This window comes from Vicugna pacos, chromosome 15 (genome assembly GCF_048564905.1).
Source record: "Vicugna pacos chromosome 15, VicPac4, whole genome shotgun sequence".
In the NCBI taxonomy this organism is placed as follows: Eukaryota; Metazoa; Chordata; class Mammalia; order Artiodactyla; family Camelidae; genus Vicugna; species Vicugna pacos.
Genome location: NC_133001.1, coordinates 60498648 through 60781075, shown reverse-complemented (window position 1 = coordinate 60781075; position 282428 = coordinate 60498648). Strand labels below are relative to the sequence as shown.

Below are 282428 nucleotides of genomic sequence, written 5' to 3'. Positions count from 1 at the left end.
ACGGAGGTTTGGTGGGCCTGGGGGTGGGTGGTAGGACCCCAGGCTTTGGAAAATCCATCCCTGGAACATTCCACCGGGTGGGGATGAGGAAATTGTGTCCTGAGCCTGCTCTTCCCCGTGAGACGAAGCTGATGCCCGTGTGGGACCGCAGACAGGCGCGGGGCTGCTCTGGGTGCAAACGCAGCCCGCCCGGGATGGGAACTGGGCTTCTGCTCCTGCAGGCTCAGAGATGCGAGTAAACAGCCTCGGCGTGATTTGTGCGGTGACAGAAAAGGAGAGGACCAGTCCCCGAGCGCCTCCCCTCGGGGAGGGAGCGGGGCCCACAGCCTGGCGCGGAGCTCGGCATCAGGGCTTAGGCACGTGGAAGCCCAGCTCGCCGTGGGCTGGCACTGACCCGCCTCGGGGAGCGCCAGCAAGGCGGGCGGGGGTCTTTCCATCACTGTCTATTTGCTGGTCTAGAGCAGAGCTCCCACCGGCGAGTTGAAGCAGAAACAGGAACTTACTTGAAGGAGCCATGCAGTCACAGAGGGCGGGAAGCCAGCCAGGGCGGGGCGGACCCAGGAGCCTCGGTCCATCTGTTGCCTCGCCTCTTGGCTCCTCAGTTCTGCCTCTTCTCTGTGGAGCTGCTCCAGCCTTTCTCTCTGGGGAAACCAGCCTTCTCAGCAGCCCTGAGCCCCGGCCCTGCCTGGCTGCGTCCCCTCCAGCCCTTCCCACCCCCGGAGCCGGCACCTGGCCCAGGTGCGTGTCCAGCAGTGGAGGGGGCGCCCAATCGCTGGAGCCGACCCTGACCAGATGCCGGTACAGTGGCCACTGCAACCCTCGCCTCTCACAGACGTCCCCTCTCTTCCCTGCAGCAGGGAGGCAGGACGCTCACTGTGGGTGCTTGTGACCAGCCAGCGAGAGTCTGAAGTGTCATCAGCAGGACACCAGGCACCCTGTGGGCTCCTGGCCGTTCCTGGAGGAGCCCAGTCATCAGGCCCCATGATGAGCACGTTGTTCAGAAACAACTTCGCTGTGAGGAGAAAGGACAGAGTTCTAAGATGCTGAGATGGGTGATTTTATGTGTCTGCTTGATGGGGCCACGGATGCCCAGATATTTGATGAAACATCCTTCTAGGTGTGTCTGTGAAGGTGCTTTGGATGAGATTAGCATGTAAATCTGCAGACGGAGCAAACAGGCTGCCTCCCAACATGCAATCAGTTGAAGACCTGAAGGAACAAAAGGGCCAGCCTTTTCCTGTGTAGACGAACTCCTCCTGCCTGGTGGCCTTGAGCCTTGACATCCACTTTTTCCTGCCTCCAGGTTCAGACTGAAGCACCGGCCGCCCTGGTCTCCAGTGTGCAGGCTCGTCCGGCAGGTCTGGGGCTTGTCAGCCTCCACCGTTGCTTGTCCCTGACTCCTGTGGGCACGTCCTCCGGCTCCGTTCTCTGGAGAACCTGACCAGTGCAGACACTGTGCACTGGAGAGGAAAAGGGCCTCTTGGGGGAAGGGAGCAGACACCACACCTGCTGCCCACAGGGCCTGCTCATCCGCGCACATGGAGAGCGGGGCCTCCCCCTGTGGTGGCGCTGCATGGGCGGGGTCGCGAGAGGTGTGACACGCAGAAGCCATGCACAAACGAGGGTTTGTTATTACAGCTTCCTAAGGAGCTCGTGACATCCACAAGAAACATCTCCACGAACCCCTCAAATAACCCGCAGTGATCAGGAAAGTGTCCCCTGTGCTGGACCCCGCGGCCAGTGGCGGCCAGCGTCCTGGGCGTGGCCGGCGTGCCAGCTAGGGTCAGGCCATCAGCTTCCCCTTCTCTGTGAGAGGCCTCTGCCCGGCTCCCTAGGGACACCTGGAAGACTGAGATGTGGCCCCGTGAGTCGGACCGGGCAGAGCCTCACGGACGAGGGAGACTTGCGGGTGGTCAGCACAAGCAGAGTCTCATGTGTCAGTTTTATTGCAAATATGCTTCCCTCAAAGAAAACGACAAAGGAGGCCATGCCTGGCGTGGCCGTGCCCGGCATGGCTGTGCAGGAGTGTTTCCGCCGTCGGACACTGTCAGTGAAGGATCCGTCTCACGGGAAGCACGGTCCTCCCCCAGGCAGTGTCTAGCATCCAGCTCCTAGGGTTCCGTGACCTGCAAGTTGCCAAATCTGCTGCAGTCGGTGAGTCTGACGGTGAGATCGCGTGTAAACACGTGATGCAGCAACAGGGCCTGAAAACAAAGCAGTAAAACCTGAGCGTGGGTTTTGGTGACTTTTGTACATTCAAGTCCTTTTTCTTTTAAACTTGCACAAAACCCACTGGCTTCCTTTTACACAAAACTCTGTTGATACCCATCCTCATCAGCATTCCCACGCCCAACTCGAGCGGCAGCCTCGTGAAGGCCCAGGGCATTCAAGCGGCAGGACGACAGGGAGCCTCGGGGGGCTGTGGATGTAAAGGCTGTGTCCGGGTGAGCCAGCTGGCGCCGTCTGCCTCCTGAATGTGCAGGGCCCTGTCAATCCCAAGCGCTTGCAGGCCTGGTATCGCTGGGTCTTCATGTGGACAGATGCCTCGTCTCCACATGAAGAGTCAGCACACCTGAGAAAACGCAGAGTTGGGACGGGGGCCTGAAATACAAAATCTGGAGAAGCAGCACCATGGAGCCCTCCCCCCTAAACATGCAAAGGGGTAGCCCAGAAAGTCCCTGCACTAAATTTCATCCCTGCAGGATACTGGGTGCCGTGTAAGAGGCACCTCTTGCTGGTTAATGGACAGAGGAACGTGACTCAGGTTCATTTCATCCAGGGTGCTCCCTGACCCTCGCCTCATTATCCCCCAGTGCCCACAGGGTACAAGGCAACAGTGTGAAACAGACTCAGGTGAAAGGAATGGGGACGTCTTCTCCTTGGGACCAAAAGCCTTTCCCTGGCCACTCAATCACAAATCCAACTTCAGTTTTAACTCCTGGGGTCCACTGTGCCCCCCAGGAAGTGGGGACCATTGGCATTTCTGGTCCCTGAGAACTGGGGATTCCCACCTCCAGGGAAGAGGGTGTCATTGTCCCATTTTAGGAAGTATTACACCAAAGCTCAAGGAATGTAAGTAACTCCGTCCCTGTCACCCACAGCATCCACACTTTCTCAATATTGGTGCACGTGTAAGGTCATTGCTGAGAGACAGCAGGTGAGGGGAAGTCTGAGGACAAGTTAGGACCCACAGAAGGTGAATTAGGACCCTCACAGGTGAGTTAGACCCACACAGGTGAGTTAGACCCACATAAGTGAGTTAGGACCCACACAGGTGAGTTAGGACCCACACAGGTGAATTAGACCCACATAAGTGAGTTAGGACCCACAGAGGTGAGTTAGACCCACATAAGTGAGTTAGGACTCACAGAGGTGAGTTAGACCCACACAGGTGAGTTAGACCCGCACAGGTGAGTTAGACTCACACAGGTGAGTTAGGACCGTCTGCAGATGGGCAGGGTGATACACTCACGTGCATGTCTGCATTTGGATGCTCTGATGGGTAAAGTTTCCAGAACAGGTGGGTGCCGGGCTGAGTGAAATTTGGGGCTGAGGTGAACACTCTGGTCGTGGTTCTGAGAGTCAGAGCTGATGTGAGTCCTTGTCCCTTCTCTTTCATGGGTCTGACTCGCCCTCTGAAACGCACCTGCAGGACGTCCGGGGAGGATCAGCCATGGGTTAGACGGTGGTGGGTGCACCAGTTCAAGAGCCAGAGAGAAAGCCCACGAGCCTGCCTGCTTGTGGGCCTGGTCGGCACGCGAAGCTCCCCTCTGAGAGCAAGCAGGCTACTAACACATGTTTGGAGGTAAGAGAAGACAACACCACCAGGTCCCCCTGCAGACGGCTGGGGCCACCTGACCCGTGTGAGGGCAGGCCACATCCTCCAGGGAAACGCGGACAATCCACTGCCTATTCAAAAAATACATTTCCTTATAAAATAGAGTAACATGTTGGACCCGACAAAGCCCTGGGAAGAGGTCTCATCAAACCCGGTGGTGTGGTGACCTCGTAGCTGGGCGAGCTGAAGGCTCCAGGAGGAAGGGGAGGCGTCACTGCCGCTCTGAGGAGCAGCACGAACTTGAGAAGAGGTATGCGCTTGCACTTGTCTGCGAGAAGCAAACAGATGCACTTTCCCTCGCTGTGACTGCATCGTTTACAGGACGCCGAGTGGCCCAGTCCTCCACCCCAGCCGGAGCGCGAGCACGAGCCTCTGAGCCACCCCGCTGGGCACGGGGTGCCAGCCCCCGCCACGCTGAGTCACAGCCGCCCCTGCCGCAGCTCTTCCCGGGCAGCGTGTCCAGCAGGAGAGGAAGCCTGTCCAGGTACTGAGCAAACCTAAGAGTCGCTGAGGTGACGCTTTGGTCTTGAGCCGCTGACGTCTGCGGGAGGAGGTCAGACACCTGCCGGAGATCCGTAGTTTAATCCCAGAGCCCGGGGTGCTCTGACTTTCTCGTTGAGACTGGTTGAATGTGGGCTATTTGGTCAGTGAAATTATCAACTGAATGACACAGCATTTCTCTCTTACTTCCAGCTGCGGTCCTTCACAGCCACTTCGGTGAGGGCCTCTGTCCTTGTCACGCCTGCCTCGACCGTGTTGTGTCCTGAGGTCCAAGTGTGTCACAAATGTGTCATGTTTACTTATGAATGAATGGATGAATTGGCATATGGGCAGTGTCTTGTTGGGGTGTCAGACTCGCCAGTTTACCAACATTTTCTTCTCTCCATTCTTTTTCTACTTAGTATTCTATCCAGTGCTGCTGATACAGGTAATAACTAATTCTTATTTAGCAACTCACAGTTTACCAAACCCTTGATGTCCTCACATTTTACCTGGACAAACCCCCGGCACAGGCGTCAGCATCGTTCTCCCCTCAGCTGATGAGCTGAGGCTCGGGGAGCCGAAACGACTTCAGTGCAGACTGTGTGATTCGGCAGCGGGTAAATCTCCTGTCTTCTTCTGGTGCGACTGCGTTTAACACTAAGTTTACAGACGCTGTTTCAACAAGGCGCCACCTCACCTATCAGAAGGACCAAATGCAGACATTGACAGCACTGCGGGCCGGCGAGGATGTGGAGGGACGGGAACCGGCTCGCGGCTGGTGGGAACACAAAACAGCATCGATACTTGGAAGACAGTTTGGTGGCTTTTCACGGAGCTAAGCGCTCTCTTACCACGCTACCCAGTAACCATGCCCCCTGGTGTTTACCGAAAGGAGCTTCAATGTTACGTTCACACAGAAGCCTGAGCACAGATGTTTATTGCAGTTTTATTCATAATTGCCAAAACCTGGACACGACCAAGATGTCCTTCAGCACATGAATGGAAAAGTAAACTGCGCAACATTCCAGACATAATAACAGAATGTTATTCAGCACTAAAAAGAAAGGAGCTGCCTGCCCATGAAGAGACATGGAGGCACTTTATATTCACGTTAACTGAGTGAAAGGACTGGATCTGAAAGGGCTATGATGCACGATGCCGACTCTGCAGCATTCTGAAAAGACAGAACCACAGAGACAGTAAAGAAAGTCAGTGGTGGCCGGGGGTTGCTGGGGGATGGACAGGTGGCAAGAAGGTTTCAGAGCCGGGCAGCCACTCCGGTAACACCGTCACGGTGGGTCCTTCTCATCACACGTGTCTATGCCCGCAGAATGCACGACAGCACGAGTGGACAGAGCCAGCTGTGGACTCGGTGGTGAGGACGCGTCCAGACGGGACGTGGCTGATCAGCTGTAACGGACACTCCGGCTGGCGGGGGTGCTGATGACCGGGGAGCGTGCCACCAGAGGCTGTGCCTGAGCCCTCTGAACCTTCTTCCCAGGTTTCTGTGAACCCAAAGCTGCTCTGAAGAATAAAGTCTAGCATGATGGTCCCCTGCGTGAGGACAGACTGTCTCATCCGTGGGCACACGTATCTGTATCGTGTGTGTTATAGTTACATACGTGTATATTACCCAGCCGCACAGACACACATGGCCGAGCAGTCTGCTGGCTAAGAGGTGCAGCCCTTGCTGAACAACTGACAGCCGCCCTGTGGTTCCCTCGTCCCCGGGCTGCAGGCTGCCCTCCTCACCTCTGCTAATGAGCAGAACGAGCCACAGTGCTGTTTCCCTAAAACGTGAACCCCAGCCCCCCAGCTTTATTCCAGGGCCTGGGGAGTGTCCTCCATGCGGGCGCTCACTCTGTCTGGGACCAATGTTCTCCGCTCTGGACCCACTGCAGGCCCGTCCCCCGAGGGCCGGGCTGCATTTCTGTCTCTTGTCACCGTCACATCTGCAGACGCTGGGCCTCCGACTGGAGCACCCGAACTGTCCTGACGCCACAGTGCTCATTTGCGCATTGTCTGCACACATTGTTGGCGTGCAGCTGGCCACATTATCCGCACAGCCCAGCAGGCAAAGCAAAACTGCACCCAGGCTATGCTGATAAGCTGCTCATTCCCTCAGCCTGGGCTGTGAGAAGCCAGAAGAAGGAACGGGAGGAGTCACCAGTGGGCGGGAGCTGAGTCACGCTGGTCCCGAGGACCCGCAGAGACACCTGCCACTCCAGGAAGCACTCGTGCGAACAGCGCTGCCCTCCCGACCTCAGCCTCTCCAGGTGAGGCGGGCTGAGCTCTGCCTACAGCCACCAACGTCCAGTAGGAGATGGATGCCCAGAGGACTGTGCCCACGTGGGCCCTCCCGCCACCGCCTCCCTGCCGCCTGCACCCTCCCGGCTGGAGGCAGGGCCTCTGTTTCCCCACCTGGCCATCCACGTATTTCAGCATCTTTGACAAACAGCTCGCCTTCATGGTACATATGGTTTTTGGTTTCTTTATTGTTTGGTTTTTACTTCTGACTTATTCTAACTTCTTCTGATCTAAGGGCGGGATGACAAATGTGCATTAATCATCCTGACCGGGGACAGTCCAGTCTCACGCCCGGACGCAGAGCTGGGGCCAGGCTGACCGCAGGGAGGAACTCAATTACGTGGGGTCTGCAAGATCCGTGACACAGAGGGCCCTGCTGAGCCAGGCCCTGCTGCTAAAAAGGTGCCTTTCCTTCTTTCTTTTTTTCCCAGTGTTTTTATTGACAAAATACATGTAGCATAAGATTTACTATTTTAACCGTTTTTAGGCGTACAGTTCAGTTGGTGAGAATGTAACCAGTGCAACCACTTTGGAAAACAATATGGAGGTTCCTCAAAAATATTAAAAAGAGAACTACCGTGTGCTCCAGCAACCCCCCTGCTGGGTGTGTGATCAGATAAAATCACTCTCTGCACAAGACATCTGCACCCCGTGTTCACGACAGGCGAGAGACGGTAACAACCTAAGTGTCTGGTGGTGGATGAACGGATGAAAAACGTGTGTGTGTATATGGTGGCATGTTCTTCACCCTTAAAGATACAGGAAGCCCTGCCGTTTGCAACAACGTGGGTATCCTGACTATGCTAACTGAAGTCAGCTGGACGCAGAGGACAACGTGCAGGGTCTCACTGACAAGAGACCACCTTCCTCATTGTTTTCGCTGTGGTAAATGCATCACATACTTGACGAAGTGGAAGAACTGACTTTATAGAGACATTTAACCTAAATTTCCTGGAAGTCTCCTGTGCGTCTCCAAGTTTCTACCACAGGCAATGACGTCACCCCAGTACGGTGGGACCCTGAGCGGTTCTGTCACCGCAGTGGTGGGACCCTGAGCGGTTCTGTCACAGGAGCTCCAAGATCCGCTGTGGGACATTTCCAATTGGATCAAACCAAACAGTCCACAGGCTGCTGCGCTGCATGACCCACAGCCCCGGGGGGGAGGTTTGGGAGCTGCCTTGAGATCTCCGCCACATCCAGCAAAACCCACAAACAGCACTGAAAATGGAAAGTATTTCCGCCATCTATTAAAATGCTCGAAACACTTAACGCACACATTACTTTTTAAGAAACCAGTCAGAAACAGCAGAATCACCAGTGGAAGCACACAGTGCGCATCCAGGTGCTTCCTTGCGAGCGGAGGGTGCGTGCGCGGCCGTCAGGAGCAGGTTCCAGAATCAGCCCCAGCTCAGCCACTTACCTCCTAGCCGGCCCCACAGGGAGACCTGTGCCCACGCATGTGAAAGGGGCGTTACACGTGTGGCTTATGCGCGTCATCGAGGGGAGGGAGTTAATCCACACCCAGCGCGGCGCTGCCCCAGAACCGCTCAACGCACAGCCATGGCCTCGCAGTCCAAGTCCCGTCCAGGATCTTCCCGGCCCTTGAATTCTAACCTGTCATTCTTCAGCCCAGGTGAGGATCACAGCCCCAGGCCTCTGGGGCGTCCCTGGGGACTTACACGCTCATGTCACGGTTTATTCCTGTTCCGCTAATTCTGAAATAGCTCAGACTTGAGGACTCCAGAGGAGCGGTCGGAGTTTATTTCCAATTCTTGACACACACACACACACACACACACACACACACACACACACACACACACAGGGGTCCTGCAGCGGAGAACAGCCTTGTTCTTGAAACACACGTGGACGACCCAGGACTGGGATTTACTGGGCGCTTTGCCCCAGCCTCACACCAAGCACCATCTCCTTCCCTTCTCAGAAGCAAAACCCAAGTGTATCCCTTTTCTGAGGCCGAGCCCTTGCCTGTCATCTCGGTCTCCCAGTGCTGATCAACACTCTGTCCCCAGATGTCTCCTAGTCCAAGTGCCCTGATAGCTTTTTCCTCAACAGAAGTGTTCTCATTCTTTTTCTTCTTATTAAATGAATACAATAGCCAGTAGAAATGTGAGAAAAGGCTTTCAAGCACCGGATTTCCAAAAATGACAACTAAAACAATAGTAGAATCTTCCTTTTCCAGGCAAATTGGTGAAGGAGGGAAAGGACCCCTTGCTGTGTGTTCATTGGTGGGATGTCCAGGGTGAGCTTTTGGAAAGACCACCTAAAAATGTGTGCTGATAATTTTAAAAATATGTGCAACAGTGCCAGAAAATTTTTGTAAGGAAAAGAAAATTTGAGAAGAAGCAAATATGCATGTTTAAGGATAATCTTTACAGCAATCTTAAAAATTGAGGAAAAAACCTGGAAACAAAATAATTCTCAGTTAGCAGAAGAGCAGTCAGGTAGATTATGATAAATCCACAAGTAGAATTCTATGAACACCCAAAATCGTAATTATAGGTTGACTTACTTGGAAACATGCTGGCAATATTCTGTTAAGTGAAAAAGAAAGGTTTACAAAAGAGGAAAACAGCAGTATCCTATTTTTGAAAACTATAAAGTACACAAACTGAGAAACCTGGAAGAACACATACTAAATAGCTAAGAACAATTATTTCTGGGTGATGAGATAAATGGATGATTTAATGTAGTTTACTTCTGTTAATTTTTTAAATATTCTATAATGAACATAAAGTACTATTACAAGGAGAAAAAGTATTTTTCCCTTAAAAGTATAAACACATATTGCAGCAAGGTGCACCAATTTTAACATATTGTATCAATTTTTCTGACATTACAATAAATACCCCCAAAATCCGAGTCCCCTCTTCAATGTCAGAATTTTCCCGTTTTGTCTGAAAGAATAATGGCAAGCATCACTTTCTAGGAGAGCCCAGCGCACGTGAACTCACGCTGCCTCCCAATGTGAGCTGTAGGCTCAGGGGTCACACTGTTTCTGCGGCCTCCCCAGGGAGTTTACCTTGGCAGAAATCAGAACCTAGGGCTCTCAGGTTTAACCACTTGAACGAGTGGGCGCCAGCCGTGCTGCGCAGGCTCAGTCTTCACAGAGACTCACTGCGCCTGCCCCTCGCTCCTTCCGTCGCTGGGTCTCCACGGGGTGCATTCGCCGCCCTTCGTGGTCATTTCTTGAGCGTCAGCGTGTGGGTGGGGACACTCGGGGGCTGGGACGATGCTGCTGCCCCGGGCCCTCGTTCAGGGGCCTGGGTTCTGGGAGGGGGTCCTCCACCGCACCTGCCGTTCTCCCCCCACCACCCCACCCCAGGGAGAGACTGGGCCCGGGGTACCGGTCGCCGGGTGGGGGCTGGGGGCCCGCCTGCGGGAGGGAACAGTTGCCTTCTCTCTTCTTCCTTTTCTCCTTCTTCTTCTAAGAAATTGCTTTCCCTTGGTGCCCAGAAAGCTAGAGCTCATGGTTCTGGAAACGATCATCATCCACACGCTTAGGGTCTGTGCTTTGTCAAGACTCTTAGCGTTTGCTTCCATGAAACCTGTTAGAAATTTTGCTTTTGATGAAAGGTTTTTAAAAAGTCACTTTTAAGTGGAAGATTTTAGACTCACATGGTATTTAGAAGTAGAGTCTCTCACTGATGTGGAATGCGTAAAGAGTATGGTCCTGTAGGTTTCATGGAGTGTTCGTCATTCGTTTCAGTCAAGGGGAACGGAAGGTCTTCTGCCCTTCGATGGCTCTCAGCTCTTTGTGGCTCTGGGGGCAGACAACGGGGCAGGCGAGCTGTGTTCACGCTCCCAGGCCCCTGAGCCCCCAGCCCTCTGGCCTCAGATGCACGTGGGGGCCTGAGGGTCCCTGTGGGGAGAAGAGTGGGAGCCCTTTCACACAGTAAGCTGAATGCTGCGCCTAAGCGCCTGCTCTTCCCCGGACCCTGCTGATTTCAAAGGATGCCAGGTGCTGACTGGGGGGCAAACTAGCATTTAACCGGGAATCTGCCTCAAAACCTTGCAGGAAACAAACAGTTACCCGCTCTCCTTTCTGTCTCTTCAAGACCTCTCTTGCTTTTCGTTCGATTTTGGAATATATGCAGCTCTGTAAAAAACCGAGTTTTTATAAAACATTTGGCAAAATGTGGATTTCTTGCAAAATTACTGGAAAGGTTACCAAGACAAGAGTTATTTAACTCCCTTGTGGGCTGATTTTGTTTTGCTTTGTTTTGTTTTCGAGTGTTTCGACACTTATTTGGGCGGACTGGTTCAGTTTGTTTTCTCAGAGTACTCCTGGGGGAGGCGGGTCATTAGCTGGCAAGTGGGACTGGATGAGGAGAAACTTGGGGTTCGTGGCACTTTATGATGGCCCAGGTGTCTGGTGGACGGGGTCAGCGGTGGTGCAGTTGGTGGTGGGCCTGGCAGTGCGGTCAGCAGAGCTGGAGGCACCACAAGAATCTCAGCTGCAGGCGCCCTCTGCTGTCAGAGCCTCCCTCCATCCCCTCTCCATCGCCCCTCTATCCCCCTTGATCCCACTCCCTCCCCCTCCCTCCCCATCTATCCTCCCCTCCATCCCCCCACAGCCCGATCCCCATCTGCCCTCCACCCCCTCCATCCCCTCTTCATCACTTCTGCATGTTAAGGAACAGCTTCATTCATTCTTTCTTAGGATTTTGAGTATCGTTGTAATGCAACTCCCTGTCCCCAGTTCATCTTTGAAAGGGTGGAGAGGCTCCAACCGAAAAAAGTAAGAATCAAGGACAAACTCAAAATTGAAGCCTCCAGCGAGGCCCCAACCCAACATGCAGTGGGCGTGTTGTTGGCGAGGACATGCACCCAGCTCGCCGCAGACGGGCCACAGGTGCCACCCAGTGAGACACGTCCTCGCTCTGCACCCACTGTCACAGGTGCAAAGTGAAAGGAGGTCGCCTCTCCCTGACAGTTCTCACCTGGTAAAGACAGGGGTGTCTGCCAAACACTGTGGCCCAGGTGACTCGACTTGGGCAGACTGTCTACAGCGCCTTACGTCCACGCCGCTCCCTCATAAAGACCCTGCCATCTAACTGACCTTCTCGTCTCTCAACACCTCCTTCTATTTGGAAGTAGATGTTCTGGTTCACTGGGAGGAATATCAAACATCAGCTCTATGCACTCTCTATGCACTCTCATATCTAGAGAGACATCTCTAGATATGAATATTTGCCACCTTACACAGACAGAGAAGCCAAGACTCTGGTTTGTTTACTGTAACTCTATTTTATTATCCCCAACTCTGATTGCTACTTGAGCAATTGGGCCTGAAGAGACAGAAAATCATCTTTTATTAGGTTCAAGATTGTGCTAATGGAAGTGACCACGTGCCCCCCTGGACAGTGATTTATCCATTCATGAAGAATAAATTAGAATTGCCAAAGCCATGCTACTAATGAGTCAAAACAAGGAGTTTACGTCTTCCTCACCTCTTAGAGCCTTGGACCATTTCATGCCTGCGGAATGTCAGACCTCCAGGCCACAACTCTGAAAGAGGGCCCTGGTCCCGGGACAGGCAGGTTCCCCACGTCAGGAACACTGGAGCACCAGCGATGGATCTGCAGGAGGCAGTTGAAGGCGGGGCAGCTCTGAGTAACTGCTGAAAGCAGCGGACCTCTCTTTCTGCACTTCCTAATCTGTGTATTTTCTTTGAAAGATGCCAAGAATGACACAGCTGCATCCTCTTAAGACATTTATGTCCATGGAAATGAGGTGGGCTTTCAAAGTTTAATTATGGAACATACTGAAGACACATCTAAATAAGGGGAAATGAGTCTTCTAAAAAAGACCTTCTTTAAAAGTTGTACAAATGAAAAGACACAGGAAGGCTGGGGTCTGAGTCAGGTGGGCAGCCCCAGGGGTGCAGGATGGACTCACCTCATCTGTGTCCCGGGGAAGGTGGCAGGTCCTTGAGTCTGACAGCTGGTGTCTGGACACCAGTGCCAACCGTGGTTCACTTCCAGGGCTGCTGGACTTCGTAAACGGCCCTCTGCTGACATGTGGAGCTGCAGTACCCACCTTCAAGTATCAGTGAGAGGAATGAAGAACAAAATGTTTCAAGGGGTGCTCAAATGGAGTTGCCATTGCTCTGTTGAGAGTCAGTGGTTTTCCGGCCCCTGATTTCTCCCAGGAAAATGCTGGGCTCTGTCACGGCTGCTCTGGGCAGGCAACTTCCCACGCATGCCACACTCCTCACTCCCAACTAAGGGACGACACACGACCTGGGAGCACGCTGGGTACAGGGGAGGAGGTCCTCACAGTAAAGGCAAATGGGTAATGTGATGCGTCTGCCCCACACAGAGCTCAGAGTCCCAGCACACACAGGCCAGTCGCCACCCCCACCTCCAGCTCAGAGGAAGCACCTCTGCCAGGGCCCTCTGAGAGTTTCTTCCACAAGACCGAAGCTGCCAGGTAACCCTGATGTCCTCAAGGACGGGAACGGCCCTAGTGGCTGTCCACCCCATCACCAGCTTGGGTGGGTCAGAGGCAGGCATGAGGAAACATCTGGCAAATCCAACACAAGGCAACGAGGGGCAGCTCCATTCCAGGCAGTGCTCAGGGCTCCCCGCAGTGGGCTACATAGCTGTTGGCCAGCCTCCTGCCAGCCTGGCATCATCCGGCCACCACAGAGACAGCAGTGGGCTCTTCCTTCACTGGCTGCCCAGCGGGGCTGCAGATGTCCTGGATCCTGAGGGACAGTCTCAGCCAGAACACCTCCTACCAGCAGTACAGATACCGGAGGAGGAATTGATGAACTTTAAAACGTCTGTGATTAGTATGTGCAAGAATTGGTAAAACAATGAACTTTAGCAGAGGGCTGGAAGCTATAGAAAGACTCCTGGGAATTCTAGAATTAAAAAATCAGTAGCTGAAATCAGTAACAAACTTGCCAGAAGGGACAGTTAGTGAAGTAGACAGTAAGAGGTGAGCCTCAGAGCAAAGCACAGAGAGACACAGGAGAGAATCCGTAAGAACAAAGTGCAGGACCTGCTGAACTTGCAGTCGGGCCCTGGAGGGAAAGGAGCCCTGGATGGAGAGAAGTAATCACTGAACAGATGAAAAGTCTCCAGAGCTGATGAGAGACATCAAGCTGCAGATTTGAGAATCCCATGACCCCCCACTCAGAATAAGCATGAAAGAATAAAGAAATAATATTCCAGAACAAACAAAGACAATCAGAAAATCTTAAAAGCAGCCTGGAAAAGAAAAGACATGCCGTTTTACAAAAACAGAAACTGAGACCGATAGCTAACTTTCTGACCAAAGAAGCCAGAAGCTTCTGCATAAGAGTGTCTCCAAAAATAATAAAAGCAGATAAATGTGAGTGAAGATTCTATAGGCAGTGAATGCATCTTGCTAAAATAAAGGGGAATATAGCAAATTTATTTAAAAGGAGTGGGGCAGGAATTGAAAGGGAATATGAAAAGTTAGAAAAACCTTGTCAGTTGCCTGAGAGATACTGATTTCCAGTACAAGGGTGTTACTTCAAGTTAAATGCTAGGAGGGAGATCACTTACTGAGAACCAGGGGACAGCGTTCAAAATAGAGGGAATCAGAGGGTATTGGGTGAGATTACTGGGATAAAGCACACAATACACAGAAATACAAACCTTTCTATAAACTGAATGGCAAGCGGGGAGCACGGAGGGCAGAGAATAAGCTGAGGCAGAGACTGTGAAAGGCAGGTGTCACATAAACACAACGTAAAATGGAACAAGAGATTCAGATTGAAACACCAGCTTCAGTAAATGTACGTGTGCTTAACGCACTTACTGAAAACGTTTTAGGTTGACTAACAGGGCAAAATCCAAAAGTATTTTGTACATAAGCAACACACCTTAAACAAAAGGTTAAAAAAAAAAGCTCTAAAAGGAAGGGTTAGAACAGAGCGGTGAGTGTCAGTGGTACGAAGTGGGCCTCCCTGTTTTCATCTGTGATGGGGCAGGGTTGTGCAGGAGCCCTAAGAGACGAGGAAGGATGTGCTCTGACTCTGAGGATTCAGCTCCTGATAATTACAACCCAAGGATGGAGCAGAACCTGCCACAGGCCGGAAACTGCAGGAGACCTGCGGGGGAACAGGAGGAAACGCAGGCAATTCTCTCAATCCGAGACAGGCACTGACGTTGAAGACTTTGTGTAAGTGTGTTCGTCACAATCAAGGTGATCAGGAAGACACTTGCACGGGTAGGTGGAGAATTCTGGTCCCTGACACTGGAGAACACAGCTTTGCTTCAAGTGCACAAGGAACGTTCTTAGAAGTTTGATCACAAAGAAAACCTACACAATCTCAGAGGAGACTTCGAAAAATTTCAAGGAAAAGAAACGAATATCGGATTTAAAACGTCAGGTAACGGACCGCGAAAGAGCGAGAGACGGGACAAGCCGGCTGTTTGCCCGCATTTCCGCGTGTCTGTCGAGGGGAGGCGCCAGAGAGCGCGGGCCCGGCCCGAGGCTCAGCCGCGCGTCCCCAGCGCCGGCTCCCCACGGCCCGGCGCGCCCGCCTCGGGGCTCCAGTTCCGACGCCCGGACCCCCCCCGCCCGGCCCGCCCGGCCCGCCCGGCCGGCGCGGCGCTGGGTCGCCTGGCCGCGCGTCAGGGACGCGGCTGCCAGCGCCTCGGGCTAAATTCTCTCCTAAGGCAAATACAAAACAAACAAAAGGAGAAAGCCAGCGCGGGTCAGAATCAGCCACGCAGGGAGGAATCAATGAATTACAACACAAAGAGCAGAACGAATGTCGGAGAGATACGTCTTCATGAAAACCAACCAAACAGGCAAAACTCACAAGCTAACTCAATCAAGAAGAGGAGAAAAACAGGTAAATTAACTTAGAAATGACAAGGAAAAAACCCCCATAAATCAGCAGAAAAATTTAAAATCCAGGAAACCTGTTGTGCAACTTTATACGTATAAAATGTGAACACTAAAATAGGTAAAAATTTCCCTTTGTAGCTCTATGAATTTGACCGTAGTGGTCAGAAAGCTTAAACTAACAGCTTTAAAAGAAGTTGATACAGAGCTTTCCTGTAGAAGACAAAACTCCCAGATAGTCCAACAGGCAAATTCTATCAAATTTCATAAACGGGGTTATCCCAGTGCTGCTTAAATTATTCTGGAGCACAGGGGAAAAGGGAAACCTCCCATCTGTCTTTATTAGGGGGGAAACATTGACTCCAGAAACAAAGAGTGAAGTAAAACAACTGCGAATCACTTTCCTTTATGATGCAAAAAAGTGAAATGTTTGCAAAAGAACGCAGCACATTAAAATACAGTCCTTCTTTAACGCAGTCACTCGAGCAGAGTGGTCCCTGAACTGTAGTCCGGGGGTCCTGAGGTCCCTGAGACACCTAAGGGAGTCTTGAGGCCAACACCGCTTTCAGAACAGTACGCGGGTGCTGCTTTTCCTACTCCGCTGATACTACTCTGACAGTGAGACAAAACCAAAAGCAAGCAAAACCCAACCTCACAAAGGAAGGGTGGGGAGAACGGCCGGCGCCTTAGTGCGAAGGAGGCAGCGGTCCCAACCATGGGGCTGGGGACACGTGGGGACCAGCTCTGGGGGGGACGCCCTGGGGGCACAGTGGCCTCGCTCACATAGTTTATGTGTCATGTACAGAAAGATGCATCTCACACGCTCTGGGATGTTGATGGACAGGGAAGAGGGGAGTCAGGGACGGAGGAAAGAGAACCCCAGAGCCTGGAGGCACAGAAAGCAAGGACAGTGATGTGCCGGCAACGGGGAGGAGATGTGACACCTCGCTGTCCTCAAGTTCCATGGGAGGACAAGACAGAGCAGACAGAACAGAACAGGAGCAGCTCTGTTTTTACCAAAAGTAATTTAAAAACATTTTTCATCCTTCTTGCCACTATTAACCTGCACAATTTTAGCTTTGCTATTTGGCTCCATGTTACATTATTTAGTAATCCGATATATCTGCTAAGTGGAGTGAAAACTCTGCATAACAGAACGACCAAGTGCAGAAAGTCTTTATGGATTACAGAGCATTGATTTTAGACGTTACACTTCCCTCCACTTGCTGAGGTCAGTTTTCACACGAGGAGACTTTGGTTTCGTGTAATCTGGGAAACCACTGTCCTTGAAGGGTGGGTGGGATGCAGGCATGCAGTTCCAAGGATGGGCTGTCCTCTGGGGGAGCTTCCCCCCAGCTGAACACCGGGTTTTGTCAGAGGTGCTGTGCGGGTCTGCCCAGGACCTCACAGGCTGAGAACCCGGTGGCCCCATCACTCCCACCACACTCCTGGGGTGGCCTCGGAGCCGGGCGCTGTCTGGAGAAAGGCAGCTCCCGTGGGTGACCGCAGAAGAGCGGCTGGTGCAGATGCAGCCCATGCCTCAGCAAACTTTCTTCTTACCCACGAGTTGGAAAAATAAGGAATAAAATAGTGCAAATTTACCCTGCTTAGGGGACTAGAGCATTCCAGAGAAGAGTGCCAAAGAGAAAATGGTGCAGGTGTCTGAGCAGCTCAGCACAACGCTCCCCGCTCCTGAGAAGACCAAACGCAGAGGGGTGACAAGTGGAGATGCTCTGAGTCGGGGACACTTGCCCAGAAGTGCCCTGGGACTTGGCTTTAGGGAGTCTGAATAGCCTTAATCAGTTATTAATGATCTGGGAAAGGTGGCAATCAGCCCTGTGACGTCACTTGAGTGGGGCTGACGTTCAGAGAGGTCACTGACCTGCGAGAAAGGTGAGAATGTAAATGGTTCAGGAAAATGTGGTCGTTCGGCTCTGAAATTGCTAAGAACCTGGTAAGAAAGAGGAGCTCAGTTTTAAATCAATAGCTCTATTCTGCTTACAAAGTGAACGCTGGTTCATCTTTAAACTTGATCGTCGCCAGAGATCTGAGCATTACAAGGAGAAAACAAGCAAGCAGGGGCACTGTCACACCCACCTGTAAAGGTGACAGTGGCCCTGGCAGGCTGCCTGGGGATCCAACCCCACGCACTCTGCCTGCCCTGGGCCGTGAGCATGGCGCAAACCTTCTATCCAGGAGCCCGTGAGCCCGGCCCTCGTCCATCTCTCCCAGCCCGACCCCTCCTCCTGGGAAGCACATCCTCACCTTTCAGAAACTGCTCCAGCCCCTCTGTGAGGATCTGTGGAGACATGTTCCCCGCCGTCCTCCTGCTGCAGGTTCTGGGATGAGGACGTGCCGAGGGGGTCCAGCCGCTCGGGGACGCACAGAGGTCGAGGGAGAACCTCTCTCTCTCCTTGGTTCTTGGCTTGCTGACACAAACATGGAGGTGATAAAAGAGAATAGGCTTTTGCTGGGAGAGAACTGGCCCTGAACAGACTCCCTTCCTTTCCAGCAAATAAAATACAGCAGCTTAACTGTGTTGCCACCAGTAACCGAAAGCACCTTGATGCCTGCGTCCTGTGGGACAGGGTTTTCCAGGTCAGCAGAGCAGCACTTGTGAGGTAATAAGGTCTCCTAAAAATCGTGTCTGTTGGATCGTTTGGAGAGAAAAAGACTGTTCTAAGGACAAGCAGGAGCCGGGCTTCCCGGTCGTCTGCTCGCCCTGCTGGAAAGCCCAACCCAGGACCTGAGAGAAGACACGTGAAGTGAAGGTCAAGGCAGCAGGGGCCTCCCTGGGAGCCCAGAGCGTCCCTGCGGGGAACCAGCAGACGGGCTCCACCTGGAGAGTCTGCACGTCCCCGGAGCCCCCGGTCCTGAGACGTGGGCACCGGGTCACAGGCTGTTTCCCTCGAGTTGCTGTGGCTCCGTTAGAACATGTGTCGTGTTTTACTGTAAACGACTCCAAACTTGTGTAAACACACCATCGTGTGCTCACGTGTTTCCCCACGTCCCCACGTGTGCACGTCTATACGGTCCGCAGCATGCACACGCAATGCAGGGGCAGCTGACGGGCCCTGGGAAGAGGCGGCACACGCTTCTGAAAGTCGGGCGTCTTCCCTTTGCTGTCGCGGCAGCACAAGACTGTAATAACCGCTCCGTCGCTCAGAATGAATGGCACTGGAAGCAAACAAAAGCCTGATTCTCTTGGCCTCTGTATGAATCTCACAAAGTTAACTTGCCCTGTTCACAAGAACGAATCTCACAAAAAATCATCAACACTGCTTAGGTGTCCGCCTTGCCGCTGGATGGCTCCTCGGAAACGGTCTGCACGGTCCCGCTTCCAGTTTAGACCTATTTTGACTTGCGTGTTGCAAGGCGCGTGGCGGCGGTCTGGTCCCTCACGAACCGCTCATTTCCTGGCAGTGGAGGCGGAGGAGGAGGCAGTGGCTTCACGTCAAGAAGGGACCCGGGCGTCTCGTCAGCGCCCGGCTCACCACAGCCAGCTCAGGTCGGGCCGTGCCGTCTGCCCCTTCGCCAAGGCCACAGGCTTGAACGTGAGGGGTTTTAGGCCTGTGTGTGTCTGAGGCTAAAATGAAAGTGGAATCTGTTTCCTTCTGGGCTGCTCCCTCTGAATTCGGCCGTGATTAGATCTGGGAGTCACGCTCCCGGCAGCAGGAAAGGTCAGCTTCTAGTCCTGGCCTTCAGTTCCAGACAAAGCAAGCCAGACAGAGGTCGGGGGCCATGCGGCGGGTCCCTAACGACGTTACGTGAGAAGACGGATCTTGGGTTGCGTTTTATTCGTTTCTACAGAAATGAATCAACTCATTCATGAAGGTCAAGTGACATTAACTCAATAGAGACACGTTGTAGAACACCCGACAGGAATGTTTGATAAAATACTGTCTTTTCATGTTTGTGCTAAGTCATCATTCAACGTTGAAGATCATATTTTGCTCAGTTCTAACGCCAACTGTTCAGACCTTGGTGGTCTGGGCATCCCTTTAGATATAAAAAGCATTTATTTAAAGAGCCGTGAAAGAAGCTGAAGTTGGTGTTGAACAACCTTCAGGAGCAGTCGCTGGGGTTTCAGACAAGCTGACACCACTGTGCTTTACACGGAGGGGACTGAGACCAGAAGACGCCTGCCTCCTCTGAGCCCACACGGCTTCCATCACCACGTCTGCCAGAAGAGGCGGGCTCTGGGAACCCCCTCCCAAGGAAGGACGGGCCCCCTTCTAGGACCCTGGGTGCTGGGCCTCCTTCCAACCAGCCAGCACCCTCGCTGGGCCAGGAACAGACGTGAGGCACTGCTGGCCCCCGTCCCAGGATCAGGCCTCCTTCTGGAGGAAAACTCTCCGTCTTCGGGCCCTGGTGATGATTGTCTCCACTCTCCCCGAGCAGGAATGTGGGGGGAGCTGACCCCCACCAACAGAGCAGCTGCTCCGGCCAGTGTCCTGGGGTCCCCACCTGGACCTCATGTGCGACACTGGAAAGCAAGGGGCCAGGCACATGTGGTCACGGGGACTGAGGGGACATGGGGACCTCCAGCAGAGAGCTGAGGGCGTCCTTCCTCCTCCAGAGCTCAGAGGGCCGACGGTAACACTGTAGACAACAGGAGTCGAGGGATGAGTCTACAGCTAAATTCTGTTTGTCTTCCTCGTCCCTGGAAGAGACGTTCATCAGACCCTACATGTAGCTGTTTCTCCCCTGCAGCAGGGTCAGGAGGAGGCAGTCTCCGCTTCCCAAAGAGAGAGGGTGGGATGGGTTCTGGAGGGGGGAGGGGGTTCTGGAGGGGGTGGGGCTCTGGGGGAGGGCTTCTGGAAGGGGGGGTGGGGTTCTGGGGGGGTGGGGGCTCTCAGTAGGATGCAGAGGCTCTGCTGTTCCCACTGGCAACAAAGCCTGTACTCGGAGCCTCCTGGCAGAGTCACCTGCATTTTCTGTCCTCCAGTCGGCCTGAGGGGAGAGGATGAGTTCTAGGATTTAGACAACAAATCCCACAAATCTTTAATAATTTATTTTGTTTGTTTTTTTAATTTCATTGGTGAAATGAAATATTACCATATTACCATCACAAATCCTAAATAGCATAGGAAATAGAATTGTATTTGTAGAAAAGTACAAAGAACAGTGGAAATTATGTTTTCCCAGCCCTCTGGAGTATTAATTACATTTGGTCATTTACCAGCTAAATGCTCATGGACTATGGGTGATGAGAGAGACTAACCACACTGTCAGAGGCCCTGGTCACTGTGCAGCAGTGATGGGTTAGACCTCCAAACCCCAAATGCTGCCTCGTCTGAAACTGACCCCTCGCTCTCGGCCGCCAGTCTGGGAAGACTTCAGGGACACCAGGAGGGGACCAGAGGGTGGCCGGGCATGTGGGCACCATCCCACCTCTTTCTTTTGTCCACAAGGCCAGGCTTTGGGACACCAAGGAATGGTCAGTTCTGCCCAACACGCCCCATGCACGACTGAAGGTACCCACATCTCTTGATTTCCGTGACCCCAGACCTGCCTTCCAGAAATTCCCTTATTTCATTTTATCCCCCTGCTGTGTTCCCAGATTCTCAAACTAAACTTGGAACGTTCCTCCTCAATCTCGTCCCTTTGCCCTCAGCCCTCACCTGGAGCTCCCTGGTGTCCTGTGAGCCCCTCTCTGAAACGGGGTCCAGATCCACCCTCTTTCCTCCATCTCTGCTGCCCCCCAAGACCGAGTCCTCATCCGAGCTCACAGGCAACACCGCAGGGCTGCCAGCTGCCCATCCAAAGCCGGACTTCGATTAGCTCACTGTACAGCTTCAAGTTCTCCACATGGTCTCCATCCAACCTGGGAGAAAACTGAGGGTTTTCTTCTCCTGCCAGCCCTGAGGCCTGCCTGAGCTGGTCTGTGTCCACCCGACCCTGGCCCCTCTTCTGCTCCTGGCCCCGAAGTCTTGGCTGCTCGAGGCTTTTCTGCTTCTCAGCCTTGCTCAGGATGCCCCACGGACATGGCTGCCCCCCACCTGGGGCCTGAGTCGGTCTCACCTCATCACAAGGGACCTTCTTGACACCGGGCCCCACAAGGGCTCCGACTCCTTGACCGTCTTACATCCAACAGGCAGTCATGACCTTGTTACACACCAGAGTCCAAGAGATGGAAGCTTCATTCAGAGAGGAAGATGGTGAGGAGCTTTGTCACCTCTGAATCTTTGGTGCACAAGGCGGGCACCTAACAGGAGTCTGTTAATGAAAAGTCACCCAAGGAGGGGTGGTGTGGAGCTGAGGACAGAGACTGAGAGCAGGCTGGCCTCTCCTGGCACGTGAGGAGGGGCACAGAGCAGGGGAAGGCACGGAGCCCTGACCCCCCGACACCTTCCTCTTTGTCTTGTCCTGCTCACCGGGGCCCGGCGTGGGGTCTCCCCCCCCACAGGAGCCAGGCCCAGGCAGCGGGGCCTCCGGGTTTGGGTGGTAACTGTCCCCATACCTGCTCATCCTCGGGAGACACTCGGCCGGTGGCAGGTGGGTGAGGACGGGTCCCCCTCGTTCACACCGCCTCCTCTTCAGCTGGATGAACAGGCCAGCGCCCGGGGGGACCGGCCATGCACGCTGAAATCTGATTCGTCCCCACTGACTCATCTTTCTGGAGGTAAAACACAGCTCCCGGTGATCCAGCTTCTACCCAGGGCCCTGGCCTGACCTGGGCGACCTGCTCTTCCACCACCTGGAAGAATGAGCGGGAGGCAGCCACCAGCAGCTGTGAGCTCACACTAGTGCGAGGTATGCCGTGTTGTGATATGCAACCAGGTACGACGCTGCAGGTTACGTTTGTTCTTTAATTCTTAGAAGGAATGCATCACATGTTGTATTTTTATGTGTTTTATGTTCTATGTGACACAGTAAATACACAACATAGACAGTAATTTTGTGCACATTTATACTGCCTATTACACAGTTTCCCTGTAGCTCATAGTCCTTGTCAACACTTGGCAGCGTCCAGACGTTAGTATATGTGTGTGTGTGCATGTGTGCGCATGTGTTCACGTGTGTGTGTCTGTGTGCATGTGTGTGTGTGCTTCTGTGTAAAAACATACAAGCTGCCTTGTGGTCACCCCACGTGGGTTTGTTCAAAGACTAACCAGGTGAGTGAATTCAGTGAGTTTTGTGAATTTCCAGAATACGTGCCTGCAGTTTCCTGGGGAGAAGAGAGGCGCCCTGTTGGTGGTCATTGTCCCCAGGACAGAGGCCCTGAGATGGAGAGGCTGCGCGGGGCTTGCTGGGGGCTGCTCTCAGCAACACCGATGGCTTCGGGGAGGCCCCTTCGTGGCCCCTCTGCCTCACTGTCGTCAGGCGGCGCAGGACGTGTCACCTGGACCTGGCAGCTTCCTGCATGCCCCGCGGTGTCTCCAGGAGCCCCAGCCTGGCGAGTGGGCAGCCAGGCCCTCGGGAGCTGCCATGATGATGGTCTCCACTCTGTGTGTCTGCGAAGTATGCGGGCTCCCGTGCGTGTCTCTGTGTGTGTGTGTTCACGTGAGCTGTTTTGAAAACCGATCCATGTTTAATTCTATCAGTCCACACAGAGTAGTTATTTTGTAGATACAATCATAGTAAAATTAACTCAGGCACTCTTCAAAATGAAGCTAATTAACGCCAATGACTGTGGATGGAGTTTCGTGTCTACCTGCGCGCACTTCCTGGTGGACGACCGCAGCCCCCGTGTGCGGGCACCGTGCCTCTCCAGTGCCGATTCCAGGTTGGATTAAATCGCTTGACTCAGACTCAGTGTTAATGCAGCTGTCAGCCGAGTCTTAGGTGCCGAGATCAGAGGGACGTGTGGGGAAAGGACGAGCGTTTTTCATTGACGCGATCAGTGCGGACTTCCTGTTTCCTTGAACCAGTTTTTGTTCGTATGACCTGCAGCAAATGACTCAAAGGGACTTTAATGAAATGCTAAGGAAGGAATAAAGCGTTAGTATCGTGTAAACAGAATCCCGACTTTGTAGGTGGGAGCACTGAGGCTCAGGAGGGGAAGTGAGCTCCCAAGGGACGAGTCATGGAACATCTGGCTTTTCAGCCGGACGCGCGCCCTCCAGTACCGCTCACCGAACTGGCCGCGGACACCGCGAGCTCGTGCTGTGAGGCCTGGACTCGCGTGCGTGCGAGCGGCTCGCAGTTCCTAACCGGCTCCACCTGAGAGCCGCCCCCTCACCCGCAGGCTCCCGCTCGCTGTGAAAGGCAGACATTGTGTTTCTCAGAACCGCCCTTTTCCTGGTTTTGCTAGGATAAGGAATGTCATTTTTTTTGGCTCTCAGCCCAGAAATAAGGGGAAGGGGCCCGTCCTGGCAGGTGCCGTCTCAGCCCTGATGGTTATCTCCCCTTTGTCAGATCGGGAGCCTTCCCGCTCCCACCAGGACACTGAGCCAGCCACAGGAGCTGACGAGCTCGGGGAGGGAACCCAGGGCGAGGGGTCCTGGGGGGCTCCCTTCCTGACCCTGAGTCTGAAATCCACTCTTTGTGCTGATTATGCTTTGCTGACCCTCAGAAATGGGTGGTGAAAGACTGTCAGCGACAGCAAACACCTGCGTTGTCTTGCTGGGCAGAGTGCGTGATGCTGTGACTACGGTTGTTTGGACAATTAACTAAGATAACAGAGGCTTTATCCTTGAGTTTAAAATTCTTGACAGAAAACACCTTTTTATGTTTACTACTTCCCGTGAAGGACAGGAGTCTGCGGCAGGGGGGAGTCGTGGGGGACACAGGCCACCGCCGAGTTCTGCCCCGGAGCCGGCTCTCACGCCGCCTGACCCCCCCACCCCGCCCAGGCTCTGCGGTTCGTCAGTCAGTCAGTCGCTCCCTGGGCCTCCGCCCACCTGCAGCCGTGAGACCTGGAGTTGCCCGGGTGACAATGGTCTGGGTTGTTTGTATACTTTCCCCCAAAAAAGGAGTTCAAGAGGAAATAAGTGTCATAACAATAAAGGTCAAACATCCAGAACAGGCCCCCAGGGGTCCCAAGCGTCTCCATGACTGCACGCCCGGAGCGCAGCTCTGAGCTGTGACTGGCTTCGCTGATAAACAAACTGACTAACTAACAAAGCAGACACGGAATTATAGAACACGGGAGAAGAGCACGTGACGCGGACAGATAATTCCTGAATCTTCATCACCTGCTTTATTACTTGTGGGCACTGTTACTACCAGGCATTATAAATAAGTAAAGGCTTTTCAAAGCCTTTCATTAGCAAGACTGAGCGCAAAAAATTCATGAGCCCAGAGCGTCTTTACATGTGCAGCTGCAAGTAATCCGTTCCCTGGAACCTGCTCCAACGGTTCTGTGTGGAACGGCTTTACAGCAGAGAAAACCGGAGAGACGGGTTTTACTGGCCCTGACGCTCACACCGGGTGATTTAACCGAGCGCTGTGCTCTGAGCACTGCTTGAAAGTATTTCTGTTATTGATCATGTAAATATTAAGATTGGATTACTTTTGATAATACTGTTAACATTTACTAAAAAATTCATAAACAGAGAAGGTTAACATTATACTATATTAAGATGCTCTGGAAAGCAGTAAGAACAAGACATAATGGAAGAAAGGCAAAGGGTATGGTCTGGTAATTCTCGGGGAAGAATGTGAATAATCAAAATAATGATCAGCACACGCAGTGGGGTTTGGCCCTGAGCTCATCACCACTGGGTCGGGGGAGAACCTTCCACCTCACTAGCTGGAATATGGTTTCTCTCTGAGTTCTGGTTTCGACGACTGGGGACCCACCCTCCGGGTGGTCTGTTCAGGTGAGCTGATGTGTGGTCAGGTTTGGGAATAGCTAACATACACTAGATGTAACTGAACACTAATGACTTCGAAAAATCAATAAAATGGATAACAATGAAAAATACAATTGGCCAAAATTTATTTTCAAATGTTATAGACTATGTAAGTATCCAAAATAGAAAGTTTTAAATAACACATCATCGCCAATAGTGGTTCTGGAGTCAGATGTCATGCCTGCAGGTTCTCCCAAGATTTCAAGAATTAACACCTGGAAACCTGTGTAAACGCCAGCTTCACTCTGACCTCTGACACCAGGCTGTCAGAGACGCTGCCTGGAGGGGTTCCAAGGACAAACCTACTGCCGAACATTTGTGCGAGAATCCGGAGCAGTCAATCGTTTCTCTAATGAGGAGGTCCAATATCAGGAAATTAAGTTTAGTGCATCATCCAGGCAACTGAGATGTGTTCAATCATCTTCCCAGTAAAATAAAACCTTGCAACCACTCTCAACAGAAGCCTGTCTTAAACCAACTGGAGAACCCATATTCACAGGGAGCCCCACAAACAACTGTAAACTATCACAGTCATCCTTAAAACATGCTTGGAAGTTCTGCTCAATCTAATTAAAACATGAGATTGATTTTTTAATATAACCATCTTTCGAACTCCTTCCACACCGTAGACATTCAATAAATATGCTAAATAAATAAGCAACTGAGAAAAAGAATGATGCTGCTTTAAACTGAATTTCTGTGTACCATACGACTGACTCAGCCCCGCTCTGTGCTCCCTCTGTGTGTGCGGTTCATGCGTGAAGGAAGCCGGCCAGGGTTACTGGGCAGCCTGGAGCTGCTCCTTTCAGAAATCTTGACGTAACTACTCCAACAGGCTTGTCGGGCTGCAATGCCCACGCTGGACGGTCGAGTCATTCCAAGGAGAGGGAGGCGGAGAAGGCCCAGGGCGTCTGGACAGACTCCAGCAAGGATGCAACCCCTGAGTCTGTCAGAGAGTCCCCCGCAGAGACAATGAGGCGTGGAGAGGCCACTCAAAAATCTCCAGCACCCGGAGGGCTCTTGAGAGCCCAACACCAGCGCTGAGCTAGTGACAAGAGGGTCAGGAGTGAGGAGGAAGGGGGGCACCGAAGTCCAGGCGTCCGAGGTAGGACTGCATTAGTCTGCACACACACACACACACACACAGAGAAACCACAAACACACGCACATGCACACACATGTGCACACGCATGCACAGCATGTTGGACACAGGCCCGGCGACTCTGGGGCTGTTTTCATACACAGGTCGTGTCATTGGACCACGCTGTGGGGCTCCCTAAGGCAGCCGGAAATCCAAAGTAGACGCCACCGAGGAATTCTGGAATCACGGTGCAGCTCTGGGGCAGGTCATTCCAATTAACCAACTTTCAAATGTTCAGATATAAATATATTTAAAAATTGTAATTACTGTACAAATTTTTAAATAACTCTAAACTCCCAAGGTTACAAAACCATGTAATTTCAAAGTGGTTGAACTTTATGTATTGTGAGCAGAAAAAAAAATCAGAACATATATGTGTATGAATATATATTTAAATTTAAGTTTCTTTCTTTAAATTTCTACAGCATAGACCGCAGTACTATGTTATAGTAATTTACAGACAGTGTTCCCAGCAGGATGTCCAGGAAGGAGTGAAACATGAAGTTACACTGGAATATTTACCAATTATCTCTTTAAATAAAGCAGAACACTCAAAAATTTTAATTAATAATTATTAAAGCTTTAGTTTGTAGCTAGCTTTAAAATTCTAGAAACTACTTAACATACTGTATCTCTTGTCTATCAAATGTGCACAACATACACACAGGTATACGTGTGTCTCGACCCAACTTCGGCGCAGCTGTAGTCCCACTTCTCTGCCCCAGCGACACACTTCCCTAAGGAAACCTGCTTGCCGCCTGCTGACACTCCTAACGTGCCTTTACGAAGTAGTTACGACTTGTGGAGGTAGAATAAGATAATGCACTGTGTCTCTGACCAAGAGCAGATGATTTCAGTACACTCCTCATCTATCAACAAATTATTTTTCAAAATAGCCAGGAGACAAAATAAATGATCGTGGTCAGAAAAGAAGCACAGCCCCGGTTGCTTTTACTGAACTTTGTATTTATAATTATGCCACTAAATTAATTTTTAATTAATACATAACATAGACATAAAAGGGAAAAACAATGTGTTAAATGTTTAATTATGCTGACATATTTTTGAAAAAAGGTGAAATGCATGGTAAACACTGGACTTCCCCGTAGTGGCCAGGTGTGCCGCAGGGTCTGTCTGTGAGGACCAACAGTCACAAATGACTCCGTGACCTGCTCCGGCATCGGTGACCTTCTCCGTGGGTCACACTTCCCGGACATGCAGCCCAAAGCTGCCCATCTTCCCACGGGGTCAGAAAACACAGTTCAATCGTTTTAATTTGGATTTTTTTGTGAGCATGAAGCAACAGGTACACATGCAGATAGGAAGCGTCTTAAGCATTAAGACAATTTGGGTCGAGATTGTGAACAGCCCATGTCTCAGTGAGCTCCAGGCACGGCGGCGCCACCCGTGTGGCCTTCTCTGGGGTCCATTCTAGCTGTCTTCACAGAGAACCTGCCACACTTCCTGATACGTCCCGTAAGACCTCCGAAGGTTCTCACCTTCTCAGGCGTCAGAGGAGCGCGGCTGAGGGACATGACTGGGCCCACTGTTTGGAAGGAGGGAGCGTCCACTTTGTGGAGAAGCTGCCGGGAGCATTTGAGTGCCTGGGACTCTCTTGCTGTCCCTCCTCGTTCACAGAATCCCAGGCCTGGTCTCCCGTGTTGTCCTTTGTCCTCACGTTCGCTTCATCTTCGCGGCTGGTTTCAGATCTGCCGTTTAAACCTGGGGACTCAGGGCTGGGGACTCTGCGATCCAGGCCCCGGGAGCGGCCGCCTTCACCAGGGTTCTCAAAGTGACTTCCCATCACAGTGGGACGCGAAGCTGCCCTGGGTAACCACTAGACCAAGGCGACTGTATACAGCGCACTTCGTTAACCTTAAACTGCCTAGAGTTGCAGGCGCTGGAAAAGCACCGACTTGTAGTGGCTTTACGTGTTAAGTTCTCTGGAGACCTGGCCCCGCGGCGTCCCTCACCCACCGCACGCGGCCCCAGCACACAAGAGGAGGAACGGCATACACGGGGCCCCATCCTGCCACCGGCCCCCCCGCAGGAGCCCCGTCCTCAGGCTGGGCCGGCCTCCCCGTGTGCCTGTTACACACACGGGCCCCGAGTAACACGGGGCTGCTGTCTGCTGTGCGGGCCTCTGCTGGTTTGTTTTTTGGTTCAGTGGCTCTTGTGCAGTGGGTCCACGCTGATCACGCAGTTGGAGGAGGTGACTTTAACTGCTGTGAACAAGTCCGGGAGCGCCCGTCTCCCTGCGAGGCACCAGTGGGAATTCTGTGCTCAGGGAACCAGACCCAGGGGCTTGCACCCCTGGGGCTTTCCGTCTCCTGGGAAGACAGTCCCGCCAGCCGCTGAACATAACACGCCTGACCGCGACCATGGGAAGTAACGTTTATGCTAATGATTAAAACAATGTTTATCGTCGAACCACGCTGGATGCTTTTCTGAAAATAAGCACCTGAGTATTAGGAGAGTAATCCATACAGTGATACACTTATCACGTGAAGTGCACTAAAGTACTTCACGTTTCAGGAGCAGCCCCCAGATTCAGACGTGGCAAAAACACCGAGAAAAGCGATGTTTTAGAAAAGAACTACATTAAAAGTAAGGTGTAGAGAAACCCTGATTAGAGAATAAACACAGATAAGCCCAGTAGAAAACTGAAAAGACTTGAAAAGAGAGAAGTATGTGTGTTGCTTAAAAGAAAACTGAGGAGAGATGACGGCTGAAGTGTGGAAGTCGGGAGACGAATCAGCGTGTCGTTCCTGGCACTTACGTGAAGGGCTTTACCTTTGTGCAGTGGAGAACGGAGAACGCCCTTGTGGTGGAGGACGCAGCTGATGGCGCTGGGGGACCACCGGGTAGGGCTCATGGGGACACCCACGTCCCCGCCCGCGGAGACAGCCTACACGCACACTTCTTGAGTCACTGTTTACAAGTCTGGGCACCGCCCGCAGCTCCAGGGCCACAAAAACTGATTAAAAAGCCCCTTGCCCCTTACTGCAAGTGGCCACCTGTGTTTTAGTGCTAGATCTTCTCACGTCAGACGCCGCATGGTTAGGAATATTGGTTTGGTTTGGTTTGCTTGGATTCCAGGAAAATTAAAGCACAGGGGATACCTTCACTTCATTTATAACTGTAGAGTGTGTGTGTGTGTGTGTGTGCACGCACATCTGTGTGCGGGGTGGGGGGAGAGAAGAAAAGGAAAAAAACATCAATTTATCTAACAGGAAAATGCATAAAACAAATACTTTTATTAGGAGTGGAATTTTGAATTACAATAATTTGATATCTTGAAATCTGGAAGAATTCAGTTAGGATAACTTTCTTTAAGAAAAACTACTATCTAATGATAATGAAATATTACTGCTCTCTGCGAAGGATATAATGCGATAGATTTTTCCATTCCATTCCATTCCAGAGTTTCTCTTCTACAAATAATGCAGCCAAGAGGATGACTATGTGTCTCCTTGGGATATGCCTGATAGGTTCCTTGAAGCGCAGACAGCGGGGAACGCTGCACGTGCAAATCTGCCGCACGCTCACTGCTGTTCACCGGTGTCTTGGGTGGCAGAGACATTGACACTCTGTGCATCCATTCATGGTCCCACATGGCTCCAGACACTGACCAGAGCGTGGCGATTCTGGGCTGGCATCTTGCTGGAGTTCTACTGTGCACCACCCTGACTACTAGTGCCCCCTGCTTCAGTATCGTTATCACTGGGTATTTATCTGTGCACAAGTGTGCTATCTTCTGCCCGTTGTAGCAACCGGGCTCGGCATTTTGCACTGTCTTACAGCACTTCTCCATGCTGTAGCAGCTAATTCTCTGTGGGCCGTATCGCTCACCACACCTTTCTAACACATCTTGACACTTAGTAGGAAAAGTAGCCATGCCAATTTTGGTTTCAGAATTCTCTTGTTTACATAAAATTTAAGGGCCATTTTCAAAGCCCATGTAAAACCCTACTGGGATTTTTATTAGAACCACAGAGAACGTACAGATTCATTAGGGACAGAAGGCATCTTTCTCATAATAGGTGTTTCTATCCATGAATATCATAAGTGAATCCCTTGATTTTTCTTTCATCTTTTTCAAGAAGTGCTAATTTTCTTCTCTGTAGACTCTTGGTTTTACTGAGCAAACAAACATATCATCTTCAAATAGTAACAGTTTATTTTTTGAATCTTTGCCTCTTCTATTTGTCTTGGACTATTATCTAAGAGGGACACTACCTACAGCACGCTGCCGAGTAGAAATGCTGTCAGCGGCCATCTCTGTCTCTCTTCTAATCAGCTATAATGTTTGCTCTATTTTCTGGTAAATAACCTTCATTAGTTTTCTGGTGTTTAGTCCTTTTGATTTGCTAAGAGTTATTTTAGAAAATCATAAATGGGTGTATACTTTGTTCAGATGCTGTTCTTTCTCCATCTATTAAGGAGATCATATGGTTTTTATTTAGTCTGATAGCAATTTTCACACAGTCATATGTTTGTAATGTTAAAACCATCTACTCCTTTCTGGGATCACCCTAAATTAGTCTTGATACATTGTTTTGTTGTTGTTGTTGTATGTGTATGTGTTGTGTTTATATTTTGCTACAGATAATTTAAGTAACAAAATGAACAGTCCTGACTTAATACACACAAAAACTCACTGTCAAGTTTTGGAGACGTTCTGAAGCACACGTGGAACATTCCAGAGCTAACCACATATCAGGCCATAAAACAAGTTGAAATCACTACAAAAACTCAGTGTAAGACATAAAACTTTTCTGACCACAGTAATACTGTTAGAAATTAGAAGTAAACTGTTATTTTAACATATAACAGCATAAACAGCATTTGTAAAGTAAATTAAATACTTCAACACATATTACTCATAGAGGAAAAGCATATCAAAGAAATTTTAAAAATATGTATAGATAAATAATAACAAAAATACCACATATTAAATCTTTGGAAAACAGCTAAACAGTACACAGAGGGCAATTTATAGTCATAGGTACTCAAACTAGAGGGTTTTTTAAGGGCTGAAAAATAATAATTTAAGACTATAAGTAGGCCCCACGCGTCTGGGTCATGGAGCTGTCACTCGTGGTCACCTCTGCAAATGGGCTCCGTGGTCTAGCGTCCCCGTCCCCGCCACCTGTGATTGTGCACCAAGGCCCGTGAGGGGTGGCCGCCTAGCTTTCTAACAGCCCACAAGCAAAAGCATGGCAGCCACCCCAGCCTGCGGCTCCCTCGGGGCCACCCCCGACTCCACCTGGGCCTGCCCAGCCCCACTTCCAAGACCAGCTCCTGCGGGAGTGCGGAGCACCCGGGGAAGCCAGCCCCCAACACTCGGTCTCCCCAGAGCCGGCCCGGCACACTGGTGGGCTAGCTGCCTTCTCGGGAAGCCCACTCTCCCACTCAGGGCCACAGTGCTGGAGCTCCCAGGGCACTTGGAATCACCCAGACCTCCACCAGCACGATCACCGGTGCCCTGGCTCGGGAGGCCGGGGCGAAGCAGCGGCCTGGTGGCCAGCCTGGCAAAACGAACAGCAGGCCCCCGTCCTGAGTGGCCGCCACCAGCTGCCAGGCTCCCTTCCAAGGCTCTAGGCCCACAGGAGCCCGCCCCCTTCTCTTCCCTCCCCTCCCCTCCCCGAGACTAAGCAGGCTTCGGCCAACAGAAACAGTTGGGTTCTTTAATATCAAAACAGCAAAACGCCAAAAAGAAAGTTGAGAGAACCCCACTCTTTACTATCCAAGCCACACGAGAGCCTTGCTGGCACCTCATAACCCTGTGCCTTGCACCAAGTAGACAATAAATTCCCAGCAGTCATCAAAAATACATATATGTAAATGTTTATGCCATTAAACTAATCAGATGGGTGGTTTAAGATCTACTTACAAAACGACTAGTAGTCTTGAAGGCTCTATATGAGTCACATCAATGCGTCAGTAGAAAGATGAGAACCAGGCAAAGGGCATCACTGAGCCGTCTGAGTGTGAGGGCTGGGGCCCACAGCCCGAGGCACAGCCCGGCCTGCCCTGTCACCCCTCTGGGCTGCGGGACCCTGCTCTGTGGTCAGCCAGGTTACCAATGCCACCTTCAAAGGGGCTTTGCTGGTCATATCCCCAGGCGTGGAAGGGCGCCCCCAGAACTAACCGGAGGTGCAGTCACTCAGGACCTCAAGCTGAGCCGGGGTGGCGTCCTGTCTGGGGCTGCGGACCAGCCATGGGCATCAGAGGTTAGAAGGCCGGGGGTGGATGTGAGGCCAGCCCCCAGGACTGGGGGAGGGAGCCATTTGACTGGACACAGGAGGGCACGTGTACACACGTACTTGTATTTACACGTATTTCCACATTTCTTCATTTCCTGCGGCAAATGCCGGAGTTCAAAGGTGAATCTTAGCCGAGGTGTTCTGCCAGCTTCCCTTCCTGGGAGGCGCCTACGCTGGGGCCGAGCCAGCCACGCCCTGCTCCTTCCACTGCCCCTCCCGAGGGGGCCCGTCTGGTGTCCTGAGTGAGGTGGGATGGCGACTGGTCTGTCCTGAACATTCACCACAAGAACGAAATGCACACCACACACTCAGTGTTTAGATGAGAACTGCAAAGGGCTGAGGGCACCTATTTGGGTGAGAATTTCATGAAACATTACACTTTATGTCAGTTCTGTCTGTATTACTGACACTGTAAATCTGCTCTCTTAAATATCTGTCATTGACACATTAAATGTGTTACTGCTGCTGAACTGGATTTTTAAAAGTCAAACTATATTTACATGCTACTTCACAATGACTAAAATCTCTCTTACACTATGAAATTGGCTTTCCTTATTTTGTGAATAAAAAGAGCTTCATAACCCTATTCTCAAATGGCATCTTTAGGTTACTATTTAAAGTGATAATTTTAGCTGTAGTTGAATACATTTTGCTTCATAAAACTAAGGCACTTGGGGAAGACATAGCTCAGAGGCAGAGCGTGTCCTTAGCATGCACGAGGTCCTGGGTTCAATCCCCAGTCCCTCCATTTAAAAGAGGTTTAAAGAGATACAACCTCACATGAACCACTGATTTGGCCTTCACGCCTGTAAGCGTGATTGTGCAGTACTGTGAGCATCACGCCATCTGTACACGTGTGTTTAGCAGGAAAACCAAGGAATCTGTACTTTCCCCAGCAGCCGCGACTGGTCTTCAAAACTCTCAGCTTCATGGGGTGTTTTCACAACTAAAGTTAGAGTTGGGGTTAAAGGGAGGGTCTCACCGATCAATGGATTAACTGTCTTGTTAGAATGAAGAATGTGAGAAACAGGAATGTCTGCTCGTGTTGTTCTAGGAAAGGCTGACTTGTTTATTCAGGATGTGAGGTGAGCATGGCGCCCCAGGGTCCCAGTGTCCTGTGGCCCCTGGTGGGGGAGCTGGAGGAGAGGGTCACGGCCGTGCCCACGGTGAGCAGCACCAGTGCAGGTGCTCTGGGAAGTGGGTGCAGGGGACGGGCGGACGCCCCCGACTCTGCTGTGACACAGGCCTGGTTGGGCGGGAATCCGGGATGTCGGGCTCCCAGAGGGGGTCTCTCAGGAAACGCCCCGCTCTGGGACTCTCCCCGATTCTGAGGTGTCTGCAGGTGCAGCCCTGGGAGGGGCTGGCTGCCCCGTGGATGGAGGGAGCACCAGGTTTGGCTAAATCAAGCACCTCCACCTTAGACTCCGCACTTGAGCCCCACGGGAGTTCCTCACCAGGTTGGGGGTCCACACCGGGGTCGGGGTGGGGTGGGCAGCCAGCGGGTGGGAGTCAGCTAAGCCTTCAGGCCAAGTTCAACTCAGGTGCAGGAAGGAGAGGAGTGTCCTTCATCTGCAGGAAACTCCACAACCAAGACTTGAAGGTGGGACGGCCAAGCAGGTGTTTGGGGCGTTGGTACCAGCGCGCAGAGGGAGGAGCCCTGTGGGTCTGACCTGGGGGACCAACAAATTGACAGAGGAGGGGATAAATGGATGGATAGACGGGTGTGTGGCGGGGACCAGACTGGGAACCGGTGACAGAGCTGCAGGTGACGGGAGGGCGTGGAAGACGGGGTGGGAGAGTTTTACAGAGAAAACACCGAAGAAGTCACGGAAGGCCTCAGGCTGGGGCGCAGGAAACCGAGGTCCACGTGTCTGGAGGCGGTGGGACCAGCGTGGTGTTCAGAAAGGCGCTGGTGCCCCCTGCCGCCTCCGCTCGGAACAGCTGCCAGCCCTGCTCTCCTCCCCCAGGAGGGAAGCACCACGTCTGAGGCCTGTTACTCACTGAAAGGAGAAACACAGGGGCAGGTGCCGGACGTCTACTTTAGAGTCTCGCCCCAGCCTCGTTCCCGACACTCACCTGGAAGGGACACAGGGCACAGACAGGTGGTGTGGTTCCAGGTAAGACAGCAAAGGAAGGAAGGAGAGACAGCTGCAGAGCGCTGTCCTGGGCCTCCCTTCCGAGGGGGCGGGCTGCGTGGCTTGTTGGGGGGGGGTTCCTGACGGCCGTGCCAGGTCCTGCAGGAAACGCCTCCCTCAAGAGAGCCCCTCCAGGGGCCTCAGCAACATCTGAGCACCAGGGGGTCTCAGGGTGAAACAGGCCCCCAACCCACCCATGGCAACATGGGGAGTCCCCAGAGAGTTTCTCCTGTCGTCCGTCCGAGCTCCAGGGGCGAGTCGTGCAGCCGCCTTCTCACCTGCAGTCCCCCGTCCATTCCACAGCCGAGCATCCAGGCAGCCTGCTGGACTCTGAGACCAAACGTGGGAACGTCTGTGAGCATGCCGGGGAGAAGGTTTCGGAAGTGCAGCCCTCCCCAGCCCACCCACAGCAACAGCAGGTGCTGTCCTGGGTCTGGTTTCCCAGCCCTTTCAGCGTTTGCCCGGACCTCCCTGAGCCAGGGAGGTCGCCTGGAAAGGAGGAGTCACTTTCTCGGAACACAGTCTGTCAGGCAGTATCATCAGGACGCACAGGGCGGCAGGCGGGGGCTCCCAGCGTCTCCACGGTCATCGCTTCACGTCCATAGCTGTCACTGGGGAAGAGTTTTCAGACGGGGAGAGAGCTGAGCTGAGCTGGGGGCCAGCGGGGCTGGGGCAGAACTGACCACTCAGGGCCTGGTCAGAGGAGCCGAGACGCGGCCTGTCCAGGACACAGGCTGAGTCTGGAAGTCAGCATTTCTCAAATCTGGGTGATGTGCCCACCCTTTAAAAGTGGGGAAATCACCCAAATTAATTAATTTGAGAACTGTTTGCCTAAAAGACTAAATTTCTTTAATTCTATCAATTATTAAGTATCACTACAAGATAGGCCTTTCAAACTGCCAAAGTTAAAGATTATCACAAAAATGGAACTAGGCTTTGAAACACCTCTTCCTCCAGACTCGACTTCTGACTCCCTGGACCCAAGTGAGCAGAGGCAGACCCTGATGTGGGTGCGCCTTGCAGACCCCTCCTGGAGAGGAAGGATGTAGGCTGTGACTCGAGGGTGAGGGGCATCCGACGGCCCCGGAGCAGATGTGGGGCTCGTGGGAAGCACTGCAGACGGACGCTGAAACCTGCTGACCCCGGGCACGAGCGGCTCTCTGCAACTGAGGACGGAGCCAGTGAGCAGGCTGTGTGCACACGGGGCTGTGAAGTCACACAGCAAGGCCCTGTGGGTGCAGGCGGGGTACAGCTTCTGCACGAAGCACCAAACAAGGCAGGTGGAGGGTTTACGGACTGGGAACCGCGGGGCAGAGCCGGCCTGTGGAAACGCGCTGGCCGCCTCAGGGCCAACTCCCTGCCCGGTAAGCCGGCGGCTGTGCCCCTGGGGGCAAGTCACAGCTCCCCCGTCGCCTTCCATTATGGGGCCAGACAGCAGTTTACTTCTGTGTGTGGTTCATATGAAAGTGAGTTCAAGTATGTCTTTCCTCACCTGGCTTTGGAGAAACAGGAGTCGACGTGTATCAACACCCAGCAGTGAGCGCTGTGTTTGGATTCGTGGATTGGCTGGGTTTCATTCCGAGAGCACTTGGGTCACCAAGTCTGGGCTCCCTTGTTGTCGATAATCAAAGATGACCGACAGTCACGCTACTCTAGGTGTTACCAAAAACGTGCTGATAGGAGTCACAGCAGTTGCTGTGATGAAACTGGCAGAACAGCTCAATGAACTGTCCTCTCACACCACCAGACCTCTTCTCATTAACATGCTCGCGCACTGGCCCTCTTCTGTTTCCCCAGAAAGACAAGCTGTCCTCTTTCCCGCTGTGCTCTGGATGGTAGCCTCGTGCCCAGCTCACTGAAGACGGTGACACCACCTGCTCTGGTCTCCTTCTGGGCCCGCGGTTTCTCGTGTTCTGCCCCCAGAAACCACACAATGGCGATACAGAGTGAATGCACAAAGAACTAAAGGAAATGGTACAGAGTTAACCTACTTTTCCAATTCTGACACCAAATCCCAGGGGCTGCGGATTTTCCTCACCACCAAGTGATTCTCGATGCCGGCTGCGTGTGTCCCATTCAACTCAGTTCTGACACTGTCCGCGTGGAGATGGCGCCAGACCCCACGCGGGTTAAGGGCTGTGTCCTATGAGAGCCCCTCCACCCCCGCTTCAGTTGTCACCTGGGTGGCCAGGACATCACCTGTGCTTCTGACCAACAGGTCAGGGCTCCTGTCCCTGTGGGGCCTTCACATCCAACGTGGGTGGTGACTGAACTCCGCCTCCCGCCCTGCTCCCCTCCTGGGGGGTCAGAGGTCGGCTGGGACTCAGACCAAATGCATATTTCTCATTATAAATCACAACATCACAGTATTACACCAGGTCCTTGCAGTTTTAAAGATAATTATTACTGGAACGTTTTGGCCATTATCTGTGTATGAATTTGTGTATTTTTGATTAAGTACACTAACACATGTATATTTTATACATACAATTTGCCAAGAAACACCTGGCTCGGTTTACAAGCGTCTGTAAGCACGGTTGTGTTTCCCAAGTCTTCGACCGGAGGACACGCAGCGTCCACACCAGGCCCGTCCCTGAAACTTGCCAGACGTGCGCATCCCTCCGCTTCAGACGTGGAGCCTGGGACGGCCTCCCGCCGGGGGAAACGGGCTCCTCGAGTGAAGGCGGTGACACTCGGGGCATGCTGTTGGCACAGCGACAGCACAGCCTGACCTGCGGGGCTGAGGGTGTGGGCCACCCTCCCAGACACCCAGAGCAACACAGGGGAGGGGGCTGAAGAGCCTGATTTTCAGGAAGACCTGCTCAGGGAGCCGAGGAGGCTTCCTGGGCCGTAAAGCTGGCAGCATTCCTGCGAAGCAAACCCACGCTGCGCGGGAATGGCTACTCACAATTCCCAGTGCTTCAGATCCCAACGGTGTTTGTATCTTACTCACAATTTCTAAAACCCTGAGACACTTCTACTTGTAGAGCAGACTTGAGCTATAGCCTGAAAGTGCAGGAGACAGTTCTGTGCAAGATGTTTCGCAGATACGGCCTTCTAGTTTCTTAGAATGACTGCTTTATCCTTTTGCAAAGAAGTCACTGCTTCCTGAGTGACCTCCCGCTGCTCACGTTAGTCCCAGGAAAGAGTTAAGTTTGAAAAAGTGAAATTCCCTTGTCGGCCTGCCGTTTCATCCTTCAGTTGCACCAAAACGCAATTCAGGTTCAAGTATTAGGAATATTTTTCTCTATATGAAAAATATAGCCAAACAGAACAAAATGCCCATGTATCTATACATGAAGATTTAAAACTGCAACTGCGGTCATTCTTTTCTAATACAGATTTGGCAAAAAGAGAAAAAAAAAAAGAGGGCCTTTGAGCTGAGCAGGGGCCAAGGCACTTCGGACGTCGGAGTTCCCAGGTGAGCTGACGGCGGTGCTTCCCCCAAGTGCCAGTCTGCCCGCGTCTCCTGGAAGCTGCGGAGGCCACAGGGGACACTGGGTTTCACTGACCAGGTGGGTCAGGACCGTGCAGGGCACACTTCCCGACAACACTTGGCTCGTATCAGTGAGGTAATATTTTCAAGATGACTCTGAAATGCATCTTTAATGAATTAAGTATGACACACCTGCAGACAGTTGGAGCAACACATACCTTTAGGTGCAATCCTGAGCTCTCAGAAACCACACGATTGTGTCAGCAATCAATGCCGCCGTCATCTTGTGTTCCCGAAACGTGGGCTGCGCGCCAGGCACATCTGTTCTGGCAGAAAGAAGATCGCTTTTTCCAATTTTCATGCCATTGCATTTGCTAAAATACCCTTTTGCATTTACAGTTCAGGGCAAATATCTTATTTTTTTTCTCCCCTGCAGACTTCATGCTTCCATAGGACTTTCCCAGAAAACAAATTGGAAGACTCATGTTAGTTCTTCAGTAAATACTCACGGCCAGGACTGCAGGCGCTGTGGGGAGGACACAGAAGCAACGACACAGCCCTGGGTCCTGGAATAACTACTGCCGTGTTCTATTATCTGATTTGTCTTGTATGACCTCGTTTGTGCCCTCAGGGAAGTCATCTGCTTAGATGATACGCAAGCACTTAAAGGGATGGGTGAAACCAAACGCCGTGTGCTACCATTTGTTCAGTAACGTCCGCATGCCAGACCCCAGGTAAAGTGTCATGTTTTCCATGATTTCCTCTAATTTTTGTCAAAACATCCCTTCTTCCCACTGAAACTGAGGCTCAGAGAGGTTGAGTGTTTTACCAAAACTCAAAAAAGCAGAGCTGAGACACGGAACCAGGTTGTCAAATCAGAGCATGTCTGTCTCTTCCCACCGTGCCCGCCCTGCGAGACCTCCATGCGGCCACTGTCGTGGGGTCTGCAGGACCGTCTCTTTAGGGGCCCTGATTGCCCGCGTCTGCCCGGTGCACGTCCAGACTCACAGCAGGGTTGAGGGCCGGCCCGTGGGTCCCCAGCCACAGCCCCCATCGGCCGGACTGCAGGCGGCGGTCATCCCAGGCGTCGCTGGCGGGACTCAGTTCCTCACCGAAGGCCTCCTGCAGCTCTGGCCTCTCCAGCCTGGCGGCTTGCTCCACCAGAGCCGGAAACGGGCAGAAACGGTCACATCCCAATGGTGAGGTGGCCCTGTCGTTCTGTGCCAGTTGTTGGAAGCCCCTGAGCCCAGCCCACACTCAGCAGGAAGGAAGCTCTCGGGGCCTGAGCACCAGGACCGTCCCTGAAGGATGCTAGCTTGGTGGGGGGTGGGGTGGGGTGAGGGAATAACTGGGTTGACAATGAGTGAAATTTCACTCTCATCAAAGGACAGAATGTTCTCTAAAAATCAGAAGCACAGAGCCCTCGACAGCTGGTCCAAAAGCCAGTCTGAAGGAGAAACAGCTGTGATGACCTGGGAGCGGTGGCAGGGGTAGGGGAGTGCGTGGAAGGAGGTGGAAACACGGTAAGGCCACGAGGACCCTGGAGGACCCCGAGGCACAGCGTGGCCCCCATGCCCTTTCCCAGGCTGACACGAGGGCTTGGGCAGTGGGGAGGGCGGTTAAAATGCAGCTCTGTGCACGGCATGGGAGCTGTAGGGCCTTCTCAGATTCCAGGCAAAGTCACCTGGGAGTGATGGCCTGGCTTCAGGACAGTGTGGGCAGCAGGGGGACTGGAAGGCGGGCAGACACACTGCTCAGCGTCAAGGTCGGAACAAGGGCAGGGCTGACACTAACGGTCTTCGTGTTGGTCCCTGCAGCCACTGGGCTGGGCTGTGTCCACCGTCCCCACCCTGTGTGGACAGGAGGGAAGGGGGCCTCCTCCACCTATGAGCACGGCCGCTAGACTGTCCAGGGAAGCAATGTCCATCCCGGGGCCGGGACCCCTGCCCTGACGGCCGAGCACTGCTGCCGGCGTCGTCCGCTCGTGCCCACACGCGGGGCAGCAGGGGCATATGCCTCTGCTCGGGGCTGGTGGAGCTCCGGACGGCGAGCTCCCAGGAAGTCTGCGTCCTCTGGGACCTGCCTGCAGAGACCGCCGGGCAGTCAGCTTCCCAACACTGCTTATCACCAGATCTTCCTGCTACAAGCCTCCATTGTGGGGTGTGTGTGACACCAGATCGTGGGAAACTCACCAAGTGTTCAGCCTCTTCTGTTTACTCGAGTGGATGCAATGGAATCAGCAGCAGCCCTGCCCAGAATCTGGGGAGTGAGCTTCTGGAATGGATTCTAAAATACTTGCAACACAGGGGTGGGCGTTGTCGGCCTTTGCAGTAAAGTCCGGTCAATCACGAGCTGCAATGCTCTGCATTAACGCCACGTGACCGTGTGTTCAGGCTGCTCAACAGGCAGCGGTTTTAAAGGGACTTGACAAACTGAACTCTCGGCCTGTTTTCCCTTCGAGAGTCTGCGGTGGAACGCCCCTCACCGCCCTCCCTGGGAACGAGACGAAGGGAGTCTGCAGAGCCCAGAATTACCGCCCGTTACACTTTGCTCGCTGACGGGAGGTTTGGTGTCTCAGAGGCCCCACCACCTCTCCATCTGGTACAGAGGGACCTGTGCGCCGGTTCCACTCCCTTCAAACTGCTCCCAACAGCAAACCCGCCAGCCAGCACCCACAGAAACTAGGGTTAAACTAAAGAAGAAACACCTTCCTCAGTTCCAAAAAGCACTTTGGGGCCCGCCGCGCGCTAGGCCTGCGGGAATCCCCAGGGACTTGGATCCAAGCTGGATGAGAACAGGAGGAGGCAACGCCAGGGCCCCAGATCCCTACAGCCCCAGTGTCCCGAGCTTCTCCTCACGAGCCTTTGACAGTGAGATTTCTCCTACACGTGGAAAGAAAAGCTTTGCGGTCTATTAAAGGGTCTCATACAAAACAATACAGAACACGGTGAACAAAGAAACACACTGGAGGTGCAGATCAGGGCCCGCGGGGGAAGAGCCCGTCTGTACACGAGACGGAGCCTTAGGGGAGGTCTGGCCTCTGTGATGCCCTCCAGGACCCTGCGTGGCCGAGGAGGTGCTGGCAGGGACCCCGGGAGCCATCCCGGGAGGCAGGGCGCCACGTGACAGCTGGTCGCAAAGACAGTGGCAATCTGATGGCAGGAAAGAGGTAGGAGCCCCCTTTGCCTCGTGGGGCCATCCCAGGCCTCAGTCCACCCAGTCTGGCCTGACACACCCTCCACCGGGGTGGACAGCGCTTTGGCAGTTGCTCCTCTGGAGCTGATGCCGCCGGGCCCCCCGCCCAGACTCCCAGTGCAGGGACCCTCACGTGGCTCTTCCCTGATGATGCTTCTCCCACTGAGACCCCTCACCACCTCCTCTGCCCGTGTCCACCTTCTTACGGACGTGGGGCAGCATCCCACTGGGAGGGAGCCCTCAGCCCGCCTCTGCCTCTTCCCCCTCCTGATGCGTGGTCCTGAGGACCTGGGCTTCACCCGGGGGCAGCGGCCTGTGCCAACCAGCCTCAGGCAGGGACGCTGATTCCTGGCTCCTGGCTCCAAAAGCTGACTTGCTTTTCTACATTCACCTGGTTGAGCTCAGAGGAAAAGCATTTCACACTCAGGAACGCAAGGAGAGAAGCAGTGGGGTGCAGACGTGTCCTCCATGGGGCGTCCGGGCGTTTGAATGCAACCACACACCGCAGACCATGGCCTCCCCACCTCCCACGGCTGCGCTGCCCGCGTCCGACCCCCGGATGTTCTGGCCAGGGCTTCGAGACCTGCCTGCAGTTCAGGTGTGGAGACTCAAGGTGGCCGAGGCTGTAGGACCCAGGGCATCAGGCGCCTGTGAGAGTGAGGGACCCCGGGGGGCGGGGGCTGGCAAACCCCAAGGCTTTGATGCCGACCGTGACCTCAGTGCAGCCGCGTGGTCCAGGGAGGGAGCTTCCCCTCTGCTGGCAAGGGGCTCCCCAGGTGGGTGCACCCTGCTTGGGGGAGCTGCCTCCTGGGGGACCGTCCTTGGTTGGGGCAAGGTGCGTGTGTGTGTCCCTTGGGGGGATTCTGGCTGTGGAGACACAAACGGCGGAGCGCTGATGCCCAAGAGCCCCAGCGTCCCTGGTGATGGGTAAACAGGCCCCAGCGCGGGCAGCTCTGGTGACGTGGCAGAGTGGCCCCCGCTCTGAGCTCTGCGGGTCCCCCTCAGCCCCCTGGGGTCCGGGGCTGAGGGCCACACGGCCAGCGCCCCGGCTGGGTTGGACCGCCTTATCCAGGGTCCGGGGGGGCCCGCACTCGGGCCTTGCTGCATAATACATGCTTGATGAGAATTCGCTCCTCACCCCATCGCCTCTGGCTCACAGCAGACACATCTGGGTTTCTATCACGCCCTCCCCCCAAGAGCAGAGCTACCCTGGGCCCTCTGGACAGTCCCCAAGGAGCGGCTGCAGTGAGGTCAATGCTGGTGGCATAGCCAGGCCGAGAATCTTCCAGAAATGACAGACCGTCCTCAAGGACAGGGCACCAGCCAGCCACCCGAGTAATAAAGATACTTCCTTAAACACGGTGATGTTTTCAACAAAGACTCTGAAACAATTAAAAAACAAGCAAGCAATACGTGCAAAAAAGAGCAGAAAACAAGCTAACCTGCCACGCGTTCTCAGGCACAAGCATTGCTTTCCCCTGAAATTGCAGTTTGGATTAATTCCATCAATTTACATGTAAATCTGGATTTCTAGCCTTTATATTGTAACACAAACAACCAAACTTCTACCTTGTTATTTTTTTTTTTAAGTTGAATCTTGGGAAAATTCCAGGTCTTATTTTCTCTTTTAGCTTCTGTCAGAAATCACCTGGCCTTTCCCTGTTGTACAAACTCGAGTCTCTGCATCTGAGGTGACAGGGCATTGCTGGTTCTGCAGCCCGAGAGCATGACTCCCGACCAGACTCTGCCTCCCTCATCTGCTAGAGCAGGGGGTCAGTCTGTGCTCTGCTCCCCGAATTCCTGCTCGTTTTGCTGCATCATGATTCAGGTTGGATGCCCTCACCCCGACGGACCTCACAGTTCCCCGTCTCTGCAGCCCTGGATGCCCCCACCCCAACGGACATCCTCCGATGAACATACACCCCCACCCTGACACACAGGTCTTCTGACTCTGCCTCCCCGAGTGGCTTCAAACTCATCAGATTCAGTTCCAGTTATTGGCCTTTCTTCTAGTTTTGTTGCATAAAAACTAGAAAAAACGCTGGCATTTCTAGACCGTGTACCTTGAAGTGTAAGCGTAAGGGTTAACCTTGGAACAGAAGCACCCATTCGCTGGAACTTGGTTAAAAGCGGCTGGTGGGACCAAGCCTCAGGCCACTCCTGCTCTCAGGTGAGCCCAGGTTCTGATGAGGCGTCCCTGTGATCTCATCACTTTCCCTCTAGAGTGGTGACCACACGGGCGTCATACACCGTCCACGGTCAGGCAGGACGCATGTGAACAGCTGAAGCGGACGGCAGGCTGGTCCCACTTAAGTCACGCAGGAGCTGGAGACTCAGGGACGAAGTCCCCACCTGGTGCTCCAGGCCTTGGGCTCAGCCGGAACCACTCTGCGTGTTTACTCGGCTCATCAGGCCAAACTCAGTGCCAGCCCTGTAACAGACACGGAGGTTGGGAGGCCAGTGAGGCGGCCCCCTCCCACCCCCCACCTCCCAGGACCGAGCGGTCGGAGCCTGGGATGAGGCAGGTGACCGTCAGCTTCCAACTCACACCTACCACCGAGAGGGACTCCGTGGTCTGAGTTCTTCAGCGCAGGGCCAGACCTTCATCTCTGCTCCCAGGGCCCTGGGCCCTGCCCACAGTGGGTGAGTAATGAACTCCCATGTTTTCCACCCGGGGGTCTGCTGGGCCGGGGACACACTCCTCACCAACAGCCTGTCACCCCTCACACCCCTTTCCTGACTTCCTCCGCCTACTGACATGGTGTCCTGAGACGAGAAGACAGGCTAAGGGACTGAGGGGGACCAGGAACAGGCTGCGTGCGGCCGCAGGTGAGCGCTGTCCACGATCTCCCGTTGCCCGCGTGCGTGTGCACACGTGTGTGTGCATCTGGGACCCAGCGTGACTTGGGCACTGTCAACCTGGTTCACGTGAAGAAGGGGAACCACGCCCACTAGTCCTGACCGGCTCCCTCTAGCTGGAACAGCAGGCTTCCATCAAAGACGCCAGCCTCCCGGGCGGGCGACCGCCGGCTGGACGCCGGCCTCGGTGCATCAGCGCCCCCTGGAGGCCTTGTGAAAACACTGCCATTTAGACAAGGATTTGAGGAATAATGTGCCCCTGACACTGGCATGTGTTTTCTGAAAACTGACTTAGCAAGTCACCAACTGCCATGGAATGTCAGTAGATTTTGACTTCACTTCACTTGTTGGACCTTATTCCGAGTCAGTAATTGACACGCTGACGAGCGCCTCTGAAGCTGCAGATTTCCGTTGACCGTGTTCATTTTAAAGAGCGCCGCGCCTCCAACACCAGGAACCGGCTCAGTGAACTGAACTTGCCCCCGTACAGCAAGGCTCCCACACTGTACACAGTGGTCGCTGAAAATTATGTTCCATACTGAAATATGGCCACGGCAAAAGGGATTGAGAAGATCACAGAAAGGAGACTTTAAGGAAAAAACGAGGCAGTGAATGGGTGCCTGCAAATACCCCGAGATCATACAAGAAGAAACAACGAAGCACAAAGGCAGGTCTCAGGTCACGGGGCTGGGGCCGACTCCGCGTGAGGCCGAGTGTGGAGTCTTGGGGCCCGGGCGGCCTCAGCGTGGCCCCTGCGAGGCTGTCAGTGGGCTGCCTGCCCCCGTGGCCCAGCTTCCCATGCGTGGACTGGAGACCTGGCCCAGCCCTGGCTTGTGTTGTGTGCTCTCCAATGAGGCTCTGACTCCACAATGTAACAGCCAGGAGTTTTCACAAACTGAAGAAAGGTTCTCAGCCTGAGACCTGGTTAGGACACACCAGCTGAACTCAGAACGTGAGGGTACAAGCCCGAGACCACGTTTTACCCACGAGGCAGCGAAACCCAGGGGCGGGGCCCTGGGCTGCGAGGACAGGGGATACAGCTCGATCCCAGCCCAGGTCTCCGTGGAGACGTGCTGCCTGGTCCAGGCAACGCGACCTCACCCAGCGTCCCGCTACCACCTACCTCCCCCGAAGCCCTGGGAAACACCTCCACATTCTTTTGCGACTCCCCATCAAACTTTTTAATTTTTAAAGCTCTACAGCACGTTTGGTTAAGGGGTGAGAAGATGCTGACGTCTCAGCACGACGTCTCACTGTAAGGGACTCACTCAGGTCCGCGTGCCGCCTGTCCACACCGAGGAAAGCGAGTTTCTCTTCCTCAAGTCCAGTGTCAGACACTGGATCAAGGGGCCCCAGCAGCACGGGTGCGGCCAGCCCTCTGGGAGCCCCTTTCCGTTTACAGAGTCAAAACCGAGTGCAGTTGTGCAGAAAAAACATACCACGTATCGTTACATACACACTTCACTTCACAACGGATGAGGCGTCAAGGATCTGGGGTACGCGAAGCACACGTTCACCATGAAAGTCCTCTCCTCCTGTTCATAAAGACAACAAAACCTGCGCTCTCCTGCAGCCTGCCGCGGGGCCTCCAGCGGCGCCTGCTCCCCCAGGGCTCCACCAAGCACAGCAGCCTCGTGCACCCCAAACCCTCTAAAGGGCTCACACTCCAGACACATCACGTAACTGTCTGGGACGACTGCAGCTGGGAGGGTTTCCCCGAGTGCAAGGACAGCGAAGTATCTGCTAACACTGTAATTTAAGTCACTGATCATGAACTTTCTAAAAACAGTTAAAAAACAAAGTTTGTGTTCATGAAACAGGACATAACTGTTCCAAAAAAATTACCCACACCAGTGAAGGAAAGGCCCCCGGTCTTGTCTTTAGATCGAGTCCCTAACACCTGATTCATGCAAAGTTAACAGTATTATCACACTATTCTCACAGGAAAAATGAGATTCAGTCAGCCAGTCCCGATTTACAGCCCGAGTAACTGTGGGAAATGAAAAGGCCCCCACGACCTCTGTGTGGCCCAGGCCGAGGCCAGGACGTCTCCACGAGGCTTCCTGTCCCTGGTCACCAGCCACCCGCCCGCAGCCCTCCCACCACCCCGCTCATGGGTGACCCGCCAGCCCGTCCTGCTCTCTGAGAAATTACTTGTGATACAGTGGACTCTTCTGAAGCCACAATACCATGAAACATCCTGGACTGGTCATTTTCAGAAATGCGTAACTAAGTCTGCTGTCAGGTACAAGGAATTCAAAAGTTGACTTCACAAGGGAGGCTGTTTATTAAGTCATTTTAAGAAATGCTCAATTTAAAAGTTTAACACCTCAAAAAGGGGCTGGAAAAATACCAGGTTAAACACCCCCATACCTAGGAAGCTCCATCTGCTCCCTTCTAAAGCTGAGGTCAAATTTCAGGAAATAATTTCTCTACTAAGAGTTTACAAGTGTCTATAAAAACATTATGTATCTGGATTTCAACGTTTAATTTCATAATCTACCAAAATGTCGCCTTTTGAGCTGCTAAATATAAATGCTTTCATATGAACCACTTTTTTTCTTTTTGAATTTCGAAGAATATAACTTAAGAGAAAAAAAATCTTGTTAGAATTAAGAGAACTATTCACAAACTGCTTTTCAAACCAAATCGGGAGCCACAGTGCTCTCTGTGGGTCGCTGTGTTCTAGCAGCGTGGGCCTGTGCTCGCCTCTCACCATCCAGCGGCAGCCCCAGCCCCGATAGGAGTCGGCCTGGGCACGGGGACCACAGGAACCGTGCACCTGCTCTAAGGACACCAACGCCCAGAGTGCCCGCGAGCAGAAGAGCTGAGACACAGGAGCACGACTGACCTTAGTATCTGCCGTAAACTGTCAGCTGAGGCAGGTGAACACTGACTATTCTTACTTGGAACTTTCCAGCCTGAGAAATGACTCAGGGGTTCACGCAGCTGCTGCAGAGAGGCGAACACTGCACGGACCAGGCCGGGTGAGGAGGTGACGGGGGTGACACAGCATGACAGGGTGACGGAGGGGCCTTGCCTGGACTGCACTGTCTACGACTCAACCTCTTCCCACTGACTGGCTGTTTTACAACCAGACACAGGAACACTGTGCCCGGGTAGCAATGGTTTATTTACAGTTGAACCAGAGACTGAACACCCCTTGGTCAGACACAGGCCTGGCGAGCGCCACGGCGGACACGAAGTCAAATGTGTCTTAAACGCTGACCACAGCCTGCTGGAGGAGCGGACGGTCCTAGGAAGACGTCTCCAGGGCGCAGCCCGGCGGGTCGTCACTCCTCCTTCCGCAGCCTCTCCCGCCGCCTCTCCCGCAAGCCCCTCAGCTCGGTCATCACGCTCAGGGTCTTGCGCACCCACAGGACCTAGAGAGAACCGTGGGAGATGCACTTAGAACAGGGGCGTGCCCCTCGGAGACGGCAGAGGCCGGGAGCCTGGCACGTACCACAATGACCGCGGCGTTGAGCAGCAAGGGCGCTGAGAACACTAAGGAGACGAACATGCCCCTCGAGTCGAAGTACTGGTATTTCGAAAACAGCCTGTTTCAAGGAAGAAATTAACGGTTACCTGGGGGAACAAAACGGCATTACTGTATATTCTTCGTCTCACACGTTTTGGGGGGCCCTCGGTGAGGGCAGGACAGCCCACCCTAGGTCCAGAGCCACCCACGTCTTTTAGGATCTGGACCCTGGACTGCGCTGCCTGGTCTGGAGAGGATGCAGGGACCCCTCAGCGAAGACACAGGACCCGTGTGCACAGGCAGACAGGTGGGGCAGATGCCCTGCACACGACGTGGCCCTTCCTAACCCCGTGGGGTAAAGACCCTGTGGCCGCTACGAGGGGCAGGAGCCGCTCCAGGCGCAGGGACAGCTGCCCCAATGCCGCGGCTGGGCCACCTGTCACAGCAGGTGGAGGGGATCACCACGTCCGGGCACGGCTGTCTTCGGGCAACCCACTCACGACGTCAGTGACAGTCACGAAGCACCGCCCATAGCCCGGCCACGGCACCAAGGGGCGGACAGCGGGCAGGCGGAGCCCTGCGCTCGGAGCTGTTGGAGGGCAGCGGCTCAGACAACCGGGGTGGTGGGAAGCTGTGTCCTGATCACACTCAGAGGAAAGGAAGCAGGGATGGCCTGCAGAATGTGCATGTGGGCGCAAGGACGGCTAAACACAGGCTTGAGGACCCAACAGGGCCCAGGGGCTGTGACTCTACTCTGAGGCCTGTGGGGTCAGGATGCTGATGGACAGGCCTTGTCACCCACAGGCAGCCGGGATGGCGGGGGAAAGGCTGTGCTCCCCTGCCCACTTGTTTCAAAGGCAGAGGCCACATGACCACCCAAGGGTTCCTGTGTCACCTGCAGGTCTGTTCTAGGAAGCCAGGAGGAGAAGCCGCCCCGGGAGAAGAGATGGCTTGGGCAGGTGCAGATGGAGTGGGGATCGGGGAGGGGGGGTAGGATGACTTTATGATGTTTACTGGACATGGTGTGGGCTGCCCAGGTGGTAACACAGGCTGGCGTCTGGAGACCAGAGCAGGAAAGGACCAGAGGAGAGGGCACTGGCAGGGAAAAAGGCGGATCCCAGCTAGCGGCCTAGAAACCAGGGAACTAGCGTTTTCAGGACTAAGGAAACAATGGACGGATCACAAGAGCACCTCCACCTCAAGGTGGGGTGTGAGCGCGGTGGGCTGGGAGGATGGGCACCACCACCGCTCAGGTCTCCTCGTTAAGCAGCCGGAGACACAGGCAGGGGACAGAGAGGGCATTTGCAGAAGGAGAACTGAACGTCTCTGAGCATGTCCTTCAGCTGATGGGCGTGGTTTCAGACATAGTCACCATGCCCAGGCACGGTTACCTCCAGTTCATCGCGGCCACTTCATTGATGTACTCGGCACAGTAGACCAGGATCACTGGAGAAGAGGAACCACGCGTCAGAAGTCAGATGATGGCCAACCAGTGTGGCGTTACATGCTCTTTACAAAGAATATTTAACACACGTGTAACAGAACAGCATGAGTTTGACTAGACACGTAATTTCCATCTCAGATACAATGTTATGAAGGAAAATTACAACGCTGTAAAATGAGACAGAAGGAAACCAAGGTGAACACAGGCCAGCTGGTGGTCTCCATGGAAGGGGGCCCACCCTCAGCAGGAGCAGGCCAGGCTGGGCTGCCCGCCAACCCCCCAGCAGTGCTGGCAGCCAAGACCCAAGACAGGGGAGAGATAGCCGACCCGAGGGCGACCAGAGCAGCAGGAACAGCCTGGACCCCCAGGTCTGCTCCACAGGGACCAGTCCCACTCAGGGCAAGGGAGCATGGGAGTGGGGCTCACCCCAACCCGGGCAAGAGGACGTGGGCTGCCCAGCACACGCTGCTCCCGCACTGGAGAGAGCGCAGGGCGGCGACCAGGAACTTGGCGCCTGAGTCTCAGCCCCAGGAAAGCGTGCAAGCCCTCCGTTCGCTCCTGGTGTGAAACCGGAAGCCTCCTGACGCCTCCCTCCAGGACTGGACCCCAAGACGCATGCCAAGGAAGCAAAAGAAGGGAGACGGGAGAGAAGCAGAGGGGCTGGTGGGCAGGGGGCCCCTCCCCGCTGATGAGGTATGCATGTCGACCTGCCACCCACTCAGGACCTAGGCTTAGTCAACCGATCTGAGCCTCGTCTGTAAAACTGCAGCAAAAAATGCCCAAATCGTCCATGCGTCTGAGAATCAAACGAGCATCAGGTCTGTACATGCACTGAGAACAGCCTCTATCATCCCGAGCATGAAACTCCCCCCTCTTCATCCTAGAAAACAAACCCACATGGAGCTCCCAGGTTCACAAGACTGTTCCAGTCTCAGCTCCTGGGAGGGGCTGTCACCTTTCTTCCTGCCTCGGGGCCTTTGCACATGCTGTTCCCAGGCATGGAGTGCCCCTTCCGCCCTTGCACAATCGCTGCCTGACTCGCTCCTGCCCATCCTTCCCACCCCAGTGTAAACGATCCGGCAGGGACCCACAGCAGGCCCCCTCCGGGCTCTCACAGTGCTCCTGCCTTCCTGCCCTGGTGCTCAGCAGGGCTGTGGTTGCTCAGTGGAGGCGGAGCCCCACCTATCCCATAAGGCTCAGGCGCCATCTGCTCTGCTCACCCCTGCAGCCCCAGCGTCCCTTACTATGGCTCTCACATGAAGAAATGAAGTGCTATCCACCCCGACCATACATGTTCCTGTGACGCAGACTGCCTCGCTCCTGTCTTAAGGTAACCTCTTGTTTGGAACTCACACCTTGCTCAAGGTCAAATGAAAAATCACATTTCAGATTAGGTTTTGCATTTTGTTAAACTACCAAGCGAAAGTTTAGTGTCTTCCCAAGGTCCACAAGATTAACAGCCTTGGTCCAGCCGCTGAGGTCCTGGCCCACCCTTCCTATGGGAGAATACTGCCAACTATTCTGCATCAGAAATGCGGTTTCTCTGACACTTGACCCACTCTTTCTGCCCAACACCCCCTGTGCTCTGATGGGGTGCCTGGGTCAGACATCTGTCCCTTATCTCACCTAAGAAAAAGAAATTTTAATCACTCTTTATACCCCCTTCCATGATTTTATTTTCTCTGTGTAACCTTTCTCAATGACTCCACCCATCTCGGTTCCCCTTCGGATCCCTGTAGGTCTTAATCTTTAAAACTGATTTGGGCGACATGTTATTTTATGCCCAGAACAGAGCAGGCAGTGCACTGAAGCCCACAGAGGAGAGCACCTTGTACAGAGCGCTTCACCAAACCAAACTGTTCTTTGTGTAACAGGTGTTCAGCACCCTCTTGGGAACAGCAGGTGCTCCTCCAGAGTCCCTTCAAATCCAGGATCCGAAACACACTTCATAATGCCCAAGAGTGGAACCTGGGTGTGCCCTGAAGCCAGAGCAGGACACGTGACAGGAGGGCCGGGAGGTCTTAAAAATCTCATCACGTGGTGAGGCTACAGAGAAAACACGCACACAGCCATCGGAGCCACGGGACTGCTGATTCTACTCACCCAGGCACAGGAAGTGCCCGACCTGCAGCTTGTACCTCTGGGACGAGAAACACGTGAGCAGCAGGCAGAGCACGTGGAAGACGGCCAGGCCCACGAGCCACGGCTCCGTCCAGTCTGTCTGCTGCAGGACACACGAGAAACTCGTCAGGCCTCCCAGAACACGGGGAGGGGGGCAGGGAGCCCTCCCTGCACCCGCGTCCGGCGTCCACACGGGGCGGAGAGCTGTGCTGCCTGTTGAACGGAATCGCGCGGCAGGCCGGGAGAGCCTGAAGACCAGCCCCCGTGCGGACAGGAGGAAGCGGACTCCGGGGTCAGGCACGCACTCGGTTACCCCGGGGTTCCGGCTCCGCAGACCAGGGACTAAGGCCTCGGGAAATCCGGGCCGCCCTAGTTCGCAAGACGTGTTTTTTACTGGCCGTTCTGCCACACACCCCGCCCTCCAGACACTGCTGCGACTCGAGTCTGCTCCGCCCTGGGTGGACACGTCCTCATGGTAGAACGCGGGCCCCTCCCTAGGCGAGGGCCCCCCTGGGGGGACGGGGGCCGGAAGAGCAGCCCGCGCCCAACCACTCTGCCCACCGCGGGTCCGCTCTGCCCGGACCTTCCCGCGCCCCGGCCCCGCCCCAGGCCCCACCCTCTACACCCCGCCCACCAAGGCAAGCCTCCGGTCAGGCCCCGCCCCCTATGCCCCGCCCCACCAGCCCCGCCCCCTACCCCCCCAAGCCCCGTCCGTTCATGGCGGACGCCGGGAAGTGGGAGCAACCCCAACCGCCAGCGGCCGAACTGGCGGCCAATGAGGCTGCGAGTTACCGTGATCACGGCGGGGATGCTGACGGGGAACGAGCTGACTGAGAATGCGGACGGCATCGTCCCTGGAAAGGCCGAGCCTCAACACCACCTTTTTGTCTTCCCCGCCCCTCCCGGATAGGACAAAGAAGGCCTCTGGCGTCCTCTCGCGAAATCTCCGTTTCTCGCGAGGCCTGCTGTGTCCGGAAGCGGGAGCGATGCACCCTGCAATCTCGCGACATCTCCAGTCCCCGGGACCTTGCCCAAATCTCGCGTTAGTCCGTGGCGTTAAAGTAAATATAAGGCGGTTACAAGCAGGCTTTAGGATTGTCTTTCCCACCGAGCCGCGGCGCCGTGGCGTCTTCAGTTCTTCCACTGCGGCTGGGGATGCGGGGCATCGCCCAGGTGAGAGACCCGGATCCCGGAGGACAGGAGGGAGTGACCTAGACCCCGGGGACACAGGGGACAGTGAGCTGGACTCTGAGGGACAAAAGGGGGGGTGACCTGGACCCCGGGGGGACAGAGGAGGCAGTGCTCTGGATTCTTAGAATACAGGGGACCGTGACCTCGACCCCAGGGGCTGCAGAGGGACCGAGGGGACAGTCCCCCAGAAGCCAGGGTTTCCAGAACTCCCTCTGCCCTCAGCTCTAACAGTGGGTGCTGATTGCCTCTAGCTGACTCTAACCTTAAAATAAAACAGCTTGTTATTTTATCAGCAAAATGGCTTTCTAGCTGACTCTAACCTTAAAATAAAACAGCTTGTTATTTTATCAGCAAAATGGCTTTCTTTGGGAATAGAAAGGAATTGCAGTTGGGGACATGTAATCTAAGTTGGGCAAACAAAGGAGAGGAATGTGTTATTTTAGAGAGAAAAAGGCGGAAGAGGGAAGGGCTGCTTTGAAGTAAAGTCCATTGGAAGAAAGCGAGAGTGCGGGGTGGTGAGGGGTTCCTGTTGGCTGAGCACTGGGGGTTTCTTATTGGCTGAGGGGTGACGGTCTGTTATTGGCTGGGCTGTTGCCGGGCGGGGAGAAAAATCTTCCCTTCTCTGTTTTCCCTGAGTAGAGACCTTGCTCCTGTTGGGTCTGCAGAGGAGCCGGGTGGCACCTGCCTGAGGGCGCCCCCTTCCACCTCCGTCTTACATGAGGGTCCTTTTACTGATTTTCACACAAATCAGGGAATCCTGAATTCTCTCCCAGAGGGTTGATTCAAGGCACTGAGGTTTAGTGGAATAAGCACAGGGCATCCCACCGGGAATCGCAGGCCAATGGGGAAGCGTTTGCTCACAGGCCCTTGAGAGCCCGGGAAGAGAAGGTGGTCCCTGTTCTCTGGGTGGGGCTGGGGGAGGGTGTGGGGAAAGGACCAGAGCCCCTCGCCAACTTGAGGGGACTCGGCACCTGCTCGGGGGCAGGGGAGGGAGAAAGTGGGTTCTTGGCCGGTGGCCTCCCTGGACGGCAGCATCGCCAGAACTGAACCCAAACACGGGAGCCAGCCTGCATGGGCTTTCTTGTCCTGAGGAGCGTTGCTGAAACTCCGCATGCGGTGAATTGGCAAGTCTGCCAGTCCAGCCTCCAGGGGTGTCTTTCAGGGAACTCTACCCATCACCCCCACCCACCCACCCCTCCCTGGGGCCGGCTCTGTCAGTATCCCACAGGCCTCTACAGCACAGGCACAGCCAGCTTTAGAAACGTAAATTAGGTGAAGCTGTTAGCAACAAATGCATTTTCATACATACATAGTTGAGAGGTTTTAGTTTACACCATTTAATTTTGGGTAGAGAAATACTTTCCCTCTGAGTATCGTAGAATAGCCAGATCTGTTATTTCTGACTCTTTTTCATAGTTTGCCTTTACAAAATTATAGTCATTTAAAAATTTGCTGGTGGAAAAACCCATAATTAGGGATAATAAAAACCTTACAAATAAAATCGAACAAAGTAATATCTCATCTTCACTTAATATTTTCAGTATTCTGTTAGTACCTCCCGACCTCAGTGCTCCGGGAGGAGTTTGTAACTCGTGGATTACAGGGCGCGTCACTACGTGCTAGTTCCGTTGATTTTTGCTTCTGTCTCAGACGTGGGAAATGTGTATATTTTTAATTGTTCTTTCTCAAACTCACAGCATTTTGTGCATTGCCTAGACATATTAACAAGTTTTTAAATGAAACTTGGGGATTTAAATCATGTGTCACCATTGTGCCTTTCAGGGGCTGCCAAGCTGTGGCTTGGGGCCAACGGTGGACTCAGGCTGGGCGTGGGCTCCGAGCTGGGTAGGCAGGTGCTTCAACTGTGGTGGTTTGCAGACCTGGGCTCAGCCAGGCAGGTTTTGGCCTCTGCACGTGGCACTGATGTAGGTCCCACAGAGGCAGGGACTGGGGTCGATGCTGTCAGAGATGCACGCTCAACGAGAGCTCGATTGTACACACGTCTTAGCAGCACCGTGGGAAGCCATTCGTTTTGGCCTTTGCAGGGCAACTCCAGCTGTGAAGGGGTTTCTGGTCCAGCAGATGATGGTGCCCACATGGTTCTGCAGGGAGGGCCAAGGAGTGAACTCTGGAAACCCTGGACCATTCAGCAGCACACGAGTCCCACCTCCCCACCCCCAGCTGCCTTGACTGAGCAGGGATGTGGGGGCCTCTGGAGGCACTTTCCTGGGGCCTAAACTCGCAGGCAGGCAGCACTGCATTGTTTCAGGGCCATCCTGACGGACCACCAGACTGCGGGCTGGAGACAGCAGGGGTTATTTGCCCTCAGCCTGGAGGCTGGAAAGTCGTGAGGGCAGCAGGGCTGGGCTCCCTCTGAAGGAGGCACGGAGGCCATTCCTATGTCTTCCAGCTTCAGGTGGAGACAAACCCTCTATGTACACGTGCCTCTGTCTTCTGTTCTCATCGGGGCATCGGCCACTGGACCCGGGTCCATGTCCCCCAGTGGAGCCTCATCCTAACTTGATCACACCTGCAAAGAGCCTGTTTCCAGTAGGGTCCCACTCCCAGGGGCTGGGACTGGAACATACCTTTTGGTTAGGGTTAGGGTTAGGGTTTCCTGAACAGCTCAGGACCTAGAGAAGGCATCTGGGCCAAGATTATTTCTTTTTAAGATACTGGAGACAACTAAGATCTAATTTTAAATGCAATTGTTAAATACAACAAAATCACCTGTACTTCAAGCAAGCCTTGGCTCATTCTTACCCAGTTAATGGGCCAAAGGTGTTTGGAAGACACTCTCTCACCTTATTCATGTAGAGGCACCTGCTACTGTCCTGGGGCCACAGACAAAACAAGGCCCAACACCCTGAACCACACAGCCTTCAGAAGCCTGCCGTGACTTCCAGCAGAATCAGCAGGCGATCGTTTCTGGGCTCTGACATGCAGAAGAGCGTCTGGGATTCACTGAGTGTGGGGGCCTCCGTGCTCTGATGGAAGACGGGTGTTCAGAGACTTGTGTGCACGTGCGTCAGGATGGAGGTGGCAGGATTCCCTGAAGGTTGCACCCTTCTCATTGGTGTGAGATCACAACGTGGTATGTGGTGATTAGTCTATGGGGGTCGGTGTCCCGCGGCGTTCAGGGAGGTTGACCCAGGCTTCACAGGGAGCACCTTAGTCCTTCCATGAGAGCTGCCAGTGATGTTCTGCATGACGTTCTGCTTGGGCTGCTGGGACACAGCACCGCGGGCCAGGTGGGCGACACCGCAGAACTTCCCCACCTTACGGTCCGGGGCGGGGGAGGCTGAGTCAGCATTCCAGGGCCACCTGAGGATGTGGGCGCCGACCGGAGGACGGAGGGCACTGTAGACAGAGGACTGAACTTCCGCAGCGTCACGTTCGTGCAGGCTCTGGTTTAATTCCACTGCGTCTCTTGACTCCACCATCACGTTCAGGCTCGGGGTCACCTGGCCCCTCCTCCCTCCTGTGTACCTGGCACTGTCCTCTCTTGTGGTGGCAAATGCTGCTGCCTTGAATTCTGTGGTGTGAATCCAGCCCAGAACTGATGCGTCTCAGCTCGGAAACCCCGCTTTCTTTTCCGCACGGAGACCCACCTGCGCGTCCCTCGGGTACAGGGGTCGTGGGAACTGTCGGCCTGTCTTTGCAGTTCCCTTGGCCCGTGTTAGGCAGTCCTGGGGCTCCTGCACAGACAGTAGTAGCTGAACACAGACGCCGCCTTAAGACTCTTTAAACCAAACTTTCTATATTTATTCAGAAATGCGCACTGTTATCCAGGGTCATGAGACTAACGTGTGTTCTCAAAACCCCAGGTTTCTTCTTGAACCTCCTCGGGTGACATTTGTTTGTCTTTTTCAAGCCAGGAGAGAAAACTTTACTTTCAAAACCCAGTCTTTAAGTAAAGGACAGCAAAGGTGTCCCCTCCACGTCCCGCCAGCACTGCGTTCATGGCGGCTGTCTGCCCGAGGACAGCCTGCACCTGCACTAAAATAGATGTGGAAACACCGCTGTGGTCACCTGGTGGACCTGTTCATTGCTGCGGCCACGGAGAGGAGCAGAGCGCCTCAGGTCCCGACCTGGCGCCTCCTGCGGCTTAGGGTCTGGGGACCTGTAACCGGTGGTGGTTCCCGGGGTGTATTGCGGGAATAATTTCTGCTTGTATGCAAGTAGCACTATTTCCTAGAAAAAGTAACTGAATGTGAGAGCTGCTGGACTTTTGCCAAAATAGTTTCTCATAAGAAAAGTTAGGTGTTTGCTTGAAAAATATGTGTATTGACTAGTCAGTCATAGATGAGATTAGATTTTCAGCCCCATTCATTAAAAAATGATTAAGTATGAAAGGAATCTCATTTTAAAGCATGACTGAGATACAGTCACGCTGGTTACTTCACGGGGTGTCTGCACAAGGGTGCTTTCTCATGGCGACATGTGGAGCACAACTGGGGGAGGAGGAGGTGTGACAGCTGGGGACACTGTTCCTGTGGCTGGATATCAAATATGAGCCTAGTGGGGAAAGAGGGGGCGTCACTGACACCAGCCTGGATGGACTGAGTAAGTGACACCAAGTGTGATATTTGACACTCAGAGGGGGACGACCAGCACAGAGCTTGTGGAAACGGAGAGGAGGGAGACCCGAGAGGGATAGAGATGAACAGCATCTCCGTCTTCAGAAGGCTGCAGGGGTTATCGTTCCAGAGCAGAAATTAGAACAAAATTTAAACAGAGGACATTTTAAATGCATTAAAAAAGCTTTAACATAGTTCCTACCATTTACCCAGAAGTTTCACTTCTAAGAATTTCACTAGAAGAATAAGCATGCACACTAAGATTGCTGAACAAAGGTGACAACTGATCAACTGTTTATTTAGAATAAATAATTACAAAAAAAATTGGAAGTAATCTAAATACCCAAGAACGACTAACATACATTGTGGCATGTAGAGAGCCTGAAACGCTCTGAAGCACCTGCGCGTTGGGATGGAGAGAAACACATACGTGACAGAGTGTGGGGTCTGCGCTCCAGCTGTGCGGTATCAGACAAGGGTGGCTGGAGCGGGTGGCCGGGGCCACTCCCGTGCCTGTCGCCCTTGGGTTGCCTCTCCTCCCATCGCGTTTCGGTGCGGGCTTGCAGTGATTCTGTTCTGTGTTGGGTTTGGTCTTTCTGACGGACTCACATCTTGTGTGTTCACTGCCCTCCACCCGCTCACCCCTGCCGCCTGTGCTGACCCGCAGGGGCTCAGGATGAGGCCACAGCAAATGTGGCCTCGGATTAAACAAGCATCAGCATAAACGCTGTCTTAACCAGCTGCCCCGCAGGGACTGAGATAGAAATTGTCGAGGCACTGAGAATTTTTGGTTGTGGTTTCAGATGTATGGGGAAACTGTCTCTGTAAATGACAGAGGACTGACTTCCAGAGCCAGTTCAGATGCACTGGAATAGAGATTTCAGATGAGAACAGGGCTAATCTCACTGGTCCCAGCAGAAAGCGTTCTTTCAGACACTGCATCTGTGACCATAAGGTGGATTCTTAATAAAAATAAAGATAACCATTTATGTTTTTAAAGAACCAGGCTTTGAAGAACGAGAGGTGAAGTTTGGTGCTGAGGGAGGTCTTTGGAGAACTTCATTAGCACGTTCTGTGTGTTGCTATAAACTGGTTTCAACACCTATTTATGTTACCAAGTTTAGCTGTCATCCAGCTTTACAGTTTTATGTGTTTTATTACAAGCTAACATTCTGAGGTTAAGAGCAGGGGTGCTGGGTTCTCACATCCACGTGGTTTGAGCGCTGAGTTTCTCTTGTTAATTGCACATCTTTGGATTAGTAAATTTACCACCCTAAGCTTCAGTTTTTCCATCTAGAAAATGAGGATTGAAAATAGCACATAAGTGATGAGGATGCCAGGAAGTAAATGAAATCCTGTGAAACAGGCATGAGTCTGTCTTTATTGAAGGTATGAGAACTGAGGTCAGGGAGCTCAGTGTTCAGCTCTGCTCACTGGCCCACACGGTGCTCGGGTCAGAGTTGGCCCCAGGGCCATGCAGTCCAGCTCCACACGGTGCTGCGAAGCCACACACTCCTCCCCAGCAGTCTCTGTCACCTGCTCACTGCTTCACTTTGGCGCTGAAGACACGCGGGGCTTTTGCACGTTTGCTTCAAATGTGAAGAGAAGCATCCAAATGTGTTTAGGGACAGAGCACGTCTCAGGGCACCTCCATCGCTGAAAGCTGAGCATAGATCATGATCTTGCAGTTCAAAATGCAGACATTTTTAAACAAACTCTCCCCTGAAGTATCTCTGGGTCTCTCTCTCTGTCCTTCATGCAGATGTGTGTGTGTGTGTGTGTGTGTGGTCAGTGACCTTCTGCAGGGTCGGTGGGGCCAGCCCTGGGTGAAAGGCTTAGTGGACGTGGGGTCTCTCCTGAAGAAGCGTCCTCAGACAGCCTTCAGAGGTTCCCTCCATCCCCCCATGAGTGTGTCTGTATCAGAGGAAAACAAGAGGCAGAGTTTCAAAGGGAGAGGCAAGAAAATAACCTAGAAGTTCCCTTTCTTGCACAGAAGTCCAAGCACCCCCTCAACTTCAGTGATTGCAGGTTTGAAATTTTCTATAGGGATTCACGAGTCATCCTGAAAATCACATAGAAAACTGAAGATTTTTTGATGGCGAAATTGTGACTTTGTAGGCAGGGCCCAGCCGCGAGATTTGAGCACTCATCAAGGTGACATGGGTCAGAGTTGGGCTGCAGACGACACGCTTGAGCTGACTTTCAGGTAAAGCATGGTTTTCTGTCAACACAGACAGTTTGAACTGGAATGAGATGCTTTAAGACACTGAGAACTAGTCAGAGCAAAACAGCTCGTCAAAGAGGGAAGCAGCCGTGGTGGATCCGATTTTACTGTGTCTGTGAGAAAAGACGTGGCTGGAGTTTTTGAAACGCGTGTCTCCCCCCGTGAACATGCAGGACGCGTGAACACCTTCTGCAGAGGCAACTGGGGCCCCTAGGCCGCAGCGCGGCCCCGGGACGGAGGCTCCGCGTGGGGCACCCGCGCGTCCCGGGGGCGCCCTGGGCCCGAAGCCCTCCCTGCGCGAAGCCGCGCCCGGAGGCCTCCCCGCCCGGAGCCCAGGGCCCGTCCACCTGCGCTGAGCCGCGGCCTCCCCGGGGTGGGGTGGGGCCTCTGGGTCAGCAGCGCGTCCCTCTCCCGGAACTCGTTTCCACTTCTCGTCCTCACATTTTCTCCACTTGGTCCTTTCGCTGTTTGTAACGTGGGGAAAGCAGTGTGAGTGCTGACGCAGCTGGTCAGCCAGCTGGTGTCACTTGCCGTTTTTTAAAGGATGGACTTGAAGGCGATCTTTCAGGTTTTATTGGTGCTCTGGCCTCACCTAACAAGCCGCTGGAGGAGGGCGACGTGAAAACGAGGCACTCTGGCCGGCGTGGTAGAATCTGATGAAAGGAGTGAGAGGAGCGACTTATCGGCCAAAAAACGCAGCGGAGAAAGCAAAGCAGACGAGTGCGACGGCGACGCGGCGCCCAAGGCGGGCGGCCAGGCTGCTCGTCGTGGGCTGCGGGAGGGAGCACGTGCCTCTCGGACCGCGCGGCTCGCCTGCAGCGGCAGGGCTCACCGTCCGCATCGGCGAGCCACCGCTGCCCAGGGAGCATCCGCGAGCATCCGGGAGCATCTGCGAGCATCCGCGAGCATCCGCGAGCCTCTGCTGCACCGGGAGCATCCGCGAGCATCCGCGAGCCCCTGCTGCACCGGGAGCATCCGCGAGCATCCGCGAGCCCCTGCTGCACCTGGCGGCGCGAACCGAGGAGCAGGACTCGCAGGCCGCCGCGTGGGCGGGTTTGCGGCCCCGGCGCGCCGGCTTCCCCGCCGCGCAGCGGAGACGCGCCCCTTCCCGCTCCAACGAGCCTGGCGTCTGAGCTCCAGCGTACCGCGTTTGGAGATCGCTAATGCTCGAAACTAGACACTTAGTTTGACTGGCTTAACTTCAAAAACAATAACTGAACTTAAATAACCGGACTATGAGTGGAAGAGAAAAGGAGGCAAGAGCGTGGAGACGGATGTGAACACCACAGCAGGAGCAGTCTCCTCTCCTCCCTCCAGCGGGCGCTGCGGGTCTCAGTTCAGTTCTGGCTACTTCTCCATGTTTGATTTTTAAAATTATTTTAAGTAGCAAATTTTGACTTGCCCGATGGTTTTGAAAGTAGTTACAATTTTTAAAATTTTTTCATTTCTGGTTTTCCCAAAATGCGAAGGAAAAGATGTCTTAGGGCTGATGCCGCCTTTCCCGATCACGTGCTTGGGACTTCTGCCGTCTTGGTACGAAGGAAACGCTTAATTCAGGTGTGTTCTAGAACACGAGACTCGGGCTGGAGCGGGTATTTTCAGGGAACAATTTCATGCTGTTAACTTGAAAAAAGTGCTAGGCTGGCTGCATGCACTTGACAAAATGCTCCTCTTTAAAAATACGTACAGTGGTAATAGTCCCAGAGACAGTTTGTAATTTCTTTGTTGTGGTAAAAATCTAGCACATTCTGATCTACTTGAGATGTAAACATGTGTGTGAACCATACGTGGTGAATTCTTTGGTCTAATACCTTTGTTGTCAGGATAACCTGGCATCTCAGAAACGTGATGTCATTCCATTTAAATAGCATGAAAAAATAAGCAGTTATTTTTATCTATATAAAACAGTATTTGGAGACAAGATACATGCTAGAAGCTGTAGAATGTACTTTTCTTTTATGACTGAGTTGCAAAATAGGATTCCCAGGATGATTACAGTTTATAACAAAAGCCTCCGAAAATAATGCAAAGAATCGTGGTCACGGGTGTGTCTGCTTCCTCATCCCTTCCCGCCTCCCTCCACCGTGAGAAATGCACGTGGTTATTCCATTTATTATAACTCTTTCTGTGGTGGTAAACGTTGGGAAAGCCTACGGGTTTGCCGTTAGTAGAATAGAATTAGGCGCTGGAGAACCACTCCACTATCTGGAGTGATAAATCACATTTACATGCAGTAACCAATTACATCAAAAGCAAGAAACAAAATGAGACGTATCTCACCATATTAAGTATGCAAATTAAAATACATGAAGAACACATCATCTGTTTTTTCACCCACGTGGCTACAAAGACATCCATTGATCGTGGCAGAGTGAGTGCCTGTGGGAGGGAGAGCACAGACCAGGAACGGAGGACAAGGGGACAAAATAGAAAATGAGGTCATTTATCGTAAATGAAAATGGTCTAATACACCAACGAAAAGTCAGAGGTTGTCAGAATGAATTTTTTAAGTGACTGAAAGAAGATGTTTAAAGGAAACCCACTTCAAAAATAGTGACACACATAGGATCAAAATAAAAGGGTGTAGACAGATGGACCGTCACACTTTAATTAAATTTAAATTTAAAAAGCAGGAATTATTGTATCAACATCACATAAAGTAAACTTCAGGGCAAAAAGTTACGAGAGACGGAGGTAAATACTACCTCTGGGTAGAAACCTTGGCGGCACAGCAGAAGGCATAGCGACCCTGAGCGCCCGCCACCAACCAGGGCTTCCACACACAGGAGACCCGCGCCAACGGAGCTGAGCGAGGAGCGCACGGGCCCCACTGGCCGGCGGCAACTTCGCAACAACGGACGCAGCTCTCGGAAAGTCACCGCAGGCAGAGGGCAGCTGGACACCAGGGGCGGTGGAGCTAACGGACATTTACTCACGGACACGTCCATCCAGAGTCCACAGAACACTCACCAAAATGCACCATGTCTTAGTTCATATGAAAAGCTGAACAATTTTAAAATACTTGAAACCATGCCAAGAGTGTTCTCAGACCAAATGGAATTGAACTAGAAATCAATAAAATAAAAACAATAAGAAAATCCTTGAAAATAAAAATTAACAGAACATTTTAAAATAATTCATGTGTCAAAGAGAAAATTTCACATAAAATAAGAATAAATCAGACAGACATTAATACAAAAGGAAATATGACATTATCAACACCATGGGAAGCAGCTAAGCCAGGCCGAGAGGGGAATGCACAGCAGGAAATGCTAGCACTCGCGAGGGCGACGTCCTTGAACAAACGGGCCGTGCTCCCGGCTCAGGAGAACACAGGAGATAAACCCCATCATGGAAGAGCAAGGGGGTGGGGCAGAAACCCTAGAGTTGAAAAAAAAGAAATAATACAGATCATCTATGAAACAAACAATTGGTTCTTTTCAAATATTTTTTAAAATGACAAACTTCTAGTGAGACAGCAAATGGTAAAAAGAGAAAAGATACAAGCTACCAACGTGAGTGGTGTCACGTCACCGCCACTCACAGGAATCACAAGAATGTATCATAGACCATTCTGTGCAATGAGCTTAACAACTTATATGCAACGTACATTTCCACAAAAGCCAAGGAAAATCACTCAATGTGAAATGGATAATTTGAATATTCATATAAATATAACGTAAATATCCTCTAAGTCAATGTGTTTGAGGCAGGTCAGCTGAGCTATTCAGTTAGCGGAGCAGGAAGCACAACGAGTGAAGACATGTGAGCGGAACCTGAGGGTCTGTGAGACCACCCGCAGGCCAACACACACATGCAGAGACACATACACATGCACACAGACACACATGCACACACCATGCACACGTGCACACACAGGCACGCACGTGTACACATGAGGACGCACACACATGCACGTGCACACACGCATATACATGCATGTGCACACATGCACATACTGTCACGCATGCTCAAAAACAGACTCACACACAAGTGCACGTGCACATATGTGTGCATGTGTACACACATGGACAAATGCATATGTGTGCACACGTGCACGCACACACAACACTCACACATAACACACCAATCACATGTAACATACACACAACATACAACATACACAAGCATACAAGGTGACAAACTGTCCTCCAAACCTGAAGGGCAGATGAGTCCGTCTCGGGCAGACAGGAGGTGTCTGATGCAGTGCCCGCTGGACGAGAGATGCTGAGAGGCTCCTTCGGACAGACAAGACCGACATGCGGAGCTGTGACCTGAGCATGAGGACCGTGAGGAGCACTGCCGCATGCAGCTGCCAGCGCCGCTGTGACTTCAGTCTGTAAGTCCTGTCTCTGTGTGGTTAGAAAAACATGCATATTAAACAGCAATTTCAGCCTGTGCGATGGGCACACGTGACAATAAGGACATCAAGGAGGGCGGAGACATACGGGAGGAGAGGACACATTTGCAGAGACCGTCTGAGGTGGGACGTGCATATGAAAATACGGAGAGCTCTCAAAGCACTTCAGTGAAGCCAAGCGATCTAGTTGCAGTTAGAAAACAGGTGAAAGACGTGCAGAGAGGCTTCACCAGAGGGATGTCAGGCCAGCACGTGCAACGGCGCTCGCATCATCACCCACGAGGGAAACGCCAGTTAAAACCACAAGGAGATGCCACTGCTCACCTAGTAAAACAGCTTAAAACTTAAACAGCAGCATCAACATGCAGGCGAGGCTGCGGAGAAGCCCGTGTGCTGCTGGCGGGGCGTGAAGCAGCGCAGCCGCCGAGGTTCGTCGCCTGGCGGAGCACGCCGTTATTTCAGAATAAAGGTTAAAAAGTAATGGAAGAGACAAGAAGCAGTGTTGGGGTCTGAGTGGTGCACGGTCACAAGCGGAGACTTGGAGACCCTAAGTGTGCAACCAGCCAGCGTTGTTTTAAAAAGCCCTGGTGTCCTTGGATTTGACACGTGCACAGAAAGCTCGAGGGCGCAGGGATGTGTCTGAAACCAGATTCTCAAGGCCACCCGCCTCCATCCTGGGTGCCTGGCCTGCAGTGGCACCGCTGTGGTTTCAGTCTGTCCTCAATTACAGAGACGCTCCGGGTATCCCAGTGACCTCTGGGTCCCTTCACTACACCACGATCTGGAACCCTGGCGAGCCCACAGCTGTCTGCGTTCAGTGCCATTGGCATCTAAGTCTTCCCTTTTCACATGTAGACAACATTGCTGCTACAAGTTCAATGAACTTTTATTAAAACTGATTCTGGATTCATAGTAGAATCGTCCCATTATTTACTTTCCCGCTCAGCAGGCAGTAGATGTGAAGTAAATAAAACGAGCCTACCTGGGGGTGTGTGGTGGTATCTCGACGTTAGGGAGCAGGGCTTGGACCCGATGCCAACAGGCTGCTGACTGTCCCCGTCTGGGCTGACAGCGATGTGCTCACTTTGTCAAAACCACACCCCGGGAGACACGGGGTTGTCTCTTCTCCCCACAGCAGGATGAACTGAAGTTCCATGTGCTTGTGAGATTGTTTTCCTTCAGTCTTCTATCTCTGTCACGAGGGTTTGTGTACCCCTTACAGGATTTGACGCCACAAGCATCGTGAATGCTTCGGGGAATTTTCTTGAAAATTAAACCTCCACATGGTCAAAATGTTCAGAAAGTTCGGTTGTGACTCTTTCACCCGTTTGTCCGTTGATAGATCTTCCGTCTTTTGAGTAGGAGTGCCCTTCTGTTGGAGGGTTCACTCACATCACAGTGAGTTTGGGTTTTCTAGCAAACGCCCCTGCAGGCGGGCAGAGCATTCGGTCCGGGCAGCATCTACAGCGAGCTGACCCTCAGCCTGCCCGACACTCTCCCATCAATGACTTTCCCAAAGTGGAAAAGAGTAAGTTATACAAAAGTGAAGTCTGTTAGCTACAAACTGGAGAGTAATTGACAGCAAGATAAAATGGATGCAGGCACAAATGCCTTCTCCCTCTTATCTTCAAAACCTCTGTCTTTTATCATCTCCGGTTCTTAGCAGAACAGGACACATCCCGTGTCTCTCCAGGCACATCAGTAATGCTCCAGGTGAGGGCACAAACTCTCGCAGAGCCCACTGCGAGCCCAGCTTCCCTCTTCACGTTCGGGGGGGCTTGCCTCCCTGCGCCAACCTCGTCATCACGATGTCGTTGCTTACATCCCATGACCAGTAGGCAAAACTTTCAAAACGACTTCCTTACATTTTCACCTTTTGATTGTAAATGTTTCTTTCACCAAACCGGATTTGTGGGAAAGCCGAGAGCTGTATGTTTATAGGGGAATCTTCAAATTAATCCTGAGTTTTAACATTTTCTGAGTTTCACAGGATGTCTTATTGTTTGTAAGGGACGTCTTCCCAAGGACGGGTTCAGACGCCAGCCAAGCGGGGACCGCAGCCCTCCTCGTGGGCCCCTCCTTGGGTGAGATGGTCCTGGGTTAGTCAGTGTCCTGTTCCTTGGGTCCACCCGTGGGTCTGGAGCTGCAGGGTATCCCTTGTCACCGGAGATACCTGCACAAGGGAGCCACCCCCGGAACAGACAGTCTGCCCTCGGGCGTCCTGCGTCCTGAGCTGGAGGGGAACTTGGAGGAGAGCAACCCAGCTGGACACGCTCTCCTAAAATGGGACCCCGGGGGGCTCATGGGTGCTCCCCTGTGGGCCTGCTGGGCTCCGGGAGTGAGCGCCGGTTGCTGCCTGCTCACCTGGTCTGCGTGTCTGTCCTGGAGTCCCGGGGGGGACGGCGCATTTCATTTTCACTGAACTTATAGTTTCCCATTTCCAACAGAGGCCACAGGCCACAGGCCACAGAACCCTTAACTCTGCCTGTGAGCTTGTCACCCAGAGAGATCACAGGGCTTTCTGTTTTCAGAATGCAGCTTTTGATGGTATCTTGACTTTTTCCTCCACTAACTTACTGTGATCAAACCTATCCCTCCTGGCTTTCCCTTTCACGGCTCTGCCAACAGCACGGCCATTTCTCTCCCGGCGTTGCGTCCTCTGAAGCCTGAAAGAAGGACACAAACATACCAGATTCATCAACTCTAATGTCTGTCCATGACACTTTTAATTAGCAGAGGTTATTCCTACAAAATACCTAATTCTTCATAGAAATCCTTTGATGTAAAATTTATTTTAGTTGAGTAGGTATAAATTTTAACTTAGCTTTTAATTTTTACTTTGATTTATTTTCAAAGTATGGATTCTTAACAAGGTGTCAAATTTGACAGTCTCTTTTCTAAATATTTCAGAATCTGGTAATAAATTTGAACAAATCAAAGATATTGTAAAAGAATCTTGGGGTGTCCTTATGTTTCAAAGGATACTATAAATAAACTCACCTGGACCCTCACAGCCCCCAGACACGCTCACCGGAACATCTCGCCTACATGTGTGGCATCAGAAAACTTCGGAGTGGAAATCGCGTGTTCCTACGGCTGTGACTCCAAGAGCCTCTGCGCACAGACGCTTCCCTTCCCTGTGCTCAGCCTCAACTAGATGTTTGAAAAAAGCCCAAGTGGGCACCCCTGGGGCTCACACGCATGTGAGGAACCGGACGGGAGCAGAGGCGGCCTCCCGCTCTGGTCCAGGCGTCTGTTCCTGTCCTGAGAAGTGAGAGTCGTCGCCTCTGTTCCAGGCAACGTGTAGTGACAGATTCCCCTGTTTGGCATAATGTGGTGAACGTCCACTTGCCGCCTGGATAAGCAGGAATGCAGTTGTTACACCGAATTGGCACCCGTCCGGCTGTCTCAACACTCCTGTCACATGTCCTCAGAGTGGGAGCCGTGGGTCTCAGGTGCCAGGAGGGAGAGTGGTAGCGCGGTGATGCCGTCTCTCCGGGTAGCAACACGCGAGCATCTTGCCCCGTCAGCACAGGCCTGCCTCTCACGCGTTCAGCTCCTGGAATGAGCAGGCTTCACTTTTTCACGTGGGCTTGTTTGTCAAAAGGCATCTTTACAAAGTGGACAGCTGTCTGTTTTTGGTGGAAGTGTTGGGACTTGCTGGTCAGACAGGCAGAGCTGCCGAACCTCTCCTGTGTGTAGTGGAAGGTTTGAGGGGTGATCTCAGTGGAGCAGGAAGCACCCCGGTCCCGAAAGCTCAGCTGTGACACTTTGGGGACTGTCAGCAACAAAACAAGGTGCAGTGCAATGGTGACACCATGTGAGAAAAGCAGCGCAATTTAGAAAGTTGTAAACCCCCAGCTTTCTGGGCCCCCACGTTGGCCGAGAAGTGCGATCTCCGCTTGGCAGAGCCCGTTTGACTTGGTGGCCAGCATTCTCTGTGGGTGGAAGGGTTCTGGGGCCAGTTGGTCTGACAGTGGGGTCTCTGAAGGAAGGGGCTGCCCCTGAAAGGAGCCTCACCCTTTCCCCAGGAGCCTGTTCCTCAGCCCCCGCCCCCCGAGCGCTCAGATGCCCCCCCTCGAGGGCCAGCACCCGTCCTCCCGGGACCCAGCTTCCCGCTGCATCTCAGACGGGTCCTCGGACACCCTTCATTCCCCCACTTTCCTCCTGGAGGCGGCATTAAAACTAAGCTGAAATCAACCCAGAGGAAGAGAAACACCATGAGGTTTATGGGGAGGTGACTTTCTTCTGACTTCTGTTTCTGTACTTAACCCTGGATGCCGTTTCAGATTGTCGCACCACCGCACACAATTCTCAGTAACTTGCGAGAAGACGGAAAATATTCCACAATGCTTAAGCCAGACCCACTGGCCTGTGATTTTTTTGTATCTAGAAGTACCTTTATCTGATTATTATAATTCACCTATGATAAAAAGCAGGCCTGCGCATTGTCAAACCCAGGACCGGTGTCCCGCACGCTAGCATTTTGTTTGAACTTACTTTAGGGGTGGTCATTTTTCGGTTAGTCTGGGTGTAGGTGAGATTTCTCACATTAGCACAGTACCAACTGTGACCACTTCATGACGCCTGAAAAGCAAGGAGATTACTTTCAAAAGTCAGCTCTTCAACTAGCTGCCTCTCCTGAAAGAAGCAGCGAAGGAAGCTTCAGGAGAGCTCTGACCGTCACGCCCTAAGAGTGGCTGACTTTCTCCTCTGGCCGCCTGATCTGTTCAGTTTGGACAGAAGTCACCGGGCCCAGCAGCTGGGGGCCATTCAAGAAGCAATTATTTCTGAAGGAACATGTGAGTCATTTTCCCTAAAACTGAAGAAAAACATGGAATCATTTCCGTCACTGAAGTGACAAGAGTGATTATGGTCTTTTTTTGTTACTCATGGGACTATTTGCAACACACTTTTTGAAAATGAAGATTTCAAAAACATTTTAAAGTTTAAACATCTTAAATCTTAATAAATTCAAACTTAAATGTAAATCACACATGTGTTTATAACACATTACTAGTTAAAAAACTGAAACAGTAGGTTAGGCCTTCAACTCAATCGTACTTAAAATGAACAGCAAAGACAGTAAAGACATGAGAAATAAAGACAAGGACAGAAATCATGAAAGTGAAGATAATCCGCACGTGGTTCTCGTCACCCAGACGCAATCACCGCGAAGAGTAACAGGCACAGGGGCGGGTACGCAGGGCAGGGACCTGCACTGCATGCGTGAGGTCCTGGGTTCAGCCCCAGCACCTCCACTGAAGATAAATAAATAGAAACGGAATTACCTCCCCCCAAATAAAAAAATGGATAGAATAATAGGCATACAACTGTAATGAGGCTTAAAAGGGAGGGGGTGCAGAGAAGGGGGAGGGGAGGAGAGAGGGGAAGGGAGGGGAAGAGAGAGTGGGGGTGGGGGAGGAGGGGAGGAGACAGTGGGGTGGGGGAGGGGAGGAGGGAGGGGAAGGGAGGGAAGAGGGTGGGGGTGGGGGAGAGGTGGGGAGGGGAGGAGGGAGGGGTGCAGAGAGGGGGAGGGGAGGAGAGTGGGAGGTGGGGGAGGGGAAGAGGGAGGGGGAGGGAGGGGAGAGACGCTGAGGACACAAAACCCCCTGAAACTAGGGTTGTGACGCAGAGAGCAGGTTCCACGCTCAAGTGTGCACCACATTTGCTTGGAGGGCTTCTTCAAACAAACGGGTGGGCCCCACCCTGTGTTCCTAATTCTGTAGGTTTGGGTGAAGCTGGAGAGTCCGCATTTCTGACGAGGTTGTAGGTGGTGCTAACGCGGCTGACCTGTGGACCACTCCTCGAGGACCACTGGGGCAGGGGGCAAAATCAACAGTAATGAAGCAGTGAACACACTCCCGGCGATAGTTTGAACAATTTTATGCAGCTGATGTTTTAACTGTATGTGGCTGTATCCAGTTTCAGAAATAAGAAGAAATAAGACACCTGAATCTAGGCGCTGCCCGGGGCAGGTTCCTTCGGCGAGAGCCGCCCGACCTCCCACCGCCTGCGAACCAGGCAAGCTGCTTTCCGAGTTACAGCGGAGGGGCCAGAGCTCTAGGGAGTTAATACCCTCTACCTCGAAGACATGATCCCAGAGAAAACAAAGAAGTAAAACCAGCCAAAGCATTCTGTAAGTCGAGCAAAATTGTGACATTAAACAAAACTTCACTAAAGAAGGTAACCATGAATTAGCATTATTTAAAAATCTAAATGCAAAAATTATTTTAAAAAAGAAAAAGTGTACCCATATTATCTAGTGATGTGTGCATAGACCACGACCGGCTGAGTTTCTCTCAAAGCAGCCAAGTGTGATTAAATGCTAGAGAATGTATTACCACGGGAGCAACGTGGAAAATTACCTTGGGATTATCTAACAGGCTCAGAAACCAACTTGTCAATAACATTGAATTCCTACTCATGATAACAAAAGAGGGCTTTTTTACGAAACAGGAATGGAGAGGAATGGCACTGACCTGATAAGGGATATTTATGAGGGAAAAAACCAAACGTAACAACGGTGAGACTCTAAGCTGTTTTCTCTAAAGGTTACCAGTGTCATCACGTTCAGTGTTTTAAAAAGGCATTTCCTTTCAAGTCAAGAGCAAGGTACAGATCATGGCTGACACCGAACACTGCAATGGCCCTGAGTTCACAAGGATGAAATCGGAGGCGGGTGTGTCTTAAGGGGAGGAGTAACATTTCCCTTAACAACAACCTGAGCTCAAGACCTTCTACCAATGATTACAAAGAGCTAAACTCAACGGATGAATGTATTCGGTATAAGCACACACAAGAAAACATTGCTTGTTATTATCTGCCAGAAAGGACCAAGGATTAAAAAATGCCCGCAGCAACAAAACACGACGCGGCCCCTCCCAGCAAGCCTGACGCGTGCGCGATGCGTGGGGCCTTCGACTCACCGGAGGCCACCCCGTTGCTGGATGCGTAGCGTGGATGGATGGAGAAATACATCATGGTGTTGAAGGCTCACTATTCTAAAACTGTCAGCTTTCCCCAAGTTAATCTGTGTGCTCAGTGAGATATGAAAGTCCACAGGGCAGTAGAAGTGAGACTAAAATCCCCACGGAGTTCAGGAGTTTAGTTTAAGGGAAGGGAAGTCTGAGAAAGCAGAACGAGGAAGGCCGGTTGGCTAACCAGGCAGTAGACTGACTCTACTTGTGTCGTAATCAAGTCCCAGTAGGTTCAGTGCAGAAACGCGGAAACCTCCGCCCTGGGTGAGACCCTGGTGCGTGCACACACGGGTAGCCGTAGAGCAGGTGGACCAAACCACTAGAGAGAAACAGCTAATTTCTACCTAACGTCATGCCAAAGATGAGGTTCAGTGAGATGAGTGTGAAAATGATTGTTTTTTCAACAAAATATATAGGAGGAGATGCGTTATGTCCTCAGAATAGAAAAAAAGCCGTTTCCAAGCTTCGCCTGTTGCCTCTTTAGTTCCCAGCACAACCACGCAAGGCAGACGCCCCAGCGACCCCCGTCAGAGATGATCTGAACGACTCCCAGACTGTAGCGCACCTCCCCGAGCTCTCGGAGCCCAAGCGCACAGTTCAGGTTTTGCTCCGAGGCCCCTGACTGAAGGCGCAGGTTTTCAGCATACCCATGTGCAGCGCTCCCGTCTGAGTGTGGGTGCTGGAGGCCTCCTGTGAAGTCCGCCTCTCTCTGGACACCCTCCTGCTCCTGAGTTTTGTTCTCTGGGTCTTGAAATAGCTTTTGGAAAAAATCAATAAACTCTGACCAGGCTTGACCTGTACTGAACAACCATTAAACTTCTGCATCTTTCCTCAGCCATGAAAAAATAACACAGTAATGCCATTTGCAGCAATGTGGACGGACCTGGAGACGGTCATGCTAAGTGAGGTGAGCCGGAAGGAGGATGAAAAATACTGCGTGAGATCACTCCTATGTGGAACCTTAAAAGAAAAAAAAACCACAGATGAACTTATTTACAAAACGGTAACAGGCTCACAGACATAGGAAACAAACTTAAGGTCACCAGGGTTCGGGGAAGGGGGTGGGAAGGGATAAGCTGGGAGCTGAAGATTTGCAGACACTAACTACTCTACACAAACTAGATAAGCAAGTTTACACTGCACAGCACAGGGAACTATACTCAATGCCTTGTAGTGACTTACGGTGAACAAGACATGAAAGTGAATACACGTGTGCTCCTGTGTGGCTGACGCACTGTGCTCGCCAGGGACTGACGCAGCACTGGGAACCGACTATTCTTCAATAAAAAAATACAAAAAAACCTGCATCTTTTATCAGTTCTTTGGCTAGTTGTAGGAGAACCCATCCTCCTTTCAGAGTCGCTTGCCAAGTCGCTCCTGAGACGTCTCCCTTCCTCGCCTGCAGCAGCAGCTGCAATCCGCCCGCGGGCAGCACCCCCACTGCCTCAGCGCCGTCCGTCTTGGGTGCCAGCATCCGGGTCGCAGAGGCTTTGTCAGATGCGCTGATTTTGCACAAGGACCCCGCGGGCTCACGAGAGTCAGTCAGCGCTGCCTCGCTGATAATGGCGAGTCCTGCGCACCAGACAGCAAGCTACGCTTGGGAGCTCCTCCACGTGCCCTCGCACGTAAATTCTCCTGCCGGCTGGACGACAGGAGGCCAGCCTCTTTGTCCTGGGCCCTCTGGTGATGCGCACGATCCTGTTTAACGCAGACACTACCGTGTGCCCTCCGAGGCCGCGCTTCTCCCGGCCATCGGCCAGACACGCTGTGCTGCGAGAGAGCGGAGCCAGATCTGCTCTTCAGGAAGCCTCGGCCAGTGCTGCGCGCACCTCTCCCTGTCTTCTCTTCTTCGCCCCGGGGTTAGTCAGGTGTTCTTTGCGGGAGGCAGGCACTGAGGTTTCTCTCTAAGAAGTTCACCCTGGGGGACATGAGAGCGGTGACGACGGGAGAGTGCCGGCTCCCAGGGCGGCAGCGCTTACGTTCAGAGACACCGCGGGCCTGAAGCCTGGCGTCCCGTGGGGGAGCAAGGCGGCTCCTTCCAGGTTACAGGGGGCAGCCGACGGGCTGACAGCCAGAGGGCAGCGTGATTTCTTCTGAAAGAGTTCTTAAGTTATTAAGTAAAACTCTCATCTCTGAGAGGGTGGCTTTTCTGAAAAACCAAAAGGAAAGAAAATGTGAAAGGAAGAACCAGACACACAAACGAGCTCTGTGCGGCGTCCGCTTCCTTGCAAGACGGGTCAGCCTCACTAGGAGAGAGCTAAGACACGGACGTGCCCTTGAGCCCTGCTTCCCAGCTCCGGAGAGGAGGTGAGACTGTGCGGTGACAATTACAATGATGTTTGGGTTGATGTAAACACTTTGGATACTGAGCAAAGTGCAAACCACCAGTATTAATCCCAGCACAATTCTGCCAACTACACACGATGTCACGGTCACGACAGGGTCGGATACCCAGGACTCTGCAAGATGCAGAAACTTGCAGACGGAGGTTTAAATTATACACACACGCTCAGACTTGTGCTTTCAAGACATTTGCTTGGTCTATCATCAGTAAATCCCGGACTACACACAGGAAAACAAAATGACAAAAAGAAAGGTAATTAAGAAAGAGCATGCACGGTGCAGCAGCTTTGTCCAGAGCGCGTGCCTCTCTGGGACGTGTTTCCCGCCCCGTGTCTCACACACACACATACACACACACACACGTGGCAGAGACGGCATAAAGAATTATAGAACAGTCAAGGTAAATTTCAGTAACAATATATAACATAATTTTATTAATTAACGGTTGTATCATTAATCACAGTGGACAATATGGAGCACTGAAAATAAACCGTGGTGCCTCATCTTCAAACAGCACCCCCACCCCCATTGGCAGTGCTCCCCCCACCAGCGGGTCCCTCCGCGTCGTCCGGCTGGCCCTCAGCAGCCGAGGGGACTCAGTGGGAGCACGTCGGGCCCCACGCTGACGGCCATGTCCAGTGAGGCCACGTGAAGGCGCCGTCTTGGATGACCAGCTGTCCTCCAACCGCGGCGTCTACGAGACACCAGGTGAGACTCACTGATGAAGTCTGACCAGCACGAGAGACTGCGGAGAATCATACAGAGCTGCCTCCTCCACACGGCTTCGGGCATGTCGTTACAGAGCGGCGGCCGACTGGCGCGCAAGATACCAGGTGCCCACGTTCCCAGAAGTCCTTGCCTCAGAGTCTCACCGCACATCCTGTGTTTAAGTTCCTGCCTCGCTCTGTTCTTACACTTTTGACACAGATGCATCAAGAAGCTTTCCGAAAACAAAATTTGTTCCGGATATTTCATCTTGCTTCAGTAGGATAATTTTTATACATATGTTTGCAATTATTATGTATCATAAAGATAATTACATATATCGGGGACTGTATTATACACGTTATGTACACAAGACACACACGACACACACATGCACACACCGTGTGTAGTGCGTGGACGCATGCCTGGAGGTTCTTACACATACTCACATGTACATATGCTTGCACACACACACACGCACACTCACATATACATACCCTTGTATGTGTGCATACATTTATATACACGCACCTTTTAATATAATGCGTGTCTGTAACATATATGTACACACATGTATGCATTGAATACACACACCTCTGCGTGTTCAAGTGTATGTGTGAAACTGCAAGATTAAAAACCCAGGCATGTATGAAGTGACTAGCACAGTCGACGTTAGTTCAATAATCACTTATTGAGTCTTTATTGAGCTGGATGCTGATTTATACGAGGCGTTTATTTCAAAAGGCTTCATGAGAAGTAACGATCTGGCTGCATAAGGTCAACGCTTCCATTAAAAAATCACTCTCATAAACACGCTGATTCGCTTAAATTCACTTCATAACTTCACATTCTGCAAAACACATCTCCGTGTTCTTCTGACAGACCGACAGCCGACCCAGGCGTGTAGCTCCGGAGTTTGACTTGCATTATTAGAAGCCCAGGTCTCCGGGTGAAATTTCAGTCCAAAGAAAGGGTCATCTTCCTGGAGGTTTGGTAATTAGCCTCAGGGCTGTCTGCCCAGCTGCTCTACAGAAGTCGTGCTGAAGACTTTGGTCACAGGAGTCATGTGGTGTGAAGATGATCTCACTCTGTTCCCTGAAGGTCTTCACCTGGAGGAAGGGGCCCTGGAGACGGAGCTTGCAGGGGCAAGAGCGTCCTCACACCGAGTGTAGCCCGGGCAGCTGCTGGGCCTCCTCTGCCCACGAGCAGTCGGGAAAACAGTAACTCCCACCTCCTCCCTTTGCAGTCAGACCTGCCCTCTCACGCACGCCGGCAGGGACACTGACTTTTGCCAAGAAGCTCACAATTTGTCAAGACTCAATGTCCCATGTTTAATGGTTTCCCACGTACGCGTTTATGAGATGTTGCCGATATCCCTAATTCTTGTCCATCGAGGTCGCTACGCTTGGAAGGGCCCCACTCTTGTGTTAGTTGTTGAACTTGGTTTTGGTGCTGTCTCTGTCTTCCACGTTTAAATTATTTTTGGACAAGAGGCCCTGCATTTTATTTTGCACTGAGTCCCTCAAATTGCCCAGCTGGTCGGGGGTGGGTATTATACGCACTGGACAAGGTCCCTGTGTACCTGCCCATTGGTTCGCTCCCCACATCGCAAGACAGTCGCAGGGCACAGGGCCTGCTCCTCGTGGAGTCCAGTCAGGTGAGCGGGGTGACAGGTGCAGAGATGCCCCCTGGACTCCGCCATCCAGGGCTGTCCACCCTCTTCCCCATCTCTCTCTCTTTGCCCCGACCTGTCTTCCCACTGCAGCTGGGCTGTCAGAGCTCAGAGCACCTGGCCGGTGGCCAGGATGACCTGGGAACCTTAAAAGGAGGGGACCTTAACCCAGGCCTCATAGTTGCTGGGTGGCTGAGACACCACGCTGTAAGGAAGGTTCCTGAGAGCAGGGCCCAGCCTGGCGGGGGGCACACATGCCACGTGCCTCCCATACTTCAGATGCACTGCAGGCGGCTCCCGGGGCTGGAAAGCCACACATTGGCATCTCCACCTGAGGACAGAGAGGAGCTGCAGCCTGTGACTTGATGTGGGTGACCTGCCTTCACTTTCTTCTGTGGCAGGAAGACAGGAACATGATCAAAATCCTCCTGGGTCAGCAGAGCCGCCTTGGGTGTGGGGTGTGACCGGCGTGGGGTCGGGGACGGTCCATTCCCTCCCTGAGCGGGTCTCCTGCCACAGTTGGGTCTGCGCCGCTGACATTCGGGTCCCCGTGTGTGTGTGTGTGACGGTGTCAGGCCTGGAGACTCGGAAATTAACACACTGGCCTCCGGAGTTGCAAGTGAGAAGCTTCAAACAGGAGCATCCTGGCCAGGCGGCTGTTGACACTTAGTCACGACGGTCGATGCTGGTGAGACAGGCGCCCATGTGGGACTCGGCATGTCAAGGAGTCTTACTCAGAGTCCCCACTGCCCCTGCTCACAGGGAACATCCTGGAGCCTCCACCGAGGCCGACTCCATTTCTAAGTTGAATTAGAAGATTCATTCAGGTCAGTTCAAAGGAAGACTAAGGAGAGAACCAGCAACACTGAGGGCCATGCTGGCCGGCGTCCTTACAAGGAGGTGCAGTCCAGGCTGAGAGCGTGCCAGACACGGGCGGGGGGTGGGGGGGCAGAGAGGGGACGGGGTGGGGGCAGAGGGGGGGCAGGGGTGGGGGCAGAGGGGGGGCAGAGAGCCCTGGGATAATTAAGCTCTGGGATAATTTTTAACAACTGATTTATTTTTGTTTATACAAAAGCACAAAAATCTGGTAAATAACGATAGTAAGCAAGCATTTTGACACAAGATTTCCCAAAAAATCTTGGAAAATTTAACTACAAATTTTTGAAATAAATCTTGACAATAAAAGACTAGGAACAAAGTCAGAAGAACTGAAAAACTGGCAAAAAATTTGCAATAGATGCTGTGGAAAATGGCTAGTAATTCCAAATTATGAAGAACCCTTAAAGTTGAGACCAAAACCCAAGAAGAACGCAATTAAAAGACGTAAAAACATTCACAAAAAACATAGAATTGTCCTTAAACATACTAAAAATGCTAAAACATGAACAATTAGAAAATGCAAATTAAAACGATACTGAGATACAGTTTCTCAAGTGTCACTGGCAGACATTTAAAAGTATAATAAACGCCCCAGCGGTGCTGGAGGAGGCGCTCGCACCGCAGATGAACCTCGCGCATATTCATTCTCCATTCATCCACACGTTTGCCCAAGTGCCTGCTGGTCTGTGTTCGCCTCTGACTCGCCCGGTGCGGCGGTGAAGGTGAATCAGGCCCAACAGCCGCCACCGGGAGCACGCGCACACGGTCACAGCGCAGCGCAGGCGGGCCTGGGGCACTCCGGGCTCACAGGGGACGCTTGTCCCTGTCTGGGGGCAGGGAGCCTCCTGAAAGCACGCCCTGTCAGCCTGGACAGGCTTTTCCTCATTGCTTTGCTGATAAAATATTACAAAGGAAAAGAGACCCTGAAGCCTGTAGACAGGCACACGGGTCTGCATCTGCCGCCCGCCCGCCCGCACGCCCGCACGCCCGCCCCTCTCTCCCGTGGCCGCTCCTCTGCAGCCGGAGCCTCCTCTCAGGAACGGCTTCTGCACGAGACGCAGCTCCCGCAGGTGCACAGGGTGGGCAGCCAGCCCCGCGCCCTTCCCCTCCGTGAACACACTTCGCTTGTCACAGACGCCAAGAGGGGCAGGGTGGCTTGAGGGACACGAATCGCTGTTTTTGTCTAAACAGAAAGCTTCTTTTCTAAAATCACTGTTATATAAAAAAACAAAAACCCAGGCTAACCAAAACCAAAAACTAGCAAGTACATCCCACACAAACAGGCCGCTCTGAGTGACCAACATGAGAATGAACCCCAGTCAACAGTTGCAACCTGTGAAATCACGACGGCTGCGTGTCGCTGGCTGAAATTCCTTGTTAGCGGTCAGCATCGCAGACAAGCTCTTAGGCTCGTTTTTATCAAAAATTGAAATCTGAGTAAGAAAGTTGACACAGGCCTGTCGGTTGCTGGTAAGGATCCAATTTCGATGAGAAAAACACAGAGGAAAAATAAAGGTTAATGCAATTCCGTGAATTTTTAGTGCAGAAAACTGATGTAAACGGTGAGAATTTGGACTTAAAAACGCGGAGCACGCTCTCATGACAAGACACAGTCAGGACATCTGACGATACTTCATGCAGCTTCTACTCTGTGCGAAGCAAGCCGTGCCCGAGTGCTCCAGGCTGCCCCGCGGAGCCTGCTCTTCTGCATCTGGGAGCAAGTCTGACAGAATAAAAAGGAACCTTAGTCTATGCAGGTTTTTGATGGTAAAATATTTATGGAGTTTCCATTATAAAGAGATTGATCCCAGTATTTACCAAATACATAACTAGCCTTAATGTATTTGGTTTCTAAGATCCCAGTGTACTTTCAGAGCATTTAGCAGAGTATATCTCATTAATAATTCTGGAAGAATTATTTTTACTTTAGAAGTGTTAATTATTAACTAAATATTGTAGTTTTATTATGAATTCATTTGCTATGTTGTTTTTATATAATGACCCTAAATTGTTTGAGAAGAAAAATGTCTTTAACATCAAAAGTAACAAAACAAAACAAATTCAGCCACTTTAAGCCAGATGAATTAAACCTCAGCAAGATTATTTTTAAAAAGATAATAGAAAAAACACAAATTAATAATAAAAACAATGAGAGTGGTGACATCACTACAGATTCTACAGACATTAAAAAGATAAAAGGGAGATCTTATGGAAAATTCTCTGGCAATAAATTTAAAAATGTAGATGAAATGGGTAAATCCATTAAAAAGCAGAACTTAATAGAAATTGGAACAAAAAGGAACCAAAATTTTGTGTAGTACAATATCTGCTAAACAAATTTAATGTAATTGCAATACACAGATAGACAAAAAGTCTCCTAGCTCAGGTGGCTTTCTTGATAAGTAATTCCAAGTTTAAAGAAGAAATATTTGCTAATATTGTACAAACTATCCCGGAGGATTGGACTTCATCTGTGAATTTAGCATTGCTACTGAACCCTAGGCCACCTATTTCTAGACCGGCAACCAAATGAGAAAGGTCGTGCAGCCTCTGCAGCCCAGACGCAGCTCTGCTCTCGCCCGGGCGGCGCAGACGTCCAGCGACAACGTCCCATCTTTCACAGTTCTGTCTTACGTGCTGATTTATAAGACAAGGCACTTTCATTTAATCATAATTGCTTTACGGATTAAGTACACAATGATTATATGAACACTTAATACAGTTTTACAGTGTTTACTGACAGTATCTTGAAAATTAGCTGCTCTGTACCACTGGGCCAGTGCTAATCATTTATAGTCGCAAACCCAGCCACGCTCATCAGCACCCACGGCTGGAGGGAGTGAGCGTGCTGGTTTCCCATTGCTCTTGCAGCCTCATGAGACTCTCTGTGGTGGATGAAAGTTTAGCTGTTTGAGTTTCATCTAAGGGGTCTTCCTCCCGCCCGATGGTGGAGACACTCGTGACTTCAACAGGACCGGATCCGGGTCAGACCGTGGGGCATCTCTGTCCTCACCACCGCGCGGGGTTACGGCCGCCTGGCCCACGTTCGACACCACTCTGTCCCTCCCTGGGGCCCGGGCTGTGTCACCACACACACCTCCCTGGTCTCCCACCGCCTGCGGTGACGCGGTGACAGAGACTCAAAGCCACGGGCAGGCCCGCTGTCCAGGTCCCTAGTAATGGCTGTCCCCCTTGCCCTGCTCCCCAGGCGGGCGTCCCCTGGCCAGCCCCTGTGCTCGGGGTCCGCCAGCCACACAGCCCGACCCCCAGCCCCTCCCTGAGCCGCTGCGGGAGCTGGTCCCGCCGTGGGGCCCGGGCCGCGCGATGACTCGGGAATCGCATTGCGCATCCAGCCCACGGGGTCCCCAGACCGTCCCAAGTCAGCACTGCAGACCGAGGTCTGAGAGCAAGGACCCAGCTGCACCCACGTCCGCACTTCCTTAAGAAAAGTGACGGGTTATGTGATAGACCCACATTATGGGCTCAATAAATCTTCCTCTTTGAGGTCCGACTGAGACTCTGAGACAGAATCCCAGGCCTTCTTCACGGTGTCCAGCCCCCGGGGCCACGGAGGGTGCGGGGCCTGAGAGGACACGGCTCTGGCTGCCTGACCCCGGCCCGGGCCTCCCAGCAGAACCGAGCTTTTCCACAGAAAGATAAGCCGAGGGTTACCTGGGCCTTGTCTTGACCGGGGTGGGGTGTCGATGACCCCGCAGCTCCGTCCACTCTCACTGCGGCTGCTTCCTCGGGGTGGCGCACATTTCCGCTGGAGAAGAGAGAAGTGTTGTTGCATAATTTCCATTTTGTCTGAGTGGCCACGCTTCTTTCATTCCTCTGTACTTTCTTCTTCTTTATTGTTTCCCTTTTACTTTGAGAGAGGAAGTGCATTTATGCCCTGTCAAGAGAGCCCCAGGGATTTCAGAAATCTTTCTGTGTGAAGGAGGAGGGCACTAGGAAATAAATGAATAAAAACTTGGGAGACTCTAAAATTCTGCTTGTGTGATGGGAGCTGCTAAGGGTGACCGTGCGTGGAGCCTGCCCCCCCTGTCTGAGTCCTGCCATCACGCGGATCATCCAGCAAACCAGACTCACGAGGAAGGCTGTTCGCCTTCGGCTGAAAGTCTAGGAGGGAGGCTGTCGCTCAGGGATGGAGTGTGTGCTCAGCTGCACGAGGTCCTGGATTCAGTCCCCAGCGCCTCCATTGAAAGAGTAAATCTAATTACTGCCCAACAAAACAGAAGAAGAAAGAAAGACACGCTGCCAGCACTCATGCCTTTCAGTGACACCCAGGGATTATGTAATCAAGCCAGTGCACTTCTCACCGCTGGCCCACCGCTGATCGTTAGATCCATTTACACCTGTGTCGCCCGCCCGCAGATCCAGATCCAGGACGGCCGTGTGTGCGGTTCAGCAAGGAGGCGTCCTTGGATCATCCTTGAAATGCCGTCAGACGGTGCAGCCCTTGGAGGGGGGCCTGGAAAGTGGGCTGATTCACACCTGCTCTGTTTTTCTGGGGTCGGATTCCATGTTGGAAATCGACCTGTGGGGCCAGCTTCCTTCACAGACATGGGCTCTCGGCTGCGGTTGAACCCCCTGCTGGCCATCGGACCCCCACCTGAAGGAGGAACGGCCAGTGGCCAAGGACATCCCAATGGCAGATGCCAAACCGCAGACACAGGGGCCTGAACCCCACGGTGCTTCAGTCTGGGCACCACGAAAGCCATCAAGGCTGGTTCTCCCCTTGCGAGGAAAGGGAAAGGTGTGAGTTTTGAAGCAGGAAAATTGAAGCAGAAATTGAAAACTGAGGAAAGGGCAATGAGATTATTCAGGAAATTACTAGGCGTTTGGGAGCTCAGTGCAGTGGAACCGGTGGGGCTTCCTCCCACACACAGCCCTTGTGCCCCTGACGGAGATCACTCGGGAGTCTGCGGTGGGGCTGCATCGAGGGCCCCCTCTGCTCTCAGCAAAGCCTCCCTTTATCTCCAGAGCAGAGGACATCACTGCACACACGTCCTGAAACCAAGGTCACTTGCAGAGGACTTGAAGACTGAAACGCATCAAGTCCTTTAAATGGGAAACTTGCCCTTTATATGGTAATCGGTTCTGTTCAGAGAACAGCTCCACTGTCTGCAGGGCAAGAAAAACGTGAGAAGACACGTGAGAAACTTCACAGCTTGAGATGAGGCCCTCCTCTTGCCAGGAGCTCAGAAACGCTGCCTCTGGGCACTTGCTCGCTCCCACAGGCCAGAAGCTTCCCACAGAATACAGTGAAGCTGGCTTCCGTCTCCTCAGTGATCACACCTGACAGAGGACCTTTTCAGAGACGAGTGGAAATGGTAACATTTAGGCGACAAGAGCAGGTCTGAAGTCTCTGCTCACAATGTCGCCTTCCTTTCTTGGGGATTAATCTGTGAAGAGCGTTGGCCTCTCATTTACAGCCTGGAAGTGGAGACGATTGTTCGCAGGAAATCAGCTCTCAGTGTCTTTACTGATTATGGATTGAAATGTTATTTTAATGTTTGTGTTTCAACTTATTACAAGAAGATCTACTTTATGAGAAGGCTTCTGTGGATGAACTTGAATGTCCAACAGATACTTAGAGAGGAAAGCAACCGTGAGCCCTCCCTGTCCTGCAGGAAACCGCAGGGAAATACTGCTCTGATTTTAACAGCCATCTTCACCCCGTGTTTTTTAGAACTGGTTTTCTGTTTTGACAACGTGGTTCTTACATTCTAATCAGCTGAGTAACACACGCATGTGGATCTTTCACGGAAAAATACGTCGCAACACAAGCACGTTCACACCCGTAGCTCTGGGCACCTTTCAGCACCTGGTCCTCCCAGGGGACCCGCGCCCCCACACAGAGGCCGGGCCAGCCCCCGCCTCACCCTGCACCTGCCGAGAGGCGCTCCCGCTGCAGACCCGCTTCCCCGGGGTTGTCTGGGTCCCCGGCCGCCTTCTCCCTCCGCAGTCAGAGATGAGAGCGACTTCTCTCCCTCCTTCCTGACTCCCTGGAATCACGTGCCGTTCAGTGTCCTTGGAGTAGAGCGCCTCCCTCATCCTCAGCCCGCAGCTCGTGAAGATCACCTGTCCCTGCGAGACCCATTCCCAGGGTGCTGACCACCGCCCTCGTCAGTGTGAGTCAGGCTCAGGAACCCATCCTAAGAATCATCTCATCGTGACCAATTTTCAGGGAGTGACATCTTGTTTTTTCACTAACTCTGAGATGTTTACTGTAAAGGTAGTAATTAATTTTAGCCAACTTTTTTACTGTCATAATATTAAATAAAAATAATGACACAATCAAGTTAACGGCAACAGAAAGCCGGCTTAAAAAGATAATAATGGAATCGCAGAAATCATAGGTCGAAAAAATAAACAAAAGCAGAAGTGATGTGGAAGAAAGCAAAATCAACACTGAAGAAGCAAATGTTATTAGATCAGAGCACCTCAAACTGTACTAATTTTGGTCATCATCATTATAACCATTTTTAAAGAGAAGTTTTAAACCAGAAAGAAGTTTGCAACAAACACCACACGAGTAGCTATTCACAACATGATCTGATGTGGAGTCTGACCTGTTAACGTACCCAAGAGCACTGAGGTCAAGACCCAGAAGCGCCAACCACCCTCTGTGTTCACTGCGGCCAAGACGTGGAGACACCGCCAGCGCCCACTGATGGACGGGTGCTGGATCCGGATGGTGTGTGGGCACCTGTGCTGCGATACAGCCTCCCCTCAAGATGAAGGCAGTCCTGCCTGGTGGGACACCCTGGGGGAGCCCGGGGACACCATGCCCAGGAAAGTAGGTCATCGTGCAAGGACGGATGCTGCACGATTCCACTTATATGAGGTGCTGCAAAGGCCACACTCACAGAAACAGAGAGAGGAATGGTGGGTGCCAGGGCTCAGGGGTGGGTGATGGTGGTCGCTGCTCAACGCGCCTGAGGTTCCAGTCCTGCAAGGTGACTGGTCGTGGGGATCTTCCGTGCAGCACAGAGCACAGTCCAGGTGGCAGCACTGAACCTGCAGTGTACAATTTGTTAAGAGGGTAATTTCATGTTAGGTTTCCTTATTACAACAAAAACTGTTACCTGGAGGTCCTTTGTGTTATTTTCCATAATCTCCTATATGTGTGAATAGCTAACAACTAGATTTTTTTAATTAAGAAGAAAATACAATATGGTTTCCGGATTCTCTGAACTTTACTAATTATGTACAAGACCAGTATTTTTAAAGCCATTGCATTCATTTTCAACAGTCATAATGAAAATGTTTATGGGAAAAAAGATCCCACTCGTCCTGGAGTAAAAATCTGAGTTATCAAAAGGTGCTACTAATATAAGAGGTACAAAGTCTTCACAGAGGAAAACATTTAAAAACACGAATACATGGGGAACTGTGCCACAGGTGTGGATGAGAAGGGATGGCATAGCACACACACCAGGGCTCCCTGAATTAATCTACTGATGCAAAGCATTTTTCTTCGAAATTCCAAACAGATACTGGAAGAATATTCTAAGCTGAATTTAATATTTCTATGGAAGGAGAGTGAGTCAAGGACAGTCAGGACATTGTGAAAATCAAGAGTCAGGTGGAGATTCCAGCAAAGCAGCCAGAATTATAAACAGCACATCAATTTGCACAATGTATCATGGATACAAAAGAAAGCAAGACCAGGCAATCTGGACAGAGATAGAAATTGAGACGTGTCTAGCAGGATGGAGTTGTCACTGCAGAACAGAGGGAACTATTTTCAAACTAACTTCATGAAAGAGAAGGTTTCACCAAAGGAAACAGAACTTGCAGAAGAAAATGCGCACGAGGTCTCTTCGCTCGTGCTCGTGAGCACAGACCTGCTGGCGAGCTGCCCCAGTCGGCCTCCCGCCCACACAAGCACCACAGGCGGAGCGTGTGAACCCACAGGGATTTAACCCGCCCGGCCCTGGGGGCTGGGGTCCAGGCCCGGGGGTCCGCGGGGCTGGTCCCTCCTGCTTCTCTCCCTGCGGGTAGACGGCCGTCCACCCTGTGTCCTCACGTGGAGGCTGGTGTCCCTCTCAGTCATCTGTGTCCAGTCTCCTCTTCTCACAGGACCCCCGGCATACTGATTACATGACTAACAGCCTTATTAACGTAATTAACTCTTTACAAACCCTGCCTCCAAACACAGTGACGTTCTGAGGTGCTGGGGTCAGGGCTTCAGCACGTGATTTTCAGGGGGACAAAATTCAGCAGTGAGAAAAAGTCAACCAGTGGAAACATGGGAACACATACGAACAGGTAGTTTACAAAGACAGAACTCAACCATTCATCTTCGTAATTAACGTTGCCTGCACTCAGTTAAAAGAAAATGAACAATGTGATGTGACTCATGGTCACAGCGTCTGCAACGCTGAATCAAGCCAGCGTGTGCAGACATGGAAACTGCGCTACACTGAGGCAGGCGCATATGTTGATTCAGGTGATCTGGTGCCTTTGGCTGGAGGACACACTTGCAGGCGCCTGGAGCCTTGCCTGCAAGGTAAACCCCAAAGCGTCCGATACCCTCGTGCAGCACTGAGAGCTCAGATGCCAGTCACAACACCCCTGGGGGCAAGAAACACTAGCTCCATGTAAACACTAATCAGTAAGCAATGGCTGGAGTCCCCTCCGACGGACAGCACTGCTGTGGTTCCCACTGCATGTGCAGGTCCTGTGCCACGTGAGGGCTGGGGCTGGGGTTAGGGCTAGGATTGGGGCTGGGGTTAGGATTAGGGTTAAGGTTGGGATTGGGGCTGGGGTTGGGGCTGGGGTAGGGTTAGGGTAGGGTTAGTGAGAAAGCAGGCTTTCCCACCCTTGTAGCAGAGATAGCTAATTAAGAGCTACAGTACACATCTGCTCTGACAGCCAGTGGAGTGCTCCCCTCCCAGAGGTCCAGCAGGAGACAGGACCAGCCTAAGAAGCTGGTACCACGTGGCGTCCCGAGACGCCTCCTTTGCTGATCTGCACGCAGCCAGCTTGACCTGTCCCACTGCTGGGCTCTAAGAAGTGCCGTGAAGTCTCAGACTCTAATGTCTCAGTCAGTTCTCGGTCCTCTGTGCCCATCGCTCGATTTGGGACAAGTCAGCCCATCTTGGTGCTTTATGTCCCGAACATTAGGGGGGGATCACCAGCTAATCTCTAATCGTCTCTGAGCGTCAGCTGGAGCCAGGGGCTGGGCTGCCTGACCAGGGGTGTCGGGGAGAGGCTGGGAGGGAAAGGGGAGATCTGTCTCCGTGGGAGAATGGCCCCCGGCGCGGAAGCAGAGCAGTGGGAATAATTCTGGGCGCAACAGTCATTCAAAAGCTCCCATGACACTAGCAGCCAGAACGTCTTTAAAGAACAGCTTCTAACGATTCGAACAGAACTTTACTTTGTTTGATATAATAAAAGGCTTTTAAAATGTACTTCAACACATAATAACTATTCTCTATTTAACTACATCATAATAATTCTCTTTTTATACTAAATTTTCTGTTGAACTTTTTTCATTTGTCTAAAAATACCTTTCTTTGAAATACCTGGCATTTTCAAAACCATCCTATAAAATTTCAAAGTGATAATGATGTGTTGCTTATTAAAATTCAAAGTGAAAATTCAAGCCAAAAATAGTTTTACAGTATTTTTCTGGTGAAACTTTATTCATATACAGATCTGTTATTTATCATGCAATAAACATGTCTATGATTCATAGTAGAAATGATTTTGCAATTCAGAATTCTCTTTTTTGAGAAAAATCAAAGTTGAAATGCAAGCACCTTTCTGTTCACACACGTAACCTAGACATTTCACTTGGAATATGAACTATGTATTGTATGCAGGTTAATGATTGTGATGCTTTCTTTTGGACTGTGAAGTACGTTCATGATTTAACCGAAGAAGGCCTGGCTAACGGCCCAGAGAGGAGACGGGGAGCCGGGAGTCTCGGTTTGCTTTGGTGCCGCAGCCGATCCGCTGATGGGAGCGGGGGGTTCTGCCGTCCTTTGTCGTTGCAGCCTCGTGTCTCCCTAGTTTCAAAGCCTGTGAACAACGGGCTGGGTTGGGAAAGAGAAATGCCCTGACTGTACAGAACTTGAATTAAGAGAGACTTGAGAGAAAGGTAGAAAATAACAATCAAAGCTGGACTTGGACTTTCTCGTGCAAATAATGCAAGTGATAAAGAAGAAGTTACTGTCATGACGAGCAAGGACGGGGCAGCCTGTGCCTGGTGGGGAGATTTCTGCCAGCCACGCCAGGAGCCTGCGAGGAGGGGATGTTCCGTCGCAGAAATAATTCCGGGGAACCCTGCCCCCCTAACTCCAGTTCAGTGAATCTGAGACAGGACTCTGCCCAACGTGTTCAAGTCAGAACAGTAGAAGAGGTTTTGAGTCTGTTGTCGAGACTCAGTTCTGACCACACTGACGTCCAGCCCCCCTGTGAAGCACTTTCTTCCCAAGACAGTAGGTGACCTGATGGCCACTTCCTAAAACTCCAGAAAGGATAACCACCAGGGCCCTGCTGGCGTCCTCACCGAGTCATGAACCAGGAGGCAACGCAGAGGAGACAAAATGTGGTCGCAGTGCAGGCAACAAACCCCCGCGCCCGAGCGCGTGCGGTAGGCGCTTGTGCTGGCTGGGTGCGAGTGCAGCAGCGCTCTCGTGTCGACTGTTCTAGGCAAACCTCAAACCCAACTGTGTGTTTGTCTGTCAGTCTTAGGAAGGACATACAGCACCCTTTGGAGGCTGTATTTCTTCGATTTGTAATATAATTTAAAAGACTTTTCATTTCCTCCCGTGATCCAGCATGCAGAATCAGAATCCACAATCCAAGTATCAAAAATCACAAAGTGAAAACACAATACAGTGGACGTCTGCCAGAATGGACGAGATAAAACGAAAGGAAAAGGACAGAAAACTCTGGGTAGGCGCGGATTTAGGACAACCAGAATTCCCACACTCGCTGGCGGGACTGGCCACCAGTAGGGCTACTTGCGAGAAGCACACGGCCACGTCTGCGCCAGCTGAACACTGACACTTCCCCGCATGTGACAGTCACTGAAAGCAGCCTAACGAAGCTGTCTGCAGACCAGCGAATGCGAACACCGATCAAACCAAACCAAACCAGACAAAGAAGCCGCCTGAGTGCCCTTCAGCAGTGAATGGATATCAGGTCGGGGAACACTCACACCTCTCAGCCAGGACCGCGACCAGGCCAGCTGCACTCAGCAACATGGACGTCGCCTCCTCACAGACACACGTCCAGCAGGGAAGACACACCGGGAGGCACGCTGGGCAGGCCGTGTGTGCAGAACGAAGCAGGTGAAGCTGCCGGGAGCTCTTAGACGTCGGGGAGCAGCGGTCCCGGGGGCAGCGGCGGGAAGCGGGTGCCAGGCTCTCTCCAGGTCCAGGGGCTGGAGGCGTAGCTGCTCTGAGTCGGCGGCAAGTCCCTGATGCACACATTCCTGGTTATGTCCGGGCCTGCGGCCTCGAGAAGGGTCACTCAGGTCACAGGGCTGCCGCCGTTGGGTCAGTGCCTCCGCACTGCTCTCCGCCCTTGACGGGGGTTCCCCTGTCCTTCCTCTGCCTGGAGGGACGGAAGCTTCCTCCCTGGTCTCCACGGGATGGTGAGCAGGGGGCCCCGTCCTGGGGATGAGCAGGGTGGACTCGTCCAGATGCTCAGGGTGGGGTCGGAGGGGAGCTGGGACACCTCGCTGCGCACCGACCCTCCCACGCAGGACAGTGTGAGGCCGCCTGCGGGATGTGTGCAGGACGCCTCCTCCACTAACACTCTCTACGTTATCAGTGACCCTTTCTGCCCCTGGACGCCCCCCGCCCCCACCCTAAGTGAGGAAATAACATTGTTCTCCATTCTCCAAAAAAGAAGACTAAACAATTAAAATATTGCTCAAAGCTGCCCTGTAACAGGACTCTATGGCGTCTTTATGCAAGGGGAAATGCGCAAAGAAGCACGTGATTACGCTTATAAATGGACGCTGCAAGTGACTTTCCTTTTTAATCTAACTTGCGGTGAGTTTATTTACTTTTGGAAGAGACGCAGTGATCTGGTGTGAGTACGTCTTACCACTTGATGATAAAGATGCAGGTGAATGTTTTAGCGGCTGTTTTATTACTACGCACACAGAAGACTGGAATTCCTCCCAGTCACCGGACGGTCATCGCGTCACAAAGCACAGCAGGACTCCAGGGGCTTAGGGATCAACATCCCGAACCTTCTGGTGTTCGGACTCAGTGTTTGCTCTGTTACTCCACTGACAGCCGCATGGTGCGGAAGCCCGTGGACTCACCGTTGTGGAACTGATTTTCCCTGAAACCGCCCATAAGACTGCTTTATTTTATCAGTTCTTCATAAAAAATCAATATGACTCACTTTTCCATTTATTTCTCACGGTGGAGGGTGCATATTTCAAAACAGACTCCTTTGTCCTACGAAGCCAGCGGGCTTTCATGGAAAATAAGCAATAAAATCAGTGAATGTCTATTTTTGGCCATGATTTCTACTCTCAGAAAAAGACAGTGAGTTCAATATGGCTTTTGAAAGCATTTTAAAAAGTTCTTTCTCTCTGCGAAAGAGTCTCATAAATATGCATAATCTCTTTTTCCGTTCTTGTGGCGTGACATTTGTCTCCATAGATTAAAAACCTGAAACAGCTGGCAGGACATTTCTTGGGCAAGGCTGCAGCCATTTTACTGGAGCGTCATTTGATGAGTTTTGGCACCAGAATCGGGCCATCGCAGCCGGTGACGGTGACGAGGGACCACTTCACCCTCACCCCCCAGGGCGTCAAGGAGACCCTCCCTCCTCCCGCAGCAAAACAGCCACAGCAAGTGTCCTGATAAACTGTGCTTTCCAGTGAGTTTGCTCCGAGAGTCTGAGAGCTCGGCGGCTCTAGACACCAGGGGCGGGTGACAGGCGGAGGTTCGAGAGAGCCGTCTGTGCAAACTGATACTCACCGACCACGTGGTCAGACCTGGATTCTGGGCCAGTCACACTGGGTCCTCTGGGGGAAGGTATGAAAGCTCAGAAGTGGGAAATTTATAAATGTTTGGTTCAGTTAATCTCCTTAAAGTCGTGTTTATTGACGTGTCAATAGACACGTGCCAAGTTGTCCAAGTTCGGACACGCTGTATTATGTTTGAAAACACGTCTTCTGCTCCCTGGACACCAGGACAGGGAGGTCCAGCGCTATTTCCGTTGTGGAAACGAGCAAAACCCCATCACTCTGCTGTGCCTGACGGTGCAGACGCTGCTTTGGAGCTCCCTCGTGGTCGCTGAAGGACGCTGACCGAGCGGGAGCGTTCGGTGTTCCTGGGGTTTTAGTCGTCTTTGACTTGTTGCTGGATCCATCTGCTTAGTCGATTGCTTAGATCAAAAGATGTCTTTAAAAAGCTTTCAAGTCTTAAGTATGTCGGCATGTCCTACTTTTAGTCAATTGATTCAAACTGATCTTATCAAAATCATCAATATCAGTCAATAAAGCTAATGCAACTGCAAAACTAATACCCCTGTGTTTTATGTAGAGACTCAGTGTGGGTGTCTACTGCCTGCCTGCCTAAACACGTACGCACACTAATCTTCCAGCCTGTGGGGGGGCTCCTGCTGACCCAGCGGCTGTGAGTCAGCTCCTGTAACTTTTCCCAGGTAACGTCTTAGTGTGAGAAGCTGCTGTAGCTTTTATATCCTAGGAGTAAAGCTGGTTTTCACGATGTGTCAGAACCTTTCCGTGGAATGAACAGAGTTTCAGAAAATCTGGTTGTCCACTCTCCCGGTCCCTCTCTCTCCCCGATTTACCCAAATAGCGTCATTGGCAGCACAGCACGGGCCCCGGGGGAAAGCGCGCGCGACGAGAGCGCCAGTGCTTAGGTGGCTGCTCTGCGCCTCTAGGGCCTGCGTGCGATTCCAGTTCAGTGACAGCCATTCGGGGCTGCGCTCTGATTACAGGTTTGCTTGAAATGTTGGCAAAGTGGACCATTCACAGTTAGATTAGTCGAGCTTTGGAGGAAATAGCGATGGCAGGGCGTAACACTTAGAGGACACATTCACCCAGCAAGGGACTGGAGAAAACCACACAGGTGCCTCATTCTAGTTTGAGAATTGCCTGAGTCACCCTAAAACTCATGCAGATGCTTCTGACATAATCATTACCTTTGTGGCTGAGGCAGGAACGGAACACCCGGGGGCGCTGAGGTTTTTGGAAAATTGTGTGACAGCTGGTGGTGTTGAGTCTGCTTTTTGGCCTGCACCCCAGCAAGAGCAATTCACACCTTAACCCCTCGGACGTGCAGGATTTCTCGCCCTCGGTGGAAAGCCGCGTTGATTCCCAATAGACTGAGAGCCTCGGCCCAAACGAAGCAGAGCCGTCCTGTTACCAGAGCCCAGCGTTCCCGCTGGCCAGGCGCCGAGCTCTGCCCACGGGTCCAGTGTCATCCCAGCCTGCGGCATCCCGCCTGCGGCCCAGGCGTTCACATCTGCCTGCTGCCCAGGTGCAAGTGTGCAGCACGTGCTGGGCTGAACCTTGGTCTGGGGCTATTGAGCTGCGGCCCACACCGCTGGGTCCCAGGTGAGAGTGGGAGTCAGTGAGGGGCACGGGGCTGAATTCCCGATTTCCCGTCAGGACCACAGCCATGAGTGTGATGGCAACAGAGCATCCGCCCCACTCATGGAAAGGACCCCACCCGGAGCCACACCAGACCCAGCGGAGATGCCCAGAGGGCAGTTCCTGTGAGGAGCCCAGGCCCTGCCTGGGCATCTGGGCCGGCGTCCTGCAGTCCTGCGGCTGGCCCGAGCAGGACGAAAAAGTCTACAGACAGAAGACTTGGGAAGCGAGTAGTTAGGGGGCTGTCATTTGTCCAAAGAGAAACGTTTATTTAAAATTTTAATTCCATTTTTTGAATTTGAAAACAGGGGAAAGAGCGTGAGATTTGAATTTCAAGTATCCTGGGCTCAGGTTGACTTGCAGAGTCAGGGAGGGCGATGCCATGGGTGGGCTGTGTCCTGCAGCCACGTGCTGGGGCCCCGTCTTCCAGCTGTCACTGCACTGAGGCCCTGCACTGCGGCAGCTCTGATGACGTGGTTCCTGAATCTCCCTCTGCTGTTGTCTTCGGTTTCCCTTAGAAGCTCACCCAAAGGTGGCAGCGCTTTGGAGCGGGACTCAGGTAACCCCCCAGTCCCACTGCACTTCGGGACACTGCTGCCCCACACTCCCGAGCCATCAGCTGAACTCGGCTCTTTCTGAGAATCAAACAAGCCCTTTCTCACGCTGCTGTATCAGACTGGTCAGCAGTTCACAGCTCTGGTCTGACGGCCCTTTTGTGTGATTTCCTGGTTCTCACCAAAGCGAGAAAGGACCGCAGAAGTGTAACAACACTCATTTTGTTCATCCACCCATCCACTGGTCGATACACACGCATTTTAACCTGACTCTGCACCAGGAACTGTGCAGTCTGCAATTCAGTTGACTCAACTCGTATACAATCTTGAATCCAAGACTGAAAAAACTTGAAGGTAAGGATGAGAATTCCAAAGCATCGAGTCTGGACTGTGCAGCCTCCTTTCTGCACGTTGGAAGGTGTCCCAGCCGACAGAGTAGGCAGGCTGCTCTTCAAGTGAGGCCCAGGGCCTGCCGATGCACGAGAAGGGCCACGGCGCCGTCCTGAAGGGGCTCAGGCTCTCCTCCAGCCCGATCATCAGGAAGCCGGGTAGCTGGAGCAAAGGACCTCGCTTCCTTGTCCTCTAAGACCACGACTGTTCCCATCTACCGTTCAGCCCACGAGGACCGAAGGAAAGCTCAGTCACCTGGTGCTGAAATCACCCAGCTCCAGGCGGGGTAAGTTAGTGTCTCCCCGGATGACGTGCAGTGTCGCCGACGGGTTCGAGTGCTTCAGGGAGAGGAGTGGGACCGCCTCGCCGCGGGGACACGGGATGGGTGGCCACCGGGGAAGGAATTCTGGAGGAGAAGAGAGTGTCCCCCCCAGAGCTCTCTGCCCACATTAGATTATCTTCTAGGACATGTTCGCCGAATCCTGGTTATTAGAAGGTGTTGGGAAATATTGAGAAATAGTGAAGGACGGCTTCTGTCTGCAGGTTTTGGCTCACTCACATTCTGCCTGCCAGGCCTGAGAGACATCCCCCTTCCTGTTCTAAAGCAATGAAAAATTCTTAATTTCATTTTATTAATTTTCACGCTTAGAAATGTCCTGTACTTACTAACGTTCTCTAGGTCGTTTTAAAGGATGACATTGTGTATTGATTAAGCTCCTGGCTTAAGAGCCTGATGGAAAGCACCTTTATTCACAGAACCAGCAGCCACGGAAACGCCTCGGCTGCAGACTGCGTGGACCTTCCGCACGACAGCTTGTCGGCCCTGCGCCGGGGCCCCGGGAGCCCACGAGGGGCCTGAGCACGTTTATCCTGCGGTTTCCAGGAGGTAAATTTCTGTGTGTACAACATCACCACCGTCCAGGGAAGCCCCTAGGGTTAAGGGTAGGGTTAGACTTGGAACTCCTGCCCCTTAGGGTGGATGTCCCTGGAGCCATGAGGGAAGGAGATGGTTGTGAAATTGTCACATGAGAGACCAGTGCTGGGCTCTGGTGGTGGTCACACAGCCGTACCTGTTGTGCTGGCTATTTTGAAGGCTCATCTGGCAGTGGAATGCTCAGGATCTTAGACTGGGAAGACGAGAAGATAAGGCAGCATCGACCAAGAAATGCTGACCTAGAACCATGTGAATGTTCCCGGGTCACGGGGGCTGCTCTCCAAGCGAAAAAACACTGTAACAAGAAGCAATGAAAAAATCCTTTCATGATGAATAAACTTTGCTCTCTGAGCTCTGTCACAAGCAAGGAGAAGCCGCACCAGAGAAGACATTGTGACGTCCCCTGGTGCCCACATGGGTTTTATATTTAAGCCCCCTGAGAGCTGTTATTTCTGGTTCACAAGTTACTTAAGATGTCGCAGCAAATACACCGAGGTCTGTCGAGGATGAAGCTACACGATGTGACTTAAACAAACCCACTGCAAATGTGCTCTTACCTCCGGGCAGAGTGACCTTCTGATTTATCCTAGTTGCATAAGCAAAGTCACCTCCCTGGAAGGGTGGAGTTTGCCTTGTTCACGCATCCTTCTGGCCGAGACTCTCGGCAGCTGCTGTGTGCAGAGCATTTATTCAGCCCCACCGATGGGGGAGTCACAGGGTCTCTCCTTTCAGGTTTCGTGCATAATGCATGCATGTTTGTAAGTGACGATCAAAGTCGATAAGAAAGGACAAATAAACTCAGAGAGCGCTGAAAGGAAATTTGGTTCTGGATGGAATGCCCTGATCAAGGAATTTAAATAGGAGCAGCTCTGGACATGCAGAGATATGGGGCAAAGACACTCAGACCGAATTTCACCTAAGACCGTTTACTTCGAATGAGTAAATGTTCAAAGAAGCGTCCCTGGGGATTCTCTCTAGAAACTCTTAAACTTGGGGCATCCGCACTGGTCAGAGCCCTTCAGAGACAGAACCAGCCGGACCTTTGAGACACAGGCAGGATGAATATGCCCCTTAAAGAGCTCAACGACGCGGAGGTGGCTGGTGTGATGACAGGGCTGGGTCCCCGGATCTGCAGGGTGAGTCAGCAGCCCTGAGGTGGAGGATGCACCGACGTTTCATGGGAAAGCTCGCGTCCCAGAGTGAGGGTCACTGGGAAGGAGGCGTTCCCTCTTAGTTGGGGAGCATCAGCCTTTTTGTTCTACGCAGACCTTCAACTGATCGCACAGGGCCCACCCACAGCAGGGAGGACCATGTGCTTTACTTGGTTCACTGATGTAAATGCTAACGTCACCTCAAAACACCCTCACAGAAACCCCCAGAATTATGCTGGACCAAATATCTGGGCACTCTGTGACCCCATCAAGCTGACATGAATAATAAACTATCACAGTATTCAACAATATAAAATGAGTTAAATATCTTATGCTACATCCTCAAAAGGCAATTTTATGTAGCAATTAAAACGACATAAACCCCATAATTACATAGACAAGTGTTTAAGTGTATTTTAGTTGGGAAAACATAACAGAGAGTGGACCTCGACGCACAACGGCTCACCTGTGCCGTAGTAACGGATGTCATACCCGATGCTCGCACCCAGGAAGGGTGCTGTCTGAGGGCACGTACACCAGTGCAGGGGATTCTGGGTAACACCTCTCCGCGTTTTAAAATATCCGGATTTGCTCATTTTCCTTCAAATAACTTGGCTAATCCATAAAGGAAAAGTTGGACATAATTAGGTAAAGATAAGCAAACATTCCCCGTGGGCACTGAGGGACGTGGAGTTTTCAGAGTAACTCACTAGGCATAGAGCTCTGATGGAAACTGAACACAGACAGTGCTCCCAGGAGGGCTCGGAAAGCGGCACCGCTGGTGAGCCCGAATGAGCGTCGGAGAAAATGCGGCACCCAGACCTTGGTCCGGACAACAGGGGTTAACTGTGTCCCGGGGGGACCTGCTGCCCAACTGCCTGCATCGGCAGCGCCCTTCGCCCCAGCTTCTGTGCCACCTGAGTAACTCTCCCTGTGTCAAGGGCTTATTTTTGAGGAAACAGATTCCAAACACCTACTGAGCATCCACATGTTTTGCAAAGATACCCTAGTGTGAGTTGGCAAGGGCACGGTGTCCACTCAAGTCACCAAACATTGCAAATATTATGCTGCTCGGTCCACGGGGCCTGTCTCACCTTCATCTGGAAAAGATAAATCAGCTAATAGAACCGACCGTGGCTACACAGCAACCTCGCTGAGGGTAAGGGCGCAAATCAGATCAGCCTTGCTCCATGGGCTCGACACCACCGAGAGCGGTTCTCAGCACACGGTGATTACCTTAAAGCTGTGTGATAAATCAATATGATGGATTTGTAGTATTGCTGTTTAAGTTCTAGATTTTCTTAACATTTTACTTACTTTTATTTCATTTCTCACAGCTCAGATACGACAACTTGCTTTGTGAAAGTACAAAAGAGAAAGAAAGCTCATCTGTTTAGCTCCTTAGCAAACATGCCCTGCGATTTTATCTCTGTGCCAGGTAGATGCTAAATAATGAGTTTATAAAGAGGAACTCATGAGTTAAAATCCTCCAGAGACTTAGTTTCCTCAGGAAGTCAACACATAAATGAACAATTACAGCACAAGCAAAATCTGTCATTCGGTTCTCAGGTTGCTCAAAAAAGTACACACACTGGCTTTCCACACGTGTCCAGGGATCTGAAGACGAGGACTGGGACGAGTGGTAGGAGTGCAGGTGGCTCTTGCTCCCCTCCCAGCACAGGTGACAGGTGCGGCTGCCTGTGGCGGCCCCGCCCCACCTGACAGAGGAGACCCCCTCCCCCCAGCACCACCCACCACTGTCTCTCCACCCGCCTGGACCCGGTGAAGCATCAGGAAACAAGAAGGAACTCGATGGCACTATTTCAGACTGAGCTTCAGGGGGAATCAAGCACGTTAAATTTGTGACTCAGTGTCTGCTGGTAAGTTGCCCTGGTCTCTCATCCCAGAGGGCTCTGTTGTCAACATACTATACATCTTCCATTGTCTTCCTACCTAGATCTGAAAGCAGGTGGAAATATACAAGGAGAAAATATACATAAAGTGGCTGTGTGTGTGTGTGTGTGTGCGCGCGTGTGTGTGTTCATAAGTTTGACATTTGCCAATAGTACAGATTTTATATTCGTATTTTTCTTTGACATTTCCATCAAGTCAAAGTGAACAACTCACATTGATTCCTGTATTTAAAGGGCGATCATTTTTAAATAAAGTCATGCAAAGCCTCTGTGGTGAAGTCATATGTAGTAATGAGATCAAACTTACGTTTCCGCGAGGTCAGGCAGATGGAGAGCTGTGGACACTTCAGCAAGGCCAGGGAGGTCTCAGAGCAGCTGCCCGACGTCTGCAGGACCCTGTTGGCTTTGGGAATAGTCTCCTGACAGTGCACTTCTGTGTGCAATAGAGACGTTTTCCTAACGTGTCTCACGGTTAGCAGAGGAGGTGTGACACAAACTTCCTTCAAGCAACAGCAAGAAGCCTCCTTCGCAGCTAAGATGCTGATCTGAGGAATAATGACTGAACAAGCCCAGGACTTCGGCGTTTTCTGTGCCTGTTGAGTAAAATAAAATAAATCAGCACTCAACAACCTTTGCCGAAGACGTAAAAGACATTCCCAAATTGAGGAAGTCCACTGTTATCAAAAAGCCTGAAAACTGGTCCGTTCTGGATAAATTCTACTCCAAACTCAATCATTTGGAAAATTGTAACCACTGAACTAGAATAATCCAACCCACTGATTTGGAAACTGTGCTCACTGTAAGTTCTCATCAAGAAAACCGGTCCCACGGCTGCGCAGACCACGGTCCGGCACCTACTCACACAGTCCAGGCTCCAAGGCGAGCTTCTGCTCTGACGTTTGCATGGACTGCCGCGTAACTGCAGGACTGCCCCAGCACCCCCACCGCCCCGGGCCCGGGACTCTCCCGAGGGGGCGTGTTCCTTCTCCAGGAAGTTGCGCTCTCACTGCCTCTGGGACAGGAGGAGAAACTGACGCCTCGTCGTCAGCCAGACCACGACGTCGGTGGTTCAGCGATCCCCCACCCCCGACACCACTGCACGTAGGCAGGGGTCATAGAGGATGCGGTTAAATCAAGATGATCCTCAAGGCGGGACAAGTTTCTCAAAGGTGTACTCTCTTTCAGTCCTTAAATCTGGCCTTTCTCTGTCCAAAGCATCACATTACATTTCCATCTCAGGAAGATCTTTGAAGGGTGAACGCTCTCCTCTCTCCCTGCCCCCTGAGATGGGGGGTGGGTGAGTGGGGTTCTGCAAGTGTGGACAGAAACAGACTCAACTCCCCGAGAGACAGTTTTTCCTCCCCAAAGACAAAACAGCCAAAAAAATTAAACTTCTTTTCCCATGATCCCCTTTGCCCAGCAAAAGAACAGCCATTTGTGTCAGTCTTATCTGCAAAGAATTACTGTGTGAATAAATCAATGATTTTTTCACAAAAAGCAGGGGCGAGAAAAGGCACAAAAACTTTGCGAGTAAGAGTCCATCAGATTCTTTAGAGTGAGGCTTAAAACGCAATATTGCACATTTATGTTATCAAAAACTTTTTCAGGAGATGCAAGTTTTGGTAAATTTTTACACGTTATGTATGTAAATAGACCAACAGTAAGCGGAGGTGGGGCCGTTCCTTCTCCGGAGCGCCGGCTCCTGCCACCACACTCGGTTTGCGGGTGAGTGCTCTGTGACATCTCGCTGTGGACGCTGGCCCATGTAACGCATCACACTCTCACTGTGCGTGATCTGTGTGCACGCGTGTCCTCAGTGAGCGTATACGTTTACTGCAAGCAGGCACTGGGTCGGGGTGCAGCAGGCACAGTGTCCCTCAACTGACCATTGAGAAAATGGTAGGTTTGAAAATAAGATTTCTTATAAAAATTGTTCACTTCACGAGCTTCCATAAAATAGTCACAAAAATATTTTTGACAGTGAATACACATCCAACTAGTACTTGAACCTCCATGACCCAGAATTTTTTAATTCCATGTCCGCGACCAGATAAAAGCACATTTCAGAGAATTAAGTAATTTCAAATCAAATGGGAGAAAGATGAATAAAATGCCCTTTCATCATTAGAACTTAAAATTTAAAAATCTTTCTGCCTGACACACCATAGTTTAAGACAATTAAGGTGTCTGTTTATGATTTTTGGATATCCTTTGGTACAGGAGTAAGAGGTAACATTTGGGAGCTCCGCCCCCCAGGACTGATAGGCCGGGCGGCTCGCCCCGCCCCTCGCGGCCCCGGGCTGGAGCGTGTCCGTCACCAGCGAGCTCCGTGGGCGCTGGATCAGGCGCCTGCGCTAGCGCTGCGAGTGTCCACGGGAAACGCACGGGCCCAGCGCGCCTGCAACTCCTCGTGCTCCTCACTTGGACCTCGCAGCAGCCTTGGAGGCTGGGGCGCCCCTCATCTGACCCGTGAGGAAGCGAGGCCCCGCGCGGGGGCCACCCGGCCGAGCCCCGTCTCCGCTCCCAGAAAACCGTCTCCTGCGCGGCAGGTGCCCCGCAGCGCAGCCGGGCGGCCCCTCCCGCGGTCGTCGGGGGACCCAGGACCCCCAGCCCCGCGCCGGAGCGCGCTCTGAAGGGCTCTGGGGGGGCTGTGACCCTGGACGGCCGAACGGCGAGATGGACGTGGGGTGGGGGCGGGAGGCGGCGGCGGGTGCATCTCAGCATCGACGGGCGTCCAGCCGGCCTGCGAGCTGGAGTCCCGGAACCAGAGACCCGCTGAGACCCGTCACTGCCCCACCCCGTTCCTTCCGCCGGGAGGTGAACGTGAGGTGGAAGCCCTTGGAACACACTCGCACACGTGTACACACCCACACCTCACACACCTCGCACCCAGTGCGCACATTCACAGCATACACTGCATGCACACGCACACACATGCACACCTCACATACTCACACGTGTATGTAACCAGGTAAACATAAATGAAGGGGAGAGCTCAGCCCCTGGTTGTCTTTATTAACACCTGGTGGACATGAAAACATTATAAAAACCTTTCTGAAATGTGATTCAGTTTTCACATAAAGTCTTGAAAGTGCCCTTACCCAGATTCATTTTCAGAAATATTGATAAATTTCAACTTGAGACAGAGATTCACCTAAATTATCCATTTTGATGTTATCTTCACGTCCATGAAACCTAAACTTACAGGGTTTTGACTTGCTGCGTAACAGGATTTTCCGAGGCCTCAAGCAGGTCACAGAGCGTTATTCACAGGAGAGGAGTGACCACAGCGGAGACGCTGAGCGGACACCGACTTGATCAGTGAGCAGCAGTAATCCTGCCGTGATGAGACCGTCTCCTCCGGAGACACAAGCCTCCTCTTTTGACTTGTGGTTTGTCTCAGAACTCTCACGTCGCGGAATGAAAGTCACGGTTACCTGAACTTGGGAGGACCAGTCCACCTCTAGGGTCCAACACAGACCCCCGCAGACCCCGGCGTGGGACTCCATGCGCCTGCTCAGTGACTGTCGAAGGCCCAGTAGGTCTCGGGGCCAGCCGACAAGTCCAGCTTGCCTGGACCCCCAGGAGTGAGGGCCCCAAACACCAGGTCAGCCCAGAGCAGAGCACCGGCGTTCCTCGAGTTTGACGTCCAGGCGGGGAGACAAAAGATGTGTGTGCACTTGTGCGTGTGTACATGTGAGCGTGTGTGCGTAACTTCCACTCACACCAGATTGTATCTAGTGAGCGCGGCCTAAAGATGTTTACAAATGCTGCAAAGTGAGGGCAGGACTAGAGAGCCGCCCCTGGGCGGAGCGCTTCCTGAAATCAGCCTGGACTCATCCCAGACTTTCTGTCCTCACTTTTAGAGCAAATGGATGGGACGTTCTATGCGTATTTTTTCAAATAAAACATCTCCTCTTATTTACTTGTATTTTGGGCAATATTTGCCTCTAGGACAGAACTGTGTTACAACCCACAGCCACATGGCTTATGCTCTTCCAGCTCGATTTAGGCAATTATTTTAAAAAATACAACATGAATAACTAACATCTTGAGCTGAATATAAATTAACGGGTTTTTCCACAGAAAAAACTTACTTCTGCATAGTATTTATCATGTAGTATATCATATATGCTACATATGAAGGTATATGGTATTGATAGCAAAAAACTGTGTTATCAGTACAGATATTACCTTTTCTCTTTGGAAAGTAAAAAACACAAATATTACTAAGGATGAAGTATTCTTCATAATCACGTTTATTTCCAAGGTGGCGCCGTCAGCACCCTCATGGACGCACAGGTGTGAATGCACGTACACACGTGAGACTGGGCGCCGGTGAGCTAGCTCTCATTTAATGAAAAGTTCCAGCTTGGGCCTCTTGCCAGTTTCTCGGGCGACAATACTCCGACCGCGGCCGACCTCCAGCTGCAAACACGCCTTCCTCCCCGGCAGACTCAGGAAGAGACATAAACGTCTGGTCCCCGTGAGCCGGTTCCAGAACACACCTTATTGACAGGTGCACGTTGTCACATATACGGCACTGTGTTTTGTCATAAAGTGTATCATTCAGTGTGTCCATTCTCTAACTTCGTTTTCTCCTACCACATTGTGGACCTCGGCTAACACACATAAATGGTAAATAGACCTCATTCTCAGTAACAGCTGCGCAAAAAAAATGCATGTATTTAACTGATGCAAGTTTAGTCCCTTTTACTGTGTAAAGACGGCATTCCCGGTACCTCTCTGTTCTAACGAGGCTGTGATGCAGGTCTGAGTGCACGCCTGTGCGTGTGTGCAGGCGGATTTCACAGTGGCGTAGATAAATTCACAGGTGGGCATTGCTGAGCTGTAAAGCCCACATACTCCCCTCTCAATGTCTGTCTCCTTTTCCTCAACTTGGGGACTATGACATCAGTGTTTGAAGGCACCAGTGTGACTGGGAGGTGCACAGCCGCTCCCCAGCACTGTCCTCTGAGCAGACACGGACGCAACCCTTCCTCCCCCACGCCGTCTGAAGACCCCCAAGACCACGCCCTCTTCTGTTAAGAGAAACGGGGAAACCCCACAGACCAAGTTTAGGGTCAGTGAAACTGAAAATATATTTTTACCTTTGTCCAGATTGACCCTGACCATTGGCCCCTTTCTTAAATGTTCTGGGAAAAATAACTAACTATGGTTTTAATTTTCTGAAGTTCAACTTGCAACTGGGCCTTCAAGTAACTACAGAGACTGAGCCGTTTTTTCATTAGTTGGTAGAAATATGGTAAGTGATCATGAGATAGTCTTTTTCTTAAAAAATTCGTGGATTTGTTTTACTAGTTACTGAATTTCTAGTTCAGACAACACCAAGAGCTTATGTCGTAGGCAAACATACTTCTTCTGTAGCAAATGTGGTTTAAAAACACAAGAGTTTTCTGCATGTAGGAAGATGGAGAAAGCTGCATTCGACCACCTCTCTGGAAAAAAGAGCAAGCGTGAAGGCTGGGTGTGATACAGCACTGGGTTAGAGCACAAGGGAGAAGAGCCAGTGCCCCAGAGCCTTGGATGAGGATGCAAGAGAAGGGAGCTCTGAGACTACCTCACGTCCTGTGTGGCTTCTGATCAGGGAATCTGCGCATCTGTAAACAGCTCTGGGCCGAGAAACTGAGCAGACACAGCAGCTTCGAGCACTCTGCGGTCCTCTAGGTCTGGAGAAGTAAAGGTGGAGTTCCAGCTCCCGAAGCAGCCGGGACTTGAGGGGCTGAGACCGCAGAGAAAGGAAAGCCCTGCACAGGTGGGGCTGGAGGGGTCCTGAGTCCTCCTGGGAGGCCCTCGGCAGGCTGGCACCCCTGTGTGTGGGGTGAGGGGGGCCGAGAGAGGCCTGAGCATCTGGGGCCAGCTGAGCCGACGTCCTGTAGAAGGGCCACCTTTCTGAGAGCTCGGTTAGGTACACGGGCACTAAGTCAAACAGCAAATAGATCTGCGAGTAACAGGAGCCCCTGATGGAGAAGAGAGCTGTGAAGAGGGTGGGCGACCCTGCGCAGGGATCTGGAAGGAAGGGTGTGTGTGAACTTGCACAAAGGTGTGGGCGGCCAGCAGAGAAAGACAAGTGTGTGCATAGACACACTTACATTTATACATAAGAAATTTTAGATATGTGCTTCGTAGTTCTATCTGCCAAGGGAGCTGGGAGCTCGTAGTTTCGCAGCAGAGAGCCCTTCGAGCATAGATTTCACTAAGTACCATTCTCTGTTCTCCACTAACAGGAGTCAGGGCTCCTGGGGTGCGGGCTGCTGTTGGGACAGAGTGAAAAAGCAAGTCTGGACAGAAATGAGGAAGTCCTCAGGGCATGATGGGGACACTTGAAGGACACAGGAGTCAGCTCCCAGGGGCTCTAATTGGCCAGATCTGGCACAATGTGAGCATCAAAATAGTGATGGAATATAACCCAATGAATGGAAGAGGTGTAAATAAATGTCTTCACACTGATACAGATTGATGAACGAGTAAGTAAATACATTTGTGCAGAGTACCAGGCAGCGAGTGGGGAAAGACGAAGCTACAGATTCACCTTTTGGCAACCATTGTAGTAACAACTGATTCAAGCAAGAGTCAGCAATGGGTTACTAAATATCCACTTTCAACTTACAGGGCAGCCCAGCCTCCACTGCGACCTCCAGAGACGCAGGGATGAGCTGGCCTTCGCGTCCTGGCCTCCCACATGGAGTCCGGGGTGGCCCTGCGTGACCCACCATGTTCATGCAGAGGGAGTGATGATGTGAGCCTCTGACATCACAGCTGGGTCTCTTGGACCGCTTGTTCTGGGGGAAGCTGGCCACCGTGCTGGGAGGACGCTCACACGGCCCCTCACAGGGGACCAGACGGAGAAGGTCCCAGAGGCTCAGTCTGACTGTCACAGGACTGCAGGCCTGGTGTGCCCCCAGCTGTGACCTCCAGACACACTCTGAGCTAGAAGCACTTAGACCGGCCCCTCGCGAGTGTCTGGTCCACAGAATCCGTGTGGGACGGTACACCAGCAGAGCTGGAAGCCGCTGCGTTTAGCGTGGTCTGTTGTGCGGAATGCGACCACCCATAGGCAAATTTACAGTGATCTCTTATTGACAGATGTATTCGTTGTTACTTACTAACGAGCACGGCCCCATATTCATTAACTCATTCCACAGTGGAGAAACCCGGCAGACACTTTTAGCCAAGAGATAACGCTGATGTCACCAGAACCAGGACAAGTGAACACCGTGAGTCTTCTGCCATGATGCACACAAAGCCGTGTGTGTGCTACTTCAGCCAAAATGTATTAAGGAATCAAGGAAAGAAGGAAACCTGGACGACTCCTGTGTGCCGTCCTATACTCTTGAAAATGTCAAGATTGAGATTGAAGGGAACCAAAGGGACGTCAGCTAATGGCAGTTGGCGATCCTGAAACTAACGGCAGATCACGATCCTGAACTGGTTCAAAGCAGGAGGGATGACAGAAAAGGGAGAAAATCAGTTATTACATATGTATTGCTATGGTAGTACGTTCTTGGGAAAATTGGTGCGGTTTGACCGTGGTCCGTCATTATCGTGTGAGTGGTAATTTTCCAATTTTAATGTGTATGCTCCAAAGGTGAGAGACTGTGTCTGAGTTTTAGGAAAAGCATGTTAAGTACTCGGGGTGATGGCGCCTTGTGTCTGCAAAGTACTTTTCGCTCACTTCAAAAAATAATCTGTATATAAATAGAGAGAAACAGAATCCTAGGGCAAGTGCAGTTAAATTCGGGCAACTCGGGAATCTAGACGAGGTAAGTGGAAGGTTTCGTACAACTGCAACTTTTCTGTAAACTTGGAATTATTTCAAAATTAAAAGTCAGTAAGTTAAGAAGACACTGTTTACACGCAGTTTTCAGACACAACCGAGAAAGAACTCTATGTTGACCATGAAAATTTTAGAGTTGGGTTTCGGACAGGAAATTCATACCAGGTTATTCCCTCTCAGAGTTTCAGGATATTCAGTGTTTCATGATTTATGATCATTATTATTGTGCTAGAGCCCCATTATTAAAAAAACATGCACAACCCTAACACATAATGCATGAAAACAGAGGTGCTGCTGTTAAAAGCAGAATCATTTAGCTTTCCAAAGGCAGCCCCAGAGCACCTGAAATGACCAGAATCACACAATTTTAGTGTAGAAAGGATCCCAGAAATCGTTGAATAAAACTGTATTTTATAAATAAGTTAACTTTACTCTGGAAAAAAAAACTATGACCATATTCTTTCAACAATTTAATAGTAAAATTTGAACAAAACTCAAGTCTTGTAAACTCAACACTTCTGCGTTTCTCTCTCTTCAGCTCCTGGGATGGGTCTTCCCTTGGGGTTAATAAGACAGTGTCTTTGTGTATCTTGCAGAAATTTAGGATCTCAGAGGTTATACGCATGCACTCTTTTTTAAAAATGTAACATCAAATAACAATCCTTCATACTTTCTTTTTCTTATGCTAGATTTTGCTATAAATAAAAAAAATGGTACAATATTTCTTACCAATTCACCCAAGAAATTATTGTGTTCAGGGCACTGTGCCAGGGACTAAAAGGATCTAATTTTTGCATTTCAGGAGCTTCTAAGTGTAACCCAATGAGCATTAAGAAGCGTCAGTAGATTTCTGCGCAGGAGATTTGGGGATACAAAGGAGAGAGAAATCTGCAAAGCCAAATTCTTCTCGTCATCTGGGTTAGAAACCCAGCCTGCTCAGCAGTTGAAACAAGTTGTAAATTGGTGCAGCCACTATGGAAAACAGTATGGAAGTACCTCAAAAAAGAAATAGAATTACTACTATACTCAGAAATCCCCCTTCTGGGTATATAACCAAAGAAAATGAAAGCAGGGTATTGAGAAAAGCTATCTGACTCTCATGTTCAATCAGCATTATTCACAACAGCCATGACATAGGTACAACTCGAGTGTCCGGTAACGGATGAATGGATAAAGAAGACGTGGGGTGAGAGTGCGCGTGTGTGTATGTGTATGTATCATGATACAGCAGATAGATGTGTACGCGTGTGCACCTGACTTACATACACGTGTGCATCCGTGTGTATTATGCTCACATGTGATGACTATTGCACAGCCACGAGAAAGAAGGAAAACTTACCACTTGCAACAACAGGGATGAACTTTGAGGGCATTATGTTAAGTGAGACCAGTCAGTCAGAGGCAGATGCATACTGTGCAGTCTCAAATGTGGAGTCTAAAAAAGCCCGGCTCGGACGAAGAGAGTAAATCGGGGTTGGGGGACACAGGATGTTGTTCAGTTATAAGGTGAACACATCCTGGGGCTCCCACGTTCAGCCTGGTGACTGATCAGTACTGTGTTACATGCTTGCAAGTTGCCGAGAGTAGGTTATAAATGTTCTCACCACCAAAAAGAAATGGTAGTTATGTGAGCTGATGAAGGTATCAGCCAACTTAGGGTGGTGATCACTTTGCAGTATTAGAAGTGTATGAACCCAGCACTTCGTACACCTTAAAGTAACACTTTTCAAGTCCATTCTCTTTTGATGGAGCTGGAAAACACCAGGTTGGCGTCAGAAAGAGCAGCGTCTTTAATTTTTGTTCCATTCCACCTGCGGAGGGGGGCGGGCGCCACCCCGCCACCCAAGCTGTCCGGCTTTCCTGGCCTTGGAAGGACAATGAAACCGGCTTCCTGGGACGAAGAGCTGTGCGCGTTCGTGCCGCTGCGAGTGTCGGGGGACTAGGGAGACATCGATTTGGGAAGGGAGGAAAATAAATGCTTCTTTTAAAAGGTTGGTTGCGTGGTTTGTGTGTGTGTGTTTCTGAGATTTGCCCCAAACTAATTTTCCTTTACATTTAAATTAGGATGACTTGAGTCTACACACCCCAGTACCGTCGTCCTGAAAGAGCAAGGGAACAGCCCACGCGCTGGTGCCCGAGTCACAGTCTGGGGTGCGAGGCCAGGGTCAGGCCCAGCCGTGCGCCCCGAGGCGCCCCCGGAGCCTCCACGCCCGGGCGCGGGCGGGCGCGCATTTAGGCTTCTGTGCGCTTTCCTGTCCTGGAGGTCCCCGGGGTCCAGCGTCAGCGCCCGTGTGAAGGGCAGGTCGCAGGGGGGCGGTCCCTAGGGACCCGGAAAGCAGCGCGGTGGCGACCGTCCGAGGGCCTGGAAGGCCCAGGGGCGCCACGCTGTGGTCTAAGGGTCGACCCCAGTCAGATCAAGCAGGGGGCAGGGGCGGGAAGGGGGCGCCCGCCCGAGGGAGCCTCAGCACCCAAACCTATCATCCTCCCGCTGGGCCCCGAGCGCCCGGGCCTCGGCCCCACCGGTGGGAGCCCCTCCGCGCCCGCGCCCCCGGCGCCTCCGCGCCCCGCCCGCGCCTGCAGCCGGTCCCCGCCCCTTGGCAGCCCCTCCTCTCCGGGGGCGGGCCGGGGCGGGGCCAGTGGGCGGGGCGCGGAGCTCGGCCCCTCCCGCCGCCGCCCGCGGAGCCCGAGCAGAGCGCGGCGCGGACGCGGCGCCCACGGGGCCCTTGGCTGCTCGCGAGGGGCCCCGGCGCTGAGCGCCCCCGGCCCGGAGTGCGGGCCCCGCCGAGTTGGGGGCGATGAGCGCCGAGGGAGCCCCGACCCCGGCCGCCTGCTGGTGCCCGCGCGGGTGAGTGCCGACCCCCGCGGCCGTTCGTTCTCGGCGCCCCCCCCCCCCGCGGCCCCCTTCTTCCCTCCGCGCGCTGCCTTCCCCTCTGCGTCCCTTTCTCCCCCAACGCCCCTTCCTTCCCTCCGAGCCCCCTTTCCCTCCCCGCGCCCTCTCCTCACCCCGTGCCCCCTTCCCCTCTGCGCCTCCGCCTTCCTTCCCGACGCCCCCTCCTCACCCGGCTCCCCCTTCCTTCCGGCGTCCCCATCCCTGTCTCCCCGGGGGCTCGTGCAGGCTGACGGGCGCCAGGACCCCGGGCACAGTGGGCTTTCGCCCCCTGACCACTCAGTCCCCCAACCCCAGTATCCCAGATGGAAACTGTGGGCTTTGCCTTCTCCCTGTCTTGAAGGCTGGCTGGGCAGGTACTTGGGTTCTGTGGCCGTGGGAACCCGGTTTTCCAGAACTGGGGATTGGGGATTCACTCCTCATATCTTCCTGTGTGCATCTTCGGAGCCCAGGGTCCAGCGGAGGCGAGCCCCTGGATGGGCGCGCGTCGGGGTCGCTGGCGCCGCTTCGTCCTGGGGGCCTCTGCCCGATTCTGAGGGCCCTAGCCGAGTGCCCAGCAACTCAGGGGACAGCTCAGCTCTCAGCACCGAATTCTTAATACAGAGCCTGTGCGTGACATCTATTCTACCCCTATCCCAAAAGACTCCCCCTCCACCCTCTTATTTTTAAATAACTGAACTACCGGGGGAAAACAGAAATGTGGCTCAGACAAAAACGAAAAGTTCTTGGAAACCTTCGAGTTGCCACCCACAGCATAACCGAGTGTTCTGGAAACAATTTAAGGATCCTGAGCCCGGGAGGCTCTGGGCTAATAGGCTAATCCGCGTGCTCCCATAACCGCCTTCTGTAGGGTTTGTCCCTGCAGAGCCCCTGATCTCAGGAGTGACCAAAAACCCGGCACGTATATAGCTGTGCATCTCAGGACAGCTGACAAATGTTTCAGCAGACTGTGGATTGAAGACTTTTATAAATTCTCATGTCAGAATGCCTCTAAACCAGGCAGTAATTCTTGTATGTTTTTCTTTTAAAAATATATATGTAGAGATAGTTGCCTCTTCCACCAAGCTATATCATTCTGAGACGTTACTGCGAAATCTTGAAATTAAATTTCACGTGAAGTTCTGTGTTGAGTGTTTTACATTCTTTGTCATGGAGCAGTTTTCCAGCTACTGGAAATTAAACCACCAGATGGGCTTGGAATAACTGGAAGTGAGCTGCTTGAGCGAGGAGAGCGGCTGGGAGTCAGGGGCGCTCTGCTTCGTCACTGCCTTGAGTTCACAGTGATGCTCCCTGGGTGGGAGCTGCACATCTCCTTGCGGTAGTCCCACAGCCGGCTTGTTTACAACCGCGGTGATCATAGAGGAGCAAACAAGTGGGTTCATCGTACTGCATGCTTGACCCAGCTGAGGGGTATGGGCAATAACTTCAGGTTTTCAAAAGCATGTCACCTGAGATCCTGAAATAAGTTCTCTCCAGGCTGCTAAGTGTTGGCTCCTTTAAGACACTGAATTCGGGGCTCAGACAAGGGGCTCCATCCTATTTACTGAGGATGTAATTAGTGCTCCCTTTATAATAAGGGCCTGGGTTCTCCCATGCGACCTATGTGACTTGCACTGGCAGGGAACCGATGTCAGCATTATGACAGAGCAGGCAAGAGCAGGAGGGTCCCTCTGCTTTCACGAATAGAAGACACGTTCTGCGTGTGCTCCAGCCTGCGGAAAGGTTCAGGTTCTGCTCATTTAAAATGAATTTGCTGAATGTTCTGTTTACACATGTCTTTTTAAAACAGGACCGTTCATCGCACACAGTCATGGCTGGCACGTTTGCTGCAAAGTGGCATGTCCACCTTTGCTCCGTGAATCTTTAACAGCCATTCGTTTGTACTTGAATCACTGCAGACTAGACAACCATGCAGATTTACTGATTTTCTTATCAGTAACTATCCGTAATATCATTGAATTGCAAAGTTATTTAATCATTTCGGTGAAGAAGGAGAACTTAGTGCTTCTAAGTAGAAAAATGATGACAACAAAGCAAGTTGGTTTAAACCCACTATATTTCTGGTTGTAAACGTTTTTTGAAGTCAGAAACACAACGTGCTCTTTGTGGCTGCTTGTTTAAATCAGAATTTGGCCAGATTTGAACGTCGCCTGTTCAGCGCTGGAGCTGCTTTTTCCTCCTTGGCTTTAGGTAGCTGCTCTCTGCTACACAATCTTCCTGAGTTGAGCCAGTTCACACCCTTATCCCTGACCCTCCCTGTGTCCCACAGTGGACCCCGGCTGGAGAACCACCAGTATGGTGTGCTGAGTGTGCCCTGCTTTGGGTTCAAACACTGCTGTGGATTTGTGATGAACACACATCTTCTGTTTTTAATCAGCAACACTGCTTCAGTCTGAGGGGCTGGAAGCAGGGGAGAGCCAGCCATGTGTGAGTCCCCCTGAGGAGCCGGGGGACAGAAAGGTGCGACCACGGCAGGCCGTTTAGAATGTGCGTCTAGGAATGGAAGCACTTACTCACCCGGTGAGAGATGCGAACCCCTGCACGAGTTAGGCAGGAACCCCGTGGGGAGGCTGTCCGTTGCTTTTACACTTCTGTTATGTGCCTCGTCCTTGCTGACTCGTCTCTGATCTCAGGTGTAGAACTTTTGATGATGTCCGTGACCCCAAAGCAAGATTCATATCTTTCAAATGGGGAATCCCCTGATTTGACCAGGAGATATGTTTCCTAATGAACAGTTTAATAAGATCCAAGTTAGAAAAGCATGCTTATTTATGGAAAATATCAGATGTAAAAATTGCCTCGTTTCACCAAATAACATGGGTAGAACCACGACCTTTTACGTTGACACATCTGTGTAGACATGTAAATATAAATACAGCTTTTTAAATGTCGACTTTAGTTCCATTTTCCAAGACGGCCCAGGAGACACACTTCGAGGCAGCTGGCAGGAGGGCAGAGTGACGCGCATCAGGCCACAGGGACGAGTGACATGTGGAGACACTGAGCTGCTTTATACTCAGCTCAGTGGAGGGTGGAGGGAGGTGAGCCCCGTGAGAGATTTTGTATCCAGCTCCGTCTGCTGAGTGGGTGCGCTCGCTCTAGAATTTGGAAGCAGTGTGATATCCTGGCTCACCTGCCCCTCAGGAAGACCCAGTAAGACGGGCACGCCAGGTCCCTTCCGCCCTCCTGGCCCCTGTGTGTCCTGCACGGTGCAGATGCACCAGGGCAGGTGGACTCGGGTGGTCATGGCCGGGCCCAGTCCAGGACTGGACGCTTCACCTGGACCAGGAGCCAGGAGTCCCCTGTCTTCACGGCCTCACCTGCTGACTGTGTGGTTTGGGTTCTGAAGTCACTCTGAAGCTGATTCCAACACCCTCAGAAACTTGCTAATTAGAATCTGCATGTGTTTTGGGGGATAAACCAAGGCAGAGTAAAAAAAATGCTTTTGGAGGAAAAATGAATGAGAATTTCGTAGAAAAAATGTATTTGCATTTAAACTGGCATGTGCTCTTCCTTACTGTCCAGATGCCTGTTTTCATCCAGATTGTCATTTTGGAGATAGTTGGGGTTGTTTTCAGCCAACACTAGATGTCACTTTCCCCAGGCCACACCGAAGTTCCTCTGAGGCACAGGAGGCCGGCTGGTCCCTGGCGTTTCTGTCTGAGCAGGACCCTCCCTGCTTTTGTGACCAGCGTCTCCCCCACGCTGCCCCCCACACTGCCCAACCCTGCTGCCCCCCGCCCCCCCGCTGCCCCTCCGCTGCCCCCCCCGCTCCCCCCCAGTCCCAGCCCTCCTTCTTCTCTTGCACTTGGTCTTCAGTGGGGTTAAGAAGTGCAGTGAACATTATGATGTGATTTTCAATAAAATTGTTGGTGAAACAGCTTGTTTTCTGCCGAGGCTGTAGTGTGACGCCCTGTCAATGTTCTCAATGAGCTGTATTTTAATTAAACAAAGAAGTAAGATTTTAGAAAAGTGAACGTGCCTCTTAACTTGTCTAGAGACCACTCTGAGAGGCCACGGATGGAAACGGTTGGAAATGGTCAGCTACGTGTTGACCCATGGTGGACTCGCCTTGGAGCCCCTGCCCCCCCAGCAGTGCCGTCAGCGTCCTCCCCGGCTGTGTGCGGGCACCAGCCCGGCTCTGGCCTCGTACTTCCAGTCGTACTTCCTGTGAGGGAGTAAATCTGGCTCGAAACTGTTGACATTTTGACATCCACTCTGTCTAGTTTTTGTAGGCACCGAAGTTCATTTGCAATCTGGACACGTATCGCTGCCTTGAGGCCCTAAGTTGTGCTGGAAGCACGATCATATAAATGTGGAGGGCCAGCACTGTAAGTGCCGCGGTGCTGGTGAGCGCTCCTCTGCTTTGGTTTTCATGCTGTTTTTAGTTAGACCCCAGCCTCGGAAGACAGACCCCTCCTGCCCAGTGAGGGGTGACTGCATTGAGGCATTGACTAAAGAGAGCCTCTGTAACTGCTTATGCTGTAATCAGAGTGGTTTACGTGACAGATCATAGTAAGAATCACGCTCCATTTCTAGATGAATGTGACTGCTCTGGCAGGCAGGTATTTCATTGTCTGTTCCATGAGTTACCACAGGTAAAAACATGGCCACGTGGATGCACCCACGTTCCACGTGAGAACGTTTTTGCCCACGGAGCTAGCATGCAGTAGAATCATCTGTGTTTCTAAAGTCTGGCATAGCTGCCAGTTACTACTGTCAGAAATTACAACACTTTCCATGGAAATAAGTGTCACGTTTGGCAATGCTTGCGCACACTTTGGCTGGCAACCCTCCAGAAACTAAGTCCCGTGGCCCCGGCGTGCTTTTTAAAGAGGAGACCAGCTTCTCTTTCCAAATCAGAGGGGTTGGAAGAGGCGGCTGAGCCTGTCTCCCCGACCCTTTCCTCTGTGTGGTGGCCCTGGTGCTGTCCTTTGCCGGTCACTGTCCCCAGCTGACCTCCATCTTCGCCTCTGTACCCGAGACCCTTGGGCGGCTGGTCCCCAGGCCCAGACCTGCTGCCTCTGGCTTCACCGCTCAGCAATTTGGGGCTGCTGGCCGCTCCCCCCGCCCCTGGCTGTGCCTTTCAGAGTGGGAGGGTGCAGCCCTTCTGCTGGAGGGTCTCTTCCCGCGTTCTGTTTCTAGGTAACCTCTCCCTCCTCTGGTCAAATCGCCCTCCTACATCGCTGACCCCCAGTGCCGTGCCTGAGTGTGAGGCCTGCTTGGCTGTTGGGTTAATGTTTCCGAAACTGACTCTTAGCCTTAGCCTGAAACCTGGTCCTCTCTGTGTTTATGTGCCAGAGAAGGACAGCGACACCCTCCAGCTGGTGTCATGACCCGAATCATGACTTTTTTGAACTTCGGATACGCTGGTGTCCCTGTGGCTGCCCCGGGGCCTTTGCTTCTGCTGTTCTCTCCCTGGACGTTGGGCCCCACTCTGGGCCCACCCACCGGCACTGTCCCCCTGCTAATTCCTCGTCACTGTGCAGCCCAGCCTCTCTGATGGCTGCACAGCCCTGCTCTCAAGACCCTTTGCTGGGTGCTCCGTGCCCCTGTGTTTTATGGGCTTCGTGCCCTCCCTCAGGTGTAAACATGGATAATCTGATCAGTGCTTGTCTTTCAAAAGGGCGTGATTGCAGCTGTGCCAGTGATGCTGCGTATAAGTGACTGGGAGAGTCCCCTTGCTTCCAGAAGGAGACCCGAGGCTGGGTGAGTCAGCTATTCAGCAGGTGCATAATGCTGATGCACACAGGCTAGCTGAGTGAATAAATGTTACCTGAAGTAAATGTATGTGGTGCTCTGAGTGAGAAGGAGAAGGTTCGTTAATGGCTCTTGTACTGAGGATTTATTTTGTATTTATGATGAGCTGTTTTGGATTTGAGAAATTTGTGCCTTTATACTTTTATAGTAGCTGAGTTTAATATCAGTTTTACAAATCAGCATAACCATTAATGGTAAAATATACTTTGTTCTGTTCTCACGTCTATCCTGGTGAATAGTGTCCTTAATGATTTTCTTCAGGTAACTTTACTTTGCCAAATGGCCCTAGCACTTTGGTTCTTCACATGGTAATTATCCTCAGTTTTCAGCCGGTCCTGGGAAGCATGGAGTCCCTTCTCATCCCTAAACCTGGGGTGACCACGCTGAGGCGGGTCAGTGCCTCTGGGGGTGTGTGGCCCGCCGGGCAGCGCCGGCTACTGTCGTCCCGATGGAAGGTCCAGTCTGGTTTGTGTGACGAGGAGACAGACACCAGCGTCTGTGACTGTCTCCTGCGGGGTAGGGGACAGGGAGGGGCTGGCCAGGCTGGCCTGTGTCTCAGCTTCCAGGCCCTTCCCAAAGGGTGGGGACTTCATGAAGGTGAAGTCCGACATCATTGGGAAGAGTGCTTTGTGGTTACTGTAAACGTGCACACGGTTCATACGTACGTGCACGTCCGTGATGATGTCTGCAGAGTGGTGTTTGAACACCTGCCAGGTACCGTGTGCCGTGCTGGGGACCCGGGTGACAGTACGGGGCGGAACGGGGTCCAGACAGGAGGTGGCAGGCGGGAGGGTGGGGGGGGGAAGTGCTGCCCGTGTGGTCACTGCCCCGGCTGCTGGATGTGACCGCCGTGTGGTCGCAGAAAAGAGTGAACACACACACTGCGACTGCAGATGGCTACGGGCGTCTAAGGGGAGGAGAGAGACGCTGCTGGGAGAATCACGGCCGTGTTAAGCCAATAGGTTGTTACAGCTTCACGAGGGGCACTGAGCCTGGGCGACCACCGGGGTCAGTGGTCCGGGGGAGGCCGGGCGAGAGCGGGGTTGAGTCAGCGGGGAGGTGGGCACCGCGGACTCAGGGCGGGGGTGAGGGGGCCGCCGGCGGGGGTCCTGACGGAAGGACGGGTTTGACTGGCCTGGGCACGCGTGCCAGGCGCGGGTAGAGCCACGTCTGCACACGCACAGACACACGTGCAATGCGCGTTCACACACACACACCCCCACACACATACCACACACTCCGTGCACGCGCAACACGCACGCGTGCCGGGTCTGAAGGCTCCTGCGGGTGCAGTCCGCCCCCGGCGTGTCTGCTGCACCTGCGCGCCCGAGCGGAGAGCGGCCCCGGCCGCGGCGGGTCAGTGGAGGGCTCTCCACCCCCGGGAGCGGGCAGGGCTGCGGGGTGGGAGGGCCTCCGGCGCCCAGGTCACCCTCACGAGGGAGGGCAGACACCTTCTGGAGCCGGGGTGTTTTATGGACTAAACAAGCCGCACGTCCCGAGGTGGGCGCAGAGGGTGGGGCTCCGGCGGTCACACAGGAGCCCGCCGCGGTGCGGACGTGGCGATCTGTGTGTTCTGAGGCTCCGTCGGGACCGGGATGGCTCCGCGGGCGTCGCGGCAAGAGAAAGTCTGAGGCACTTTACGTTCAGACCAGAGCTTCTCTCCACACCCGTGACCTCCGCTCTCAGGCAGGGCGGGGTCCACGCTCCTCACCGCCGGCGCCTTCCTTCCGGGCCCAGCCGGCAGGTTTCCTGCACACCACCGCCGGCTGCGCTGGGTCGGGGCCCCCTTCCCTTCCCGCGGCCTCCGCTGGCGCCCCCCTCCTGGTGTCCCGTGTCCTCGAGTCCCGGTGGGGGGCTCCGGGCCGGCGCCGCGGGGGCCTGGGGCCCGGGGCCCAGAGGCTGCCGTGTGCGACCGAGTGGCCGCGGACGGGCAGCTGGGCTCCGCTGTGGGTCAGCTGTCCCGCCGGGGGAGAGTGGGGCAGGTGCTCGTCTCTCTAGAGTGACGATCATCAGTTAGTTCCTGAAGACTGAGCTTCTCCCTCAGAACTGTATTTCTAAGTTATCTTTATTTCGATCGTGAAAATTTAAAATTCAAACATAAACATTTTCAATTTTCAGTTTCAAATTATAAAATAGATGGTTTAATAAATTTGGAAAAAATAGAATTTTCAGGAACATTTCCTTTATTACTCTGTATTAACAGCTACTAGTAAATAAAGTAATTTTTGTTTGACTTTTACTCTGTATTTCTTCGCGGTGGTAACTGGTAAATACAGGATGCAAGATCTGCATGTAAAACATGGCATGTTTTAAGCAGTGACTTTGTATGGAAGCTGATGCAGACGAACTTCCTGTAACTGCGTTAGAGAAAAACTCCGAAGACCCTCTCACCTAAGTTGGTGCTTAGATTTACAATGCAGTGGGAATCGGGATTTACAACCGAAACCTCTTGTCATCAAAATCAGTGGCGTTTTGAAAGAAACTGGTTCGCTTAAAGTCTGGAGAGATATAAAAAAATTAAGCTTACATACATTATTTTATTTTAATTTTCAAGATGTCATATAAATGAAACATATGTATTTTTATATTTTGATGTTGATATAGTTATAATGTCAAACATTCTTAATTGACACTTAGACTTTTGGAATAATATTTACCTAAAATCATTGTGTTTCTTTAAGATTTAAGAAATTAGAATCCAATTCTGAAACTGCTAACAGAGTTTCAGAAAAGGTAACAGAAGATGAATGAAGACACGCTCACTCACATACATATAAACTGCCCTTTCTCTGTATGTGAAGTAGATTTGTTCTAAGCACGTGAGTGAAACTGGCAAAAGTAACTAATAATACACGTGGGAAGTCCGATCTTGGATAAGATTTAGTTATGTTTTAAAAAATTAATTTCTAAATTGGTTGACATTATAGTTTACTATTAATTTGATGTGCACACATATAACATGGTTTATTAAACTAAGTAACAGGAGAGGGAAAAGCCGGTAGCGAAGAAGGAGAGGAGGCAGAACTGAAGAGCTCCCCTCTCAGGACGACACGCAGAGCTGGGCCGCACCTCACAGTCACGTGCCCGGGTTTCAGGCTTTCCTCCCTAGGCGGGCAGGCCCAGCCCAGAGCTCTGGAATGCTGGGTGCTTTGTGCATTGGAATTATTTCATTCTGCCTTTCTCACATTTCACTATGACCTTTGGGTCCCTCTCATTTTTCCTGGGGTGGAATCAAAATGCTTTCAGATTTGTCCTTTCCATTCTCACAGGTGGGAGGGAGGAGGGGAGGTTTGGGGGGAAATAAGGATGGGTCCTGGGAGGGCAAGAGGCAGAGAAGGGGTGGCCAGGGCTGCGGGGTCAGCACTGTGTGCTGTGAAAGTCTCGTGGGTTGCAGGGAGCTGGAAGAGGACCTAGGTGACACGTGAGGATGCTGGAGCTGGAGCAGGGCGCGAGCGCCTGGACGTGGCCGCGGGAGCCCCTCTCCAGCCCCTCCTTGGTGGGATTCTGGCCCTTTCTGTTACCTCCTCTGGTCTAAATACGCTTCTTTGACGTTTTGGCCTTTGCGTGACAGTGACATCTTATTACTGTCTCAGCGTGGAAGGGTGTGGAGCGTCGCACAGCCTGAGAGATGAGAGTCTGTGACCTGGTGGCGGCGTGGCATTTCACCGCTTCCTCCTGGCTTCTTTTTCAGTACGTATCCTATTAGCAAAAGCCATCCTTTAGATACAGATTTTATTCTGCATTCTAAAACTTCTCATTACAAAATGACAGTTTTCACACTTTTAAAGACATTCATCAGTTATTGGTTCCAAAGGTAGAATCTTAGATTGTTGATTTGAGAGAGTTCTTGCTTTCTCTTGGAAGCTTTTAACACTACACGCTTCCAAGGAACCACTGTTTTAAGTGTTTCCCACATTTGTGTTTCTGTGTTTTGCAAGAGAGTCCGCAGAGCAGGCCTGAGACGGCTGTTCCCAGAGAGGTCTGCTGGCGCCTGGGGCTGGGCCCTGACAGCGTCCCCGCCCTCCTTTGGCTGACAAGGCCGCCGCTGTTGCTGCGCTCCTCTGCAGACACCGTGGAGTCTGGGGTGTGCCGGCAGAGGGCGCCTGCGCGCCCTGCTCTAGCTGCCCCGGATGCCGGAAGGTCTCCTGAGGGCTGCGTGTCTTTGCTGGGAGCGAGCACGCGGAGAGCCCCTTGGAGGGTGAGCGGGGGGCTCCCCAGACAGCGCCTGTCCCCGTGGGACCGGCTGGGCACCCTTCCTGCCTGTGGGGAGGCACTTCGCCCTGAGCCTGATGGCAGTGCTGCTGCTGGAGGCGCTCCCGAGGACAGGTCCTGGGGACGCTCAGCACACGTGTCTGCAGCCCAAAGAGCCTCTAATTTGCCTTTTGATTCTTTCAGTGGCTCATGGTTTATAAAGAAGTACAGGGTTCACTCTTCAAATGTTTGAGAATTTCTAGGTACTTATTTTTACTTTGATTCTCCTGTGAGTGGGGCTCTACTTCTGTCCCCTCTTTATATTTATAGAGACTCGTGTTATGGTCCAGTAGTGCGCGCTCCGTGTGCGCTTGAGGAAAGGCGCATTCTGCTGCTGCTTGCCGAGGGCTCTGCGAAGGCCCGGCAGGTGCAGTGGCCTGACGTGCGGGTCGCAGCTGCTGCTTTTTCTGTCTGCTTGTTGTCATTCATCCCTGGAAATCTTTCTCATTCTGAAGTCTACTTTTTTGATATTAATAAATAAACTCCAGCTTTCAGTATTATTTGTCTGATGTACATTTTCCAACTTTTTCATTATGTTAAATGAAAATTATATAATGAAGTCCACTTGTCATACTTAAAGTGGGCCCCCTGCAGAGATGTAAGTGGAATCTGGTATTATTCTTGTTCAGTCTGGTACTCTCTGCTTTTTGGGGGGTGTTTAGGCATTTTACATAGTTGTTCATGTGATTTGGTTTACATTTATCATCTTGCCAACCTTCCGTTCATCCCATCTATACTCTGTTCTTTGCCCAGATTTTCTTGCCTTCTTTCTGAGTGTCTCATGCTTTCATTTTACCCCGTCCCTGAGCTACTAAGTATTATGCCACTTTCTCATCCTGTGCTGTTTGCGCGGGTCGACAATGCGTGTCTCACCCGTCAGCGTCCGCCTCACGTGGGGCTGTGCCCTCAGGAGCAGGGCAGGGGCCGCGCGAGTTCCCACGCACTTCTCACCTCCCTCCTGCTGCAGTTCCCGTGAATTTTGCTTCTGTGTTTTTGGGAACCACACAATTTATTATTTCTATATTTGATTACATGATCCGTAGTTTTTATAGCAAGTGAAAAAAACACAGACCCTCCTCTTCCTCCCTTTCGTCAGTCCTCATCCCTCTGTGTAAGTTCAGATTTCTCTCCGGGCCACTGTCCGCCTGCCCGAGGCACATCCTTTACCAGTTCTTGCAGGGCTGGGCGGTTGCCATTAAATCCTCTTCAGCTTTTGTTTTGCCTGAGAACGTCTTTATATTATTTTGCCTGCGTATTTGAAAGGTATTTTTGCTGAGCATAGAATGCTGGGTTGAAAGTTTTCACTTAGATTTTTGTTTTCTTCTCAGTAATTTAAAAGCATCTTCTGATTTGCTTAAAATCTGCTTGCTTTTGTTCATGTGTACGTAAGCTTTTTTTCCTTCAGATGCCTTCTGGGATTTCTCTTTGTCTTTGGTTTCAGGAGTCTCCAGCGTGAGGCTTGGCAGTTATTTTTGGTGGGAGGAGAAATCTATCCTTCCTGGGATTCTCCAGGCCTTTTCTGTCATTCTCCACCCATCAGACGTTAAGAGGCACGTCTGTCATCTGACACTTCTACCCTGCTTGTGACTGAGCAAAGCTTCCTGCCGTCAGTGGCGCTCACATGACCTAGAAGTCATTGGAAAAAGAGTTTTCAATTTTGACGCTTTGACCCCTGTGGGTGTTTGTAAGGTGGTGTGTTCATGGGGCACACGGAGAGCTGGCCACTCCGTGCTGGGCGTGAGGGTTCGCTTGAGTGACCTCAGTCACCTAGAAGCCACTGAGATGTAGTTCAAACTGGCACCCTGGCCCTGGTGATCGGCGGTCACTGGCCCCCTGTGGGCGGGGCAAGGCAGGGAAAGGCCTGGTCTGCAGTGTGAGCTGATTCCCGTGGTGTAGATGCTGCCAGTGGTGTAGACTTCAGGCTGCCAGCGGTTTCATTGCCGGTTGGTGACGTTCCCGAGTGTTAGGCTGGCTGCTCTGCTGGGACGGTGGTGAGTTCAGTAGGGTAACCGATTAAAGAAGGTGCAGACTCAGCACAGACGCTGCAACCACTCAGGAGGCGGAGTAGGGAGGGTCTCCCGGGGCCTGAGGATGGGGGCGCCTCCTCCCCAGCCTGTCCCACCGACCCCCGGCCCCACCGGCCTCCCGCGTCCCCGCGTCCTCGCGCATGTGGATGGAACAGGACGTCTCTGCTGTCAGCCGAGTCTGGGGGGCTGAGCGGTGCCGGGGCACACCCACTGGGCTCGTGCTCAGGAACATCTTCCCCAAACGTGGCTTTAGGAAAACTGCACGGTGGCCTGTGATCTTTTTCTGCTCTCCCTTTAAAGGGCACTTCCCTTTCTCAAACCGCAGGAGCAGGAACGAGTCAGTCCCTCTGCTGTGCAGACGTGTGGGCTCCTCTCAGCAGCTGCTGGCCACTCACAGGCCTTCTAACCCCCAGCGTCGTATTCTGCCTTCCTGACTCGCTGAGTGCCCAGAGTGCTGCCGCCTCTTCCCCAGGTCGTCAGGGAAATGCACAGAGGAGGCAGGCGTCTGGTTTCACTTACACTCGGTTAAGTAAGTTTCCGGAAGTGTCATACCAGTTTCTGTTAAGAATTGAGTAGATTTGTCATCGTTCAGAATTCCTAGTGGAAGAAATCCTTCGGGAGCTGGGTCGATTGATAACGTGCAGCTCTGGTCGCAGCAGGGGTGACCTCCGTGGACTCGCATGTTTGAATTACAACCTGTCTCCAACCCACAATGATCCGATCAAGCTCCTCTCTACTTGTGGTTACGTCTTATTCACACTCCCCATCTAGCCGAGGGTTGTGTGTTTAACGCGAGACCAAGTTTTCAGCTACAGCTCTGTCCCGGGGCCTCTTTGCAGGCGCACAGGTGAGAATGGGTGAGTTCGCAGTAAACGCCTGATGGCGAGTCACCCGGGTAAGGCCTTCCGTCTGTGAGACCTGGGCGAAAGGTGTCACCTCGAGGGAACATGGTGCTCTGGGGCCGTGACGGCTCCGCCCAAACAGAGAAGGCAGCAAGTTCTGGAGGGGAAGGCCTGCACTTCCAGCCTGTTCGTATTTCAGTTTGAGGTAACCTGCAGCTTGGTTCTTCGCCTGCTTTACCAGGATGTTTATCGGAAGCTCGGGCCCCTGAGCTCACGGATGCAAGTGTGATACATGGATCGACCTGGTGTTTTTAACACATAAAAATAAATGAAGGCAGGTAATGACACCTGATTTTATTGTTTGACGTCACAAAGAAAACAGTGTTAGTTTTTCGTGAAAGGCGTTCACGGACGAGGTGCTGAAGGGCGGTGGGTCACGCACCGGATCCGCGTCCCTCCCCTGCCCCCGCAGCTGCACTGAGGACCATGCAGTTGTAGAAAGCAGGCTGCTTTCTCCTTACTTTACCTGCGGCTTCCAAGGTGAGAGCTGGTGGCTTCCGGGCTGCAGTTCCAAGCACCTCTGTGCTGCTTCTCAGACGCTGCTTCGCTGCCCCGCCTCCTGCAGCCTGGCTTTTACGACCACGGTGTCTGCATCCACCCGGGCAGTGTGCCCCTGCCTGGGCAAGTTACTGGACAAAGCCACTGCTCTGCTGGAGTCCCTGCAGCACCGCGGGACAGGCTGGCCCAGGACAGACACTCGCCATTGCTGTTTGGTTTCTTGTCCTGCCCACTTCTCCTACCCTCCAGGGCCACGGGCATGCATGCGCACACACCTGTGTGTGCAAGGCATGGACATGCACACACGCGCACGCACACACACACGTACGCCTGCACACGGGCACACATGCACGCACATGTGTACAAATGTGCACATGTCTGCATGTACATAATCACACCTGTGTGCCTACATGCACACACACCTGCATGCAGACAGGCACACACATGTACACACGTGCACATAGGCACACCTGCATGCACACACATTTCTGCACGCACAGGACATGCAGGTACAGGTCACACACAGGCACATAGATGCACATGGGTACACGCACACACACATCCCCAGGCTTGTCCTGGGGCTCCTCATCTCCTGGGTGAACAGCCGTCTTTGCCTGAATTCCAGGCTCTCCAGCATTGAGCAGGGCTCCCCCGTGTGGGCGGGGCAGCTCCGAGGCTCCACTTAGTGCCCCAGTCGCCTCCTGTCCTTGAGTTTTATTTTTTAAATTCTCATAAAAGTTACAGTCTACCTCATTATAGATGTTCGTTTTAATATAGAATAAGGCTTAGCGTTACTTACCAGTTGCCCCTGAGTGTTGAGGCTGGGACCAGCGGGCCCACCGGCCCGGGGCAGGGACGGGGTCTGCAGGGGCGCTGGTGCGGCCCGCCGTCCGCACTCCCCCGAGTCCGAGGACGGGAGCCCCGCGCGGGGGTGCCGGTGAGTTACGCCCAGAGCTTCGGCCGCGCGGACGGTGGGTGCCCGACCCGGCGTGGCCCAAGGGTCACCTGTCGTTTCCTCACTTTTCTCCGAGAAGAACCGGCGTCTCAGAGCTGTGCCCCTCGTGGGGTGGTGCCTGACGGGGCGGCCCCACTCGCACGCTGGTGTCCGCTCACCCAGGTCGCCTCCGGCCCTGGGCCCTTGGCAGGGGGGACGTGAGGCGTAGTGAAGTACGAAGCGCCATTCCAGTCGGAAGCCTCTTGCAGTTGGGACGCTCCTCCCCTAAACACGGTCTATAGGAAAAGCAGCAGTTCAGGCGTTTCGGTTTGATTCTCACATTTCGTGGGGTGGGGGCGCTTCCTCCATGCAGGCGCCTGGCTTGTTCTGAGCAGGCTGCAGCTTTGCTGTTCTCTTGGTGCCCCCTGTGCTGCCCCTGCTCAGCCCCGGGGACTGTGATTTGGTCACTCGGCCTGGATGCGGCACTGGCAACTGGTCCCCCAGGACAGAGCTGGGAGGATTCCACACCCGAGGCTTTCTCCCCAGACACTCGAGCAGAACGCAGGGGAGCTGACCGCTTCCTCCGACGAGCCGGCCACGCTGTGGGGAGCATCACGAGGGGGGGGGGAGGATGTGCCCAGATTCTCACTTGGTTTGCTGAGCCCAGGAAGGTGACGCTGAGATCACTGTGACCCATGACGTGCCCAGTGCAGGAGCCCCAAGGGCGGAGGGCTGAGAAGAACCTGGGGGTCGCCAAGGAGCCTGAGGCCCTGCTGCTTCTGCCGGTTCCGTCCCGATGTAGAGACACTGGCCGACACAGGACGTGGTCCCCCGCGTCTCTGGCTATTCCAGGCTCCTCGCTCTGTGCTTGCACCTGCAGGGCATGCCACCCTGGGCATCCCATTGTGGGCGTCCCGCCACACCAGGCAGTTAGGAGGGCAGACCCTGGTCCAAGGATGAAGGATGGTCCTGAGCAAGGGAGGGAGAGGACAGTGGCTCACGTGGTCACAGGTGAGGTCATAGTAACAGAACATCCCAAACTACGGTGTCGCTTGACAGGAGACAAAGCATCCAGTTTCCAGTTCCTGAGCCCAGATCTGGAGCCTGCAAGTCCAGTGCTCATTTTATTATAGAAGGAAGGGGGTGGTACTGCCACAACTGAAAGAGGGTTGACGTGGGCCTGTTTGCTCCTTTTATGGAGTCGTCTTCAGTAACAGAAAAGAGAGGCTAGTAGCCACTCAGTTTGCTGGGAGAGACTTTCTGGCCACGAGCGCCTTACGTGTTGTTTCTGTTCCCAGGAAATTTTTGTTCGTTTATTTCCCTGAGAGTGGTCACTTCAGTTTGTAGAGATACAAAATCCAATCATCAAGTGTTGTCAGAGGACCAAGTGTATATAAATCACATTCATTCTTAGACACAATCTGGTTTTTAAAGAGAAAAAAAAATCTTCCCTGAAGAAAACTCCAGCCCCTGTAGAGTAACTGCCTCTTCCTCAGTTGATACATGTCAGATTCCAGGAAGGGAGGTCTGCCGGCACGCACGTGCCTGCTTCCATCAGATGGAAAGAGGAAAGGACTCGCTGCTTTTCTTTTCTTTTTTTTCTTTCCGGCAAACGGAGAAGGTGGTGGGAAGGCATTCCACATGGAGCAACTTCCGTAATTGAGGTATTTCCTTCCTCCAAATAGAACGATTTGTGTTGGCTGATGGATGTGGCTTGTCTTCCCCTCAGTTGGCCTTTCCTCAGAAACGGGAAAGCCAGACTCCCAAGTGGAATTTGGGGGCAGTGCTGGTAACGCCACACCCACCTGCCCGCGGCGCTGGTCCCGCAGGGAGCCCCCAGAGGGCTCGCTCCACCACGCAAAGCCACTTTGCTATGTACCCCAGCGCACATCCACAGGATGACCTTATGAGAGAAGCCGACCGCCGGTGAACGGGTCCCTCAGAACGTCAGGCGGAGATAGCGTCTGCGGTGATGTCTTGGCAACGCTGATTCCCACGCGTCCATGGGGACCCCTGCCCTGTGCAGGACCCGACACCCCCTACCACGTCCCGAGGGAGCCTTTTCTGAATTGGCGTGAATGTTGCTGCTTCGTCGTGAACCTCAAAACTGCTCACCTTGATTTTCTCACAAGCATTATGAACACTGAGGCGGGCAAGGGCTCTCACAGCGTTGCAGGTGGAGGACAGAGCAGAGGAAAAGACCCAGCCTGCTGGCTCTTGTTTTGAGAAGCGAAGCTGAGAAAAGATCAGAGAAGGGGTGCTCCTTGTTTGTTTCCATCATTTCCAGGGTGTGTGGTGTTGTATTACCTACGCATAAGTTAGAGATACGAAAGTTGATATGGCTGTATTTTCCTGGAGATAACTGTAAACATGTGTAACCTTCTGAGAGAGACAGAGATTGAGCCAAGAGAATTTCATATTTGCCAAATGTTCACTTTCCTTTCACACCCTGGCTGGAGGATGGGGGACAGGGCGAGGACACGGCCGTGGGCAGAATGGTGTCCCCAGGCCACCCTCCTGGTCCTGAGCATAGCCAGGGACCGCCTGGGGTCTGACATCAGGGATCTCCTGGGATCTGACACCAGGGGATCCCCTGGGATCTGAGTTCAGGGGATCTCCTGGGATCTGACACCAGGGGATCTCCTGGGATCTGACACCAGGGGATCCCCTGGGATCTGACATCAGGAGATCTCCTGGGATCTGACACCAGGGGATCTCCTGGGATCTGAGTTCAGGGGATCTCCTGGGATCTGACACCATGGGATCTCCTGGGATCTGACACCAGGGGATCTCCTGGGATCTGACACCAGGGGATCTCCCAGGACCTCCCAGCCACTCTTCTCCCCAGGCTCTAGGCTTTGTTTTGGAGAGAGGAACCAAAGTAACCTCCTTACCCTTTGAACAAGAGAAAAATCTCACGTGGAATCAGATTTCTGTTTTAATGGTTGTGAAGGTGCCTGTCTTATTGGTGAGTTGGCCTGGACTCAGTAACAGATAATGTGAATTAGAATGATGAGAGCTTTCCGCAGAGAGGCTGGCATTTGGCGAATGCTGTGACTGAGACCCCCAGGGTTAGTTAAAAGGAAGGAGACAAGATAAATGCAGAGGGTGATGCCTGGATGGCTCAGGCTCAGGGAGAAGAAATCCACTTGCCAGGTGGTACCTGGTGCTGAGATCTATTTAAAAAGCCCACAGATCCTTGAAGACGATCAGTAATTCTGTGGAAGATTCAGGGAAGACTGCTTCATTAGCAAGTGGGGCTTTTTCCTTCCTTAAATAGAGGATTCGTTCCTTTAGTAGAGAAGACAAAATGTAGCACTGTTCTAATTAAAGCACCGACTGTGTTGTTTAAAGAAAATGTCCTTGGCATTCCTGAAACATAAAACACGTTAGAAAAGCCAATAAATGCTTCGCATTTTCCAAGTGAATAACTGAGGGCTAAATTTTACAGAATATTCCTCAAATACAATAGCTTTTCTCTCACTAATAGCATTCAATTAAAATTGAAATATTGCTTTGTATTACCTTATGATGTATTATGTTATTTTATATTATATTATGTATTATATATAATATATGTATCTTTAACAAATCGTTTTTCTGACACAAATTTTTGAAATGTTGATTTTTTTAAATTAAAGTGTAGTCAATTTATAGTGTGTCAATTTCTGGTGTACAGCACACTTCCAGTCATATGTGTACATTCATATATTCGTTTCCATAGTCTTTTTCATTACGCGATAGTACAAGATATTGAATATAGTTCCCTGTGCTGTACAGAAAGACCTTGTTGCTTATCTTTATTATATATAGTAGTTAATATTTGCAAATCTTGAACTCCTAAATTTATCCCTTCCCACCCTGCTTCCCCTGGTAACCATAAGTTTGTTTACTATGTCTGGAGTCTGTCTCTGTTTTATAGATAAGTTCATTAGTGTCTTCTTTTTTCTTCTTTTAGATTCCACATGTGAGTGATATTACATGGTATTTTTCTTTCTCTTTCTGGCTCACTTCACTTAGAATGATGATCTCCAGGCCCATCCATGTTGCTGCAAATGGCATTATTTTATCATTTTTATGGCTGAGTAGTATTCCATTGTATAAATACCTCAACTTCTTTATCCAGTCATCTGATGGACATTTAGGCTGTTTCCATGTCTTGGCTATTGGAAATAGTGCTGCTATGAACATTGTGGTGCATGTGTCTTTTTGAATTAGAGTTCCCTCCAGATACATGCCCAGGAGTGGGACTGCTGGATCATAGGATATGTCTATTTTTAGCTTTCTGAGGACTCGCTATACTTTTCTCCCTAGTGGCTGCACCAAACTGCGTTCCCACCAGCAGTGTAGGTGGGTTCCCTTTGAAATGTTGATTATTTACTTAAAACTGCACCAGATGCTTCAGAAAGTGCACAAGCTGTAGAAAACGCGGTCTCTGTCTCCCGGGAGAGTACACCCGCCCGGCCGGGAAGGCGTGTCTGAGTGGGGACAGTGCTGTGGGCAGAGCATGGGTGGACACTCAGTACGAAGGGCCTGGGTGTACTACGGGAGCCCGGAGGAGACGGGCTTTGAAGCTGCAGGTCCTGTGCAGACGGCCTGAGGAAGGGCAGTGAGGCCGGATTCAGGTGTGTGTTGGTGGACGCACCCACGTCCCAACCCCGGAACCGGTGACTACATTACTGTACACAGCACAGCAGTGTTTGCTGCTGTGATGAAGGATCTTGAGTTGGGGAGACCATCCTGGATCTCGGGGTCCTGCAGGGGGGAGGACGGGAGGGCCAGAGTCAGAGGAGGAGACGTGCGGAAGGAGGGAGGTGGGGAGGACTGGGGGTGAAGCGGTCGGGGATGCAGCCACCTCCCGACAAGGACCCCCAGGTGGAGCAGGCCCTCCTGACGCTGGATGTCAGGGCTCCTGTGCAGGCAGAAGAAATTGTGTGGTTTTATCAGTTTTGACAAGTATAATCATGGAGTCGCCACGGTGATCAAGACTCTCCCCATATCCTCCTCTCCTTTGCAGTTAGTCCCCCCGGCCACTTCCCAGCCCCGGGACCGGGTTCTGTCCTGCCAGAGGTCCTGTGCGTGGGTCTCGCAGCGAGTGGCTTTCCGGCCCCGGTCAGGCTACCCCAGGTCTCATCAGCCTCGCCTGGGAGCTCGCATGTATCGGGTTCATTGTTCATCACCTGGCGTGTCCCCTCGAAGGAATGTGTCTCACCAGCTGACGGACGTGCAGTTGCCTCCAGGTTGGAGCAGCTGTGAACACATAATAACATAACAGAGCAGCTGCGGGTGTTCAGAGACAGGGTTTCTGTACTCGCACACTTCCCTTGGTCTTGAGCAAACTCGTAGGAGCCTGATGGCTGGTCTCACATTCCGTGCACCTGTAACTTCACAAGGGAAACTCCAGGTCGTTTTCCACAGGGCTGTGCTCCTTGGTCCCCAGCGACGCACGGATGCCGGTCCTGTTGCTGTGTCCTGGCCCTGGTACCCGTACCCCGCACCTGTACGCCCAGTCCCCCAGGTGGACGTGCGGCTGCAGCTGCGGGCTTCGTCCTGGCCCCGGGTGAACGGTGGCTTCAGACAGCTTTTCAGTGTACATTTTCCACATGGGCAACTTCCTTCATGAGGCACGTTCGGGTGTTTGCCCTTTTTGTGCTGGGTTTTCTTTTATGTTTAAGTTGGAAGATCTCTTTTCATATTCTGGTCGAAAATCTTTTATTTGATTGTCTTTTACTCATCTTTTATTGGTTTTTTTCCCCTTTAATACTGAGTTGTAGGAGTTGTCTGTTCATTCTAGATGCAGCTCCTTTATCAGACTTTGATTTTACAGAATTTTATTCCAGTGTCGACCTAATCTTTTCAGTTCCTTAACTATGCCTTTCACAGAGCACGCACTTTAACTTTGATGAAACCCAGTGTGTCAATTTCTTTCTTTCTTTTCTTTTTTTCCTTTTCTCCTTCCTTCCTTCCTCCCTTCCTTCTCTGGGCTCTCTTTTTAGTGTCCTGTCTAAGAAATATTTGCCTCACCTAATGTCATAAAATTTTCTGTGTTGTCCTTGAAGTTTTACAGGTTGGATTACTGCACTTAAGTCTGGGATCCACTGCGCGCACTTTGTGTATAATCAGTGAAGTGTGGACGGGGGTTCTTTTTTCGCATCTAGCTCTCCAGTTGTTCAAGCTGCGTTTTTTGAAAAGCCTGCCCGCTCCTCGTTGGATTTCTTTGCCGCCTTCTTGGCCGTCTCCCAGGTGGGTCTGCGGGTGTGCTTCCAGGCTCCGTCTCCCTTGTCTGCACATGTCTCCTGATGCCAGTGCCGCATCCACCCAGTGCTGTAGCTTTACAGAAAGCCTGGACATCGCTTGGTGTGAATTATTCAAATTTGTCCTTCATTTTCAGTACTGTTTTGGGTTTTTTAGATCTTTTGTCCTTCCATGTAAGTGTAGAATCACTTGCCCCATTTCTACAAAAAAAGCCTGCTGGAATTTTAATTGAGATTTTTTTGAAAGTATACTTCAGTCTAGGGAAAAATCATGTCTTAAAAATACTTGGTTTTCCAACTAAGAACATGACGTATGAACAGAAAATCATTCTTATTTAGATTTTTCAAATTCTGCCAGCGATGCTTTACAATATTATGTCTATTCCATATACTTCATCCTATCGTAATATTTTTTGAAATTTCAGTTTACAAACTTTTCTTATTTTAGCATCTAGAAATAGAGCTGATTTTTGTACATTTCCCTTCGATCCTGTGGCCCTTTTAAATCTGCTGATTAGTTTTTGTGACTTTACTTTTAGACTTCTGGGGGATTTTCTAGGTAGGCAATATGTTATCCGTGACAGAGACAGTCTTAGTTCTTCTTTCTTTGCCAAGAGATGATTTTTTTGTTCTTTTTTCTTCCATATTGCAATGCTGGAGGCTCCAGGAAAATGTTGGGACGAAGTGATGGGAAGTCGACACTTTGTCTTTGAACTTGGGGATAAATACTGGTTGTTTTCACCATTAGTTATCACGTCAACTGCACAGACGTCATCCGTCTGGGGAGGTTCCTCCTCCATTCCTGGTTCGCTGAGGGGTTTGGTCTTCAATGTGTTGAATTTAGTGGAAAACCGGTCTCACTTCCCTTGAGCTGTTCGTCTGGTGCGCTGCATTGATGTTCAGATGTTTGTGGAGCCTGGCAATGATGGTGTGAGTCCCAGGGGACGTCAGGTGTGCTCTTCCCGCAGCTGCTGGCGCTGGCTTGGCGGTGCTTTGTTATGGATAGTCGCAGCTGTGCTTACGAGGGAGGTAAAGCTAATTTTCTCTCTTCTAGTGTATTCGTCTGGTTTTGGTATCAGTAATTCCAGCATCATAAGAAAAGTGGGAACATGTTTTCTCCTCTGTTGTGTTCTGGGAGGTTTTGAAAGAGTTTACCAGTAAAGCCACCGGGGCCTGGAACTTTCTCTGCAGAAGAGACACAGCTCCTGCAACAGGGCCATTTGGGTCACCTGTTACTGAGTGAGTTTTGGTACTTTTCCTCTTTTAACAAGTTTCTCTATTTCACCCATGTTGTCCAATCCAACAGCACAAGGCTGTTCCCGACATTCTCCTATCTCGCAGATCTCCGGTGCTTCAGTTGTACCCCATCCGCAAACCCTCAAGAAAGAGTTATGAACTTAAAAAGCCAAAAACTGAAATAAAAGTAAATAATAAAAGTACTGAATCTAAAAGACAGGAAAACAAGGAAGAAGACGGATGGAACTAAAGATAATCACTGAGCCACAGGGTGACGACATCACATGCGGTGTTAATGGCTCCAGCACCTGGATTAAGAAGAGAGTGACAGGTTGGATGAAAGGCTAGGCCAGCTCCTGCTGCTTTAGGCCATTATTCACGAGGGAGATTAGAGATGAGAACATCGAATCGCCATCTCACGGCGCCCTTCATTTCTGCGTGGGTCCCCATCTTGACCGGTGGCACATCCTTCCCGCGTGAGCCCTGCCCGGCGGGGCTCGTGCTTTTGTGCGGCTCACACAACGCCGCCTTCACTCAGTGTCCTGGGGTGGCCGCTCTGGCCCCTTCCTGTGCTTTGAGGATGCGGCTGGCCTGTCACTTTGTGGGGGATGCGCAATGACCCTCATCTTGGCCCCTCCAGGTGGTGGTTCTCATTTCTCTGGTCGCTTCCTGGGCCTTGTGCCCGTGGTCTCAGCAGTGTGACTGCGTGTCTGGGGATGCTCTGTTCTGTGCCCCCCGGGAGCCCCCCTCAGATCACCCGTTTCTCAGGCTGACGTGTTGGTGTGTGGACAGCCCTAGAGAAGGGCTCCTTAACCCCTGTTACAGACCTGCCCTTGAATTTCCAGCAGACTGGTTTTTGTAATTCTAGGATTTCTGCTGAAATTCTGTTCGGGACGCATCCACTGTCACCGGGGCCTTTACTGACGTGCAGATCCGAGCACTTTAAGACCCAGTCTACACCCTCATGCCCACATCTGTGGGGCTGCCCCCTGGTGGCTGCTGGGGTGACAACGGCTGGCTTAAACCCCTTGCTTCTGTCGTGGAAGGGCAGCCTTTCTCACCCACCGCTGGGCGAAGCGGGAGGCTCTGGTGGGGGTGAGGGTGTTTGGCCCTGGGCTTCGTTGACCCCAAGGTCACCTCCCATCGCAGAGACCTGCCAGCGGCCCCGTGGTGGCCTTGCCTGCAGCAGGTGAGAGGCCTGGCAGGCCGAGGCCTCCTGTGTCCTCCCTCCCAGCCCAGCTCGCTCTGCACAGGCCCCCTCACCTGCTGGCCCTCTGTTGGTCTGCTGCCTCCTCCTGTTCCTTCTGGAACTTTCTGGAGGGGGCTTCCCTCTGGCCTCCTTCACTGGGTCTGCCCGAGGCCCTGCGTCCCCGAACCGTGGCGGTGGGGTCTCTCGGTGCTGGTGCCCCTCTCCCCAGGGGCAGCCAGCCTGGCCCCGGTTTGGGGGTTCCTGCTTCCCCCAGGGCCGTGGCTTTCCCTGGGACTGGGGGCGCGGGAGGTTTACCTGCCCTGTCACCTGCGGCGGATGGAGCTGCTTCATGTGAGAGGAGGGAGACAAGGGGTCCTCCTTCGTGGACCACAGCTAGAGGGGCTCCTCCTGGGGCTCGGGAAAGACCTGCAGGGCACCCATCTGCCCCCCACCCCGTGCCCCCACGCCACTCAGCTTTACGTCCCTGTCGACATTTCCGACTTTTGTTTTTTCCCGGTTTCATTGCTACCGTCATTCCTCCTGTTTTTTGCCAAAGGCAGCAAGCTGATGGGTTCGCCTGCCCTTGGTGGGGGCTTCTCATCCATGTTCTGTCCACGTGGCCCCTCCCAGCCTCAGCTTTGGGCCGGGCCAGCGCCTGTGCTTGCGTCTCTGCCTCCGATCAGCGGGGCTCTGCCACGCTGGTCTTGGTGACGCACTGAGCATCTCTCCTCGGTCGCTTCCACACATTGTTGATTTTGGTGTGCGTGTTTTTACTGAAATTGAAGACAGCACACATAACTAAAATAAGTCCAATAAAACTGGTGGACAGTAGTAACTCGTTTTATAGTGTTATTATTTTGGAAATGTCATCCACAGTCCTAGGAAAAAGTTGATGCACTTTTCCTAATAATAAACTTGATGAATTTTGTGTATCTTTTAGAGATACCTGTAGATTGAACGTATTTTCCAGCATATAAGTGACTAATTAGGAAACCTGCTTTTTTATACCATCTTAATTATTTTTTATTTTTAAAAATTTTTATTGAAGTATAGTCAGTTTACAATGTGTTAATTTCTGGTGTACAGCATAGTGATTCAGTTATTCATACATGTATTTCTTTTTGTATTTTTTTTCACTATAGGTTACTATAAGACATTGAATATAGTTCTCTGTGCTCTGTAGTAGGTCCTTGTTTATTTTATATGTAGTAGTTGGTATCTGAAAATCTCAGGCTCCTAATTTATCCCTCCCTCCTTCCCCACCTTGTAACCATAAGTTTGTTTTCTATGTCTGTGAGTTTGTTTCTGTTTTGTAAATAAGTTCACTTGTGTCATTTTTTAAGATTCCACATAATAAGTGATATCACATGATCTTTGTTGTTCTTTCTGGCTTACTTCACTTACAAAGACATTCTCCAGGTCCATCCATGTTCTGCAAATGGCATTATGTTGTCATTTTTATGGCTGAGTAGTATTCCATTGCATATATATACCACATCTTTTTTTTTAACATTTTTTATTGATTTATAATCATTTTACAATGTTGTGTCAAATTCCAGTGTAGAGCACAATTTTTCAATTATAGATGAACATATATATATATATATTCATTGTCACATTTCTTTCTCTGTGAGCTACCATAAGATCTTGTATATATTCCCTGTGCTATACAGTATAATCTTGTTTATCTATTCTACAATTTTGAAATCCCAGTCTGTCTCTTCCCACCCCCCACCCACTTGGCAACCACAAGTCTGTATTCTATGTCTATGAGTCTATTTCTGTTCTGTATTTATGCTTTGTTTGTTTGTTTGTTTGTTTTTAAGATTCCACTTATGAGCGATCTCATATGGTATTTTTCTCTTTCTGGCTTACTTCACTTAGAATGACATTCTCCAGGGACATCCATGTTGCTGCAAATGGCGTTATGTTGTCGGTTTTTATGGCTGAGTAGTATTCCATTGTATAAATATACCACATCTTTACCCAGTCATCTGTTGATGGACATTTAGGTTGTTTCTCTGTCTTGGCTGTTGTAAACAGTGCTGCTGTGAACATTGGGGTTCAGGTTTCTTTTTGAATTATATTTTTCTCCAGATATATGCCCAGGAGTGGGATTGCTGGATCATATGGTAAGTCTATTTTTAATCTTTTGAAGAATCTCCATTCTGTTTTCCACAATGGCTGCACCAAGCTGCATTCCCACCAGCAGTGTTGGGGGGTTCCCTTTTCTCCACACCCTCTCCAGCATTTGTTTGTGGACTTTTAAATGATGGCCATTCTGACTGTTGTGAGGTGATACCTCATTGTAAGTTTTGATTTTCATTTCTCTGATAATTAATGATATTGAGCATTTTTTCACATGCCTATTGGCCATTTGTATGACTTCACTGGAGAAATGTTAGTTTAAGTCTTCTGCCCATTTTTGGATTGAGTTGTTTATTTTTTGTCACTGAGTTGTATGCAGTGTAAATCTGCTTTTAAAGTAAAGTCATTGACTTACTTTTGTTTCCGCAGGCTGAAAGAAGGTGTGGATTAATTTCACAAGTGAGATTTGTATGCTTTTTCAATTTGTCATAATCACATAATCATTCTCTCTTATTTACTCATTAAGTACTTTCCATTCAAAGACTAGTTAAAAGCCTTCAGGTGTGCTGATGATGCGTGCCTCTTGGCAGACTGCTGAGAAAACTTGCTCTTAATTTGCATGTTTCTGCTAGTAATCAGATAATTTAACACTGAAGACAGAGAAAACCAGATGGTGACTGTATTGTTCCATAGCTTTAGGGAGTACAGCTGAGTCCCCTGGGAGTTTGTTCTAAGTATTAGTATATAATGAATTTCGAGGGTGAATGCCAATACCTCAAAGAAGTGATTCAGTTTCCTCAGTCAGGCATGATGTTCAGTACAGTCATGTGCTAACTGGAATTCTCAGGAAGTAGGGAGTGAAGTTATCATTTCTATAACATTTGAAAACACAAAACTATGACATTAATTGCAAATTGACAAGGCACAATATAACATTTTTGCCTTAATTTAGCTAGGACTTTTCAGAACAGTGTTAAATGGTAGTGGTGATAGCTGAAATATTTTATAGTAAGTTTTTTATATCTTTTAATAGAATCATAAGACTTTATTTTTTGGAGCCATTCTGTCATCTTTAGAGAAATACCCGGTCCCTCAGGATGGACGTTATGTGTATAAATTAATCAAGATCAATCCAGTGGTCAAAATCTTTAAAAGGGGGGCTGTTATCATCTGACTGTAAACACTTTTGTGCATTATTTATTTTCATAAGGAGTTTTAGGCAAGATTGCTTCTTCTGTAACTACATTCTCACAGAGTGAATCTGTGAGTTTCTGTTACCAGATTGGAAAAAAATAACAAACAGATGATCACGACAAAAGGCAGCAGCGGCGGCACAGCCAATTCTGCACGTGGAACGAACGACGGCGTCTCACAGTGTTTCCTCGGGAAGCTGCCCCATCAAGGAGTCAGGCCGCGGTGCCCCTCGTGAAGCCCTGGGCTTCCGCCCCTCATCCTCCCACTCACGTCCAGCAGCATCCAAACTGGGCACTGCGCCACCTTCTTTTGTGATAGTGTGAGTTTCCACGTAAATAAATTCAGTGTGGTAAAGGTGGGCGTTAGCTGGTTTACAAGAGGGTGTCTCTGGACAACTTGTTGTAACATGTCTTAACTGCACGATTGCTTTGACATGTGCAACTCAGGTTTGCTTCCTAACAAGTTCACAGAATGTTCAGGTTGATGCCGAGGACCTGCTAGACTCAGGAGCTAAAGTCTGTATTCTTAAAAAAGTTCGAAGCATGTCCTGCTTTATTTTCAGAGTCAAACGTGCCCGACACCCGCCCTGAAATGTCAGGCACACTTGAAACGTTTAGATGCATTAAGTGTTCCTCATTTCTACCTGCAGTTTGTTCTTCCCAGATGACCCTGTATTTTTATGTTTCTTCCCTTTTGCAGAGTGAAATCTTTATCGAAATGCTCATCTTGTCAGTAGGTTCCTCTTTGCACTCCCACAAGTTCCTGCGAAGTGCGCAGAGCTCATGCGGCCTGGCTGCTGGAAGTGACACCCTTACGTGTAACGAGCGTCTTCACTGCTGCTTTTGGAGGCAGAGTTGATCCCCATTTAAAATATACAGAGGATTATTTTGACAGCTTCAGCCATGGCGTCTGCGTGACTGACAGCTGAATTCTGCTAATGATAAACGAGGATTCATTTACTTTGTTTTGATTATTTTAATGCCTTTTACGACTTTTAATGTGTGTACACATCTCTCTTCCCAACTGTTTCTCTCACAAGTAGATTTCACTTTAAAATACAGTTTAAGGAAGTAGATACCTATTTTAAATAACATTGAAACACTTTCTGTGTGTCAAATCCAAGTTATTCAAATGCTATGCAGTTGTGTTAGGATTCTTTTGATCTTTGTGGCTCGTTAGAACAGTCTATTTTTGCAGAAATAGAAATCCGTCAACAGCATGGAGTCCTACCTTTTTTCTCCTCAAAAAGTGCATCCTAAGTAGGTCATTATTGACAGGCCTTGCTTGTTTCCATTGATGGCTATAAATTCACTGCGATGGCGGAATCAGACATCTGAGCGGCAGTTACAAGGCCAGTGTCACTGCTGAAAGCTGGGCTCTAAACAAAGTTTAAAATGGAAGATTAAAATACGTCATATGGCATTTCCCTGGACTATGGAAAAATATAAGCCTGTTTCTCGGCAGCACTGGGCGGCTGTGTCCCCTGGAAGCAGTCTTCCTGGGGGAGGACTGGGTTGGCGTTGAAACCTCCCGCATCCTCCCTGGACGGCTGGTCAGAGGCACTGACGGCTGACTCCAGGGTCCCTCCTGTCCGTCGTGGGCGGGGCCTGGGACTGAACCATTGGACGGAGGATGTCAGCCTTTGAGGAAGAGGGGTGTTTGAGTCAAGGCCCGATTCCCAGCCGGAACCTGCTCCCCGGGACCTGTGCAGACCCCCCTCCTGCCTTTCATTTCCACCCCCTCAGGAGGCCTCTTATTTCCTGCTCATCCTCGGTTTCCAACCGGATTGTTCCATTTGGTAATATTTTCTTTAGGATTTTCGCATTGATGTTGACAAGGGGGAATTGACCAGTAAATTAATTCTATTGCAGCCTCCTTGCTGGATTTGGCGTCCAGCTTAGTTTGAGTTTATAAATGAGTGAAGTGGTGTTCCGTATTTGTTTTTCTGGAAGAGTTTGTGTCATAGCGTCATCCTTCCGGAGATTTGTGGACTTCCCTGATGCAGCTGTGCAGCCCTGGGCTGTGCTCTGTGAAAGGATTTAGTGACGCGTTCAGGTTTAAAGCAGGTGTAGTCGTGTTCACACGACAGCGGTGACGAGCAGGAGACCGGGTGGGTGCAGCTCTTCCAGCAAGACTTCATCTACAGACACAGGCCTGGGGCTGCCCCGAGATTAGCGGCGGCTTTCAGCCTTGGCTTTTTAAAAATAAAAAAGTGCATTAAAGATGTACATTTTCTTTGAAGGACTGTTTCAAAGAATTGTAACCCCATATCCATTCAAAATACATCCTATTTCCACTTGACTTTTCCACCCTGATCCGCGGTCATTTGGAAGTATATCGCTTAACTTTGAAGGAGAGGAGATTTTATGTTATCATTTCCGGCTCATCTTCCACTGCAGAGTATGTGGGAGGACACAATCTGAGCGATTCTGACCCTTTGAGAGTTTTGAGGGCTTCTTGCAGGCCAGCAGTAGGTTTGGTTTCAGTCCACACACGTGCACATTTTAAAAACCAGCGTCCTGCAGTCGCCGGTGCCCTCGAGCTTCTGCTTCTGCTGCTCAGATCAGTGCAGTGCTGATGTGTTCGTGCTTTTTGAAAAATGTAGGTAAACAGATTCATTAATTTTAAACTCTGAAGTCTCCTCGTAAGATCCTAGGAACGTATCAAGGATTCTGTTTTCTTCCCAAGGTGAAGATTTTTAAGCAGGAATGTCAATTCTACTGAGCTATTAGAATGACTGATTCTCCCACTCCCCTCCCCCACCCTCCACTCCCCTTTCCCCACTCTACACTCCCCTCCCCACCCCTCCTGCTCCACCCTCCCCTCCCCGTCCACATCATCCCGCACCGTTCGTTTGTCCCTCCCTGTCTCCCCAGCACCCCAGTGAAGCCGTCATAACAGGGGTTTGACGGCATTTTGTTTGGCCTACAGTCCCCGGATCATGAGCTCACCCTCCCGGAAGGTGAGCTTAAATTCAGAGACGCGGGTCCTTCTCCGAGTCTGGGGAATTACATGCCAGTGGTCAGAATCCTCCATTTTCGCGCGGTCTCACGGCGCTTTGAAAAGCCGCGCCCTGCGTTGCGACGGGAAGCGGACGCCGCTCTGCGGCTGTCGGTGAAGGTCCTTGTCTGCGAGCGCTGTCGGCGCGGCCTGTGCCCACCCTCCGCTGCGGAGGCCGGTGACGCTCAGCCCTCCGTCCCGAGCCTGCCGGTGGCAGCGGGGCTCCCGGGTCCCCGCCGGCCGCGCCGCGGGACGAGGGGGCGCTGCGGCCCCGCGGAAGCCCCGCCCCGGAGGCGGCCCGGGCCTGTGCCTCTGCCGCCCGCAGCGCCGGGAGCCTCCTCCGGGGGTCCTTGGAGCGCGCCCCCCCCCCCCCGGTGCCCGGGGGCCGCGTTTAGCGGGCGCTCTGGCTCTGACCGGGTGCGCGCGGGGAGGCGCGGGGGGCCGCGCGCCCACATCGCCGACTGCGCGAAGGTTGCTGCGGTGCCGCCGCTCCCTCTAGGAGCGGGAGGCGCGGCGCTGCGCGGTGGTGGTGGCGGCGCAGCCGGGCCCGGGGAGCCCGGGAGCTGGCCGGGTTCCAGGGCGGCTCCGCCTGCAAATCCTCAGGCGGAGCAGCGCGGCTGACGCCTGCCTCAGCGGGTCCGTCTTCCACGCGGACGCGCAGGCAGTGTGTTACTTCTGCTGTCACCTGAGCTTGAATTGATGCAGTTTATGGATTTTCACAGAAAGTACATTTTCAGTTGAAGAAACTAAATTAGGAAAACAAAGGGGAAAATTGAATCATGCAACTAATTTCAATTCAATTCAGGAAGGGTTCACTGAAATATATGGTTAAAAAACTGCAATTTTAGAAGTTAAAAAAATACCGCCAAAATGAGCTGGTTTTTCCTTCTCCGTCCCTCGCATCTTTACCTTTATTTTGTTCAGAAAATGTTTGCTTCGCGTTCCTGTCGGTCCAGCGTGTGGGCGCTGAGCAGGCCAGGCGGTCAGCTCTGTCGCTGTGTCTGGCATATGAGACGTGGCCCAGGACCTCCAGCAGACACGAGCGTGCTGGCTGACACTAGGACCAGGAGAGACGCACTTTCACAGCCAAGTGTCCCCCATCTTCCCCTCCCATCCGTGAGACCCCAGCAGGTTTCTCAGCTGTAGGGGGGGTGTTGGGAGGGGGAGGGCACAGCGGGGGTCGAGGACAGCAGGAGAGGGTCTGGACCAGTGCAGCGTGGAGGCAGATCTGTGTCTGGAGTTAGTGATGACAGTTACAGGAAACACCCCAGGAAAGGTGACAAGCCCCCGCCCAGGCTTCCTGTGTCTGGAGCTGGTCTGCGTCAGTGACAGAAGCAGGGCTGAGGGGATTCAGGCATCGGCGCAGGGGACCCGGCCCTCCCTGTTTCAGCCACTCCAGTGGGTGGCAGGGGAGAAGGGAGCCTCCCTGGGTGCACAGGTGTCCCACCTTCTCGAGTTTATGCTTGAGCCAGACAAGCTCTGCATGGGGTAGCCAGGGAGGCGGGCAGATCGCCGGCCGTGGTGTCCGGGCCCCGGCACGTCTGTGTAGTCCTGCCCCCGTGAGTGTTCAGCCAATTCAGACAGGCTGTTGGGGATGTTTTCTGTGCTCATTTTTTGTGCTATTAACATAATTTAAATGGTGGAAGCATTTCGTGGTGTTCCCTGAAAATACCCACATGGGTCACCAGGTGTGCTGGGGAGGGCCATGCTGGTTCGACAGGTGGGGCTGTGGGCCGAGGCCTGCACTTCCACAGGGACTCAGGGGGCCCTCCCTCCTGGCCTGGGCCTTCCTTCCCCAGCTTGTCAGCCTCACAGAAGCTAATGCTGAGTGTCTCAAATTCCTGGTGCTCAGACCACATCCTACGGGGATTAGACCCGGGTCCCTGGGGGAGGCCCAGGCGGGGCTCTGCAGACCCGGCACTCCAGGCTGACCGAGTGACGCACTGGGACTCAGCATTACCCTCACTGAACCTGGGCCTCCTCCAGGACCCCTCAGGGAGCACTGCCCCCACCCCAATTTTCCTTCTGCTCCGGATTGTGACCTTGAACATGAGGGAGCTGTTAGCCCAGGAAGGGCCTCTCCTGCCAGGACAGTGGAGGGACAGAGGCAACACTGGTTGCACCCTTGCTCCTGGGACCTGGCTGGGGCTCCGTGTGCCCTGGGGCCATCCTCTGGTCCTGGCCTGAGGACTAGACCCCTGTGACCTCTCCAAGTGCCCGTTCTCCCCTCCTTCCTTCCTCCCAGGTGCAGGGCTGTGCCTGAGACCATGCTGGCCAGAGCCTGGTGCAGGCGTAAGACAGATGGGAGGTCATCAGGTGCAGGCCCGGGACCCGCGCCCACCTGGGCGACCTGGGGCTGCTCAGCCAGGGAACATTTCTGTGATGTCCACACGGGAGGAGGTGACTTCTGCTAATTGATCCAAAGGTGTCTTCCTGACTCATCACCTGCTAAGAACACCTGGTACATTATCTTCTGTAATTACTAAATCTCCAGTCAGTACTTCCCAACAAATGCAGGTGGAATTGCTTGGTGTGTGGGGAGGACAGAAAACACCTTGTTCCCAGCCTCCCTGGAGGGCGGGCTGGTGGGCGGGCGCTCCATGCCTCATCCCGGGGCATGTCTGATGGAGTCACCATCCCGTCTGTGCATTCAGTGACTGTAACCCTGACATCATCCTGCTTATTGTCAGTGTGTCACCTTCCTGCTCCAGAACAACAGATCTCCATGAAAATATTATTTGGATCTTTATTGAAAGTTATCATTTTCACTCAAATAGCTTTGGTCAAAGTGAAAAATGCGAAGTAGAAAAATAGATTAAAATAAAGTACTAGTAAAGCATTCAGGCTTTTAAAAACGTGAGGACTAATTATCCTGTAAAAACATGTTTTACAAACTTAGTTACTGGGAGAAAAGGGATAAACTGGGAGTTTGGGATTAGCAGATACTAACTACTGTATATAAAGTAGATTTAAAAAACAAGGTCCTGCCGTACGCCACGAGGAACTCTATTCAATACCTTATAATGACCTATAATGAAAAAGAATGTGGAAAGGAATATCTGTGTACACGTGTAACTGAATCACTGTGCTGTGCACCAGACACTAACACAACGTTGTAGATTGACTGTATTCAATTCATAAAGAAAGAAAGTGTTCAAAAAAAAGTTTTACACCCAATTCTCTGAAGACAACTCGGGAAGACACAGTAAAGATTCCACTGCTGTGCGTTACGCTGGGCAGGCCCTCGGCAGCCGAGTGCGGACGGCCCAGCCGTCGGTGCTGGCCGTGCGGGCGAGCTCTAGGCTCCCCTGGCCTCACTGCCCTGACCCCACTGTCTCCGCAGACCAAAACCGGGACCGCACTGCTGTGCGACCCAGGGTCTGGACACGCCTACGACGTCCGGCTGAAGCTGACGGAAGAGGTACCGACAGTTCGAAAGCAAGACGTCCTGTGTCAGTGGCAGCACCCACAGTGCGAACGTCAGTGCTCCCGCGTCTGCAGGCCCCAGGGGTTTGTCCCAGACCGTCCCACCCCGATGAGCCCAGAGGGTCTCCCCAGGCAGAGCCACCCACGGGTGGTCCTGCGGGACCTGCCGGACTCGGTCCTCCGCCGAACCTAGAGGTCCCACCGCTGGCCTTCGTTGTCGCAGAGCAGCCTGTCATTGTCAGCATCGTATCACTTGCGCTCTCCCTGACGTTTTATGAATGTATTTTCCTTGGGGAGCTGCACATTAAAAACACCCCCGAACACTGCAGTCAGGTTGGGCATAGTTTCATTGGAAGCTAGAAGGCAGTGGTGTGGCAGTCTACTCCCTGACAGAACAGTAACCCGAGGGTTTCTGTCCAGAACGACTTGCAGCGCAAGCTCAGGCAGGCGTTTTTCAGTGTCAGGTTATCGACCGTGTCCCTGCATCCGTGGGTACAGATCAGGATCTCCAGGTGAAGCTCGGTCCTTCTCGGCTGCAGACTTACAGATGAAATGTCCTTAACAGTAGGAAGCTTTTGTGTTAGATGCGCTAGAATACTGAATGAAGATTAGGGTGAAGGGTCTCAGCTCAGAGTTTACCTGGGCCTCCCGCCGACGATGTGTTAAACACACAACATACTGTATCTGAAGCCGTGTTCCGCTTCCCACATCCTTCCAGGAGGTTTCGCAGCCGTGGATATAGACGTGCATCTTGCTGACGAGTCTCTGCGCGTCATCAGCTCGGTCGTTCCTCTCCCCTTTGACTACACCCCCCATCGGCCGCAAAACCTGACGAGCAAGAAACCGTGTAGAGGAGAGGACTTTCCTTTTGTGTGTTTTGTTGGGAGGTAATTTGGTTTATTTATTTATTTTTGATGCAGGCGCTGGGGATTGAACCCGGGACCTCGTGCCTGCTGAGCACACGCCATCCCCTCCCCCAGAGTGTTTTTTAAAGTATCCCCGAAGCACTTCCATCCCCAGTTCGCAGTGGCACGGGCTCTGGGGACACCTGCGGTGGGTGGTTTCTGAGTCCTGTGGCCTTTGTGCTGGAGGTGAGCCGGACGGGCGCCTCCTCCGGGGCTGTGGTCCCACACTCGGCATTTCCTCGTGAGATGCAATGCCGTGACCTTGCTGGGGAGGCCTGAGCCTGCCATATGTCCACACAGGCTCTCGTGACTCTCAAAACTCACGTCTCCACCTGAAATCCTCCTCCATCTGCCCTGACCCAGGTCCACCCTCCCTCCCGTGTCGTAGGTCTGCCTTCCCGGGTCTGGGTCTGGCTGCTGCATCTGGGGAGGGTGCCCCCGTGGGTCCAGGACCTATGAGGCCAGACCAGGAGGCAGTCCTTCCTGCCATCCTCTGGAGAGCTGCAGACTCATATCCTGTGTACCCCACCCTGGGGAATCTCTGCACCCTGCAGACCCCCTTGCGCTCCACTAGCCCCGAGAAGACCCTGCTAACACCCCGATGTCTGCTTTCTTTCTGAAAGTGGAGAGGTCTCGTCCCATCTTTGCGTGGTCCTGGCAGTGTCCATTCCTTTGCTCATTTCCCTGCAGCGGCTCTGGATGCCATGGGGTGGGGCTGGGGAGGGAGCCATGGGACCACTCTAACCACTTGAAAAAAATGACCCTTCTTAATAGTGAATTTGTAATCTCTAGAAAATCTCAGACAAGTTATAGTAAAAACACACAATGTTTCTAGGCTATTTTGTCCAGGAAAAATAACCTACACTTTTAAATTCTATTCAGTGTCAGATTTTCTGCCCAAGGTTAAGTTCCTGATGAAAATTATAGATTCCTTCTTAAGAGAAATGGGTGTATATTCAGACCCATAAATGCATGTTTTCATTTTCAAGTGATTATCGAAGCCTGAAGCTTGATGTTAGTGTTTCCTGCCCTAAAATAAGGGTGTGGGTGGGGACACGGGGTTCACGGGCTTTGTACCCAGTCTCCGCCCCTCCTTACTGCTCTCTGCTGGATCCCCAGGAAGCCCTCTGTTCTAGGAAAGTGGTGGACATGTGCTTGAGTAAACACGCATATCTGGGCTGCACAGTTGGGAGGGGCGTTCAGAGGACGTTTCCGCGCCTAGATGAACATAGTCAGTTGCTGAGATCAGAATCTCTCCCAGTTACAGACTCACGTTGGATTCAATCCCATTGGTTTGAGTTGCAGCTGAAACCCCGTGCTCTTCAGCTGATTATAAAAATAAAACTAACCTTGACATGAGAATTTATCGTGTGTTTGGAGGATAAGAAAGACTCCTTTTAGCAAAAGTCAGGGCTGTTTTTACAGAGTCAGAACCCCTCTGAGGGACACCAGAGCCTCGACTCTCAGTATGTTCACAGCTGGATGTTTCCATGTTAACTTCCACCAGAGAACCTGGTTGAGGACAATTATTTTCCATTTAAAATTTTTCTGAAGAGCAGGAAAGGAAGATGCAACGATTCCACAGTGGATCAGCGGAAGAAATGAGTGTGAATTTACAGCTCACCAACCTCGAGTTCCTGTGTGGCTCCCGGGAGATGAAAACTTGTCGTCGGAGTCAGTTCAGCCGGGTCGCGGAGTCTGCACTGTAGATGGGAAAGTCCAGCAGAAGGCGGCTGGTCACGGGGACCCCGAGACCGGGTCAGCGTCTTAGAGCAAACGCCTCGTTTGTCAGGCCCCGTGAGCTCAGATGCCGCCACTGAGTCTGTGGACGGCTCACGCTGGTGTTCTGATTTTCAAGATCAGTTTTCTTAATGGGAGGTACTACTGATGATTGATTCTCACATTTCGGGCTCTTCTCAGTGGGAGGTCCCTGCTCACTTCAAAGTCAACACTCCTTTGACTCAGCACTTACTCAGAAGTGAGCCTGGAGGAGTTTGGTTCTCTTGAAGCTTAACACAAAGTTCACACGGAACCCTACACCTTGGGCTGCGCTTACGTGCTGATTGTCTGGGAAGACACGGTTGCGCAGACTTGTATTTTGTTTCCTTGAACCTACTGGGAAGGAAGTAAGTGTGGTGTCAGTTAAGGGTGGGTGTTGTTCTTCATCCAGGAGGGGAAGAGCTAATGTAAAACTAAATCTGCTCTTTAGTAAAACCGACATATTCTTAACTCTGCTGATCCAGCCTCCGAACTTGGAATCTAAGAGTCCGCACTGCATTTATGTTCCTCTTTCCTGACATCAACATGGCACTTTGAAGACTCACAGCCTCTGGGTTTGCTGACTCCCTCCTAAGAGAGTGTGCGCCTTGCAGCGTGGAAGAGCTCGCTTGTTCTGTTTCAGTTTGTGCTTGGATTGCTTTATTTTTGTAGCTGTCGCTGTACACTTGACACAGTTTAATTTTCTAAACTCTACGTTTACATTTGTGTTTTAAATGAATGTGGTGAGGAAGTTACATCTAAACACATTCCGCTGAAGGAACACGTTCCAGGATCTCTGTTGTATCTGGCACTTCGAGTCACGGCACATTTGTGGCTGGAATATATCTGGGAGATTCCACACCCTCACTTTCCTGTTTGGGAAGTTGGGATTCGTGGGGAAGGAAGTTGTTGTCTGAGCTCACGGAGCTGATTACAGAATCGGGGCAGCATCTCAGCAGCTCCTCGGCTAGTTTGTGACCCGGCGGGTGCTGCGTGTTGGGTTCCCAAGACAGCACAGGCCCAGAGACGTGCGGGATGTTCCCAGAGACACAAGCGCCAGCGACGCTGGGGAGGCTCAGTGACGCGGAAGTCGTGTGAGCTCTGGGAGGGCCAGTCCCCGAGCCTGGTGTGCCCCCAGCGTGACCTGATGGGGGGTTCAGTGTGGACACCAGGAGACAGCCGGGGGGGACGCCAGAGGGAGGATAGACCGGCCCCCTCCCTGCCTGGAGGAGGAGAGCCCGGGGTCACGGCTGCGGTGTGTGGACCTGAAAACAAAGCCCGCCCCGTGGGAGGGAAGAGTCCTCCCCACCTGGCACTGGCTCCAGAAGGAAGAGGGACCCTCACCCCCGCCCGCCCTGCTTTGGGTCTGCGGCTGGGATTCACCGGTCCCTGTGCCATGAAAGCCCCACACGGATAAAGGAGGCTGTAGGGCTGCCAGGTCTGGGGGCCCCGGTCCGCGCAGGGGGAAGCGGTGTGTCCCTTCTGCAGGAGCACCCTTCACATTCGGGTCTGAGGTGACTCCCCAGGGCAGGTTCCCGGGGGCCTGTGGAGAGGAAGCCACGGGGAAGAGGACGGGGCAGGGACGCAGAGAGGAGAGGGTGGGGAGGTGGGCCCGCAGAGACCCCCGGCCTGGGGGTCCGGCGCCACACGGTGCACGTGTTCACTACGTCTGAAGACACGAGAGAGGCCCTGCCAGTGCGGCCGGGAGGGAGGGCCGTGCACGGCGACCCAGTAGGCGTGGAACCAACCAGAGAGGACAAGAGCAGGGAAGGAGAGCAGTCTCGGGGTGCGAGCTAAACAGCATGTCTGTCAGAAAGAAGGCTTCGGCCGTCAAACAGTGAGGCTGGTCTGAGGGGCCCGCGGGGCCGGGGGGAGCGCCAGGGGCTGAGGGACCCGCGGCGGGGCGGTGGGGGAGCACCAGGGTCGGCAAATAGAGAAGAGCAGGTCGGAGGCCCGCAGGGCGGCGCGGGTGCTGCTGGGGCCGTGGAGACAGGGAAGCGGAGGGGCTCAGGGGGCAGTGGGCTCCTCACTGGTGAAGGACGTCAGTCTGTGTCTCGGGCCCCAGGGGACCCCTGGAGGGAGAGACGCCCACTTCCCTGCCTGAAACGCGCGCCCGGTTTGTAGGGGGTGTGCGGGCCCCTCCTCTCTGGGGGTTCTGTGTCCTGTCAGAGTCCAGTCCTCCCCGGGGAAGGGGTGTCGGGCTAACAGCACACATCTGTGGCCTGACGGTAGAAGGTAGAATCGGGCCCGCGTATTTTAGCTCTGCATCCACCCGACGCCACAGCTGTCGGCCCTCCCTTCCCCGTCAACGTGTCCCGTCGGGGATGCCTAGATCCAGGCACACGGGCTCCCCCGCCCGGGACCGCGTGCCCTTCACGTCCGGGCCTGGCTTCCTGGGTTTCCCGCCTGTCTCTTTGCAGCTGTGCGAGCGAGTGACTGAGGGGCGAGTTACCCAGTGCAGAGACAGGTGCATTGTGAAAGGTGCTCAGCTCAGTAAGACCACTGAGCAACCTCTGTGACGCGCTAACTGGCCGCCACAGGGCCGAAGAGAGGCATTGCAGGTGGTCCCAGGGCCGTCACAATGGTCCACCGAACTGGTTAAAATCATTAAAAAAAAGTTAGGTTTATGATTTACACAACATGCCCTGTGAAAAATGTCAACAGATTTTAATGTTAGTTCGGATGAAGGAGTTAAGCTTGGATTACGGTCTCCACGACAGGCGACGTGGTTGCCGTGACACTGGCCAAGGACGCGGCAGTTTCTGATCAGTTCTGCGTGCGACACGCAGCACAATCCTGTCATCGCTCTTTTGTTATAAAATCAACGCACTGTTTCTACTTCTCTCCGCCTCGTTCGACGTGCTTTCTGGAGCACCCTTTTGCTTTCTGTTCTTTGGGTTTATAGATCAGAAGTAGGTACCACCTGTAATTTAGTATTTAACTTAAAGAACGATTTTACTCTTGTCTGTAATCTTTGTTGCTGTATTTCCTGATTTCCCACCAGATACTTTATCCTGCAGCCCAAACTGCAAGTAACTTTGTAACAAAACAGCCCTTCTGAACTCCCTGGACGTACTTCCTCACCATTGTCTTTTTCCCATTCTTAGTATCTATTTGTTGGCAGACATTTATTTCTGAATTTTTTCCATTTTTCCCAAGACCTGAATTGAAAACCCATTTGTTTTCAGTTTCTGAAAATTGATTTCTACACATGTATTCACACCATAAATTGACTCTGGGTCCTGGGTCTTTTTCTTTGGAGTCATTGGTGTGGAAGCTTTAGGAAGAGAGGAAAGAGAGACCTGGACCCCGACCTGCAAGACCCTTCCAGGGTGTTTGCTCCCGTCGTGGATCTGGGGCCTGACACCCTCCTCCCACACCCTCCCCAACATCAAAATCCACTAACATCTGTTTTCTGAAAAAAATTGAGAAGGTTTTGTGTGTGTGTGTGAGAACTAAAATCCTCAGAAAATTCTCCTAAATTGCTAACATTAACAATCCCTCTTTCGGGCTCTTCCGCCACGTGTGTCATGAAAGCCTGCTGGCTCTTGGTAGCAGGTGGTCCCGGCGGTGATGTCGGGGGGGCCGGGGTGGGGCGAGGCTGGAGTGTGGACTCACCAGTGACCGGGGGTGTGGGTGAAGGTGCCCTGGGCCGGGGAGGGGGACAGCAGGCCTGGTGGCATCCCTCACAAGGGCCAGTTTTATCTTTGTAACCGGCTGAAGCCCATCTCTGGACACTGCAATGTTCTGATCTGAGCCTCAGCTTGCAGCTGTAACAGATGGGAAGTTCGCATTAAGCCCCAGTTGCAGTGTCTGATGTGGACACATGCAGCTTTGCTGAGCGAGGCTCACATGGGGGGCCACGTGTGCTCAGGAGGGGCACTGCGGCAGACCGCGTGGAGTGGGCATCTGAGTGGCCAGGACTCTGGCTGAGCCGGGACCCTGGGTGGCAGGTGCTCCGAGTTAAAGAGGGTTATGACACGAATTCCTTCCCTCCCCTGTTAGGAATCTTAGAACTTGGCTTCGTTGACCATTTCTTGGTGTTTCCTTTGCATTGTCTTCCTAAGGTCCCCGTGGGAACAAAATGACACAGTCTAAAGGTCGTTATTTGGGGAGCTCTTTGGAGGCAGGACCCACCTGCTCCTTCTCAAACACGTTTCCCCTGACGCGTACTCTCCTGCTCTCAGTGGGTTCTGCTGCTTATCCCAGTGGGAAAAGTGGAAAGCATCATCGACTGTTTTGAGGAGCTCCGCAGCCTCCTGGTCGATGTTCTGGACGACCCAGCTTTCCCACCTCCCGACGCTCAGAAGGTCTCTGCTGGAAGCTCAGGGCCGATGTGTTGCACGTGGGCTTATCCCGCCCCAGCCGAGCCTGAGCGCAGGGGGACCTCAGGGCCGAGGGCAGAACAGAGGGAGCGAGTGTCCCCACGCTGCTGGTCACACTCGGGAGATGCTCGCTGACCTGGAGAGTCAGCTCCCGTGTCGCACTTGGGGACCTGCCGGGGACCGAGCCTCACGCCTGCTTCTGCTGCGTCGGACTCTGTGCAGGTGAAGGTGCTCCCGGCGTTTCAGACGTGCACTTAGAACACGGCCTGGAAGTCACCACGGTGTCCCTGTCGCACGAGTGTCACTGCTGCCCCCACCTCCCTCACTGGGAACCCAGTCCAGGACGAGGGAAAAGGCGAAACGGTTTCTCTGAAACCAAAGTCCTGAAGTACAGCTCTTCCCACATTTGACTGTGAAAGTATTTCATCAGTTCAAAGCGTTGCATGTGCTGAAGAGCTCAGAATAGTCGAATGTGTCCCACGTACACCCTACAAGAGGTTTATTTGCTCTAATTTTTGGTGTCTTTAAGGTTATAATATATTCACTCCAAAGACTAAAATTACAAGTGGATTTTAAATAATAAAATAATAAATATAAATAAATAAATATGAGAAGTTAAAATGATAAAAATAAAAGCGTGTAAGTAAGTGACAGGTGGCCGTACGGCTTCCGGGTCCTTTCTCGCCGGCAGTGGGCGCGTCCCCCGCGGGGCCCCTCGGGACACCCCGCTCTTCCCCAGCCGGGGTCTCTCTTTGCGGGCTTTGCACACACGCACTCTTTGGCGTCTGAAAGCGCTCACCTCTGCGCTCGCTCATCCCAGCGATGCTGGGCGCTCCCGTCGTTCCGATGGTCCCTCCGGTGAGCACGCTCGCTGCAGCCGCTTCAGCTGGTCCAGGCCTCCCTGGTCTCGCCCTCTCAGCCCCACAGCTAACAGTCAGGCAGTTTAGACCAAAACACAGTCCGTCACGTGATGGAACGTGTACGAGACGGGACGGTGCCCAGCCAGTCACCCCCCACCAAGGGCAAGGGGAAATCTGGCTTCTCATCAGCACCGACGCCTTTAAACTGGATCCGGACGTGGAATAACTGATCACTCGAGAGTTCACACTGATCACCTGAAACCTGGCCTAAGAGTGACTGAGCTGCACGGAGGAGGGCGGTGCAGAGGGAGCCGGTTTTGCAGGGAGAACAGACGTTAGGGACAGGTCAGGGTGTGCTCTGCGGCCTCACTGTCTGCCCCCCGGGAAACGGCCAGTGTTCCCCTCATGGTGCTTCGACTCCCAGGGACGGTGAGGGGAAGAGCGCCCGCCTGCCGGAGTTCTGTGTGGCTTTTAAATCACGCGCAGAACAGGGCTGATTCTGTCCGTGTCCGCGTCCGTGTCACGGCAGGGGCTGGACTGGAGATGGTGTTGTGACTGGGGTGACTCTGGAAATACGTTATAAACAGTTCCTCGCGTTTCACGCGGAAGCTGCTTGTGCATTTTGTACTCCCTTTCTGACTGTGCATTCTAACATAGACTGTTCTTTTTCTTCCTAAGTGTTTTAAAGCACAGAACGGTTACACTTCGCCGACAGCCCGGGGGCGGCTTGGGCCTGAGCGTAAAGGTGTGAGCGGGTGGCCCCACGCTCCTTTCCTGCGCTGGCCCTGTGCTGACCTGACTGACCTGCACTCCCGCTGCCTGTCTTCCAGGGAGGCTCGGCTCACAGAGTCCCTGTCGTCATATCGAAAATATTGAAAGACCACGCAGGTGACAGCGGCGCGGCGGCTGGCATGCGTTGCAGCAGTTTGGAAGGTGGTGTGTGCTTTTAGGTGAGAAACGAGCTGTTGGCTTCGCCTGGTTGTCTGCACTGCTGCGGTTTTGCAGGCGCTTGCTGTCTCAGCCGACCACCCGGCCCTCGTCTCCCCCCGCCACCGGGACACATGGGCACGCCAGTGGTCCCAGCCCTGGGTTTCTCAGGAACGGCAAACCACTGAGGGAGGTCAGTGCGGATGGAGGGTCCATGGTGATCGCGAGGGCTTGGAGGTAAAAACCTGCGACGGCGGGCGCCTCGGGCGTGGTGGGTGCGGCGGGGCAGGCGTTGCTGACAAGATGGGCCGCTGGCCCTGGGAGCCGCTGCCCTTTCCCGAGGCCGCTGTGTGTAGACGGGAGAGTGAGGACGGGGTCCTCCCTGTGTGGGGCTGCTCGTTTCCCGTAGAAGTGGAGGCTTTCTGACAGTGTCACATTGCTAGTGGCGGGTAGGGAGGTCCACTCCCACCAGGACCCTCGGCTCCCTGTCCTGCCAGCTACTCCCTGTCAGTGGGACCTGTGGCTCAGGTGATGGTGCTCCCAAAACTGGCGGAGGGCAGCGCGCCCCGAGCCTGAAACTGTGCAGCGTCCAGAGGGAGGCCTGAATCAGGAAGGGGTGCGCCCTGCCAACCAGTCCTGGGGCAGAGACTGTGGGCCTCCCGGATGGACACACCGGCCCCCGAGACGTGCAGGTTCAGTGGGAACTGCAGAGTCAGTTCGTGCTTCAGCTCGGAACCTGGTATCTGGGGCGTCTGCACGGCGTGCCCTCGGGCATCACGCCTACCTCAGACCTGGGGGGTCACGTTTTCCTGCAAAGACGGTTCCCAGGGGATGTGAACTCCCCACAGTGCTCTGAATTCATTCGTGGGGGAAAGAGGCATTGTAACAAAATCTGCATGCGTGTAAAGACTCTTTGGTACCAAAAGGATGGAATTCAGGACTCAGCGTGATACGGTATTTTCCCTTTCTGAGCGAAGTCACAGCACCTGCCTTTAACGTTTGCAGCAGACAGATCGCACTTATTGGGGGTTGAGGGGACAGAGCCAGAGGGGCTTCCACGGGGACCCACCCCAGCCGCAGGCTCGGAAGGAGCCTGGTCCTTCCCCTGCCGTTTGCTTTGTAAGAAAATACAGTTCTAACTGTAACCATAGGGCACAAGGCTCTGACTCAAATGACCATTATTTTTCGAGGTTTTTAAAGCACTTTGACAAAACATTATGATTCCCTTGGGCGAACGCCCTTCTGCTGTACAAGCCAGCGCTGTAGTTGTGAAGTGGAAGAGCTGCAGAGCTGAGTCCGTCTGAGGCAGTTTCTGTGAGGGGGAAGGACTCGGCTCCTCGTTGAGCTCGGAGTGTTCGGAGCCTCGTGCGCCACCGTCACCCATCGGGCTGGCTGGTCAGTAACTGAAGGAAGGTGCTCCAGTCCTTTTCGGCTCCTGTGGTCTTCGTGAACATTCTCAGTTCTTTTTCTAAGTGAAGTTTTTAATGTGTGGGTGTGAATATCAGTTTCCGAAAAGACTGGGATGAAGGGAGACGACAAAAATCAGAGAAGGATGTTATGCCCAGTTCAGGATGAGAACCAGCTTTATCTGCAGAGGGTGACCAGGCCGCCCCTCGTGAGCTGGGAGGTGCGCCCGCGTCTGGGGTGGCCGGCCAGGTGGGTGTCCTCAGGAGTAACAGGGGCGTCCAGTCCTCCAACCGGAGTCCAGACGTGCCAACACACTCTCTCCCGAAGCAGAGCCTCCTCTCCAGCTGCTGGGAGGCACCACAGGAAGCTCGGCACAGCAAGTCTCAGGGCGGAGCCCGCCTCTCCTCCCACTCCTCCACGGTCTCCTGGCCGTCTCTGGTCTCGCCTTCCCTTTCTGAGACCATCTGCTCCGGAGCTCGGCCCTGGGCTGGGCTCTGACCAGCAGCCTCTGCCCGTCCAGGCTGTGCTGGTGCTCAGGGGTCCTGACTCGTCCCTGGAGGATGCCAGGGACGCCCAGAACCCACTGCTGACCAGCCAGAAGAGGGAAGGTGGGGCAGTTAATGGCACCACAGGGAGCATGCCAGCACCTGGTGGGGTAGGTGCTGCCCCAGACGAGCCGTCTCAGGACCACTCGAGTGGGCCATGTGCTGCGCTGTGGGCTTGGAGCCCGGCTGGCCTCACGAGCACTGGGCCCTGGGCGAGGCCGTTCTCAGGAGGGTGTCCTGCCGCCTGCATCCTCTGCTCCTGTGGGACGCCGTGTGCACCTGCTGCCCACCTGCCCCACAGACAGGGGTGCTTGTCCCTCAGGGTGCCTCGCCCGTGTTCCCAGTGCCGGTCACCAGCCGTGCCGTCCACAGCAGAGGGCTGCCACGACCGCCACTGGCAACGGGACTTTGTGCCTTTCCAGGAAGGCTGCTGCGGTGGGGTTTCGCTGGAGTCAGTGCCCATCTTCGTGCAGGTGTGGGGTTCACACCGAGAATGCGCGTTCCTTGCCTCTGTCCACAGTCTTTGAACTTAGTTCTTCTGTGTGGCTTTCCTGTCAAACCACAGGCCCACGTCCCCACAGGGGACCCGCCCACCCGGGGACAGCCGTGCCCCACACGGGTGGTCAAGTGGTTCCAGAGTCAGAGCGCAAAGTGGACCGCGAGGAGGGTCTGACGCGCAGGAAAGGCTAGTTTTAGTCATTGTTAGTCCAGATAATGAAGTTCAGTGCTCAAACGGGAAGACTTTTAAGAAATATTACCCTTTTACGCTATTACCCAGAGGTTTTATTCATCAATATTTATGTCTGAATTTTGCAAAGACTAAAGTTGCAAAAAGAGCAAATTATTTGTTACAAAACCATTGTATTGCCAACAATGATTAAATTTACATCACCTCAGATATGGGTAATAGCAATTAGTTTGCCTTGAGAAGGAAAGTGTAACAGAAATAGAAAATATTAGCCCATTGTAGCTAGTCTGCACCTTTGAATATTTATACGGGTTAAACTGCATTATGCTGTTTTTCCATTTTCCATCCCAGCATAACGGCAGAATCACCACAGAAATAAACTAGAATCGCTTTTCAGCCAAAACCCACAAGCCTAGTATATTCTGACCAAAGAGTTTATTTTATTCAGGAACATTAATTAAAATTTTAAATTAAACTTAAACTTCCATGGTTTTATTTTATCATCCATTTCACCGCTTTTTAATTTGTTTCTTTAGGACTAAAAGCCCATCAAATGGAAAGCATTTCAAAGATTTAATTGGATAGTCTTTTTAATTAACTTTTATTTAATGACAGAGATGAGAGAGAGGAGGAGAGATGGAGACAGAGAGACAGAGACGGAGACGGAGACAGAGGGGGGAATCCGGAAGGCCTCCCGTGGGGCCAGACGGGGCGCAGGTCTCCCTTGAGGGGTGAGGCAGGCTTTCTGGGCGAAGTCGTGGTGTCAGCGAGAACTTTCTTAGTTACCTAAAATCATACCATCACAGTCAGTAACGTAAAGACTATTTTATTTGCAACAAAACTTAATACTAGTTAACGATGAGAACTAGTATTAACAATTGCCATCACATGTTTGCATGGAATTTAAAGAAGGTTACAGTGTGAAGGGAATAGCTTATTACTTGGCTTCTCTTATTTAACCAAAGGCTTGTAAATCAGAGGAAATCCAGGTGAAGGAGAGAGATCTGTAAAAGGGCTTCGTGCGGGTCTCAGCCTGGCTCCAGCCCGTGTGGGGACTGGGTCAGCCCTTGTGGTCCTGTTGTGTTTGCAGGACGCCGTCAGCAATAACCAGGAGGAGCTTTGAAAACAGGAAGGTTCGCTCCTGGCAGGACCTGGAAACCGCACAGCACACCTGGGTCCACAGCCAGGTCGAGGTCGTGGGCAGAGAGCGCAGGGGCCCAGGGTCCTGCTTCCCTGGGGGTTCCCGGGGGTCACTCTGTATTGTGATTTAAACGTAAGAGCAGGAATTTAAAGCTCGAGGAGGGAAGAAGCAGGCAGCCCAGACGGTCAGTCCCTGAGCTCAGCCAAGCCGTCCACAGCGCAGGGGCCTCGGTGGGGGCCCCGCTGTTTGTCTGGGGTGAGGCCGGGCCTCCTGGGCGGTCAGAGCTGAGGCCAGGCCCTTGCATTACAGCGGGAAGTGTCACGGTTTACACTACAAGCGCTCTACATTTGGTGCGGGTTTGATCAGCCGTTGAAAGGAGTTGTCGCTCTGCCTCTGCCTGTGAGAGTGGAAAGTTAAGGGGAAATGATGCTGGAGAGATTACACTTGGACTTGACCACACCAAGTGTTTCTTTCCTTTCCCCTTTGATATTCTGGGCCCACTCGTTAGTCAAAGCGGTCTGTGTAGATTTGTTCCCGAGAAAAGGGGAATCCTGAGGGGCTTCTGGGGTTCGTGTTTTGCTGTCTGTGTGGACTTAGTGAAGCCGCGTCCGACTCTGCACGTGTGGCGACGCCCCTCGTCCGGAGGGAGTGGTGTCCACGCTCCTCCCCAACCAGGCTCCTGTGCTTGGAAAGTCGCCCTCTTAACGTGCTTGTCTAGCTGCCTGGTTCGCCTCAGGGGTGCCTGCTGTGCTGTTGGCTTTTCCACACCCGGGTACACACACCCGCACACACGCACACTCACACACCACACATCTGCACATGCACATGGACTCACCCACATGCACACGTGTGCACACGGACTCACACGTCGCAGTGCACACATACACGCACATACACACAAACTTGCCCACGTGACCTGCATGCACACACACGTACACACGTGTACACACACACTGCCGGTTGCTGCAGACGCTGAGCTGAGGCCACTGTCCTGACGCGTGATGTCTCCGAGCCTCTCTTGATGCTGCTGCCACTTCTACACCCGCAGCTGACCGGACGGGCATGCTGTTTGTGGGGGACGCCGTTCTGCAGGTCCGTATTTTAAACCCCAGTGCTTAACTGTGTTACACTTCAGTTTTACACTAATTCAGTTCTTTTCCTCAAAATTCTTAATTCGTCATCTTTTCAGGTTAATGGCATTCATGTGGGAAATGCAACCCACGAAGAAGTGGTGAGTGTATTAGACTTTAGATGTTGCTGTTTTTTCTTTTTATTAGCTTTTCTCTTACTCTGATGATTTTTCCCTTAAAAGTGTATTTCACTGAGTGTGTCGCAGACACAGAGTTTTAGAACCGGGAAGAAAAGCTTAGACGTAAAAGTCATGTTTCCAAGAGGCCTTTGTGCAGTGCCCTCCAGGTCGTGAGCCCTTGTGCTGTCACATCCACAGGCGACAGGTCTTCGCAGACACTGTAGAGGGTGGGTTTGGTGGCTTCTATTTTAAAGACAGGAGAGCTGAAATTTAGGGGGTGGGGCCCTGGGCGGCCTGAGTGGAGCCAGTGAGGGGCCCCCGCGCGGCTCCTTGGGCCCTGTGTGCACGTCCGTCCGTCTGTCTGGGAGGACGTCTCCAGCACTTAGCCTCAGTGCTGGCCCAGGGACGGGGGTCACAGGGCCTCCACCCGGCATTACTCCTGTGGAGGGGTCGGGTCCACACTGCCGGGAAGGGTGCAGGGAACATCCATGCCGAAGCCTTAATCAGGCACAGGAAGCCCTGTGGTGAATCCATGTGTACGGCCACGTGCCCCGATGCACGGGACTGGGGTCGTGGGGACAGGGACGCGTGTTCCGTTGTGGGGGGGACAGCATCGATGTGGATGGTGATTGAGCCGGACCTTGGAGAGCGAGATGGGGAGAGAAGAAGGCCGGCCAGAGCGGGCCCTGGAGCGTGGGGAGGCTGAGGGATGGGGGACGGGCCGAAGTGGGGGGGAGCCCGGGACCCCGCAGGGCAGGCGGTCGGGGTCCCTCACAAGGTGGCCTGTTCTGCCTGGTGTGATGAAGCCCAGCAGGATGTCAGTGTGCCAGCGTCTCAGGGGAGGGGCAGCTCTGCGTGCGGTCAGTTGTGCGCCCTTCATCGCTGTTTATTTTCCACTGAGCCAACATCACTTCCAAATGAGGGCGGGCAGCCCGGACACCAAACATATCTGGTCTGCGGGACACGGACTTTCCATCAAACCAGCACACAGTGTGTTAGTGACTCGTCACTGAGGGAAGGACGAACTTCGTGCCCGCCAGGCAGAGGGGTGAGATGAAGTGTTTCTTGGTGTCGAGCGACTTGTGGTCTCGGTTACCTTTGGGTAGGTGACCCGCTCTCACCTCTTCACTTCCTAAACTGAACGTTTTTGTTGTTTTCCAATTTCTGCTGAAGTTTGCTTTCTTAAGGTGAGAAAATACATAGTAATTAAAAGAGACAGTGCACACCTCAGTAACGCCCCCACAGCCCAGGGAAAGGGAAAAGTACTCACCAAAAAAAAGAAAATTGGAGCCAATAACGTGTGCAGCTTCCTTCTGCTTAATGCCGAAGCAGGCGTCCCGTCGTGTATGACCTCGGACCTCAGGGGTGGGCCTGGTCTAATCAGGGAGTGAGAGTTGTATTTCAGAAATGACAGTGGAAGCCCTGTTGTTGCTGCAGAAGGAGCTGGTCCTCTGGCTGCTCTGCCTCTGCTCTCGGGTCTAGGGGCTGACAGGACCCCTCTTCCTCCTGATGGTGCCCAGCCTGCTCCAGGTCCCCCTCCTGTCATCTTCTCTCCTCCAGGTGAAAGGTCACCGTTCCCTCAGTCTCTGCTTCTGTGACAGAGCAGGAACTGCGGGAGACTGTCAGCCTTTCCATCTGGTTACATGGGCCCTAGTGCTACCAGAGAAACAGGCTGAGGGACAGGTTGGACAGATGGAAGGTGGTGGGCAGGCAGGCGGGCAGGCAGGTGACTGACGGATGGCAGAAGCGTGGGTGGATAGATAACCGACCAGAACGTTTTCTCCTTCATGAGACGGGAAGTTGTTTGGAGAGGTGGTTCTCCGCCCCAAAGCACATCAGAACCACCTGACCCCCCACAGGCGCTTCAGCAGGTGGCTCTGGTTCAGCACCACTTCTGCCTAATTCCCAGGCCTCGAAGTTAGCAGGTTCCAGGTCACGGGAATGGGGAGCTAAACTCCTGGTAGGGGCGTGGGTGTGGTTGGCGGAGGTTTGTTGGTGTGGTGGTGCTGGGGGAGGGGAAGTCCAGCTCTTGTTGATGTGCTCAGCTCTTCCATTAGGACCTGGTCTCTGCAGAAAAGGGGAAGATAACCACAGGGCATGTTAGGGACGGAGGTGAGATGGGTCCAGCATGAAAGGCCCTGATCGCCTGGCCGCATTAGGACCTGAATTCTGACCGCCGGACGGTGGCGGGTGCTGGTGTCCAGGGATCAGCACGGACGCGGATCCCGCGTCTCTCACACTGCACGTCACCGGTGTCACACAGCCTCTTACAGGGGCTGGGATTTGCAGTGAAAGTGTTTGACAATCTTTCCTCAAATGGACTTAGACTCTCCTTCATTCAGGGGACAGGGAGACTGTGAACCCACTCGGCTGTCAGTGCTGATGGAGACCCGGTGGCTCTGTATTGTGATGACCGGTCAGGGCTCTGCTTCCCTGATCGGGAGACTGAGCGCCTGCATGGATCGGTTACAACCGTGATACGTTCCTCATCTATTTCAGGCCCAGGGGCTCCAGGATCAATGAGCCACGGCCAGACCTTCAGCCCTCCTGCCCATCAGGGGAACCGAACCACTGGCTCTGGTGGCTGAGTGCCGTCCCCGGGACTCTGCCCCCAGGACCCCGTTGTGTCTTTCTGAGTCAGGAGACCAGTTTTGGTGGAGGCATCGCCCATCCGTCCCTCGTCAGCAGGAGAACAACACAGCAGAGCCTTCGCAGGAAGCCAGAGCTTTCCTCACCTAGACTGTTCTCAGTCCTTTGGCGAAGAGAGCGTCCCCTGGACCCTCCCTGGAGGAGTGGACGTGGCTCCAGCAAGGGGGTGGGTGAGCAGGGCACTCCGTCTCTGCAGCCCTTTGAATTACTTCTTCAGCAGTGTCTCTGGGAAGTTCTGGTATCTCAACCTCGTTTGATTTGGCCACGTTGTGTCCTGATTTCAGTCAACAGACAGTGGAAACTATTTGACTTACTTGCTTAAACTAAGAAACTGAATCTAGAACCCCTAGTCCATTGGCTCGGTCCAGCAGGTCTCACTCTCTCAGCACACATCCGCACGCTCACGTGCCGGCCGGTACAATTGGGTAGAATATTGTGGTTGTCTTGACGTACATGGAACACCTCTGCTGAAGTCAGACTTCACGCCAAGACCTGAGACCCGCTACAGGCTGGGAGTTACTGGGAGGCAGAGGGGCTGGGTCTCCGGAGTCAGCATTTTCCTTCCAGGCTGTTGCTCAGGAAGGTGGTTCCAGGACCCTCAGGGGAGGAAAGTGCCCACAGAGGGGAAGAGGAAGACGGGGTGGAGAGGGACAGGGACACTGACGTCTGCTCCTGACCCCGCTCTTTCTGGTCAGCGTCCTGACTGCAACACGAGCTACAGGTTCAGGACTCAGCCACGCGTCACCTGCTCTGCCAGCCTCCCAGCTGGGACTTCAGAAGCCTCACCTGTGTAGTTACAAGAAATGAGGAATCATTTCAGGTGGACCATGAGGCTCTGGTTCTCGATTCCGGGTTCCAGCCGGAAACGTTAACCCCTGAGCTGTGGGGTTTTCTGTCTCCAGGTTCCCCAGTGCAGCTGCAGCAGCCTCCTTCCCTGTCCCCACCTCGAGACACTGCCCAGCAGGATCCCAGCAGGAAGGCAGGCACAGTGGCAGGAATTGTTGCCGTAACAGTTTGACTGGGGATAGAGTGGTTCACAGCACGTCGGAATCCCTGGGAGAGCAAAGTGCAGGGATCTGCCGTCTGAGCGCTGAGAACTAACGTGGTTGGGTCTCGGAAACAAGCCAGGAACCCGCTGCAGTCTTCACGAAGCAGGAGCGCGCCTGCTGTCTGCCGTGGATGAGACGGAGCGCGCGGGAGCGCCGGGCAGCCCAGGAGGGCCCGTCTGCCCAGCAGCTGCTCCTCCGACCCGGGGACCAGGGACTTCTCGTCTTGCAGCTTCCAGACCTTACATGAGTTTCTCTCAGCAAAGTATCTGGGGAAGCAGAGTGCTTGGCTTCCCTTTCACACAAAGGAGCTTTGAGAAGGGAAATGAAGGACTGCTGAGTGGATGACAGACACTCAGCACAAAGATAAAAGGACAGTTGATCAGGAAGGGAAAGATCCGGCAGGCAGGAAAACCAGTAAGGACACAGTTGAACTCAGCCAAGCCGTGGTCAGCTGGCCACGATGAGTACCTACAGATGAACTCGTCTAGCAACAGGGAGCTCGCGTTCTTCCCGAGCTCACATGGGCGCTTACCAAGATGGACCACTTTCTGGGCTGTGAACCGCATCTTAGCCAATTTGAAAAAACAGAAGCCATGCAGTATCTGCTGTCCAGCCGTAACAGAATTCAACTAGAGATCAGTAGTGGAGAGGGGGCTGGAGAGCCCCTGACACTCGGAGGCTCTGACCACCACATGGGGCAGAGGAAACCTTGGAAGAAGTTTAAAAAATGTTCTAAACTAGATGCAAAAGCAAACGCAGCTTCTCAGACTTTGCGGGCTGCAGTCACAGCGGCCCTCAGAAGGAAGTTAGAAAAAGTGAGCCATGAAGTCCAGAGTGAACAGGCGGACAAAAGTGACAAAAATTAGAGCAGAGACCAAAGAAATTGAAAATAAATCAGTAGAGAAAATCAGTGAAATCAGCAATTTGCTATTTTAAAAGATCAATAAATTCGACAAATTCTAGCCAGACTAGCTAGAAAAGCCGTGAGAAGACACAGTTTGCTGATGTTGGACATGAGGAAGGGGACGTCGCTGCAGATCCCGTGGACGTTAAACGGGTGATAAAGGAATGCTGTGAGCTCTGTGCCCACAGATTTGATTAGCTGGGTGACATGGGCTGACCCCTGGAAATACACAATTTGCCGCACCTCCTACAAGAAGAGACATCGTTTGAATAGGCTTGTATCTGTTACTAAATTGAATGAATAATCCATAATCTTCCGAAACAGAAAGCGCCAGCTCAGGTGGGTCACTGGTGATTCTGCCAGACGCTTGAGGAAGACACTACCAATCTCCACAGTCTCTTTGAGAGAATAAAGCAGAAGGGGTGCTTCCCAACCCCCCGTACGGTACACGGGCCGTTCTAACCCCAAACCAGAGAAGAAAACTGCAGAACAGTATGCCTCATGAACACAGATGGAAAACCTTCAACAAAATGCCAGCAAGTCAAATCCAGCCGCGTACGAAAAGAATTGCACATCATGACCAAGTGGGACTCATCCCAAACATGCCGGGCTGGCTGAGCCCTGGACAGTCAGTAACGGAACCGTCGCATCAACAGGCCGGAGAAGAGAGGCCACGCGATCATGCCAGCAGGTGCAGGAAGGTCATCTGGCAAAGCTAGCACCCACCCGTGACCGAAGGTCTCAGTGAACTACGAGGGGAGGGGGCTCTCCTCAGCTTAGTGAAGGATGTCTACAGAACCTGCGGCTGACCAAGTACTTAATGGCCAGAAACTTGAGACCTCGCCGCTCAGACCAGGGCCTGTCTAACGAGCCGTTGTCACTTTGCTTAGAGGACGAACTCTCCAGCGCCTGCACCCTGCTTGCTCCTGGCTCCCTTTGTGCCTGAGCAACTGTTGTGGGTGCCCCGTGTTCTTGAGAGAATGTGGATTTTGTGGGGGACAGACATGCTCACACGCACTCACAGAGCTCACACACGGACGCACAAGCTCACACCGGCTCCGCACGCACTCACCGCCGGCCGGCCCGCCCGCCCGCCCCTCGCTCCGGGGGCTGAGGAGGCAGAAGGGCGTCTGGGGGGCCAGGACACGACTCCAGTCACCGCACCTGCCATGAGGGCTGCGTCCACCCTGCAGTGACTCCACAGCCCGAGGACGCGTGCCGGGTGCGGCGCGCGGCGTGCACAGGTGTGTGTGAGCGTTTGTGCAGGGGGGCGCAGCGGCCGTGGCCGGAGACACAGCCGCTGTGTTGTTACTCCAGGTGAGGCTATCAGGCTTCCCGCCCTGAGCGCTGAGTTCTTGAGAGACAGGCCAGGGGAGCAGGGGCTTTTCCATTTCTGCGCTGGTCCCTTTGTGATGGTAAAGCGGCTGTGTTTTGTCGTGTTGGCAGGTGCGTCTTTTGAGGAATTCTGGAGACAAGTGACCGTCACTGTTGAGTATCTCAGGGAAGCACCGGCATTTCTGAAGCTCCCATTAGGTAAGGAGGGGCGTCCACGGGCACCGCAGGGCTTCCTCCTCGCACGGTGGCCATCCGCATGCGATCGCCCTGATGGGCGTGTAAACCATCTCCTGAGCTCATACCCAGAGAGAGGAGGACACGGGTAGCACCTCAGTGTTCCGGGTCCTGCGACATCCCAGCCCTTCATCCGCAGGTTCTCAGAAGCGCCTCACCAGGCTGCCTGTGCCAGGCGGTTCACGGGGAGCCTCCTTCAGGTCACCTCGCTGCGACTCTACTGCCCTGTGCACACACGAATGTGCACGCACACGTGCACACGCTGAGAAACAGTTTGTATTTAGGGTGTCCGTGCTGACGCAAGAAGCTTTCCCTGTGAAAGGGAAAGCCACAGTGAGCCTGCACCGTGACGAGCCTCCCGCGCTCTCCTGCAGCCTTTGTGTTCTCCCTGTCCACGCACGTGGTCCCGGGCGGAGGTGACACACTGCAAACCCGTGAAGTGTTTTCGTCAGAATAGTCATTGTGACTTGCTCTGTTCAGCTGCGTGTTTTTACAGGACTTAGAAAGTGCCCGTCACTCCCTGGGTTAGGGGCCCAGGAGCTGCCTCTGCTCGGGGCTCAGCGCGGTCCAGCCTGCGGCGGAGGCAGCACCCTGACGTGGGAGGGCCCAGGGCCCCCCCGCAGCCCCTCCTCACCGCGGCGGTTTTCCCTTCTTTCTTTGGATCTTTCTGTCACGTGAGGGAGTAGCTCCCGCACCCAGGCCGACCGCCTCATCTGTATTGTCCTCTTTTCCTGTTGGGTTTCCTGTTGTCAGTGCTTCTCTGCCCCTGCTGCCCCGGGGCCTCGGCAGCGGCTGGAACCCCGTCTTACCTTGGTGTCCACGAGGACAAGAAGGGCCACTGAACCCCCCGCACCATCTGTCCATCTGTCCATCCATCTTCCTGAGTAACCGAGCAAATCAGTTCCAGGGACACCACTTCGTCCCCGTCGGACCGCAGCCGGCGTCTCCTGGGAAGACTGGGTGCTCACCCCCTGCTGTGAAAATACGTCAGGAAGAGTCACCACACATGCCACCTTCGAAAACGACCAGTCCGTCCGCAGTGGGAGCAGCTGAGACAGATGGAGAGACAGAGGGGGAGCGGGCGCGGGTACCGGGGTGCCGGGCCGGCCAGGAAGGCGGACACGGAGGTGCTCGTGGAAAGGCAGGCCCTCCCAGAGCAGCAGAAAGCGGGAAGTACTCGACGTCAGGCCACACGTGCAAAGAGGAAGAGAGAAGACACACAGCTCGAGGGTTCGCCGGCTTTCACAGGGTTGCTTCCAGGAGGACGTCAAGGCCCACCAACAGCCCTCACCGGGCCTCCCCTCGGCGCCCAGGGATGTGGCTCGTGGAGGTGGGCGGCGCTGGGTTCCAGCATCGAGCAGCTGGGGGCAGGCGTGCAGGGCCCTCCGCCAGCCTCTGTGCTTAGACATCAGCGCTCCTTTCACAGTGTGGCCGGGAAGGCGTCCCCTCAGGACACAGTCAGTGCCATCTTTTATTTTTTTGCATCAATTCAAGCTCTTAGTCTGTTTTCAGACACCACTCACGTGACACCAGACTCTCCAGTGTCCAGCGTACACTCCTTCACTGTGCTGTGCAGCCAGCACACTGTCCAACTCCCCATGTCTCCATCGCCCGAAAGACTCTCTGTACCTCTTGGCAGCTCCCCCAACCGTGGAATCACCTTCTGTCCCCTGTTCTGGACGTATCACGTAAGTGGGGTCACGCGGTGTGTGGCCTTTGCTCTGGCTCTGTTCGCTGGAGGCTCGTCCATGCCGTAGCCTGTGCCAGCACTGGACAGAGAGACCACGCTCCGCGGCTCCTGTCCACCTCGGGGCTGCCGTGGTGGAGCCGGTGTGAGGGCTTGCTCCAGGGGGACCTGGATGCATTTCCCCGGCTCCTGGCCACACACCGGGGAGTGGAGCTGAGCTGTGCAAGTCGCTGCCCGGGCCCCGCCTGCCCCCTGCTCCCCGCGGCTGCACACCACACGCCCAGCCCCACCGTGCACGAGGCCGGCGTCGGGTCCGCAGGAGCAGCTCCTTTCTCAGCTTAGCTGTTTCCATGTTTGCTGATTAAACATTTGCATTGTGACTTTTCTAATACTGTTGTTTTTTGAAACCAACTTTTTTAAAATCGAAGTGCAGTCAGTTTACAATGTTGTGTGAGTTTCTGATGTACAGCATAGTGATTCAGTTACGCATGCATATATATGTGTATATATTCCTTTTCATATTTTTTTCATTATAGGTCATTACAAGGTATTGAATATAGTTTCCTGTGCTCTACAGCAGGACCTTGTTGTTTATCTGTTTTATATCTAGCAGTTAGTATCTGCTAATCCCAAACTCCCAATTTATCCCTCCATCCTTCCCCCCCGGTAACCATAAGTTTGTTTTCTATGACTGTGAGTCTGTTTCTGTTTTATAAATGAGTTTATTTGTGTCATATTTTTGGATTCCCATATAAGTGATATCATATGGTGTTTTTCTTTCTCTTTCCGGCTTACTTCTCTTAGAATGATGATCTCCAGGCCCATCCATGTTGCAGATGGCATTATTTTTATCATTTTTTATGGCTGAGTAGTATTCCATTGTATGACTATACCACAGCTTCTTTATCCAGTCATCTGTTAATGGACAATTAGGCTGTTTCCATGTCTTGGCTACTGTAAATGGTGCTGCTATGAACACTGGGGTGCAGGTGTCTTTTCAAATTAGAGTTTCCTCTGGATATATGCCCAGGAGTGGGATTGCTGGATCATACTGACACCAACTGATTTTATTATTAATAATTATTGGCATTGATCATTTTAAAATAATAGGTTTAATTAGAGGTAAGCAGAAAAAATATTACAGCTGTTCAAATTTCTCTTTGAGGATATAGATGAAAAGTTACTCATTTATCAGGAGTGAATTAATAGAAACCTAGAGCTTACAGATGACATGAAATTAAAACCCACCCACCCACTCATCGTCTCTTTCACTCAGCACTTATCCAGCACCGCTAGTCCCAGGCTCCCCCAGTGACAGCACTTGGAGAAAGAAAGAAGAAAGTCAGGGATGTTTAGATTTGCTCCCAGTCACTGATAAGCCCCTGGGGAATGACCCCTGTGGTGTCGGGGAAGCACTGCGGACAGAAGCCACAGGAAGAAGTGGGCAGAGCGGTGGACGAAACAGACTCAAGGTCCACGGCCAGTCCGTGCCTTGGAAGCTGGTTACAGGGTCGAGGGAAACAGGAAGAAGGCCTGGTTGCCGGATGTGGTCGGGAGCTACGGTTTAAGCAAAAGTGGATGGTCCTCACTTTCCCGAGCCTTCTCGGAGCCCGTCCGCGTGGTGCTCTGCCTGCAGGCGCCAGGCCCGCAGACTTGATGGGGCCACCGGGGCCCCGGTGCAGAGGAGGGTCTGTGGGGGGGCTGGGCTGCGGACCCCCCCCACCCCGCCCCACCGCCTCCCCGCCTGCAAGAGAATCCCTGGTCGAGCAGCGGGACTTTGTGCGTGATGTTGTTGGCCTGGTTCCGGTCCCAGGACGCAGACGAGGCAGTGCCACCACAGGTGCACAGACTCGGTCTGGGTTGGCCAGGCTTACGGCCTCGCTCCTGCAGGAGCTTGGGTCGGGAGGCCCCTGCGTGTGCTGCGGGCAGCCCCGCACGGTCGTTAGGCCTGGGGACAGGCCCTGCTGCTGGGCCACCCTCAGTGTCCTTCCCCTCTCCGAGCACGCAGGTCATCCGCTGACAAACAGGCCGCACATTTTGCTCGGGCATCTGTCAGGGTCTCCTTCGCCATCACATCCAGCAGCGTCTGATTCCCACGGCCCGGCCTTCGTGGGGCCAGGACACCGGTGTGCTGCCTCGCCTGGAGCCAGCGGATGGGAACCTGCGTCTCTGGGAGCTGCCCGCACCCGATTCTGGCCAGGAAACATTCGGCGGGGCCGTGAGGTCGTAAAGGAGCCCAGCCTCCCTCCTGGGAGCTCCACTCCAAGGCTGGCGCCGGCCGTCAGCATGCAGACCTGCAATTTACCGTGATTTCTCGGGGTGGTTCGCCGGCTCCGCTCCTGCTGCTCGAGTCCAGAAGGAGGTCCGCTGCTTCCCGGGCTGTGCCGGGCACTGTGGACGTGATCCTGTAAACGGTCTGTGCTTCTCGAGGAGAAGCCGGAGGTCACAGCAGCAGTGAGCACCAGCCTGCTGACTTCCTCGTCCGCGCACTGGTGATACAATGAACACCTTGCACCCTGGGGCCCTGGGGCCCAGTGGCAAACACGGCCACACCCGCTGGCTCTCGGCTCTGTCCTCGTGAGCGGCGGGGATTCGGGCCACCTGAGTGATGGGGCCGCCCTGCCTCCCTGCAGGGGACGCTCATGCCCGCAGACCCGGTGGGTGGCAGGTGGGGTCCCTGTGGAGCGGGCAGCCCCACTCCACCCCGACACTTACTGCCACTTGGGAACTTTACCCCAGAAGAGTCACATTTCTGTCATTTTCCAAGAAAGTGAGAAATCTGGACTTTAATGCAGTGTCGGTTTTGATCAAATGAACCCGATTTCCAGGTCAGATTCAGCTTCACCTGCTGCTCTGGTACCCCTGCCTGACGTGATGTGTCCCCCTAGAAACAGGCTTTGAAGGCTAATGTTGGCTTTGAAAATGTTCAAGCCAAAAGAAACCAGGGCGCGTGTGCCAGGCCGCTGCCAGCTCTGGCCGGACAGCCTGGCCCTGACGTCCACCAGGGCCCGCCCATCACCCATCCTGGTGACAGGACACGCAGGGTCTGTGGCTTCTCTCTGGAACTGCCGAGTGGGTTGGAAGGGCCGTGGCTGATCACCTGACTGCAGGGACGCCGCGTCCTGGCCTCGGGTCGGTCTCGCTGCTGCGGAGAGTTCAGGAGATGTGCCCCCTGCTCGGGGGCCTCCTCACTGCCCGTGGCCCCAGTGCCCGTCCAGCGCCCAGCAAGGCGTCCCAGGCGGGGATCAGAGCTGACAGGAGCCGGGGGCGCAGCCGCCCCTGTGGGCTTCTGGAAGGCTGGTCTCTGGATGGGGGAGGTGCCCTGCCAGCACCTGTCCCACCTCACCTGGGCCCCCAGGTCGGCAGGTGTCTGCTCCCCGGTGGTGGGGGCCGTGGGGAACAGGACCGAGGTCCCTCTCCTGTCCCTCTATTTCCCAAAATGGGGACCGAGCTCAGGACGGGTCCTGACTTGCCTGAGACGGGACACTGGACTTGGATCCCCAGTTCACCCCGGGAAGCAGGAGCCAGGCCCGACCCCGGCCCCCTGCTGAGTCTCTAGCTGCTTCCTCTTTTCTTACAAACTTTCCAGATTTGTCTTTACATTTTTCACTAAAACAACTTGCAGCGCAAAGATACCCAGAAAATGTCAGACAAATAAATAGCACTGAAATTAAAATCAGAAGCTCAGGAATAACTTTGAGAAACTGAGCCACCTTTTCGAGGTGGAGAGTGCAGATATGTGAACCCCGGGGGCCGGTGGCAGGCTGGTGGGACTGTGAGAGGCCGGTGCCCTCCCCCTGCGGGATGCAGACGGGGCAGGAGGGGCCAGCGTGGCCGCACAGCCAGCAACATGCCCCTGCTGCCCGGTGAGGGACCCGGCTTCTCTGGGGACACGCTTGGTGGGACTGAAGGCGCCATAATGGCTGGGACTCGTGCTGGAACGCTGTCTGCAGCGACATCTCTATTCTGCTTGCAGGGCCCACGGGACCACCCAGCGACCCTGACGCCGGTGGCAGTGGGACCTCCTCACCCCTCTTTGACAGCGGTTTGCATCTGAACGGAAACTCTGGCCCCACAGTAAGTGCGCCCCTCCTGACCTTTGGCTTAACCGAGTCCCCCCTCTTCCAGAGACAGGGTCCAGGATGCACCTCCGTGGGCATGATTCCCACCGGGGCCGCCTGGGCCGCCCTTGCAGGGCACCTTAAGCTCGTGCGTCATAGTGTCTCGTGAGCAGGTAGGGGTCCCTGCTCTGAGTCCCGGTTCTGCTTCTCCCGGGAAGCCTGACTGCAGGGGTTCTGTTCAGCAGGCTTCCACCAGACTCTCGAGAAAGCAGTTTATTCCAGAATTAACAGAAACTACCTAGGAAGTGTGAGGCTGCGTGCTTGCAGTGAGTTCCCATCGGGCTCCAAATCTTCACCTTCCCGAGAAAAACGGAGCTGAGCAAAAACGGGGGTGGGGATGGGGGGCCACAGAGGAGCCCAGGCTGGTGCCCCCCCAGGGAGACCTGGCCTGACCCAGACCCTGCTGGGTGGGACCTCATCGTCCACTGGGCGGTTGGCGGATACGGATTGGAATCCCGTAAGCAGCAGGACAGATGTTTTGTGGGAAATTGTACCCACTCGACTGGCAGACGGCCAGCTACCTCACCTGCAGGCAGAGCCAGAGAGGGAGCCTCGTGTTGGCACAAAGGCCGCTCTCTTTCAGTTTGACCCTTTGCAGTAGTTCTTGACATCAGGCCTGTGTGAGTTATGAAGCAAATAATAAAACGGACAACCACGGACTCACAACACAACAGGTAGCTGGAACATTGTCACGGCTTTTGTGTCACTCCCGCGCCCCGTGTTCCGGCCTGCCCGAAATAAACTGCATCCTGGATCTTGAGGTCGTCACCCCCTTGATAAAACAGTGCTTCATCCGTATGTATAGGTCCCTAAGAGTACCCCGTTCCGTGTTGTTTGAGCCGTGGGAAATGCCGTTCTGGCCTGGCCGTCGGGGACTCGCGCCTGCACCCGCCGTCACCCACAGCCCCATGGCCGCTGTCGTGCGCGCGCCTGGCTGCGTGCGCGTGTTTTCTCCGGCCGTGGTGTGTGATCGTGTGACTGTGCTGCGGGTCATTTGCCGATCCTCGCTCGTCACCAGGCATTTGGCCTGTGTTCCTTGCTTTTTTCCTAGCCTGCTGTCGCTGAGCCCAGAGCTGCCGTGAACATGCTCATAAATACCTCTCGACTGCAGACCCCGACCTGGGATGCCAGGGCCTGGTTTCCAAAGTAATGACAGCATCTCTTCACAGCGGCGTCCCGGCTGCCTTCCCAGAGGCAGGGGGAGGGGGCTCCAGGTGACCCGGCTTCTCCAGGCTGTGCTGTGGGCTCGGGTTTCTGAGCAGGCGGGTGTGAAGCGGCTTCCCCCGGGCTGTCACTGAGGAGGCGTGTTGGCCGGTCCTGCTGATGCTCGCTTTGCCTTCCCCTCCCTGGGGGGGGGCGTCACCCCTACCTGTCTGTCTTCTCCTGCCTGACGCACTGGAGTTCCCCATGTACGCTGGGAACTAATGCCTCATGGGTTCTTGGTCTCAGCTCTCTGCTCACAGTTCACAGCTGGTGTTTCCACTGTATTTACACCAACTCCTGATAAATAGAGGTTACTTTCAGTATAGCCAGGTGTGTCCATTTCTTCCTGGTAGCGTCTGTGGCTTTAGGATCTGGTTCCCAAACGTGTGTGTGTCCCAAGCAGCGTCAGTGCGCGTTACACCAGGACACTTTGTGGACGTGAACAAGAAAATTCACCACATTTCTGAAGGACCAGGGAGCCAGGCGAGTCAGGGTAGTATTGAGGAAGTTGGGGGTTTGTCCCCCAGAGCAGTGTTCACGGTGGAGATGTGGCAAGTAAGGCTGTGAGAGCGTCAAGGAAAGATGGACGCAGCGGAGGGACTGTAAACGGGCCTTAGTGTATGCAGAAAACTGAGTGTCGCAGAGGGCGCTTTGGAGATCGGCGGGGAAGAAGGTGGATTGTTCAAAACTATGAACGTGTTACCCAGATGGACGCCTGAACTGCACACCAGTCTCGGGTGGACCAAAGGCTCGTGTATGAGGCCAAATCTGTAAACACCTAGAAAGTAAATCAGAATACTTTTGTGGCCTCAGAATGAGGACTGGAAATGTCCGTCTTTTAAAAAAGCTGAATTTGACGACATTAAAGACTTCTGTTCGTTAAACACTGTAATAATGTGAAAAGGCAGCTCAACACTTGTTTTAACTACTTATTATTATTAATTATTGTTCAGAATAGAAGAACAGTTGCCATTTGAAATAGAAGGCAGCGCAATAGAAGTATGTACCAAAGTACCGTTAGGCATTTCCATAAAAGGAGACGAGTAACGACCGTACGAAGAGATTCTCAGGCTCACGACTGCAGAAGAAACGCACACATCACGACGACGTCCGTCCCCTGTGGCGGAGCCTGGCAGGAAGGCCGCCCGCAGGGGGACTGACCGACGGCCCCCTGCAGGTGTGACCCCTTGGAAACAGCCTGGCGCGCCGGGTAACCCGCTGGAAGTGCCCTCCGGGGCAGACCAGAGCGCCACTTGCCTGTGCCCTGGGGGATGCGCGCAAGAATGTTCTCTGAGGCAGAAGCCTGGAAATGGCTTGAAGTGTTGGTCAGGAGGAGAAGACGGGCAAGGACTCGGCTCTGCGGGGCCGGGGCAGCGACGCGTCCTCACGGGCCGCCCGTTTCTGCAGCGTCAGTGGTTCCCCAGCACCGCACTTGGGGCCACATGGGGTGGGCGTTTTGTGTTCCAGCCGAGGGCGGGCCTGCTGGGGTGGGTTTGGCAGCCGGTCGCAGCGTCTGGCTGCACACTCACTCTGTGTTCTGTTGCTTAAAGAGGCCCCTGCATTTTATCATCTGTGTTGCATGGAACCTGCATCTGCTGCAGAATTCAGGGTGCTGCTGTGGGGGAGGCGGGGCCCATGGAGCCGGGGGCATCAGGAGTGTTCTGAGTCGTGAGTCCCCTGGGAGATCACGGGCTGCAGGTAGTTTCTGCTTCACAAGCAAGCGTAGATACGTGTGCACAGGAGTGTGTGTGTCACGCTGACTGTGTGTTTCAAACTTTCATACAGCAGCTAGAAGGGAAAAAGCTGCCAGAAATTTAAATAAATCACTTAGAATCACCTTGGACTGAAGAAGGCTTACTTGGCAGAAGACAGTGCATAGCTACCTTACTGCTAAGGAATTTAGAAAAACGTCACATAGCTACGTAGAAACGGTAAGCCTGTTACAGACCACCGGGGCTGGGGAGACAGAGGCTGGTCTCCCGGGAGGCATCCGAGCCCCAGCCGGTCAGCGGGGCCTACGGCTCGGGGACACGGCAGCGCAGAGGTGACGAGAGACCCTGACCGGGAGGCTCCGCGGAGGGCGCTGGGCGGTGGTCCCCGATGCCGTCCTCCTGGAGGGGCGGCCGGGCCGTCCAGCGCGGGGCGGCCGTGTGTCGGGAGGGCGGCCGGCCACTGGCGCTGAGACTGTTCTGGGTCCTTTCGCCTTCGACGTAGCAATTCCACATCAGGAATGAACGACAGGACATTCAACATGTGCTTGAGGAGGAGTGAGTCCACCCAGCTTCTCAGGAGCGGGGAAGTAATGAGTTCCACGGTGAGCGATTCACGGGATGAGACTTTCCAGTGTTTTAAAATGGGTTTTAGTAAGGTTGTTTAATGACTGGAACGTACTGGCATGATACTAATTTTCAAAAGCGTCTGTGCCGAGAAACACGATCATTTACAAAGGCATGGAAAAGTAAATCCTACACGCCAGGTGCTGGAATGACGATCCGTGGAAGGAAAGGGCATGGACGACTGCACCTTTCTCCTCACGTGTGTAGCTGCATTTCGTGATAGAATTCGTTACAAGAGCCGCATTTTCCACAGCAGTCATTTTACAGGAACCCCTCCAATGTCATACATCCGTCACGGTCACCTTCTTTGTCTGGAGGAGGGTGAACTCCGAGGCACCGGAATTTAGTTTGCTGAGCAGGGGGACACGGCCGTGCCTGCTCGCACACCAGGGCACAGCCAGTGCGCACCTGCGTCGGAATCCGAGCCTGGTGACCTGGTCCTGGACCCCGCTCACTCCTGGCGGAGCCGCTCAGTGTCTGTGTCTGAAATGCGCCTGTTTTTCTCCATTACTGTCGTCACAAAATGCTTGTTTTTCTCTCGTAATGCGAAGCAGTTTTTCTCTCCGACAATTTTTGTGCCGTCTTTTTCTCGGGAACCGGGTCTGTTCCCAACAGTCCTGACACAGAAAGTGACCCACCTCTGCTGGCGTCGGTGCCGCACTCTGCGGGTCCAGTCTCGCCAGAGCGCCGCTCCGCCTCGGGAGCCCCCCGTCCTGTTCAATGATACCATGTTTCTCTAAAGATAGTATTTGCACCCTCTTCTTCTCGCCCTGTGCTTCAGTGTTTCGTTCACCTGCAGCTTAAATCGAGCCTGATGGCTGTGAAGACTTCACCTGGCTTCCAAACAGGCCTGATTCACGACCACCCAGAGTTTAAGATCAAGCCCTGTTTTTCCCGTCATTCATGTTATAAGATTTCAATCTTATCACCGTAACAATGATTTCAATTTGAAGAATATAACAATGGTATGTTGTCAGATCGGTTCATTTGCTTTTAAATTACTTAACTGCTGTAATAATAAAAAATTTATACAACTTCAGTCATTTAGGTACTTAGCTGTCTTCAGAAAATTAATGAATTAACTTCATTAAAATAACAAACTAAACTTTTCCACTAAAAATATATTAAGTTCAAATAGAAAAATCACTGACACATTTTTGTGGCTAAAACCACGGGGCCCAGCTCTGCTGCTTTGCTCCTGAGACGCATGTCCTCGTTTAGCTGCAGAAAGAGGGTGGAATGAAGCTTCTCCCTCAGTCATGGTTAGCATTTGATGGCTAATCGAGCCTTTAAGAGCTGCTCTTTGGAGGGAAAACAGGCAAAAATTATTTTAGTGAGAAACACACTTGGTTAAAAGCTGACAGGACGCTTCGTAGAACATGTAAACCTCATTTGCGCAAAGCGGCACATCTTCTTGAACTCCTTTGCTCAGATGCGCTTGTACGTGGCCCCTCGGCTCAGACCAGGGCCGGGGCTGGCTGGAGGGTGGTGTCTGCACAGAACACACTTGCGTCCCTTCAGAGACGGCCAGCGCCAACGCGAGACCAGGCTGCCCCCAGAGACGGACGTGCAGGTTCAGCACTGTGAAAGCTGTGGTTTGCAGGAATGCGTGTATTTTAAAACTCCTATAAAAATACTGAGCAGTGATTTATTTAACTGAGAAAATTATAAGCATTCTGGGCGAAAAGTCAAATCCTGTAGGAACCCTGGGTTGCTCCTCTGAGCCTGTCTTAACCCTCGTTTATTTTCATGTAAAAAGGGACTAAACATACTTTGCTTTAATGTCTTAAGGTGCTGTCATATTAAATAAATATTTGTTTGTTTTGTGTTCAGAGCCTGAGACCACAGGCTGCACCTGGGACAAAGCCCAGAGAGTCCCCTCCATCCTGGGGGCCTGGTTCTCGGGCCGAGCGAGGGGTTGGACGGGTGGCATGGGGGCCTCTGGAAGCGGATCCGTCTCTCAGACCCTCCGTGGGGACATGCGGTGGGGATGCGGCAGGGAAGTAGGGACCCGGCTGGGGGCTTAGCAAGTGAGGAGGGACGGGCGAGGCCTGGACTGTCACCCACGCCAGAGACCAAACCCCCAAAGGGAGTAAAAGTTACCACGTGGGAGTCACGACAGCAAGAAGGGAAAACTGCCACGTGGACGTCACAGTGCAGTCACAACCTCTGTCCCCGAAGTGAGCACTGGGCCCACACGAGTCAGGGTGACCAGCTCGTCGTTAAAGTGAGGAGGACGCAGGCGTCACGTGTGATGGAGGTCAGCTCGGGGACCACCTGAGCTGCCGGGGAGGTGCCTGCCCACCGGCTCAGGGAGCGTCCCTCGTGGGGAACGCTGTGTGTCTGGGTGGAGTCAACCTTTCTTGTAATTCAGGGCTCGGTCGCAGGAGGTGTACACGAATGTCAGGCCTCACCAAACTGCGCTAGTCAGTCCTCATCACTCTGTAATTTATGCCTCAATATAGTTCAGTTAAAAAATAAAAGAAGAAAGTGGGGCGCCCCCAACCACTCACGAAGACGGTAAGACCGCAGAAGTCGGCTTCAGATTTCTCATTTGAACGTCAAGTTATCAAAGCACTGAAGATTTTCCTAGAAGAGGCTGACTTCTCCACCAGCACAGAAGGTGCGGGCGGAGGGCACAGTTGGAGCATTTGAGCAGGAGGCGCGCTCGGCGGTTTGCAGCTCACCTTCATCTCGGAGAATTCGGGGCAGCGTGGGGCGTGGCTGTCCTGCAGCGTCCTGGGCTAGCACTCCCGCCGGCGGGATCCCCTCTTCCTCCTGCGCTGTGGTGCCCAGCCCTGCAGGCAGAAGGTCCCAGACAAGCTTCCTGGCCGGCGGGGGAACCCGGAAAATCGGTGTATCCTCTTCCAGCAAAGACTGACACTACTACGGGCTCCGACTCAGAACTTTCATCCCAGAACCAAGGCCCCTCGGAGTCAAGGCTCCGTGAGGTGGTCGGGCACGTGTGAGTGTTTCAGAACCAGGACGGCCTGTCTCCTCTACTCCCTTGGCACCTTTCGGCTGCATCGTGAGTCACATACAGGGAAACGTGTTCTGGTGCCCCTCCTCTGGAGTCGATGGGGGGTGTCACCCCGAGTTCCCCGAGCTCTGCTCCGTGGCGGGTCCTTCAGGGGAGCTGACAGGTCCAACCCCGCTGGGAGGAACACACCTCGTCACCTCCGCAGGCTGTTCAGCGGATGTGCCATTTGGGGCTGAAATTAGAATCGTGATCTCTGCTTTCTGCAGGAGGTGACCGTCCCTCAGCCTGGGACCCGCCCCCAGAGGTGAAGCCGCCAGGACTTGAGCTTACGGAGCCGTGACTGCCGGTTCTGGAAGGCCTGTCCCGGCCCGCTTTGCTGGTGTCCCGTCGGGAGGGGAAGCTCGGGCTCCTTCCCGAGATGCTTCCCCCAGACCTCGGGCCTTGCAGAGGCAGAGGGCGGGCAGCGTGGGTCCCGCAGGGATGCAGGGGTGGAGCGAGCTGGGAGGTGACCCCAGCCAGGCTCTGCCCTCCTCCCCCGTGGCCCTGGACCTGCCGTCAAGAGGACTCGTCGGACCTGCCGTCAAGAGGACTCGTCTGCCCTGCGGAGACCTGGTGGCCCCCTTCAGCCTCTGGGTTCTACAAAATATTCTAGAGGAAAGTTGCATCAGGTCTGACGTGAAACTCTGGGCTGGGCAGGGGCCCCTGGGGCAGAAGAGCTCCCAGGGAGAGGGAACCGGAAGCTTCCTTTAAAACCTCACAGTCTGACGCTAAAATGCGCCCAGGGCTTACGAAGTGCAGCCTGATTTTATAGAAGAAAAGTTGTTTTTCGTAGTAGGAAATTGCTTCTTCTGGTATGTTTTGAAGAGTAAACTTAAATGATTTTATAAAACAATCCGTATTATTTTGCTCATTTAAATAATGTTTATTGTGTCCTGGAATCATTATGACCTCAGTGGTGGTGCTGCAGCAGGATTCCAATAACTCTGGTGAGGACGCACGCTGTGGTCACAGGTGTGAGTCAGCGCGCAGCCCACCGCGCTCCGCAAACCTCAGGGAAACTGTGTGTGAAGAACCCTCGCACCGTGGACGTGGTGTGGTGACTGCAGCTGACGGTGATGAAGCTGGTGGCTGGAGACGGGCCGCGGCGTGTCGTGAATGATGAGTCCTTACCTGGGGCAGCCGTGGTGTAGACAGACGGTCGCTCAGGAAGGCCAGTAGGAAGTCCACCCTGAGTGCTGGCTCTGAGTCTTCCGTGCTCATGTGTGCACCAGCAAATCCCACAGCAGGCGTTAGAACGCAACTGCAGAAAGATGGCAACGGAGGCGCAGTCGTAAAATCTCGCTTAGACGTCTGTTGCAATGCCTTTGCTTCCGAGCTACGGGCCATGGAATTAATAAATACACTTAAATAAAGAATGTTGGGGGGGACCCAAATCCAGCCTCCAGGGCTTGAAATCAGGCGGCGGGAGGCCCCCTGTGGTGTGTCCACACTGCTCCTGACTCAGCCTCTGTCCTCACGGGGCCCTGCTCTCCCGCTCTGTGGTCTCCGTCTGTTTCCCTCTTGTGAGGATGGCTGCAGTAGCTTTTCGGGGGCACCCAGGTAATCCGGGGTCAATGCCAAGCTCCATGTCCTTAATTTAATCACGTGGCCAGGACCCTTTGTCTAAATGAGGTGCCAGGTTCCAGGGATTGGGACCCAATATGTTCATCCTGGGGTAGGGGCGCTGTCCAGCCAGAGACTGTCCAACACAGACTCGTGGGAAGTCTGGTCTGAGGAGGGCATCCTGGCTGTCAGGGCAGTTCTCAGGCCCTGCTGGATTCCCGAGGTGGGAGCTCTGGGGTATTCTCACACCCACGCATCCTGAACGGCCTTACTCTTCTGAGAGGAGCACGCTGCCAGCACCGCCGCCCCGCAGGCCCCTGTTTTCATCCGTGAGACCGTTTCCCGCGTTCTGGGCACTGGGGGTCGGCACACAGGGACCGAAGTCTGTGCGGCCTCCCCGGGCGTGAGCCTCTCTGGTGGAGCCCTCGGGGCCGATCGGTTTCGCCGTCTTCATTAGTGTGTTTGCTGTATGTTGGGGATTCGTACCCTGTTCTGCTCTGTTCCTGGATGGAAGGTTCCGGGAAAACCTGCCTTTCTCACTCCTGGCCCGGCTGCTGTGAGGACGCTTCCCTGTGAAGCAGACTCAGTATCTGGCGTCCGGCGAGGTGCAGCCACCTGGGCCCAGGGCTGTGTCCTCCCTCAGGCCCAGGACCCGGCAGTTTGCTGACTGGGCACCTGCGGGTTGTTTGTCTGGAAATGGGGCTGTTTGCGTGGCTTCATTCACATTTCCACACACCTTCCTTGCACCTGCAGGCCCTGCTGGGGAGGGACCTGGCTCCCCATCCCCAGCGGCTTCCCTGCTGCTCACGTCCATCGGGTGGACATTGAGGTCTTTGCCATTCGTGCATAAGCCCGGTTGTGTGGCCTGGGCGACATCAGCACGTTGTCAGTGTTTCTGTGTATCACTGTGCGCTGTGTCCTGGCTTCGAGCTCTCTCCAATTTGACCTTCCAGGTCGGGGAGGTGGCTCACGGCTTCCCTGGACCCAGAGCCTTTGTCACGTCCCTGAAATTCCTTCCAGCTGTAGTCTCTCTCCCTCCCCTCCCTCGTGACTCTCCTCTCTTTGGGGCAGCATTTTGTTTTTAAAACTAGAGGAAGAACATCATTTAAATTCAGGTAGAAGAGGACGTATTTCTTCCCGGATCTCTGGGCACACGGCCGCACCTGCTCTTGCAGCAGCTGAAACGTGTTTAATGTGTGTCTGGGGGCTGGGGGCCCGGCCTGCTCTCCACCGACTCTGTGCCTGTCGCTTCCCGTCCGTCTTGCACAGGCCCCGTCCTCACCTCCCTCGCCCGCAGGTGATGAACCGAAGTATGAGAAGCGCTGGCTGGACGCCCTGTCGCTGCCCCCATCCGTGGCCCGGATCTCGCGGTGCAGAGCGGGGGCGGAAGGGCTGAGGTGTGTGTCCCTCGTCCGACGTGGAGTCGCTGAGAAACCCTGCAGCCTCACCAGCCGGTGACGCCCCCTTGGCCTCCCCAAAGTTCAGGCCCTCCGTCCAGGCGGGTTCTGCGTGTGCAAAAGCAGCAACAGTCAGTGATGACGGCAACACGAGGTAAGCACCGGGAGAAGTCCGTGGTCAGAGGAGAGCTGGTTTGCCGCCGGGAGTGGTTCCGACTGTGGAAAGGTGTCCGTCGGGCCTCCGCGAAGGGTCAGTCACTAGAAGGAGAAATGCTGTTTTCAGTTCTAAATGTGAACAGAACTAGACTGGAAATAAGAGGCATTGCTGTCCAACCTGCAGAGACGTCACTGAAACCCTGCGGTGAGAAGGCCAGACCAGCCCCGGCTCCTGGGCCAGCGTCCGAGCTCTGAGCCGAGCCCAGGGGGCCCCTTCTGGCTGCATCGCTCCCGGGGTTTCTCCTGAGAGCGAGCCGGCCGACAGCTCAGCCTGTGTCCACCCCGGGACGCTCCTTCGGTGGTCTTTTACCAAAACATCCGTTGTTCTGGGCCCACGACCTTGGACTGCTCCAAGTTCTGTTGGAAACGGAGTGAGTTCCTTTGGAAGGAGGCAGGAGCTGTAGACTTTACGCCCTATTTCCCCGGCCCCCCGACCCCCAGGTGGGATCTCTGAGCCAGGGCTCTGGAGCAGGACGTGGAGACGGGGACGCACGTGGCTGTAAAGGGCCCTGTGTTCTGACCCAGGCAGCCCCCCCAAGGCGGGACTGACACCTGGCCGGGATGTGTGCTCATGGAAAGACAGGGCTGTGCGGTCAGGGACCCTGCTCTGGCGGCTTCGGCCCTGAATGTGCAGGGCTGTTTTATGTCGTCTCCGGTTCCTTCCCTTCCGTCACATCCTTCTGTCTGTTTAATGAAACCATGATTAAACCCATGTCTGAAAGATTATTAAAGTGTAATTTAGTGCAAACCTTGTTTTTTTTTAAAAAAAAAGGTTTGTTTTGTTTTGTTATTTTTTTAACCTTTCAATTGTCTCCTTAAGGACATGAATGCAAACTGCATGGATTAGATACATGGTTTCTTTAAAAAAGGAACAGCGGTATGAATGACACTCCTTTATTGTAATAATTACGTTAGTTCAGGCTGCAGTAACAAAGTACCATAGGCTGGGGCTTAAACAACAGAAACGTATGTTCTCAGAGTTCTGGAGGCGGGATGTGCAGGATCAAAGCTCCGGGGGGTTCAGTGCCTGGTGAGGACTCTCCTCCTGACTGCCCAGTGGCCGGCTCTGCAGCTCGTCCTCGGGTGGAGACCAGCTCGGGGCCGCATCTCACAGGGACAGCAGTCCTGTCGGGTCAGGGCCCCCCGTCCGATCTCGCTCAGGCTTCTCTCCTTGGAGGCCCGTCTGCAGAGACGCCGCCCTGGGGTCTGGGCTTCCACATACAGATCCTGGGGGGACACACGTCAGCCTGTGACAGTAGATGTGTGTACATCCGCTTGGAAAGAAAGGCTGTGCAGGGTAGGAAAGAACTACTGAGTTAGTTACAGTTATGTTGCTGTTACGAGAACTGTCACGGTAGGTTTGGGGAAGGAGGTTTTTATGGTGAAAATAAAGGAGAACCAACTTCTTCGAAAGCCCTTTTGTAAATCAGAAGTGCGTGCGTGGTCACAGGCGCGCCTCACGCTGAGTGGCGGCGCTGCTTGACCTGCGCCGTCTCCCTGTGTCAGGAGCTTCAAACACCACGATGAACGGTCTTCAAAAAGCTGGGCTCAGGACCCCGTCAGACAGGCACGCCACCATTCCCGCGAGAGCAGGGCGCACTTCCTGTCCGAATTGCCTTCCACGTGTTTAGTAAATAGGACTGGCTCTTGGTGGCGGATGTCAGGGCCTTGAGCTCGCTTTCAGCAGACCTACCCGAGGTCCTGACACGGGCTGGCTGAGCGCTGGGTTTGCCCTGGTGACTGCGGACGGGGTCACCTCCGCCCCCTCCGGTCGCCCCCTCTGGATCCGAGGGGCCCCCTCCAGCGTCTCCGCTCTTCCCGCAGGTCCGGCGCATTCAAGGTGCTGGCCCCAGACAGGGCAGCACGGGCTCCTGCAGTTTCACACAGCCCAGGACGGCGCTGACTGGCTCAGGGCCGTGTCAGCAAACATCAGCCACCGGACGCTGCAGGACGTGAGTGCGGACCTCCCGCCGTGTCCACAAAAGCAATTAAGACTTTTTTGTTACTTGCAGTTGGGCCTAACACACTGGTAAGAACATTAAACAGAAGAACATGTCGAATCTCTGACTAAAAAAAGTTAAACAACTGAGTCATTGCAAAGCTGTAATGACTGATGTAAGAGCAGCGGCAGAACCAAGTGTCTGGATTCTTCGCGCTGGTCGCTCCCCTCCCGCCTGCACAGAAACGCTTGGGCGCAGATGCCTTTATGTGCGTTTTACCCAAGCGCGTCGGTGTGATGTGGCGTTTTTATTTGGGGAACCTAATCGGGTTCAAGATGTCATTTCCCAAAACACTGAGGAAACTTTCAAAGACGCCCAGCTACCAAGAATAGTCCTGGTTCACTGCAGGTACCCAGGAAGGAAGTGTGCTCTGTCTCCTTGAGAGAACCATCTTGCGATCAAAGTCAGCACGAAGTTAAAACATAAAATAGCTGGCAGGTTGAGGTGTGGCGGGAGGCGAGCATCCGTGCAGCATTAAGGTCCCCGAGGCGATTCCTGGCGTCCGCAGTGCGGGGCTCGTGGGAGGACCAGTGCTCGGCCGGAGGTGGCCGGGCACGGTTTGCTGGTTCTCATTCCCGGCCAGTGCCGTGCCCCGCTGGCCACGCTGGCATCCCAGAGCCGGCTCCATCCCCGGGCCGCTGTGGAGGAGGGGCCTGGTGTCCTTGGACGCCCTCTGGCCAGCCAGTCACGGCCCCGGCAGCAGCCCGCCACCCCCTCTTCTCACATGCCGCCACCTTCCGGGGGCTGCTGGAGCACTTTCAGACCCTGTGAGGTTTCTATTCCACAGACCGTGGGGCTCTCTGTTGCACTGGGGGTACCTGCTCCTCTCTAGGACCTCAGTTCTCCTACCTGACATTTTGACTTCCAAAGGTATCCTGGTGGATGGGAGGAAAGGAACACCCAGGTGGTGGTGGGCGGACACTTGAGAATGCGCGTGACCACGAGAGCCCTTCAGGCCGATGGTTCGCACACAGAGCAGCTCGTAGGCAGAGCGGGGGAGGAGACATGAGCGCTCTAGAGCCAGAACTGCGGGCTCAGAGCCACTTTCCAGCTGCGTAGTCGTGGCCGTGCTGTAAATCCGGGGGAGTGAGGTCCACCGTGCAGGATGGCTGGGGGACCCAGGAAGGAGCGGTGTGAGATGTGGGAACTGTAACAACCTTGATCACCTAGGGCAGCGACCACGTCCCCGGACCCTCAGGGGCTGAGCTCTGAGCAGCAGCTGCCCCACTGCCTCACTTCACAAAATGCTGATGCCAGAAACAGAGCAGACCGAGTGCTCGTCTTGGGTTTTCTGTGATGCGAGCTGCTACCATGCATTTGTTTCTGCTCTTGTTTTGGGGGGAAAAGCTTCCTAAAAGACACTTGTTTCCAAGGGTACTTCACGCAGCTGATTAACTTTAGCTGTCAACTCGACAGGGTGGGAAATTACGGCTTTAATACACGTGTCACAATGACTCCTTGCTCCCCTCTCTCTGCAGGTGAGAATGGTGAATGCGTGCTGTTCTCCTGGTGACCAGGTAGGACTGCGTTTGTGTGGATCGTGCAAGTCTCCAACAGTAGCCTCTTCCTGTTTCTGAAGCTGGATTCGGACACGTGGATGTGAAAGCCCCAGCACACGTCAGACCCAAGTCGGGGCCGCGCCCTCAGTGCCGCCGCGTAAAACTGTCCCTTGTGCTGGGAGTGGCGCCGGGAGCCGCTCTGCCCTGAGAGCCGGATCTCGGTGCTGTGGGCAGCCGCGTTCTGTAGGGGGCCGTGGTCACAAGGTAACTGGGTGTGATCCTTTAAGCTTAGAGAGGATAGATGGCGGAGACACGCCTGTGTAATTCGGAATGTTTTTCATTGAAGCGTAGTCAGTTACAGCAGGTAGCTTCTGGATTCCTGTCGTTTTCTCAGATGGTGCCCTCGTTTGGGAAGTTTCGCTCTGGGGAGGCCTTTGACGCCGCAGATCCTGTTCCTGGGGAAGAGCGCCCCCTGACGCAAATGGTGTGTTCACTTTGGGGGGCCCCTACCTCGACCCAGGTTCCCTGCCCCGTGAGGAACCCTCAGTTCTTCCTTCTGAGAGCAGAGGCCGGCCCTGAACACGCCCGACTTCCTGGCTCGAGGGGTGCGTGCTGACTAGGGGTACAAGTCCTCGGCTGTGTGTCAGGGGAGCGAGCTTTGAAGTCCCTGTGTTACTCCCTGTTTCCTTTCTGATAAAGTCAAAACCAAAGCTGCAGGCGTGAACCTTTAAAACTTCATAGCCCATTAGCTTTCTGATTCTAATTCCATAGGTTTGAGGAAGCACCATTGCAGCCTCAAGTTAAAAAAACCAAAGAATCGTTCAGTTTGCTTTAAATAGTGTGTATAAATACTCCAAATAGTGCTTAGTGATAAAATTTGATTCAAAGTGGAAGACATTCAGGAAAGTGTCTGCCAATCAAACGTTTACAGGAAATTAGAGCCATGTTTTAAAGTAAACCCTTCTAGTCGACGTTTTTAAGTTAGAAAAGAAACACTAGGAAAACTTCCTCTACCTTTTATTCCTTTTATAATGTTTCTCTGAACTTGTGAACAGCTGTGTCTGTGTACATGGGGCAGCAAGGGAGGTGGGCTGTTTGATGAGTAACGTCCCTCAAACGTCCTCAGACAACAGAGGACTCGTCTTCATGCTCACACACAAACACACTTTCCTTGCTACACCTCGTGTTCCTAAGACAGATGCTTCTTTTGGACTTTCCACTGGGGACACACCTCCCCGTGGTTCACACGTCGTGTGTCTTCTCTGGATTTATCTCCCAAAGCTGACGGGAGGGAGAACAGACCAGGTCGGTGCCTTTGCCCCCGACAACGGCTTGCCATTTGAGGTCAGGGTTCTGTCGGCACAATCAGTAGCGGCACGAGGTCCCGTGAGCCTTTTTCTGCTGAGTCAGAGGCTCTTCCCGAACCACGGGGAGCGCCCGCGGCCAGAGCCCCTTCCTTCCGGCTTCTCTAGGGTCCTTGCTGGGGAGTCACCCCCCCGGGACTTTCCAAACACATCGCTCACACTCAGTAGCCTGGAACCGGTCAAGTCCGCGCCCATGAGCACCCCTTGTGCTGAGAAGGCGCCCTGCTGACGTGCGGACCTCCCGGGACTTGGACCTCATGGGTTTGAGGACCCCGGGGTTCATGGCTGTACTTGAGTCACCTGGCAGGTTGGGAAGGGCACCGGCCTGGAGGTCAAGATGGGTTTTGTTTTGCTTAAAACTGAGCCCCAGGAGAGAGCCCTGAACAGAGTCTGAGGACCTGACTCCCAGCACGGAGGACATTAAATGAATTATGGTTCAAAACCCTCCGAGGCCATGCAATAGTTTTGCTTCGGTTTTGTCTTAGTGAAATTTATCGCCTCCTGTTAACCATGTTCGTGTGATGCCAGTCTGGGTGGCTCTGTATGAATAAAACCTGGATTCTGGTCCCACGCGATCCCTTCTCTGGTGGTGCCGTTTGAGCAAATTAACACTTGATTCCTGGTTTCTTATCTAGAAAATAGGAAAGCTGGCATGGCTAATCTAAAGTCGTTTTTTAACCCTAAAATGTCTATGTAACTTTGAATTTACTGAAGGGCTTGAATTAGGTTTTTGGAAGGAAATATTGCAGAGGAGCCTCGCTGTGGAGGGTTAAGAAAGAATTAGATTGTTCCCCATCTTCTCTAAACACTAGACACTTTGCCTGCATCGTAGGAGGTTAGTTCCATGGTGTTGCACCCTGTTTAAAAAAAAGGATTTTTTCTCACTTTGAACAATTAATTGCTGATCTTGGTGTGTAGCAAGAATAATATCTGAATAAATATGAAAAATAAAGATGCTCGACAGCCACTGAGACTGGCAAACAAAAGCAGAAGCGAACAGAGTCAGGAGGACAATGCAGAGGCCTGGGCGTAGAGTTTCAGGCTGTCGCGTCTGCTGCGTAACGTGACTGTAATTCTGCTTCTTTCTGGGGTGCAGAGCAACCTGACGGTAACGCTGAGACCACAGGAGCAGATTTAGAATTGCCCCAGCAGAACCAGGACACGTGTTCACCCTACGAAAATAGCAAGAACCTGTTTTCCAAAATGAACTTCCTGAAAACCTGAATTAAAGGGAGACACGGCTCCTTAATCACCAAATTTAAAAGAAGCCTAAATAGCTCGCGTTTTTTAGCTTTTCCTGTGACAAGGAACAGACCAGTTGTACAGTCATTATCTCGTAGATGCTAAACGAATTATTTTGACTCATTCGGGTGAAACAAAGTAAAAGGACTTTTCTATAGAAATGAATCAGAAAAGATAAATGAAAATATGCTCTTTTATTTTAATGGTTAGATCCCCTTGATTCAATATAGTCAGGTACGTGTTCACTAAATTACAACAGACACTTCTTGGATTATGTAATAAGCCATAAAAGGTAAGATCAGCTTCCCTTGAAACTGTGAGCTGCATATACCTAAAAAAGGCTGGTAAAGCTGCCAGTGTTTCCAGTGATAGCTAAGCAGTGACGTATTTCTTTGCTAATTAACGTAGGCAGACTTCAGTCACATACGGAATTTCATCAACTTCACATCCAATGTTTAGACGATTCAGATTATTGACAATTTGTGCGTCGACCCCTTGGCCAGGAAAGGAGCCCCCAGTTGGCTCCTCAGCGTCTAACTCTTGTCGAGGGCTGTGCCCAGCCCTGTGTCAACCAGACCCGGGAGGGGAAACAGCAAACCCAACGCCGGCCCAGCCCCGGGGGGGAGGCGGCCTGACTGGGGTGGGGGGCGGTGGGGAGACCAGCACGCTCGGTCCTGCTCTGGGCGATGTGGTTCTGGGGTCCCAGCTGGCACCCGGGTCTCCAGAGAAAGAGTGACTCTCAGGCTAAGCTGGAATCGACGGTACCTCTGTCCCCGAAGGGCTCGCACGGGGACAGCACAGGCTGCGCTGTGCTAGAGAGCCCGGCTTCCCCGCTTCAGCCAGAACTCATGCCCTCAGCTCTCCGCTCAGCCGGACCGTCTGTGATGCGACTCTGTGTTCCTGTCTGTCTGTCTATCAGCATCTCTCTGCCTGCCATTAATCTACACTTTTACGTCTGTGGGGGTTACAGCCGTCTTAAGTTCCCTCAAGTCAGGTCCCAGTGCGTCATTCTTCCCTCGTGGCGTCTGAACTGCAGTGCGTGACCAAGTAGTTCATGAAGAGAGAGAGGACGGGGCGACGTGGCAGCACTGGAATGTGCGATTTTAAAAATGAAGGGAGATGCCAGCAGAGTTTTCCCCATTGCAGACAAAAGAATTACTGTGTCCCCACCCCCGCCCCCCCAGGACCCCAGGCTGCAGGCCCTGTCTGCCGGGGTTCTCAGCAGGGGGGGCCTGTCTGGGGGCCCAGGGCCTCGCACGGCGCTGCTGGGGGCCTGTGGGGGCTGCTTGCTTCCCGCCGCTTACTTTCCTCCTGGGCCGTGATGATTCTGTGTCCCCACCGGCCGCACCGACGCAGGGGCAGGAGGAGGAGCTCGGTGTGGTTCCTGGTGACAGATGGCGCATCAAAGCACAGTTTTGAGCTGCTGCCTCGAAAACTTGCAGCAATTTAGAGTTGAAACAGTTTTCTATGTTTTCTAAAAATTCTGGCTCCAGGCTTTGACAGTCGTCAGTAAAACCGAGGCCTCCCAGCCGGCCGACCTGATGCCCCCGTCAGCACGCCCTACTGCGTGCCCCTTCCGCTGCTCGTGCAGACACGCACAGTGACAGAGGGAGGACGACACCCCTTCCTTCAGGGAGCAGGCACCAGGCCCCTCGGCCAGTCCTGCGCCGCGGGGCAGATGGCGGGGCGTGCAGCCTCGCCCTCGAAGAGCGTGGGGTGTGATGCGGATGCGGGGCAGATGGCGGGGCACACAGCCTCGCCCTCAGAGAGCGTGGGGTGTGACGCGGACCCAGAGGGGAGCAGAGTCCCAGAAGAGTGTACCCAGAAGGGTGCTGAGACGATCTGGCATTGTGCGATGCCAGCACCCGCGTGCAGACCGCTGCTCCTGCGCCCAGAACAGGCGTGTGCCTGGCTGTCAGTCCTGTTCTGAGGGTGAGGACGGGGACACAGGGCTCCGAGTAACTCTGGCTCCACGTCCAGAGTCCCTGCCCCAGTGTCACCCAGTGGCCCCCGGCCCACCGCTAAGAAGGCAGCCCTACCAGCAAATAGCATAATGGGGTGGATATTGTCCCAAACCACAGGGCAGCTCATTGGCTCTGATGAATTTGAACTAAGGAAAAAGTATCCAAACACCGGCCCCTCAAAGACGTTCAGAAGGATGATCACAGGCACCAGCTTAAAATAACCAAGGCATCTTCCTTAACACCACACACCCAGGCTTCACGGACCGGAGGCTGACTTCTGAGCAAACCCGCTTTTTACTGTGTGTGTTTGCAGCTCCGTATGTTCCTTCACTGTGTGTGTTTTCACTCAGTGTATCTGCAGTTCATTGGTTTTGGTAACCGTACCCAGAACGAGTCCTGTGTTACGTAAGTTGTACAAATCATCGCGCTCGTACAGCAGTGAGCTGGGATTCAGTAATCACGCCTTGAATTCATTTAGAAATATCAAGGGTCTGCTAGACTTGCAGAGAGAAAATGAAGTTCTCCTTATGCAGAATATACAAAGAACTCTTAAAACTCAAAGGGTAAGAACACAAACAACGCGGCTACAACGGAGCAGGGGTTAACAAGGGAAACTGAGCGCGTCTTACGACTTACAGCCGTATCACCGCTCGTGTTAGAAAGTGTATCTGTGTGACCCAACCAGACAAAAAGGGGGAGAGTCAGTCGATCCGAGGTGCTCTAGGTAATCCGTGTGGTCAGCTTCAAGGCCACTAGACGCTCAGGGGGTCAGCTGCATCGGCGTGCTTTCCAGAGCCCTGACTCCCCCGACCTTGGGCCTGCCAGTGCTGTGGGAGGGGCTCCCGAGGCTCAGCGTCAGATTCTCGGAATTCCCACGGGAGCTAATCACAGAAAACGGAGACCAGCGACGTTACACGGCTCCGAGACACGTATGAAATGACTTTCTTGTCTGCTCACAGTAGACAGCCTGTTTTAGCACTGGAACCTCACCACGGTGGCGTGGTTCCTACGTCCTCGGGAGACGCTGGCTAGGCCCAGAGGGAACGGGCAGGCTCACGAGCCAGGGAACCAGCGGGCCACTCTGCAAGGCTCCTGCGTCTAGGCCGGCCTGACGCCCTAGCTCCCGGCTTCAGCACCCAGGCCCAGCAGCGTGGTGCCCGCTGGGCTGTGGCCGCCACTCTCCGTAAACAGGAGACGTGATTTCTGCTTGTCCGTTGCTAGGAACACTGTTTGTGAAAATGGCATTTCTGTAAAATGTCCCCTGGCGCCCTGACCCAGGCAGCCTCTCACCAGGCAGAGGCGGGACCGGCGAAGATGGGAAGGAGGCGACCTAGCTCGAGCCCGCGGCTGCCGCTGCCGGGAGGGCTCTCCTGCGAGCTCCCGGGCCTCCGACCCCGAGGGCACGCCCGCCTTCAGACGTTTCGGTCCATAAAGCGGTCGGCATGTCTGTGATGACGTACTCCTCGTTTTGTTTAAACGTGCAGCATGTTTTAATGTTCACCGTGCAGGATTTTTGTTGTTGTTAACGTAGCAAAATGCGGAAACGGGAAAATTAAAACGAAATTCCTCTTCCCACCACCTGCGAGCGCATCACGTCAGAACCTCGGGGAAGCCAACTTCAGTTCACGCGCTGGATTCCATGCTTCTGTCTTCATTAACTTTTAAGGTCGTGTTCTGATCGCTGCAGTTTGCATTTTGTGTCTCCAGGTTTGGAAGGCTCAATGCCCAGTATTATGTTCACTGTTGTTAGGAAGCTGAACTATGAAGGAACGACCGCTTCGCCCGTGTGTGTTAACTAACGTTCACACAGGTGTGGAGATTACATTTAGGCCTTTCTGCAACTGTGTAGACAAATCTGAAATACTAACCCCTAAGAGAGTGTAAGGAAATACTATGTTTTAAAAAACACGCAGAAGGGAGGGTGTAGCTCGTGGCAGGGCGCCGGCTTTCCCTGCACAGGCTCCTGCGTTCAATCCTCTGTGCAGCCATTAAAAAAATAAATAAGTAGATAACAAAATCTAATTACCTCCTCCGAAAAAAGAAAATAATAAATAAGTAAAAAAGTAAAAAAATAAATATGGAAGGCACAGTTCTGACGGAGCGGAGAAGCCCGGCACGGGCCAAGACTGAGGCCACGCGGGAGCTCACGCGCGGAGCCTGGCCCCTCGCAGAGCTGTGGGCGAGCGACCCCAGACGTGGCACATTTGTGCTGTGTCTGCTTGGTGCCAGTCGGACATTGGCCGAGCCAGCCCTCCCGGTGTCCGGTCTGCGGACACGAGCGTGCTGGACACGGTCCCCCCACCCCGACCCTGCGCTCCTGCTGAGATCTGGCGGTTAACGTGCAGCTTTTCCCCTGCAGGTTGTGCACATGGGATGGGCCAGCGAGAGGCTGGACGGGGCCGGCTCCTCTCAGACCTTCAGACCCAAGTTCCTGGCCCTGAAGGGCTCGTCCTTCCGCGTCTTCGTGGCTCCTCCTGAAAGCACGCCCTGGAGGGCCCGGGAGGTGCTGACCGGCCTTCCTGTAAGAGCAGCGAAGACCAGCTCCGCTGTTCGGCCGAGGCCAGAGCAGGCACGGCCGTGGTGCCCTCCTCCAACCCCAAGGCAGGAAGGGGTCTGCGGGGCCCGCTGGCTTTTCTTAAAGTCCTAAACTAACCCACCGTGCTCGTCCTTCAGCTCGAACAGCCATCAGGACACTGGGATGTCCTCGTGCTTACAGGGCCAGCTGGCTTGAGGTGGGGGTGCCGGAGCTTGGTTGTCTTAGAGCACCAGTTATACGGCTGAAGAGTCCGGACAGCAAACAAGACAGAAGGGCGCCCTCTCCTCATTCTGATTTAATGGGCAAAGAACGGAACTTAAAAAGCTGTTTCCCCTCAGCTCTTCCAAGTTTTATCAGAAGAGCCGAACAGTCCAATCTTGTTGGGCCCTAATAGAAATTTAATGCTGCGCACTACAGTTTGCAATTTACTTTCCAATTCCCACCTGCACCATTTTCCCAAAATCGGCTGCATATAATGTGGATGCCTGGCCTATAAGTTCGTCAGTGAACTTTCTGTGAGTCTGAACGTCAGAACCACAGACAAAACCTGACGGCTTCGGGAAACCTAACAATCTGTCTGCAGCCCCCTCAGTGTCGTGACCTTTCTGCCATTGAAGTGGATAGAGGGGCTCCTTCCTTTGAGGCCGAGTGCTGGTCCCTGTGTGCAGGCGGCCGTTCTCGCTGTCCCATCGCCCATCAGCGGGCCATGCGACTGCCTCCCAGCCGTGGCCGGCTGCGTGCTGCTGTCCTGAACGGGGGTGCAGGTATCTGCAGGCCCAGGTCCCGTTTCTTTGGGATAAATAGGCAGGAGTGGAATTGCCGGATCACAGCGTGGCTCAGTTTTTATTTCTCTGAGGAGCTGCTGCCCCTTTCACGTTCCCCCCAGCAGCGCAGAGGGGCTCCCTCTCCTCCCCTCCTCGCCGGCATCTGCCAGCCCTGACGTGGGAGGGCTGAGGGCCTTCGGGGCAAATACCGTCGGTTTCACCAGTGTCTCATCTTCAGCCCATCAAGTTGTAGCCATTACATTTACACAGCTTTTTGAATGGCAGTCATACCTCAATAAGTCGGTTTAAAAACCTGAAAATAATAAAGGTCAAATCAAGTTTCGCCCTCAGACATCTAGACACGAATGCGTGTCTTCTTTTCATTGGTAATGAGCTGTTCTTTAGCGAGTGTTTTATTTTTGAATAACTGTGGGTTTACAGGAAAGCTGGGCCGTGGTAGGGTTTCTCCATGCCCTCCCTCCAGGTTCCCCCAGTGTCGACCCTGTAACTGACTGGTCTGATCGCTGAAACTGAACGGTTAAGGGAGGTCCAGCTCTGGTGACTAAGCCACAGGCTCCATCAGACCCCATCGGCCTCTCCACCGAGCCCTTTTCCATCCCAGGCCCCAGGCCCGGGCTCCCCTGGGGACCCCTGTTTTCCATAAACCAAAGCTGTGAGTTACGGGTGCTGGAGAGTTCGCGCCACAGCTGCACAATCACCGAATTCTCCCCAGATGCAGTGATGTTCTTCAGTTGCTCTTGACACTTGTTCCTAGGTGTACTTTGATATGAAGGAAACACTAAGATAACTGCAGGTAACCCTGCCGGCCTCAATGCGGGTGGAGAAGCGGGTGGGGCGGGGGGAGGCTGAGGACCTGGGAAGGGGCCACGACAGTCAGGCTCGGGCCGAGGTGCCTCCCACTCCCTGCGACTAAGGGAGAACCAGCCTCCCCGAGGTCAGCCCCTTCCCCCCGAGCAGGGTCCCCACCCCCAGAACCGGGGGATGTGCCTAGATGTCCCAGGACCCAGGTCTGAAAGTCCTTCTTAATTAAGACTCTCAAGGTTTGGGTCTCCCCACGCACAGCGTTCTAAAGCACGAGGGACGCTTTAAGTACGTGATCACAGTGCTCTACCTGTTCCAGTAGCGGACGGTTTAATCTACTTCCCGGGGCCAATTTCAATTTCATGGACAGAAATTCTGCTCTGGGGGTGCAGGGGCTCCCTGACCAGCAGGTGGAGAAGGTCGCTTCCTATCAGCGCCAGGCTTTGCTTGTTTGTTGGGAAATTCCGTGGCCGGTTTTCTTGGCGGCAGTAGCGTCAGAACAGCACATCGTGGGACTGAATCCCTGACCTCAGCTGTTGGGATTGTCCCGAAGCACGTCTCCTTCCATGTAAATAGCAAATAGCGTGCTCAGGGGTTTGGCATCCTCCCAGATCGCTGCTCTGGGGGTGAGGCCTGCTGCGGCCTGGGCCCCTCCGTGTGCAGCCCCTTGGGGCCGGGTCCCCAGGCAGAGCACAGGACACCGCGCCTCCCCGATCCGCTTCCGAGCCCAGTGGGCAGCCCTCAGGCCCTCCTCCTCCCTCTCCCTGGGTTTGGCTACAACGCCTTCTAAATCACAGGTGTTTTCGGAGAATGTGGGGTGCACTGCGGCTTTTCACGGACACCTCGTGCCCCCCCAATCCTGAACCGAGCTGGGGAAGGCACTCATCTGAGCTAAGAGATGGAAAGGGCTGGGCGGGGTTCAGGCTCTCCCTGAGAGCCCGGCTGCTCCGCCCAGTGAGGTGAGCTGGCCCAGTTCTGCACCTGGTGACCCCGTGCTGGGCCTGCGGCCGCACTAGAGCTACAGGAAATCCCTGCTCCGTCCCCACAACCAGTCTGCTCCCTGAGAGATGTCACTTTCTTTGCCCAGAATCCTAGCAGAGCTGCCTCGCTCCCTTACAGCTGGTCATTAATGTCCCACACGAGCCGATGGCCACCACCGGTCATCAGAGCCCTGTGTCGCTAATGCTCCAGAAACCAGGTTCTGGGCATTTGGGGGTCAGGCAGCGTGTCCTCCCTTCTGTGGGGCCCATTCAGAGGGCGTCTGCAGAGAGCAGGTGCTTCGCAGGAGTGCTTGTCTGTCTGTCTGTCCGCCACCCTGTCTCTGTCTCCACCCACTCTTCTCTCTGACCAGGGTGCCCTCCCTCCCTGGTTTCTGGTTTCTCCGAGACGGGGCTGCGTGTTTGCTGTAGGAAGGACTGCGCGACCCTGTGGTAATGACATACCTGCCGCCTCACCATCCCCTGTAACTGGCGCCTCGCTCTTGCCCGGCGAAGGCACCTCCTGGCAGGCGCTCCTTTCATTAGCTGCCATTTGGAACAGTTTCTGCGGGAGACACTTCCCCCCTCCCCGCCCTCCAGCTGAGCAGCAGCAGCATCGTTTGGTAATTACGGCTCCATCGACATCGAGAAGAGTGAGTGGGTGTGTCTGCTCCGTGCGGTTGCTTGTGCAGGAAAAGCAAGACCCCGGATGGGCCCAGAGGCCGGTTCAGGGCGCCGCCCTGGAAGCCTGAATCAGCCCCACGCCCACACCAACGGCACCGGATTCAGGGGCCCGACGCTGCTGCCGACGTCACATCCGCCCAGCACTCCTGCCGGCAGCCCAGACCTCAGGTCACTGGAACATGGAGTTCATTCTCCTGGAGAAAGTGCTTCGTTTCACAGCTCGATTTTTTTGAGTGTAAACATGAGCTCACCGATCACATCAGAAGAGCACCGCACATCCTCTGCGGCCCAGGAGCACAGCGGGGCCTGTGTGCGCGCTGATGCCCGGACACGGACGCTCGGTGTGGGCTGTCATGGCTGCGGGAGGAGGAGCTGGCAGGGGCCCGCCGCCGCCGCCGCTGCCGCTGACCGGGACGGGCCTGCGGGCGGAGAGCAGCCGTCAGTGCTGGTGATCCTGAATGAGGACCACCTAGAGACACCAGGAGGAGGCCTCCCCGGAGACTGAGACGGGCCTGCTCCCGGGCAGCCATGGGGTCTGTCTCGCGGTATGAACTTTGGCAGCCTCAGCATAGAAGGTCTCCGATTCCACAGCGCCAGCTCAGCCTGCGTGTTCGTGTCGCTGGATTCTTCAGGCTTACAGGATGGAGGAGCTGCCTGTTCCTCCTGGGTCCACATCACTTCCGTCTTCCAGGGCACTCGGCACTAGTGAGGCACAGGAAGAAGCGCAGGGACGAAGGCAGGAGCGTCATGAACGGTCAGCCCGAAATCCAGACTCATTCACCTGATGTGTTTGTCCACCTCCTAACGGCTTCATGTAGCTTTTCCGTCTGGTCATCTGAACTGTTGTTGCTAAATGTCACCTACAAGTGAGACCAAGTCAGGGCCTGCTTGAGAGGTGCTGTGAGACTGGGGATGACTTTGGGGGAGCTCCTCTGTATTGGTAAAGCGCTACAGATCCAATTTGCTTATTTTCCGCTGGTCCGGGGGCTCCTTTAATGTTGTGTCCAACTTTGATTCCTTCACATCTAGCGTCAGACCTAAGATGCAGAAGACATCCTTGGTGGTCGGTTGTATAATCTCTAAAGTAAATATTGAGCATGTAAATAAACATGTAGCGCATCTGTTCATATAAATACGTGATGATGAGTGTCGTAGCTTTGGGGTGGAGCTGCGTGATTTGGAAATGCCATCCAGTGCCCCCTGAGGAGGAGACGGCTGACCCTGAGCAACAGTGGGAACCCTGGCCCTCCACCCGGTGGGGGCCCAGCAGGACTCGGTGGCGGCGGCCCCCTGGCGTGGTTCCCCTGTGCCTGCAGTTCTGCACCCAGGGCCCGACCGCCCTTAGGCCACGTAGCATTTTCTACACGTACTTACTATAGAAAGCAGTCCACGTGGCAGTGGGGCCTCGCAGTTCAACCCCACGCTGTTCCAAGGTCGACTGCACAGAGGAAAAATCAACCCTTCAGATTGTTTTTTGGTGGGTGGAGGCAGCAAGCCAACAAGTCTCAAAGCGTTTAGCGGCTGAACCTCAAAAGGCGCTGAGCAAACTCTGCAGGAAGCAGACGACGCGGCGTCTTCCCGGGCTTTGCAGTTGAAAGGAAAAGGCGGGGTGAGGCCACGTGTGGGAGGCACCTCCACGTGCAGGTCTCTGCGTGGACGTGCACTTTCCGCTCCTGTGGGCAGACACCAAGGAGCGGGACCGCCGGATCGGACGGTGGGAGCGTGCTTAGGTTGGTGAGCAACTGCCTCCCGAGGGGCTGCGCCACCCGCCTTCCCCGCAGCAGGGCGCGTTCCCGCTGCGCCGCGGCCTCGCCAGCCTTCTGTGCGGCCAGGTGGGGCTTCAGCCACTCGAACAGCCGTGTGGCTGTGGCGCCTTGTCTTAATCTTCCTCCCCTGACGACGCAGGACACGGAGCACGCTTCATGTGATTATTGGCCGTCGTCTGTCTCCTCTGGTGAGGAGACGTTGCAGTAATTCTTGTCTTGTTCCTCTGTAGTTAAGACTTTCCCCACTCTGGCTTCAGTTGGGGTTTTTTTAATCTTTAATTTTACATAATTGAAAATGATATGCCAAGATGTGGTGTTTTTTTTTGCGTTTATCTTTCTCACCACCTGGACATGAGGCACGGGTTAGAATATCAGCTGTAAATGGTCCCTCAGTGCCGTGCTGGGGGGGGGACAGGGGACAAGCTGCCTGTGGTCCTGAGACCAGGTCTCAGCCTCTTAGTGAAGCCTCTGCTTCTGGACGGTGGATGTCACACGTGTTTCTCAGTTTCTTCTCCCCGCTTAGGGTGGAACAGGACGGCTGGAGGGGGCTGGAATTGAGAGCTTCCCCTCCCCAGGCCAGTTAGGCTGTGAAAACCCCAGCAGGTGAGGCTCCGGCTCACGGGTTCCCCTGGGGAGAACAGGATGCTCTGGGGAGTCCAGAGTGACCCCCTTACCCTCCCCCTGCCGGAGACTCAGGGGGTTCTTCCCCAGTGTTTTCCATGAGAACCTGGATGAGCTGGAGGCGAACCTCACAGTGTTGCGCGGGTCACCCAGTGACTGGGCCCCCTGGAGTTTTTAGCTCAGACTTGTCCACTCTGAGCCTCCAGCAATTCCCTGATTACAGGGCAGGGTTTCTGGCCCCGGCGCTGGTTCCTGCCTTGTTTCTGCTCAGGAGTCCCTGCTCCAGAAACAGGAGATGCCCCGTGTTGGTCTGCTGCCCCCGGGCGTGGGCGGTGGTTTGCCCTGCATCCTCCCTTGTCCTGCAGATCCAGAAGGAGTTGTTGAATCGTCCATCCGTCAGCTTCAACCTGCTTGTTATGTGGGAGGGTGATGTTCAGCTCCTCACACGCAGACCCAGAACTACGATCATTTTTCTAAATAGAAAGAAAAAGCAAATGTTGCCATTATATCATGGCGTTATGCTGGTTTAAAACCAAAGGTTTTAAATCACATTCATGTACTGTCTGAACTAACAGAAGCATGTTTTCAAATGGGGACTGAAGGATGTTATAAGGCAGTGGAAATGTTTACTCTGCAAAATATGAGGCAGGGAGGCTCCATGGAAAAGTTGTAAGTTAATGGTTGGAAGCTTTGGGCTCCACACGGAATCCTTCCGTTTCCTGGCTGTGGGTCCCTGGCTGTGGGTCCCAGGCCCCTCACTCACCATCTGTTCAGCACTTTCCTCCATTTTATGGTGGGACAATAAATGCCAGCTGAAACACGCCTGGCTCACGCCGAACACGAGGGACTTTATTTACACATTTATAAGTGAGTTTACTCTTAATATTCAGCAACCTTATTGTCAAAGCAATAATGAAATATGGTGAGTGAATTTATTTACTCCTAAATATTTACATGTGTTTTTGTCTGACCTTGGATTTGATATCCCAGAGCTGGAGGCAAGTTGCCAATAACAAATTCTGCTTTGCCCAAATCAAAAGCAACTTTATGTTAAGTTTTTAATATTGACATTTACTTATTTGTTTTGTTGACATGAAGTGTGAGGCTGTGGATCTGAGGCGCCCTGTTAATTACTCACAGGGCATCTCACCGCTGTCCCTGCAGGCGGGCGGGTGAGGCTGGCGTGCTCTGCGAAGGTGGAGGCTGGGTCACTGGGGAGGGTCTCAAGGTTGTCATGCCCGTCTGAGCTCAGACAACACACACAGCTCTCCTGGGAGAGGAGGAGGGTCTCTGGTCCGTTTCTCTTTGGAATGAGAGCGAATGGCTCCAGGGCGTGAGTTTCCCAGTGCCCCTGTGATTTGTTCTCAGACCCCATCTTGGTCAGCACGCACTCACCCCTGTCCCAGGGGCAGCGGTCTTCCCTGACCACATTCATGCAGCCTGTTTCTAGCACTTCGCGTCAGAATGTTTAAATGAATTTTTAAAAGGCCCAGAGATTTGGTGGCAAATAATTGAGGAGAAATTACAGAGAAAGTCCTGTCTTCAGGACAGTTTCTGAGCTCCTCACGATGAGGGAGAGGGATGGTGCTGAAGGAAAGAGCAAACAGAAGCGGGAGGGATGGGGCAGGAAGGGAGCAACGTGGGGCTGAGAGGGCAGGGTCTGAGCGCCTCCTGAAGAGCAGCAGCCAGCGGCGGCGGTGCGGCCCCGTCTGCCCCGTGCGCTGAGCGACGCTGGGAAAGCTGGGTTAAACCAGGGTGCTGTGCTGTCCCTCCTCGGTGTGAGCAGTTATCTCTGATTTGCAAACTGGAATCTGGGAAATAATGTTTCAGCTACTCATGTTTCTAAACACCATTAAAATGTGTTAAATAACACTTATGGAATCAATTTTACAGCATCTTATAGCTATAAATTTAGCAGTTGCCTATGAATATGAAAGAAATATTAGAAGCAGTTTTAAGGATGTCACTTAGGCAAGTGTATTCTATTGTCACAAAAAGTGTTTACTGGGAAAGAAATATTGTAAGTGAAGATCTGTAGACTGAACACATATTAGACGTTATGTATTGGGGAGGGTGTAGCTCGGTGGTGGAGCGTGTGCTTAGCGTGCACAAGGTCCTAGGTTCAATCCCCAGTGCCTCCAGTAAATGAATAACCTAATCTCCCCCTAACAAGAAATAAAATAAAATGTTAAAAAAAACAGACCCAGCATGTATCTAACTTAGAATATTTCCCCTGGGGCTATGTGAGCGTTCCACAATATTAAAATATGCCGAGTTATTACACCTTGTCTAAAATTTCTGCTCTATTTCAAGTCAGATGTGGTCAGATAAAAAAATCAACTACCATTTGGAGAAAGTATTCATAGTACTGTTGCCAAACTCAGGCCTGCCTGCTCGCCGCTCGGAAATCGGTACTCGGGAGGCAAGCGCTGGTAGGAAGGACGGCGGCTCGAATCACAAAAGCCAGCAGCCTGGGAGAAGGTGGACTCACGTCCGCAAACGCGTCTCCGAGGTTTTGAAGGGGAGAGGGGACGTGGTCTCAGTTACCCGTGGAGGTGGGGGTCGGGCTCGTGGCCACGCCCCCACATGCCGGCTCGCGGACGCCTCGTGCTTTTTCTGGATGCTGCCCATTCATGCAGTCTGTTTGCGAGATGACTGAGGGGGAGGCTGGGGAGGCGATCTGCCGTCTGTGAGCCGCCTCCTCTCCGTCTCTGCTGCTCTGATCTGTGGACAGACCAGCAGGTTAGGCAAGGGGCCGTGTGAGCAGAAGTCCTGAAGTGCGTCTGGGCCGGAGACGATGGAGGCGGGACGCCTGGTTCAAGGTTGGCGACAGTGCAGCTGAGGTGACAAGGCAGAGGGGCCTCCTGCTGAGAGCTCCGTCCTGCCGAAAGCTGCTTACGTGTGCCCGCTTGTCCGACACCATCCCGTCTCCACGGGATTGGGCCGGGGTCATCTTCCGTGACTTCCTGCTGCTGACGCCGGGCGCCATGCTCCCAGGGGGAGGACGTCTGCCTGGGCCTGCAGCCTCTCCCTGCTGACAGTTGTAGGTGCCCGCTTACACCCCCAGGCAGAGCAAGCTACACGTTCTGACGCCCACGGAGATGTGGGTTATTATGAGCGTTAGTCCCACTCTCTCGAGGCCAGTTCTTGGACTTGTGCTGACCACAGGCTCAGTCCCGCTCAAGGCGGAGCAGCTGACGTCATGGCTGCAGTCCAGTCACCGTGCAGGTGTCCTGCTGGCAGTTACGGTGCCTGTGAAACAACACAGGAAGGTGCCTCAGACACGAGCCTGTGGCTCCGTAGTCATGACCTGCTCGTCTGGGGCTCAGGGAGGCCCGGGACACTTCAGCTCCCTGCAGACAAGATGCAGGGGACGTGGGGGAATTCTGTACTTGGTGGAGGGGTCGGGGGAGGCCCGCAGGGTCCTGCTCGGTTCCATTACTGAGTGCAAGTCCACGTGGCTGACACACAGTGAGGCCAAACAAACCGAAACATCAGTTTGGAGCCGAGAAGCATTTGTCGCAGGGTCAAGCAGGGAGAAGGGGTGACCTGTGCTCAGAAGCCCCGAACTCCCCGCAAACCACCAGGCAGTTATTACAGGCAAAATCGGGGGGGGAGGCCTGCAAGTGTGTGCCCTTCCTCCGACGGGGCTCCTGTGCTCAGCCTGACGTTACCTGCATGCACCTGGAGGGGGCCTTGGCTCCTGCAGAAGGGCCCGGAGACACTGCGCTGTGTGGTAGACGCCACATCAGAAGTCACGACCTTCCTAGCTGAAGTCAGGCAGCCGGCTGCCTGGCCGCACGCCTCCCTGAAGGCCGGGTCCACGCTGGTCCCAGGCCTGTCCTGAACTCCTCGGGGAACGAGGGCTATTTTATCATGAAAGTCCGGTTGCGAAGCCTTCTCCTCCTGACTGGGTCTGCTGCGCCAAGATGGTAGCTGACGGGACCGAGACCTTAATCACACGGTCGCATCCGAGAACTCGGGAGCGTTTCCCAGTCAGCGTCCGCTGCCCAGATCAAGGGCGGACTCCGCCCCGTCTCAGCAGGAAGCAGCCAGAGTGGTCATCGCCCGCTCCTCTGAAAGACCTGGGGAGACTGAAACAGGAGTGGGGGAAGCCAAGCCAGCGCCCGGGGGTCCTCCCAGATATGAATCCTTCCCACATCCCCCGTTTCTTGTTCGTAGGAAGGAGCCTCCCAGACCTTCCGAGTTCCAACGGGCAGATTCCAACAGCTGTTATCAGGGAAGGGAGGGGTGCAGAGACAGGAGGAGTGGTTGAGGAGCAAGGGTGCGGCCTCGGTGCAGGTCCTGGCTCCTCCTCCAGCAACAGACATAGCAGTGTCTCTGAGCTCTTCTGCAGGAACTAAGGCCCCCCCACCCCAGGTGGAGGACGGCAGCTTCAGGCCAAGCACAGGAGCCCTGCAACCCCACCCTGTTCCTCCCCACCAGGCAGTCAGAAGACAGTCACACCCCTGCAGCCCTCACCCCAAATTTTGCCTATAAAAACTCCACAGAACCATTGGGGAGCTCGGGGATTCCTGGGCATGAGCCGCCCCTCCCCTTGCCTGGCTCTGCGCTAACCCTTCCTCTGCTCCAGCGTTTCCGTTTGGCCTCATGGTCCGTGAGGCACGTGGACTGTGCTGGGTGGCACTTGAAACAGTCCCCGTGGCCCAGAGGATGAGATGCAGGACTGACTCCCGCCTCGGATGGCGTCTCCCACCCTGGCAGAGCTGGGCATGGAGACGGGGCCTTTGCTGGGGGAAGGAAACGTGACCACCAGCAAGAAAAGTAAAGCGGAAGGAGCAGCTCAAGCCGCGGGTGTGGCCGCAGCTCGGAGAGCGGGGCCTTCGCTGGTACAGGAGCCGGCAGGGGCCCCGGCAGACGCGCAGCCTCCACCTGCAAACCCGTCACCCTCCCAAAAGCTCTGACCTGAAATTAGTCGTTGATTGAAAGTAAGAGGAATCCAGAGTGAGTTCCTACAGTTACGCCCGCTGTGTACAGTGGGCACGTCCCTGCGTGACCACGTTCCTGTGTCAGAAACGTGTCTGCACACGTCGTCCCCACGCCTGCAGCATGAGGGCGCACAGGTTACGCATGAAGGCCCGCCGCAGTGCCTGGGTCAGTCTTCCAGGCGCCCTACCCCGGGTTTAGAATTTAATGAAGGTAAAGACTCCGTGAGTCGCGCCATTGCTGTAAATGTCTGAGTTCTCACACTGCAAACGGCATCCATCTTTCAGGCGTGCTTAACTTTTTCCCAGTTGTATTGAGGTGTAATTGACCGAGTCATCACGTATTTAACGTGAACAATGTGGTGATTTGATACACGCGTACATTAGCACGTGATTCCCACAGTCAGCTAGTCGGCACCCCCGTCCCCTCGCACGGTCCCTGTTTTGGGTGAGAACCCACGGGGTTTATGTGTCTGCCCTCTGTCCTGACAGGTGAGCATGTTAGACTGGGGCCGAGCGGCAAAAACCTATGACCTCTGTGAGGTGCTATTTAAAGTTCACCAGGTGAGTGTCCTGGCACATTAGACGCTTTCGTCTTAACAGGGTGTCCCTTTGGGCTTAAAGAGTGAGGAGAACGTTGTTCAGCGCCGTCTGCTGAAGCAGTAACATAAGCTGAAAGTCCAGGTCCGTCCTCCCGCCATTCGCCGAAGTGCCACCGAAGAGCACCCGGGGGACCATCTGTCTCTGTCTCGTCACGCAGGCTTCTCGTGATTTCCTCCTGGCTGGTGTTCCCACGTGCTTCCGTGGCTCTTCCTGCGTCTGAGACGTGCGCCTGGGGTTGGGGTGTCGCCACAGGGCCGTCGCACCTTATGTGCGACAAATACACTGTGGAGCCTCTTCTATTAACAGATAGAGACACGCTCCTATGTTTATCCAGCGTATCTTCCCACAAAGATTGAAAAGAATTTGATAAACACACGTGCAGTGAAGTAATTATTAGATCATGAACTTGCCCAGGAGAATGGGTGCAGCGAACGTCCTAAACTCAGCACAGGACCGATAACAATAAACACAATAAAGTCACAAAGTTGGACGTTTTTAGAAAGGAGACTGTGTCCTGTGGGCTGAGTGTCCTGCCGGGTGTCCCTGACAGTGACCTTTCAGAATCTCCCCTTTTCTCACGTCCTTTAACCCTCGATGTTGGTTATTTCACACACGTGAATTTAAAGTTCTTGGTAAGAGTTCATTCATTTTTCAAAAACCGAAATAAATGTGGGGTTATCATAAGGCCCAGCACGTCAGTACAGCATTTTTTAATGATTTGTTTTCATAATCACCATTTCGAAGCAGAGCCATTAATATCTAGCCCAGAAACCCAGCGTGGCAGCTGCGGGGGAGGTTCTCCTCTCCAAAAATTCCTTTTCCAGGTCTTAACATCGTGTGTCTGTATTTCACAGTCACCACGAAACAGATGAGAAAATTGCGTCATCTGGCTTGATCGCGATCGTGACTTGAATTGTAAACGGCCTCTCAGCCTCCACAGGGTGAACAATAAGCACCCCACCCGGCGGTGAGGCGCCGGCGCCACAGTCCGTCCAGCACGGGAACTCTCCGGGTCGTGAAGCTGCGCAGGCGTTTGGCAAAGGGTGTTGATCATAGTCCCTCTCTGTTTATTTTAGTGGCGGCACCAGGATGGAGCCCAGGGCCTCGTGCACACTAAGCACGTGCCCCATCCCTGAGCTGTGCCCGCCCGCCCATGACATCTCCCCCTCGAGGACTGGGGCTCCCGGGGCCGAGCTCCCTGCTCTGTCTGCACCCTGCACTAACCCTGCTCCCCGGGAGTTGACCCTTATTACCTCCATCAGCTGGGAAGTCAAGCACGCAGAGGGGGGTCTCTTCCAGAAGCCTCGCGGGAGGCGGGCCGGCCGCGTCCTGGAAGCTCATCTCAGGGCTGTTCTGTTCACCGTCAGCACAGGTGTGCGGGCGTCTCCCTGGGTGTGGCTTCAGAGACAGCAAGCGGAGCTGTGGGATTGACTAGCACTCGGGGGAGAGAGTGCCTGAGTGATTCTCTGAAGTCCTGCCGCAGCAGAAATTGAACCACCCAAGTTAGATGGACAACGACGGCGCTCGGGCCGCGGCTAACGGGCAGGGATCGAGCCCAGTGCCTCTGGCGCCCAGGGCGGGGCCCCGACCAGCTGGGGGTGGGGGCGTGGACCCCACCCAAGGGGAAAGTAACCTCTCTCGCAGCTTCACGGTGGGGTAAGTCTTGGAAGGTGGAGCTGCCCCAAGTAGGCGAGGCTCCCGCAGGCACAGAGACTGAAGATGCCCAGTTCCCTGGATGCACACCCCGAGGGCAGGGCGGCTCCCAGGCCCGCCTGTGAACGGGGAGGCAGATCCAAGTGTCAAAGGGGCCCCGATGGGGCTGAGGAGGATGAGCTTTCTAACATAAGTGCTCGGGACAGCGGCCAGGCCCGGGGCCGGGAGGGCCTGTGCGCCGTCAGTGAGGCCGCGGGGGCGGGGGGGGTGTCACTCACTCACTGTCTCTGCGGCAGCTCAGGACCTTCGATGGGGTGATTGTCCCCGGTGTCCCCAGTGTCTGAGTCATCGTCGCAGTGTGTTCCTGAGTTACTGGGGCTGCAGGGTCTGGGGAGGGAGCTGTGTGGGTCCTTGCTCTCACTTCTGCGGCATTTACTCCATGTTGTTTTTATGAGGCTAAGCAGTGTGAGTTCCACAGCGCGGCAGCTTCTGTGAAGGCCCTCAGCGCCCCTCATGGGCTTTCTCAGGAGGTCCCAAGGCGCGTTTCACGTCCTCTGTTTGTTCTTGAGCGTGGAGCCCAGGCGTGTCGATTCACAGCAGGACCCCTGGCCCCCGCGCCCGATCGAGTGCGCTCACTCGTCAGCTCGGACTCTACACAGGGCGCTCCCGAGAGTCAGCGGCTGTGTGCGTGGAGACATAGCGATGCTCTTCAGTTAGTGGCGCTGGAAGGACCATCAAAGCCCACTGAGAAGTGAAGACCCACGGTGATCGTGTATTTGAAGAACTCCGTTAAAATCCTGTCACACGTTTATAGAGCTGCGTTTACAGAGAGACCTTGCGTGGAAGGGAATATAAAACACATTAGAGGACAGAGTAGAATTATTTATCTGTTACGTGCCCTGGGCTGCTGCAGTAATTGTTTCACAGGCACAAATAGAAGCAGGAAAAATGCAGATAATTTTCTGAAATAGTCGTTGCTTTTGTTTCCTGGATGATGCCGAGATGGTTTCCGGCTCCGTGGTCCGGGGTGGGGCGAGGCCCTATGAGCGGGTGCTGGCTGGAGAGCGGGTGCCGGCATGTGTGGTGATGATTTTGTGGGGACCAGTAAGCTGCATACTGGACATCAAACCTGAGCGGTCGCTGAGACGCAGCTCTGCTTAACGACCGCGCGTCGTGTAAGCAGGACGCGCGGTTCCATGACGGGCTCCGTGGGCCACACACCTTGTCTGCGCTGTCCTTGACGACCTTTCTCGGACGCCTGGTCTTGTGCGAAACGGAGGCTCAGAGGGAAGCAAAGCACTCAGGGCAGCAGCTGGTAACTGGCGAGGAGGGTTCTCAGAGCTGCTTCTCTTCTGCTGAGATGCGCAGCCCCACCCCCAGCCAGTAGACGGCGGGGCCACCTGCAGACGGGCTCCCCTCCCTGCAAGGGAGCCGCCACCGCAAGCTCAGTCCTTGTGCCGTCGAGGCTGAGAGCTCAGGTCAGGGACACGCCTTTCTCTTCTCGCTTTACGGCCCACAGTCCTGTCAGTCGGTGGTTTCTGTGCATCGCAGTCTGAGGTCAAGGACCCGGGGGCTCCCAGGTCAAGGTGCACCTGTGTGCAGGTTCGTCCCAGGTCGGGGACAGAGCACTGGACACACGACGCCACACCTCGCACACACACACACCCATGGGCAGCAAGTGTCTCTACATGACGCACGAGGATGGACTCCCTGGGTGACGGAGCGGGGAGATGGAGAGAGTGGGGTCCCACAGAGCCGTCCCTCAGCCCCGGGATCCCCCGGGCCCCTGCCCTCGGCAGCAGTCACTGTACGTACCAGCCGGAGCCCAGAAAACAAGCATTTTTCAAATAGAACCGTTTGGCCAACAAGGAAGTTCATGCGGATTCGGGGAATGAACTCCGAGCCCCATATGAGTGGCGGGGGCTGGGCTGGATGGTCCAGGGGATCCGGGTAGCTCGGAATCAGGATGTGAAGACCCAGCCTCTGGGCAGCTCGGATCCACGCAGGGCTGTGGTCACGTCACGTCCATCAGCCATCCAGCCCCCTCCTCCTGCCCTAGAGGCTGTGGGGGCTCTTCGTGTGGGTCTGCACAGAGAGAGGGTGAGCAGGAGATGGAGGATGGCCATGAACCTCGAGGGGAGAGAGAGACAGAGACAGAGAGAAACAGAGACAGAGACAGAGAGACAGAGGGAGAGACGCCAAGGGGTGGGCGCAGGCACGGCCCCGGCTGAGACGCTGACTCATCCGCGGCCCCGGCGGCGGCTCCCCGGGCCCAGAAGCTCTGACGTCGGGCTCCTCCCTGGGTGGGGGTGCGCTCAGCTCAGGGAGAAGAGGGTGGAGACCCTGAGAGGTCAGAGCAGCCAGGACCCCGTTCAGGGCGCCTGTGGTCACAGACACACTGGCCGGTCCACGGTTTCTGCTTCAATTTTTAACCAGAAGCAACAGCTGCTTTCTGCTGTTTTAACCTTTGCTTTGATGCTGTTGCTGAAACTTGTCTCCCGTGTGGTCAGGCCCTCTGGGTTCGCATCCCCAAGTCTGGGAGCCGAGTGTCCCACACGGCCTCCTGAGCGTGCGGCAAGGGGGCCAGTCACTCCGCGGGGGCCCCTCCGGGCGGAGCGGAGTCCTGCCGCCTCACCGTCCCCTGTGACGTAACTGACTTACAAGTATTTCTTTATGGGGCCGTGTCCACAGCAGCCGTGTCCGAGGGTACTGCACTCCTGAGTTAGGAGGCGACTGGATGTGGTCACCTTGGCCCGGGGCCCTCCCCGCTCCCTCGGGTTCCCCCACCACGTCTCCCCACCTGTTTCAGCTCTGGCTTCCGGACGACAGCTGGGCACCGGCTGCCCTCTCCCTGGGCCTTGGGGGCCCTGATGGCCAGGACCACGGGCCCTACTGCTTCAGCATCCTCGGTGGCCACGGCGCAAGCCACGTGTTCAGCGTGGGGCTGGGGAGCGAGCTGGCCGCGTGGGAGAGGTCCTTCCAGAGGGCCGCCTTCCTGGAGGTGCAGAGGGCCGGGGTAAGTGCCACACACTGTTCTCTGCGGAAACCTGCTCGGGGCCTGAAGCACAAATGAGAGCATGTGTGACAATCATTCCGTGAAAATGAACCTCACAGGTTGAGTGTTTCCGTCCAGTCACCAGGTCAAATGGTCTTGTGCTCGGCATGCGCACCAGGTGGGTGCGGGGTTACAGGGACAGGTGAGACGCTTCCGTCCCACCCACTTCAGTCGTTATGCTTAATGTGGGGAGGGACCGCGACACTTAGCGTCTAAGCCCACCGTACCCCGCCTCCCTGGGGTCCGTCCGCTGGTGGGTGTACGGTGATGCTACCTGGACATTTGTCACACTTTAAGGCGCTTAGTGGGCCCCCTGACGACTTAATGACGCAGTGAGAATGCGGACAGCCTGTGCATCTGGATGGCTCTGCCCCCTCACAGCAGCAGGTGTCTCTCCGGACTGAAGTGAGTGTGCTTGGACTGAATGGAGGAGGAAGAGTGCGCAAGAATCCTCGCAGAATGGCAGAGCCCTTCTCGGGGGGACATGCGTGGAGGGAAGGCAGTGGGGCACCACGGAGCTGACTGACCCCCACAGCACGGCTCTGGGCTCCCCCGGCCTGGCTCTGACGTCCTCGGTGTGGACTTGGTCACCAAGGGCGGCGGCCCTGTTACTGAGCGCTGTTTTGAGTGTGAAAAGGTTCCGTGTCATCATTGCAGCTCTGTTGTGACAGTAGGTGGCCCCGTCCTTTTCCCAGGACTGGGCAGAGCTGGGATGGGGAGGGTCCAGGGGCCACGCCAGCTGTGCGGGCCTCACAAGGGCTGGAGGAAGCCCGGGGGCTCGACTGTGCAGGACTGAAAGGCCGTCCCGGCCTCTCGGGGGCGGGGTCCCCGATCTGCAGCTCTGACTTCTCACTCAGGATGCCTGTGTCCGAGGAAGGCCCTGCAGCACCCCCACTCCCGGTCGGGAGCAACCTCGGCGCCAGAGAGTCGGTCCCTGACTTCTCGGTTTTCTAGACTCAGGAGGTAGAAGGAATTAGTCAGAAGGGCTCAAGTCCTGGCCTGACCATGAACTCAGACCAGTGATTTCTCCAGAACACCATTAGCAAATCTGCAAACCAAGGGTTATCACAGAGGCACCATGAGCCGTTTCAAGTTGTGTTAGTTTAGTGCACCCTGTGCCAGACCAGGTGCATTTAACACGGTATTTACTTTTCCAAACACGCCTGAGACGCAGCCATCATGGTTCCTCCTCTCATTTCACTGAAGAGAAAAACAGGTTCAGAAAGGCTGGGGGCTTCTCCACGGTCACCCGGAGAAGGGCAGCCACACCCTGCGATCCCGCCCTGCGCACTTCGGTCTTGGGAGGCACGTTCTCTCTGCTAAACACACCGCCTCCCTGAGACAAGAGGGAACGCGGGGAAGAGCCCAGAAAGTGCAGGGACGCTGCAGATGCCAGCCGAGCTCGCTGCCCCCGCCCCGTGTCTGGCTCTGTGGTTCCGGGCGTGTCTGGCGCTCCGTCTTCACGCGGGTTTGCCCGGCCCGACGCCCAGCTCCACGTCCCCAGAGGCCCCGTCCCTGTGGGGCAGCCGGCCCTCCACCCTGAGCGCGGCGGCCGTGGGCAGCGCTTCTCCCGCGTTCCTTGCTCCCCTCCTCCTCTCAGAGGGTCCTGCAGGTCGTCCCCGAGCCCGTCCCTGGCTCTGGATTTAAACACACTTGTCTTCGCAGGAATCTCGCTCTGCGTCTTATCTGGGTCAGTACATTTCACAGCAAAATCCTAAGTCCGAGTTAGCCGCCCGTTTGGCGCTTGTCACGCGGCCCTCCCGTCTCAAGAGCACTTGCTTGGCTTGTTGTATTTAAACAGCATCTGTGTTGCAGGTGGCACACGGAGGGGGCCAGAATTCGGTGTTGTATTTGCACCGGAACGCATCGAAGCCCCGCGAGGCCCAGCTTCTCCCCGACCCGCTGCCGAGCTCAGGCGCAGACGCAGGCGTCAGGGCGCGTGTTTGTCAGGCGCCTTTCCCATCTCGGTGGTCCTTCTCTTCCTTCTTAAACGTGTACTCATATGTGCGTGCTGCGCTGCAGTGCGCAAAATTCTGTGCATTTTTTCACATCAGCTCACAACATTTTTGTTTATACCAGGGATGCCCTGATAGAATTTGAAGTTTTTTCCAAAAGGATCTCTTTCCTACAGCAGCACGCAGCGTGAAGAATGCGCGTCAGACAGGCTGCCTTTGGCCACAAGTCACAGGACTCTTGACTCAGCGACCGTCAGCATCGTGAGAACAGGTGCCTGCCGGGCAGTGGCTCCTCGCGCACCCCCGGTTGGGTGCCGAGGTCTGGATTTCCCTGAATGCCTCCCTCTTGCTGCAGGACCTCTGCCAGACGCAAGGGTGCAGCTGGCCCTCTCCCCGCGCTCACGGAGGGGGCACAGCTCCCCAGGGAGTCGGGCTCTGATCCTGCCAGATTAGGTCGTGAACCTGTTGGATGGAAGAAAGGCCTGTCCAGGGGCCGCCCTCTGCTGACCAGCGTCCGCAGTGTGGCCTGGGACGGGGGCGGCTTCCTCTAAAGCAGAAGAGGGATGGGTGCAGTGAAAGAATCAGAGTTCAGCTCGAAAGGAAAAGTGAGGTCAGACCCAACGAGCCGGGGTCGCTGAGGAGCCTGCAGGCACCGGCAAGAAACGCCCAGGACGGCTACACCGAACACCGGACACCGACACGGAAAGTCGCAGGCTGACTTTCCTGCAACGAAAGAGCAAACAAACGACTCTGAAACAACACAAATAAGTAAGTAGATAAAGCGGGGGGTAGACAGTTCACGGCAGAAACAAGCGGAGAAAGGCATGGCCAAGAATGTGGTTTTTCCTTCCAGTTTTACCGAGATGTGACTGGCACGCAGCACCGCACGAGGACAGGGTGTGCAGCGCAGTGACAACTGACACGTGTCACGAGATGACTATCGCAATAATCACTAAACTTAGTGAACACCCATCATTTCATATGAATACAGTTCATGAGTGCGTGCTATGAAAATTAATTAATTGACGTTTATAAAGCCCCCGGCATTAAAATATGAAAACAGCATTTCCTTAAATGCTTAGATTTTTCAGATAAATTTGTAATTAATTTCAGGCCGAGTTATTAAAAAAACGACACCCCTGTAGTGGGAGGTTTTGTGACACCACGTGGACTGCTGCGGAGACGCTTCATTGCTCCCCTGCGAGAAATGAACCAAGCGCTCCTAACGGAGGGTCACGTGAAACCCTGAAGGACACTCGGGCTAGACTTACGCGGTCACTGACTTTCTTACCAGAAGCACCGGCTTCACGACCCGGTTAAGAGTTAGGTTGTGCTCATTACGACAGCACGCTTGTCGCGGCTCTGACTCACCTGGGCGTTTGCGGATGTGGCTTTGCAGCCAGGGCTGTGTGACGTGAAAACCCTCAGCGCAACTGGGATGCTTCTGTTGACACCCTGTTCGTGCTGCATCTTCCCCGCGTCCACACACTCCCACAGGTGAGGGCGTCGCAGCTCTGAGGCTGGTCCTGTGGGCTCCTCACCGAGCTGGAGCCTCATCTGAATCCACGTTAAACCTGGGGGTTCCTGTAATGGCCGTGTGTTTGTCTGCACGCCCTCTCTAGGACTTCCTCGCCACTGAAGGAAGGTACGCAGTTCAGTGACCTCACAGAGGAGCTCACAGTCAGCGCCTTCGATGTGTTCGTTTCCCAGCCTCCTAGAAACACCCAGCAGGTGCTTCCATCCCAGCACCAGCATTGCTCCCCTTGTGGGTGCTGTGGTTGGGCAAGCTTCGCGAGTCCGAGTCTGGCACTTTGCGTGCTCACGCGCAGACCCTCACCAGCAGCAGCCGTGTGGCTCCAGTGTGTGTGCAGACACGCAACACCCACTGAGGCCGACGGCGAAGATGCGACCACCCCGCCCCTCGAGTGGTTTCCTGCTCAGTCGTGCTTGTCTCCAAGCCAAGGGTGGGTCCTCGTTACCCACTCAGGTCCAGCTGCTCCACACCTAAGAGCCCCAAACCGAGAGACGGGTGTGGGTAGGAAGGAAAGGTTGCTTTATTCAGGAGGCTGGCCTCCTGGGGAGAAGGGGGACTCACGCCCCAAAGAGCCACTCCCCACTGCCGATCAGGGGCAAGAGCTTCTAACGGGGGTTTTGGGGTGCCAGGCGGGGGTGGCAGGTGGAGCAGCACGGTCAGCTCTGACAGGCACCTTGGAATCGGCCGTGCGGGGTCTGACCAGCGTCACCTTGACTGTTTTTTAAGTGCAGCTGATCTTCAGTCCCAGGGCTGGTTGGTTCCCACTTCCTTGAGGCCAGTGCTCAGAACTGTGGCAGCTTCTGTCGTGGCTGCAGCCTGGTCGGCACGCAGGCAACTTCTTCCACCTGGTGGGGGCTTCAGCGCCTGCAAACAGCTCGAAGGACAGGGCTCAGGACACACAGCCCTCGAGGAGGAGCTGCGGGTCTTTGCCTTTGTGTGATGGCTCAGCCGTTATTTTGTCTCGTTTGGCTGTTTTCCTTTGTTTCTGTATTTTTTCTTCCTCTGATTAAATTTATTCTTTGGCTGAAGTTTTCACAGACAGGAGGCAGGAGGAGGACGTGGGAGTGGGGGGTGTTGCACTGGGGAGACCCCACAGGGTCGGCCAGGTGACCTCCTGAGTGTGAGAAACTCGAGGGTCCTGGTGCAGTGAGGGCAGGAGAGGGGGCGCCGCCCCTGCTCCGTCTCGGGGCCGAGGAGCCTGGGGACGTGAGGCTCCGCCTGCGAAGGGGCTGCTGCTGTGCCAGGTCCTCACACGGGAGGCCGGTGGAAGGTGGCTCCTGGGAGGCTGTTCAGAAAAGGCAGGTGTGACACGAAAAGGAAAGGGAGCTGGTTCAAGGACGAGGCTGAGACGACAGTTTATCTCCAGGCGGCCTTGAAAGGGGAAGAAGTCAGCGAAGCTGCTGAAGGTCACTGAAAACCCGAATGCCAGAAGCACACAGTCAGATGCAGCAGAGCAGCCGGAGCGTCTGTCGGCGCCCTGCTCCTGCGTGAGGGGCACCGCGAGCGCCGTGGGGGAAACGCCGCCCCTCCCGCTGTCCCACAGACCTGCGGCTCAGGGTGGTCGCCAGGCTGCTGGCGGAGCTCTCCCTCTGGGGCCCCCGGGGCTCCTCCGTCCTCGGCGCCAGCAGTGCCCCCGTCACCCTCATGCCATCTCCCGTCCCTCAGGCCAAGGGGAACACGGCCCCCACTTGTAAGGGCTCACATAACTTGATGAGGGTGACCCAGGCTCCCCCCCTCAAAGTCCTGAACGTAATCACATGAGCAAAGCCCCCTTTCCCATGAAGGGAGCACACCCATAGCTCGGGGACCAGGACGTGGACGTCTCGTGGCCGACGTCCCGCTGACGGTGTCCATCCCACGGTGCTGTGTCTTCGGAGGAGCAGGACGATGCTTGGTCCTCTCGGCGTGTGTGTTTGCCTCAGGCTGCAGCCGGCCTGTGCTGTGTGCACCGCGGTGTGTGCGCCTCACAGGGGAGTGTCCATCCCCACGCACAGGGAGCCACTGTTCACTGGGTAGGTCCCTGAGGTGTCAGGGAGGCCCCGGGCCTTGAGGAGCGTGACTGAGTTAAAATGCAGATGGAGGTCGGGCCCTAATCAGGAATGGAAACCGACCAGAAGACAGAAATGTGTAACGTGGCGCACTCCAGCTTTCAGTGTTCCAGACACGGCTCCCGTGAGCTGGTTCTCAACCTGTTACTCGGTTTCCACGGCCAGTGTCCGGCAACCCGGTTCAAGGCGCTCAGCCCCGCCCGCATCTCTAGCCTCTGCTTTGCCTCTGGCTCGGTCCTTGTTTCCTCGGGCCCTTGGGGTTACTCTGTTCCTTTTCAAGTCCTGTGAGGCATCAAGTGAGATGCTGACTTGAAAGCTTTCTTCTTCGTCAGCGCGACTCCCTGCGGCAGCCTCACCACTGGTGTCGCTGCCTCCCCGAAGTTCCAGTTGGTCGTGTTTATACTTTAATTTACTTCAGGGTATTTTCTGATGTCTCTGTGGCCTTTGATTTGACACATTTGCTGTCAAGAGGATGTTTAATTTCCATGTATTTTCTTGTTTTCCACTTTTCCTTCTCCCAGTGATTCCTCGCTTCGTTCCAACGTGAGATTTTGTTCTTTTGAATTGTGAAGATTTGCTTTGTGTCCCAACCCGTGGAGGGCTTTTGAAGGATTTCACCTAAAGGGGAGCGGCACTGAGTGATGGCAGCATGGCTGGGAGAGTGAAGGACAGCCTGGAAGACCGTCCTGCAGCTGCAGGAGCGCCGCCTAGACGACCCCCACGCTGGACGCCAGCCACACCCCGCTAGGCCCGGGGGCTAAGAACGTTCTGGAACTCCCTGAGCACCCCAGAGTCGGGGGCCTGGTGCAGATGGCCTCGCGTGTGCTCAGGCTGGGGGGCAGCCATCACCTCTTAGCTGGCCGCTGTGTTTACGACTCCCCTCTATCACGACGTGGCACACGCTGCTGCCAGTCTGGTCCTCTTCAACACCGCTGGCCTCTGCCACCCTCGTCAGAAGACTGCGGAGGCTCCTTTCTGCCTGGAGGAGGCACCTAGGGTGATGCGTGCAGCAACGAGAGCCATCCAGGTGTTACAGCCGGACCCTGTGCTCCAACCCAGCCTCGCCCCTACCAGGAGTGAGGTTTTGACCACTTCCCTAGTTCCTCTCAGCACGGGGTACTTTGTGCACCTCAATAGTTGGTAAATGGAGGAATTCATAAGAGAACCTTAGGTCATCTGCAGAGCAGAGATGCACTGAGTCACCGGAGGGAAAATCATGGGAGTTTCTAGAATGATTAGGTTATAATGACCGCTGACCCGACTTATATTTAGAAAGTAACGTACTTCTGATGAAAACATCAGAAATGCAAGAAGGAACTCCAGTCTCTGCTAATTTTAACTGTAAATGGATCAGCCACGGTGGTTTAGGCAAGACGATGCTTCCTCCAGCCTGCAGTCACAGCACATTCTACCAGCGAAGAACCGCGTCGCCTGAGGACGCAGGTGTCAGAATAAGGGGAGAAACTCCAGCACAGATCATGAGCAAAGTATCTCGGCGTCTTAAGAATCACAAGTCTGCGTCCTTGGGCGTCGGAGGAACGTGAACGCCCTGCCTGTGTTTAAGTTCCGGAACGTCCGGAGGAGAAGTCACGCCTGCCGCCCGGAGGACACTGGCCGGGCTCGTGCTCGGTGCACGTCTCTGTCCCAGAAGCAGGAGGTGCAGGTGAGCAGGTCTTCTGGCTCTGAGTCGGGCATGGGGTTTGTCTGGGGTCTGTGCTGTTCCTGTTTCATCGGAGCCTGGAGGATCAAATCCCACATCCCCCCGGACTCGAGCTGGAATGCTGGGAAGATAGTGATGCTCGGTGACCCTGGAGCGTGGGTCCATCTGGGCAGCATCCGTGCCCGCCTCCTGCTGGGCATGGTCCCGCATCCCTGTGAGCTCTAGAGCTGTGGCCACGAGGCTGAAGACCAGTGGTCCAGGCGTCAAGTGGATGTCACAGCACATAGGGCAGTGTGTGCACAGCCAGCACGGCAGATTCCGCTCCCTGTTTACTCAGATAACATCATCTCCCCAGAATAACTTCCCCAAAGGGGCAGAAGCTTATGGGGAGAATGACTCTGTTAGTAGAAGATGTCCTCTTTGATGAGCTAGTCCGTCTCAGTGCCTCAAGCATTCCTTAGTTTTAACCCTGTTCCCCAAGGGTTTACATAAGGACACGGGAAATGTCGGGACGGGGAAGTTTCTCCTGGAATGGAACTGAGGGTCACAGGAGGTGCGTTAGGGTCGGGGTTACACATGTGGTGGGGGGCTCACTGCTGAGTGAGTCTGGGTGGTGCGTGACGTCACCCCCTGCTGCCTTAGTCTCTGTCTGCGTATCTCAAAATCTGACAGACCAACAGCTACAAACGCAGCAGGACGCGGGCTTCCTGCTCCCCTGGACGGCCCGAGGTTCCAGAATCCTGTGCGCCTTACAGTTCTTCCCTCACCGCCCCGCACCCTCCCCGGGCACACTGCCGTCCGTCGGTGGGGCGGCTTCAGAGGGAGGGCCCGCGGGACGCGGACTGTCTTAGCGCGGGGCGTGGAGCCCGGTCACAGCCCCCAGGAAAGCAGGGCCTTCGAAGAGCTTCCCTGCGCACTGGGCCTCGCTTCCGAAGAGACGGCCGCCCTCACGGTGGGCGGGCCCTGTGGGGTGAGGGGCCTGCCCCCGCCCTCCTGCTTCGAGCCTGGGGGGTGCAGGACGTGGAAGGTGGTGGGCACTCGCCCAGAAGCAGATCAGAGCCCGGCCTCCCCGCCAGCCCTCCCGCACCTGGCCCGGCCTGTCGTGTCTCCAGCAGCAGCAGCTCCCTGGAAATCAGTCATTTGTCACACTTCCCTCCGCGTTTCCCCGCGGGGCAGTGGTGTCAGGTGCTCTGGCCTGTCCTGTTCCACCAGGATGGACAGAGTTCTGCCTCCCTAGTCAAAGGGTCCGTGACCCACCGCCCACCTGGGGCCCCACGTCCCGGCACACCTGCGGAGTCCAAGCCGCCGTGTTCAGGGAGAACCCACCCTGAAGGGCGGTGCAGAAACAGAGCCATGCAGACATTTATTCTCGAGGGAAAACACGTAGGATTTCCCCGCCTCGTGACGTTTTGCACACGTCCAGCATGTTGAATGTGTCCCAGGCCAGGTATTTCCTGAGTGAACTGTGTGACACACACACGTGACCGACCCCATCCCAGACAGGGAGGGTGCCCAGGGCTCGAACACATGTCTCCTCCGAGGGCTGCCCCCCGGGTCCCCACCTCCACCTGGAGATGCTCAGAGGAGGGATGTGGGCCAGGGGCTCCCGGGACAGGAGCCTGGGAGGGACCGTGGAGGGTGGGCCACCCGGAGGGGGAGCCCCCAAGTGTCAGGGAAACGTCCGCTCCCGTCACAGTGAGATGTTTGCACTCACTAGAAGGGCAAAGTCAGCAAGCGGAGGGGACGGGTTGGGCCCGTCAGCACGGCTTGCAGAGGGTCTGGGCTGGCACAGCAGTTCTGAGTCCATTTCCACGAATCTCAGAAATAGGCAAAACTGAGCAGCATTTGTGTGGGCCTCCGTCCATGCTACAAACTGCAAAGGGGTGAGAGGAGGAGAAGCAGAGGCCGGAGAAGGAGGGGGCAGGGAGGGCCGGGTGGCGGAAGACCCGTGTGGTGGGGTGTCTCTGCCTTTTTCCTGTTCGTAGTAGCTTTTCTGATGGATGTCGCGTTGATTTGCAGGGCTGAGTTTGTTTCTGGTGTGCAGCACGGTGCCTCGGCTGTACACGTATGCACCCTTCCTCACTGGCGGTTACCGCAGTGCGTTGAATGTAGCTCCCTGCTGCTGGTCTGTTTTACATTTTGTAGTTGTGTCTGCTGATCCCCAAATCCTAATTTATCCCTCCTCCGTGTGATGCTCTTTGTATTTCGTTTTTAATTAAAAATAGTAAAAGACGGCATTATTAAATAACGTTTTCTCCCAATTCATACTTTTTTAGTCCAAAACGTACCTGTGCAGCTGGCGGGGAGACGCCCTGTGCTTCACGCTGGACTTCGCGCTGGGATTCACCTGCTTCCCAAAGATGAGCATCCGGCAGTAGAGCAAGGAGCCCCTCGGCCGGGCGCTTTGTGGCGCTGCAGGGACGTGAGAGCCCACGCGCGTCTGCGGCCATCACCAGCCCCGACCGGCGTGCGGGAGCGAGTTGTCCTCCCCGGCTGACCCCCCTGTGAAGGCTCAGGTCCCAGATTTCAGGAGCCCCAGCGCCAGGCGGGCCGACCTCCAGTCGCAGGGGCCGGGGGGAGGGGGAGCTTATCGCTGCACGATAACTGGCGCTTCTCTGCGACATCACCCTGTGAGAGGACCGCGTGTGTGTGATCTCCTGGTAAAGCGGGACCCCCAGCGTGGCAGTGCTACTTATTAGCCGAACGCTGTAAGAACAAAACCCTGGACTCGACGACACAGCAAACTTCAACGCTGGGCGTCTGCACGGCGCCCCCTCCGGAGCATCCGCGTGGTCGGATTTCTTAGTCCCCGCTCCCCGCGCCGGACAGGGAGCAGGTGAGCAGCTGTTTCTCGGCGTGAATCCGTTCACCCTCAGTCCTCCTTTCCCGACATTAATAAAGGCGCGGTACGCTGAGAAGGTCTGAGATGCACGGGAAAGACATGCGTCTGAGCAGGAAGCGTCTTCTGCGCCTGACAAAGTGGATAAGAAGACCGTCTCCAGTACTTCTACGTTTCTAGACGATTTTGAAAATATTAAACTAAGGGTGGGGAGGGCTTGCTCAGGGTAAAGCACATGCTTGGCGCACACAAGGTCCTGGGTTCAATCCCCAGCACCGCCAACTAGAAAATAAATAAGACCTAATTGTCTCTCCCCCTAGAAAAAAAAGAGAGAGAATGGAAATATGAAACCAGAGTCAGCTAAACCTCCATCCAGCTGCCCGCCCCCGCCCCCTGCTGGACACGGCAGAGGCCCCGCATGTTTACTGACCCCTGGGTTTAGGGCTGACCAATGCCCAGTTCTGTCGTTAAGCAGGAGGGGAGAGGACACAACATGGCTTAGGAAACGGTGTGGACATCCCGGCACAGGCGTGGGGCTCGGACCTGCCCTCCTCTAGGCTGCGTGTCCTCTGGGGCTGCCCACACCCGTGTCGTCAAGGGTCTGGGACCGGGAACCAAAGGGAACTTTTCTCCTTATTTGCTTGTTACTTTGGGGCACCGCCTTGTCCCTAAATGTTAACTTGCACCCACGTTTTCTTTTACCAGTGATGCTCTCCACTCAGAGCAGAAAAGTAGCGTTTCTGTGTCAGGGCCGTCAGAGGGGGCTTCAGGACGGACCTCGTCACCCAGTGGCCAGTTCCCAGCCTGAGATCGGATAAAGCTCCGGGCTGAGCTGAGACGGAGGTGGAACCGTGGTCTGGGGGGAAACCAGACAGGAAGTTGCCTTTCTCGCAGTGGGAGGTGAAGATTTGGCTCCGACCTGACGGGAGAGGAGCCAGGCTCGGCCGGACCACACAGAAGAACGCCAACCAGTGAGCCTGCAGCTCGGCCCCTCCCCCAGTCTGGGGTCCAGCCAGCCGGGCCGTTAGCGGGTGTGCTGCCCGTCGCCCGCGTTCTGATCGCTCATGTCTGCTGCAAAGGAAGTGGGCAGAGGTCACCGCCACTAACCGCCTGCCCTCGGAAGATGAAGCCTGGCCTTAGCCTGTTTCCCGTCCCGCTCGCCAGCGAGGGAGGGCGGAGGTGCCCGCCAGCCCCGCCCCGTGGCAGCTGTCCTGCCTGACCCACTCGGGGGCCCTCACGGGGAGTCAGAGCACGGCTTTAAGCAAAGGAACTGTGTGTCTGTTTCAGACGCCAGCACTGCTCTCCGATCAGCGCACACAGGATGCCAGTGCACAAGGAGCGTTCCACACGGACTTGGCCGTAAGGACCCTCGAGAATTCTCTGAACAGCAAGCAGGACTCTCAAGTGGGGATTTTGGCTCTTTTTTGTCTATACTGTTTTAACAGCCATTTATGATTCTATGTAATGATAATTATGAAGGTCATTCCCAGAATGTTCCTTGACCTCTTTTTAATGAGATTTGAGCAAACACTGAGTGGTGGTGTTCCTAGAGACGTTTGGGTCTTGCTTATTTTGTGAGGAATTTGGCAAAACCATGATTCCTCTGGCTTCTTGGACGCCCGTCCTTAAGTGACTGCAGGTTCCTCATAGGACAGCTTAAGGGCGGGTAGTTTAAAGGCAGCTGAGATTTGAGCTGTTTTCATGAAACCTAGAGGCTGAAACCACAGCGGCCCTCCCCAGCCCTCGGAGGGTGGGCAGTAGGCGAGGCGATGCCCCGACGCTGGGAGCCCCGGGGAGGGTGGGGGGAGGCGCTTCAGGGATCTCCCCACTGTCCCTGGCCCTCCCGGCCGGGCTGCCGGTGCTCTGGTTGGTTCCTTCAGTTTATTCCGTGGGCCAGCGGCCCTTCTGGAACCCATACCCTGGTGGCGATTGACGTGGCCTCCGAAAGTCTGCGCTCTAGGTCGAGTCCAGCAATCCCAGCCTGAAAGGGCCCTGGGGCCCAAGCCGGGGGCGTGGACTCGGCTTCCCACCGAGGACGTGGAAGATGTGGGGTCACGGCCTCGGACTTGCGGAGTTCCAGGTCTCTCGAAACCAGAAGGAACATGTGCTTTGACCTGGGCCGTGAAACCTGGAGACTCTTGGGCTTCGAGGTTCAAAACAAAACAAAGCCGTGCCCGGAGCCTTGCGGGTGGCGAGGGTGGAATCTGCCGCCCAGGGGCACACGGCGTCACCATGCCCTCAGGGTCCCCACCTCCCAGCCTCCTGGCCTTCCGTGAGACTGAGAGAAAAATATGTGCATTATTTCAAAATACATGCTTTTAATACAAACGCAGCATGTAACTTGCTGAAAAATAACTGCTGCTCTCTCCTGGGGTTTTCCCTGGAAGACGAAGGTGTATTACCATGAAGAGTCGACAGTCACAGGCTGTCTTCTGTGAAGGGCAGCCGCTAAGTCTTTATTCTGGCGCAGCCTCCCTTTCTATTAGAGAGCAGGCGTTTACGGAGTATACTCATCTCTCCAGGACCGTGGCGAGCACGCAGTGACTCCTGCACCAGCAGAGCGCAGAGGAGTTAATGTTGTCTATGCTTCTTGGCTTGGTTCTGGGGAACCCAACGCTGAGGGATCTGGATGTGGCCTCAGGCGGGCACGTGCCTGTCGGGAGAAAGGTCTTCATTTTATCTGCAATCTCGACCGCGTTCACTCAGGCCTTGGAGTGGGTTTTCCAAGGTTTACAAGCAGAGAAAGGAGCAGTGCTCTTCCGATGCTTTGGGACGATGTCCAGGAGAAGCCGAGAGAAAGCCGGCGAGGGTGGAGTGGGGCGGGAGGGGGCACGGTGGAGGCCCGGGCTCCCAGGACCCCGACCGGCCACTGGGAGCCTGGCTGGAGGGACCCCCAGGAAGCCTGGTGTTTGAGGGGTTCCGTGCCTTAGACCCAGAGAGAGAAGGTGCGGATTCTGAGTCGTGACCAGGCCCTCAGCTGCACAACGTAACAGGCAAGTGTCTGCAGCGTTTCACAAGATTCTGTGACTCGTGACAGACGCTAACTGGACAAAGGAGCGCTGGTGTCTAAACCGCTCACTGGTTCCTTCCTTTACAGGACGTGCTCTGGAGATTTAAGTTCTCTCAGCTGAGGGGATCTTCGGACGACGGGAAAACCTGGGTAAAGCTGCTGTTTGAGAATCTGGGCACCAGGCAGATCGAGATGAAGGTAGGCCTTGTGCCCCCGAGCCCAGCCCGCCCGAGGGAAGCCCCGTGCCCGAGGGGGACGTTCCCTTCCCCCGGCCGGGGGACAGAGGACTGGTCTCCCAGTGTGAGCCCCGCTCAGAGTCAGCAGGGTGTCCCTCGAGTGCACGCACGCTGCCTCCTGCTACAGGCGCTTGATCCTAAAGTTGTGATCACTGACACGCATTATTTGACTTCACTCCAAGTCACAAGTATTTAAAAATTAATGGGGGGGCACAGCTCATAAAGGGGAGGGGGGCACAGCTCACGAAGGGGAGGGGGCACAGCTCACGAAGGGGAGGGGGGCACAGCTCACAAAGGGGAAGGGGGCACAGCTCACGAAGGGGAGGGGGGCACAGCTCATGAAGGGGAGGGGGGCACAGCTCATGAAGGGGAGGGGGCACAGCTCATAAAGGGGAGGGGGGCACAGCTCATGAAGGGGAGGGGGCACAGCTCATGAAGGGGAGGGGGGCACAGCTCATGAAGGGGAGGGGGGCACAGCTCATGAAGGGGAGGGGGGCACAGCTCATAAAGGGGAGGGGGGCACAGCTCATAAAGGGGAGGGGGGCACAGCTCACGAAGGGGAGGGGGGCACAGCTCACGAAGGGGAGGGGCACAGCTCACGAAGGGGAGGGGGCACAGCTCACGAAGGGGAGGGGGCACAGCTCACGAAGGGGAGGGGGGCACAGCTCACGAAGGGGAGGGGGGCACAGCTCACAAAGGGGAGGGGGGCACAGCTCACGAAGGGGAGGGGGGCACAGCTCACAAAGGGGAGGGGGGCACAGCTCACGAAGGGGAGGGGGGCACAGCTCACAAAGGGGAGGGGGCACGGCTCAGCAGTCAGGGGCATGCTTACACAGGAGGCCCTGGGTTCCATCCCAGGACCTCCATTTAAAAAGAAAGAAAACAGAAAGAAGTCAATAGTTAAAGGCAGAGTTTTACAAGCTGCATGTGCGGTGAATTGTCTGTAGTGTTAATTCCGAGGATCTGCCATAACTTACAAATTGGCTGTCATTGTACTGTTAGCAGGTACTGATTTGCTCCATATTTTATGAATAATGGTGTTGTCTACAACCCAGTTTTAATATAAACGAAAGAAACTGAAGAAAAATTCAGTTACACAAAAGAAAAAAAAAGAAAGAAAAAATGAGAGAACGCAGACACCTGCTGCTGGAACAGATGGTCAGCTCTGTGTGCTTTTTCGGATGAAATTAACCCGAGGACACACCTCACGTGACATGGCTGTATCTGAATGTCCAGTGTCCATTGTTAACATCTCTTCTGAGTTTAATGAGATAATGCTTCATACCTACTTCGGCAGTGCAGTTGAAATTGTGCAGAAATGCTTAATATCCTAATGTTTGGGGGACGGATAGAATCAAACCCACAGTAACCTCCGTCGGGGCTGTCGGGGCGCGAGCTGCACGGTGGGCAGCCACAGCCAGCAGTGCTGGCCGGGGCAGGACTGGGGCTGCGCCCAGCGGAGAGGGAGGGAGTCTTGAGTGACTTAACCTGGTCTTTGGTACTTTGCACCGATCGTGGGTAACAGCACCCCTCCTGCACATGACGTTGATTTGGGGGCATATGTGTTGAAGCGGACTCGATTTCTTCGTGGCCCTTGGTTTAGATGGCATCAGTTTCCATTTTCAGGAAAAGAGAAAGGCCTGGAAAGTTGTGGAGCCACAGGGAGGGGTACAGGGTTTGCAGGCTTGCAGCCTGAGTGGTGTGTAGGTGTCTCTTGACGAAATAGAGACGGAGTTGCAAATGCGACGACCCAACCACACAGAAGTGAGGGCGAGACGCACGTACATCCGAGGAGACCCAGACTAAACACGTGCCCACCTCAGCTCCCTCCCCGGTCCCAGAGCTGCCGCAGCCCCCCACCCGCGCCTGCCCCGGGCCCGCGGGCAGGGTCTCGGCCAGCCACAGGTGACGCAAGGGCCGGGGCACCGCACCTGGGCCCTCCCAGGGCCTCGCAGGTGGGAGTGAAGCAGGACAAACGTAGTTCCCACGTCCTAGTAGTGAGCCCCACGGAGTGGGACGCGTGCCTGTGCACAGCCTCAAGGAAACACGCTTGGCGGTTTTGAGAAACTGCCTTTCAGCTGCTGTTCTGTGTTTATGACAACTTACGAGATGGCAAATGCCAGTCAGGGAATCTCAATCTGTGAGAATTTCTGGAGTGAATGCTCGGTTCAGACAGAGAGCTGGGGACAGGATTCTGAAGTGGGACCCGGAGCCTTGCCAGGGCTGGAGGGAGAGGGCACTTCACGCCAGGTAACCAGGAGTTTCGGGGAAAACTATGTTCCGTTGACTGAGTTTTTAGTTAAAGGAGTAATACCCACGGAGCAATTAATCTTTCATGTTTTACCGAAGCTCTTCCTGGGGCGAGCAGCCACAGCGCCGCCGTGGGGATGAGAGCGAAAGCGCTGAGCTTCCCGAGCCCCAGGGGAGAGCCCAGAGCATGGGGTGGGAGCGACTCCCGCCACCCGCGGCTCACAGAGCCTGGGTCATTCCAGGAGCGGGGGCTGACCCCAGAATGATGCCGATGGCTGCAGGTTCGGCTTCACAGCATTTTTTATCTTCTTTGTACTTTAAGACAAGCTTTATGAAATGAAGGACTTACTTTCCTACTGTTCTGCTAACTGGCGATGTGCGGTTTAAGTGAAGTACAGGTGAAGTGCAAGGACGGAAGCCGGGGTTCGCTGCGGGGAGGGATGGTGTCCCCTCCACCCCCAGCTTCGCTTGTATTTTACATGTTTCTTTGTGATTTCATTTCTGCTTCTAGACTGAGCCACCAAAGGGCAGCTATTTTAGCTTTTTATCTTCAGACTTAGTAAGTCTCTTGCAAATGAAAACCCTGATGGTGTACGCACCTGCACGTGCACGATTCTGACGGCCCACTTAAGTGTGCGTGACGCAGACGCTGCCACTGGGAGGAACGAGGCGGCCATTTCCCCTCTCTGACGATCTGGAGGTTAAACTCCCCTGGAGACTGCTCCTCAGCCACCGCGAGTCAGCCGGTGGCCAGATGTGAACGGACAGTGCTGAGAAAGGGGTTCCCGGAGGAGGGGCGGTGCGGAGGGAGGCGCCCTGTCACACCGACAGGCGTGGAGCTGATCGGAGCCTCTGCAGCGGCAGGAGCAAGCCCTGAGCGTCCGAGCTCTGGGGGCGCAGAGCTGGGCGGGACCGCGGGGACGCGCCCCGTCACAGCCCTGGCGGCAGGGCCAGCACAGAGGCCAGTGAGTCCAGGGGCCACTCGCTGGGACCCCAGTCTGCACACCCTCTGGGCGCAGGTTTGGGGGACCCAGGACGAATGGCTCTCAGCTCCGTCAGCAGCGTCGGGCCCTGGGGCTGGGCCCGGGGTCGCTGCCTGTGAAGCCCCGTGGCCTCGCCCTGAGGAGCGAGGGCGGCAGTGCCCAGTCTCCCCGCACGTCCAGGCCTGAGCCCCCTGGACGCAGCCCCCGTTGCTGCTGGCTGCGGACGAATCAGGTGGTGGTCACTGGAGGCGGAGTCCATCCTCTCAAACCACGATGCTTCGTCAGCTCGGCTTATGTCACACCCTCAACCCTTATTGTCATTTCAACGGTCTTCGCAGCATCTCCTCCAGGAGCGCACACCACCTCAGGAAGCCACTTTCCTGGCTCACCTGTGAGAAACAGCTCCTCACCTGTCCGGGTTTTGTCCTGAGGTGGCAGCAGCTCACACGTCTTCAGGCTCCACTCCAGTTCTGGGTGTCCTGTTTCCACCGCACCGGCAGCCACCTCCTCTCTGCAAGTGTGGATGCCCTCAGAGTCACCCACGTGGACCAGAGTCGACTTCTTCCAAGCTCCTCTCCCCATGAATCGTGAGTGTTCATGGTGTTGAAAACAGTGAATCCTTTCCAGGTTTTCCGCTGACTTTGCCCGGATCCATCAGAGGAACCCCTCCCTGTGGCAGCTACAGCCTTACAAAACGTATTTCTTAAATAATGAGCCTTTGAAGGCAAAACGACTCCTCGATCCACGGGTCTGAGAACAACCTGAGTCTCACCGCCTGTCTCTGTCAGGGCCCGGGGGCCGGGTCCACTGTCAGTGCGCAGTCGCATTTGGAAAGGAGTCTTTATCCTCTGCGCAGTGGGTCTCAACAGCGGGCGGAAAATACTCAGTAAACCTGCTGTGAACAGAGGTGCTGCCATCCAGGTTTTGTGTTCCCTCTGCTAGAGCTCAGGCAGTGTGGACTTAGCACCCTTCTTAAGGGCCCTAGGGTGGTCTGATGGCAACGGAGCGTTGGCTTCAGCTTAAAGTCACCAGCTGCATTGGCCCCGACAAGAGTGCTGATGGAAACAATCAATAAACAATCTATGAAAGGAACAGAAAAGATTTCACTCGAGCCAGACTGAGGCCGTAGCTGGAGAGACAGCCTCTCGGGGGTTCTGAGGAGCTGCTCCGGAGACGTGTGGTTCTCAGCACAGTTTCCCGCCTCGTCAGGACCAAGAACACACACCAGCCAGGACGGGGGCTGTTCCTTCCAGGTTGGCCGGAAGGCGGAGCAGCACATGCCCCTCGAGCCAGTGTGGCCTTGGCGCCTGGGAAGGGAACCATCTCGTGGTGGGACCGCCAGCCCCGGCGTCCCCGGAAGGGAGACAGTCAGCGTTCATCCTGAGAATGGGTCCTTTTTGCTGCTTCTGGTCAGCGCACCCTTTTCTTTCACGGTTGTATCAGATGTGCCGTGTGTGTTAACAGGGCACACGGCAGACCACTGTCGTCAGCACAGAGTTGAAGTTAATCCACGTGTGATCCGGAAGGGCTTGCCTGTACCTCGGTGTGTGAACATTTCCTCCATCAAGAGAGCCGCTTGTCCTGTGACGCTGTGCTGCCAGGCGCTGACTCCTCCTCTGCAGCCAGGAAAGCCCTAGGTGGCATCTTCTTCCAACAGAAGCCGTTCCGTCTACACTGACAACCTGCAGTTGAGTGGAGCCGCCGTCGTGAATGGCCTCACCTCCATTCTCTGGAGCCCCTGCCCCTGCCCCTGCACTTCTATGTGATGGAGACGGCTGCTCTCCATGGACCTCAGGGACCGACCTCTGCAGCTTCCTCAGGGGAGGCTGGAGTCCTGCCCTGACTCTGCTGGTCGGGTGACTGGACACCAAGCACAGGCGGAGCCAGGATGCCCAGCAGAGGGCAGGAGCATTAGCCGACCCTGGTGACAGAAAACAAGGGGTTCAGAGCAACCGTCAGGTTGTCAGCGGAAGGAGACAGATACCGGCACTGTTGGTGTTACCACCTTCGATCGTGTTGGCTGCTTTTTTAAATATATATTTGTTTTATTCATAATTTGTAATGTTCAGGGAATACCAAAAGCAATTCTAATGGTGGCTGAATTTAACAAAATATTTTAACCTCACCTTAAAACCTTCCTTATTTCATGGGTGTTTGTACTTGAGTAACTTGCTTGTAATTCAGAGAGCAGAGCATCTGTTGAATTTTTTGTAATGTGTTTTTCTAACATTTTACGTACACACTGTGTTTTTTCTTACAGGAACTCGAGTTTCAGGACCTGACGGCTGTTCTGCATTGCATCCACGCCTTCATAGCAGCAAAGGTGGCCTCGCTGGACCCCGTATTTATAGACAGTCAGAGCATCGCAAGAAAATACATGAACAGCACTTAACCAGTGCTTCTGTTGAGGGCTCAAAATTATTTTCTTCAGAAAGGACTGTTTCCTGCACACTGTTGCCCCTTTGTGTGACTTTATGATGATCCCATAGTTGTGACACCAGTAAATATGTCACTAGTTTCCAGAGACGGCGCAGCCTCGTTCAGTCTGACGGGGCGTGCAGCGAAGCTGCCGAAAGCTCACCCCGAAGTGGGTCCCAGCCCGCCGCCCCGCGGAGCACAGGCGGTGCAGCAGCACGCACTCCACCCGCCACGGGGGGAGCCGCAGTTCATTTTCATGAAACACACGACGTAAAATCCTGGAGCTCCCCTGTTTATCTTCCCCAGAAATGAGAAGCTTTCCTTTGCATTCTGCTTGTTACCTTGCCCTTTCTCTCGAGGAGGAGGGTGAGAGGTGAGCAGGAGGCTCTGTGGGAGGAGGAACACAGCCCTGTCTGATGTCACGTCGTCACCAGGGAGCTGCTGTACCCGAATCGCGCATTTACATGCTGCCTCGCGTTGTCTCACTCACGGCCTAGAGCCTGAATCTCTGCTTCCTCATCCCTCAGGTCACCGCGTCTAAGACGCCGCTTTCTGCTCTGGACGTTAGAGCCGTTTTGGATTTTCTTGTAGCAGCACTGGCCGGAGTTAGCAGTCGAGGTCATGCACCCGTTTCTCCAGGCCGACAGCACAGGAGCAAATTGGGGCCTCGGACCGAAAAGCAGAGGGAGAGGCTGCCTCCGTCAGCGTCTGTGCGAAGGCTCAGGGGTGACACTGACACCTGATGTCCCGGGAGGTGACAACGCTTCAGTGATTGTCCCTGCTTCCCTGAAGCCCTCCCGCCCTTGCTGACCTGACGTTTGGGAAGAAGCAATTATTTTGATTTATAATATAGCAAATGTTTATAATGGGTGGTTTTTATGTGTTTGAAAATACATCCTCCTTCTTAGAGGATGCTGTGTATAGTATGTGTGTTATTTATTATTTAAGACATTCTCACTTACATTTTCATGACCTCCGTGGAAGACCAACACGAACGGAGCATTAAAGGCGACTTTTAAATAATATTCCAAGCGGGTAGCTTCACAGAGCACCTGGGACGTTCCTCTCTGTAGGGGCGCATCCTCTTGTTTTAGCCGAAGCTTCCCGTTCACGTCGGCAGTAAAGGCAGTAGGAGTTAGGATTGTATGAAACAGTCACCAGCTGGGAAAGGCAAGTTACAGGCGTCCTGAGCTCCAGGTTCCGTGGCGTGGGTGCTTTGATCTCTGAGTGAGTGAGTTCTCATTTCCTTCCCTTGTACCAAGGAGCCAGCCGCACTCAGAAATGGAAGGAGTGCTGCACTGAAGGAGGGAAGGAACGGTGAAGACGTTTTGTTTGTTTTCATGGAAAACGCAGTTCTAAATTAAGTACCTTTCCTGGATGATAATGAAGAGGATAATACTTTCCCAGGAGGATTTGATACTAAAGTTTACTTGGATATTTGTATTAATATAGTTTTTTGGAAAGATGCATAGCTTTAAAAAAAAACAACAGAAGTCCTTTCTTATGAGGAAGAAACAGCCAAGTGCCCACTGGTCTGCCCCTGGGGGCTGGGGCTGTCCCCCGTCCACGGTGTCCCAGAAGGGCTGCGGGCCGGTGGACGGCACGCTGAGCCGTGTTCCTCGGGCTCCTGCAGTGTGGATGGGGGGGCGTGACAGGGTGGCAGGGCCCCCAATTATCACCCCATTTTGAAAACGAAACCTGTCCTGGCATTGGCTTCTCCTGGGATGGGAGCTGGTTGGAAAAAAGAAAATTTTGGTGGGAGGATTCACAGTTCATCCCCAAACCTTCTCAGCGTTTGTTTCAATTACACGCGAGGGGTCCCCTGTGATCGCTGTACTTTTAGGAAAGCTCGCAGGTGCCGGCGTCCGTGCGCCAGCTCGAGCGCGCACCTGGCCGCAGGTGCATCCGGGCTCCCGTGGTCCGGGGGCGGGGCCTAGCCGGGCGAGTCGCTCCTGCGTGTCGTGTCGGGGCTCGGATTCCGGCTCTGAGCAGGGGTCCCGGGCGGGGCGCAGCTCAGGGCTCGGCACACACGGGGCCCTGGGCTCAGTCCCAGCGCCTGCACTCGAGGTAAACCAAACCCGCGCACCTCCCCGACAACACATGCTCGGAGCACGTGGACTGTTGAAAGGAAAGGCTGGGGATTGCAGTTCCGCTCCTTCTCTTTGAGACCCACGTGGACCCGTGAGGAAGCAGCTGCGACTTCGGCCAGCTTTGCAGCCAGGAGCGCCTTTCCCGGGGCTGGAACCGTCTCTGAGACGGGGCTGGGGGCGGGGGGCGTCTCCGTCCTGGGAGGGAGGAGCCCGCGGGCAGATGCGCGTCCGCCTCCTGCTGTGAGGGCGGGGTCTCCGCGTCCTTCGCGTGGAGGCCACGAGCTCGCGCGGGGGTCCCCCAGCTGACTGGGGCTGGGGGTGAGCTGCGCGGCCAGTGGTGCCGACCGGACCGGCCCGGCCCGTCCCCGGAGGACCGGGCCGTGCTCCCCTGGGAGCAGGCGTGCTGGGCGGAGCCCGGTGGCTGAGGCGGCGATTCCTTCCGTTCTGACCACCTCCCGGTGGTTCCGCGCCGCAGCGCGCACCGCGGGCTGGGTCGGTGCAGATTCGCGTACTCTGCTTCCTTCTCTCCTGCTTTTGGGGGCAGGTGCTCTGGTTTGGGAGGAGACGATGCTTGTAACTGTGTTTCCCCCGAGCTTCTCACGTGGACGCTGTCCTGTCGTCACAGCAGCGCTCCTGTGCGTGCGGGACCACAGACCCAGCCCCCGGGGGGGGGCAGGGAGGAGCCGCTGGGAGCTGGGGGGGGGCCGGGTGAGGACCCCTCCTGCTCCTGACCTGAGGGGAGGCCCGGGAGGGTGCAGGCCGACGCCGGCCCTGAGAGGGCGCTCGGGGCCGCTGACACCGGAGCGGGGTGCGCTCCTCTCCCTCCTGCCGCCGCGGGCCGCCGCAGGGCCCCAGAGACGGAGCCACTGTGACATCCTCTTCTCCCCCCAGGTTCCTGACGCCTCTGCTGTTCCCTCATTCTTGCAGGTAGCTGTGCAGGACCCCGGGCCGGCGGATAGTCCCTGTGCCGCCCCGGGACTGGAGAAGATCCAGCACGGCCCTCCCGCGGAGGCCGGGTCGTCGGGCCCCGCCTGCCGCACGCGCGGGGAGGGGCCGCTACGCTGCCTGCGCGTTGCTGGGGGGACAGGGAGGTTCGGGGAGCGAGGCCTCTGGCCCAGCGTGCTCGGCGCGGGGACGCAGGCCAGGAAGTAAGCCTCGAATTGTCTAGAACCCGGGCCTGACGTCACACGTGCCTCTGCGGAGAGTCCGGCTGACAGTACAAATTATTTTCCTGTGAAATTCAAGTAAAGGGGGATAAGTCCTTTCTCAAATGCTGCCGAAACCTCGGGGGAAAGTCGTGCAGGTTTGGGAGACGCATCCCAGCGCCGAGCCCAGGAACATGCCACACGGACCCTGAGGGGTTGTTGGCTTTTCTCTCCCGAACAGAAGTGTGAGCCAGTGGAAAGGCCGCTGCCCTCAGTCTGAGAAGTTTTCTTAGAAGAAACACAATGTTCTGGAACACAGAAGTGGAATGAAGAGAAGGGAGACTTGGTGGGGGGCCCGTTTTGTGGGCAGATGGACAACAGCGCGGGAGGTCACGGGGCACCTGGGGCCAGCGAGCTCGAGTGGCTGTCGGTGCTGGAAGCTCCCGGCACGGCTGACAGACTGTGGATTTAGAGGCTGGCTCCGCAGGTCCCCTCCGAGGGTGTGTTGCCCCCCAGCCAGCAGACCCCCCGGGGCTTGTCACCCCGGCATCCTTGGGGTGGACGTTCCAGATTGAGCCCAATATGTGGCAAGTGATGCTGTAAAGAAGGCCCCCTGTCCTGCACATCACCTGTCAGTTTGTGGGGTGCAAACTCCACCGGCAGAAAACAGAACGTCCACATACTCCAGCTGGCAAAATTGCGTCTGACTCCTGGGGGGGCAGGACCTCCAGTGGACAAGACTGTTAAGGGTGCCAGGGTAAATGTATTCAAAATTCGGGCCAATAAAATAACCGGGTATTCAGTTTGCTGCAGTAATTGCTACCAGCTGTGTTGTCTCGACCACATTCACGAAGGTAAGAAAACAAAGTTCTTGGCCACCTGTACTCGTAAAACTCACTTTTCCCTTATGCATTGGAAACTGCGATTTTGTTTCATATGCACATATTTTTAGCACAAAGTGTCAAGTATTGTCATTAGATTGCATAAAAGGGAATGGACATCTGGCTCACTGTTTTGTTGTTCCTTATTAAAGAGTCCAGGTGCGCTACACGGGTGAGGCAGGGAGAGGTGAATAAAGTAACACCTGACCGCACTCCCGCCCGCTGATGCGGGAACTGGGACGGTGTTCATCCTCTACAGGGCACAGTCAGGAGAGAAGCGGGTGCTTTACTGTGTCAGAAGGTGACGACCTCCTGGAGAAGCACAGCGACACACAGCGCGTCTGGGCGAGGTGGTGGCTATCACTTCACGCCGTGTGGTCGGGCGAGACCACGCTGGTGAAGTGTCCCTCGGGCTGGGGAGAGCCACAGGGTCGCGGGACGAAGCTGCCTGGGAAGCTGGCTGGGTCGGTTGGGAAGCTGGCGGGCACCGCAGACAACCATGGGGACACCTGCTGTTACTCTGATGACGTGGGAGGTGGCTGGAGGCTTTGGAGCCAGGAGAGCAGGCACTTTCATTGCTTCCCAGGGAAGTTGCCCAGTTTTGCCACAAGAAAACACAAGCCTGAAATGCAGGGCTTCTGGCCGGAGACCGCCGTCCAGCCAGGACCCTGTGGCCTTAAATTTCCCTGCTTCCTTCTGTGCTTGTTCGCAAGCTTCCTACGTTCAGGAGCTCATTCTGCAGTGTTGTTAAAACTCGGTGGCCCCCCTGGGCTTCAGAAGACACATGAAGTTGCAGCCAGCCATCACCTACAGCCTGGAAATCCTTGCGACTTGACTTTGCAAGTGGCTGAGAGAAAGGGTTGCTCTACTGCAACCTGCAGAGTCACCCAGCACGCGAGTGAGATGCAGCCTCCCTCACATATCAGTGGCACGCATGGTGATCGTGTCGTCCGTGTGAGTCGGCGCAGGATTTTTATCAGCGAGATGTGAACGTTGACTCCGTGCACGGTCTCTGTGTGTCTCGGCAAGTCAGTCGGTAATGACTGAGCCTGAGGAGAACTTTCTAAAATTCCTTTTATCTTGAACAAAACTATAAATAGACTGCTTTCTCATCACGGATCCTTGTGGCGAAAGTGGCGAGCAATACACGCGAAACGAGAGCCCCTTCTCAGAGTCTTCCTTCTCCCACCGTCATCAGGCTGAGGTGACTGCGGGTCCCCACCGGCCAGCGTGGCCTCCGGGCTTCCCTCCCGGGTCTGGAAGGAACGTCCTCCTTGTTTAAAAGACCCGAGTGTCAGTGCAGGGCCCTGCAGGAAGCTGAGGTGTGAGGGCACCGAGGCCCCCATCATCTACCCCACCGTCCTTCCTGTTTGAAGATGTCTAATGGAAGAGAGAAAAAAAGGAGAAGGGGGAAATGGTTTCCACGTGGTGGAACCCGGGACTCCATGGGAGATAAGCTTCAGAGTCCACACTCCCAACGAGTTGGGGGATGCCCTTTACCCCCTGTCAGAGGCAGGGCAGGGGCTCGGGGACCAGGCCAGAGGCAGAGGCCCCAGGAGAAGCATGGGAGTCATCCGCCTCTGACGACTGCCGAGCTCCTTCCCATAAGGTGTTTGACCCAGAAAAGCAAGAATGAGGACGATGTGGGCCCCGAGGGGCCAGTGGCCTTGGTTTCTCCTTCCTGGACAAATCCCTTTCCTGTCCCTGTCCTTCTCCCTCACTGGGCGCAACCTCTCGTGGACCCAGGGGAGGCCACACCTGGGCTCGGAGCCGCCAGCATGGGGCCTTCTGTGTAAACACAGGAGTGGGGGGGGGCTCTCCAGCTTGGCCAGGTGGCAGGAAGCGGAGCGTGGAGCCGCTTTATAGGCAGGAGGGCCCCGCGGGCAGCCGCGCAAGTCCGGAGGGTGACCTGCCCCGCGGCCGCTCTGCCTGCACAGAGGAGGAAGGTCAGGCAGCCGGACTTGATGTCTTTCTCCTGAGAGGAAACCAACATCTAAACTTGCAAGGTGGTCCAGGAGAGGTCTGGGGCAAACCCGGGAGGCGGGGCTGGCAGGGCACCAGATGGGGACCGTCAGGCTCGGTGACCTCAGTGCTGTGAGCTCGGCCGCAGGTGCTGCCCGGTCCCTCTCCTGCAACCACCGACCCTGTTCAACATGGCAGGTGGCCCAGAAACAGTGACTGGAAGCCGGGGGCAGGGGCGGGGGGTAGCAGAAGAAAGACTCGGAAAGCAGGAAGGGCCGATTTTGAAGCTGTTGCTTCGTCTCAGCAGCTCTGCAATTCTGAACTCACTTCACAAGCAGGAGACGAATGTTGCAGGAAATCCTGCATGCATTTAGGAAGTTTGTTTACCTCTTTTATAAAGGCTAAACTCCTGGTATTACTCATTTTTTTCTACATAGATGTGCTATGGAAAATAGATTTGTGTTATTCCCAGAAATTTTGCAGCCTTTGGCATCACCACGAATTACAGTAAGTTGTCACTGAGCTATTCGGGTGACCGCAGCTGCCAGAGAGGGCAGCTCTGCTCCCGAGGCTCTGGGGCACGTATGGCCTGTCCACACCGCAGTCGGGTCAGAAGCTCAGCTCCAGACTGGGCTTGGAAGGACAGCAGCCTCGCAGAGACGTGCGTGCAGAGTCCGTGGACAAACTCTAGCCACGGTTCTTGTCCACCGCGGACTTGACTGCTGAGGCCCGCCTCCGTGTCCCCTTCAGGATGGGGGCGCGAGCCGTCCTGGGCGTCACGCTGGCGGTGGCCTGCACCGGAGGCTTCTTCTCTCTCCTCCTGAGACACGAGGACCTCTTTTGGGGTGAGTAACCACACACGGCACTCTTCTGCTCTCATAAAGTTCCTGCTCTCAGCTAGCAAAACAGAAAGCGTGGCGGGCGTCCCAGAGCGTCTGTTCAACCCCTTCCGTGTTCTGTTTCCCTTTCCAAGAAAAGGCTAATAATTCTTGAGTTTAGAAGGATTAAAATGCAATTCTTTCTGAAAAATAACTGATTCTCCTATGCTCACACTGTAGAAAATTTCCGTTGTTACCTGCTGGTGTATTTGAAAAAAAGTCTTTGGGCGTAGCTGTTTGTTCCTTTACTACAAAATCATTTTTCATTAACAAACTTCTGTGCTGTATTTTCTGGGTCGAGGCAGCTACAGCTTCAGGTTCAGTTACTAAGGGTGAGGCGCTACTGGGGCCGAAGCACTCGTAGCTCAAACTCTGCTCTTCTTTTGCTTAAAACAACAAAAGAAAGAAAAGTCCCAAACAAGGAGAAGGAATTTCACTGAAGCAGAACATGGGAGGGCGTTTCGTGGACGCCATCTGGCCTCCGGCCCCTGGAAAAAAACCTCGCCGGGCAGGCTCGCCCCTCTGGGTGGTCAGGGCTGGACGCTCTGCTCTCGGCCTCTCCTCGGAACCCCGGCCCCGCGGTCACCCTCAAGGCCTGGCCAGCAGCCCGACCCTGCAGCCACGTCCACACCAGCAGGGCTTCCTGCGGGGGCCACAGTTTCTCCAGTTCCCTGAGTGTGGGCCTTTGTGCTCGTATTAACCATTGCACCAAAGTGCTTCAGAGTCACGTGCTCCTAAGAAGGCGACCTCACCATGGAGGCCACGAGGAGGCCGGGGTCAAGCCTGGAGGCAGGTCTGCCCCGTCCCCGCTCACTCCCGACTGGGCCGCTTTCCTGTCAGCAAAACGGAGAAAACCGGGAGGTTACCCACCACAGTTCAGACTGTGAGGGCCAGCGAGGAGCTCCCTGGAGGCGCCGCGTGCATGGCGCCTGGACGGCGTGTGCTGAGCCACGTCCCCTTAAATGACCTCCAGCAAAGTGGTTCCCCTCCTCCCACCCCCGAAACACATCGTCCTGGTACCTGACGCAGCGTGAGGTTCAGCAAACGTTTTGTGGATTAATAGTCATTTCATTTCCTGCTGATTAAAGTCCTCGTTCTCCAAAACCACAGGAACAGAGCTGCCATGGTCACGAGCTGTTCAGCAGAACACGAGCACAGCCGCACCTCGAACGTTTCGTCTGGGAGGCGTCACGTCCTCCTTGAAGACTGGGAACCGTAGTACCTACAGCTCTGCTAGAGCAGTCTTTGTTATTTCCCCTTTTCTAAGAGGTCCTTCCCTCAAACTTCAGTATAAATATAAACGGGGCTCGCTCCTCGGCTCTTTGGTTAAGACCAAGGACACGTACAAACTGCACGAAGCGGCGTCTGACCGCGTGCCGCACTTCGGAGCCTAATTTACGATCCGTCAGAATATTTTGCACTTGGCTTAGAGCTTGTTTACTTCGCAAATTACTTGTTTAGAAAATTTTATTAATTTCATAGCATTTCAATTTCACAGCGTTACTGCAACGATGCTTCTTCCCAGTTGACAAGCCAACAGTCATTTGAAGCAAAATAATTACTCACGGGTGACTTTTCTTTGAAACAACTTTTATCAGCCACGCTTCTCTGTAGCCTAAGTGTCAGTGACAATTCCTCCAGATTTTTTGTCTGAGTTTGAGTTTACGTTACCTGTGCTCACAGACTTTGTGATGCAAACTGTCAGGTTGCTGCTTTGGAACCAGCCGAGGGCACTGGGCAAGAGGGCAGGTCTGGGCCAGGCCACAGACGTCCATCTGCGGGTGGAGGAGCCCCTCGGGCCTCTGCTGTGCGGGCCGCTCCTCCCCGTGGGGTCTGGTCACCCGTTCACAGCTCCAGTCGTGGGGGCCCTGGGTCTCAGATGTGCCTGAGCTGCGGCCAAACTCACCCTCACCTCCCCGTCTTTACGTGGGAACAGCACACTCTCACGTGTGACTCTGGGTGATGAACGCGCAGGAACAGAGCCCCCGCACAAATGTTTTACGTTTCCCAGTCGGTGCGAATGCAGGAACGCCTGAGCACCAGGAGTTTGAGTCTTGAGGGCGTCAAGCGTTCTCGCCGACTCTGAACAGAGCGTCTGTCACGGAAACCACGTGGACTCATTTCCAGTGTTTGTTCAGAGTCACGGTTTATGTGCAATTATCTTTGTGGCAAATGTTCCAACAAGTTACAGCTGCCACAGGAAAACACGGTGCAGATGAAGAGGAGCGGGGTGCCGCCCGCAGACGGGGCGTGCGGAGTGGACTTGTTCGAGGAGGAGGGTTGGCGGACTTATTCCAGGTCCCTGGACTTCGGCAAACGGATTATTCAAGTAAGGGTTAGACGCAGAGCTCAGGGCAAAGCCAAGTCCTCAGAGTCAGAGGAAGAGGTCAGCTCTCCCTGGAGATAAGTGACCGCCTTCCTTCTGAACTGCAGTGTCCCCTGCACAGCGGCTCCCCGCACCCCCGCCGTCCTCCACGGGCGAGGGCCTGCACGGGGGGCCTCTGGGCGCTCAGGAGGCTGAGGACCTGGATCAGACAAGTCACGTGAATCTCGAGAATGCAGCTTCAGATCTGACAAGAAGCAGCTAGGCTGAAAATCTCCTGAAAGTCTGCGCTCCTCCCGTCAGATGCCGCATCTCTGGGCGCCGCCCTCCCTGTGGCTGCTCTGACGGCAGAACCAAGGTGACCCCTTCCTTCTGTGAAGGGAGCCGAGCCGTCTCCCAGGGTCGGGGGGCGGGGATGGTGAGGAGGAAATGAAACGTTGTGTCTCGTCTGCCCCCTTCCACTAGAGATGGGAATTGCATCTTTATGTGGGAAATTTAACACAGAAATATGCCTCTTACACAAAATTTGGGAAGAACCATCATCTGCAGACCTGTGACACTGTCTCTAGAGACTCAGGGAGTGTCTCACAATAAGGAAGGAGACGGGAGAATAAGCCAGGTGTGGTCGATTCGGCTTCAGTGACGACGGCGAAAACCCGTCAGTAAGAGGAAAGGGTCTCTCGGCCAATCGCTGATTCCAGAGGCGGCGGCGACAGATAAACGTCTTCCTTCTACACCATCGGTTGGTTTTTAGATAACTGTCAGGTGCCTGCGAAGAGCCGTTCTCCTTGGAGGAGACCCGGCATTGGCGTCAAAGGGGCAGGTGGTCGTCATAGCTGGTCAGTGAGAGACCACAGCTGGTTTTAGAAATGAAAATGTGGGCAGAGGGTTAGTCAGGAATGAATGGAAAATGCACGAAAACGCCCAGCGTCGTGGGGCTCCCTGGAGCCCCAGGGCCGCGGTCCTCGACGCCCTGCTCTCCTGCGGGTCCTGCAGGGCCCACGCGCCACCCTGCCGGGGTCCCCCAGCTTCCTCCGCCCCGTCCCCTTCCCGTGCCACACGCACGCCCCGTGATCCCAGTTCCACGCAGGACCTGGGGCCTTGGTGGCTGGGACCCCCCAGAGCGGGGCCTGCACCCCTGGCTCCCCCAGCCGGCCACTCTCGCTGCTGCCCAGGTGATGCCGGAGCGCAGTGGGAGGCGCAGAAGAAAACAGGAGCAGAGGAGGTGGGGTGGGTACGGAATGTCTGCTGTCGGCTGGAGGCCCTGTGGGGTCCCGGGGGCGAGACCTGCCTGGGCTCCCGGGTGGAGGAGGGTCGGCCAAGTCTCCGCCTCTGGGAACCTGCCACTCCCAGGCTTTTCTAACACTTCCGCGCCCCTTTGTTTCTTCTTGCAGTGAAAGTTTTCATTAAGCCTTCGGGCAGAAGCTAGCAGGTAACTTCACCTTCCTAAGTTTACTCAGGAAACTAACACGTTTTCTGGGACGCACTCCGCCGGCGTAATTCTAGGAATTCTGAAATTCACCTTTTTAAAAACGGTCTTATTTCTACACAGATGCATAATGTTCAAGAATGTTCTGATGCTGTTTATTTTTAGAAATAAACGCGTGTCCCTTGGTAAAGTATGGAGCGTACAAAAGCTAATTCAGTGACCAGTTGCTTGCGTGTCACTGGAAGGACCTGCCTGCTTCATAGCATTCATTTGGAACCTCACAGTTCAGCCCCAAAAGGAACCTTAAATTACTGCTAGTCCACTTGGGCGGCCACCGCAGAGACACGGACGGGGGCCAGACAGACAACAGATGCCTGCCTCTCGCAGTCTGGAGGCTGGAAGGCCAAGAGCGAGGCCCAGCACACAAGGGCCGGAGCAGCGTCCCCAGTGCAGAGATGGCCCTCTCCCGCGGTGTGTTCACGTGGAGGAGGGCGGGCGCTCTCTGGGGTCTGTTTCCTAAGGTCATGGTCCCACCTTGGGCTCCACCCTCAGGACCTCCTCATGGCCAGTGGCCCTGCCCCCAACAGCCCCGCACTGAGCACCAGGAGCGCAGCCTGTGGACTTTGGGGAAACACCAGCCCTCCAACGACAGCACTTTAATTGAACACCCCACACACTGAAAAGTAAAATAAAATGTGAGGCTTTGCACTGGAAGCTGCTGGGGTATATGAATAACTTATCCCTTGTTAATTGCACAAGTTAAAACAGGCAACTAGTAATTATCATACTTTCTAACCCTGGCCTAGATTGCTAAAATACTCAGAGTTTCCAGTTTTCAGGTGATTTAGAGTCACTGGAGGTGGTCTGGGCAAGCGAGGTGCAGGGACAGTGGAGCCGACCTTGCAGGAGGTGAGGCCGGGGTTGGGTCCCTTCCTCACCCCGCCCTATGGGGACACCAACGCCCCTTGAAGATGGAGAACGGAGGCTGACGGGGTCACCCCTCCAGGACGCAGGGATGGAACTGGCCCCCGAAGTCGTATGGCTGTCACTATGCCAGCTGGACGTGGAGGGGACCCAGGGAGACAGGGAATGGCTTTACTGTGTGTTTGATCACGTGATGTTTCACCCTGTAGGAGACACTGAAGAGGCACGTGTTGCCCGCATCGTGGAGGCCAGCAAGCTCGTGGTGGATGAGGCCATGTACCACACGATGAGAAGGTGCCGTCCGGGCCGGAGGGGGAGGGTGGAGGGGGCCCCCGCCCCCACTCCAGGCACGCCAGTCCCCGGGCATCTTCGCCCATGTGCCTACTGCCACCTCCACGGTTCCCTCCAAAACTGGCCCCATTTTATAGATTAGGAGCTGAGACTCACACGAGTTCATTCATGTTTTCTGGCATCACGTGCAAGCAGCTGAAAGATCCCAGAATGCAATCTCAAATTACTTCCCCAGCAAAACAGTGGCAGCGGTCTAGCGGGCCCAATGCACCCTGGTTCAAAAGACAGAGGAGTGAGCCTCGCTGCTCCAGACCTGGCCGCAGACCCAGGAGGGGTGGGGAGTCGGACCACGGCCCCAGCGTCCGGGCTGCAATGCTGCCTGGGAATTAGCTCTGCCCGCTGTCCCGAAATCATCGCGGAGCACCTGGACTTCACATAAGAAAGTGACACCCGTAGTGAGGGCGTTCCGGTCTCACATTAGACGCTTATGAAACAAACACAACAAACATACTAAAATCTGAAAAGCAGGTTTCACCTTCACAAGTGTGTGGTTCTGTTGGAAGTTGAGGGGTAATTACATAAGCTCTCGAAATTCAAAACCGCACCAGCCAGCGGTTGATTTATCCCAAATTTCTGTTACTTCCACCGGAGAAACTCCCTGTTCTCCCTACGGGCTGCAAACTACTTTTTTTAACTTGTTTTACAAAAACTTCAGTCAAAGAGGAACGAAGGAGAAAATGCATTTCCCATGAAGTCAGAGCAGAGTGCGTCCAGGTCTGTGACACCCACGAAGACACGGGAATGGGGTCAGAGCGCAGTCACGGTCACGCTGCCCCGCAGCCAAGAGGGCTGACAGTGGCCGCTGCTTGTGGAAGCCACTGGGGATGTTCTGTTGGAAGGGTCTGCTTTTTGATAACTCTCAAATGACACCCCGACACCTACTTAAACTGCACTCGCTTCAGCAAGAAATCCTGTTTGTCCGTCTGCCAGGCTGCGCCAGACCCTGGGACGGAAAGAATGTAACGTATCCATCTTTCTCCAGAAGTTCACGTTCCTCCTGCAAAGAGAGACACATACTGCACTCAGCTTAGGGATGAACACACTGCAGTGGGTCAAAAGTGCTGCGGTTGGTTGGTTGCTAAGGAACCAGCTTTGGTCCTTCCCTTGACTTTCTGCTCACTCTCCCTTCTTCCTGCTCCATCTTCCTTCTCCTTCTCTTCCTTTCTCTCTGTTTCTCTGTCTCTCCCTGTCCCTCCCTATCTCTGTCTTTCTCTCTGTCTCTGTCTCTCTGTCTCTGTCTCTCCCCGTCTCTGTCTCTCCCTGTCTCTGTCTCTCCCCGTCTCTGTCTCTGACTCTGTCTCTCCCTGTCTCTGTCTCTTTCGTCTCTGTCTCTCCCCGTCTCTGTCTCTGACTCAGCATGTCTTCAGAAACAGCCTGGCAAACACAGCTTTCGTGTGTTCTCAGCTCTCTGTTGCACACACCTCTGTGGACATTAGCTGGCTCTGAGGGACGGGCTGTGGGCCACCTCGGCATCTTAATGCTGCTGCCTCAGGCACTGGCGGTCCCCCCGATGCATCGGTCCCCTCTGCTGTAAGTGGGCCTCGTGGCAGTCCACCTGCTGAGCCTCTCACGGGGACCAGCTGGAGGTGTGACGTCACGTGGGTGAGACGCCCGCACACCCCCACCCCAGCACCCACCTCAGCGAGCGCTGGGTGTCCAGAAGTTGTTGACAAAGGGAATCACAGAGGACCCTCTGATCAGAGCCAGAGCAACGGGGGCACGAACGGGCAGCCCCCCAAGCCCGCAGGGCGGTGAACCAGGAATCTAAGTGGCCGTGGGTGGGGGTCCAGCCCCTGAGCACTGCCCTGGCGGGTCTCAGGTTGGAGTTAGAGATCGTTCTCGGATGGGCTCCTGTGCCTTGCTGGTTCCGCCCCGCAGGGGCCCCAGGTGATGGCAGCTTCGTTGCAGAGGCTACCTCCGCCCTGCCCCGCCAGGCACCCCCGGCCCTGAAATGCCGGGGTTGGTCCCGAGGTGGGGGCTGCCGGGTCCCAGCAGGCCTGGGACCCATGTCAGAAGACAGCGGGACGCCGAGGGAGAGGGGGACCCGAGGGCTGGCTCGCGCTCTCCCGGGGGACTTCCGGCTCTCACCGCAAACGGCTGCGTGCCTGTCCTGCTGGGCCGTGAGCTGCTTCCCTGCCGGGCGTGGACAAGGCCGGCTCACAGCCCAGCGCACGCTGGTTCTGCTCTGAGCCCCGTGCCGCCTGCTGCACACAAACGTCTACCTGGGTTTTGACGAGAAGGTTTATCCTTGACAGCCCTTATGAGAATCAAACAAGTTTGCATAAGGGGGTCTGTAACGGGCAAACGCTGGTCATTCTCTTGGACATTCATCATTGGATTATCTACAGCCTTGCCCCGTCCCCTTCACCGAGCCCTGCGACCCCTGTGGATGGGGAGGGGTCTGTATCAGCTCCGCGCTTGAATTCCCCACCGGCCTGTAACAGCAGGTTCTCAGTGAGGGTCTGTGTAACTGATCAGCGAGTAATCACCAGAGAGAGTCACTGACCTCACATCTCCTCTTCCTGCCCAGAAACCTGCACAGAAGGGAAGCCCCCTCTGCGTCCCAGCTCCTGTCCTTTTCCAAACTCCCCGAGCCCACCAGCCGAGCCGCGGCCCGGGCAGCGGAGGTCATGGAGACGTCGATCCAGGAGATGAAGAGGGCTCACCTGCGGCGTGGTCCGTCGGGGCCCTGGACAGGTGAGAGCCCCGGGGCCCTCCCACCAGGCCGTCGCATCTCCGCGTCCGTGGACAAACGCAGTGGTTCTCTGAGATGCTGGTCAGCAGCCACGGTGCTCCGTTTCTCTGAGTCTGAGAAATCTCTGCTTCTCTGCTATCTGAACTGGGCTCGGAGAACCAGCTCGACAACCCACGCTCAGCGCCTTCTGTGGCACAGAGCAGCTTAGGGAGTCTTCCGCGGCCTCCTCACCAGCCTGGTTAAAACCTGGGAAACGCGTTTATGGGGGAGGCAGCGAGTCGCAGGGAGACAGACGGCGCCCCCAAGAAAGCTGTTCTTGCTTCGACTTGCAGAATAAAAGTGGCAGAGTTGGCAAAAAATGAAAGAGGCCATTTTCTGGGCCCTAAACTGGAAAGGTTCACAGGAAAGAACCAAAGACCAACAGGGAGGGAAGAAGGGTTTGTGGGTGGACAGAGGGCACGGTCAGGGAAGCGGCCGAGGCGGGTTTGCAGGGGCATAAATGCTATCGTATGTCTCCTGGGGCCTGGCTGCCCGGGGATGCGCCAAGGGGGCTCTGAGAAGGGCTGGTCTCGGGCCAGAGCTCTCAGACGCGCTCTTCTGAAAGATCGCAAAGCAGAAATTAATTTTTTAGCCCACATTCCTAGCCGTGGGGACGCGCGGGGGGGGGGGCACGCAAGGCCTCCCCTTTGATTTTACTGATTTAAAGGGAAGGAGGAGCTCCCTGCCGAGAGAGACAAGGACTCGTGTGAACCCTGGTCTCAGCTGTGGGGGCCGCCGCCTAGACCAGGGCAGAGCGGCCCCTGACCAGGCTGGGCTGTCGTCACCGCAGAGAGCTGACCTCTGGTGCCTCCCTGCAGATGTTTTGTCAGAAGCCCTGCTGAACACGATTGCAAACCTGTCGGGCTGCCTGCCTCACCTGCTGCCCCCGCAGTGTCCCGACACCTGCCTGGCAAACAAATACAGGCTGATCACGGGGGCCTGCACCAACAGGTACCCGGGGCCATCCCCGGGGGCGGGCTGTAGGGCGATGGGCGCGTGGGGCGACAGGGGCCGTGGGGCGAGGGCGCCGAGGGGCGACAGGGGCCGTGGGGCGACGGGCGCTGTGGGGTGACAGGGGCTGTGGGGCGACGGGGGCCATTGGGAGGGGCCTCTGGAGTCGTCTGCGGCTTCATCACAGAAGGTGCGCCGTATTGGCTCCAGCCTTCCTAAACACCATCACGGTAAGACGCGGCCCGACCGCTCCCTCATGCCCGCGTTCCTAGCACTGCCGTGCGTGTCTTCCGTAAGGGTTAGATTTGAAAAGTCTTCAGTTTGCCAGCCACCCAGCCACCTCCACCCTGACGTCGCTCACAGAAGTTCCTGCGTTTCCCTGGGTCGTACCAGCCTTCCTCCACTTCTTTTTCCGGGGTTTGCCTTCCACCTCTCCTCCCCCGACTCAGGCCTCCTCACACCCTGGTCGCTCCTTCCAGAGTGTCAGTCCATTCAGGCAGCCCCGAGGCGCTCCAGGTGACCCCAGCCAACTCCAGGCCCGGCTCGCCCAGCGCGCCCTGCGCCATGCACACCCGCTGGGAAGTTCCCGGGAAGCGGTACTGAGTGGCGAGGGCGGTGTCACGGGCGTCAGGACCAGGCCCCAGTGGGTCGGGGTCAGCGGCCTTCTCTGCCCACTGCTCCAGGCCCTGCTGCCCGTGTGGCCTGTGCCCTGGTCACTGCACTCCCACCGGGGGCAGCAAAGTCTCCCCTGGCGACTGGCTGTGGGGACAATGGTCCAGGGAGGCTGGGTGGGAGCGTGGGTCCGCCTCTCTCCTTCTGTGCTGTGCGTCCGTCTCTCTCCTTCTGTGCTGGCAGTTACATCTTGCGTCACAGTATTTACAGCAACTGGGCCCAAAGGGCCAGCAGGCGTCACGCTTTAATTTTTCCTGCCCAAAACGTAACACAGCTACTCAGAAAACTGTAGTGACACTGCTTTGAGGCCTCACCGTTTCATAAACGAGCCAAAGAGGGATGTGGAGCGTGGCCCCCAGGTCCCCAGCTTCTCCTCGGCAGGCTCAGACCTGTTGGCTCAGAGCTGCCCGCACCAGGCTCAAATGTGCACACGCCCAGGGGTCATGGAAAGACCTCAAAGCAGACTTTCAGCCACCTGAGGCCTGCTTTCTTTGCCGGCTCTACAAACGGCCCCTCAGTGTGCACAGAGCCTGGGGGCCCCTGGCGAAGGGCCCCTGGCAAAGAACCCCCTTGAGACACTGCGGGGCCCAACGTTCCGTCCTCGAGACGACAGACGGCCGTCTGAGTGGGATGCCCCTCCTGTCATGCACATTCATTCCAGGACAGCGTTTCTGCTGGCAAGTGGGTCTTTGGGACTTGCTGAGATGCCCTAAATTCAGAAGTGAGACGGCTATGTTAATACATTTGCTTGAAGTCAAAGTAAGTCAAGCTTTTTCTGAGAGAAAGTGAGTTGTTGGGCTGGCGGGTCCGGCAGTGAGACTGGACGGGGCACACGGGGTGCTGCCCACAGACGGGCCAGTCTGCAGTTTCAGTCTCTGGCCACAACACACTTGGGCAAAAACACACAGCGCGTGACGAGGCGAAGCTGCGTCTAACAGCATCTCAGTTTTACAAGTGACTTCTGAGCATGTTGTGTCAGGAAGGTGCCTCTACGAGAAGGGACGGGTGTAAATAAGAATCGTTCACTACATCCCAGAAGCCTTTTCCGCAGTGAGAAAATGAGAGACCGTTGAGGGGTGACTGATCTTTGTGCAAACCACGTACGGATGTGTAAATATACACGGAGATGATGGAGTACGTACGTGTCCAGAATAACTAACTGAATAGAAGGCATGTGTAACATGCAGGGCTAAAACACCTGCAGTTCACAGGGACAAGCAAAGGAACATGTACAAGGAGAAAATAAGACTTTCAATCACTAAAAATGCTACATCTGAAAACAAAATGATCAGACAAATTACAATGGGAACGTTAGCTCAGAGAAAAGAAACAAGGAATTTTCTGTTAGAGAAAAAAATGTTGTTTTTTAAGAATAGATGATTGGGGTGCAAAGTTGTCACAGTGTCCAAGTCCCCTTGGCCTTCGTCCACAAGTCCACGTGGCAACAACAGGAGTTGGGGGTCGCCAAATCTTCCAGAAAGAATGCGGCGAGGCCAGGTGTTTGCAGTTGGACAGGAGCCAGCATGCTGGGTTCCGAGGCCATGAGACAAAATTATTTGAACTGGAAAAGACTGAAATCTTTCTAACACTCTCTCATGCATCTGATGTGCAGACACTCAGAACATCTGGGGAGGGGAGTCTACCAGAACCGTGACAGCTAAATGATGTTTAAACTTTTAAAGTGTTTGCAAATATAAATATTGAAAAATTAGTTGGTTTGTTTTGACATGTAATTATTAGCATGATTTGGGACATTACACCCACCCATCAGTCTTACGTAAATGCGACTGATTCAGATGTTCTGCCTAAGACGGAAAGGAACCCTGCACTCCTGAGCACTGTTTCTAAGCTCTTGTTTAAGGCAAGATTCCACTGACAAGGCAGGGGCAGCCCTGGTCTCTGCACTAGAGGCTACAGTCACCATCACCCCCCAGCAGCCACCTGTCCCGGAGCCAGCCAGGAGCAGCGAGCAGCAGCGGGCGTGACGTGGCCTCTGTGCGTCTGTAGGGACAGTGAGAGGGGCAGTTCTATTAGTAACACCCCACTGGTCGCCAGCACAACCGAAGGGGCTCAATCTGCACGACTGTGCGGGGCGGGAATGCGTTTACGTAGCTACGGTAAGTCAGCCTGCAGAGGCTGGCGTGTGCTGCCGTGAAGTGCGCAGGGCTGCTACAGACAGCTCATCTCCACTGAAATTCCATAAAGTGCTGCGGATTCACTCGTTAAAATTAACGCAGTGTTACTAAAGTGACGCAACATTCCTTTGACTGCTCGAGCAGTTTTTCCTCCTTTCTTTCTCTCTTTCTCTCTTCCTCTCTTTGCTGACTGACCCTCACGGTTCAGCGGCTCCCTAGGAGCGCATGGGCGGGACACCTGGAACCCAGGTGCTGAGCACAGAGGGCGTGTGGAAGGAGGGCTTTGCAAGTCAGTGCCCTGGAGACCACGCACACCCTTAACCCCTAGGGAAAGCTCTGGGCACCACCCGGTGTGTGGTCCCCACCAGACACCACTCCTTAAGCCGAGGCCTTTCCTCTTCAGGGGAAGCCAGATCCACTCCGCTGGGCCTGCCCCTTCCTTCCTCCTTCCTCCCCACCTCAAACTCATGCACACTCCTGTCTCCACAGAGACCACCCGAGGTGGGGAGCCTCCAACACAGCCCTGGCCAGGTGGCTGCCTCCTGCGTACGAGGATGGCGTCAGTGAGCCCAGAGGCTGGAATGCCCACTTCTCATACAACGGCTTCCCGCTGCCGCCAGTCAGTACAGAGCGTTGCCGAGACTGGACGGGATGTGTTTCCTAACGTAGCAGACCTCCCGAGTCCTGGGGGGCCCATGTTTTCCTGAGGCCTCACTCAGGGGGGCGGGCCCTGCGCCGGGCCCCTCGAATTCCTCTCTCCTCCAGGTGGGGAGAGACCACCCCACCTTGCAGCTCAGGAGCTGAGGCTCTGCAGGGTTAGAGCCACGCGGCTAGAGAGGGGACGGACAGAGTTACACTCAGTTCCCTCTGACTCTCTTCACTCTTCGCTGACAGGGAGAAGACCGGCCTTGTTCAAAGACACTTGTAGTTAATTGACTCATTTATGCAAAGCTGACAAGCGCCACTTACTCCCAGGGGCAAATTATTTGTCAAAGGAACTCACGCCTAATCCACTGATCACCTGGGTCAAAAAACGGATCATTTGTCCCCAGTCTGATTGCTCGCGTCAATGAATACACCAGTGGGTGGCCACCCACGTTCCCTGGCCCACGCCCTCCCCCGCCAGCCAGCGAGGCTGCGCCTCCCTGAGCCTTTGTTCCAAAGTCACATCTCCTCTGAGTCAAGAAAGGGTCTCAGATACTGAGGACCCACGTGGTTAGATCCGATCCACCTGGAAATCGAGAATCACCTCCCTGACTCAAGGTCCTTTAAGAAGCCGCATCTGCCAAGTCCCCTTTGCCATGTGCCGTGTTCCCAGGTGCCAGGCGCTGGGGAATGGACGTCTTTGGGGCCATTACTCTGCCCACCAGTCCACTCTCTGACCCGTCCCCCCAGAAGATTCACACCCATTTCACGTGCCTGTCCCAAGGCCCCCCAAGTTCTCAGCATCAACTCAAAACCCCAAATCTGATCTAAACCTCGCCTCTTCAGAGTCTCAAATCTCATTATCTGAATAATCTGACTCGGGTGCACGGACCCTCTAGGTGTGACGCCTCCTGGGGCAAGACTCCCGTCCACTTGGGCCTGTGAAGCCAGGAAACAAGTCTGCTCCCAAAATGCGGTAGTGGGATGGGCACAGGAGAGCTGTAGACGCCGGGCTCGGGGGGGGGGGCGGCGCGGGAGAGGGACACCAGTGACCCGAAATGGCTCTCGGCCAGGCCAGGCCGGCTCCATGGGGTTCCAGGTCTGGGAATAGCCCGCTGGCTCAGGGCTCGTCCCCGGCCAGGCTCTGCCCCTAAGTCTGACAACAGGCAGCGTTGTTGGGTGACTCAGTTCAATCCCCACGACAGCCCTGAAAGACGAACGTTTTTGTATCTGTTTACAAATGAGGAGACTAAGGCTCAGGGAAATCAACTACGCGGCCCCAAATCACCACAGACCACTGCATCTCGGGGAGGAGAGCCCGGACGTCCCCAGGGACCCGGCCTTCCATGGCACTGGCACTGGTGAACACACACGAGCTCTGATCTGTGACCGGCAGGCCCCGTGGGTGCCCTGGCCCTGGCCCTGGCCCTGCGGGGCGGCCTCCTACGTGACGCTGGTCTCTCCCACCCAGGTCCGGGAGGTGACCAGGCAAGTCATCCGAGTTTCCAACGAGGCCGTTACGGAGGACGACCAGCATTCTGACCTCCTGACGGCGTGGGGACAGTACATCGACCACGACGTGGCCTTCACCCCCCAGAGCACCAGCAAAGCCGCCTTCGGGGGAGGGGCGGACTGCCAGCTGACCTGTGAGAACCAGAGCCCGTGTTTTCCCATACAGGTAGCATCTTTAAACTTCCTGATTTTTATTGTGAAACCAACAGGTGCCATGTGAAAAATCAAACACATAAGTCAGTTCCCATCCTGTTCCCAGGGGAAAGTGGCTGCATCCTGCCGGAAATGACCTGTGCACATACACATAAAAACACAGACGTATGCACCCAGAGCTTCCAGTGTCTCTAAGGAGGGGGCCCAGGACCCCAGGACCCCAGCTGACCCCACGTCCTCTTCTGCAGCTCCCGGCCAACACCTCGCCGGCTGCAGGCCCCGCCTGTCTGCCCTTTTACCGCTCCTCGGCCGCCTGCGGCACCGGGACCCAAGGCCCCTTCTTCGGCAACGTGTCCTCGGCAACCCCGCGCCAGCAGATGAACGGGCTGACCTCGTTCCTGGACGCGTCCACCGTGTACGGCAGCTCCCCGGCCTCGGAGAAGCGGCTGCGCAACTGGACCAGCGCCGAGGGCTTGCTGCGCGTCAATGCGCGCTACCGGGACGCCGGCCGCGCCTTCCTGCCCTTCGCGCCGCCGCCCGCGCCCTCGGCCTGCGCGCCCCAGCCCGGCGCCCCCGAGGCCCGCGCGCCCTGCTTCCTGGCCGGGGACGGCCGTGCCAGCGAGGTCCCCGCCCTGGCGGCCCTGCACACGCTGTGGCTGCGCGAGCACAACCGCCTGGCTGCCGCGTTCAAGGCCCGCAACGCGCACTGGAGCGCGGACACCGCCTACCAGGAGGCGCGCAAGGTGGTGGGCGCCCTGCACCAGGTGCGCGCAGGGCCTCGTGATTGCTCCCCACCGGGTGCGCGGGAGGACCTCGGGGGTGCTTTGCCCCTGGTGCACGCAGCGTTCTCATGGGTGCCCCGCATGGGTGGGTGCGGGATCCTGGGGGCGCCCTGCAGCGAGCTTAACTCCACCCACTTCCGGAGCTCTAGGCTCCTGGCCCCCTCGTGGGAGCCCACCACGCCCCTGGGGCTGGCGGTGACCGTCCCAACAGGAGACGGACGGTAACCAAAGCCACGCAGCAGTGGCAGCAGGCACAGCTGGCCAGTGGTCTCCTGGCGCCCAGACCACTCTAAGGGCTGCAGGGATTTTAACTCATTTGACCCTCACAGCAACCCTTTGAGGCGGGCGCCCACGAGTGATTTTGATATTTCTATGTTTGGGAGACAATGAGAAAATGAAAAGAGAAGCAATCTGTGTGAGATTTGCGAATTAGCAAACTAAAGTGAGGGTTTATTACAATGATTTTTAATCTTGAGCCAGGGGACACTGGTTGGAGTGTCAGGCTGGCCAGTTATTAATGGAGTGATGTTGGATAATCACTTACACCCGTCAAATACCATTGCCAAGCCACTGGACTCACAGGCTGTCATGAAGGTGGAGCATGTGGCTTGCTTCAGTGGCCCCACTTGTGTGTCTCTGGTCTGGGCACTCCAGCAGGCCCTTGCCAGCATGCCTTTATCCCCTCGATGACCCTATAAATCCTGTTTTACAGAGCAGCTCGGGTCTTGTCCAAGCTGGCATGGGGACCACAAGATGGGATGGGCTGCTCTGGGCACAGCCTGCTCCTTTCCCACCTGTGGTCCCCTGAGCCCAGAACCCTGGGGTCAGAACAGAGGCTGCAGTGCCCCCCGTAGCCGGCATCACCCTGTAAATGTTGGCAGGTTGGGGGGGGTGCCGGACGTGGTCCAGGAGAGGCTGGGCAGCACTGGGGTGCTGGTGGGTCTTCACCGGACAGGGAAAGGCTTCAGGGTTTTACCCCCAGTGTATTTTGGGTGAGCAGTCGCCCAGGCTGAGTCAGGGTGTGTGTGGGGGATGTGGGCGTGGGGTGTGCGTGGTCCAGGGGGAAGAGTATAAACTGGATCTGACACAGTTGGGCTGCTGCCGGGGTTAGCGCTGCAGCTTAGGGTAAACGAGCTTCAGAGACGTGAACAGACGGGACTGACAAAATAAAAAGACACAGGAATTTATGAAGGGCGAGTCTGAGCAAATTCCACCCACAGCAGCACAACGTGACTGGAGTCTTAGAGTGACCGTTTTAAATAAAAATCGAGTACCTCGTCCGTCAGGCCTCCCCTGACCTTCCAGAGCCGAGTGGGCCGGGCCAGCCAGCAGAGAGCAGGACAAGGTCCCCACGGCCCACCTTCCCTCTGCTGCTTCCCTCTCATTGTGGATGAACCCGGGGTCACACCTCTGTCCTGTTCGTCTCCACCGCCCGCATTTGTTTAGTTCCGCCTGCACCCCTTCCCCACAGAGACCGAGGTGTCCTCTGTTTAATTCCCTTCTGGCCCCTGGACGGGGCTGGCTCTAAGAGGTACTTCAGAATGTGTGTGCAGGAGTGAATACGAGGCCCCAGGAACAGGCTGGTGAGATGCCAATGTTCAAGGCCCCGTTGATCAGAAAATGATGCTGCAGCCCCCACCTTGGGGAGAGTGCCAGGCATTTTAGCAAATTCACTTCTGTTACGTCCCCAATCAGATCATGGGAGCGCTGTGAAGGGGGACGTGTGGCAAGGTCAGACGCGGGGATGAGCAGGGGGCACGAACGGCCTCAGATAAAAGGGGCCCCTTGGCCCCGAAGGAGCAGCTCTGGGATTAGAGGAGCCTTGTCAGCCTGAGACAGCGGCCGTGCCTCCTGCGTACTCTGGGGCCACAAGTCAAACCTGAGTTGAGGGAGGGAGGGCGGAGGCATCATTAAATAGTTTGCACTTGAACTTAAAGTTGGCTCAGGGTCCTGGCGGAGGAGGGAGAAGAAATCAAAGAACATTGGTGACAGTGGAAGTTGCTGCCCGTGTCCTGGGTGGGAAGGGCCACCTCACCTCGTGGGGCCGGGAGAAGGCCCTGGGTGCGTCTGTGGCCGGGTTCTGCCGGTGTGGGCGGCATCTGAGGCCAAGGCTGCTTCTATCCCTCGAGGCCTTGCTCTTCTCGAACGCCCTTTGGTAGCGCGGGCGCTTCTCTCCGGCCCGTGAACCAGCTCGGGTAGGGCCCCCAGTTTAGAAGCCCCAGCCGGGGCCCCCCGTCCCAGTCTGCCGGGTCTCACAGGTGACAGAACGCGCGGCGATGCAGGGGCTCCCCCACTTCAGCGGGAGGCCTCGGGCTCACGCACCACGTCCGCTGGCCCCGGACGTGCCGGGCTCTGCGCGTAGGAAGCGCACCTTATCGTTTGGAAGACTGTGCACAAGAATGCGACCTCTTACTCCTCCGGCAGTCTGAGCGCTGCGCTGCCCTTCCCACCCGGGAGCTGAGACACGCGGCCTTCCCTTCTGGGAGGACGTCCTTCCTGCTGGCCTATACACCTCCTGGGGATGTGGTTTGTTGACCAAAAGATTCTCTTTAAATACAAAAACAACGTGACCCGAAGTTTCACAGCTAAAAGGAAAGCAGAGCTTCATGCGTGATTCGGGGACCACGAGGCAAGCAGGAATGACAAGGCGCGGGACTGCACGGGGCTGAGCCCGACGGGCACCTCCATCCGCGCTGACTCTGGCTTAATCCTCGGAGCAGCTGGAGGAACCAGGCAGGAGAAAGCGCTGCCACTGGGTCGCCCGCGGGAGGGGGTCTGTGCCGCCAGGGCCCGAGGCCAGGTCACACCCACTGACCCAGCCTCCCTGTGGGACTCCACCCGGGCCGCCAGCCCCGCCACCATCCTGGGCCCATGAACGGACCTCCCCCGCAGCCTTCACAGCGCCCAGAACCCCTTCTGCGGAGTTCCACCTGAGCCTTGCTGTGGAGACCTGGTCAAATGGGCAGTTACCTCCGTGCCTCTGGCTTCATCCTTGGGTCGTGAGGGCACCCAGCTCCGTGCCCGCGCCTGGCCCCTCGTTTGACACAATGCAACACGTCACTGCAGGATGGTACAAAACGGAGGAATCTCGATTCATTTCTAAAACCCACGGCATGAATTCATTTTCTGTGGACAGCTCTGATGGTCCCTTTACCGCTGTGTTTCTGTGGCCTCTGCAGGAGCTGGCGAGCGTTGGCGCAGACAATGCAGACGGGAAAGATGGAGGAGTAACACGGGCCCTTGGTGTCTGCCCAGATTCCAGTTTATGAAAGGCACTCAGGCCACTTATGACCTTTAACCTGTGCATTACTTCCTTTAAACTGGGGAGCGGGCAGTTGTCCATGCAGGGGTCTGCTGAGCGTGACACATGCGTCTACTCTGCGTGACACATGCGTCTACTCTGCGTGACACGTATGCATGTACTGTGTGAAGCACATATAGCCCGTGCTTGTTTGTTTCTTCTCACAAAAATTCTAAGAGGTTTTTCCAGGAAAGGAAGCAGGTTCTGAAAGACTAGGAAAGCTCCCGGAGTCACACGGCTGAGAGGTGGGGGGTGGGGTCGGAAGCCACCGACGCCCAGACCCCCTGAAGGGACAGGCTGCCGAGTCTGGCTTTAGGTCCGGGGCTAACGGAGCAAGTGAGGGGGAAACTGCCGGATGGAAACTGTGTCACGTTTCTGGAAGGCGCGTAGCAGGCAGCGCCTCCCTGGTCAGTCTTCCAAGCTGAGCGGCCCTCAGTTTTTGTGGCCTGGTCTGGGGTGTGTTTGGAGTGTCTCTGACACACCCCACCCAACCTCGTAAAGGCTGAGAGCGCAGGACTCTGTTTGGAGTAAGTGGTGTCACTGCACCTGCCCCCCTGCCCCCTGCCCCCTCACCAGATGACATGACCCCGGGACAGCTCTGGGGCTGCAGTGGCCCCCAGGCTTGGGCAGCAGGAAGCCGCCCAATGCTGTGACTGTGACCCCACGTCCACTGCCCCCGCCTGCTCTCCTGTCTTGGCAGATCATCACCCTGCGAGATTACGTCCCGAAAATCCTGGGCCCCGAGGCCTTCGAGCAGCACGTGGGCCCCTACCAGGGCTACGACCCCGCCGTGGACCCCACCGTGTCCAACGTGTTCTCCACGGCTGCCTTCCGCTTCGGCCACGCCTCGGTCCACCCGCTGGTGAGGCGGCTGGACGCCCGCTTCCAGGAGCACCCGGGCCTGCCCCGCCTGCCACTGCATGACGCCTTCTTCCGGCCCTGGCGGCTCCTCGGGGAAGGTGCGCCTCCGTCTCGGCCACCCGCGGGGCTGGGTGGTGTGCAGTCACCCTTCCCCTGGCTAGACACTCCCCGGGGGCCAGCATGCATGGAGAAAGTAAACACATCCAAAGGGGTTTGAAAGGGACACTTACCTGGGGCTTCTGGAGTTCCCTGGGTTCACAGGCGCGGGGCCCTGGGCCCCGTCTGCCCCTCAGCCAGGCTGGACCTTCCATTCATGGGTCTGGACTTCGAATCAGCAAACGCTTCCTTTGACTCTAACGTTTCTGCTGCTGAGAAACAACAAAACCCCACCCCTGAGGCCCCGTGTCCCACCCCCCCCAGATGCACATCTCGACCAGGCCCGTCGGGGTCCAGATGAGTGAATCCAACACAGGGCAGCATCCTAAGGGCCTGGGAGACATGGGAGTCCCAGGAGGTGCATTCCTGAACTCGTGAGGACATCTGTTCAGAACCAGCACAGTTTACGGTCGAGGCCTTGTTCTGTTTCTCCAGGACTCACCTGAGAAAGCTCATTGCCTTCTCTGATGTTTCCAGGCGGCGTGGACCCTGTCATGAGGGGCCTCCTGGCGCGACCAGCCAAGCTGCAGGTGCAGGACCAGCTGATGAACGAGGAGCTGACGGAGAGGCTCTTCGTGCGGTCAGACTTGGGGACCTTGGACCTGGCGTCCATCAACCTGCAGCGGGGCCGGGACCACGGCCTGCCAGGTCAGCCCCCACTTCCCTTCCCTCCGCTCCCAGGCTCCGGATTAGCCGCTGTCCTTGGTCTGTGGTGAAATGTACCTGCAGGCCCGCCACCAGCTCCCAAGGGCGCCTTAGTTGGTGGGATTGAACCATCCAGCTTTCTCAGCCCCAGGCAGGGACGGGCTGAGCTGTCCCAGGGCAGGCAGAGGGAGGCGTTCCCCGGCAGGAAGCAGGACACGGAATGCCCACCTCCTCCCTCTCAGAGCATCTCCCAGGGAAGTGGGCATTACTCCACTGCCTTGGGGGCTCTCGCTGACCAGCTGGTCCAGTCTCCTGGTCACTGGTGTGAGTGAGGACCCTCTTCGTGGGCCAGGCAGCTGCCCGCGTATTTCCTCACTCCCCCCTGTTCACGCCCACTCTGACCCCCACCTCCCTCACCTGTACCAACCCACGTCCTCCCTCCCTGAGGCCTTCTGCCCTGGGGCCCCTGCGGCTCAGCTGTCTGGCCCACCTTCAGCCTGGCTGAGACCCCAAGGTCCGTGTGCAGCTCTGCTGTCCTGGCGCCCAGGGGCTCCGCCGGGCGGGGCCCACACTGTCCTCATCTCGCTGACTGCAGACCCCCCACCGGGGCGTGTCCCGCTCACTTGGGCCTCGGAACCTGATCCCAAAGCCCACTCTGAAGTTTTACACAGATTAGCTCTTTCCACCACCTCGAAACCCTGGGTAGTTTGAAGTATAATCACTTAAAACGCTGTTAAGGAGACGGAAGCGAAAAAATTCAGGCGATACCCTAATCCTCAGCCTCACATGTGGGGGAATTGGATGGGGCAGGAAGCCCCGTGTGTGACGTCCACTTAACTAGACCTGATCCTTAGGTCGAGGCTCAAGCAGACGAGAGACGTGCTCTTTGTAACGATGCGATGGCGACCTCCCTGCGCTGGGAAGTCTCCTCCCGGTTTACCTGGCAGGGGCCGCGGAGCGTCCAGTCTGCTTTCCCCAGGGATGTCCCTTCCTCTCCCCCACCCCCGCCCCGTCCAGTCCCGTTGGCAGGACCCCTGTGGCTCGTGTCCCTACCTCCCCGCAGCTCGTCCCTGACCCTGGCGCTCTCACCGCTGCCCCCACTGCATCCCCGCTCCACAGGCTTCCCTCTGGAGCCTGAGCAGAACTCAAACCTCCTCCCTTGGCTCCGGTGAGTCTCTCTGTCAGCCTCGTGGCCCCCTCGCTGTCTAACTGGAAATATGAGACCATCTCCCCCAGTTCTCCCTCATCTAACCCCCCAGGGGTCTGTCCTGACGCTCAGCACCCCAGGGGCGCTTGTCCAGCCGTGACACAGCCCCTCACGTCCACACATTTATCTGGCGGTTCCGTCCGGGGTCTGCTGTGTTGGAGGCCCTGGACGTAAAACAAGACGCAGTCTCGGCTAAAGGACAGTAGACATAGGACAAGTGAGTAGAGAGGAGGAGACGGGGAGCCTCGGCGAGGTGCCGGCCGCACTCAGTACGGCGTGTGAGGCAGGAGTTCACGTGCCGTCCCTCGGCGCTGGCTGTGTAGACAGAAGCATGTTCGGATCCCTGAGAAGGAGGCCTCCACCCTCCCTCACAGGTTACAATGAGTGGAGGAAGTTCTGCGGCTTGTCCACCCTGCAGACCCAGGCTGACCTGGCCGCCGCCATGGCCAACCGGAGCGTGGCCGACAGGATCCTGGCCCTGTACCGGCACCCGGACAACATAGACGTCTGGCTGGGCGGCTTGGCTGAGAAGTTCCTCCCGGGGGCGCGGACAGGCCCGCTGTTTGCCTGCATCATCGGAAAGCAGATGAAGGCCCTGAGGGACGGCGACCGGTAGGCGCCCAGGACCAGCGCCCTCCGCGGGCAATACGGGGAGGCGCTGGGTCTGGAAGGGGCTGCCTGGCGGGAAGCCTCATGGATCCAGGCCAGGAGCTCTGGGGCTTTGTCAGCGATTTTGGGAGGAAACTGAGGCTGCTTCCCAGAATCTGAACCCCTGCTGGTTGGGCCGGAGAGCATCCTGAAAGAGGACGTCCGTCATCCTTCATGTCCTGAAAGCAGCCTCCACGGGGTAGAACCAGGGCAGCCGGGCTGGCTGAGGGAGCCGCAAGCAGGACGAACAGCTTGTGGGCACTCTGACTCACCCATCCGCCTGCCCCAGGGCCATCCTGGCCTCTTTCCTCCCCGATGGGGGGTCGCAGGCCATGGGCGGGAGCAGCCTGGGGACAGAGGCCGACAGGACGCGGTCGGAGGGGCCGGGGCTGTGCTCTCATGTGTCCTCGTCTGTCCCTCCTGCAGGTTCTGGTGGGAGAACCAGGCGGTGTTCACTGAAGCGCAGCGGCAGGAGCTGGGGCAGCACTCCCTGGCCCGCGTCATCTGCGACAACACCGGCCTCGCTCACGTGCCCCCTGACACCTTCCGGGTCTCCAGGTGGCCCCAGGAGTTCGAGCCTTGTGATCACATCCCGGGCATGAACCTGGACGCATGGAGGGAGGCCCTGCCTCCAGGTAACTGCGAGCGTCTCTCAAACCGGGTGGAAGAACAGGGACTCCACCCCAGAAGGGCTGCGTTTTGGAGCAACTACTTCAGATCCGTTTGGTTGGAGGAAACCATCTCCGCGCCCTGTTTGGTCCCGGGAGTGTTCTCCTCCGTGAGGAAGGGCGGGTCTGAGTCTGAGGACCCCATTCTGGCCTGGAGACACCGTCCTGTAAGCACCGAGAGAGTGAGTGGCACATGCGGCTGTGCTGTGCTGTGTGCTGTGGTTCGGGGGCTCCCGTTCAGCTGGGGCAACCAACACTGAGCACAGAGCAGCCCGTGTCCCCGGACGGGGGTGGGGCCGGAGTCGCTCAGGCTGGGCAACAGAAGGTTGCAGAGCATGCTTCTACGGCCAATGGAGTGACCGGCACTTGGTGCAAAGAGGCCATGGGAGGACAGCACTGGCCAGGAGCCGGAAGGCCACACGGGGCTCAGTCAGCACAGCAGAGGTCCCCACGTTTGGACTCTGCGTCCCCAGCTTGCTCCTCTACTGACTGGCAGAGCCAGGCCGGAGGGCGGGCCCCCGACGGCGGGCCCCCGACTCAGCCGCGCCGTGCTGGCCGGTCACTCAGCTGTCCGCCCTCACCTGCGGGAGTTACTGACTGCTCTCCCCTGTCCCGGGTGAGGCCCGCTCTCCGTCACCTGACACCGGGCTCCGAGCAGGGCCTGGGGTTTATTAACTGCCACCTCCCACATGACAGCCCTTTTCCAGGCACTTGGGCACGTCTGTAGGGACAGACACACACATGGGGCTTCACAGCCCCTACACGAGACAGACAAGAGATGTGTGCCCAGCGTGTGCCGGGCCGCACGGGCGATGGGCAACCAGAGCATGAAGGACCAGGCAAGGGGCTGCGTGGGCGGAGTCTCCAGGGGAGGGTCTAGCGGAGGGGGTGGGGGGAGACCAGAGACCTGACCAGAGAAATGGAGAGGCCCGTCACCCCAGCCCCTTAGGCCTGTGTCTGCTGCTCTGAGCGAGACCCTGTGTGGTAGGTTTTCCATGGAGCCGCCTGTGGAGACCCCACCGGCCCATGTTTGGAACACCCCGGGGGCTGGGGATCAGGGCACCTGGGGGGTCAGTGTGAGTCTGCTGCCTCCTTCCCCGGAGGAGGAGGAGGGAAGGGGGCGCTGGGTGGTCTGATGTCCTGGTAGGTGGAGTCCACATGACTTGCCCGGTCGCTGCAGGGGACACGAGGGGGGACATCGGGAAGCACCCCCCCCAGGGAAGGAGGACCCCTTTGGGGTGGCCTGAGTGGAGGGAGGGAGCAGGAGGCCAGGGCTCCGTTGTGGACGAGGCAGCTTTGAGCTGCCCCTCGCCCTCTGTGTGGAGCTGGCCCTGCAGGAGGGGGGTTCCAGGAAGAGGCTGTGAATTTGGGGTTTTTCTGTAAAGCCCACCTGTACAGACTGTGTTTTGTGCCAAGAAACTGCAGGACACAGCCAAGGCGAGGGCGCCCGAAGGGAGGGGCCCAGAGACCGGCTCAGGTGGGGAGGGAGGGGTGAGGCGGGTCTCCCAGCAGGCATGGGGAGGGTGAGCTCCACCACTGTGGTCAGAGTGGGAGAGGGCAGGAAGGCCAGCCCCTGCCTCGTGCAGTGAGGACCACCATCCGCTTTGGCTAAAGCCATCTTGTCGGGGTGCTGAGGGGAGCCTGCTCAGAGCGCATTCGGGGAGAAGAACTGGAGACACGACTGCTGCAAGGACGCAGGGGCTGGAGACGCAGTGCTGGGGGGACCTGCCTGCAGGGAGGGAGACATGCCGAAGTGAGGCCTTCAGGAGCCCGAGTTGGGGGGCTCTGTCCCAGGGTCCCGTGTTGATGTGCCCACAGAGGACACGTGTGGCTTCCCCAGCCAAGTGGAAGACGGGGGCTTCCTGCTCTGTGACGAGCCTGGAAAGCGTGTGCTGGTGTTTTCCTGTCGTCACGGATTCCGGCTCCAAGGGCCAGAGCAAGTCACCTGCACCCCCAAAGGATGGGACTCCCAGCCCCCCGTCTGTAAAGGTCAGTCATCTCAAGGTGTGTCTTCTCATGTCTTGACCCCCAAATCTGCATTTTTCAAATAGGAATTAAAAATAAACATCCTTTAAAAATAACCTTTAAAAACTGTGAATCACTATATTGTACACCTGTAACATACAACACTGTACAGCAACTATGCTTCAAAAAAAATTTTGAAAAGTAAAGGAAACTCCCAAATAGGTAAGTAAGTGTCATTTACCGTAAGGCGCCTGTGAGCGTGGGCATCTTCCAGGAACTGTGTGAGGAAATCAAGTCTCCCCTTCTCCGCGGCCCGTGCTCCTAAGCTGGCGTTTTTCTAGAAAAGAGGCACCAGGACAGTCACATGCGAACACGTCCTCAGGGTGACCGGGGGAGTGGGGGGGACAGAGCAGAACCTCGGGGAGTGAGGTGCTCGGATCACACAGAGCACAGGGGCTTCCCCAGGAGCACTGGTAGGACAGCCCCGCCCTGGTGGCCTGACTCCAGGCCAGGCCTCACCCTCAGGGTGCTGAGCCCAGGCCCAGGCCCCCTCCCTCAGAGGTGGACTTGGAGCCAGTGTTGCAGAAAAATGTGTTACAGCTCAGTGGTGACAGCAACCTCAATCCCAGCGAGAGACCAAGCAGCACTCGGAGAGCTGGAGAACTCAGGTTCATTACACCAACAGGCCCAGAGGAGTTAACATTCCAAGCTCTGGACTTGGCTGTAGGTTTACACCGGCTTTTATAGGCTGCCAGTTTGCACTTTGCAGCATCATATGCAAATGAGGTATAAGGAAAGTTGACTAATTAAGAACAAGCTTTGTAGAAATGGACCAATCAGGAGGGAGAGAAATAACCAATCAGGAGTGAGCTCAGGGAACCAATAGAACTTTAGGGGTAAGTAAGCCATTTCAGAGGCAAAAAAGTGAGCTAGAGCCTCTGGGCCAGGGAACCGGATGGTGCTGGCAGGAGAGCAGTGGCCCTGCCCCGGGGGTCCTGCCTTTCTTTTTATGGGGTTTCCTGACTCACCAGGACCACGCGGGCAGCAGCAGGGCAGCCGCCTTGGGCCCCTGGGAGAAGCTCCCTCGCTTTTCCCTCCGATTCCTAGAAGGGCCTTGGGAGCCGCGGTGAGGATGCCGGCGGAGCAGCCAGTGAGGAGTGACCGTGGACTGCTCTAGCCCTGATCCCAGGGCGTCCATCAGAGCAGCGAGTGGCCCTGACGCAGGCAGAAATGCCCCAGAGCAGGCCCTGCACCCTGGGGTGGCCCGTGCTGAGCAGCTGGGCCGGGATGGGTGCTGGAAGCCAGCACTCATGCTCTGGGATGGGGGGCGTTGGCTCAGACTTGCCCGCTGTCCTGGGAAAGGCACGACCCCTGCAGAGAGGATGCTGACCTCGGGCAGGAGTGGAGGGGCTCTTGTAGGAGTTGCGTTGGGAAGACGTGGGGAAGCAGATGGACCACGTGAGAGTCGGGCTGGTTTGTAAGAAATGACAGAGTCCAACCTGCTCAGTTTTATAATTTCAATTTGGGAAGATGACAAACTTCCAGAGACAGACAGTGGTGGTGGTTGTCAACCACGTGAATGTACTTCATGCGCCTGAAGTGTGCACTTAAGTGTAATTAAGGTGGTAAATCTTCCGTTACGTGCATTTCACCGCAGTAACAACATTTCATTTCACTTTCGGGGACTCTGGGATGTGTCCTGGCTGGGCTACAGGGGCTGCCCCTGCCAGACCTCCACGAGCAGAGGGAGAGACCAAAGAGGCTGGGGGCCCAGGGACTCCCAGAGCTCCGCCTGGGCCCCTGTCTCAGGAAGGTGCAGGCCGCTGCCCTCAGGGTGAGAGAAAGGACAAGAGAGAGAAGCGGCCTCGGGGCAGCGTCCAGAACACAACTTGAGAAGAGCCGACGGCGCAGTTTGGGGGCTGCTTGGAAACGTAAGATCAGAAGCCTGAGCAGTTCAGGGGAATTTATTGCTTCTTCACGTGCCCAGATCTCTGTGCCCACAGCACGTGGGCCGGGAGCCAAGGCGGCCACCCCCACATCTCTCAGGGGGTTGGTCCTGATGACCCTGGACTTGCAGGAGATGGGCAGGCCCTTCCTCCCGGAGGTCCGATCAGAGAATCACCTTGCCGGGACCTCACGTGACAGGAGCCCAGCTGTTCTGAAATGTGGGCATCCCTGCGTTTGTCATGACGGCTGACACCCTCTCGGCCCCCCGACCGTCCTGTAGGCGACCCTCCAGGAGCAAACGTCTAACAAGTCGAGAAGTTTCAGTATCGTTTTGGCTTCCTACTGGTGCACAGCTGACGAGCTCACACCGCCCAGGCCCGTGGTCTTCACGGCGGCCGTACAAGGAAGCAGAACGCGGGCCTCGGGGTCCTGGGCGCCCTGTGTGTTCCAGGCATGAACGTCACCTGTGTGCCTCCCATCTTTTTGCTTAAATACCTGGACATTTTATGCACCATGCTGGCTGTTTGTTTTAGAAATTTATGAGCCCAAAGCCCACAGGGATCAGCGAGGTACAAATAAAAGAGAAGAAACGAGAGAGTGATGGCAGGTCTGTCCCTCGGCTCAGCCACCTGCCCGCGGACGTGCTCCGACCTCCGGCTCGTGCTGGCTTCCGTGTGGGAGGTCCTCCTGTCTCCTCTCCACGAGTCTGAGAATGACCTCAGAAGCGCTCCTCGTCCTGAAGGCCTTCCACCACCATCCATCTGCCCGCCTCCCGTCTCTTTTCTGAGGTAATTTTTCACACCAACAATTAACTGCTCCCTGAAGGCACGTGCAAGACGTGTATCAACCTCTGACAGTATCGGCTTGGACTCTGAACCAGACAGGGTGCTCTGGGGTCTGAGACCTGTTCTGGCCGTGACCCATCACCCTGGTACAAGTCTTGGACATCGTGAGGTCTGGGATCTGCAGGGGCAGCACCCGGGGCTCCTGGAAACGCAGACTCTCGGGCCCCCCAGGGTCCTGAGTCACAAGCTGTGTTCCTAACAAGACCCAGTTACGGTGCAGGTTTGAAGCCAGCTCTAACCCTGAATCTGCTTCCCTTGTGCTAACAGGGTACCATCTCTGTGCTCCCAAGCCGGGGCCACAGCTGCCTCCCAGCCCCATGGCTTCTCTGTGCCTCTGTGCTTTCAGATGTAAGACGAGGGTGGCAATCAGTCTACCTCACTGCTCGTCTGTGTGGATAGTTAAACACACGAGAACAAGGTCCCTTCCCACGGTTACTAACACAGCCCGTCAAAGGCGGTGGTGTAAGCCCTGGCCCGTCCTCAACATGCCGCTTACACTGAATAAATCAGCAGTAGTTCATCGACTTGGAATACGGTTTGTAACATGTTACTAAGTAAAGATGCAAGTTACAGAGCAGTGGGAGTGATGGGACCCCACCTTTTCAAAAGCAGTGGGACCTATTTGTTGTTTTAACCGTATAAACATTCTCATGGACATTTTGGTCACCCTGGTATTGTGAGATGGAATGGGTGGGGAGGGTCCATATGACCCTGTGACTTTGTGTGAGTACACTGATAATCAAGATGTAATATCTTTAAAGTAAGTGTGTTACAGAAAGCTGGGCAGAGACCACCCACTGGAGACGCACTAGCTCATGCACAGAGTATCTCTCCTGGTCTGTGCCCTGTGCTAGAAGTTTCTAAGTCAAGAATTGTAGGAAAAACATGCCTCTGAGGTGCAGCAGGGCGGGACCTCCACTTCTGCTGTGAACCAAAGCCGCATAGGAGCTGCTGCCAGTCCTCGGTGGAGTCGCTCAGCCGCACGTCCAGGGCTGCAGGAGGGCGGCGCAGGCTTCAGTCAGCGGCTGATTCACAAAATCAAATGGGATTCGCTCCTCTCACCTCTGCTCACATCCTGCATTTTCCCCAAAATCATCCTCATTAAAAAAAAAAAAAAAGCAAATGAATTGCAATGAGTCTCTTTCGAGGGCTTTAAAGTCATGACGTCAGAGTGGACTAAAGCTCCGTGTCTGGGGCCTTTCGCTCTACTTTTGCCGAGAGGTTATGCAATAAACGAATTCAGACAAGCGTCCCTGCATCTGTCAGGGGGAATGAGGTTTTCCGTCGGCGCAGACGTGCTGAGGGAAGAAGGAACGTCTGTGCAGATGCTGGTTGCTCGCCGGGGCCCTGAGGTGCCGCCACACCTCTCCTTGGACACGCGAACTGAGGCGTCCTCACCCGCCGGTGCGGGCTGTGGTTTCCAATAGAAGAACCTGACCGTGGAGTGAATCAGGTTGAACTGTGTCCCCAAAAAAGACACTGAAGTCCTTTAAACCCCAATTGCTCAGAACATGCCCTTATCAGGAAATAGGGCCTTTGAGGTGCAGTCAAGTTGAGGTGAAGCCATTGGGGTGGCCCTGGTCCACCACGACTGGTGTCTGTCTAGGAAGAGGACAAACAAGGGGAAGATGAAGAGCTGGGGAGATGCAGCCACAAGCCAAGGCTGCCAGGACAGCCAGCAGCCCCCAGCGTTGGGAGAGGCCAGGAAGGACCCCACCTCCTGGTGAGCTGGGCCCAGGTCCCCACCGGCCTCGCAGGAGCCCCCTTCTCCTCGTGGGCGAGCACCCCCGGCCCCGTCTCTCCGGATTCCACTCTCCATCCGCCCAGCACGTGGGCGGCACCGGGATCCAAGGTGAGAGCAAGCGCGTGGCCAGCAGCCGGGGCTGAACACCTGTTAGCTCCACCCCCTCCACACCAGGCCCAGCGCGAGAACACGCGTGTGCAGCGCTTGCCCCCGTGTGTCGTTTGTGCACCGTGTGCTCTGGATGTGATTTTTCCTGACTTTCGACCGCTCGTTTCCTGGAATTGGCCAGAGCAGAGAGAGTCATGTGGAGACCGGAGCCTGGGGAGTCCAGTGCTGGTTATGGGTTCAGGCAGAGGAGACCATGGGGGCCGCACACGCTCTTCATTTGCGGGGACTCGCTACGCGCGCCTGCTCTGTGGGCCTGGGCGTCACATCTGGGCTCCTGGCTGGATGGAGGATGGGTCAGCTGACTGGAAACTACCCGCCTGGGATGGGCTGGCTCCGTCCCACCTGCCCTCACAGCCTCCTTCCCTCCCTACTCAGCAGGAAAGCTCCTGTGTCTTCCAGGAAGGCTGTGTCCCCCAGTCTGAGGGAGGCCCGGTGGCCTGGGGCCTGACCTACCAGTGACTCTGTCCTGGGCTGGCTTCCCCAGGCTCAGGCCCCCACAGCACCTGGTGCAGGGTCTGAACTGAAGTGACCGTGGACCAGCACCAGCCTGGAGGAGCCGCAGGACCCAGGGGCTGCCGTGGGCGGGCAGGAGGGCAGGGGGCCGGCGGGTCAGACTGACCAGGGTGCGAGTGAGTCCTGGGCGGCTGCAGGGCCCAGAGGGAAATGGCCAGGGGGTGTCCCTCTTGCTCCTGGACTCAGGGCAGAGGTGGGGAGGCACTGGCCTGCGCGGAAGGGGAGCTGGGAGGTGGGGATGTGGGTCTGACCTCTGCGGGGTCTGTGCAGATGTGAACGAGTGTGAGGACGAGCCGGAGCCCCCCTGCCATGCGTCCGCCCGGTGCAGAAACACCAAGGGCGGCTTCCGGTGTGAGTGCTCGGACCCTTACGTGCTCGGAGAGGACGGGAGGACCTGCGTAGGTGAGACCAGAGTCCCTGTGCATCCCGGCAGGGAAGCAGGGTGGTGTCTGACAGCACGTGTAGGGGTGACTGAGGGGCCCCCCGGCCGTGTGGTAGCAGGTGGTGTCTGTGCGTGTCTGCTGTGCTGGGACGCTGGGTGGGAACGTGACCCGGCGGCTCCCACCGGAGCCTAGATCATGCAGGGGACACAGCAAACACCGGGCAGCGTGGGCGCTGTTCCAAACCCCCGCGAATGATCTCTGTGAGGGAGACGCGATGTGTGACCCCAGGTGCAGAACAGAGAGGGTAAGCGGCTTGCTCAGGGTCACACAGCCACTCAGCTGCAGATCTAGGAATCAGAACTTGGCTTCTGGCTCCTATTAAAAAAAAATGCAGTGGTACCTATTAAACAGCAAAATGTTTTATTAAGGCTACTGCAGTACGAAAGGGAGGCCTCAGTGCAGAGCAGAGCTCGACTCCACATACGGCAGAGAGAGCAGGCGCCCACCGGCACACGGAGCAGAGGTCCATGGAAGGACGGTTCTGCAGAAGAGCTTGCTTCCCAGGACCAGGGCGGGTTGGGGCCCGGGTCTGGGCTGGGGCCTGGGAGGGCACACTGGCTACTGCCCTTGCCCAGCAGGCTCACTGACTGGCTCTGTCCTTGCTCCAGACTCTGGGAGGCTCCCGAGGGCGTCCATGGTCTCCTTCGCACTGGGCGCCGTGCTGGTCTGCGGCCTGGCAGGCCTCACCTGGACAGTGGTTTGCAGGTGGTAAGTCCCTCCCTGGTTTTCTGCAGACTGGAGGTAACTTCCTGTCCACGGAGCGCCTGGTAATGCTCTGGCTTACTCTTCTGAAGCTGGCGGAGACTGCCGGCGTCCCAGACCCATCTCCCCCAGCCCCAGCTCCGGTGCTTTCACTGCGCTTCAGTAGCAGGAGTGGAACGACCGCTCGTACACGTTAGGGGGCTGACGTCTGCGGGTGGAGACTTAGCAGTGCCAGATTCTCGGTGACGTGAAACGATGGTGTTGAAGTACCCTCTCGTTAGGAGTAAAGGCTCCTACAAAGGTGTCTCGGAGAAAGAAGGCCTTGGAGACAAGTCTCATTCTTCATTCCCGTCCTCTCCCTCAAGAACAGACTCCTGGGAAACCGGGAAATTGAAAGATGAACTTTTCTGGTAAAACGGTGCAGCCCTCCAGGCCGTCAGCAGCGGGTCTCAGCGTGTAGGCCGTGAGAGCCCGAGGGGGGCTCCCTCCCGGCGGGGCCACGGGGCTGCCGCCTGGGGGCTAGGGCCCTCCCTCCTCGCCGCTGCTGCTGGTCCCCCAGCCCTTAGAGTCAGACTCTGTGCTGCTTGGTTCTGTTTGTCTTCATAGAAAGTATTGGGGGAAATGACTGCACAGAATGAGGGAGGGCCAGTCTGGCCCCTGGCCCGTGGCCCGCGCACTGACCACCAGCGACCGACGCCATGTCCGCGTCGGCCTCTGTTGCTGGGCTGCCCTTCAGGACGCACTCCCGGCCGCGCTCCCCTCTGGCCGCGCCAACCCTGCGCCCTCCCGGCTGCCTCTGGTGCTTGTCTCACCTTCCTGGTGAAGCCAACATTTCTAGGGACTCCTTGGCACGTTCAGAAATGCCAGCGGCTGGACCTGAAAGTGAACTTCTCCCCGTGTTTGTGTAAAACTTACGGGAACAGATTTTTAATAGTCAGAACCCCGGTCCTTAGCGGTCAGATCTCACGACTGTGACATCACAGCTTGTGACCAATAACTGGGTCTCATCACGGCCTTTTGTTTATTCTGAGACCCTGGAAGGGGAGCCTCTGTGACTGTGACCGCTCTGCTCTGCATCCCCCCGGCCGGGGTGCCATGGAAGTCCAGGCTCTTTACTTCACACGCCAAGACCCTCTGCCAGCTGCCCGGTGATCCGGCCTTCAGCTGACACCGGAGCAGCATCTCCTGGGTAAACGGCATGCAAGGGACACGCTCTCTGCAGACTCACACGTCTGCAAGCGCCGGCCTGGGCCACAGCCCAGGTGGCCCTGTGAGAGGCCCCTTCCTCAAACCACAAGCCACTAGGAGTGTCTAGAAGCCGTGTCAGACCCACTGCGAACTGCTGGTCCCCTTCCCAATCTTTCCATCCATCGTAAGAGGTGAATACTCGCTACGGCTGGTGGTGTCTCCAAAACCCACGTGTAGAAGGCCTAACCTCCTGTGCTTGGCACGTGACTGTGTCCAGCTGGACACAGGGTCACTGCAGGCGCAATTAGCGGAGAAGAGCTGTACTGGAGCAGGCGGGCCCTCATCCGAAAAGCCTGGTGTCCTTGTAGAAGGGGGGTTGGACACAGACACACAGGGAAAAGGCCGTGTGAACCTGGAGGCAGAGATCCGGGTGGTTGCCTGCAAGCCAGGGATCACGTGGCATTACCTGGATCCCTGCAATCTGGTCCTGGACTTTGCACTGATCACCAGGTGGGCCCAGTGCCACCCACAGTGTGGCACAGACGCCCCGGCAGTCACCGGCCGCTCATCGGATGTGAGGCGCCCACACACCATTTCGCCCGCTTTCCCTCCAGCCTCTGAGAACGTGGTCTCCTCACCCCACTGGAGGAACGGAGGGCAGAGAGGCTGCCCCAGTCAGGTTAACCCCTGCTCCCGCTGCGACGTGGATAAATAAATGCAGGCATTCAGGTCCTGAGTGTAATCAACTCAGCCCCAAAGTGGAGAAATACAGCTCTTTCTATGAGGAATAAATATTAAGGTGCCGGAGTTTCTTTATTGGAGACATTTATAGTGGCTTCTTCTAAAAATGCTGCTTCAGTATCACCTCTTTCAACACGGTCTGGCTCAGGGAGGACGAGGGGAGAAGAGAAATGAAGCTTCTGAGAAACAGCCTCTCCGTGAAGATGGAACCTGCGCCCATGGACCAGGGCCATCGGCAGTGCCCCGGGCCCAGCCACGCTGCTCACACCTGCGGTCCTGCCCTTGGCCAGTGGCCGTCCCGCGGTCGTGCACGAGGCAGGCAGAAGAGGGGTTCTGAGTGCGAGGCCGGAGGAGGAGGAGCCAGATCCTTCCAGTTTCCCCACCATCAACCTTGGTTCTCCATCTGGTGTCACTGACCAGCAGTGGGGACGAGGGGGTAGCCCCAGGGCTGCAGAAGGTGTGAGAAAATCACCGTTCCCTGCGTTGCTGTGGGTGGGCGCGGACAGGGCAGGGAGAGGGAGCTCCAGGCACCCTCTTGGATTCCAGTTGTGGCCGGTGGGGATTTTCCAGCACATTCTGTTCCCCCTCACACGGACACGGCTCCCGGACACTGGGAACCAGGTACACAATGTGGCCAGTGTGGATGAAACATGAAATGTGGGGAAGGTGCGCTCAAAAGGAGCCTTTCTCATGGAAATAGCTCTCCAGCCGGCCCCAAATGCAGCAGGGGCACAAGAAATGGGGATGAGGATTAAGGAGAACACAGTGCAGGTGGGACAACGCTGGGCTTGGGGGTAAGAGGCCAGAGTCCACCGAGTCCAGGACCCCGGGGCTGCGCTTCCCGAGCAGGAGGGAGGCGGGGACACGGGCCTGGGGCCACCTCCTGTGCCTCAGCCCCGGAGTCAGTCTAACTTTCCTGAATCCAGCTCTTTGGAGAACATTCTCACCCTCTGGGCATCTTGCCCAGAAGTGCCCGCAGGTTCATGAGATATTTTGAGAGGTGACTGCAGACCTCAAGATGTTTGCCTGGAGAAGAGAGAACAGGGGAGCCAGATGGCATCCCCAGCATTTCAGGCCCGTCGAGTAAATTAATTGGCCTGAGAGTTTGAGAGGTGAAGTCGGCAAGTGGTGGCCTTCAGTCCTGGACGACACATGATTTCTACTCGAGATGGACTGGACGGTAGATCTGATGGTGGCCTTGGTGCCGCTGGGCGGGGTGGGAATGGGAGCAATGAAGCAGGGCAGCACTGGGGCTGGGGCTGGGGAGCCGCTGGGGAGTTTGGGGGTGAGCAGTTCAGCAAAATGACACCCCAAAGGCAGAACGTCCGGAGTGAGCGTGGGAAACAACAGATTTGAGGAGTGTTTCCTGGTCGCCACTGTGACGTTGTGAGTGACTTTATCTTTACTGACTCAAAGGATGATTAAGCAAGTGAGGCAGGACTGGGGCTGAGCAGTCGTTGGTGTCCCACGTTTACCAGCTGCACTGGGGCTTCTGAGCCCAACCCCCTCCCCGGCCTCCCTCCGACATGACTCCTCTGACGGCCGGCTGAGAGGCAAAGGCGACACTGGAGGTTAACTCGCCAGCATCACACCCTCCAGAGCAGACACGGTGGGGGGGGGGGGCTCCGGCCACCTGGGCTCCTGCCTGGTAAAATTGGGGCAGAAAGCGGTCTGAGGACCGGCATCTGCTCCCCATCAAGGGGCAAGATGACCGTGTTCGTGGGTCTTTTCAGTGACGACAGGAGTAACTGGATGCGTGTTTATCCCCAGGACACACGCTGGCCCTAAATCTGCGCTGCCGACTATGGAGGGAGACGGAGCAGGGACTTCGCGGCTGGGATCTGGGAAACAGCAGGGGGTGAGCGGCTCCCGCCACGTTCCCGCTGGGGACGTGTAGCAGGTGGGTCCACACCCCGTCCCGCTGGGATTCCGATGTCAGACGTTTCCACTGAGACCCAGGACGTCCTGCCCCGGCCCTTCCCAGCCTCCTGCTCCGGGTTTTCTTCTCCTGCAGGCTGGATGTATAGAATGCTAATTTGTCAAAGTGTTTACCTACTTTAAAAAAGTAAAGATGAATGAGAATCGTGAACCAGGGTGACAGGGCTTCAGACCCAAGGGTGCCTGCCGGGCGTCTGCTTCACCGTGTCCCCTGTACCGACTGCGGGTCAACCAGCGGCTGAAGGGAAGTGTTGACGTGTAAAACATGCGTTCGGAAACAAATGAATTAAACATAGTCAGTGTGCGAAGAATCTGTCTAAACTTACTTTTTACTAGTGTGGTCTTACATGCACGGCCTCTGCGTCTTGCGGTAAAAAGTCACTCCAGTACCCCTGGGGCCCATCAGAATTCAGGGCGAGATGGTGTTTGGAGCTAAAATGAGCCTGTCCTTAGAGGCAGAGGTGGCTCAGCCTTGTGGACTGAAAACTCTGCACCAACCCACCAGGCCTCTCCAGCCACGCCGGGAACAGCGGTCCCACCGGCACCTCCCAGCCTGCCGAGACCAGAGCTTCCCGTTTGTCGGAAGCTCCTCATGAGCCCCCCAGGCCCAGGACCCGGCCTGTGGACCCCGAATCCTTCTCTGCAAGTGGCGCCCACGTGTGTGAAGCTGCTCGTGGGGTCACAGTCAGGCCCCACGCACGTCTGTCCTGGTTTTCACGGGACAGGACAAGTCACAGTGAAACAATGCTCGCATGTTGCCAAGGGCCTGCTCAGGACACGCTGACCAAATGCAGGCGAATAAATCTTGCCACCTTGCAACTGTCTGACCCCTTTGCCAGCACTGCCCAATGGTCCCTCGGCGGCTTGGGGGGTGTTGCCACGAGAACGTGTTTACATGTTATACATGTTTATGAGCCTTTCCCCAGCCAAACAGACGGGAGAGTGTTGTCACCGCCCTCACATCTCAGCCTCGCTTCCCCTCCAGTTTTAATTCCCCTCTTCTCCTGTGGCTCCTCTTCCCCCAGATCTGCCCACCTGCCCAGCCCATTGCTCCGCCGGCTCCCAGGACGGGCGGGACGCATGGGCGTCGTGTGCCGAGGCCACCTTGCCGCCCGGGTGCCTGAGCTGCATTCTCCCCTCCCCCCAAGAGCAGAACTGAGACTTACTGTGATTCTCAGGACCGAACAGGATTAGTGACCTATCTCCTCCTGGGGGGTCTGCCGGCAGACGTGGGGCCAAGGCCTCTCTGCCCTGCTCCCCCGCTGGGCACTGTCTCTGCCCCTCCTTGTCTCCCACTCACTCGGGTACCTCAGCCTGACCGTCCTTTGAGGGACCCCCTCCAGCCCGTGGGCAGTCCTGGGGGAGCTGTTAGTCACATCAGACCTGGCCTCGTTTCACACGGGGAGAGGCCGAGTGACAGGGAGGCTGAGCGGCTACGGTGACACTGGGGGGGGTCCTTCCTCCTGCACGACACCACGCGCAGAGAGACGTGTGCACCCTGCAGCTGTCCAGCTCTGAGCCCACACAGGCGGTGGGACCCGCAGACAAGACGCTACTGTCCAGTTCTGCAAAGACACGGAGGCACACAGCCCCGGATGCCATCCATAGCTGTGGCGTTACGTGGAGAGACCGGTTTTACTCTCTGTAACCTAAAAACACTGCTTCTCACGTGTCCTGGGTTGCATTGCTGTGTCCCCAAGTTCCTATTGCTAATATAAAGCCAGGAGGGACTTAATGATGAGACCCGTGAGGGAGACTCCCTGGCAGAGCTCGCTGACCCCCCTCCGCTTGCGCCCCTGGAAGGCTGCGGGGGAACAAGGTTTCCTGTTGGAATGCGAGGAAGGCAGCGGAGGAACACACGGTGCACATCGCCGCTGCCAGCTCTGGGCGTGGAGGGTGACAGCCTCTGAATCTCCACGTGATTTCCGCTGAGGGACGAAGGGATGGGACTGACTGAGGGACGGGGGTCCCGCCCCACTCCTCCAAGCCTCTCCCTGGCGACTCGACCCTCGGACCCTCGGACCCTCGGACCCTCGGAACAGGAGCTGGTTCTGCTCCGGTTCGCTCTCTGCCTCTGGGACCTTGCTTGGGTCTCAGGTGTCTGCGCGGCTCCCGTGTGCTTGGTCCGTGTTCCGGAAGCCGTGTGACTGAACAGCTGCTCCCCACAGGGAGCCGTCCCCTCTCCTCGGGTCCGGGAGCAGTTAAGGGTTGAAGGCTCCCGGTCCCGATCGTCCCAGCGGCCCAGCATGCTGGCCCTCACTCATGCTGTCTCCCGTGTGCACCGAATCCTCGCTCTCCCATACGGCAGGTGGCTCGGGGTATCAGCAACTCTGCCGCAGTGGTAACTCCAGCTTTTCTACTGTCAGGGCTGCACCAGTTTCCCCAGCTTTCGTTCCACCCGAACGTCTAACCAGGAGCCTGTGCGCCTGGGCTTGGGCGTCGACTTGCTTTCTGTCCAGGCCTTTCTGCGTCTGCTGAGCCCCCAGCCCGTTTCCACTGTTTCTGGGGGGATTCCCTGGAGAGGGGCCTGTGAGGGGCCGGGGGCTTGGCCCATCCTCGGATACTCAGTATCACGACGTGAGCCCTGGACGTCCCCTCAGACATTGCTTTGTGCAGTCCTGACTTTACAGACCAAGTAGCTGCGTCTCGGGCCCTGGAGACGAGCTGCTCAGCATCCCACGGCAGGCCAGACTCGGGGGGACAGAAGCACGGCTCACAGCCGGCCCCGAGTGACAGTGCTGCCCGCTGCTCCACCGTCTCAGCCCCAAACCCAGATGCAGGGAGCTGTGCTCATGGAATCCTCTTCCTCCTCGTTGAACCGCTTGCTATTTGAGACTAGCGCTGGTCAAACGGGCGGGAACCGTGCCTTTCCCGGGCTCGGAGCACCGAGCTCGGAGCACCGCCGAGCTCGGAGCACCGCCGGGCCCGGCTGTGAGCCCAGTGATGGCAGGGACCCAGGACTCTCACAGGGAGGCCTGTCCTTTGGCGACGGAGGAGGAGGTAGTTGGATTCCCCCTCGGGCGGACAGCACCGCCTTCTGGGAAGCGGGGCAATCTCTGACTCCTGCCGCTCTTCCCCGCCCCCGTTTGCTCTGCTGAGAGGGCTGCCGGCCCTGGTTCCGCGTGCGGGTCTGTGCCCGTGCGCGGGCAGTCTCTGATGTAGCTGCTTTTCCTCCTGAGACGTTAGCATCCCACTCGGCTGGGAGCCCCAGGAGCCCGGTTCCCCAGCTTCCGGCCAGCTCGCAGGCTCAAGGGTCCTCCATCAGCAGCCACTCCACCAACGCCTTTAGGGGCCCACAGGTGCTCAACACACCCTTCTCGCGGCCCTCTCTACCCACCACATGTGGGCACCTGCCTGGGAGCACAGCCCATGAGCAGAACCAGGAAGGCAGAGGCCACCCGAGCCTCAGTCTTCCCCTGCAGTCCTTCATTTCAGGCAGGACCTGCACACTGATGATGGGGCGGCGGTGCGGCAGGGGCTCAGGGGCTCCCCTCCCCGTCCTCCAGGTTGGAGGGAGGGCCCGGCAGGAGCTAAGTGTCCCTTTGTTGGGGGAAGGATGGCCTGGGCCCTGGGAGAAAGCCTCACTCTGTTGGACCTCCACCCTGATCTAATAAAGGTGGTGTCACTAAAGGTGTGTCATGAGTAAAGGGTGGGGCCTGAGGCAGGGGAGGGCGCACGTGCAGCCAGGCTGCCACATCGCTTCGGTGCCCACGCAGCGTGCCTGGCTGGTGCCCCCTGGCCTGGGTCGCTGTGCCTGCACTGTCTTTGGATCATGTTTCCACAGTGGCTTTGGTTCCTGTGGCTCTTTGCTTGGCAACCACTCTGGCTTCTGGGCCAGGGAGCTCGCCCCTGGGGTGGCCCCTGGACTCCACCCCCTGACCTCTGACTCCCGGGGCTGAGCGAGGCTTTCTTTTGCAATCCTCTAATCCCTCACCTGAATTTCCCCGTGGCTTACTTTACCGAGGGCTGTGAGAACCTGCGAGCCCACCCAGGAAGCTTCTCCAATCCAGCAGGAGTTCCCAGCCCCACCCCTGGAGCCTGTTACAGAGACAAGACTGCTCCAGCCCAGCAGGGGGCCCCAGCCAGCCTCTGAGCCACCTGGGGAGGCGGCAGCACGGTCTCCTGTGCGTCATGAACCGACAGCTCCAGCTCTCGAGCTGAAGCTGGAATTCAAACTGGTCACCGGTAAACCTTCCCATCTGGGCCTCCCCGTAATTCCAGCAGCTACGACGGAGGCTGGACGTCGCACGGCTGCAGCAGACGTGCAGGGGAACCCAGCCAGCCTCCCGAGCCACCTGAGGAGGTCACGGTACAGCCTGCATGGGATCGGGCTGCAGCAGTTCCAAGTGCAGCTCAGGGCTCTAGCTCAGGACCCAACGTTGCCCCGCAGAGTCGGGGCCCAGGCCTCGAGGCTGCAGCGCCGGGAGTGCCCCGGCCCCTCCCCGCCCACTCCGGTGTCTGGTGAGCTAGGAGGCGGGGCCGCGGCTGGCAGCGGGGGTGGGGGGGAGGGAGGGCCAGATGCAAGTGGACGAGGGCACAGCAGCCCTCCCTGTGACCCCAAACCTGTGGTTGCCTGGAGGCTGCCCTGCTTCAGGGCCCTCGCCCTCCCCAGCCCAAGCCCCGCGCCACCCTGACCCTAGCCTTCCGCCTGCGCTGTCACTGCTGGCCCGTCCCCTCTATTTCCCACCCATGACCCGGCCCCGGCCCCAGCCCCAGCCCCAGCCCCAGCCCCACCCCCAGTCGTGCGTAAATGCGGCCTCACCCTGCCCCGGGAGGGAAGGAGAGGGTCCCCCAAACACCCCGCCCTCTGCCTTGCCTGCGGCTGACCACCTGGGGCTGGAGAGGAGGGCGTCGAGCTGTGACCCCCACCCCGAGGAGGTGAAGGCTACCGGGACCTGCCCTTTGGAGACACGATGGCGTGGGCACGTGGGCACGTGGGCAGAGGCTGCCGCAGTTAACCCTGCGTCACTGTGAAGAGGACAGTCCCAAGGGTTTGAAACGCAAAACCAGACGTCACCTCTGGTCTTTCTGGACTGAACTTCCACAGGGCTTCACTCAGCACCTGCCGACTGCAGGCGCGGCCTGGGGGCCTCCAGTTTGACGCCACGCTGCGCCCCTTTGTGACTGTGTTTTCACCCCGGCAACCTCTGGCCTGTTCTTGTGTTCTTCTTCTCTAAATTATAAACCTACATCCCAAATATCTCCCCCCTCAGTCATGCCCTGCAGGTACGATTTAAGAGGCTGGTCATCCGCCCAGCCACTTCCTAAACTCTGCCACCCTGGGCCAGCTACTTGGCCCCCGTCTCAGTTTCCTCACTTGTGACTGGGTATGACAGTCGCCACCTGAGAGCACACTGTGCTGATCAACTGGCCGAGGCGCCTGGTGCGCAGCACGCACTAAGGGAGTGCGGGCCATGAGGCGCCCTCTGGCCTCGGGGTCGGGCCACGTGCTGCGCACGCAGCGGACGCCACTGCGTGTCTCTCGTGCCTCCTGCGAGGCCGTGGCTGTGTCTCACCTCTGCACCTCTAATACCTCACCCAGCGCGCAGAGGGCGCTCAGCAAGCTGCTAGCCGGCCCTGAGGAGCCCGGGTCGCGGAGGAAGCCAGTGTCGAGAACGGTCCCCACACCGGGGCCTCCGGCAGGAGGGCGCGCGTCCCGCCCCGCAGCTGCTGGGAGCCGCCGGGGCGCGCGCACACGGGCTGCCCTCGCCGTGCGTGTGCACGAGCCGGCCCGCGAGGCCCCGCAGGAAGCCGTTCCCTCAGAACCCGTGCAGCTGGACGCAGCGTGGGTGTGGGCGAAGCGCTTCTTCGCCTGCCGGCTAGTTCCTCCCGCGCACCCCGCGCCGTGGAGAAGACGGGGGGGGGGGGCGGGCGTTGTCCTGGAAGCGGGGTGTCCGCGCCGGAGCGGTGCGTCGGGCTCTCCCAGCACGGGGGCTGCCTGGAACCCCCAGTCCGCGGCCGGCCCGGGAGACCGCGCGCCGCGCCTTGACCGCTCTTATCGCTGCTTGTTCGCGAGGCCTCTGGGCTGAAGGCGAGCCTGTGCGCAGGTAACCCGGGGACGGGCTCCTTCTCCAGGGCCTCCGGGAGCTCTCGGCGCCAGCAGCGTCTCTCTCCGACAGGCTGACGCCAGAGCGCAGCGGCCAGCGCGAGGGGCGGCCAGCCTGGTGCCGGTCGGTCGACTCCCTCGGGCACGCCAGCCCTCTGCCCGCTCTGGCCGTCCTTCCTGGAGGCTGGACTCCTCCCCCGACTGCGGCCCGGCGGGCGTGCCCACCGCCAGGGGGCGCTGTCACCGCCGGGCCCGGGCCCGCGCCCGCGGGGAACACGCCCCGCTGGGGGCGGCGTGAACGCGTTCGCACTGAGCGCGCCAGTGGGCGCGCTGAGAGTTCACTTCACGGTGAACATTTTCAGAGTTTTTAAAAATATATCTTGAAAATTGTAAGTGGGTATTAACAGTAAATAGACAACTGCTAAGTTAGAGTGCAAAATAAAACACGGTATTTTAAAGGTGCAGGAGCAAGAAAATCCAACGGAGACCTGTCCACGTTTAAATAGTTGCCTGTGTGACGGTTAAATGGCATCTAAATACATTGTCACTAGAAAAATGATCAGTTTACAGGAGATGAAAAATCAATTTTAATACCAACTTTATTAATGACCAAGAAGAAAACAAGTTGATGTTAAAGCAAAAACAGGAGCCGCGCAACTTCTTCTCGGAGTTGTTTCTGATCAGGAATAAGGCTCAGGAGCCATTTCACCTGAAGGTCTGAGGAGAAAACGAAGCGCTGAGATGCCAGTGCCCCCTTCTCCACGGAGCCCTCCTGCCCTGCACTGCGGCCCCCACAGACGGAGGCGGGCCCACCTCCCAGGGACCCTCTGCCGAGAAGGTACGCCCACCCCGGCTGGACACACAGGCTCATGAGCTAAAAACGGAAAAAACAGTCGGTGCACAACAGGATGCAGACGGGGGACAAGTCACACCAGCGCACCAAGGGATGGAAGTGCGGGTCTTCCCTGGGGACGCAGCATCGAGCCGCAGTCGGCACCTGTTCGCTCCCACTGCTTTCAGGAGGGAGGGACGCCTGCCAGGTCAGGGATGGAAGTGCATTCACAGAGGGCTGACCCCTGGACTGAGCGGATCTGGGGCCTGGACAGCAGGGGGCTTTTCTTATGACCCCCATGCCCAGTGTGGCCTCCCTTCTGCACTCCCTCGAGGCCTCCTGTCTGCTCTGTAAGAATCAGATCAAAGTTGCCCGTCCTCTGGGTGCCACCCAGAGCCCAGACTGGCTGTCGGGATGGGGCAGACAGACTCGGGTCTGGAAGGGCCCCACGCGGAGCAGCATTAGCTGTTCCTCCTTCAGGCGCGCTCGCTGGCTGGTCAGTACGGAGGGTGGCACCTGGCCGGAGGCCCCTCCCGGCCTCGCTGCACCTCCCGCTGCCCCCAAGCCCATCCTCTCCCAGCCACCAGCCCCTTGTCCTTGGAAGCCGCAGCCCACGCCCCGTCCCCAGGGACACAACGCACGCTTGGTTCCACGGCTGAGGCACAAATCACCCCCAAACCTCTGGACATTAAATGCCCATGTGTCTGAGAGACTTCGGGGTTAACACAGCCATGGGGCTTGTCTCTGCCACGCGGGGCTCCGAGGGCTGGGCCCAGGGTGCGAGGGCTGTGCTCTGGGGTTGGGGTCCACCAGCAGGGGTGTGCTGGAGCCCACACCTGCAACTCCCGAATTCAGGAAATTTGTGAGCTGGCTGTCATCAGCTGAAATCAGCAGATGCCACAGTCGGTACCCACCCGCCCACCCAGAGAGTGGTGGGCCTTGCAGCAACCCCGCGGCTGCATCTCTGGCTCTGTGGCCGTGGACGGACAGGTAGCCCCCCTGACTGTGGTTCCCTCGCCTCCAGAATCCGGGTAACAAGCCAGCACAGGGCTGCAGTGCAGCAGGAACGGTCCAGGTGGAGAACTGAACACCGTGGCTCAGGCGGATGGCAGGCTTGGCCGTCCCCAGCAGCAGAGTCCTGTTCCCTCAGAGGCCCTGTGCGCTGGCCTGGTTCGAAACCAGAAACCTTCTCAGACGCTGGCCCCGCCGCTCAAATAGAAACATGAGCTGGGAAACCTGTTTTCTTAGAGGGCGGAGGACGTGCCTCCGGAATTTTCCACAGACCTAAGGAAAGGGGCTCCTTCCAGTCTCGGGACTCGCTCTGGGGCCAGGGAGCGGCGCTTTGATCCCAGCTCACTGGAGGAACGCAGCAGTTCGGCTCCGTGGCTGCTTCGGACAGCGAGGTGGGGCCAGAGTGCGGACGCAGCCTACCCGGAGGGGCTCCTGTCCAGCTGAAGTCCCTCTACCAGCCGGGCCCAAGGGTGAGTGGGTCGGAGCCTGGCCCTGGGGTCCCCTGCACGTTCCCAGCATCTCCACGTGGTCAGAGGTGACGAGACAGGACGTCCTAAATTCTAGTGGAGAAGGACTGGCACCCTTGGTGCACGGCCTCTTGCGCCAGTGTTCTCCTCTGGTCACTTCCCCACCCGGACTTCACGTGGACCCCTCCCCATCAGCACGCAAAACCCAGGCAGTCACCCTCTGCCGCGCATGGACCACAGTGGGACCCTCGCCCTCCAGCCAGAAGGGCTTTCCTCCCCTGACCCTGGGGGGTCCAGGCCCCGTCCATCCACAGCTCTGCCTCCTCTGGCTGTAGCCCCGCCGTCCCTGGAAGTGCCCTGCGGCCTCCACCTCGTCACCTGCTGAGGAACACATTTAAACCAACGTGCATTTGGTAGCTAATCGCTGGGGGAAAAACATTATTTGTAAAAAAATTTTTCCTAAAATACATCAATTGATGGACCTGGCCCCAGAAATTCAGAGGAAGTGAGGGGCTAAGGCAGCGGTGATTTCTAGCCAGGAAACAAAGGTTTTGGGAAAAATATGAGGGTGGAATGTTGAGTCTGGCCACAGCTCATATCTGAGACAGGAAGGAGAAGCAATTTGTGAGGTTTTATCATGAGCTCCAGCCTGAATTCGGTTTTAAAGATTTATAGACAGCTTTGGTCTCGTGTTACAGTCATGCAGGGTCTTAATGGGCACTTGAATTTTTTGGTTGTGTGTTACTGAATTTTGTGAGGAAAATTACATGGTCTGGTGGACTCTGAGCCCGGCGGTTGGTAGACGTCTCAGAACGTCTCCCCCAGCAGGTGGGGAGTCTGGCGTCCTCGGGGCCCCATGTGGCGCGTGGATGGAAAGGCTGGGCCCTGGAGGTGGGCCGTGCCTCTGGGGAGATGCTGTGCCCAGCCACGTGCACACTGCAGCCCGTGGTCTGGTAATGACCCTCCCACTGCCCAGGGACCCCAGGAGCTGCTGCGACCGCTGACACTGTGCTGCTGTCAGCACAGACGGACGGACTCGTGTCAGCAGCACCCGTGGAACCAGGAAACCAAAGCCCCCGGGGCTGCCCAGGTGTTCAGGGCCCCCAGCGTGGGAAGCTTTGGGGACTTCATATGGTGATTAAAGGAGACAATTTAAATGATACCTGATGCTTAATTCAACACTGCACCATGTGGGCTGCCTCCATGGGGGCGGAGGGCAGGAGGCTTTCTAGAACCAAGAAAAAAGGACAAGGAAGAGAAACAGAAATGATGGAATCGTCCGGGGCACAGAGTCGGCCTTGTCTAGGGTGATCGGCCTTGTCTGGGGTGAGAAGGCCGGGACCTGCCCTGGCGTGTGGGGTCTGGCGGACCACGTGCCCCAGGCTCTGCACAAGCAGGTCATTTAGAGGGACACAGGTGTCACCTAAGGGTTCCCAGGCAGGAGTGGCTCTATCTGGGGCCTGGAAGTTTATCTCAAAAGGGGTAACTTGCCGTTTCATCCCCAACGGTTCACAAACTTCCAGAAGTTTCCTAGAAGGCAGGCAGGGAAACTCGACGCTTTAAAGGAGCTTTCTAGCTGCTGTGAGGATGTCGGCGCTGTGGGCAGGAGAGCAGGGGCCACTGTGTGTCTGGATCAGGCGACGGGGGACTTGAGCGATGTCTGACCCCTCTCCTGTCCACGATCGAAGGGCTCGTTCAGAGCAGCTTTGCCCGAGCACCATCTGATCGCTGAGCCTTGAGATGTCCTGCAAGGTGCTGCAGATGCTGCCACTCTGACCACCCGTCTCAGGTCTAAAGTGGGACCCCAGTCAGATAATAATAATAACAAACGACGGCGACAAGGCTGGGCGCCCCTCCGCCGGTCTGGCTGCAGGCGGGTCCAGTCCACCACGCGCTCGTGGTCACTTCTTTTTGCTTCAGAAGCCTAGGGTGCTGAATACAAACTCATTCAAATGTCTCTAAGATCAGGGTCCATGCTGTGGAAATCCTTCTTGGAGAAGAGAGCTGTCTAAACCTGCCATGTGAACTATTTTTTGTTGGCAGCATTCAAATCCACTTTTCCCCAACCTCCAAACTGGAAAAACAATTTTTGTTTGGAACTGCTTCAGATGACGGGGCTGGGTGGGCGGCTTCTCTCACGGTCTGTGGTCTCCCTGCCGGGAGTGCGTCCACGTGGGCCGCGAGCCTTGCCTGCCTCCGTCTCTCCCAGCCTAAACATGTGCACGTCCTGCTCCGACTCGAGTGTGGGGAGCTGGGAGGCGGGCAGGTCCCCCCCGGGAGTTCAGGAGGCTGTCACACCTGCGATTCCCACTGCCTGGTGGACCGTCGGGCGCTTCTGGAGGAAAGTGGAAGATGCCAGCTCATGTCCACGGGCACTGTGTCTCACAGTTTAACAAATGCCTCCTGGACCTGGTTCCTCGGGGATGTTCCTGTGCCCTCTGTTCCCCCGCAGATGTTGGGGAGCTCGTGGTCACACCCACCTGGGGTGGAAGGTCTTTTGTGGAAGCCCCCAGACGGCCCCGCCGTGCAGTGCGTCAGTGGAGGTGATCAGAGGCTCCACCCACGAAGTACCAGGTTGCGGAACTGCACACACACACGACTTCCAAGGGTCAGAGGAGACGGGACTGGCCTCGCACAGCCGGGGGGGCGAGCTTGGCCAGAACCGCCCCACTTGCTCCCCACACAGCCGCCCGACCTCCCTCCTCAGGCTCCTCGTTAACCACAGACTCCATGTTTGCAGACTCACCTGCTCACTGGGATGTGTTGTGACCCAGTGGCGGTGCTCACAGCATCTCGAGGTCCCTGGGGGCATCACTGAGCAGCTGGCCCCAGCGGGCTGCGAGCTCTGCCTCTGCTCCAGCTCCCCGGTACACTGGGGTCCCTCTCGGCGCCCTCGGTGTCGTGCGTGTCATCACTTTGTGATTTGGTGGGGATTTCTCCATTTAAAGGGGCCCCCAGCGCAGCGTGGCAGGGCTGTCTGGCGGTCACAGAGCCCGAAGGCTGTGACGTGCCTCCTGGAGAAAGCACTCATGGCAGGTGAGCACCTTTCAGGTCCCAGTGCTGCTGGCCGAGGGTTCGAGGTCACTGAGTCAACAATCTGCACTAAGTAAGGTGGCTTTAAACAGAAACGCACTGAAAACAAGGCTGTGTGTGAATCTGCTGATGAAACATGACCAGAGGTCGTGGGAATCCGGCTCTGTTTGTCCCCCAGGACAGTGGCTCATTGCGGAACAGGGGCCCCTGGAATGAGGAAGGTCAGCCGTGTGGCCTTGGCCCACCTTGGAGCTGACTGATGCCAGCCGTGTGGCCAGCCTGCCGGCCTGACCAGCACGCAAGCCGCCAGGTGTCAGGAAGACGGGAGGCTCGGCTCAGCACCTTGGACAAGGCAGGCGTGGCCCTGGATGAGAACCACCCTCACTTCTCCACACGGTGGAGGTTGGGGTGGGGGTCCAAGCGCAGAAAGCCCAGGCTGGGGGCTTAGGAAAGTCGGGGTCAGAGATGAGGCCACCACGACTTCACTAACCCCCAGGCAGAGGAAACCTCTGCCTCACACCTCAGGTGGGTCCGAGTCCTTCTGCTCCCGACAACGCCAGAGGCACTGCTGCAGTGTCCCCAGAATGCCAGAGGGAAAGGCTGCAACACGAACTCCTACCCTTGCCTTCCTTGTATCTGATGTCAGGGTAATTGTGTGACATCCTCAAAACGTGTGCAACCAACATACTTTCAGGAAAATAAAATACTGAAAGATGTGCTCTGGGCGAATCTGAATACACAGTTCAAGACTAGAGCAGCCCTGACAGAAAAGGGCTGACGGTGAGCAAATGAGCCACTCTTGCCCCAGATCAAGACAAGCCCTGAGTGATAAGCACGAGGTGTATGAAGTATGATAAACGTGAGTAAAGTCACACAGACGCGGTAAACGACCCTCAGAACAGTGGGTACATGATGTTTGAGAGTTCTTGAGAAGTAAGTCAGTCTAAACCTCCAGCAACCGTGGCCCAGCCAGGAGAGGGGCGGGAGGCGGCTGACGTGACCTGGTCCTTCCATGCCCAGAGCAGCGATGCCCCTGGTCTTTCTTACTTGGCACCTGTCCTTCAGAAACAGGCCTGGGGCACCTGTTTGCGCACTGAGCGGCAACATGGGAACAGAAAGCCACTAATGGAAGCGCCTTAAATAGAGAGGTTTCTGGAGTCTGCCTGGGTGGAGAGACACAGACACTTCCCAGGTCATCTCTGGGTTCTGGGATCATACTTTGCCTCCCTGAAAACCTGGGTAATTTTGGAATACAACTTTAACAAATGGGGGCTTTGGTGCCTTAGAGATGGTTAATAAGTTTATGAGTTCTGAAGGGTTTTTTTGAGACAAGAGGTGAGAGAAATGGAAAATTTTGTCATCAAAATGTATGTACAATTGTCACCAAGTAATGGTGGTCAGTCTGGTTGAACCAAGTGCACAGGCAACAAGTGAATGAGCATCAATGAGTGACACCTGGAAGGGGGTGAGGGTCTCTCACCATCCCAGTTCACCAACCTCTGCCCCGGGAGACTAACCACCACCCTAGTTAGTCAACCTCAGCCCCAGGAGACTAGCCATTACCCCAGTTAGTCAACCTTTACACCAATAAACTAACCACTACCCCAGTTGACCAAACTCTATATCAGTAAATCAACCACCACACCAGCTAACCAACCACTATACCAGTTAACCGAGCTTTACCCCAGTTCCCCAACATTTATAGCAGTTAACCAACCTCTACATCAGTTAACCAGCCTACACACCAGTGCACTGACCGCCATGCTGACAAGTGGGCATTGTTCTGGGGGCCACAGAGGGCAGCGAGGCTCCACTGGGCCCAGGCACAGGCTGGCTGCGGAACCAGGTGACCGGGAGCTGCCCTGTGGGTCCAGGACGCCCCTCGGAACCCCTGTGACAGCCCCCCGCCCACCAGGAAGGCAGGAAGGAATCACCTCCAATCATTCAGGACAGACATATATTTGAATGAAAAGATAAAAATTGTGACTTTCAGCTGTGATATTGTCCTTCAGGTGTGAAGACTCAGAATGGACCAGTGCTGGAAAGTTCTGGTAAAGAAGACAAGAGACAGGAATAGAGAGGTGGACAGATGGCAGGAGGAGGAGGAGGAGAAACCTGAGTCCAAACGTGGTGACTTCCTTCTCGATGAGAAGCGTCCACATGTGGGGTGGACCATGCGGGCACTGTGATGCCCTGAAGACCCAGTCAGAAATAGCAGGTGGGGGCCCGTCCCACAGAGAAGGGGTGCCCGTGGATATCGATATCGTGGGTGCAGAGGAGGGTGTTGTGGGTGAGCGGGGGTGATGAGGGGAGAAATCAGGACCACGAAGGAAGAAAACTGGCTCTGGGGATGCCCCAGGGGGAGGGGAATAGGACGAAATGGGGCAGGGAGGTCTGGAAAAGCCAGACGCATTTTGCATCTTAAGGCAATGGGGGTGGGGGTGGGGGCTTACGAGCAGTTCTAGAGAAACTTTTTTGCCCAAGACCACGCGGATTGGTGGGACTTTGGTATTAAATGTAGCAGACGACGAGGAGGGAGGCAGAGCCCCCCAGTGCACCGGCAGGTGTGGGGCTCGGGCTGAGGCTGCCGGGAGCCCCCAGACTCTGGGGGACTTTTCCTGCCTGATGCCCCTCACCCTGAGGGAAATTGAGAGCAGACCCTTGAGGAAGTGGCACGGCTGCAGCCCAGGGGCCTGCTCATTGGGAAGCAAGCCGAACTGTGCAAGCCTGAGGGGACGGCACCAGGATGGCGCTTGGTCCTGCTGCAGATGCGCAGACGGGGCGGGGGAAGCGTGGCCTGACGGCACGGGTGTCTCACCCCCACTGAGGCCGGCACGCACGGGCCTACAGCAAGACGTGTGAACAACGGGGCTGTGATGTGACTAAGGGACGTCAGCTGCTCGTCACAGTGATGGATGTGGCACCCGGGCACCACGCCCGCCTTCCAGGAGCACATTTGGGAACTGATCAGGAAGACTGGACAATGTGGCCATCACTGAAGGTCAGGGAGCTGCCCGCACCCTCGTCACCTGATCCTGGCCAGTCCCAGGTCAACCGGAGCAAGATTGCCAACTGCGAGTTCATTTATCTCAAGGGGCTGAGTCCCTGTTTCTCTAACACGTGGCCGGAGTTTGGTTCTTCAGCCCTGACGGTCGGGGGACGTTCAGCGGCTTCGTGACTACGAGGCTGCTCTCAGCAGCTCCACTGTCTGTGCCTTCGGTGCCTGCTCCCTGCCCGCTGCCCTCCGTCCTGCGACTCCAGCGACTCCGTCCTGCGGTGACTAAGCTGGGAGGCCTGCCGGGTGTGTCTGGAAAGTGCTGCTCAGGCTGCCCTGAAGGTCACTCACCATTGCATTTGCAGGGACGATGAAACCACAGTTCGGCCAGTTCAGGCTCAAGGAATCTCATCCCCAGGAGAGAAGTCAGCCCTCTGCCCGCGGGGTGCACGCCCAGCCCCGCTGACTTCCTGGCTGGAAGCAGACACTTTGCAAGTTGTTCCCTGATGATGGCAAACACTGTGTGCACAGCTACATGTCCTTGCTCTGGGGGCCCCAGGGTGGCTGACACCCTCTGCCTTGGAGAGGCTGAGAAGTAGACACAAAACAAAACGAAACAACAAAGAGCATCCGGCGAGGCCCCTGCTGGCCCAGGGGGACGCCCTCCTGCCCCTGCTCCAGTTGACTTGGGACTGGCCCGGATCAGGTGGCAGAGTCGACCCACAAAGCCAGGGCTGTGCTCGGTCAGACAAGATTAAAGGAGATGAGGGGCCAAGTCCACCAGCACAGCTCATGGGCCTGGGATGGAGCGTTCGCCCAGCAAGTCGGTTCGCACCCTGTCCCTTGACTCCACACCCCGCTCCTGAGCCGGGCACTTTGACAGGAATTCCCAAAAGCAGGCGGGGGTTGTCCTGCACAGAGGCACGACGCGTAGTCCTGGAGCCTTACCGTCCTACCTCGTGGAGCACTGCTGACTGTGCGGTTAGTCAGGGCCCCGACGGGGCCCTGCTGTCACACAGGTCGCTGTCATTCACACGAAGGAAACGTGCATGTGGTCCAGACTTACACGGTCAGCACTGGACATGATGCATTGTTATCTGTGAACTTCTGACACTTGGAACCATTAAATTGCTCAAGGAGATAATCTGGTGCAAATAATATTTTTAAAAGGACACAAAAAAGCAGAAAAATAACCCCAAGTCTACTGTGATACTTAGATTACAAAATAAACAACAAACTGTTCCTGAGGGCCAACCCTGTGCAAACAGGGGCACGGGAGCCTGACCAGCACAGACCAGCATCCTGGCGACACCCGCCAGGCCTCGAACGCGCAGGCGCCCGGCTCCACGGAGGGCTGGGAAGAACAAAGCTGTCCTCACCTACTGAAAGAAAAAACTGTATACACAGAAAAATCTGAAGGGATGTTTTTAAAAGCTAATAGGATTCATAACTGAGTTTATCAGGAATAGTGGATAGAAGGTCAAATTCCAAAACTCACCTGCACTTCTGTATACAAGCAACGTACAACCAGAAAGTGATTTTTTAAAAATGGCATTTATAACTGCATGAGACAGCGATACCAACAAGTGAACTTAAGGAAAACATGCAAACCTTTTGGAAAAGACGGCAAAACTTCGCCAGAACCGACTGAAGGAGACATAATTTTTTTAAAGCCTCAAATAAATGCAGGAATATGTCATGATTATGGATGGAAGGATTAAGTGTTTAAAGTGTCAGCTGAATGCAAACTGAGTGATACATTCAACGCAATACTGATCGAAGTCCCTGTGGACACCTCTTTCAGTGGAAACTGATGAGCCGATACAAAGATACGTGTGGAAAGCCCAGAACAAACCGGCCAGGCGGTCCTGCAGAGGAGGGACCAGGCGGTCCAGCGGGGGAGGGACCAGGCGGTCCAGCGGGGGAGGGACCAGGCGGTCCAGCGGGGGAGGGACCAGGCGGTCCTGCAGGGGAGGGACCAGGCGGTCCAGCGGGGGAGGGACCAGGCGGTCCAGCGGGGGAGGGACCAGGCGGTCCTGCGGGGGAGGGACCAGGCGGTCCAGCGGGGGAGGGACCAGGCGGTCCAGCGGGGGAGGGACCAGGCGGTCCTGCAGGGGAGGGACCAGGCGGTCCAGCGGGGGAGGGACCAGGCGGTCCTGCGGGGGAGGGACCAGGCGGTCCAGCGGGGGAGGGACCAGGCGGTCCTGCGGGGGAGGGACCAGGCGGTCCAGCGGGGGAGGGACCAGGCGGTCCTGCGGGGGAGGGACCAGGCGGTCCAGCGGGGGAGGGACCAGAGACGCCCTCACGCAGGCAGCAGCTAACGCAGGGCAGAGCTGGTGCCGGAGGCACAAGTGAAGCAGCGCCCCCAGAAGCAGGGGCGGGCACCGCCCGGACCAAGTGCCCTCGGGAGTGGTGGGGAAAGGGGGTCTTCTCGGGGTGCACCACCAGGCCACCTGCACACGTATGCGAGAATGCATGAGCCCTGACTCCTGTGATGAATGTGAAAGGGGAAATTATCACATTACCAAGATTCTAGACTACATGGAGAATATCTTAATTTTCCTCAAAAGCCCACAAAGGAAGAAAACTGATGAGAAGGACTTGATTGAAATGAAGAATAAAAGTTCCACAAGTGTGTTAAATGTATTGAGAGGAGGCGGTCTTTCTGTGCTGCCTCGGGGGTCTCGGGGCGTTTCCTCGGGTCCTCGGAGACCCCAGGCCGGGCGTGCAGCCTCGGCGGTGGGCCCTGGCTCTGAGCTGACGGGGCAGCCGTCCACCCAGCTGCCCGCACAGCCAGGCTGACCGAGGTCCTGTCGGGGCCCACACCTGCACCTCGGCTGCTCCTCCAGGAACTGGGCACCGCAAACCCATATGTGTGTCTCACGAACCCCCGCTCCCTCCCTTCTCTCTGTTATAAAAGCCCCCAGCCCCACCCCCCGACTGAGCCCCCAGCCAGGGTTAGGGCTTCTGCCCCGTTGTCAGAGCGAACAGCCTCCCTGTCCGAACTCGGGCGGACCTCACCGCATAAACCCACTTCACCAACTCACGAGTTCCCCTGCAGAAGGGTGATGGATGACACCAGGACCCTCAGCTGTTCAGTCCCGGCCCATCAGGTCTGTGGCGGCCGCGTGGGTTGTACGTTTCCCTCCGTCTACAAATGCTGGCGACCAGGGAAGCCGTCCTGACAAGTCTCATGGCTTGCTTCTTACAACCCCTCTCGCCCCTAAGGGAACACCGATGGAAGCAGGAAGGTCACACCCGGGAGGACTGTGCTGACGGGCTAAATCCCCCCAAAGCACAGGAACGTGGTTCTACCATGTGTGTCTTTGTCATGAACCTGCCCATCCAGGTCTGTGAAGACTCGTCTTTGGTGAGCTCTCAGCTCGTCCCCGGCCTTCACCTGTGGCAGCGCCGTCCAGCCAGGTGAGCTCGTAAATGCCCGCTGTGTAGGGGCGAAATCTGCCAGAAATGTCTTTGGCATGTGGGTAGTTTTGCGCTGGAAACAATCAAAGCCCACAGGACTCAGGAAGATACTTTGACCTTTCCCCTTAGTGGCCTGAAGGGCTCAGACAGAGGGCCTGTCCCTGGGAGAGCGTTACCAGAGAGTCTGGGCCAGGGCGGTGGGGAGACCCTTAGACATCGAGCCCAGTCTGCGTCCGCGCCCCGAAGCAGCCAGCAGGGCTCAAGGTGAGAACCACGGCTTCTGAGAATGAGGAGACACCCAGCGGACCGCCCTGCCCGCAGGGTCTGGAGGTGGCTTGGGGTTGATCGGAGGCCTCCCTCTCGCTCTGATGAAAGACTGTTGAGACGCTGGTGGGGGGTAGGTTCTTCTGGCCACAGTTCCCACCTGTGACCAGGGAGTGCCCAGGTGTCCTGGCCCACCTGGTGGGCGCTGATGTCTCGTGGTCACAGGACCTGTTGCCTTGGTGACTTCCAGAACCTTCTCTGGGGCTGCAGAGAAACAAGTCCTACTGGTAGGCACCCATTTGATCTTGGCCGTGTTTCTTCCTGCTGCTTGGAACAAGTCGACAATGGCAGGAGCCCAGTAGCCACTCTGAGAGTATGAGGACAAGGGCCCGACAACAAGGATGGTGGAGCAGAAAGCGAGAGCTCCCTGTCCGTTCACCCATGCACAGCCAAGTTTCCTCCACGCAGCCCAGGTCTGCATGCACTGCCCTAAAATTCAGGGGTGGACCAGGTGTTCCAACTCCAGCACCTTCAGCTAAACGTGAACCAGAAAAGCTTTGTACTGTAATCCTTGTAGCTGGAAAAGTCCTGAACTGAATGAGCTACACTCCCTGCCTTGATAACTGGGGTTTGGACCATCATTTGGACCATCATCACCAGGGCTGGAAGAGGTGCTGGGCACTGCACTCACAGAAGGCTGGAGTGAGCCTGGCTTATTGTCCAAAATTTGCTTCTTAAATACACATGGGACACCCCACATCCAAGGGGACCCTGACCCTGCTCACACCAGCCTTCTCCCTCTCAGCAGGCGGTGAACCTGCCCTCCCAGCTGCCGAGGTGGTTGGGCGCTCAGTGCCACGAGGACATGAGGCTGGGGTAGAAAACAGCAAAAAGCCCCAAACCAGAACAAAACAAACCCCTCAGTCAAAAACTCTGGGGTCCTTCTCTAGGCGTCGCTCTCTCTGACCTGCCTCTGAGCCAGTCAGGAAATCGTGCCGATTGCACCTTCAGACACAATGAGAACCTCCCCCTCACCTGTCCACTGCTGCCACCTGGCCCCAGCGTCCTTATCCCTCACCCGAGTTGCTGTAATCACCGGGACGTGACTGAGCTCAGGGAAAGACAAGGTGAGTCCGGAGAGCGGACCCGCAGACACGGGCCCCGCCCCCCGGACCCTGTCCCGGAGACGAGGCGCTGGGGCTCAGGGGCTGAGCCAGGGAGGGACACAGGAGTTGTTCAGGTGGTGAGGACGCGGCCACGGGCGGACACAAAGGCAGGAGAGGTGCGTCTGGGAGCCCCAGGAATTCAGTCACACGAGCAGGAAGCCGGGGTTGAGCGGCAGGGATCCAGGTGCACTCCCGGCCCCTGCGGGAGCTGGGGTATCAGCCGCTGGCCTCTAGTTTCAGGACGTTCTGGGTCACGTGAGTCATTAAAACCCTACTGCCTTTAAATTCAGGCGAGCTACAGAACACTCCCGCATCCTCTCCCTTTCCTGTTTACACGAAAACCCAGGCCACCACTTACTGTAACCTCGAGAACCAGTCCTGGAACCGGGGGGGCCAGTGTCCAGGCCCAGGCTGTCCGGGAGCGCGGCCGTGCACACGGGGCCAGAACAGCGGAATCAAACTCGCAGGACGCGTGTGTCGGAGCCCGGGTCGCACAGGCAGTGGGAACGAAGGGATGCACGCGGAGGGCCCAGGCGCGGCGTCTGGGAGGACCCCGCAGCTGACGCGAGGGCGGTCAGGACTGGAGTTCAGCACAGATGAGAGACCATCTTCCAAGCATTCGGACGGCTCCCTCCCTCCCCGGGATTCTGTCCGCCCCTCGGAGGACACTCAGTGAGCCTGCAATCCCAGCATTATCTTGGGAACAGCATGGCATGAACCAAAGAGCTGAATGTTTTCTCAGTTTCTCTGAGTTTGGTGAGATGCAGAAAGCGTGGCCTCAGTGTCACAGGAAGTGGGTCTGAGTCTGGGGTCCTCAGTTCCCGACTTCCGGGGCTGCCGGGGGTCGGGAAGGGCAGCGGTGAGACCAGCCCGGGCTGAGACCTTCCACAGACGCGGGGCCGGCACCATTCCCTCCGGACTTCACTCGCTGAATCACGATTACAAGAAATGATGACAGTGGCCATTCTCTGAGTTAATTTCTGGTGCAGTAATTTTTAAAGAACATAAACACCAGTGTTTCCCAGGAACTTCCTCTGAGGACAGCTGCGAGCTAAGTCATTCAGCAGAGGCTCCGTTTGCCCTGCTTTGTTTTGCTCAGCGAGGACAAACAAGAGGCTCAGCCTGTTTGCCGGGAAGGATGTGGGTAATGGGAAAAGCATGTCACAGGGAAGTCACGCAGCCAGGAGACGCAGGGCTTGCAGCCGAGGGTTAATAACCGCTACAGAGATGCGATTTCGATAAAAACACATCGAAAATAACCGCTTCCCGTGACACTTGAAGATCATGCTCAATGTTGGAACAGGAAAGAACGCTTCCATGAAAACCAGAAGGCTCCCATTCCCAGACCTCCCAGACAGAAAAGCCACATCAACCCACCGCTCTGCCCGGAGCGGTCCCTGCAGCGACAGAGGGACAGTTCCCGCCACACCAGGACACCGAAGTGGCCACAAAGAAGCTAATCTCGAAAAATGGGGCTTCCTGGCAGAACTGCCCAGACCAGCTTTAGGCTGACGTTCAGCTGTAACGGGAAGAAAGACGGACCTTGGCAGGTTCAGTCGGGGAAGCGTTTGTGACACCAGGTGCGGCCACTGTGGGGACCCCGGGGAGCCCGGCCCGCTGCCCTCCCCTGGAGACCCGGTCTCGGAACAAAGACACCGGATGCTCAAACAGCAGATAAGACAGGGGTACTGTGAGCAAAGCCCACAAATA

General features: G+C 54.8%; 4 protein-coding genes and 3 long non-coding RNA genes across 8 annotated transcripts; 3 read left to right on the top strand and 4 right to left on the bottom strand.

Annotated features, from left to right (window-relative positions):
- Positions 1-47428: 47428 nt before the first annotated feature.
- TMEM18 (transmembrane protein 18) lies at positions 47429-52287 on the bottom strand. The gene is made up of 5 exons (XM_006218204.4): positions 52149-52287; positions 51339-51459; positions 49183-49237; positions 47777-47870; positions 47429-47696 (listed from the first exon to the last, which is right to left on the bottom strand). The coding sequence occupies exons 1-5, from the start codon at positions 52203-52205 to the stop codon at positions 47607-47609; spliced, it is 417 nt and encodes a 138-aa protein (XP_006218266.1). The 5' UTR covers positions 52206-52287; the 3' UTR covers positions 47429-47606.
- Positions 52288-52450: 163 nt separating this feature from the next.
- On the top strand, positions 52451-64623 carry LOC140685805 (uncharacterized). Its single transcript, XR_012059263.1, has 2 exons — positions 52451-52529; positions 59174-64623. It is a non-coding gene; the product is annotated as an uncharacterized lncRNA (long non-coding RNA).
- Positions 64624-138478: 73855 nt separating this feature from the next.
- On the top strand, positions 138479-221144 carry SNTG2 (syntrophin gamma 2). The gene is given in 22 exon segments (XM_072938294.1): positions 138479-138520; positions 139205-139313; positions 144503-144511; positions 145797-145816; positions 147824-147880; positions 147966-148023; positions 152892-152935; positions 153033-153074; positions 159141-159165; positions 159168-159227; positions 164927-165027; positions 174462-174646; positions 174691-174743; positions 176630-176757; positions 178284-178322; positions 185234-185358; positions 192540-192544; positions 196496-196554; positions 201056-201262; positions 210775-210865; positions 214433-214545; positions 220077-221144. Coding segments are annotated over 22 exon segments (1704 nt in total). The 3' UTR covers positions 220209-221144.
- Positions 181086-223471, bottom strand: LOC140685803 (uncharacterized). Its single transcript, XM_072938274.1, has 5 exons — positions 221197-223471; positions 201576-213990; positions 201047-201304; positions 197847-200331; positions 181086-191517 (listed from the first exon to the last, which is right to left on the bottom strand). Exon 1 carries the CDS (start codon positions 223197-223199, stop codon positions 222168-222170), a length of 1032 nt encoding a protein of 343 aa, XP_072794375.1. The 5' UTR covers positions 223200-223471; the 3' UTR covers positions 181086-191517; positions 197847-200331; positions 201047-201304; positions 201576-213990; positions 221197-222167.
- TPO (thyroid peroxidase) lies at positions 223203-261721 on the top strand. Its single transcript, XM_072938273.1, has 16 exons — positions 223203-223251; positions 227063-227157; positions 232076-232160; positions 234748-234914; positions 235770-235902; positions 239199-239328; positions 240826-241032; positions 241268-241783; positions 245803-246061; positions 246597-246767; positions 248346-248583; positions 249046-249254; positions 251106-251276; positions 256740-256871; positions 257521-257620; positions 261314-261721. Exons 2-16 carry the CDS (start codon positions 227064-227066, stop codon positions 261438-261440), a joined length of 2739 nt encoding a protein of 912 aa, XP_072794374.1. The 5' UTR covers positions 223203-223251; position 227063; the 3' UTR covers positions 261441-261721.
- Positions 232683-235020, bottom strand: LOC140685804 (uncharacterized). The gene is made up of 2 exons (XR_012059262.1): positions 234884-235020; positions 232683-233214 (listed from the first exon to the last, which is right to left on the bottom strand). It is a non-coding gene; the product is annotated as an uncharacterized lncRNA (long non-coding RNA).
- A 6387-nt stretch (positions 261722-268108) lies between the features above and the next one.
- LOC140685954 (uncharacterized) lies at positions 268109-280371 on the bottom strand. Of its 2 annotated transcripts, XR_012059426.1 has the most exons (3): positions 279181-280371; positions 278913-279088; positions 268109-268244 (listed from the first exon to the last, which is right to left on the bottom strand). It is a non-coding gene; the product is annotated as an uncharacterized lncRNA (long non-coding RNA). The 2 variants fall into 2 exon arrangements; XR_012059425.1 differs by having other exon boundaries at positions 278913-280371.
- Between the last annotated feature and the right edge of the window lie 2057 nt (positions 280372-282428).

Coding starts and splice junctions, on each gene's coding strand:
- TPO (XM_072938273.1), top strand. CDS start 227,064: ATGGGGGCGCGAGCCGTCCTGGGCGTCACGCTGGCGGTGGCCTGCACC. Junction 248,584..249,045: donor GCCCTGAGGGACGGCGACCG/GTAGGCGCCCAG, acceptor TCCCTCCTGCAG/GTTCTGGTGGGAGAACCAGG. Junction 249,255..251,105: donor GAGGGAGGCCCTGCCTCCAG/GTAACTGCGAGC, acceptor ATGTGCCCACAG/AGGACACGTGTGGCTTCCCC.
- LOC140685803 (XM_072938274.1), bottom strand. CDS start 223,199: ATGTCACAGTGGCTCCGTCTCTGGGGCCCTGCGGCGGCCCGCGGCGGC.
- TMEM18 (XM_006218204.4), bottom strand. CDS start 52,205: ATGCCGTCCGCATTCTCAGTCAGCTCGTTCCCCGTCAGCATCCCCGCC. Junction 51,460..52,148: donor GCATCCCCGCCGTGATCACG/GTAACTCGCAGC, acceptor TGTGTCCTGCAG/CAGACAGACTGGACGGAGCC. Junction 49,238..51,338: donor CGGGCACTTCCTGTGCCTGG/GTGAGTAGAATC, acceptor CCTCTTCTCCAG/TGATCCTGGTCTACTGTGCC.